The following is a 235,924-nucleotide window of genomic DNA, read 5'->3' as shown; positions in this document are numbered from 1 at the left end:
CAGAAAAGATAAGCAGAAAGAGGACAAAACATTTTAAAGGCACCAAACTAACTCAGTCCAAATCTCATGAGAACTCAGGTCAAATCTCGTGAGAGCTCACCATATCGCCTAAGATTTCTAGACGAATCTAGTGAGATCTCCGCATATCTCCTGAGATTTCTAGCCAAATCTTGTGAGATCTCATCCAAATCTCTTGAGATCTCATGCCCAGCCATTGAAATCTAGAGCTAAACCCTGGTGGGTCCGTGGCCAAACTTCAAGGCCCTTGGGAGGATCTGGGACTCCCCAGCAGAGCCTGATTGGAGCTCTTGATACCAGTAGGGGACGCACAAGCCTGGACTGGGCAGAACTTCCATCTGGACCAGTTTCCTAAGGGGTCCCAGACATGACCTGCAAGAAGACCGAGGGTATCTCACACCTAAATGCCTGGTGTTTCAGCATCCTGGGTGAAGAGCAGTTAAGAAGGAAGCATAGAATTCAGCATGAATCGTCCTTGTGGACACTTGTTCACACTAAACCAGAAGAGATAGATACAGGAGGATAAACGGAGAAGGCAGAAGAAACGTGCCCTGGAGAAGGACATGTGAACACACAGGCAGGCTCCCTGGGGGCATTCCCACTCTTTGAACACGTTAAGCTCTCTGTGTTTACCTCACAACACCCCAGGATAAAAAGAAAAGAAAACCTTTTCTTGGGGGCTCCTGGGTAGCGCAGTCGTTAAGCGTCTGCCTTTGGTTCAGGGCGTGATCCTGGCGTTCTGGGATCGAGCCCCACATCAGGCTTCTCAGCTAGGAGCCTGCTTCTTCCTCTTCCACTCCCCCTGCTTGTGTTCCCTCTCTCCCTGGCTGTCTCTCTCTGTCAAATAAATAAATGTTTTAAAAAATTAAAAAAAAAAAAAAAAAGAAAGAAAACCCTTTCTTTAGCGGGATCCCAGGTGATCTGGGGCCAATCTCAGAATTCTCTGGCTATCTCTCAGGAATCCTCGTCCTAAATCTCAGGAGTACTCTGACAGATCTGGTGAGATCAACGTCCACTCCATGGAAGTGGGCCAAAATCCCCTGAGATGTCGGGGCATGTCTCATGAGATATATAACTAAACCCCAGGAGACCTGGGGAGAAATATCTCGGGAACTCAGCAGGGGTGGGAAATGCCTAACCTTGATGCCTGTGCAGCGTAATAGCTAGCCATTGGACATTCCTGCCTGGGGGACCATGGGAACACCTGGCATTCCACAAAGCCCACAGATGCCATTCAGATGTTGGGGTCCAACATTTCTTTCTCTGCTTGACTTATTTCCCTTAGCATAATCCCCTCCAGTTCCATCCATGTTGATGGAAATGGTGGATATTCATCCTTTCTGATGGTTGAGTAATATTCCATTGTGTATATGGACCACATCTTCTTTATCCATTCATCTGTTGAAGGGCATCTTGGCTCCTTTCACAAACTGGCTATTCTTGATATTGCTGCTATGAACATTCAGGTGCTTTTGGATAAGTTTGGCCAGTGGTTTATTGATCTTATTAATTCTTTCAAAGAACCAGCTTCTAGTTTCTCTGATCTGTTCTACTGTTTTTCTGGTTTCTATTTCATTGATCTCTGCTCTTATCTTTATTATTTCTCTTCTCCTGCTTGGTTTAGGCTTTATTTGCTGTTCTTTCTCCAGTTCCTTTAGGTGTTGGGCTAGCATGTACATTGGGATTTTTCTAATTTTTTGAGAGAGGCCTGGATGGCAATGTATTTCCCCCTTAGGACCGCCTTTGCAGTACCCCATGGGTTTTGGACTGATGTGTTTTCATTCTCATTGGTTTCCATAAATTGTTTAAGTTCTTCTTTAATTTCCTGGTTGTCCCATTCATTCTTAGCAGGATTCTCTTTAACTTCCAAGTGTGTGAATTCCTTCCAAATTTTTTCTTGTGATTGAGTTCCAGTTTCAAGGCACTGTGGTCTGATATCGTGTAGGGAATAATCTCAATCTTTTGGTATTGGCTGAGACCTGATTTGTGACCCAGTATGTGATCTACTCTGGAGAAAGTTCCATGTGCATTCGAGAAGAATGAGTACTCTGTTGTTTTAGGGTGGAATGTTCTGTATATATCTATGTATCTACGAAGTCCATCTGGTCCAGTGTGTCATTCAAAGCTCTTGTTTCTTTGTTGATCTGTTGTTTAGATGATCTGTTCAGTGCTGAGAGTAGAGTGTTAAAACTTCCTACTATTAATGTATTATTGTCGATCTGATTCTTCATTTTGGTTAACAGCTGGCTTATGTAGTTGGCTGCTCCCATGTTGGAGGCACAGATATTTACAATTGTTAGATTTTCCTGTTGGATAGAACCTTTAAGAATGATATAGTGTCCCTCTGGATCTATTATTACAGTCTTTGATTTAAATTCTAATTTGTCTGATATAAGAATTCCTACCCAGCTTTCTTTTGAGGTCCATTGGCATGAAAAATGGTTCTCCAACCCCTCACTTTCAGTCTGGAGGTATCTTTAGGTTCAAAATGAGTCTTGTACACAGCATATGAATGGGTCATGTCTTTTTATCCAATCTGCAACTCTGTGCTGTTTCATGGGAGCATTTAGGCCACTCACATTGAGGGTAACTACTGAAAGATATGTGTCTATTGCCATCCTATTGTCTGTACCGTCCCTGTTTCTGTGGATTGTCTCTAAATTTCTGGTTCATATTACTCTTGGGGTCTTTCTTCTTTTATAGAATCCCCCTTAGTATTTCTTGCAGGGCTGGCTTGGTGGTCACATATTCTTTCAGTTTCTGCCTGTCCTGGAAGTTCTTTATCTCTCCATCCATTCTGAATGACAGCCTTGCTGGATAAAGTATTCTTGGCTGCACGTTCTTCTCATTTAGTATCCTGAATACATCTTGCCAGCACTTTCTCACTTGCCAGGTCTCTGTGGACAGGTCTGACATTATTCTGATGTTCATCCCTCTGTACATAAGGAATCTCTTCCCCCTAACTGCCCTTAGGACGGCTTCCTTGGTTCTAAGATTTGCGAGTTTTACTATTACGTGCTGAGGGTTGGTCTGTTTTCCTTGATCTTGGGAGGGGTCCTCTCTGCCTCTAGGACACAAATGCTTGTTTTAGTCCCCAGATTAGGGAAGTTCTCAGCTATGATTTGCTCAAATATATCTTCTAGTCCTCTCTCTCTCTCTATCTCTCCACCCCCTCAGGGATCCCAATGATTCTGACATTGGAACATTTCATGGCATAGTTGATTTCTCTAAGTCTGTTTTCATGGATTTTAAGCTGTTTGTTCCAGGCCTCCTCCTGTTCCTTCCTTTCTATTAGTTTTTCTTCTAGATCACTAATTCATTCCTCTGTCTCATTTACCCTCGCTGTTAGAGTATCTAGTTTAGAATGCATCTCATTCATAGCATTTTTAAGTTCAGCCTGATTAGCTCTCATTTCTGCCCTTAGGGATTCTATGTTGCCATTAATGGTTTTCTCAAGTCTAGTTATTGTCTTCATAATTGATACCCTGAAGTCTATTTTTGACATCTTGGTTATATCCATATCCATTAGGTCTGTGGGAGAGACCATTGTCTCTGGTTCTTTTCTTTGTTGGGGGTTCGTTCTCCTAGTCATTCTGTTGAGAGGTAGTTGAGGGAATGTACAGAGTCGAATATATCAACCACAATCCAGGGAAGGAGCACCCTGGGAAAGTTTGGAGCAATCAGAAGCCACCACCAAAAAATCCCAGCCAAAATGAAACCCAAGAATAAGATTTATAAAGTTAAAAAGGGGGGGGGGAGTTTGAGGGGAGGGGGGGGGACTATAATCTCTCAATGTGGGTGAAGTAGGGTGTTTCAGTTCTTCCTGGGTGTATTTTGTTCTGTTAGAGAACCCTACTTCCCAGAGTTACAGGGAAATTAAAACTGGTATGTATATAAAAGTAGTATTGAAGAAGGAAAAAAGGACTACATTGAAGCTTACATCTATATATATAAAAAAAGAAAAAGGAAAAAATATAAGTGTGAAAAAGTACAAGTTAGAAAGTTACTATGGAATATGTTGTATTAAACATCTAGTTGAAATGGTAAGTATGTTAAAAAAAAAACCAAAAAAATGGAGAAGAAACATGAGAAAGAATTTTTTTAAAAAGTTGTATCTAAGAAATACACAGGCCGTGAGGCAACACCAGGAGCTCAACATACTATTTTCCCATGGTTTTATGGGGACCCTCTTTGTCCTCCTCTTGGTCTTCCAGCTTGTCTTCTGGGGGAGGGGCCTGCCACATTGTTTCTCAGGCAACCCTGCTTTCGCGCAGTTGCCCTGCCCCCTGCCCCCTATCAAGGGGCTGGGTCCGTGGAAACTGGTTTTTTAGGCTTTTGTTCTCTGGTGGCTTTTTGTGCCTTTTTGGAGGGTCAGAGCAAAGGAAAATGTCTCCTCCCCAACCTCCTCCCCCAAGGAGAGAAGCCACAGTCTGCTTTTCTCTGAACACTGCAGACCACACAGTCTCCCCCTCTGTAAGCGCCACTGAAAACTGCAGCGTCCCACAGGCGGTGCACACCCCCAGCAATCCTTTTAGCCGTGGACTCACAGCCCCGCTTGTCTCTACCCCCTGTACCCCCAAAACCCCAAGCGATCCTGGTCTGGGAGGGCGCGGCGGCAGCTGCAGGGGCAGCCAGTCCCCCGGGTCCACGGTTGCAGGTCCACGCAAGAGGCCATGCCAGTCCCAGCGCGTGCCCCTAAAGCTCCTGGATTCTGAGTGCTGTTACCATGCTCTTCCCGTCCCGCCGCCACCGCTCTGAAAGCTATCCCTGGTCCCCAGGCGCAGGGCGCTTTTTCACTGGGGTATTTACATTACTTTCCGGTGGCTAGCTGCTGGCGGTTCCCTCCCCCTTCTGTTTATCCTCAATATCAGTCCACACATTCACAGCTCCATTGTCCTTCGTACCTCTCGACTGATGACCCTCTGTCCCCAAAGAGATCCAGACATATAACTTACATCTCAGGCTGATTTCGTGGGTGTTCGGACTGGTTTGGTAGATTTCCAGCTAAATTCCGGGGACTGGTTGAAGCGGAGTCTCCTACCCCTCCGCCATCTTGCCCCCACCACTGAGTTTGATAAGTTCTTTGCGGTTTTGGATACTAGCCCTTTATCTTAAAGTCATTTGCAAATATCTTCTCCCATTCCACGTGTTGCCCTTTAGTTTGGTTGACTGTTTCCTTTGTTGTGCCAAAGCTTTGTAGCCTCATGAAGTCCCAGCAGGTCGTTTCTGCTTTTGTTTCCCTTCTTGGAGCTTTGTCTAGCAAGAAATTGCTGTGGCCTAGGTCAAAGAAGATGCTGCTTCTGTTCTCCTCTAGGATTTTGAGGGAGCCCGTCTCACATTTAGGTCCTTCATCCATTTGGAGTTTATCTTTTGTGTATGGTGCAAGAAAGCGTCCAGTTTCATTCTTTTGCATGTTATTTAGCATAGTCCTGGAAGCCCTAGGCTTTGCATCTTGTCAAAACTGCACTCTGCCTAAAACCATATGTCAAGTAACATATTCCCTTTGTTAAGATATGAGTGTTATAATGTGATACAAATGATATCATGTGTAGAACAACTAGGAAAAATCCATGAGTTTACCTCCTTGAAACTACTCTGCTTAAAGTGTCCTTGAATTAACATTTTCTTTTCATTTGAACCTTATGTGAAGACACATTAACAACAACAAAATGTGCTTAACTTCTTGAAACTACTCTGTTCTTAAAGCACTGTTTAAGTAGCAACTTTCTTTTTCACATAGATGTTCCTAAACTTACGTGTATAAGCCCTAGAAATTGGCCTTGTACTCCTTTCCTTGAAACTACAATGCCTTTAAACATCTTCAAGAAACATCACAGTTTCAAAAAGTTAAGAAGTGTTTTTACACCTGTGGTTTTAACACAAGGAGATGGCATTGTGCATACATTCTCGAAACTACACTGTTTTTTATCCATACGCCAAGCAATATCTTCTTTTCCTTAGAAGCGTTTTATCTTGTGTGGCTAAGACTACTAAAAGCCATTTGTTGAACTCCTCACAACAACACTGTGCTTAAACCACTTGTCAAGGAGCATCTTCCTTTCATGAGTATATAGTGTTTTTTTTTTTAATTACGTGCAGAAGCATTAGGAAAAGGCATATGCTTATCTACTTGAAACTACACGACTTAAATCGTCCATCAAGTAATGTGTCTTTTCACTAAGACGTAAGTGTTTTAAAACTTATCTGTATATATAGTATGGAAACTCCTTGAAATGACATTGTGTTTAAAGTGTCCCTAAAGTAACATCTTTATCTGTTCTTCATTAAGGCACAAGTTTTTGTGTGTGTTACATTTCCAAGACGACAGAGTAGCAGGGGGATCCAGAACTTGCGGTGTCTTTTGAATACAACTAGATCAACACTCAACTCTTTTGAACAGCTAAGAAGAAGATAGGAGGAGTAAGGAGACAATCCGCAGAGTTGGGGGCTGAGGCGAGGTTCAGAGCCTTGAGTTGGGGGATTGGGAAACCATGTAGCCCAGATGGGGAGGAAGCCCGGTTCACAGAACAAAGTCAGGAACACGGAGCAAGTTGGAAAGAGTGCACTGGGTTGTGACCACACAATAAGCTGAGGTGAGGAGATCCTTTGAGTCGCTCAGGGAGACACCACTGCCCTTCCTGGAGGGCATTTGGAAGTGTGTATTTAGCCTTACCCAGGACAAAAGGCCAGCCTCGGAGTCATTGAGCAGGGTCAGAGGGGGCGCTCAGAGGGCAGGAGACCTCCTAACTTTTCGGTATGAGCCACGGTAGGCTTACAATTCCATGTGCTCACCCATTGGCCACTTCTCTGGGGTGAACTGAGCAGAGCGCAGAGACTGGGGACGATTGCGTATAACCTGGCCACCCCTTTTTGCTGTGAGCCACAGCAGGCTTAAACCTTTGTGCACAAAGATGGTATTTGAAAGATGCTGTCTACACAGTGTTGTTTCAATGAGTTAGGTATAAGGCACATTCCTTATGCTACCACACACACATTTGATACGGCTACTATCTTCATGACAGAGGTTAGTCGTAAGATGCTTTTCTACACAGTGAGGTTTGGATGAGGGAAATAGTGACACATTCTCTATGTTTCCACAGATATATTGAAAAATGCTTCCATCTTCATGAATGAGGATGTTAGTTGAAAGATGCTTTCAACAGGATACTCTTTTTCTTTTCTTTTTTTTTAAATTTAAATTCAGTTAGCCAAGGTATAGTACATAGGGTGCTGTTTCATTGACATAAATATATGGCACTTTCCTTCTGTTTCCACACATACATTTGAAAGCACTCCTATCTCCATGAAAGAAGATGCTTTCCACATAGTGTTGTTTCAATGAGTCAAGTATATGGCACTTTCCTTCTGCCTCAATCTGTATATTTGAAAACGCTATTATCTTCGTGAAAGTTGTCATTTGCGAGATGCTTTCTACACTGTGCCATTTCATTGGGTTGAGTGTTTTGCACTTTCCTTAGACTTCCACAGATATGTGTGAAAATACTTCTATCTGCATGAACCCTGATGTCCTTTGAAAGATGCCTCCCACAGAGTGTTGTTTGAAGGAGTCAAGTGTATAGCAGTTTCCTTATACTTCCTCTCATATGTTTGAAAACACTTCTAACTTCGTGAAAGAAGAGTGAGTTGAAGGACGCATTCCCCACAGTGTTGTTTCAAGGGGATAATTATTTGAGACTTTCCTTATGCATCCACACAGACGTTGGAAAACATTTATAGCTTAGTGAAAGAAGATGTGAATGAAGGGTGCCTTACACCCCCTTTGGTTTCAATGTGTTCAATATGTGGAAGTTTCTTTATGCTCCACACAGACATTGGAAAATGCTTCTATAATCAGATAGAACCTGTTAGCTGAAAGATGCTTTCTACACATGTTGTTTCATCAGTGTGTATTGAGACTTCCTTATGCTTCCACAGATACATTTGAAAACACTTGTATCATAATGAAAGGAGACATTTAGTTGAAATATGCTTTCCACACAGTGTTTTTTGAATGAGTCCAGTATATGGCACTTTCCTCATACATCCACACATACGTCAGTAAACACATCAAACTTCATGAAATCACAAGATTTAGCGTGAGATTCCATGAGATCTGGTGATGACAAGAGGTGCCTTATCTGGCTGACACACACACAGATAGCCTCAACATGGCAAATGCCTTGAAAAGACCCCCTGGAAGCCTGCCTGTGTTTTCACACGTCCAGCTCTTGGGCGGGTTTTCCTGAAACTTCATGATATTTGTCCATGGATTGTGTGCGATTAGCCACGAGAACTCATCAGATTTGGATCAAGGTGCCATGAGCTGTGTGGCCTGGGATCCAGCAAGAATTTCCCCCATGATTTCCTGAGCTCAACCAAAAGAAAGAGGTGACTTCTGTCTGTAGGTGGCAACTGTGTGAACAAACTGTTCTGAAAAGTTGAAAGCCTGGGAAAGCACCCAGGGAGCCCTCCTGGGTGTACAGATGAGCCAGTTCCCAGGCCCGTCTCCTATTCCCATACCTAAAGCCTTCCTGTGTCTATCGCCTCTCATGTAATATCAGGAAGGAAACTGGAGGCCCATTATCACTACTTTGTGCTCCGTTTTGTCCCCAACATCATAATTGCATCTATGGGCTTTGTAGAATGCTAGGCGTTCCCAGGGTTCAAGTGATGAAGTTTCAAGTGATACCTAGTATGCTGCACAGGCATCAGGGCTGGGGAGTTCCCACACCTCCCGAGTTCCCCTGAGATTTCTCCCCAGGTCTCACGAGATTTAGTTACAGATCTCGAGACAATTGGCCTGACCTCTCAGGGGATTTTGGACCAGTTCCATGGAGAGGACTGTGATCTTGTGAGATTTGTCATAGTTATCCTAAGATTTAGTCTGAGCATTACTGAGAAGTAGACAGAGAATTTTCCAGATTTACCTCAAGAATCCATGAGATCCGGCTCAGGAAAGATGTGTCTTTCTTTTTTTTCTGGGGGGTTGTGAGGCAAACACAGATAGCCTTAACCTGTAGAAAGCTTGGGAAAGCCCCCAGGGAGACTTCCTGTGTGCTCACACTTCCTGCTCCGGGGAACAGTGCTTCTTCCTTCTCCTGCCATCTGGTTCTATCACTTCTGGTTGAGTGTGAAGAAGCGTCCACAGGGCCCATTCATCCTGAATTCAGTGCTCCCTTAATACCCCCACTTCACCCAATATACTGAAACACCAGGAATTTAGGAGTGAGACACCTTGTATCTTTCTGCAGGTCGAGTCTGGGAGCACTTCTGAAACTGGGAATATTGGAAGATGTGCCCAATCCTGGCATATGCCATCCCTAATGACACAAGGAGCACAAAGCAGGCTCTGCTAGGGACTCCCAGTTCCTTCCAAGGGCCTGGGAGCTTTACCCAGAGGTCTCATGAGTTTTGACCCTAGATCTCACTGGCTAGGCCCAACATCTCATGATATTTGGATGAGATCTCACAAGATTTGTACTGAGATCACCCAAGATTGGCCCCAAGATCACGTGAGATCTGGCAAAGTCAGGAGTTGGCTTGTTCCTGCATGTGGTGACTGCCACACACAGTGCTTAAAAGTCAAAAGCCTGGGAGAGCACCCAGGGAGGCTTCCTGTGTGTCCAGACAAGCCAGCTCCCGGGCTCCTGGCCTCTTCCTGTAACTAATGTCTTCCTGCGTCTCTCCCAGTAAAAGGGACTCAAGCAGGATTCTAAGACTAAAAGCATGGAAGCTAGAACAGTATTTTTACTATCTTTAAAACAAGAAAATGTGTTATTATTTTACTAATTAAATAAATTACTAACAATAAATGAATTAATAATAATCCTAACAAGCTGAAAACACCCTAAAATTAGAGAATGGTTGTAGTAATTATGATACATGCAGACAACACATACAACAATGCAACACAGCCATTAAAATAATAAAAATATTTCTATATTTAATATACCAAGATGTTCAATGTATATTATTAAGGGAAAAAAGATTACAGAATAGGATATCTGGAAGAGTCCCATTTCTGAAGTTGGATAGAGAGCATTAGAGATAAACACACACACAAGCCCATTTCTTTACACTCTTGGCCTCAGGACCTTTTCCCAGTGAAGTCACCCCCTGTTCTTTTTTAGACTCTCCAGGCGTTGCTTATATCAATGTACTCCTCATTTATGCTCTCCTGTTCGTCCGCTGCAATCCTCTCTTTGCTTCTGCCACACTCCACCCAGAGTTACTGGTAGAATACTGGTTCCTGACACAGGAGGTTGCCTCCTAGAGACCCAGGAAGCTAAAGGCCAATACAGCACAAAATAAAGCTGACCTCAGTGCTCACTGCTCTGGTGACTCACTATTCTCTGACTGAAATGTGAAGAAAACCCCTTCCCATTCCTGCTGCCTTTGTCATCTAAGCCTTTTGCCTGTAGTCTCTGTCTCCATAGGCCTAAGATATACAGAGCAAGTGGGTGAGATCTTTGGGAAAGCAGAAGAAAAAAAAAAAGAAAGAAAAAAGACAAGAGGGCACATAACAGACATCACTAAATTCTACTTCCTAAACTTTGCTCACCAGGAGTTCCTATCTCAAGCCTTGTCCAGATAACACAATCAAAAGTCCTTTATGTAAATCAGCCTTTACAGATCAAGGCCTACTTTACCCAACCCGTCCTCCAACACAGCAAAGCTGGGATGGCAGCTCACGATCAACCAATTCCCCACCCCAACCAACCAACCGCACACAAACACGTGTGTGTGTGTGTGTGTGTGTGTGTGTGTGTGTGTACACACACTGAACTAAAAACAGTATTTACCTCTGGGTGGGATTATGGGGGATTTTTGTTTCTTTTTTATTATTTACACTTTATGCTTTTCCTACGAAGAATGTCGATAATTTGTAAGTTACCTAACTTAAATTTTAAAATCGCACTCAAGGCCACACATATAATATTAACAGTGTTTCTCTTTGGGTGGTCAGACTATTGGGAAATTCTTTTTGTTTTTAACTTCTGAAAATGTGCAAATTTTTCTGGAATAACTATAATCCCTTTTTAAGTGAAAATGAAAATACATGCCTTTAGTTTCCTGAGATATTTAACTGTAGATTTTTCTTAGAGATTTAATTATGGATAGAGATGTGAACTAAAAGTGGGGTTGGTTCTTAGAAGTGAGTATTGAAATTCTGGTAAAGGATAAGGTCCTTTCAGAAAGAACAAACATGGGTAGGTTGGTTGGGAAAAGAACATGGGGTGGGAGGAGAGCAGAAGAATGAATTAGAGACTGAATAGGTGGATTGGGAACAAAGAGGAAGACTGATAATGAAGACGCAGGGGAGGCAGACAATCCATTGGTGTGGCCGCATACTTGCATTTTAGTGGTAAACAGGCCTTGAGATCAGTCATCTTCAAAGTGAAGTTCTTGAATTTTACAACTCTTAATCAAGCTTCACCTAGCTAGCCAGGATGGGAAAACCACAAGTAAAACACTGAGATGAAAGGTGTAGTTTTAAAAGGACAGCCATAGTTTCCATTCACTGAATGAAAGGATAGGGTAGGTGTCTGTCATTGTACTGTGATGGAGCAGTAGAGACGCAAGTGGAAAGAGAACACAAAGAAAGGGCAGTCAGGAGCCAGCTCACTAAAACCTGTCTCTTCTGATGACTACAATGACAAAGTCCAGATGAAGTACAAAAAGCAGCAACCTAAAGAATCTGAAAAGCAAAGAAACTCGATTAAGGAGGGGATACAAAAGCCGTAAAAGCAATTTGTGCAGGGGTGGGGTTCTCATTTTATTTCCTCTTTTGCTCACAGTTTTGAGCCCAGGGCAGTCATGCAGTGGAGCTGCAATGGCGGTGCCGCAGACAGCTAACGCCTCAAGAAAAGTTCCTCTCTCTGGAAAGACTGGGAACGATGGCCGCGTGAGCCGGAGAATATGGGTGAGAATCTGGGTTTTTTTTTCTGTGTGTGTGTGTGTGTGTGTGTGTGTGTGTGTGTGTGTGTCCCTTCTTTCAGAGCTCGCCAAGGGTGGTACTTTAGCAGAGTCAGCCAGGGTGTCAAATGGCATGGTCAGCTAAAATCCCAATAAAACCTTGTCTTTCTGGTCAAACAACCTGGGAAACAAAAAGGCTCTTGTGGTCCAAAGAGAATTGGAGTAAATTACTGGGTAAATTTTCTCTTTTTTCACTCTCCCTGTAGCACCAAAAGCGGTCCTGGTCACAGGAACTACATAGCGTCACAGGCAGCCAAGTCTCCAAGAAAATCCCACCTATCTGGCCAGAGGACCAAGAACAGGAGGCTCTGCAGGTGGGGGAATGTGGAAGCATCCTGGATAGCAGGGAGTTAGAGAACTAGAGAAAGCACTCTCCTGATTCTGGGTATGAACTGGCACAGGGACAGTCTTAACCCTGAGCTGCAAATGCATGGAACATACACGAGTCAACCTAGCAAAGGTTCCAAAAATTGAGGTGAAATTGGAACTATCACCCACAGAATATAGCCAGACAGTCTGAAATAACCCAAGTGGATTACCTGTTAAAATAATCCAACAAGTCAACATTCTCTGAAGGATTTTAATGGGAATCATTCATATTCAATATTCAAAATGTGTAAGATACAATCTAAAATTACTCAACACACAAAGAACCAAGAAAAGATGACCAATTTGCAAGGGAAAGACAATCAATAAATGCCACTCACTGAGATGCCCAAGATAGTAGAATAATTAGATACAGACCTTAAGCAGCTATTATAACTATGGTACAGGAAGTAAGGATTAACATTGTGTTTTTTTTTTTTTTAAAGATTTTATTTATTTATTTGACAGAGATAGAGACAGCCAGCGAGAGAGGGAACACAAGCACGGGGAGTGGGAGAGAAAGAAGCAGGCTCATAGCGGAGGAGCCTGATGTGGGGCTCGATCCCATAACGCCGGGATCACGCCCTGAGCTGAAGGCAGACGCTTAACCACTGTGCCACCCAGGCGCCCCAAGGATTAACATTGTTGAACAAATGGGGAAAAACCAGAAAATAGGAGCAGAGAAACAGAAACTGTAAAAAAAAAACAAAACCTTAAAAAACTAAACATATGCATAACATGTGATCCAGTAAGTGCACTCCTAGTCATTTCTCGAAATGAGTTAAAAATTTATGTCCACACAAAAATGCACAAGAATGTTTATAGCAGCTTTTTTATAATTGCTAAATTAGAAGCAATCAAGGTGCCCTTTAGCTGATGAATGGATAAACTGTGGCACATCCACACAATGGAATATTATTCAGCACTAAAAAGAAATAAGTTCTAAAACCATGAATACACATGGAAGAAACTTAATTAAGTGCATATTTCTAAGTGAAAGAAGCCCATCTAAAAAAATGACATACTATATTATTTCAACCAGAAGACATTCTGGAAAAGGCAAATCTTTAGACATAGGAAAAAGATCAGTGGTTACCAAGGGCTGAGAGGAGAGGGAGGGTTGAATAAGTAGAGCACAGAGGATTTTTAGGGCAGCAAAACTATTCTATATGAGGGTATAATGGTGGGTACATGTCATTATACATTTGTCAAAACCTATGAAATGTGCAACACCAAGAGTGAACCTTAATGTAAACTATGGACTTTGGATGATAAAGATGAGTCAGTGTAGATTCATCAGCTGTAACAAAAGTCCTACTCTGGTGCTAGATGCTGATAGTGGGGAAGTCTGTGCTTGTATATGGGTGGAGGCATATGGGAGTTCTCTGTACTTTCCTCTCAATTTTGCTGTGAACCTAAAATTGCTCGAAAAAATCAAAACTATTTTTAAAAAAGTTTTAAAGAACCAAATGAAGATTTTAGATGTGAAAAAAAACATCTGAAATTAATATTTCAATTGAAGACTCAATAGCAAAATTGAGAAGAAAAGAATGAAAAGAGCCGGTGAACATAATGAAAGATCAAAACAGAAGAAAAAACAGAGGGACAACTAGAAAATAAATAATAAAACAAACTAAGCATATCCATAAATACATTAAATGTAAATGGTCTGAGCATACTAATTAATAGATGGTTTGTCATATTGGATTAAAAATAAACAATACCACAATATATCTATCTATAAGAAACCTACTTTAAGAATAAAAGCATAGGGGCGCCTGGGTGGCACAGCGGTTAAGCGTCTGCCTTCGGCTCAGGGTGTGATCCTGTAGTTATGGGATCGAGCCCCACATCAGTCTCCTCCGCTATGAGCCTGCTTCTTCCTCTCCCACTCCCCCTGCTTGTGTTCCCTCTCTCGCTGGCTGTCTCTCTCTCTGTCGAATAAATAAATAAAATCTTTAAAAAAAAAAAGAATAAAAGCATAAATGGGTTAAATGTGAAATGATGGAAAAAGAGACAGCATGCAAACATTAATCTGAAGAAAAAGAGTGGCTATATTAGTATCAAAGTAGACTGTAAAACAAGCAATATTATCAGGGACAAAAAAAAAAGATATTTCATAATGAGAAAAGGGTCAATTCACACACATACACAAATAATAATAGCAACAATCTTAAATATGTATGTACCTAATAAGAGAACTTCTGAAAACTTAAAATAGACACAAAAGTGAAAAGAGAAGTAGATATAAATACACAATTATATTTAGAGACTTCAACATTCTTCCTACAGTAATTGATAGAAGTGGACAGAAAACTAGTCATTGCCAATGTAGAAAAACTGAACAACATTATAAACCAGTTGACATAATTTACCTTTATAGAACTGTACCCCAAAATAGAAGAAAACAAATATTTTTTAAGTGTACATGGAATATTCACCATGAAAGATCATAATCTGGGCCAAAAACAAACCTTAACAAATTTAGAATAATTGAAATCATACAAAATATCTTCTCGGATCATATGGGATTAAATTAGAAATTAATATAAGAAATATCTAGTAAACCTCCAAAATACTTGGAAATCAAACAACATACTTCTAAATTACCCACGGGTCAAAGGGAAAGCCACATGGGAAATTGGGGGAGAAACTGAATGAAAATGAAATACAACATATCAAAATTTTGGAGGGACACCTAAAGCAGTGATCCAAAGGAAATTTAGAGCATTAAATGCTTATGTTGGAAAAGCAGAATGTCTTAAATCAATGATTGAATCTCACATTTTAAAAATCTAAAACAAAAAAAAAGAGAGAGAGAGCAAAATAAATCCAAAGCAAGTAGAAAGAAGGGAATTTTGAAGGTAAGAGCAGAAATCAACTAAAATTGAAAATAGAAAAGGAATTAGAAAATAGAAAAGGAGAAAATTAATAAAACCCAAAGCTAGTTCTTTGAAAACTTCAGTATAATTGATAAGCCCTCTAGGTAAGCTGACCAAGAATAATAGAAAGGATATGAGTAACCAAAATAAAGAATGAAGGAAGGTAAATTACTACTGATCCCATAGACATTAAAAAGATAATAAGGGAAATTCTATGAAAAACTCTGTGTTTATAAATTTAACAACATAGATGAAATGGACCGATTCTTTAATAAACAAACTATCATACTCATTCAGGAAGAAATAGATGTATTTCTCCTTATTTTAAAAAGGTTTTATTTATTTATTCACAAGAGACAGAGAGAGCACAAGCAGGGGGAGCAGCAGGCAGAGGGAGAAGCAGGCTCCCTGCTGAGCAGGGTGTCTGATGTGGGTCTCAATCCTAGGACCCTGGGATCATGACCTGAGCCGAAGTCAGTCACTTAACAGACTGAGCCACCCAGGTCCCCAAAATAGATGTATTTCTATTAAAGAAATCTATTTGTTTCTTATGTATATATTTTTATCTATTAAAGTAATTGAATTTGTAGTTTTAAGCCTTCTAAAAAGGATACTCCAGGCCCAGATGGTGAAGTTGACCAAATACTGATGGAAAAAGTAATAATTCTATAAAATCTCTTCTTGAAAAAGAAGACAAAGGAACATTTCTCAATTCATTTTATGAGGTTGGTATTACCCAATAAAACCACATGAAGACACTACAACCAAGAAAACATCAAAACAATATTCCTATTGAATAAAGATACAAAAATCTTATAAAATATTAACAAATTGAATCCAACAATATATGAAAAGGATAATATGACACAACCAAGTGGGGTTTATCCCAGTAATGCAAGGCTTATTCAACATTTGAAAAGCAACTGATGCAACTCACCATATGAACAGTCTAAAGAAGAATAACCACATGAGTATCTTACTGGATGCAGGAAACACATTAGAATAAATTCAATATCCATTCATGATAACAACTGTCAGCAAACTGGGAATGGAAGGGAACTTCCTTAACCTAATAAAAGGCATCTATGAAAAACCTGCAACTAACTTCATACTTAATGATGAGACAATAGAGAGCAGCCAAATATATAAAGCAATTAATAACAAACTTAAAAAACTTATTGATAATAATAAAATAATAGTAGGGGAGTTTAACACCCCACTCTCTAAAATGGACAGATCATCTAAGCAGAAGATCACCAAGGACACAAGGGCTTTGAATGACACACTGGACCAGATGGACTTCGCAGATGTATTCAGAGCATTTCCTCCTAAAACAGCAGAATACACATTCTTTTGAGGCCACAGGGAACATTCTCCAGCATAGATCACATACTGGGTCATAATCAGGCCTTAACCAGTACAAAAAGACTGGGATCATACCATGCATATTTTCGGACCACAGTGCAGTGAAACTTGAAGTCAACCACAAGAAAACATTTGAAAAGGCCACAAATACATGGAAGTTACAGAACATCCTACTAAAGAATGAATGAGTGAACCAGTAAATTAAAGAATCAACAAAATACATTGAAGCAAATGAAAATGAAAACACAACAGTCCAAAACCTTTGGGATGCAGCAAAGGTGGTCCTAAGAGGAAAGTATATAGCAATACAGGCCTTCCTCAAGAAGCAAGAAACGTCTCAAATATTGAACCTAACCTTACACCTAAAAGGGCTGGAAAAAGAATAGCAAATAAAGCCTAAACCAGCAGGAGAAAGGAAATAATAAAGACTAGAGCAGAAATAAATGATACAGAAGTCAAAACAGCAACAACAACAACAACAACAACAACAGCAACAGAACAGATCAACAAAACTAGGCACTTGTTCTTTGAAAGAATTAATAAAATTGGAAAACCTCTAGCCGGACTTATCAAGAAGAAAAGAGAAAGGACCCAAATAAATAAAATCATGAATGAAAGAGGAGAGATCATAACTAACACTGCAGAAATGCAAACAATTGTAAGAGAATATAATGAGCAATTACATGCCAATAAATTAGGCAATCTGGAAGAAATGGATAAATTCCTAGAAACATTTAAACTACCAAAACTGAAACGTGAAGAAGAAATAGAAAATTGAACAGACCCATAACCAGCAAAGAAATTGAATCAGTAATCAAAAATCTCCCAAGGGAATTCTGCCAAACATTTAGAGAAGAATTAATACCCATTCTTCTGAAGCTATTTTAAAAAATAGAAAGGGAAGGAAAAATTTCCACTCTTTCTATGAGGCCAGCATTACCTTGATCCAAAAACCAGACAAAGAGCCCATCAAAAAGGGGAATTACAGACCAATCCCCCATGATGAACATGGATGCAAAAATTCTCAACAAGACACTAGCCAATAGGATCCAACAGTACATTACAGGAATTATTCACCATGACCAAGTGGGATTTATTCCTGGGCTGCCAGGTTGGTTCAGTATCTGCAAATCAATCAACGTGATACACTGTGTTAATAAAAGAAAGGATAAGAACTATACGATTCTCTCAATAGATGCAGAAAAGCATTTGACAAAATACAGTATCCTTTCTTGATAAAAACCCTCAAGAGGGGCGCCTGGGTAGCGCAGTCGTTAAGTGTCTGCCTTCGGCTCAGGGCGTGATCCCGGCATTCCAGGATCGAGTCCCACATCGGGCTCCTCCGCTGGGAGCCTGCTTCTTCCTCTCCCACTCCCCTGCTGTGTTCCCTCTCTCGCTGGCTGTCTCTCTGTCGCATAAAAAAAAAAAACAACCGTCAAGAAAGTAGGGATAGATGGACCGTACCTCAACATCATAAAGGCCATATACAAAAGACTCACAGCAAATACCATTCTCAATGGGAAAAAACTGAGAGCTTTTCCCCCAAGGTCAGGAACATGACAGGGATGTCTGCTCTCACCTCTGTTGTTCTACATAGTATTGGAAGCCCTAGCCTCAGCAATCCGACAACAAAAAGAGGTAAAAGTCATCCAAATTGGCAAGGAAGCAGTCAAACTTAGTCTGCAGGCTATATGATACTCTATGTAGAAAACCCAAAAGACTCCACCAAAAAATTGCTACAACTAATAAAGGAATTCAATAATGTCACACAATATAAAATCAATGCACAGAAATCTGTTGCATTTCTATATGGAAGCAGCAGGAAAAAAAATCAAGAAATTGATCCCACTTAAAATTGCACCAAAAACCATTAAGACACCTAGGAATAAACCTAACCAAAGAGGTAAAAGATCTGTACTCTGAGAACTATAGAACATTTATGAAAGTAATTGAGGAGGACATGAAGAAATGGAAAAACCTTCCTTGCTCACGGATTGGAAGAACAAATATCGTTAAAATGTCTATCCTACCCAAAGCAATCTACACAGTGAATGCAATACCTATCAAAATAACGCCAGCATTTTTCACAGAGCTGGAACAAACAATCCTAAAATTTATATGGAATCAGAAAAGACTCCCAATAGCCCAAGGAACGTTGAAAAAGAAAACCAAAGCTGGAGGCATCACAATACTGGACTTCAAGCTCTATTGCAAAGCTGTTATCATGAAGAGAGTAGGTAGTGGAACAAAAACAGATACATAGATCAATGGAACAGAATAGAGAACCCAGAAATGGACCCTCGACTCTGGTCAACTAATTCTTAACAAAGCAGAAAGAATATCCAATGGAAAAAAGACAAGTTTTTCAACAAATGGTTTTGGGAATATTGGACAGCGACCTGCAGAAGAATGAAACTGGAGCACTTTCTTACACCATACATAAAAATAAATTCAAAATGGATGAAAGACATAAATGTGAGATAGGAAACCCTCAAAATCCTAGAGGAGAACACAGACAGCAACCTCTTTGACCTTGGCCATAGCAACTTCTTACTACACATGTGTAGAGGCAAGGGAAATGAAAGCAAAAATGAACTATTGGGAATTCATCAAGATAAAAAGCTTTTGCCCAGCAAAGGAAACAATCAACAAAACTAAAAGGCGACCTACAGAATGAGAGAAGATATTTGCAAATGACATATCAGATAAAGGGCTAGTATCCAAAATCTATAAAGAACTTACCAAGGGGCACAGGGGTAGTGCAGTCGGTTAAGTATCCAACTCTTGGTTTCAGCTCAGGTCGTGATCTCAGGGTCATGAGATCAAGCCCTGCATTAGGCCCTGCACTCAGCATGGAGTCTGCCTGGGACTCTCCCTCACTCTGGCTTTCCCCCTTCTCTAAAATAAAATTTAAAAATCTTTAAAAAAAATAACTTACCAAACTCAACACCCAAAAAAGCAAAAAAACCAGTCAAGAAATGGGCAGAAGACATGAACAGATGTTTCTCCAAAGAAGACGTCCAGATGGCTAATAGACACATGAAAAAATGCTCAACATCGCTCATCATCAGGGGAATATAAATCAAAACCACAATGAGATACCACCTCACACTGGTCAGAATGGCTAAAATGAACAACTCAGGAAACAACAGATGTTGGCAAGGATGCAGAGAAAGGGGAGCCCTCTTACACTGTTGGTGGGAATGCAAACTGGTGCAACCATCCTGGAAAACAGTGTGGAGATTCCTCAAAAATTTAAAAATAGAACTACCCTAGACATAGTAATAGTACTACTAAGTATTTATCCAAAGGAAACAAAAATGCTGATTTGAAGGGGAACCTGCACCCCAATGTTTATAGCAGCATTGTCCACAATAGCCAAATTATGGAAAGAGCCCAGATGTCCATCAACTGATGAATGGATAGAGAAGATGTGGTGTATATACACAATGGAATATTACTCAACCATCAAAAAGAATGAAACCTTGCCATTTGCAGTGACATATATTATGCTAAGCAAAATAAGTCAGCCAGAGAAAGACAAATATCATATGATTTCACTCATATGTGGAGTTTAAGACACCAAGCAGCTGAACATAGGGGAAGGGAAGGGAAGGAAAAAATAGAATAAGATAAAAACAGAAAGGGAGGCAAACCATTAGAGACTCTTAACTATAGGGAACAAACTGAGGGTTGCTGGAGGGGAGATGGGTGGGGTGACGGGGTAGTGGGGTGATGGGCATTAAGGAGGGCGCTTGTGATGAGCAGTGGGTGTTATATGTAACTGATGATTCACTAAATTCTATCCCTGAAACTAATAATACGATATATGTTAACTAACTTGAATTTAAATAAATCTTAAAAAAAAAATGTTGAGAGACTAAATGCTTTCCTCCTAAGATTGGGAATGAGGTAAGGATGCCCTCTTACCACTCCTGCTCAACATTGTACCAAAAGTCCTAACCAGTATAGTAACCCAATAAAAAGAAGTAAAGGACATATACGTTGGAAGGGAAAAACAAAAAATATTTTTATTTACAGATAACATGATCGTATACAGCAAAAATTTCAGAGAATTGACAAAATGTTCTTGAAACTAGTGAGTTAGCAAGGTGACTGGAGACAGGTCAATATACAAAAGTCAATCTGATTCCTATATCCCAGCAATGAACAATTGAAATTTCAAATTTAAAAAAATACCATCTACAGTATAGATAGTACCCAAAATAAGCAAAGTACCCAGGTATAAACCTAACAAAATATGTGCAGAATCTATCTGCTAAAATCTACAAAAGATTGATGGAAAAAAAACGAAGAAAATCTAAATAAATTCTGAGACATACAATAGTCATGGACTGGAAGATTCAGTATTGTTAAGATGTCAATTCTCCCCATTCCAATGTATAGAGTCAGTGCAATCCCAATCAAAATCCTGCAGGATTTTTTTACTGATACAGACAGCTGGCTCAAAAATTTATGTAGAGAGCCAAAGGAACCAGAATAGCCAACAACAACAAACAAACAAACAAACAAAAAATAGAAAAAGAATAAAGTTAGAGGTCTCATACTACCTAATTTCAAGACTTAACAGCAGTCAAGACACTGTGATATTAGCAAAGGATAGCAATATAGATCAATGAAATAGAATTGAGGGTCCAGAAATAAACCCTCCTATTTATGGACAATTGTTCTTTGCTAAAGCTGCAAAAGCAATTCAGTGGAGAGACTATGGTATTTTTAGCAAATAATTTGGATATTCGGACACAAATAAAGGCATACATACATAAGAAATATAGGCCTTGACCTATTCCTCACACCTCATACAAAATCAACTTGAAATGGATCATAGACCTAAATGCAAATTAATTTCTAGAAAAAGATGTAGCTTGCTCTTCTGTCTATGAGGAGTCTTTCCACCCCCACAAAAGCCCTGCAATTACCAAACCTGGAATAGATACTTCACAGAAGAGAGGCTGTCCATGTTCCTTAAAACCTACCCCAATCAGCCTTATTGCCACTAGACCCATAACTAGGGTCAACTTTCAGACTTTCAGTGTGTTCCAGTGGCCTGTTAGTAGCAGCAGGTCCCTAAGTATAACTCTGATGCTGAGTCCAGATTCCCAGGTTTGCCCCTTCCAGGGAGTCACTACTTGCTCTGCAGAGTGTGTATGGGCCAAGATAATCTAAAGATCATGTCCTCCCTACGTACGTGTTATGAAATAGCCTAAGATAAGCATAGCTCCCACCTCTTGCTTTGTCTATTTTCAGTGGTTGTCTCCTCCTTTGACCCACAGTTTCTGGCTCCAATTTAGGACCCAAGATTGAAGTACAAAACAAACCCAAGTTTGGAAAGGAAAGAGGAAAAGTTTGTTCTAACAGAATTTGTCCACCTGACCACTGAAATACCAAGCCTAGCTTCTTAGTTTTTATTCATTGCTAACATTAAATATTTATTAAGCAATCACAACACACCCAGTGGGCAAGAAAAACAGATCATATGCTATGCAGCTACAAGAAAATACAAAGCCAGAGTCCCCGACCCTCAAGAGTCCATTCTAGATGAAGAGTAAACACACGCCTTTCTATTTTCACAGATTGTGCTTACTGGGGCATTCCCAAACTGCCTTCAATGCGTGACATACCTCTAGGTGACAAAATTTCCCAGACCCCACATGGGCAAGATAGTGGTAGCTGTGTGGAGAGAATACCCTAAGACTCAAAGTGTTTCTGAGGGAAGTAGGGGTTGTACTCATGCTGGAGGAGGACAAGGTAGTTGAAATCTTGGGGGGGAGCAGATGGTTAGAGCTTCAAGTCCAGCCCTAGAGAACTGATCTCAGTAGGGCAGCTAGGGTAGCTTGTATCAACCCCATGCCTCCAGGCGTCCCACAAGTAGGTATTGTTAGTGACGTGATAAAATGGAGTGTGGCCCACCATGGTTAAAGAAGGACGCAAATCTCCCGGATTTGAATTAGCTGTATCTTAATAGGCAGCAAACTATTTTTATTATATGCTTGAATAATAATGTAAAAGAAAAAGGGGTTGGGAGAGGAGAAATGTTTAGAGGAAAAAGGATGGAAAAAATTGAGAAGAGGTAAAGAAAAAGCATTATCCTATAAGCTCACCGAGGCCTTATCCCAGCACCCTGCACGATGGCTTGCACATAAAGAGGCAAATCCTTGCTGAATGGATGAACAAGAGAATGAGGAAGGAAAAGAGGAGGGAAACAACATATATGAATAATTTAACTTTGTAACTAGTTTTAAATATTCAGTCTCTTTAAATAGTAAGTAAATCTGCCTTTATAGAAAAAGGCAACACCAATGATATTTCAGCTTCTTCCAGCTCCTCCAGTCAGAAGTGTGTATTTCTAATTGTTTATCCTCTATTGTAGATGAATCAGCCATCTATCCCACCCTGCTCCCTTTATGATCAGAGTATTGATCCCAGAGATAGGACCATGGAACAAAGCAAAATTAATGGGTTCCCAATTAGTCCTGAACCCATGGTTTGGCTTGCCCTGGAATTGTGTTCTCAACTAACATGAGATGAAGGCTGAATGCTCATTGGCAAGAACTGACTACATACCTAAGTGGTATGCAATATAATAAAGCTGTCTGTCCACTGGGAGTTCTGGAAGAGTGTCACTGACTGAATAATACATGTAAATACTTTGTTGATATAGTTTTAATTGTCTAGCTGCCTGGAAGATGAAAGAATTTAGTTTCGAGACACTTGAACTCAGTATCTAAGGAACTACAACAAGCCCACGTTCCTTCCCTGTGGAACGTAGGGGTCTTCTCTTTCAATGGGTAAATCCCAGCCACTTGCTAAAGTTGGCTCACTGCTCAGAAAGCTCAGGAGAACAAATATCAGAGAAAGAGAGCACTGCCTCTGCCAAACACCGCATTTCTCCCACCCAAGATTTATATGCCACCTAAGTTATCACACAAAGAGTCTGGAAGCTAAGGAAGGGGACAATGATGACAGGTCCAGAATTGAACAACAGTTGTCATAGATATGTTTCTTTAAGGAGAATTCTTCTATTTAGGAGACTGAAAATTACTTCTCAAATTGAGTTTTTGAAACCATGGTGTTGAAAAACACTGGTTGAGAATCTGGATTCTAGTGTTTATTGAGTTTATCTTGGCCCTTCCACACTCTGCCAAGCAAGCAGTGACTCTCTGGAAGAAGGGGAAAATCTGGGAACCTAGGCTCAGCACCAGGTAGAGACCCACTGCCACTTCCATGCCATTAGAACACAAAGAAACTTTTTTTTTTTTTAAAGAATTTATTTATTTATTTGACAGAGATAGAGACAGCCAGCGAGAGAGGGATCACAAGCAGGGGGAGTGGGAGAGGAAGAAGCAGGCTCATGGCAGAGGAGCCTGATGTGGGGCTCGATCCCATAACGCCGGGATCACGCCCTGAGCCGAAGGCAGACGCTTAACCGCTGTGCCACCCAGGCGCCCCAGAACACAAAGAAACTTAACCCTCATTATGGGTCTCATGGCAATAAGGGGTATTTGGTATAGGTTTTAAGGAGCATGGACATCCTCTCTTTTGTGACGTGTCAGTTCCAGGTGAGAGAATTACAGGGTTTTGGGGGAGGGCAGTCTCCTCAGAGACAGAAAGTCAGGCAAAGAAGACTCAGAGTGACTCAAGATTCTGTTTCATTTGAGTCTAACCAGAACTTCCTATTTCAAGTTGGAGTATCCTATTCTCTTCTGATCCTTCCTGGTTCCTTTCACACTGGAAACTTGTCAAGGCAGTGAATTCAAACTGATGTAATTCTGCAACCAACAAAATTAAGTTTTGCGTTTGATTTTCAACAATATCAGCCCTACGACTATAAGAAATAAACATCCTTTTAGGGCTGCCACGGAAGTTCTCTGAATCTCAGACCAAAAATTGAACCAAGAGTTTAGGGACCGGAGATCTTCACTTTCTGTAACCATTCCACTATACTACCGTCCTGCCCTGTGGTCCTTGCAGGGATCACTACTGCCAAGTACAGCAGCCACTGGGGCCCCCAAAGCACATGCTTCAGTTGACATTTCATCACAATTAACCATGTGTGATTGTCTGATTATGATGTCATTGAGTGTCATGTATTACCAGCATTGTATTTCCCATAGGCAAGGGGCTCAGACCCAACCAACCCCCAAAAGACAATCACTGAGTTTTTCTCTGAGGATATTCCTGGTACCAATTTCCATTTCAATCAGGGTCCAGTCAAGAGACAGAAACTACCAGTAATTCAAACAGGGAAAGCATAATATAAAGAACTATTCACACCGGTAAAAGGCGGCTAGCTACTGAAAAAGGTAAAAGAGAAATTTATGTTGTAATCGAGGTGGCAGCCACAGACTATGGCTATCACACTTAGGGCTGAAGGAATGGTAAACAAGGAAGAAACTTCAAAACATAGAGAAGGGATGTTCCAGGCAAAGACTCAGGCCTCTCTGGGATGGCTTAGCTGCTAAAGAAACATGCCACCCACCATTGGGATGAAGAAGAAACCTTCTAGAAGACATTTACTCGCTAGGGCCATGGAAGCAATCCATCACTACAAAGAATACTGCTGGGGCCAGCTGTATGCTGATCCATTCACAGTCATGTGAAGGCAGAAAAAAAAACAGGAAGAAGAGAAGTCCCTTCCAACCTTGAGAATCCCGTCAGCATCCCCTTCACCCTCAGGCTGAGCCTAACATCAACCCCACTGGCAGAGGAAAACTACCATTTGCAGACTACAGCTCCAGGATCATAAAGTAGGACAAAGACAAAGGTGGATTTGGATCTAAAGGAAAATGAATTAATAACTGAAACGCCTGAATACAGGGGCTGGGAGTAAGGATGGAGGGAGGTGAACAACTACAAGACATACATGGGAGGCAAAATCACTGGACTTGGACTTACTCCTGGGACGTAAGTAAAGGAGTCAGGATGACTTTCTTCTAGAGAGAAGGGGGAAACTGGGGATGTCTAGTCTTGTATCAAATGAGCTTTTGTGGGGAAGAAAGGGAATTAAGAATTACCCTAACTGAAAAGAAAATTCAGAGCTTTAGTGATCTTACTAATATATATAGAAGACTGAAAATAAATGCTCCAAGCATTCAATTCAAGAAACTTAAAAAAATCAAAATAAACCAACAGAAAATGGGAGAAAGTAATAAAAATAAAAGGAGAAATTAATGAACTAGAAAGCACAGCAAAACAGAACTGCATAGACCTGATAAATAAAGCAATAGGGTTTTTTTTGTTTCTGCCACCATACAAAAATCATTAGAAGTCTGAGCAAGTAAAAAAAAAGAGCAAGAAAACACAAATATATGTAATGAGAAAGGGAATATAACCAAAAATAGAGTTTTTTAATTCTAAGATTTCTAATATATGCCAGTAAATCAGAAAATCTACATGAAATAGATTTTTTTTTTAAGTAAGCTCTGTGTTCAATGTGGGGCTTGAACTCACAACCCACAGATCAAGAGTCACATCTCCACCCAACTGAGCTAGATGCCCTGAAATAGATTTTTTTAAGAATATAAATTACTAATATTGGCTCATAGAAGAAAATTAGCCAAATAATCAAAGAACTTGAAAATGTGGCAAAAGATCTAACTTCAATAAAAGTACTAGTTTCAGATTATTTTACCAGAAAATCTAACATACCTTAAAGAACAGCTAACTTCTTAGTTATTTAAATTATTCAGATAATAAAAATTATGACAAGCTTCCCAATTTACTTTATTAAGAATTTTAATCCTGATAGTAAGAGTTAGCAATGCTAGCAAAAATAAAATAAATCTTGGTTCATTACTAATGAATATACATTTAAAAATCTAAAATGAAAATAAATAAATAAAAATCTAAAATAAAGGGGCTCCTGGGTGGCTCAGTTGATTAAGCATCTGACTCTTGATTTGGGCTCAAGTCATGACCTCAGGGTCGTGAGATCAAGCCCTGTGTAGGGGTGGGTGTGGAGCCTGCTTAAGATTCTCTCTCTCCCTCTGCCCCCCACCCCCGTTCCCCCCACCCCCCCCACCCCTGCTCATGTGCACTCTCTCTCTCTTTTTCTAAAATAAAATTTTTTTAAAAAATCTAAAGTAAAATATTAGCAAGTCTAATGTATCAGACTATCAGATATATTTGATGGCAACTAACAGAAATCCTGACTCAAATTCTCTTTAAAAATAAGGGTATTTCTTGACACAGAAGTATGTCTAGGGGTAAGAATAAGTTTCAGACCAGGCTGCAGTTCAATGATGCTATTAAGAAACCAGATATTTTCCATCGTTCTGCTCTGCTGCCCTTGGTATTATTTCACTCTTGGTTTTGCAGCAACAGAACCTCAATATTTATAAGACTCCGGGCACAATTTCCAGAGGAAGATGAAAAATTCACTTCCTTTGATTTTCACTCAAGAGCGAGAACAGTTTGCCCAGAAGTTCTCCTAGTGGACGTTATGTCTCAAAAACAAGTATTGGATCCAATGCCCATTCCTGAACCAATCCCAGGAAATGACACCGTACTATTTTAGTCCGGAGCATCAGAATCCCCTGGAAGACTTGTTAAAACTCATGTTGCTCGGTCCCATCCCCCGAGTTCCTGATTCAGCAGGTCTGACATGGGGCTAGATAATCTGCATTTCTAATAAATCCTGTGGGAAGGTAAATGTGCAGCAGGAAACAAAGGGAGTGAAGTTTGTGGTTCTCTGGTGCCATCTCTAAACTGTAAAGAGTCTGTCTCCAGCAAAAGGAGGATTTGTGTCCTGCCTTTTATGAAGAAGAGGAGCTTTTTCTGGCTTTGCTGACTTGCCTTCAGCTCAAAATACATTTTATGTCAAAGAGGCATACATGGGAATGACACTCTGGTTTCCTTGCATAGGTATGCCATGGATATTAAAGCTTATTTTTTAAACCTTTATAATAAATTCATTTAATTTTAGCCAACTTGACAACACAAGGTAAGATTTTCTCTCTCTCCTTCTTTGTCTTCTTCCCAACTTTCTATATCTACTTAATTTTTGTCCTTTATCCTCCTTTTTTTTAAAAATTGGAAACAAACTTTAAATAACCTCTAACCTAGGACAAGATTACTTTCCATTTTCCTTAACAAAAACACATCATACCTCATCTTTCTTTTCTTTTTTTTTACCAAAAACATATCCTGCCTTATTTGTATATTTTGCCTACAGAATTTTTTCTTTATTATTTCTAGCATTTTTAGTTACATATATTGATTAGAATTTTTAAGTCTTAGAACCCTATCTTAGTGAAATCTAGGAAGCTACCGGTTGTGAAGTGTTTGTTACATACCAACATTCTGTAGTAGGTTGGCAAATGTATAAATACATCATTTCAGAATTTCTAGAAGCCCTATGCTTTTTTTACAAGTAATTTTTTCAATGTGGTCAGAAGAATGTATTATTAACAGACCCAAATATGTTTTGCCTCCCTGTAAGAAAAAGCCTAAGTAGAAAAATTTATATTTAGCATTTAATGTTTCAGCATGTTATCTTATTGGAAATTATCTAAATATTCAATAAATATCTAGTATGTTAATTTATCTTAACTTAGTAAAACTTTAAGGATTCAAGTTACCAAAAAGATTTTGGAAACTATTTTTAAGCAGCCATATTTTATAAAAACATAATTGTTGTTGAAAAATTCATTTAAGAACCTAATCCGTTTACATGTATTTAATTCCCATTTCTAAACAATTACGTTTAATTACTCATGAAAATTTCATGAGACATTGGACAAAGTTAGCCCCCATCTTAAGTTATTTTTCTTGCTGACAATTTTTGTAACATCGAGCATCGTAGAAGCAAAGCATCTGTTAAGGCATCTGTATGGCTTCTCTCTCTCCTTCTGTGCTTGACATACATTAAGCAATTTATTTTAATTATATGTGTTTTTTTATTATAGGTTTTGTTCTTAGGATGATTTCAAAATTTTATCATCTTAAATATCTAATAGAGACAACATAAGCTCATTTGAGTAATCTTGATTTATGTAAGTGCTTATTTTTTTAAGCCAATTAAATCGAGCCCTTTTACAACTTACTTTTGGCAATAGCATCTGGAGGTCGAAAAGTGTCACATACGCAACATACGTATGTAGACATATACAAACATATAGACACAAACAGAAATCTTATAGCTCTGATTCAAAAATTTTAGCCATGAGTCAGGTATGATAACACAAAACTCACTAGTTTATAAAAGAACAGTTGAATCCAATCGTATTTCTGATGGATGGAACAAGTTAAGAATACCTACTTGGATTGCTAAAGCTTTTTTACTAGTATTTGTGCAGAAGACTTTTAGGATTTGTATTTGGCCTCCACTGGTAATCTTATGGAGGCTGTGGACTAAATTTGGGCAAGGAAGTTTTCATAGTGGTTTGTTTTTTCAAAAAGCTCCCCCCTTTTTTGTATAAGGTGTAAGTAAGGATCCTCCTTCATTCTTTTACATGCACCTGTCCAGTTTTCCCAATAGCACTTGTTGAAGGGACTGTCTTTCTTCATTGAGTGGTCTTGGCACCTGTCAAAGATTATTTGACCATGTACTTAAGGGTTTATTTCTGGGCCGTCTATTCTGTTTCATTGGTCTATATGTCTGTGTTTATGCCAGTACCACACTGTTCTGATAACTGTAACTTTATAATATTTTTTAAAATCAGAAATGTGTAAGACCTCCAAATTTGTTCTTTTTCAAGATAATTTTGAGGCTATTCCGAGTTCCTCAGCATCCCATATGAATCTTGGGATGGATTTTTTTATTTCTGCAAGAAATAACTCTGGGATTTTGATAGGAATTACATTGAATCTGTAAATTGCTTTGGGTTAGTGTTAACACCTTAATAATATTAAGTCTTCTAATCCATGAATATGGGATATTTTTCCGTTAATTTTTGTTTTCTTTAACTTCTTCAAGTAATGTTTTATAATTTTCAGTGTACCTACGATTTAAATTTTAAACAAAAATTTTAAGCGGTCACTCATAGGAAAAGAACTTAAGTTCTCTTACTTTAACTTTATAACCACTGAGCTATCGTCATTACTTCAAATCTACTATTTAAATGCAGCAATTACTAAATGCAGGATTATAGACAGAAACTGTGCTGGAAGACAGCTTGACCCGCAATCATTTCACTCTTGAGATGAATGAGGTGCACATATACAGAAAGGTAACGATATAATGGAGAATTCTCCAAGTTAGCTTGTATGCAGAATACTTTTTTCCCTAGAGGATAAGTAATTACAACGTGCTAAGTTGGAGCTTGTGTACACATTATTAAAACTCCACAAGAACTGTAGCAGTTGTTGACGATTTAGGCCAACATCAAGATTTTTCTGGGAGGAGTATTTTATTACTAACATTGCTTTGAAGTGCCAGATTTTGTTGATAATAACGTGCAGACTGATATCGTTGTTGTTGTTGTTGTTGTTGTCGTCGTCTTTGAATTCTCAGGAAATGTAGAACTTGATTCCCTGCACCTGGAGAGGGCTTCTCCCACTACTGACCTCTAGCTCCCTCCTGGCACTAGGCCTCAACAAGTTTGAGTTTGGAAGCTAGCCGCCACTAGGTCCCAGTGTAGCTTTGGTGACTCGGGGCTTATCTTGCTCCCTTCAGCATCAGCACCTGCTTCTTGAGTTCCTGCTACTCTCCACATGCTCACAGCCGGCTCGTGGCTCTGCCCCATACCTTACCCGACCCCTGCCGTGAACTGCTGACTGCCTCTGCTGTCTTGCATTGCCTTCCCCGAGAGAGGATCCCACAATCAACCACTTCAGGCCAGGCTCCCTCAGGGGCTGTTAGCCAGTTTGGAGGCCGACTGCCTTTGGGCCAACACCAGCCCTGAGCAATCCCCGATGGCCAGAGTGGCAGGGCCATGTGGTCAGCTTTCCTTTGGAGGGAGCCCAGGCAAGGCAGGCAGGCATTCAAATGGGTTCCTCTCCAAACTCCCCTTTCTTCCTGTTTTCCTTCTTTCTTCTGCCTGCCAGCTCTTGTGCCTTCTCTGCTCTCTGCTTTCTCTCTTTTTTCTCCCTCTTCCCCTTTCCCCTCTTTCTCTGACAGTTTCTGTGTTTTTACAGATATGGAACTTCACAAATTTATATTCACTGCCCACTCTGTAACAGTAATAAATAAACCTGGGGCCTCTTAGGCTTAACTAAAAGCAGATACAAGAGCTGGTTCACTTACCTCACCACCCCTCAAACAATTCTAAGTTGGCCTGTGGTCTTTAGTTACCCAGTTATTATGGGATGTCTCTAAATCTAATCCTTAACCACTTACGAACAACCCCCCCCCCCCCCGGAAAATCACTATTTGTGAAACTTCGTAAGCAGTCTCTTTCAGGGTAAACAGTCAATTTTCAGGGTGCTTTATTTGGGAAAATAAGTGTCAGAATTTATGACTCCAGAGCCCTGCTGAGTTATTATTCATCATTCTAGCATTTTAACAGCTGTTGTCTCTTCATTTTCACTCCCACATTGGTTTCCTTCCAGATTGCAGACGTCCTGTAGTAGCTACAATAGGGAGGAGTGACGGCATTACACAAGACGGGGAAGAGCAGTGGAGCGATGAGCAGCCCCCTCATGCGGGCAGGGGGGCGGCACTGTCCTGATCAGCACACCTTTCCTGTGCACCAGCCTTCTTTCTATTTTTATTTCTGAAAAGACAACCAGATTTAACAAGAAACCTTATAAGAATTGCTTTTAAAAACCGAATTCCACCTTCCTAACATTAATTTCAGGTTTTATATATCTCCTCCCACACGCATAAGAACTTTTCCCTAGCTACAGTTATTGCTAGGGACACACTGCTCTTTATTCCCAGCTGCAGGCAGACAAACTTTGCTGTTGCGGCTGCAGAAGGTAACTAACTGCTTCTCCAACACTTCGTGTAACCTAGCTCCATGCCCCCCATGTCTAACGGGTCACAAATATTTATCAGTAAAATATGGTCAAGCCTTTTGGAGTTCACAACCTAGTGAGACAACGAGAGAGAGACAGTAAGGCACCGTTGGTCTTTCAAATGGCCGTTGCCAAGCCTTTCACCTTTTCGTTCAGTCTATCCAGAGTGGTAAAGCAAGAGCCTATCAATCAGACAGGAGTCATAGCCCTCTGAAAATCCCAGCAATCTCTTCTTTCCTGTCACCCAGGAGTTACTTCTGATTCTCCCCAGCCCTGCCAGCTGCCAGAAAACATTTTTCCCCCTGTTTTCAGAGCCTCTAACCTCTCTGCAAAGTAAATCCCTCCCTTAGCCTAGTCTCCCTTTCCACATTCTGGTCTCTCCCAGGAATGCCTTCCTTGCCCGCCCTCCTTCCCTCCTTCCCATGGCACTTCCTGCTAGATTTTGGGAAAAGAATTCTAACTTCTGTAGCTCCAACTCTTACTCAGCTGTGTCTTGGTTGGGCTCCTGAGTTTTCATAAGCAAACGTCATGCTTACCTCAGCTCTCCTGACTCTTATAGGTATGGCTCTGCTGTCAGTTTAAAAATATCTACACTCCCAAGTATTTGTTCTCTTTGATGCTCTGTGTTTATGGTTGGTTGTAAAAAAATATCTGGGATGAATGAGCTGAAGAATATGAAGTCTTTCTTTAATCTGTTCTAAAAAAAAAAGAAGAAAAAAGAATTCTAACTTCTTCCCTCTGGAATGGACTCAGCCCGTGGAGCACGTACCTTCAGTGTAGCAGAGGTTATTAAACTAATTCCCTACAAGGGCCAGGCCGGACAGATGGTATTCTCTCAATTTTGCATAGCAAGTATACGGGACTATTCTTCACTTTGACAAAGAAATATGCTCTATCTTATTCCTCCTTGAAACATATGGCCCTTGGTCAACCTTTCATTTTCACAATTTTGACAGAGATAGGGATACATTAGGATAGGATTCATTTTCCTCCTACTTCTGTTCTAAGAAAAATAACAGTGTAAGGGTGGGATTAACATGACAATAGACACGAATGTCGGTATGTTGTGGGGAGGGACCTTCTGAATAACAGGGAACATATGTCCTCTTAGTAGGCTACTGTCCAGCCATTGTTCACCCACATTCAACATGGGCCTAGTGTAGCTAGATCCTCTCTTTCCAGGAGACAGAAATGCAGATATTTTTGTAAAAAGTTCTGTTTTCAAATGTTGTCAGCTAATTCAAAAGAATGTAAGATGCTGCAGAGGCTAGAGTGAATAAGCATGCCAGGTGCAAGAAAACTTCCCAGTGTGCAGTCTCTGGCACTACAAATCCTAACAGGCGTTTATCTTATTTTATTATATTTGCTTAATTTACAACAGACAGTTCCATAATTATGCTTTTTATAGCAATCAATAGTCTATTTCTGTATTAATTCTCCGTATTTGTGGTATGTCTGTGTTTTCTATCCTATCTCCATGGCATTAATAATCTTGCATTAAAGTCAAATTACCCTCCTTTCCCTCCCCTTTTTCTCCCTCCCCTGCCAAAGGAGTTAAGACATAGCTCTTTTAAAACCAAAGCTTGGAGTCAAATTAGTTTAGATATCAAATTGCAGTAGCTTTATAGAGTTCTCTAGAGTTGCTAGAAATGTTACCAGTAATCTTACTGTAAATCCTTGTTCAGGGGGAGAACTGAGTAAATATGGTTAGTGTGCGTGCATGCACACACCCCCACAGCACTATGATGAAAACTGAAATCACAGTGAGTCACTTCTTTTAACACTCTTATGTGCCTTCCTTAAGTCTAAGGAGCTCCATGCAGAGGATTTTCCCACTTCTGAACTCCCAACCATTTAGCACGCTCCCCCATCAGCATTTCCTCTGTATTTTTATCATAACTGTACGTACATCTGCCTTCCCTGTAAGAGCAGGGACTGTAGCTGTTGACTGCATCACCAGGCCTGGAACAGTGCCTTGCACACAGTTGGCAAAGCAAAACGTATTGCATAAGCCATTATCATCATCCAAATAATAGCTACCATTTCCAGAGCACTTACTATGTGCTAGGTAGTTTACCTACATTATCCTAAAGGCTCTCCCAAACCAGACCATCCAATCCAAAGCAGCACCCCAGCCACCCTCAAGCACAGAACCTTATTTTTATTTTTCCAAATAGGATTTACTGCTATCTAATATATTCTTATTTAATCCTGTCTCCCCTACTAGAAAGAAAGCTCCAAGAGAACAGTCATTTTATCTACCTCATGCTTGGCACCTAGCAAATAAATGAATCTAAACTTCCCAGTTCCTTGGGTGGCAGAGTTCACTTGCACACAGATCGCAGTAAGTATGCTTTAAAATGCATATGCAGATTTCAGGGGCACCTGGGTGGCTCAGTCCAGTGAGCAACTATCTCCTGGTTTATGCTCAGGTCATGATCTCATGGGCTGTGGGATAGAGTCCCTCCTGGGGGGGGGGGCGCTCATGCTCAGCAGGGAGTCCGCTTCAGATTCCCTCTCCCTCTGCCTCCCCCCCCCCAATAAATACATAAATCTTTAAAAAATGTGTATCTAGATTTCAGGATAATTGCGTTGAATATTTTATGGTTCACAATAACGGGAGAGGGGAGTGAAATAAAAGTTTAGTCACATTTCCCCAAGCAGTGACTGATGACACAGGTGCTGGAATTTTTGCTGCAATATGAAAGCCACTTCCTCTGACGTAAGGTCCTCTACATGTCTGGGTCTTGCCACATCCTCTGATACGGAGTTCACAATGGCTAGGCTGGCTAGGGTGGTCAGGATTCCAGAGCTCGGACTTATAGAGGGGTAAATGGAGGGGTCAGGCGACAAAGCGTGAGTGTACAGGAGGATCTCCGCGGATTCGGCAGCCCCCACACCGATTCTCCGCCTTAGGGGTTCCCTTCTACTGCGTTCCGCTTCCTTGCACTTTCAAAGGTCGGCCGCACTGCAGGATAAAACCTTGCTCACCCCCAAGCCTCCAGGGGGTGAGGTCAACTGAGTCTCACGTCACGTGGGTGGAGACGCACGCGGGTGCCCACAGGCTCCTGGCAGGCTCGGACGCAGCAGACGAGTACCCAGAGGTCCCCCACCGTTGGCCCGCCCCTCGCTCGGCCTGGTCGGACCCTCCCTCGCATCCGCGCAGACTTTGGCGCGGTCCAGTCCGCGGGCGGCCAAGTCCGGTCCCGCCCCTCGCTCCGCCACGGCCCCGCCCACCTAGTCTCCGCCTCTGGCCCCGCCCACTCCGCCCGCGTCCCGCCCCTCGTGGCCGCGCTTACTCTGCCGCCCGCAGCTACACCGCCGGAGTCGGCAAGCTGGTGGCTGTCGCGGCTGCGTGTCTTCGTCTTCCCGCGTCACCGCTGCCGCCATGCCCGGAGGTCTCCTTCTCGGGGACGAGGCTCCCAACTTCGAGGCCAATACTACCATAGGCCGCATCCGTTTCCACGACTTTCTAGGAGACTCGTAAGTGGCCGTCTCGTAGCCCTGCCCTGCCCTCGGGTTACGCCCGGCCTCGGAGGTGCCTTCCTTATTTCTTCTCCCTTCCGTCCTCCTTCTTGCTCAGCCTCCTGCTCGCCCCCGCCTCCTCCCCGCACCGGTTCCTGCACGTGCCTGTGGCTGAGTGGCGCCTGCCCCGCGTCGGTAGAGCGCTGCTGGGGGCCGGCCTCTGCCCCCCCGCCCCGCCGTCCCGCTGGCGGGCCCCGCGTGGCTGAGCTAGTTCCGCGGCGGGAAAGGGGGAGGGGAAAGAAATCGGGTTCCCGCAGGCCCGGGAACCGGAGGCGAATGCGGAGGGCTGGTTGCTTGTCTCACTCGGTTTCGTAAGCGGTGCCAAGAAGCGCGGTCAAGCCGAGGCCCAGCGGGGGGCAAGGGCCGGGCGGCATCAGCGGTCACGTCCCGGGATGCGTGCCCAGGGTCGCACCTCCCACCCTCCCTCCCTCGGTTCTGGAATTTGTTCCCTGGGGAAGGTGGGTGTTTAAGGCCAGAGTCTAAGGACACTGCTGGCTGAAGGCTCGGGACGGCCCAGCGCTTTATCTGAAGTCCTGCTTGCTGCAGTGGCATTTGCAGGCTTCTCGACACAAAACGTAAAATTTAAAACCACCAGCTCCCAAATAACTGGCTGAAAGACGTGCTGTCCAGAGCCTCCCCCAGTGGCTGGGATATGATTTGATAACAGCTCTGGGAGGAACCGAGAACACTCTGTATGTAGGTGTGTCCTTCATTCCAGAACTTGCAACACTGTGAGGGGAGGGCTTTCTGAGGTTGCTCCGTCGCACTGGCTGGTTCTTGCCTTCTAGCCGCGGCAGGCTCTTGCGGGCGCCTGGATGTTTGTACCTCCCCGCTTTGGAGACCCTTTTGTTTCCCTGTCGTGTGGCCCTCACCGCTTCCTGCCCCCCTGCTGCCTTGATTCCCGCACGTGGCCTTGCTGGTGATAGCCAAATCTGGCCTGGCAGTCATACCATTATGACTAGGAGTAAATCGGTGTTGGCCTGTTTTTACATTTTACAGCTCCTGATTCAGCAAGCTTTCAGGTTGCTTAGTTTTAATCTGAAACATTCCAGAGATGTGTCATTATATTATGGTTCCGTAGTTCCAGCAGCCGCACCACGTAGTTCCTTTTTTTTAAATTATGGAAGGATAATTGATATACAGTGTTTATTAGTTTCAGGCGTACAGCAGAGTAATGAGACAATTCAGTACATTACTCAGTGCTCATCACAGTGAGTGTAGTCGCCGTCTGTCACCATACATTGCAACATTATTGACTGTGTTCCCCATGCTGTACTTTTTATATCCATGACTTATATATTCTGTAACTGCAAGTCTGTACCTCTTAATTCCCCTTCGTCTATTTCACCCCCACCCCCTCTGGCAGCCACTGGTTCTTTGTATTTATGAGTCTGTTCCTGGCTTTTTGTGTGTTCGTTTTGCAACCTTTACAAAGGTTGTAAGGCTTAACAATTCCTCCATGATTTGTGTCCTTTTTATTACAGCATCCAGGTAAATGTGTGTATAGACAGAGAGGGAAGTTGATGAGATTAATCAATAACTAGACGGGGCTGCACAGAGAACCTGGGAGAGATTCTTAAATTTTAGGCATACACATCCCCTTACAACCCCTTAAATCCATTGTCCAGCCACTGATTAAGGGAAAAACTAAGCTTTGTGAAAGAGAGGACTAGGCTAGAAAAAAAAAGATGAGAAATAAAACATTCAGACCTTAAAGGTAGGAAAAGACCTCAGAAATACAGACTGTGTCCAGTCTCATAATCTAGGTATTAGTATTTCTCTAAAAGTCCATGGGATTTTCAGAGTACGTTCCTTCCCATTCCTATCTATGGCCCTCACCCCCATACAACAAAATCTTACCAGAACTCTTAGATTGTGTAAAGATACATACTGACACACCATAGCAATAATTACAAATGCTGTCACTATTTAAGCTAACCCTACTTTTTTGGGTTTCTTGTTGTTGTTTATTGGCCCCTAGACCTATCTTGAGTTCATTAAAAGTGGTACCTTCTCAGAGAGCCACGGGTAGGAAGATGAGAAAAATACCTGCATCTATAAAGAAGTAGGATAACAAATCCGCCTCACGTCAGGCATGGGGTAGTATTCCCTTCCCTACCCAGAAAGAAGTTTGAGCTCTTTATATAACAGATGAATTTTGCCTAATACAATTTTTCCCAACTCCATTTTGTGTGTGATCTCAATTCAGATGCCAGTTTTTGATCCAGGTATTTTGTGAAGGAAAAAAAATAAAATAATTTCAGACATTAGAGGTATCTGCCCTACCTCTGACAATTGGAAACAACTAAGGGGTTTGGGTCCTGCATTTGGTGAATGTAATGAGCTTTATCCTTGTGTTTGTAGGTATGTGCTAGAAGCAGCTACTTGACGTTTTCACCAAACAAAACATGTTTTCCTGGGGTTTTCTGGGGGTGAATGGGGACCCTTCCTTTAAAGGAGGAAACCTTTTGTCTTTTGAAAATAAGAAAGAAAATGAGAAAATGTAATTGAACTACTCTTAAGAGCACAGTAGGGAGACTTAGAGGGGGAGAGGGGGAAGGCAGGCCGTAGTAAGACATTCTCAGAGTTATCCTATTCCTAGCCACATGGCACACTGGAGTTTGGCTTCTGAGGGGGGCAGGATGTGAAACGGTTTAAACTCAGTTCCTTAGCATGATTCAGCAAAACCTTCTTGACATACAGTGGAAAGAATACGTCTCACACCTGACATTCATCAACCCTGTAGCAACACAGGAAGAAAGGTCCTGTTTATTTTTTTCTCAGCTCCTGGAGACTTTTCGCTTAAGTCTCATCTGACCCTTAAGCCAATCCTTTTCCATAGACTCTAAGGCCTAGATTGTACCCATGCCTAGATTATTTCTTTCAAAAGATGTATGTCCCTCTTACTGCCTATTTATAAAAAAGTAAACATACCACAATCCTCCAGAATCTTAAAAATATTACCTCTCTCTTCCCAGTCTTGCCATAGGGCCTTCTGTCCTTTTTGTGGGAAGGCGTTTCCTTTCCTGAAGCCTTGGGAGTCCAAGTGGCAGATGTAGACGGGAGGAAGAGGAACCCCTGTCTCTGCTTTTGTTCTTTGTGCTTCAGGAAACCTTGCAAACTTTGAGAGGTCAGCTTGGCATCCAGGCTAGGTTTAGTAAGCTACTAGTTTAGGATCCTGGTTTAACATACCTCAACAAAGGTTGTGGAAAGCCAAGTGTTAAATTTTCCTTTTCAGTCAGAAGAGTAGTTTCTGTTGCCACAGAGAAGGAAATGATAGTCCAAAAGTTCTTGGTGACTTTTAGCTTGAAATATGCTTAAAATCTATACGTAAAGTTTTACGTTAGGTTATGATAATTTAGATACTAGGATTTACCTAAGAATCTGTAGTTGTAAAAATCTGTTGTTGGCTCTCAGTTTTCTGCCCACTTGGTCTAAAGCAAGAAGAAAAGAAACTGCAAACGAAGAGACAGGTGAAACTTACACAGGGTGCAAAGATTGGGTGTCCTGTTTGGCAGGCTAGGTCAGAAAAGTCGAATTACAAAAGTTTTTATATCCATTCACTGCAAAGAAGCCAAGTGTCAACTTTAATTTTACATATAAATAGGGGATAGAAGCCTGTTAATTTCAGATTACATAACCTGCTTATTATTGCAATCAGGCAGTCGGATTGGGGCACATCCGGGACATCCATTGTTGAAGCTGAATGTCACCGTCTCTGTGCCTAGGAAAAAAAATTGAAGTGAGTAAGCAGGGCGGGGAAAGTTATTTCAATAAGCTTGTTGGTTTGAGTAGCACAGATTTTATGAGCTGAGAAGAGTCAGGGTGGCCCTACAGTTATTAAAGGAAGCAACACCCTTAAATTAGTCTTTTAAGACATTTATCATGTGGAACTTCATATGTTTGGTTGAATTGAGCTTTAAACATGGGCTTTTCTGGAGTAAGACGTAAGTAAGATGATCAGAAAGTATTCCTTGACAAAAATCTAAAAGTAATTGTCCTCATAAGCATTCATTTCAAAAAGAAAGTCATTTTTGACCTAGGATTTGTGATATCTCATCCTACGTGATGGTGATAACCTCTCCAGTAAGTTGTGACTTCCTTTTGCTTTCTTTCAGATGGGGCATTCTCTTCTCCCACCCTCGGGATTTTACCCCTGTGTGTACCACGGAGCTTGGCAGAGCTGCAAAGCTGGCACCAGAATTTGCCAAGAAGAACGTTAAGATGATTGCCCTTTCAGTGGACAGTGTTGAAGACCATCTTGCCTGGAGCAAGGTATGGTACCAGTTGGCATGTGCTTTGAAATTATAGATCAAGTTAATAAATCATATGGAGTAGCTTGGTTTTGGTTTTGTTTTTTTAATTTTTACTTAAATTCAATTTCATTAACATATAGTGTATTATTAATTTCAGGGATAGAATTTAGTGTTTCATTAGTTAGGTGTAACATCCAGTGCTCATTACATCAAGTGCCCTCCTTAATGCCAGTCACCCAGTTACCCCATCCTTCCACCCCTCTCCCCTCCAGCAGCACTCAGTTTGTTCCCTATAGTTAAGAGTCTGTTATGGTTTGCTTCCCTCTCTGTTTTATCTTACTTTTTTTTTCCTTCCCTTCCCCTATGTTCATCTGTTTTGTTTCTTAAATTCCACATGTGAGTGAAATCATATGGTATTTGTCTTTCTCTGACTGACCTATTTCACTTAGCATAATACCTTCTAGTTCCATCCACATTGTTGCAAATGGCAAGATTTCATTCTTTTTGATGGCTGAGTAATATTCCTGTGTGTGTGTGTGTGTGTGTGTGTGTGTGTGTGTGTACCACATCCCTTCATCTGTCAATGGACATCTGGGCTCTTTCCATATTTTGGCTATTGTAGACATTGTTGCTGTAAACACTGGGGTGGTGTGTGCCCCTTTGAATCATTTTTTTTTTTAAGATTTTATTTATTTATTCGACAGAGAGAGAGACAGCCAGCGAGAGAGGGAACACAAGCAGGGGGAGTGGGAGAGGAAGAAGCAGGCTCATAGCGGAGGAGCCTGATGTGGGGCTCGATCCCATAATGCCGGGATCACGCCCTGAGCCGAAGGCAGATGCTTAGTGACTGAGCCACCCAGGCGCCCCTGAATCATTATTTTTGTATCCTTTGGGTAAACACCCAGTAGCACAATTGCTGGGTCATAGGGTAGTTCTATTTGTAACTTTTTGAGGAACCTCCATACTGTTTTCCAGAGTGGCTGCACCAGCTTGCATTCCCACCAATAGTGTAGGAAGGTTCCCCTTTCTCCCAACATCTGTTGTTTCCTGAGTTACTAATTTTTAGAGTAGCTTCGTTTTTTGAGGTAAAGGTACAAGTAACCTCAGATTCACTGATTTTTTTTTTTTTTTAAAGATTTTATTGATTTATTTGAGAGGTAGGGGGGCACAGAGGGAGAGTGAGAGGAAGAAGCAGACTTCCAGCCAAGCAGAGAACCCGACTCGGGACTTAATCCCAGGACCCTGAGATCATGATCTGAGCTGTAGGCAGACACTTAACTGACTGAGCCATCCAGGTGCCCCTCAGATTCACTGATTATCTGAAACTCTGACCTAGACCACACTGTGACCTCCACCTTACTAAATGCAATGCTCGGTTCTCAGCCCTAAAGTTTGTTGGCCTACTAGCCACTGATCACTGTACATTCTGAAACATTTTCCTCTCTTGGCTTCCAGACACATCTCTAGCTGTTCCTGCTTATGCTCAGACTGAGCTCCATCATCTCCCAACTCCTAATTTCTGCTGAATTTGCCCTTGACGCATTTCTTGGACACCCTCTCTTTTTATCTACACCCTTCCCCTTGGTGAACTCATCCACTTACAGCTAAATGCTGTGATTACCAAATTTCCATCTGTAGGCCAGACTCTGCTGGCTTCCAGACTGATAAAACCATTGCCAATTCAGCCTCTCTCCTGGGTTGTCCCATCATCTCACACCTCGTATATCTAACACAGGGTTCCTTTTCTTAATCCAAGGTCTTACTCAGTTAATGGACACTGCATTTTCATAGTTGCTCAGGCCAAAAAGCCAGGCGTCATCCTTAATTCCTCTCGTTTTTGCATATCCATGTCTGATTCATCAGTAAACTTGTCTACTCCACCTTAAAATTATACAGAATCCTGTTTGGCAGACGCTTTACCCAGGGGTCTTTTGGGTTTGCCCTCACCTCTTTCTGGTCTTGACTCAAATGACACCTCATTAAAGCCTTCCCATGGCCTCCTAATCTAAGATTATAACTCCCCTCCGTGCTCCTAGCCCCCTCTGATTAATTTTCTCCTTAGCACTTGTCACTTTCTAAAAGAAAATGCCCTGCACATTGCTAGTTTCATTTGTTCATTTGTCTGCACCCGGTGGAGGAGAGACGCAGTGGGGCCGACTCCCGTTCTGTGCACTGCTGAACAATGCTTGGTACCCAGTACGTCCTGGGTGGTGGGTCTGTATGTGTGGAATGCACGAACTGAAGGACTTGCCTACTTGCAACAGAAGGATTTACTGGGGCAATAAACGTGGTGGTCTAGGCTTAACTCAGCGTTTTGATGACTTTGCTACGATGTGCCACTAAATAACGCTGATAGGTAAGCTTGGAGGGCCGCTTACCAGGTACCATGCACTATGTCAACTGAAGAAAAGATGTGGTCCTGGGACCACATGTCAACTGAAGAAAAGATGTGGTCCTGGGACGCCTGCGTGGCTCAGTTGTTAAGCATCTGCCTTCGGCTCAGGTCATGATCCCAGGATCCTGGGATCGAGCCCCACATTGGGCTCCCTGCTCAGCAAGAAGCCTACTTCTCCCTATCCTAGTCCCCCTGCTTGTGTTCCCTCTCTCGCTCTCTGTCAAATAAATAAATAAAATCTTTAAAAAAAGAACAAAAAAAGATGTGGTCCTGACTTGTGAGTTGGCCACCTGGGGCTGCATTCTTTGGCCGTTTCATGCTTGTTGATTCTCAGTGTCTGAGATGAGAAGAACCGTGTGCAGGAGAAAAGAGAAGGGCATTGCTCTTTCTTGGGTTAGAATGTTTTTCCATTCCTTACATCTGGCTGTGAATAGTGGCTACGTTCCTATAGCGGCCTCACTGGTTGTTTCTCGTTTGTTTCTGGGAGCGGCCCTTTAAGGGAGATGTATAGTTTGCGCCTCGTGTTTGCTCATGAGAATACCTTTTCCTTCCACAGAGTTGGAGGGACTTGCTCAAGATTGTTCCTGCTGGGAAATGATGTAGTGCAGTTGGAACCTCACACCGGTGCTGTTTGTGATGCTAGGTGCTAGAGGACAGGCACTGGCCTGATTCAGGGTAGAATAAAGCCAAAGTATGTGGTTCTTTGGTGTTCGTGGATGTCACAGAATGCCCATTGAGCAAGTGGCCGTGTTGACAATTGTTACGGTATAGCGATCATTAAAACGAGAAGTTTCCTTCACCTGTTGTATAAGACCTCGGAAAGCACAGCAGCGCGCCCGGCTTCATCGTAGCTGGTGAGCTTCTGCTTGCGAATTTTCACAGTTGCGATTGCATTCAATAGGAGACATGTCCCAACCATCAGGAGCAGTGCCAGACCTTGACATTCAGCTGGTTAGATAGGAAACCTCAGAGCGCCTCTCGCATGAAGTCATACGGATCATTTTTTAGTTGTGATGACTTGATAGGGAGCCAGTGACAAGAGAAGGGAAGTGAAGATGATACAGCTAAGGGTCGTGTCAGAGTGTGCTGTTTCCCAGTTCAGAGTTCATCGATACCACTCTGACCCTGTCTCATCTCTGTGGAGAAATTAGATTCTGTAACTGCCATGACATCTACCCACTTTACTTTCAGGGCTCCACATAATAAACAGACCTCATTCCAACTTTAAATCCTCTTTTCCACTACTTCCTAAAACTCTGCACAGCTAAGTGACTCACTCTCTTCTCAGTTCTTTATGCTCAGACTTACCTGCATGTTTCATTAATATTGGCCTCTTACCTGTGAAGATCTGAGCAATCCTCCAAGGCCCTAGGTTGAAGTCTTTCCTGAAGTCTCGACTCCCTCCGCAGACCTATAAATGGGGACGTCAGTATGCCTCAGCAGTCACAGTCTGCCACGTACACGGTGTAGGCTTGCATCTGCTGCTACTCCACAGGGGAGTCGTCTGAACCAAAGAAGACGTTTCTCCGAAGGCAGGAGCCATGCCTTTACTCACCCACCCTGCTGACCCCGCTTTAAGTGCTGTACGATGCTTGATCTAATAAGAAAGCTGGGGTTTTTTCCCCAAGGCTTCTAAGGATAGGAAAAGTAGAAGTGCGTGAGTGACTGAGTGGCTCAGTCAATAAGCATTTGCCTTTGGCTCAGGTTGTGATCCTAGGGTCCTGGGATCAAGCCCCGCATCGGGCTTCTCCGCTGGGAGACTGCTTCTCCCTCTCCCACTCCCCCTGCTTGTATTCCTCTCACTGTGTCTCTCTTTGTCAAATAAATAAAATCTTAAAAAAAAAAAAAAGTGCATTTAACTAGGGGAAGAGAGCAGGGTAGGGAGGAGAGGACATTATTGTCTTTTAGCTCAGACCTGAAATGCTTTGTTTTCTCTGTGGATTTCACCCTACTGTAAATTTACCTCTGCCTTTTCACCCATAAAAATTTTACCTTTTACTTGTCCTTAAAGTATCTATTCAACTCTCTATTCTTGGGTTTGCTTTAACTTTTGTGATTTTTTCCCCCCATTTCTTAATAATTAGACTTCCAGTAGCGTCATGACTGGGTCAGGGTACTTAGCAGGTGGGGGCCAGATCTATAGAATTGTCTCTGCATGTGGCATTATTTCTAGATGTGATGGACTTAATGAACCCATTATTTCTGATGGTATTTACTTGTTGGGTATCCAAAAGTACCTTGGATTGGGATCTAACTCTATAGTATTCGACTTTTAAAGCTGCTTTCTTGCTGCTTCAAGTAATAAAAGCATGACAAATTTTGAGAGAACTGGGCAGGGAAAGGGTCTATGGTTATAACGTAAATACTGTGCTATCCTGTTCTGTCAGTGACTGATTGGGATGAGGAGTGTTCATTCATTCATTCTCTTATTCAGATTGCTTAAGAGAAAATGATGACTGTGGTCCTCTTCCCTGTCTTGCAAGTTGATAGCCATTAACAGATTGAATTCAGAAGATGTGCTTGGTCTAGATTTCTTTTTCCTCTCTCACCTGCATTTCAGGATATCAATGCTTACAACGGTCAGGAGCCCACAGAAACATTACCTTTCCCCATCATTGATGACAAGAATCGGGACCTTGCCATCCTATTAGGCATGCTGGACCCAGCAGAGAAGGATGAAAAGGGCATGCCTGTGACAGCACGTGTGGTGAGTGGTAGAAATCCATGAAGGAGTCCTCATGACCGGCTAGGCCCTATGTCAAATTGAGTGCTTGCACCAACTCCAGGAAACAGGGGAATATCCCCAGTTACAAAATAACTGTATTGATGGCAATTTCACTGATCACCTGTACTGTTAATGCAAAGTAAAACTTTCAGCTAAATTTTTAAGTTGCTGAATTTGACAGCTTTTGGAAATCTGCATAAAATAAGTAGTTATCCTGAGATGTCATCTAGAAGTGAGAAATCTTTTCTCCAGCTCTCCTGACAGCCCTCTCTTCAAAGTGGTAGGCCACACCCTTTTCCATCAGGCAGCTCTGGTTTGGAATTTCTTTTTTTTTTTTTTTTTTAAGATTTTATTTATTTATTCGACAGAGATAGAGACAGCCAGCGAGAGAGGGAACACAAGCAGGGGGAGTGGGAGAGGAAGAAGCAGGCTCATAGCAGAAGAGCCTGATGTGGGGCTCGATCCCAGATCGCTGGGATCACGCCCTGAGCCAAAGGCAGACGCTTAACCGCTGTGCCACCCAGGCGCCCCTGGTTTGGAATTTCTATTTGTTCTGTCCTTACCCACTAGAGAGCAAGCTTAGTCCCTCATCTGCAAAAATGTACAACTATTTGAGGACCAGTATCAGCTCCGATTAGTATATTTTTAAGATAACTGTCCCTAGTGAACATAGTACCTTCCTGAGGCCTTTCCTGGATTCAATTTGCGTATCAGTTTTTTGTACTGAGACAGCCAGAGCCAATAGAATTCCCTTCTAAGTTTAGAAAAATAACACGGAGGGGCACCTGGCTCGCTCAGTCAGTAGAGCATGCGACTCTTGATCGTGGGGTTGTGAGTTCAAGCCCCACACTGGGTGTTGAGATCACTTAAAAGCCACCCAGATTAACAGTTTGATGTATCCTTCTAGATGTTTGGGGGGGCGGGGAGGTGTTTTGTTTGTTTTTGCTTTTTATTTTAACACCCTTGAACATTGCTAATGACTGAAGAGCTTTCAAAGAGGCTTTAGTATCAAAAACACTTAAAGAATTCTGTTTATGCTTTTGTTTGCTTTACAGGTGTTTGTTTTTGGCCCTGATAAGAAACTGAAGCTGTCTATCCTCTACCCAGCAACAACTGGCAGGAACTTTGATGAGATTCTCAGAGTGATTACCTCTCTCCAGCTAACGGCAGAAAAGAGGGTTGCCACCCCGGTTGATTGGAAGGTAAAGGTGTTAAAAGGGCAGATATTTACCTTCCCTGCAAGGCTTAAGGGGCTGGTCTCTAAATGGCTATCTTCAGGGTCTTTGCTTCCTGGGCTCTTTTTCTGGCATGCACATACACGGGCTGGACTTCTCCTTGTGGCTGAGTTTCAGATTTGCTGTGAGGCCATTGTCAAGGTCTTTAACACCTTTTATATAAAATACAAATTCATATATTGCTTTCTAACTTTTAGATCATTTGATCAAGTTAATTGGTCAGAGTGATGCCTTTTAATAAAAGAATTTTTTAAAAAACCTTTAACCCTTCCCAAAACTAGCAAAATGATGGCAAAATATTTATTTATAGCTAGACTTAGATTGGCCACTTAAGTCATGGTTATAAAACGCTGTGGTGTATTAATGTCATGGAGCATTTCATTTCTCTTAAGCTTCTTTCAGTCTTTTAAACTCATGTAGAATTCTTGGAATCTTGTTCATAAACTTTTAATCTCTAGGATTTCTGCAAAAGGTAGGACAGGGCTATCACAAGGGTTTCTTCATGTAGCCGCATTTTTAAAATATCCTAACCTGAATACCAGGTGGTGGTGTTTTGTTTTTCTGACAGGCAAATCATTTAAATTCTGTATATCCATCCCCCGAACATGTGTCTGCTGAGCCCAGGCAGAAGGCGCTGGGATACAGCAGCAAACAGTATAAATATAAACACAAATAGAAGTGCCTCCCCTCCTAGAGCTTACACTCCAGTGGGTGGAGACAAACAGTAAGCAGGTTTACTGTGTGTTAGGTGACAATGAGGGTGACAGAATAATCAAGCAGAGGTGGGGAATGCAGGGGTGGGAGGGTTGCTTTTATAATTGGCTGCCAAGGAAGGCCTTTCTCTGAAGGGAACTTTGGGAAGGACACGAAGAAAGCAAGGGACCAAGTCATGCATATTTATGAGCGAAGAGCACTGCAGGCAGAAGGAACAGCTAACGAAAACGAGCTTGGTGGTTTCAAGAAACAAGAAAAGCCAGCGTGCCTGGAAGAGAAGGAGCAGGAAGTGGGGTGAGGAGCCAGGGATGAGAGAGGAAGCAGGATTCATTCACACAGGTCAGCCATAAGGACTTAGAATTCACATTTTAAAGTGTGATGCCAAGCCATCACTGGGTTTGAAATAAGACTGTACTTCTTGTTAAGAGAGGGAAATCGTTCCCTCATGAAAGTGTCGAAGATCAGCCTGTGAAAACAGAATTCCTCAGAGGAGAGAGAGTAACCAATACTGAGTTCTCATGAGCACCTGTAGCTGCTTTTCTAAAGTCAACTCTTGCCTTTAGGCTTCCCTATAAGATTGGATTTCACCATTGTCAATGTCTTTCAATAGGATGGAGATAGCGTGATGGTTCTTCCCACCATCCCTGAAGATGAAGCCAAAAAACTCTTCCCTAAAGGAGTCTTCACCAAAGAGCTCCCATCTGGCAAGAAGTACCTCCGCTACACGCCCCAGCCATAGTCTCTCCGCGGAGCTGGTGCTGGAGCTGTTGGCTTAGCTCAGTGAGCCGGACGATGCCGGCTGCCAGTCATGTTCTCCGGCAACTGTTCCATTAAAACATCCTGGTGTGATCGCAGCCAAGGTCTTTAGGTTGCTCTACTACTGGCTTATTAAATGAAAATGGCACTAAAAATTTCTTGGGATCCTTTCCTCTGTGCCTTCACCAGCATTCAACTCTGTTCATATACTTAGTTCATATACTCTCGTCCGCTGACTCTGTGAAAAATAGTCCGTATGGGAGGCTCAGATCTTGGATCTCTACGGGATTTGGGATCAGTGGGGTAGTACGGTTGAAAAAGCCTGCTTTGCTCCATCATAGAATGACTACCCGCTTTTCAGCTGTTCTAATCAAATCCAGAACTTGAGGTTGAGATTCCTCTGTGATAGGTGAGTATATAACCCCAAAACTGAGAATATCGGTGTTCTTCACGGTTCAGTGTTTGGACCACAATGGGGGCCAAAAACCTTTCAGTTCTGTGCTTTTTCATTAGATAACTGAAGTAGGATGAACAGGGGGAAAGATCTTTAAATATTTTCTTATAAAGAAAATGTTTCAATAAATTTCTCTCAAAAGAGGGAGGCTGTGGAGAAGGCTCCACTTGCGTGCCAGGGCGGTGTACCGGCTGCCGGGTGCCTTTCGAACAAATTCCGTCTGTGGTCTACTCTGTGCTGAGAGACGCAAGCAAGGGCACACCTCGGGAAGAGAGGAGAAGATGACAGAAAACGTTTTATTATAGAACTCTTCTTGCAGTGAGGGGGTGGGACTGTTTTCTGATTCTGGCTTTTTGGGGATCAGCAAATAAATTCTTTGTTAAAACTGGATCAGAGAATTCTGTCGTCACGTTTCGAAGCCCTGGTTTAGACCCTGCCCTGCAGGGCAGTGGTTTGCTTGCTGGAATTGGCATTGGTACTTCTCTCCACAGGCAGATCCATAAAATTTAATGGAATGAAAATGGAGGAGCAGCTGACAAGTGATTTTACCACAACTCTGGCTCAGTTTGCTCCTTCCTGTTACTTCCCTGGGTCCTTGAGTTTGTGACTCTTGCTGTAAAGATCTCTCCTATTACTTTACTTGGATTACTAGACTTAAGAATATGAATCTTGAGGAGAATAGTACAGCTGTGCTTATTGGGAAAAAATACTAACTACTCTGAACTCATGCTCTCTCAGACTTTTATTAGACTATGCTAATAATGTCGTGGGTTTAGAAAGAAGTGTCCCATACTTGGTATAGTCTCTTGCATGTAGCCCTTTATATTTTTTTTGCATGTAATAATATAAAACATGATGCCAGGTGTTAGACAAGTCATTAAGTCTTTAGTTTCCTTGAATTCTCCACATGTAAAATTCTAGTGACACCAGGAAGGTTGAGAATGGAGTGAAAATTCCCAGGTTACCCAATATCCTGAAGAATGGTGGTCTGAAAGACAAGAGGACTGGTGTCCTGCTCTTGTCTCTTCAAGTCACAGTAAATTTTGCCCTTAAAGAACTAATACCTGGTCCTAACTAATCCCTAGATCCTTAGTCCCCTGTCACTTCCCGAGCTATTCGATTCCTTGCTGTTCTCTTCTGTTGGCTTTTTGACTCCCCTAGTCCTTGTCTCTTGGAGAGGCTGGCTTCAACTTTCTTTCATGGTGACAGTTCAAAATCTAAATCTCCCAACAGTAATTAGCCAGACCTGAGTGTTGGTCTTTACTGACTGATGGAACATGTCCCATTGAATTTGCAAATTCAGAATCAAATTCATCAACTTTTCCCCCAGTAAATCTATCACCTCTCCCCCATCTCTCCCTCAGGCACCCAAACCTTGGAGTTTTGTTTGGCCATCTCTACTCTATCCATATACATGATGTCAATATAAAGACAGTGAAAAAGCTCAAAGAAAAGGAGGGCATGTACCCCCCAAATCAAGCTCTGGCTCTGTCACCAAGCAGCCATGAGACTTTGTGAAAGTATTCTTTTCCAGTTATAAAATATTACATAATAAGTACTCATTTCCAGGGTAGAAGTGATCCTAAGTACATCTTTAATACACTAGTGGGCATGGAGAGTAGAGCTCCCCTATCGAAAGTTGCTGCTTTCAGTTTTCATGGGAGAACAGAATAAATTGCATCATGCATTCAAAGATTTATTACTTGGAAGTGAATTCATACATGACCATCGTGACTAAGAAGCATGAGTCTGAGAGGTGCCCATAGGACTTTGGCGGGAATACACAGGCATCTAAGATTCTCAAAGTGGTGAGCATGTGACTCCTGTGTGGTCTTGCCACAAGTCTGATCTCACTTTTAACCTGCACCCTAAGTGTAGGAATCTTCATTGAGGAGATGCTTGGCGTAGGGGGAAGGAGCCAGAACGGCTATGTCTAAGTGGCCAAGTCAAGATGCCACTGGGTGCAGCGAACTGGCTGACGTAGAGGTTTACTCCCTCCTACTCCACTCCTCGGGGTAAGGCAAATTGAAATACAACTTTAATTTTAGCTTAAAGGGTGTGCTAACTAGATATGAGGTCATTACCACTTTCTTGGCAGTAACTGATTCAGAAATGGGCAAGTGATTTCTGTTCTTTTGAACAGGACACAAATGGAGGGTCATTGGAGTTTCTAGAAGAATTCAGTCCCCTGACAGCAACTGGAAGCAGCATCTCACACCCCGGGAGTGGGGAACCACAGAATGAGGCTGTAAAGGTGAACAGCAAAGTGGAGAGAAAAATCTGATTCTCCTTCATCTTCGGAGTCCACCAACCATGAACCTGTCCTACCTCTTGACTTCCATAGTGTATAAAATAGTAAATTTCCTTAAGATTTAAGCCTTTTTGAGTTGGGTTTAGGCCAAAAGCATCCTAACATATATATGGAATGAAGTCGTGCCCTCTAGTTCTTTCACATACGTGGTAAAGTCCCTCCTACGCAAGACTGCGGAAGAGATAAGGGCATCTCAGGTGTCAGAGGTAATCACATGAGGAGTGTTCAACTGCAGAGCCCGGGGGCTACCCCCAGAGACTGATTGTCCAGGTGGCCAGACGTTCTTGTTGGTAACAACCCAGATGATTGTGATGCGGAGTCCAGCAGATACTGGGGTTGTTAACCCAATATGCATTTACCCCTTATTTTTCACTGAAACACCAAGATTGTATTAAGGGTGGCAAAGTGAGGTGCCAGTTAAAATTCATCTTAAGGTGGTAGGTTTGAGCGCCTGACAGTGCCGGCCTGGGATGAGGTCCATTCCTGACAAAAAGGCAAGAACCTCATAAAGAGAAAAACTCCTTGCCCTACTGAAAAGCCAGTAGGCTGCCTGGAGGCACAGGTGTCATTTTGCCAGCCCAAGGCTCCAAGTCCCAGGCCAAGGAGGAGGGAAGAGGCTGCAGCCTAGCTCCATGATAACTTCCTCAAGCAGCCGCACCCGCCCTCCTTGGCCTGTTTCCAGACATGCTGTTACCATAAGAAAAATGAAGCCCTTAATAGAATACGTCATAGAAAAGCGTTGTGTAGTGACAGATGGTAGGTGCCCTTGTGGTGAGCACAGCATAACGTTTAGAGAAATTGAATCACTGTGTTGTATACCTGAAACTAATGTAGCATTGTGTGTCAACATTTTTCTATAATGAAAAAAAGGAAAATGCAGCCTATGTGGCTCAGTCACAGTGGCCCGGTGCCTGTATCTGCACCCACATCCAGAATTTGCTGACACACTGGTGATCCACAGTCCCTGCTGAAATACTGCCCTGTTACGCTAGGTACCCAGAAGGTTCTAATAATTAGGACTGACTTTCTCACCTTTTCTTCTATTCTTGCTTCTATTCTGGTTTTCCCGAAAGTAGATAACTGAATATCCTTTCAAAATCTTGTTGAAATGAAAAGGGGCAATGGATTCCAAATAATAAACAACCAGCCCATAAAACTGAACTTTATTTGACTTTTAAAAAGAAATTGAAAAATGATACCAAGCAGTATTATGCAATGTAAGATTGTTAATTTCTCCTAAACTTTGCTTTCAGTAACTAAGATAGTGGAACATCGTTCCATTTTTCAACATTTACCAAATCGGGGAGGGAGGGAATAACTTTTCTCTGGAAAATGTTAGGGAGGCGCTAGCAACGTATCAAATTATAGGTCATATGCTTCAGTCAGTAATATATTAATTGTACAATGCTCTTGGTAACTTTTACTCTCATAAGTTGGTATAGCTGTTTGGTTTTGTTTGATAGGCCATGAATTGTATTATTATCCCGATGAATTTCTGAACATCTCTAGTAATAATGTAACTGCTTAAAATCAGAGCTCTTTTACAGCAGTCCATCAGTTGTGAAATAAATACAGCAGTTCAGTGTTCCAGCACCTTCTAAAGAACCTCCTTGTCAGGTCATCCTTCTGCGCTTGGGCCAGGAGGTGAGCTCAGTCTTTAACCTGACTCCTCATGTTACATTAGCACCATTAGTATTCTTTTCTAAAATGGGATCCGCTTTCCAACTCTACAAGAAACTCAAAAGTAAAATACTAGATGATGAGCATTTCAGGAAAACATTAACTATTCAATGCGATCAGAAAACTTACTGAGAAGTTCCTATTTTATCACCCGGAACATTCCCTCTAAAAGATCTTCTATATTAAGGGCTTCGAGAGAGACATGTACATCCCTGTTCCATCAGACATCCTCTTGTGAAGAGAGAGCGTGTTAATTCAGTAAGAGCAGTCCGACAAAGGTGCTCCTCAGGAAAAGAGAAATGTCAGGTGAGTTGAATTCCAGTTAACTTTGTGACCAATTCCAGGATGACTGGAAACCTCTCTCCTAAAAAACGAGAAAATTTTTTTAAAATAACGGGGCCTGGGAAAGACAGTGACAATGAGGAGTCAGTGAAGTCAATTCCTTGACTCCCAGTTAGGCTTCCCATCTGTGAAACAGGGTCCTTTTAAGAAAGAGGAGAGGATGACCCTAGGAAGGCTGCTTAGAAAGAACTACGTTGCTTTTACTTTCAAGAAACCATAAATCTTGGGGCGCCTGGGTGGCACAGCGGTTAAGCATCTGCCTTCGGCTCAGGGCGTGATCCCGGTGTTATGGGATCGAGCCCCACATCAGGCTCCTCTGCTGGAAGCCTGCTTCTTCCTTTCCCACTCCCCCTGCTTGTGTTCCCTCTCTCGCTGGCTGTCTCTATCTCTGTCAAATAAATAAATAAAATCTTAAAAAAAAAAAAAAAGAAACCATAAATCATATGTTTGGTCAATGCAACTTTCCTTCCCCTGGCAAACACTCTGTACACCACTGACCACCACAGATGACAGTGCAGGCCCAGAATTTCTATTAGAAGGCTTTTAGGGTGACTCTGGTTGGGGCTGTGGTAGGCCATAGGACTTCTCCTGAAACTGCACTTACACAACATGGCATTTTCCCTTGGAAAGCATATTTATTTGGGGTGATTTCACAACTGGGAGAGAGGGTGCTGAAGGGCCCTGAAGCCCATCCCCGGCATCATTTATTGTTCCCTGGCCCACTTGTGCATTTGCTTAGCGCACTATTGCCCCGTCAGAGTGTCTCCTCCATTCAGCCCTGGGCTCCGGCCCCATGAGCTCTGTTAGGGGCCCTGACAGAGACCCCTTGAGCAACTAGGCTTGAAGGTCCCCCAGTTCCAGAGTTACCTCCACTCTGTCCTGGCCCCATGTGACCAGCCCTTCCCTCTCCCACTCTACACATGCTGTCCAGGACTTCTCAAGCTTTTCCAAATCTGCCCCGATTGCTGAGGAAAGCAGGAAAAGATGTCAGGGCAGAACTTCAGTGATTCTCCATAATAAAATGGTTTGAAGTCTCCTGGTTTATCTTAAAAAGTCATGCAAATTTGTCACCCTACTTCCTAATATGCTTGTTTTAATATGAAACATTTCAAATAACCCAATGGTTAAATGAGTTTCCTCCCTTTAAAAGGGCACCGAGTGAAAGTGATATTCTAGGAAGGTTCCCTGATCCACCTGTGGCTGCACATATCCCAGGCACACCACCCACAAATCCTCAGGGAGTGCACACTCCAAAGAGAGAGGCACAGGCATTTAGATGCTAGTGTCTGATCCTGCACCGTGGCCTGACGCTCGCCATCCGTAACGTGCCCTGTATGTAGATCCCCACTATTGAGCCATCGCTGGAAGGAGGTCAAGAGGCAGGAAATTGGGATGGGGACCTGGGGCAAAATCACATCTTTCAAAAACATTCTATCATTTTAATTGTTAAATAATTCAGGTGAGCTTTATTCCAATTTTTCCGAATCAATGAGCTGGCATTAAGAGTCTCTTTTCTCACCACCTCACCACCTACATTCTTCTACTTGGCCTTGCAACTCATTCCAGCTATGTAGTTTAATATTCACAGTACGAAAAATTGAATCTAAGTGTCAGGCTTGTTACCTCATTTTTTCTCTTCCAGTTATATTCTCTCTGGGTCGTTCGAAGACCAGTGTTGACTGGGCCAATCCAAGTACATGCATCAGACAGAAAAACTAAATTAGGAATTTAAGAGTAAAGGTAGCAGAAGGATATTCTGAAATATCAATTTGCTTTCTCCCAATAGTCTCCTCTTTCCCTACTCCCCTTTCAAATGGGCTCTTTAGTTACTTCCCTCAAGGAGGTTTGTTATTAGGCTCCCAAGAATCCCATGCAAGGGCTGACAAACTCAACTCAGAATAGGCAGGTCACACAGACAAGGAAGTGGGCCATATCTAAGACAAGAGGGCAGGGTGTGGACTGCGGCAAACTGCACAGCATATGCTTCCCCTATATTCAGCTCTAAGTGTTGCCATATATATGAATGAGGACCGAGTATTGGTACGCTTTCTGGGTTTTTCAAGAAAAGCTCAAAATCTGGATTTTTTTTTAATGTGAAATTTTTAGATGTTCATATTTTGCAACTTACTTTATTTTTTAAATTATGCTATGTTAATCACCATACAGTACATCATTAGTTTTTAACGTAGTATTCCACGATTCATTGTTTGCATATAACAACCAGTTCTCCATGCGATACGTGCCCTCCTTAATACCAAACACCAGGCTAACCCATCCGCCGACTCCTCCACCCCTCTAAAACCCTCAGTTTGTATCCCCAAGTCCATAGTCTCTCATGGTTTGTCTCCCCCTCTGACTCGCCCCCTTCATTTTTCCCTTCCTTCTCCTAATGTCCTCTGTGCTATTCCTTATGTTCCACATACAAATGAAACCATATGATAACTGTCTTTCTCTGCTTGACTTATTTCACTTAGCATAATCTCCAGTTCCATCCATGTTGATGTAAATGTTGGGTAATCATCCTTTCTGATGGCTGAGTAATATTCCATTGTATATAGGGACCACATCTTCTTCATGCATTTGTCTGTTGAAGGGCATCTTGGCTCCTTCTAGAGTTTGGCTATTGTGGGTATTGCTGCTATGAACTTTGGGGTGCACATGGCCCTTCATTTCACTACATCTGTATCCTTGGAGTAAATACCCAGTAGTGCAATTGCTGAATCATCGGGTAGCTCTATTTTTAACTTTTTGAGGAACCTCCACACTGTTTTCCAAAGTGGCTGCACCAGCTTGCATTCCCACCAACAGTGTAAGAGGGATCCCCTTTCTCCACTACCTCTCCAACATTTGTCAATGTGGTTTTGATTTGAATTTCCCTGATGGCTAATGATGTTGAACATTTTTTCATGTGTCTGTTAGCCACTCGTATGTCTTCATTGGAAAAGTGTCCATTCTTACCTTCTGCCCATTTTTTGACTTATTTGTATTTTGGGTGCTGAGTTTAAGAAGTTCTTTATAGATCTTGGATAGCAGCCCTTTATCTGTAGTGCCATTTGCAAATATCTTCTCCCGTTCCGTGGGCTGCCTCTTTGTTTTGTTGACTGTTTCCTTTGCTGTGCAGAAGCTTTTTATCTTGATGAAGGCCCAAAAGTTCATTTTTGCTTTTGTTTCCCTGCCTTTGGAGATGTGTCATGAAAGCAGTTGCTGTGGCCGATGTCAAAGAGGTTACAGCCTATGTTATCCTCTGTGATTTTGATGGATTCCTATCTCACATCGAGGTCTTTCATCCATTTAGAATTTATCTTTGTGTATGGTGTAAGAGAATGGTCCAGTTTCATTCTTCTGTATATAGCTGTCCAATTTTCCCCAGCACCATTTATTGAAGAGACTGTCTTTTTCCCATTGGATATTTTTTCCTGTTTTGTCAAAGATAAGGTGATCATAGAGTTGAGGGTCCATTTCTGGAGTCTCTATTCTGTTCCATTGATCTATGTGTCTGTTTTTGTGCCAGTACCGTGCTGTCTTGGTGATCACAGCTTTGTAATACAGCTTGAAATCAGGCAACATGATGCCCCAGCTTTGTTTTCCTTTTTCAACATCTTCTTGGTGTTTCAGGAGCTTTTCAGGTTCCACACGAATTTTATGATTGTTTGTTCCAGCACTTTGAAAACTGGCCTTGGTATTTTGATCGAGATGTCATTGAAAGTATAGATTGCTCTGGGTAGCATAGACATTTTAACAATGTTTATTCTTCCGATCCATAAGCATGGTATGTTTTTCCATCTTTTTGTGTCTTCTTCATGTCTTTCATCAGTGTTCTGTAGTTTCTAGAGTATAGATCGTTTACCTCTTTGATTAGGTTTATTCGAAGGTATCTTATGGTTTTTGGTGCTATTGTAAATGGAATCTATTCCCTAATTTTTCTTTCTACAGTTACATTGTTAATGTATAAGACAGCAATTGATTTTGTATCCTGCCACATTACTGAATTGCTGTATGAGTTCTAGTAATTTGGGGGTGGAGTCTTTTGGGTTTTCCATATAAAGTATCATGTCATCTGCAAAGAGAGAGAGTTTGACTTCTTCTTTGCCAATTAGAATACCTTTTATTTCTTTTTGTTGTCTGACTGCTGTTGCTAGGACTTCTAGTACTATGTTGAACAATAGTGTCAAGAGTGGGCATCCTTGTCATGTTTCTGATCTTAAGGGAAAGGGTCTCAGCTTTTCCCCATTGAGAATGATATTCACTGTGGGCTTTTCATAGATGGTCTTAATGAAATTGAGGAACGTACCCTCTGTCCCTACACTCTGCAGTGTTTTAATCAGGAAAGGATGCTGTATTTTGTCAAATGCTTTTTCTGCATCAATTGAGAGGACCATATGGCTCTTGTCTCTTCTCTTACTAATGTGATCTATCACACTGATTGATTTGCGAATGCTGAACCAGGCTTGCATCCAAGGGATGAATCCCATCTGGTCGTGATGGATAATTCTTTTAATGTACCGTTGGGTCCTATTAGCTAGGTTCCTGTTAAGAATTTTGGCATCCATAGTCATCAGGGATATTGGTCTGTATTTCTCCTTTTTGATGGGGTCTTGCCTGGTTTTGGGATCAGGGTAATGCTGGCCTTGTAGAATGAGTTTGGAAATTTTCTTCTGTTTCTATTTTTTGAAACAGCTTCAGGAGAATAGCTATTATTTCTTCATTGAATGTTTGATAGAATTCCCTAGGGAATCCATCAGGCCCTGGATTCTTGCTTTTTGGGAGGTTTTTGATCACTGCTTCAATTTCATTCCTGGTTATTGGTCTATTTAGGTCGTCAATTTCTTCCTGTTTCAGTCTTGGCAGTTTATAGGTTTCAAGGAAGGCATCCATTTCTTCCAGGTTCCTTAATTTGTTGGCATATAGTCGTTGATAGTAATTTCTAATAATTGTTTCTATTTCCTTGGTGTTAGTTGTGATCTCTCCCCCTTTCATTCATAAGTTTATTAATTTGGGACCTTTCTCTTTTTTCTTTTGGATAAGTCTGGCCAGTGGTATATCGATCTTTTTAATTCTTTCAAAGAACCAGCTTCTAGTTTCATTGATCTGCTCTACTGTATTTCTGGTTTCTAATTCATTGATGTCTTTTCTAATCTTAATTAATTATCTTCTTGTGCGTGGCTTAGTCCTCCTTTGTTGTTCCATCTCTGGTTGTTTAAGGTGTAAATATAGAGACTGTATTCTAGATTTTTCTATTTTTTTGAGTGAGGATTGGATGGCTATGTATTTCCCCCTTAGGACCACCTTTGCAGTATCCTATAGGCTTTGGACCAATGTGCTTTTGTTCTCATTGGTTTCCATAAATTGTTTAAGTTCTTCTTTAATTTCCTTGTTGACACAAACATTCTTAAGCAGGATGGTCTTTAGCTCCCAAGTGTTTGTGTTTCTTCCAAATTTTTCCTTGTGATTGACTTCCAATTTCAAAGCACTGTCGTCTGAGAATATGCAGGGAATAATCTCAATCTTTTGGTATCAGTTGAGATCTGATTTGTGACCCAGTATGTGGTCTATTCTGGAGAAAGTTCCATGTGCGTTCAAGAAGAATGAGTATTCAGTTGTTTTAGGGTGGAATGTTCTGTATATATCTATGAGGTCCATCTGGTCCAGTGTGTCATTCAAAGCTCTTGTTTCTTTGTGGATTTTCTGCTTAGATGATCTGTCTATTGCTGAAAGTGGAGTGTTGAGGTCCCCTACTATTAACATATTATTAACAATATGTCTCTTTATTTTGGTTAACAGTTGGCTTATGTAGTTGGCTGCTCCCACATCAGGGGCATAGATATTTATAATTGTTAGAGCCGCTTGTTGGATACACCCTTTAAGAATGATATAGTGTCCTTCTGTATCTCTAACTACAGTCTTCAGCTTAAAATCTAATTTGTCTGATATAAGAGTTGCTACCCCAGCTTTTGAGGTCCGTTGGCATGAAAAATTGTTCTCCATCCCTTCACTTTCAGTCTGGAGGTATCTTTAGGTTCAAAATGAGTCTCTTGTAGATAGCGTATGGATGGGTCATGTTTTTTTATCCAATCTGCTACCCTGTGGCATTATGGGAGCATTTAGGCCATTCACATTGAGAGTGATTATTGAGAGATATGATTTTAATGTCATCATATTGCCTGCAAAGTCCTTGTTTTTATAGACTGTCTCTGTCGATTTCTGTTCTGTATCACTCTTGGGGTCTTTCTCCTTTTATAGAACCCCTCTTAATATTTCTAGCAGAGCTGGCGTGGTGGTCACATATTCTTTCAGTTTCTGCCAGTCGTCTAAGCTTCTTGTCTCTCCATCCATTCTGAATGACAGCCTTGCTGGATATAGTATCCTTGGCTGCATGTTCTTCTCATTTAGTACCCTGGATATGTCTTGCCAGCCCTTTCTGGCTTGCCAGGTCTCTGTAGACATGTCTGACATTATTCTGATGATCCTCCCTCTGTATGTAAGGAATCTCTTCCTCCTTGCCGCTATCAAGATTGTTTCCTTGGATCTAAGATTTGCAAATTGTACTATTAGATGTCGTGGGGTCGGTCTGTTCTCATCAATCTTGGGAGGGGTCCTCTTTGCCTCTTGGACATGAATGCTTGTTTCCTTCCCCAGATTAGGGAAGTTCTCAGCTATGATTTGCTCAAATATATCTTCTAGACCTCTTTCTTTCTCCACCCACTCAGGGATCCCAATAATTCTGATATTGGAACATTTCACTGAGTCAGTAATCTCTCTCAGCTTAATTTCTTGAAATTAAATTTGTTTTTCCCATGGCGCCTTGTTTTCCTTCTTTTCTATCTTCTTATCCTCTAACTCACTAATTCGTTCTTCTGCCTCGTTTACCCTGGCAGTCAGAACATCCAGTTTAGACTACATTTCATTCATAGCATTTTTAAGTTCAGCCTGATTAGATCTTTCTGCCCTTAGAGATTCTGTATTTTTGTTAATGTTTTTCTCAAGCCTAGATATCGCCTTGATAATTGTTACTCTGAAATCCATTTCTGACATCTTGGTTATATCCATATCCATTAGTTCTGGGGCAGAGGCCACTTTGTCATTCTGATGAGGTGTGGTTGCAGGAATGTGCAGAGTCCAATTATTGACCAGGACTCAAGCAAGATGCACCTGTTTCATAGGGACCTTAGGGATGTGGGCCTCTTGTTCTTCCAGCCTGCCTTCTGGGGGAGGGGCCTGCCGTGCTGTTACTCAGGCAATCCTGTTTGGGCAGAGTTGCCCTGCCCCCTGTGGGGAGGAGGAGGGATGGGCTCAGTGAAAACCGGTTTTGGGGGGCTTTTGTTCTCTGGCAGCTTTCCCTGGGGGCTTTCCATGTCTCTTCTGAGAGAGCAGAAGTGACTATATCCAAACCTCTGCTGAGCTCTCCAGGCCGCACTGTCTCCATTTCTGTCTGTGCTGCTAAAAACCCACAATGTCCTGGGTTGTGCACACCACAGCAGCTCTCCTAGCCCTCTCTCCCAGAGTTGGGCACATCTCTGCCCTTTGTGCTTCTAAAACTGCCAGCTGCCCCCAGTTCTCACCCATGCCCCGGTAGCTCCAGCTTTCAGTTTGGGGGGCTGCCCTAAAATCCTTTCCCCGCTGCTACTGGCCTGTGAGTCTGTGCCGCATCCCCAGCACAGGAGGCTTTTGTCTTCCCAGCATAAATTCACGGAGGCTTCCTCCCCCTTCCATTTATCTTCCGATATCCACCTGCAGAATTTGGCTCCCTGCTTCATACCTCAAGACCAACCGCCAGAGATGTTCTGTTTGTAGGATCCAGATATATCTTCTTACATCTCAGGCTGATTTCATGGGTGTTCAGAATGTTCTGGTAGATATCCAGCTCGATTCAGGGGACTGGTTGAAATAGGGTCCCCTACTCTTCCGCCATCTTTAAACCTCCTGCAACTTACTTTAAATTTTTAAAACAAAACATGTAGGTGGATCAAATCCAGTGCACTGGCTGAATCCAGTCCATGAGCCTACCATGTGACTTTTGTCCCAAATTCACTGGGGAATACAGAGTGATATAGTACCATCCATCTAAAAATGATTGATTGCAGAGAGACTAAAGAAGGAGAAAGGCCTTCAGGCCCAGGACCAGTGGGGACCTGTGTCCTGCTTCCTGGCAGTGCTAAGATCTCTGACTCAGTGCCACTCAGGGTACCCCAAGGGGGTTCACACCAGGCCCTGAGCTCCAAACCCTGATATAGACTCCCATGCCCCAAGAGAGCTGTGGAAGCTGCAGAGTGGCAGACTGAAGACTCTGAGGGCTGGAGTAAGGATTCCTTCAATGTTCACCAGCTTGAGCAGGAGACCTGGAGCAGAGGGGGCTCCCCAAAATCGGGTGCTGCATATGACCCCAGCACAGAGCCTAGAAACTAAGCCATGGCAACGACTGAGGTTGAATTTGCTTCTAGGGGAGACGTGGAATTACTTATTGAATGTCTTTCCTCCTCACAAGGGCAGAGACCTTGTTTGGCTTGCTCCCCATCTAGCACTGGGCACAGAGCCCAGCACACAGTGGGGCTGCATTTTATGAGAATTGTGCAAATGAGAAATGAGATATAAAATTATTAATAAAATGTCACTTTCTGCACACAATTTGAAATCATGTAAACCCCGCCTCCCCGATTTAACAATTCATGAAGAATTGCATGACCTCTAAGCTGGCCAATCGCGTGACTTGGAAACGCCAGGATGGTGCTAGTTGGAAAAACATACTAAGGATGACTGTTTTCAAGCTGGGGCAGTTGGGGAGATGACAACACGGCTGTAGAGCAGGGGTACTAAGCATTAAATGAAAGAAGGGAATGCATTTTCTCTAGAGCAAGGCTTTCCTACCTCATCTTCTCAGTGTTCTGCTTAGCACTATGACACATGCAATGGGGCACTAATACACATTTAGTGACTGTAATTACTTAGTAACTGTCAAAGTGCCCTTCAGGCAAGACAGTTGAGTTGTGGCTGCGACTGTGGTTTGGAATATTCAAAGAGCATGGGTCAGGTTCCACATTTCCTTTGGTTGTTGGGAGCACACCAGCCGTCCCCACCTGGACCCATTGTGAGAGAGTCTCTGCCCTCCCCATTCTTACCCTGCCTCCAACAGCACTCTGTGACTCCGGCCTGCCAGGACTGGAACAGGGTACAACACAGAAGCTACTCTCTACCAGCAAGGGTGTGAAGGAAGGGACATGAGAGAGAAAGGAGCCGCCTGGAAGCCATCTGGAAGACTCTGTAGATGACCTCCCAGAAGCAATATGGCAGCCAGGGTGGGCCCAAAGATGGGGACTGATAATAAACCCACACAACACCCTCAAGTCATTTTCTTAGAATTAACTGAATTTTGCATGGTTTTCCTATCACTAACAGGCTACCTCTTACCCATGACTTTGGAGTCATCAGTATTTTTGGCAGGCTTGGATGCTTGGACAACCAGCAGTTTGCTTAAATCTGAAGTTCCCTGAACCTAAAGGGAAAAAGTCAAAATTAGTCAGAAGAGCATCCTTTGATCTCTAAGCTGCCTCCTTCCTAACGTTTTCAAAGAATATAAGAAATAAGCCAAAACCCAGAACTGGGCTTCCAGCCTAAGCTCTCCATCTTTTTCATTTCAAACCCCCTTTAAAAATGTTGTTTCAAGAAGTCTTGGACCGGAAAATTATCTTTTGCATATTTATAGAAACATCAGAAAGGAACTTTCTACACCTTACTTGTAACCAGACCAGACATTCCCAGTTTGGAAAACAGGGAATCCCCCAACATCCACAGAGTTACTTGTACCCCTGTGCTGATGTTCGAGGGCTCAGGCTTCCCAGGCGGCAGGACTGTCTTCTTTTCTTAGAACTTTTGCCCTGTGTGCCAGCCAAAATCTGCCCTCCCAGAAGGCAAGTAGTGTACAAGTAACAATTTTAACTCTCATTTCTAGAGACCAGATACCATCTCCCTCAATCCTCACAATAGCCTTACCAGATGGGTGCTGCTGTCAGCCTCATCGCACTAATGGGAAACGGAGGGTCAGAAGGCAGCTTGCCTTTGCTCATACACTAGTGGGCACAGGGCTCGGACTTTAAACCCAAGTAGGCCTGATTCCAAACCCTGGTGTCTTAAACCAAACTGTGAGCATTGCTCCTGCTGTTCCCTGCCTCACCTCACCCGTAGCTTCAAAGCTAAAGAGATTTTCATTTTCTATTAGAAAAGCATTTAGATTACCATCATCCTCTGAATTACTGAGAGATACAAAGATAAGAATGCTACAAAAGGGACAAATGTACCCCCATCCCTCAAGAGGCACATTCCCACTCCAGGGCAAATGGGTTGGCAAGCAGAGAGCAGGTGGATTCCAGCCCCCTGTGCCCCCTGGGTTACACTCCTGTGTAGGGCACAAACTGCTTAATGGTATAGAAGCCCTGGGCATGTTTTGACTGTTTTGTTAAAGGTGGTGAGAACGGCAGGGTCCTTCCTGGTTACATTTCTTTTTAAGGTGATCAGTTGAGTTTTCAAGTCGCTTGTGGGGCACCAGGGAAAGCAAATGACTCTTTAGAAATAACTGTCCTTACCTGCTCACAGGTTTTAGGCAAAATGCAAGGTGCAAGATATGGTACCTCTGTCTGAGTATCAATGACACTACCGTACACAATGATAACGAATTTCATGGTCACATTATCAATAGTCATTTCATTATAGCTTGATAAAGTCTCCACGTATGCCAGATTGAATGCCACGCACTTCTGAAAGTTTAAGTCCTACAATAAAATTACATTTTTTTTCTATAAATCGTGACAAATGACACATGGAATCAAGAAGAAAGCAAATTCACTGATTGAGCTGAGTTCTTTGAGGGTGCCAAAAGGCATTTAGACCCTAGGACCAACAGGCAGAATGAGTTCAGAATGACCTCAGACAAGATGGTGAACTCAGAGTTTTTATGTTGTTACTATTAGTGACCCTGGTTATAGATGCCCAGCCTGATTTACAGGTTTGCATGAGCTCTCAATCAGCCTCAGCAGGGTGGTCAGCTATGCCTTGTGGATTCGGTTTTACCTGGCAGTAAGGAAACACACCACTGGGCAAGTGAACGAACAACAGCAAAAAGCCAAAACAAAACAAAGCAACACACTGAGGCTGAGTCATACTTCAAAGGTCAGTATAACAGTCTTTAGAGCTGGAAGGAAGATATTATGTATGGGCTGAGTTGTGTCCCCCCCTAAAATTCTTATGTTGAAGTTCTGAGCCCCAGTACATTAGAATGTGACTTTATTTGGAAACAGGGTCATTGCAGCCATAATCGTTTAAGTTAAGTTGAGGTCATACTGGAGTAGGGTAGGCAAATAATCCAATATGACTGGTGTCCTTATAAAAAGGGGAGGAGGCACCTGGGTGGCTCAGTTGGTTAAGCATCGGACCCTTGGTTTCAGCTCAGGTCATGATCTCTGGGTCAGGAGATTGAGCCCCGTCTGGGGCTCCATGTTCAGTCGGGAGTTGGCTTCCCCTCTCCCTCTCCCTGTGCCCCTCCCCTGCTTGTGCTCTAATGTGCACTCTCTCTCATACATACATACATACATACATACATACATACATACATACATACGGGAGATCTCTCTCATAAATAAATAAATAAGGGAGATTTGGGGGCACCTGGATGGCTCAGTCAGTAGAGCACATGACTCTTGATCTCATCATGGTCATGAGTTCAAGTCCCACACTGGGCATAGAGCTTCTTTAAAAAGGGGGAAGTGAGGGACACTTCAGTTGGTTAAGCATCTGCCTTCGGCTCAGGTCCTGGAATCGAATCATGTACCGGGCTCCTTGCTCAGCGGAGAGCCTGCTTCTCCCTCTGACTACAGCTCCCCCTGCTTGTGCTCTCTCTCTCTCTCTGACAAATAGTAAGTAAAATCTTAAAAAAAGAAAAAAAAAACAAAAACGGGGCAAGAGATTTGGACACAGACACACATACAGGGAGAATTCCGTGTGGGATGAAGACAGTCATCTGCAAGCCAAGGATGAGGCCTGGACCAGATTCCCTCCCTCACTGATCTTAATTGGATCCAACCCTACTGACACCTGATTTATTGCCTCAAGAACTGGGAGACGATGAATTTCTGTCGTTTAAGCACCCAGCTTGTGACACTTCATTACAGCAGCTCCAGCGAACGAATACAAGCACTTAGAGGTCAGGCCCGTGGTAGGAATCTCCTGGACAGTGACCTCACTCTGAATTTCTCCATGCACAACTATGAGACCCAGCCCTCGGACCTGGGTCCCTAATGGGCAAACTGAACACTTAACTGCTGAGAGCACCAGCTCAGCTGGGTCGTGAAAAACAAGATAACTAGCAAATATCTAAAGTTTTGGAAGGAGAAAAATCTAAAAAAAAAAAGCTATTTTGGTCTTTAAATGCACGTAAATTTTGAGTTATATGGTTTAGAGAAAGGGTTGCAATATAAGCTTATCAGTGGTTCTAATCCCTTTTTTCAGGGTTCTAAAAAGTCTTAATTGGCTACTTCTTTGATGGGAAAAGACTAGAAGGAAATAAGCCAAAGTGTTAAATAGAGATTCTCTGGGTTCTGTTAAGCATCTGCCTTCAGCTCAGGTCATGATCTCAGGGTCCTGGGATTGAGTCCCAGGGTCAGCCTCCCTGCTCAGTGGGAAGCCTGCTTCTCCCTCTCCCTGTGTCCCTTCCCCCACTAGTGTGCACATGCACTTTCTCTCTCTCTCTCAAATAAATAAAATCTTTTTAAAAATGAAAGGTTATTCACCTTATTATTGAGTCCAATCTAACTCCCTACAGTTTCGACCTGTTGTCCTAATCCTCTGCTCGGCAGTGTCATACTGCACTCATACTAGACGTACTGAATGTGTCCCACTTCTCACAAAGAGAAGAATCTAAATCTTTTTACCCTTCTGCTATAATTTTTCTGAAAATTATTGCCACCTAGTGAAAGAAACGTGACTAACTTAGTACAACATGCTATTTTTTAAGACAACGTTTTTAGAGCGGTTTTAGATTCACAGCAAAATAGAGAGGAAGGGACAGAGATTTCCCATAGAGTCCAGCCTCCACACGGCACAGCCTCTCCCATTATCAGCGTCCCACACCAGAGTGGTACATTTATTACAAGTGATGAGCCTACGCTGACACAGCATAATCACCCAAAGTCCATAGTTTACTTCAGGGTTCACTCTTGGTGCTGTAAATTTTATGGATAGATGCGTAATGCTGTGTATCCATTATCATAGTATCATGCAGAGTGGTTTCACCATCCTAAAATCCTCTGTGCTCCGTCTATTTATTCCTCCTGCCCCAACTCTCAGCAACCACTGATCTCATTATTGTGTCCATAGTTTTACTTTTTCCAGAATGCCCTGTCGTTGAAATCATACAGTGTGGAGCCCTTTCCGATTGGCTTCCTTCACTTCATAATATATTGCACTTTTCTCCATGTCTTTTCATGGCCTGGTAGCTCATTTCTTTTTAGCGCTGAATCATATTCCACTGTCTGGACGTGCCACACTTTATTTATCCATTTGTCTACGAAAGGACATCTTGGTTGGTTGTTTCCAAGTTTTGGCAATTATGAATAAAACTGCTAAAATATCTGTGTTCAGATTTCTGCATGAACATAAGTTTTCAACTTCCTTTTCTTAAAAGATATTATTTATTTATTTGAGAGAGAGAGACAGCACAAGTAGGGGGGGAGGGGAGGGACAGAGGGAGAAGCAGACTCCCTGCTGAGCAAGGAGCCCCACACGGGGCTCCATCCCAGGACCCTGAGACCAGGACCCAAGCAGAAAGCAGCCGCTTAACCGACTGAGCCACCCAGGCGCCCCAAGTTTTCAACTTCTTTGGATAAATATCAATCATACTGATTTACTGGATCATACGGTAAGAGTACGTTCAGTTTTGTAAGAAACCTCCAGACTTTCTCACGTGGCTGTACCATTTTGCATTCCTACCAGCAATGAATGAGAGTTCCTGCTGCTCCGTATCCTCACCAGCATTTGGGGTTGTCAGTGTTCCAAATGTTGGCTATTCTAAAAGGTGCGGAATGGAATCACACTGTTATATTTTTCTGAGGACATACGATTGTAGAACATGTTTATTTGCCATCGATATATCTTCTTTGGTGAGATGTCTGTTAAGATCTTTGGCCCTTTTTTTTTTTTAGCTTAAATGTATTTTACTTTTAGACAACCTACATCACATGGTTTTTTTTTCCTTAAAAACAATACCTCTGCTCCAAATATATCAAGGTCACAATAAATGAAGAGCTCAAGATGACATCAGTCCCATTTGTCTAAGTCCTGGTGTTATGTGGATGAAGAGCAGCAGCCGGTTATGACAACAGGCGATACATTCAAAGTAATAGCCAAATTCATTAACATTTTTCCACTTCTGAACCATCCTTAAAGAAAATCATACAGGGGGTCACCACAGATTCCAGTCCAGAATCCATCTGGATTCATGTTTTCACCAATAAAGAACTGGTCGTTTTTGAAACAAACAAGGATGTGCTTCATTTGTTCTGCAGCCCCTGTTATAAAAATATTTACTCTTTTTGGGGGCGCCTGGGTGGCTCAGTCGTTAAGCGTCTGCCTTCAGCTCAGGGCATGATCCCAGCGTTATGGGATCGAGCCCCACATCGGGCTTCTCCGCTGGGAGCCTGCTTCTTCCTCTCCCACTCCCCCTGGTTGTGTTCCCTCTCTCGCTGGCTGTCTCTCTCTCTCTCTCTCAAATAAACAAATAAAATATTTTTTAAAAAAAGTATTTACTCTTTCTGGCCTCTATTCTTCAAGTTTGCCTTTGATTGATTTCATGCAATCTTTGATGTACTTCTTGTAGGCTTCTTTTGTGAAGCTGGGTTCCTGCAAGTGATGGTTCATGACAATATCAACACCAGTGATGACTGTGCTTTTGATAGTTTCACCCTCTGGGCCTTCAGTGGAGGCACTTCCACCAATGAGCGAGTCATTAATGTTACCCTCTGTCCTACTGACCATCTTCCCCTCCACCTCCAGGCCCAGCCTGTCCCTGATCTCCTGGAAATTGTAAATGTTGGAGAACATCTCATCATGGCTGATGAGGTCCCGGTCGATGATCATGATGACAGCTGGAGAGAGATGTCAGGGGCACTAGCTTAGTAGGAGCTGGGAGCTCTGAGAGAGCTTGGTGCAGCTGGAGGGGCACTTGCGGAGGCGGGGGGAGGTGGAAACCTGGCCCATTTTTTAATTGGGTGGTTTGTTTTCCTATTATTGAGTATTAAGAGTTCTTTGTATATTTTGGATAACAGTCCTTTATCAGATGTGTCTTTTGCAAATATGCTCTCCCACTCTGTGACTTGTCTTCTCATTCTCCTGAGACATGCTAATTTTTTAACCCAACATTCGTATCCAGTTTCTCAATGCAATGAATATTGTTGAACTCCAGGTCTGTCACTTCCCCAGTTCCTAACTTATAATAGGGGCTCAAATAACAACCCAAGAACAGACTTGAGCCACTACTTGTTAGAGAAAAAGTTTGTAAAAGTCTTTTGAATAAAGATTTTGAAGAGGCAAGAGATTTATATTAACATAGGTAGAATAGACTATAATAAACACCGCCCCAAACAGTCCTCATGCAGGTCGTGGGAAAAGCCAACAGGCACTGAGCCCAAAGAGGAAACTCAATTGGCATCTACCTGGGCCTACATAGATTGTCTCATAATGCTGGGAATTTTGAGCTTGAAAGCAGAAGTCATTATGTTTCTGCATATTAGTGAAAAGGGATCATTATTTCTTCCGGAAACCTGCTATTCCTCTTTTATTCTCTATTGACAGAATCTAGAGCAGTGGATACTGCTTGTGTGTATCCCATCCTTGGATACACATTAGAAACACCCAGGGGGCTTCTTTTAAAAATGCCAAAGCCCTGGGGGCTCCCAGGTGGCTCAGTTGGTTAAGCAGTTGCCTTCGGCTCAGATCATGATCCCGGAGTCCTGGGATCGAGTCCTGGGATTGAGCCCTGCATTGGGCTCCCTGCTCAGTGGGGAGCCTACTTCTCCCTCTCCCTCTGTTCCTCCCTCCTGCTTGTGCTCTCTTTCTTTCAAATAAATAAATCAAATCTTTTTAAAAATGCCAAAGCCCAGACACACACACAATGAATAAACACCAAACTTCATTAACTCATTCCGATTAATGCTAATTTGTTTCCTGGGAATCTACTTATTTAATAATTGCTGAATCTACTCCTTTTTTTTTAAGATGTGACTGCAGGTAGCCTGGAAAATTAGCTGTGACAAGAGGATTGAAGATCTGCAGGAAGCTAGGACATGAGTGGTTAAAATTCTAGAATCTCATTTTATTTTTTTTTAAATTTTATTTATTTAAGTATTCTCTACACCCAACGTGGGGCTTAAACCCATAACCCCAAGATCAAGAGTCACACGCTCTTCCAACTGAGCAAGCCAGGAACCCATAGAATCTAATTTTAGAAGGTCAGACACAACCTTCCCTTCTCTGTCTCAAAAATATGAAATGCATTTTGTAAAAAGTAAATAAAAGTTCATTCATACTTGAATCATTTAACTTACCTCATCAGTGAGACTTGATTCAAAATACTGACAGGCAATACCGAGTGCAAGCTTTAGCCATATTTTATATTCCAAGGATGGCCAGAAGACATCAAAACCTTCATACAAGTCCTCCAGGGAGATAAAGCAGGCCTAAAACCATAAGGTATCAAGCAGCAAACTTGATTCAGAACTAAATTACAAGGCTATCAGAAAACAGGGTGCCTGTAAGAGTTAATCTTCCCCTAGTACTATCATATCTAGTACAATTCGGATGCTCCCCCATTTAAAAGCATTGCATTATGGAGAAATTGTTTTAATAAAATTTACAGTTGAATTAAAGCATACACTTAGTAATAGCCAGGACAATTTATAGCAGTCAAGAGCTATGATAAAGAATATTTATCATACGAACTTATCTATTTTTATTGATTGCCACAGTAGGTGAAGGAGGCTCAAAAGAGGACTTCAGCTGCCTCCATTTTGACCTCAAATTTTCTAGTTGGATTTTTCTTTCCAGCTTGTCTCTTGGCTCAGGCAGAAGACCCTGAGGGCAAAGCATCCCCAGATGGGAAGGAAACTATCTCCGCCAGCAGGAAGGACTGCCTTAAGCCAGCAAGACCCTGCCGGTGACTCCAACACAGTGATCAGTTTGACCTTCACTGCCCACCTGCACGCAGTCACTCACCTTTGCCCCACATTTTCCTTACTTCCTAAACCTGAAGTATTTTCAGCATGTTGAAGAGTCTTTCAGCTTCTAGTCAGCTGTCTTCCCACTGCTGACCTCACTGAAACAAATTCCTTTCTTGTTTCACCACCACTCGTGTCTCTTCCATTGGATTTTGTCAGCGGTGAGTGGCCAAACCTGGTCTGTTGGGGATCCCCGGAGCCAGGTGCTCTTGTACCCTGCATGCCGGCCACAGGCTGATCCACAGTACTTGTTTCCAGAGGTCAACTTCCCTGAATAAGGAAGACTGCTCTTTCAGAATTCGAGCTACATGAACTTCAATGACTTCAGTTCAGCCTTGTGACTAAATTATACCTCATGTCCTCTTCTGGAAATGAAACAGTATACAAAGCAACATTGCCTTCTGTCCCACACACCCATAAAAACTCTGGACCGGGCTCGATTGCATGTAACAGTCCCAAAAGCTGGAGAATTCCTTGTAAGCAGCAACTCTGGCTCATTTCTGTTTGAATCCCCCACATCTAGTGGGATATCAGGCTACTTATTTGTTGAATAGATACCTTCTTACTTAAGCTAGTGAAAAATGGAAGAAAGGGAGTTTACAAGCACGTATTCTTCAGAAATGTCGCTCTCATAATGGTGGTCCTTCGTTGAATGCCTATACATTCCAGGCACTTCACTTAGATATTTTCCTAATCTTCAGAACGTCAAAAGTTAGATATTCCCTCTCTTAATAAACAAGGACACTAAGACACAAAGAGGTCAAAATATCTCACTCCAGATCCCCCAGCCAGGACGTGAGACACTAATTCTCTTCTCAGCTAGTCAAAACTACATCACAATAGCTGGGTGCGCCACTGCATAAGATATCAGAACCCAAAGGAAGAAAAGATGCTGGCATTCCTTATTTACTTCAGGAAGAATTAACTAGTAGCCCACAACATAGACAGAACCAGTTTCTTACCTGTAAAATAGTTTCACAGATGGCGGTATATTCAATTTCACGCTTAAGCAGACAGCTCAGCTCTCCAATTATGTCCCCACTGGTACAGTATTCTGTAAACATGGTTTGGGAAACTCTATCCGACTTTAGGCTACTGTCTATTCCAAAGGTAGGAGGTGAGCTATGCAACTGCAAAGGGAAATACAAAATGAAAAAATCCTTGACCAAATCGTAGGAACTCCCACTGTTTCCTGCAATTATTAACAATGGAAGGAAAAGATTCTTTATGAAAGCTTTTAGATGTGAAATAGGTATTAAGGTTTCAAAAAAAAAAAAAATCACAGTTTCTTTCACATTTCAATTCTCCAAGGGAAGGATTGTTTCTAATCTTTATCTTTACAGATTACCCCATTTACAACTTTCTACCCACGAAATCCCACCAAAAATTCTGATTGCAGTCTGCAACTAATGCGCCCACCCACTCCGAGTCTATTAGAAAGCCTTATCATAATGGGCTATTGCCTTGGGTGGAAAAAGACCTTTGATTGCATGGGTGCAGAAATCAGATGCCATGAATTAATATGCCGCCAAACCAAGCCATGATTTCCGCCAACCTTATCGTCCTTTAAAATGCTTAAGAAAAATTTCCATGGGGGGCACCTGGCTGGCTCAATCCATGGAGTGTGTGACTCTTGATCTCAGGGTCTTGAGTTTGAGCCCCATGTTGACTAGAGATTACTTTAAAAAAATAATAATTTCCATGGGCCATCAACAGAAAAAGTTTTTAGGGTGAATACAGGAAGATTGAGTCACTTCAGGAAAAGAATGGATAGGCATGGATGGGGGAAATAAGAAAGCTATCAGATTTCAGGAGGAAGCTGCAGGAATCAACCAGAAGGATTACAGAATTTTTCAGAAAGTATATTTGTGAACATCAAAGAGGAAGGCTATTGTTCAGGAAACAAGAAACAGGGAACAAAGGGTCACTGAAGTTGCTGTGAAACTGCCCCCAGTGATTACCATTCAGATATTTAGAGGCATTCATGCTTCAAAGGCCTTGACATTTGTCTAATTTAATTTTGAATGCAATTCAAAGACTCTTTGAGCAACAAGAATATCTCTGCTCTTTACAAACCAAGAAAAGAAGGTAACATCTACAGGCAGAATTTAAAGAAGTCCTTCCAAGATTCCTGTCTCTTCGTTATTCAATCAAACATTAATCTAGGTAATGCTGGGAAAGGGCTTTGCAGATGGAATGAAGGTCACTAATCAGCAGACTTTAAAGAGATGATTCTGGATTATCCTGGTGGGCCAATGTAATCAATCACAAGGGCCCTCAAAAGTAGAAAAGGAAGTAGAATTGATCAGAGAGATGTGGCATCAAGAGAGGAATTGCCTGTACTTGGGCTCTGAGATGAGTATCTGCCTGCAAGGATAGAGGAGGAGCTCTGGGAGCTGGAGGTGGGTCCCAGCTGAAAGGATGCAAAGAAGCAAGGAGTCTGTCCTATAGCCGTAAGGAACTAGATTCTACCAACAACCTCAAAGAATCTGGATATGGATTCTGCCCTTGGAGCTTCCAGAAGGGAACATTGCCCTGCTGACCCTTTGATATTGGCCTTGTGAGACTCAAGCAGAGAAACCAGGACTGCTGAACTAAGAACTCTGAGATAATCAATCTAAGCCACTAAATGTATGCTGAGTTGCTATGGCAGCAATTGAACACTAACATAACATCTTCAGCCCAAATACTGTTGGACTTATTCTTTAAGAAGACTTAACTAGGCCAGTAATTGCAGGAAAATTCCCCAAAGGAAAATATATGTTGCAGCTCTTAAATGTTAGAGTTGACATATCTAATAAATGCGGGTAGCAGTGTATTTTTGTTATGATTCTAATGGGAGCATAGCACAAGGATTCTACTGGAAGCAGCATAGAATAATGGCTAAGGACATGGATAGTGAGGCCAACTCCATGGGTTCAAAGCCCTTCTTGACCTTTTACTGTGTGCCCTTGGGAGACAAGTGAATTCATTTCTCTGTGCACCAGTTTTCCCATGTGAAAAGTAAGGCTGTTATAAGGATTGAATGTCATAATATATTGCCATTTTGACCACCCTTTAAAAAATTACAACTAACTTCTTCATCTGTCAATCATTTCTAACATACTGTATATTTAACTTATTTATTTTGCGCATTGTCCCATCTCCTTCCATGCCTCTATTAGAAAGTAAGCTCTAAGAAGGCAGGGATTTTTGTCTGTTTTGTCAATTCCGTGCCTAGAATGAGCAGTGCCTGCTGCAGTGTAGTAATGAAGTAAACATTTGTTGAGTGAATAAGTGAACGAATGAACAGCACCAGACATTTAATAAGTGCTACACGTGTGTTAGTATTATCATATACTTATCAAAATAGTTCATTTCCATGATCAGTTGGATATTTTTAAGGTCTGAAATACCCCTTCTAAAAATAGAAAGCCAAATATATTATGTGCACTATAATGAGGGTTGTCACTTCTTTTTTTTTTTTTTTTTAAAGATTTTATTTATTTATTCGACAGAAATAGAGACAGCCAGTGAGAGAGGGAACACAAGCACGGGGAGTGGGAGAGGAAGAAGCAGGCTCATAGCAGAGGAGCCTGATGTGGGGCTCGATCCCATAACGCCGGGATCACGCCCTAAGCCGAAGGCAGACGCTTAACCGCTGTGCCACCCAGGCGCCCCTGAGGGTTGTCACTTCTGAGCATCATTTAGGACCTAGGAATTATTTGGGCCATAAGCTGGGGCTCACCCATGTATTCTACTAGCATTCAGACTCCAAAGGATTCTTTTTTTTTTTTTTTATAGATTTTATTTATTTATTTGACAGAGATAGGGACAGCCAGTGAGAGAGGGAACACAAGCAGGGGAAGCGGGAGAGGAAGAAGCAGGCTCCCAGCAGAAGAGCCTGACGTGGGTCTTGATCCCAGAACACCGGGATCACACCCTGAGCCGAAGGCAGACGCCCAACGACTGAGCCACCCAGGCGCCCCCAAAGGATTCTTGTTCTCCATACTCTACTAACATCTTTCTCTCTCTGGTCACCAAAAGTCTCCTATTGGTTAGGTGAAGCTGTATTTTCAATCCTCATTCTATTTGACCTTTGTAGGGATCTGACATTGCAGTCCATCCCCTTATTCTTGACTCTCATTTCCTTTAGCTAACTCAACCATTCCAAGTATTGGGTTCCTTATCTGAACTTCATGGAAAAGACCACTTCCTCCTGGGATTGCTGAGAGGAATAAGTAATGACTACAAAAGCGTTTTGTTAAATCGGAAGCACCTTTCAGATATTCAGCTGTAGTGTTCACTCTGAGCAGAAATTGTTTCATTTAGAAATTATGTTAAAAATTTAAAACTTTCAAGGCATCTGGGTGGCTCAGTTAGTTAAGCATCCAACTCTTGATTTCAGCTCAGGTCATGATCTCAGGGTCCTGGGATCGAGCCCCAGTCCGGGCTCCATGGTCAGCATGGAGTCTATTTGAGTTTCTCTCCCTTTGCACTCCCCCTGCCCAGTCACGCTCATGCTCTCTCTCTCTCTCTCTCAAAATAAATAAATAAATCTTTAAAAAAGAATTTAAAACTTTCCTGGTTCCTAAATTTCTCCTTATGTTAAAATCATATATTTCAAAATACATTTTCAGTAAAAAGTAAATAGTCTCTTACAATTGCCATTCCTGAAATAATTAAGTAGATTCCTTGTGGCATTTCACCTTCTCTACAAATGACATCTCCATAGTCAAAATAGGCAAGTTTGGCTCTCTCCTGTGAGAAAAATAAAAAGGGAGTCAACACAAAGTTTTCAGTCTACTCTTCTAAATAGAAATAAGATTTTTAAAGCTAAAATGGCTTTCAAGTAGGAAAAAAAAAACCCACAAATTATATTCTTTGGTTTGTTAATTAATTATAACATGCTGACGTACCTCATCATTTTTTTTAAAAGAAAGGGACAAGCAAGCAAACTGTAGACTTTATGATTAGCACCAGGCACAGTGACTGGTGGAAACATCCGATAAATGATGAGTTGAATAGATGTTTATAATAAACTGTGATACTTCTGACAAAGGAGACAGAGACAGGATGCTCAGGAAAAATCCAGGAAGTCCACAGGACCCTGTCTTGGATGTCCAGGGAAGACTTTAAAGAGGAAGGAATAGCTAAGCTGAGGCCTGAAGGAGGGTTAACAGGTAGCCAGGATACAATGAGTTGAACATCATTCAGGGCAGAGGGTTCAGTATATGCAAAGACCCAGAGGCAAATAGAACATCTGCACTTGGGGTAACCACAGAAGATGCAGTAGGTCTTAGACACAGAGGGGTGGGGACCAGGACTGGGTTATCAATTAGGCTTCAATAGGCCTAGTGTGTAGGATTCCCAATACTTTAGGGACTCACAACAACATTCTGGTTTCTTCTAAAATCAGAAGGGAATAAAACAACTTCTGGTAGAGGAAAATGTTTTAATACTAAAACATTTAATACTAAATATTCCTCTTTATACTAACACAGTCATAAAGTATAATTTTTTGTACTTTTTGATGGGGGAAGAGGCCCACTACGGCAAATGTGCCAGGGCTCATGAAAGTTATCATGCAGCCCCAGTGAAGTAAGGACTGGAGAGGAGAGCCAGAGCCAGAGCCAGACCTTGAACGGTCTCATAGGCACATTAAAGAGTTTGGGCTTTTTCCCAAAACTAAAGAGGAGCCACTGACGGGTTTGTAACAGGAAAATCAGGGGGACAGATCTGCATTTTACAAAGATATGTAGGAAACATATTTCTAAATCATTCATAGTGGTCATTTCTAAGTGTGGGCTGAGTGACATGTTTTCACTTTTCACTTCATGTACTTCTGAATTATTTGACAGTGTTGAAACCAGCAGGGATGACTTCACAATGTTTTTTAGAGTCACCTAAAGCCAATTATCCAGCTTATGTATTATTCAGACCTTGGTTTTCTACCATTGACTTCTGGATTATCGTTATAGACCATTATGTTTTTAATTAACCACACCAGTTGGAGGATGAAAGAAGGGAGGAGTAGTTTAAATTAACTATTGCAGCTGTGATGGAAACCAAGATTGAAATTATAGTCCACAATAAGGGGTGTTTGTTTTGTTTCCTATGTGGATTTTAGTTAATCACATAATCCCTGGATTGTCCCTAAGGAGAAGAATGCCTGTGTGTTTCCAATTCATCACAGTTTTTATCCTGGTAAAATCTGATTGAAATGGCTATCAAGAACCAACACATTAAGGAAAGGGTGCACTTAGACTGATGGAAGAGGGTAAAGAACGTCAACAGCCTTGCAGAGGTATGGCAAGTTAGGGATGGGAAGAAGTTTGTACCCCAGTGATAGGTTCACCTCAGGTGTCTGTAAATCACTAATTTATAGAGTTATCTTCTCATTGGTTTCCCATTCCTTCCCATTCACTGCCAAATGGTTAATTACACTTGTGAAAATTACTACCTATAAAGAACCAAATTCTAATTTTATCTTAAATTGGATTTTGACAAAACTAAGCAGAAAACAAATTATAAGAAACCCTTTTGAGATACCTTCTTCCCAGTCCAAGCCCACCTTCCACTCCCATTTTTTTGAGATCTATTTCCCTAACTAACCCCTATGGCCCCTGGCCATCCCATCAGGTTTCCTTCTCCTTCTTGCAGCCACACTTGTACTTGCCAAAGCAGAACATCAGATCCAAGCTAAGCCAGGTAGGTTTCTCTCTCAAGAATTTGAACTGAGAGACAAAGAGCCTGAGAATTGAGAATTGAGCCATGATATCCAAGTGCTAAAAGAAAGGTCCACAGATGCCCATCAATGATATTCCTGAGCTGGCCTGAATCCCACCTTACCCATGGCTAGTAGCTAACTGTTTCTTAGCAGCGTCTATACACCCCATTGTCTTTTCAGTCAACTTCCCCTTTGCTTAAACTAGTTCAAGTTGGGGCTCCTGGGTGGCTCAGTCGTTAAGTGTCTGCCTTCGGTTCAGGGAGTGATCCTGGTGTTCTGGGATCGAGCCTCACATCGGGCTCCTCTGCTGGGAGCCTGCTTCTTCCTCTCCCACTCCCCCTGCTTGTGTTCCCTCCCTCACTGGCTGTCTCTATCTCTGTCAAATGAATAAATAAAATCTTGAAAAAAAAGACTTCTTTGCTTGAAATTAACAAAAGCTTTTGAGAGAGAGGGAGCATGAGTGGGGGAGGGGCAGAGGGAGAAGAAGATGCATCACTAAGCAGGGAGCCCGATGTGGGGCTCGATCCCAGGACCTGGGGATCATGACCTGAGCTGAAGGCAGACACCTAACCGACTGAACCACCCAGGCACCCCACAACCAAAGGTGTCTTAATTCAAGTAAGCTTGATATCAATTTCAAAAGAAAAAATTCAAAAGTTTCTGGCATGAAGAAAACATTAATATAGCAAAAAAGAAATCAACTATTGAAAGCTCAGTAGAACCTCATTATGATTGCTGTCTTTCTAGAAAAGAAGGAAAATGTTCTCATTATGGACAGATGCCTTATATATCTATGTACCTAGATCACAAAGTATGGTACAACCGGATTTGTGGTAAAGCAAACACCATTCTTTGTCACAGAGTTTTCCCGATTCTACAAATCTAACAGAGGTTTTAACAGGTTGATGAGAAAGTTATAAACCTTATAATTCATACAAGAGCCACTTAAAACCAATGCCACAAACTGGTATCTATGAGTCACATCTAATCCAAGGATGTACTTTGTTTGGCCTGCATGGTATTTTCAAAACTTTGAATTCATGCCAAATTTTTAAAATTTGGAAATTTCACATAAAAATTCAGATCTATGGCTTTTCTTTAAAAAAAAAAAATCTGACCACTACATTATTAAATCTAATGGTCAATTTTCAATCTTCATCTTATTTGATCTCAGGCTCATTTGACATAGTTGCTTACGTTCTCCTTTATGAAATCTTTTCTTCACTCAGCTTCTGAAACACCACTCTCTTCTAGTTTTCCTCCCACCTGATGGATTACTCCTCAATTCTTCTTTTTTCCCCAGTTTTATTGAGATGTAATTGACACACAGCACTGCTCAAGTTTAAGGTATACAGCATAATGACGCAACATACATATATTATGAAACAATTACCAAAAGTTTAGTTAACATCCATTACCTCACCCAGTTACCAAAAAAATTCTTTTTCTTGTGATCAGAACTTTTAGGATTTAATCTCTTTGCAACTTTCAAATATACCATGCAGCAGTGTCAAATATCTCATCATCATGTCGTACAGCACATTCCTAGCACTCATTTATCTTATAACTTGGAAGTTTGTACCTTTTGACCATCTTCCTTCAATCCCCCTTCCCCCTCTGCCTCTGGTAACCACAAATCTGATCTCTTTTTCTATTCTTTTCACTAATTCCTCCTCTTCTCCCCTCTAAATGTTGGATAGCCCAGGACTCAATCCTTGGATGTCCATAATGATTCCTTAAATTATGTCATCAAGTCTCTATGCGGACAACTCCAAAATCTCTATCTCCCATTTGGCCTCCCATTTGAATTCCAGTCACATATCCTACTGCCTACTCAGCATCTTCATTTGGCTGTTTAATGGCTTTCTCAAATTTAAGTCATTCAGAATTGAATGCTTGTGCCCTCCATATAAATCTTCTCTTCTCCATCTAAGTCAACAGAAACTCCATTCTATTTTCAGACTAAAATTCCAGAACTCATCCTCTCTCTCTAACACTCCTTGCATCACACCTATCAGCTCTACCTTCGAAATACATCAAGGCCACTTACCACTTGCTCTAATCAAAGTCACCATCCCCTCTTGCCTCCATTACAGTCATCATCTCCCTGGCTTGCCCTTGTCCCCTTACAGCCTATTCTGAACATAGCAGCAAGGTGGTAATTTTTAAATGTAAGTTAGATCATATCACTTCTTTGTTCAAAAACTTTCGTAAGTTCCCATTTAATTCAGAGTAAAAAAAAGCCAAAGTCCTGGCCTACAGAGTTGTACAAACTCAGGCTTTACGACTACTCCAACTTCGGCCCCTGCCATCATTGCTTCTGCCAAGGGGCTTTGGGGATGTTCCTTAAACAAACCGAGCACACTCCACACCAGCGCTTTGCACTTGCCTGGAATGCTCTTCTCCCAGATCATCTCCCTGGTATGCAACTGCTTGCAGATCTCTCTTCAAATGTCACCTTATTAGAGCAGTCTTCCCTAATGGCCCCATATAAAATAGCTTCCGAACTCTATTCCCTTTTCTCCCTTTTTCTCCATAGCATTGACAATCATCTAATAGACTATATGTTTGTGTGTTGGTGTGTTTATTGTCCAACTCTAGCCATATAATGTAAAATCCAAAGAAGGGACTTCATTTACTTTGTTCACAGGCATTATCCCCAAACCTGAAACAGTCTCCTACACAAAGAGGATATTCAATAAATATTTCTTGAAAGAGTCCAAATTCCAATAACAGCACTCAGCTGACTTTAGACAGACCATGAACTCTGGAATATACCACAGTTCTCACTGCTCCCTATAATACTATACAGAGCTTGTTTTACTTTTATATCATCTGCCTGGACTGTATAGTAATTTAAACTTGAGAACTTTGCTCTAAAAAAAGTATTTTCCGTAGGGTGTATCTAGAAGTCCAGAACTCTACAACATAAAATAAGATGAGATTGGTAATAATCAGGTCGCACAGATAGCTTATCCTAAGCAGATGAGCCATTGTGAAAAATCATCTTTGCCCTGTAGGCTCACAATGAAATCTACGCTTCTGGATCGTGCTGGGCCTCCATTTTGGCTTACCCTTTATTGGCCATCACAGGATTCTTGCTTGGAATATGCTTTTTGTTAGTCTTGTATTATGGAGTGGAAAATAATTATCATCAAACCTGAGCCAGAATAGAAGACAGACTCTTTACCTTGAAGAACTCAATGAGAACATCTTTATTTTCCAGCCAAACAATATTATGAAGATATTTGTCAGGAGTAGGCGGTGGGATTGCCATTGGAAAGTTATTTAGTGCTTTTATTTTTGCAAGGAATACCTGAAAACAAACAATTAAAATAATGGTGATCAGATCCTGTGATGGAAAAGGGACAGTAGGTAAAAATTAAGGAAATCTAACCAAAACTGTTATGTAAATTTATTTTTATTTTGATCCACAGTTTCTCTCACCTTACTTGAATTATCCTCTAACCTTTATTGGTCCTATTCTTCCCTTAACTCATTGAATTTATGAATTGATATGTTAACTCAATTTGAATTTATTATCTTAATAATTCAGTTAACACTGTAAGTCACTGTGTCTTAATTTCAAATCATCTAAACTTCACAGTTATCACGGTACAATTTAACGCCACATTTTCTTAAATCTTTTTCATATGTATGAGAAGCATATCTATGCTTTCTAAATTCTTCTTATTTTGAAGGATATGGTTCCAGCTTTGTGGGCTCTCAGAAACCTTCTCTGACTTCCCCCACCAGGTAAGAGATAATCACTTGTCTGCCTTATTCCCATGACATCCCCTATAGCTCTCCCTATGGAACTGATTACATTATAGTATTATTATTTTTACTTATCTGCCTTACCCTCCTATTATGTAACTTCTGTTGATTGGATGAATAAAGGACTAAACGAAAGAACAAGGAAGAGCCCATAGACTTTGGGGGCATTGTTGTATTAAGTATTCCAATCTCCTCAAGAGCCCATGGCACATAGTGGGTATTCAACATATATTTACTCAGTTAAATTGAATTAGCTATCTAACTCCTATGACTATCTCCCTATGACTTGGAGGATAATTATATCTCTTTGGCTGACAATTAGGCAATCAGTATGCATTCAGTAAGTAAATATTGAATGACTGATTTACCCATTACCTTTCTAAACAAACCTATAGGAAAAAAAAATATCTCTCTTCCTAAGGGCTGTTATTTATTTATTTTAATTAATGGGTATCAAGCATTCAATTCAATCTTATATAGCCTTCAAAGTGGTAAGTGAAAAAATAGAATAGAAAAAACAGTGTGTGTAGAGGCATAACTTAAAGAATACTGTAAAGTAGCCCTTTTCTTCTGTCTGTCAGACACTAAGGAGAAATCATATTACCCATTTAGTCCTTTGCCATGATTAAGTAGTCTAAAGAGATAGAGCCTTAAAGAGGAAAGCTGTCCTGTCCCACACCCACTTCCCTTTGGGGACCATGGAGAGGGGACTATGTCCTGGGAATGACCAGAAGCACAGTGCATGTGACACTTGTCTGGGAGCTGCCAGTGATAAGGAAAAACATGTGACACCCCAAAGCAGCTAATCAGTGGGCAACACAGACAGAACGTGGGACCAGAACTTCCATGTTTCTGCCTTATGCTAGGAAACAGATTCTTGCAAAAGATAGAAAGAACAATCATATTTGCACAAATACACAGTCTAGATGGTAGATGAGATAGAGTGATAGCATTAAATATTAACCATGTTTTCCTCTGTCTTATGTTCCTATTTTTTTTTTTGCAAACACATATATCATTTTTCAAAAGTCTGTTTATCAACTAACCATGATGGTGTCTTCCCTGCTCCTCTCCTCTCAGTACTGCCCCCTCCCTTGATCCCCACCAACACACACAAACGCATGCATACACGCACAAGCTGATCTCTCCCTACCATGTTAACATTATGTGATTCCCACCTCCCTTGCCACAGCTGCTAGGACTGGGCAGTGCACATTCTACCAGTAGATAGAGAAGCAGAAAAATGTAGTTGAGTTTGTAGAGGGAGCCAAAAGAAGATGGCGCAGAGGGCAACCCTGATAGGAAATGGAGAATCTGGGAAACTTTCTAGGTCTGTAGTCAAGTCCCTTCCTCAGGCCTGGCCACATGGTCTGGCTACTGTGGGTTCTGTAAGACACCATGTGTCTTTATAATAAATCCCCCAAGCCCATTTCTTGGCTAAGTCGAACTCAGGTTGGTTTCTTTTACTTGCAACCAAACAGTTTTGACATGGTAGGTACCAGGTAGCATTGGCGCTAGCTGCCACTGGCATTAATGAAGGCCCTAGGCAAATGGCAGAGTTAACACCTGCTGTAATCTCCCTCACTCATGACACTCTGCTCAAGTAACAATGCAGGCTTGGCTGTTTGTCCCATGGAATCAGCCACATGGAAACTTGCTTTATTACCTTATTCATCTCGATGCCCTCATGTTTATCAATAATGCCTCTTGACCAAAGGAAGGTGAGGTTTTTCAGAGCTTTAGCAATCACACTCCGGATTGCCTGCCTAGTCTTCAAAGCAATGACAACATCACGACCCTCATGCTCTATGAGTCCTGAAGCAAATAAAACTATCAGTAAGCAAACAGTGCGATAAGCTCAATAATAACTAATATTTGTGCAGTGGTTTATAATTTCCAAAGTGTTTACAAAATACCTGTCATTCCTGTTTCATACAGAACTTGGGAGGCTGGGAGGACAAGAGTTATTTTCAACTCCATTTTATGGATGAGAACATTGAAAACTGGCTTCCCCTACCAACTAGGAGAAAATGACTTTCTCTGCCTTATTCCTATGGTATGTCCTACATATCTCCATTATGGAACTTATTATATTGTGGTATTTTGATTTTTACTTATTTGTCTCACCCTAAATATCGTACAACTTTTGTTGGGTGAACGAATAAATGACTTAATGAAAGAGCCCCTGGACTTCAGCCGGTGGAGCTTTCTGAGATCAAATCACATATCTTGTCCTCTTTAATGAACAAGAAACGTCACGAACTGGACTGTGAGTCAAGACCAAAACTGCATCTCTTTCATCTTTGTACTCCTAACATGGAGCAAAATGCCTGATATCTGGACGGCACTCAAACTTTGTTTTTTTTAACTGGCTGGTAAAATGAAGGACAGTGTGATCAGGAACATAGGTCAGTGGAGCACTTGTCTCTTGATCTCGGGGTTGTGTGTTCGAGCCCCACGTTGGATGTGGAACCTACTTAAAATTTAAAATTTTTTTAAAAAAAGGAACTTAGGTTTCAATGTCAAGTACACCTGGGCTGGAGATCTAGCTCACCTCTTACCACCCACATAATTTCAGGCAAGTTAACCTTTCTAAACCTCAGCTTCATTATCTATGAGATGAAGATGATAATAGTATTTGCCTCATAGAGTCATCATAAGGATTAAATGAGATAATGCATACAAATCTGTTAACACAGTTCCTGACATAATTAACATTTGACAATCAGTTGTAGTAAACATTTGGGAACAGACAGTCCCTTCTACAGAATTGAATCAAGAGCACTCTATAATATTCCGTACTAATCTAAGAGCATAATATGAGACAGCAGCTCCTAGGCCCCTAATCTTTAAAAGCACAGAAATAAAAATCTTCCTATATGTAAAAGCAACCTGAGACAGAGCCAAAATTTCTGGCATATTGTCTCCAAATTCACAATTTCATTCATTCATTCAATTGATTTGGAAAGTATGATCCTTATAAATCCATAAGGGATCTTATAATGTGGTTATGAATACAAAGTGGTTTTACTTGATTTCTTTTATAATAAATTCCCTTTATGCCAGGCTCTCTCCCAGATACTTTTGCATACACGAGAGCCTGGCCTGCAGCCCCTTACAAGGAAGACAGACCCAAGAAGCTTTGAATAAAATCCTAGGACTCCTGCTGTGTGCTTCAACTCAAGCAGAGTGATCATAAATGCTCAAGAAATGACATCCCTTGTAGCCCCACATTCCTGAGTATCCTTGCAAGCAAAGTAAAACAAAACAAAAACACCCTTTGTCAAATGTAATCATCATGTGTCTTTTTCTTACAGCTTTAAGGAATCTGATCTTGCCACTTGAATACACTTTCTACCCTCCTAAATCTTTCCTCTATGTTCCTGTAGCAAGTACAAGCCTTCTCTAACTTGATGCAATTATCCATTGATATTCTTATACTCTCCACCGGGCTCTGCATTTTCGGCATACCTGGCCTATTGCCTGCATTCAATAAATGCTTGTTGAATGAATAAATGAGTAATTGAAGGAAAGTAGGAACTTGTCTTCCCTCGGTTAAATTATGGGATAATAAGGTGTGATTTCAGGAAATCAGATACTCCCAACTACCTACCTAGTTCTTTGACAGCATCTCGCTTGTTGGTTTCCAAAATTTCATATAATTTCTGTAAAAAGTTAAGAAAGGCATTAATTTGTTATTACACCAAGTGCATGTCTGGCTTTAAAATCTGAGAAAAAGAAGAAATCCCACTTAGTTTATGATGTGGGGGAGATGTTTAACTCGATTCTTCTCTCTGTGTCGATTCTGCTGCTTTCCCCGTGCTCCTACTCATATTACAATGAATAGTGTGCAGTCAGTAGCTTGCATAACTACTGGACCCAGCCTTTCTCAGAAAAGATTAGTGTGCATTCCGTTGTGCACCAAGGAGAATTCTCACAGACAGAGCTCTGTCAAGAGAGAGCCAAGTGAGCTGCTGTTTGGGCAGCCAGTCTATCAGGAGCATAAAAACAAGGAGAATAATTAGAAACAATGGTATTGATTAGTTCATGTTTCCTGGGGATAACTCCTGACATAAGTAAGAAATAGCTCTTCTCCAGGGCTAACCGTGGTTTAGGCTGCGTTCAATCACACAATGGGTATTGGTCAAATGCCCGCCATGTCCCAGGCACTGCTCTTTGTGGAGCTTATTCTCCAGCTTTAAATCTTTCTGGAGCTTGCACTGGGCCACACCAAAAGCCCTGGCAGCAAACAACCAACAGTTCCCTGGGATCGTCAGGTACAGATGACTGAAATCCTGTTCCCGAATAACACACAGCAGAGTGTTATTTACAAGGAAGAGTAATAAACACAGTGTTATTTTACTGGCTTGTTTTTTGTGTGTGTGGTTTTTTTTTTTTTAATATTTATCTATCCATTTTAGGGGCTCCTGGGTGGCTCAGTCGGTTAATTATCTGCTTTCAGCTTGGGTTATGATCTTGGGGCCCTGGAGTAGAGCCCCAGGTTGGGCTCCCTGCTCAGTGCTTCTCCCTCTCCCTCTGCCCCTCCCTGTGCTCATGCCCTCTCTTTCTCTCTCTCCCCCTCTGTTCCCCCTCTCGTGCCCTCTCCCTCTTGCTCTATCTCCAATAAATAAAGAAAAATCTTTTAAAAAAAAGATTTACCTATCCATTTTAGAGAGAAAGAGTGTGCATTCATGAGCAGGGTGGGGGGGGGATGGGGAGGGGAGAGGGAGAGAATCTCCAGCCGACTCCCTACTGAGCACAGAGCCCAACTCAGGGCTCCATCCCAGGACTTTGAGATCATGACCTGAACCAAAATCAAGAGTCTGATGCTTAATCAACTGAATCACCCAGGCACCCCTACTGGCTTGTTATTTAAAGTTTAAGTAGCTAAAGTTAAATTTTTGTTGTTGTTTTGGTCTAGAAAAATCACATGTAATAAATCCCTCATTTTGAATATAAGAATTAGATATACAATTTTTATTAAATCGTTTCTTCTCACTTGACAACACCGAATCAAAATTGGGGAGGTGCCAAATTAATGGCCTGCCCACGGCACCCACACGCCATAGTCCCTCCCTGCTTGCACAGTATATAGGCAGCTGCAAAGGCCCCCTCAAACCAAACTGCACCGGTAGCAACTCTGTAAAAATGCTATAGGATGACCTGCACGAGAGAGCAGAGGAACCAGCTCCTAGCCACAGATGGAACGTAATCACTAAAGCCTGGGCATACACGTGACTCCTCTAAGTGAGCTGCCACTGGTCAGCTGTTGAACCACGTCACTTTCAGAATAAACACAAGTTTGATATCTAAACACATCTCAGAAAAACATTTAAATCTTTTCCGAAGTCTCCTTTATAAATGCCAAAGGGGAATTCATTTCATCTCTTACACTTTGAGGAAAGCGCCCCCACATGTCGATGCCTTCTTCCAAACTCCTCAAAACACATTACCTCCCGCCACTGACTGCTGCTCTCTTCCCTCCTCTTCCAGTTCCTGAAATCTTTTCTCCTATGAATAGCTCTATCTTCTTTCTGTTGTAGATCCATCTAGACTTCCCGTACGTCTTTTGTCTCCTCTAATAGTCAAAGTAAATCAACAAGATAGAATTCTGTTGCACATTCGATCCAATAACCAATTCTTCCTTGATAAATCCAGAGAACAGTTCTCTAGCCTATCTATAAAGATGTCATGAAAGATGTTAGATGCCTTGCTAAAATTCAGCTACACTCTTCCTATAGTGGCCCCTGATTATAAAAGAAAATCTTAAAGATATTTAACTTTAATAAAACTTTAATAAAGATATTTAAAAATATCTTTTTACGTATTTTAGAAATTAAAATTAAGACATTAAGGTAGGTATCTTCACAGCCTCTTTCCCTCTCCTGGATTTAAATAAGGAAAGAGCCTCTCTTTCTTGGCTGAGGGCCTGAGGTAACTAACAGTCGTCATGAAAATTAGGCACAGCAAGCAGAACACATAACCCCCAACCCATTCCTGATTTTATGTATACAGACACAATTGTTAGATCTGGGGCTTTAGTAACCAGGATTTAAATTCATTGTCAGATTAAAAATCATGAGTCTCACTTGGGCTGAGAAAACACCCTTCAGCTATTGATACTGTGTTCACTTTGGACCCCTCATCTGCACATCTGAAAATATAACCAAAAGTCACCAAACATGGGGCAGGAAAAACAGGATGAAAGACAAGAACCAAATGTGACAAGTAGAAGAATGAACCTCAAGGAAGCAGAACTAACATAGGAAACAAAAGAAATTTTAACTAAGGAAATTCAAGGGAATATCACGTTTGTTTAAAAAAGAGGTGGGGAACCAGTTTCAATGAAAAGAAGCAATCACAATACTTGGAGATCAGAAAGTGTTCAATCAAAACAGAGAGAAAATTTAATAGATGGGCTGAGTAACAGAATGAACACACCTACAGACTGGATTCAGAACATGGAAAATCAGGCTGGGGGGTTCTCACTGCAAAGAGGAAAGACTTGGAAGTTAGGAGAAAACTTGAAACAAGGGCTAAATCCAGAAATTCAAGAATTTGTTTAAAAGGGTGCTGAAAGGAGAAAGCAGAAACCAAGGGGAGGGAATAATCAAAGAGGTGATGAAAGAAAGAGGGCAATCTTCTGATTATGAAAGCTCCAACAAGTGCTACGTGGGATAATTTTTTTTTAATTTTTTTGTTTTTTAAGTTATGTCTCCCACCCAAGACCCCAAGAAACAAGAGTCCCATGCTCTACCAACTGAGCCAGACACCCTGATAATTTTTTAAAGATTTATTTATTTATTTTAGACCTGTGTGCACTTGAGTGGGGGGAGGGGCAGAATAAGAGAATCCTCGAGCAGACTCCCCCATGAGTGCTGAGCGGGAGATGGGGCTCAACTTCACAATCCTGAGATCATGGCCTGAGCCAAAACCAAGAGTTGGACCCTTAACCAACTGAGCCACCCAGACGCCCCCAAATTTTTTTTAAATCACACCTAAGCATATTCTGGTAAAAATTTAGAACTCCAAGAAGGAAAATCCTATAAGCCTCTAAACAGAGAGAGAAAAAATTCACCTACAAAAGCACAAGTAAAATCAGACTTGTATCATCAAGGCTGAAGACAGATGGCAGTATCTTTAAGAAAATAGTTTTGGACAGTGAAAAGATCAATTATGAGAGCAAAATACAAAGATTTTTGCATGTGTAAGCCCATACATCACCTATGAAAACATTACTTATGCACATAGGCTAGCATGATAAAAAGGAAGGCAAAAAGGAGGCTCACATGGACTCCAGAAAGGGTGGCTGAGGAGCACAAGCTAAAGGAAGAGAGGAAGATAGTTTAAAAAATATTTTTTAATTAATCCATTTGACTGTTTCGTTTAGAAGAGTCTCTTTCAAGTAGTAGATGTTTAATTATATTGATCATATTTCCTTTGTTATGAGTTGAATCAAATGATAGTTTCTACAGCAATTAATATTTATATAATCATAACAAAGTAAAGGTTGTTTTTTGGTTTTTTATGTATGGAGTCATTTATTGAAAAGAATGAAGACATAGGGGCGCCTGGGTGGCTCAGTCGTTAAGCATCTGCCTTTGGCCCAGGGCGTGATCCCAGGGTCCTGGGATCGAGCCCCACATCAGGCTCCCTGCTCTGCTGGGAGCTGCTGGGAGCTGCTGGGAGCCTGCTTCTTCCTCTCCCACTCCCCCTGCTGGCTGTCTTTCCTCCCTCTCTCGCTGGCTGTCTTTCTCTCTCTGTCAAATAAATAAATAAAATCTTTAAAAAAAAAAGAATGAAGACATAACTATACTTACAGAATGAAATGTAAATGTTATAAAACTTTTCTCTGTAAAAATAATAGCTCCAAAAATTTAAGATGGAGGGAAAAAGAAAAGGCTAAAGCAATATTCTAATCTCTTTATACTTCATGGCAGAGAATAAATAAAGGCCGTTTAGAGATAATAAATCAAGAATAAAATACATGTGCACATTATTAAAATTATTATGGCAAACAGTAGAGGAATTAACACAAGAACATTTACTATGGGGATGCCTGCCTTCAGCTCAGATCACGATCCCAGGGTCCTGGGATTGAGTCCCACATCGGGCTCCTTGCTCAGTGGGTAGTCTGCTTCTGCCTCTGCCTGCTGCACTCACTCTTCTCTCTCTCTCTCTCTCTGACAAATAAATAAATAAAATCTTAAAAAAAAAAAAAAAGAATGGTTACTCTGGCGCTGTCTCTGGGAAGCAGTAGTGTGAAGGGCAGGCAGGGATAGTTTCACTTCTTGCATTTTATTACTTTCAAGTTGTAAAATTCTTCATGGTTATTCTTTTACCATCTTTTCTGTGTTGTCTCTCTCTCTCTCTCTCTCTCTCTCTCTCTCTCTCTATATATATATATATATATATATATATATATATATATATACAGCTACTGAACTACTGAACATTCTTTCTTTTTTTAAATAGGGTCCACATCCAATGTGGAGCCCAACACAGGCTTGAACTCATAACCCTGAGATCAAGACCTGAGCTGAGATCAAGAGTCAGACTCAGCTTAACCAACTGAGCTGCCCAGGTGCCCCACCACTGAATATTCTTAAGCAGAAAGTCACATACGAAACTCGAAACATTACTCTAGTAGCTTGCAGAGGGTCCTGGGTGGACAGCCTGGCACGAGGGAACTGAGTCAGGAAGTGATTCACTCCATCCTTATCTCCCACTTGGTACTTACCTCATGCTGCCTGGAAATAAGGGGGATCTTAAATGAGTAAATAAATAAATAAATACTACTACTACTCAGCCATTCTTCAGCACCAGCATTTTGAGTTTTCACTGTCAAATCTTTGTTCTCTTTCCCTCTTTCTTCCTCTCCACTTCAGACCTACCTTTTCTTTGAAGACTCATGTGAGCTCTGATTCCTGCATGAAGCCTTTTCCAACTTGCCCTAACCTTTAGAGAGTGTTACAAAGACAGACAAATCTCTAGTCTGCAACCAGAACACAAAAACAAAGGGTAGATTTTCTTCTGTGAAGATCATAAATGAATTTGATAAGATACCTGACATTTAAAGAGCAAAGACCGTCCTCTGCAGCACCTCTTATAACATAATAAATAATCGAATCCCCTTCGCTTGCTGCAATTCATCTGTTGGGTCAAATACACGTAGAAGCAGTCTTAAAAGATACGACTACACACAAGTGATTGTTTTCCCCATCTTGTCTCTCACCTGGTATATTGATTCTCTGCTGGAAATTTGTTTTATTAAAAATTTGGTATCCTCTTGACTTTTGACATACCCTTTCGTAATACTGTACATCAAGCGGAGGCGTTTTTTGATCTGCACATCCACAATATTTATCAGTAGTGGGATTATTATCTGGAACAATGAAGAGAAAAAAAGTCTGAAAATTTGATGAGGAAAAGCACCCTCAAAGGCAGGCATTCTCAGAGTGACATCTTGGGGAGCAGTGGCATTACCCAGAGACTTGTTAGAAATGCAAGTCCTCAGGCCCCCGTCCAGACCTGCTGAACCAGAAATTCTGGAGATGGGGCTCAGAAATCAGTGTCTTAACAAGTCCTCTGGGTGATTCTATGCACACTCAAGCTTGAGAGCCACTCTTTAAAGAAATGAAAGATCAATGACTAACTGGCTCTGTAGCTTTAAGGGGAAGTTCCCACCACTGCCTTTATCCCCCATTCTCCACACTCCCAGATTTCAGGAGACGAGAGGGGTGGTCCCCTAACCTGCATGATCGTCACCAACCAAATCAATCATCCCTCTGCCCCTCAGTTTCTTGACTTGCAAGATAGGAACATAGGATATTAAAGATACTTCTTAGCTCTAAATTTCTCAAATCATAAGCTGAAGCAAGAGAGTGTAGTGACTGAAGAGAATGGGATTTTAAGTATAAACCCTCTGAGGTTCAACTGCCAGCTCTCCTATTCATCAGCTCTATGACATTGAGCAAGTTACTTGTGACCTTGAGGACTCCATCTCCTCATCTGTAAAATGAGGGTAATAATACTTAAGTACCCGAAGTCCAAAGGATCAGCCCCTCACAACTGGTATAGTCAATCACAGAGACTAAATCAGGTTAGAATGCTGGGCAGATGGTGAGGAACCAGGTCACAGAGGAGGAAGGTGCCAAGAGCAAAATAACATCATAGCAAAGGAATTACAAGAGCAGAGAAAGAAGAGATTTTTAGCTGCTCTTATAGTTGGGTCACTTTGGCCAGAGGGACAGATAGTAAAGAGGATTTTTACAAACTGTTATTCCATGATGCACTGACACCCCCTGAGCTCTTCCTAAGAGGATCTAAAGTAAAAATCTCCAATATTCTTCCAAGCTCTCCAATACAGGTTTCTCTTGAAAGCCACACTGTACTGAGACTGGCTATTAGAGCATCTGACTTTATATAGTGGTAAAATCTACTTCACAGGGCTATTGCAATAATTTAATCAGATAATGTATGTAAAGTGCTCTGCACAGTTCCTGGAACATAGTAAGTGCTCAACAGAAAAAGTTAACCCTGATTATATTAATTTCTTAAGTATACTTGGAGATTTGCCAAAGTGTGCTGGACAGAAGTAGTAACTGGTTCACACTCTGAATAAAGTTGACTTCCACAATAACATGTCTTTAAATTTTTACTTCCCTCAGAGAGACATTTCACAAAGTATTACGTCTACAATAATTATTTTACCTTCATCTTCATCCGGTCTCTGTATAAAAACTGGTTACCTAAGGAAGCTTCTGCCTTCCATTTTAAGACTTAGCCTCGTCCTACACATCCTGATTTCTAGCATACTTTGTGATATGGTGGGGTTATACTTATGTAGACACCCGGCTCTAAGCTCATAAAGCAAAAATCACAAATAATAAAGATTACCCCTCAAAGCAGGGTTTGTGAATACAATTCTGTATAGTAACGCTTTTGAACACCAAAGCTTGGTATCATTTATATAGAATCAAGGAAGGAGCAGCCAATAAAGTCTACAAGTACAAGTCTGAGCTTTCAAACACTTCTGCCTTTAAGATGACTACTAGATTTCACGGAGACTGGGAATAGTTGGAGGAATCTAATAAAACCCTTTTGTCACCTTTTGTCACCAAGGTTTTCAGCTGTTGTTTTTTTTTTTTAATATTAATTCTTCATAACTTCAACACATACCAATAAACTTGTTTGACATAATAAGAATTAAACAACCCCAAAAATATGGAGTGGCAAATGAAATCATCTAAAGCTCCCAAGTTAAAAACTTACATAAGACAACTTCATTGGAAAGAAAGGAGGTTTAAGAGCTGAGACTGGAAATCTGAAAATCCACCTTCAGAATCAAAACCAGAGGCATGGAAAGAAGGAATAGCAGCTGTTACAGAGACGGAAAGCCACAGCAAAATTAAGTTCCATAGGCAGTATGCTACATAAAAGTAGCCTGGAGAGAAAATATTTTCATGCTTCTGCATAGTTAGGCCTTTATGAGCAAATTTTACTAAAACCTGGAGAACTTGTTTCTGGGTCATCATGCTTCAAATAGCACCAACATTTTCATTCTTTCACTCAACAAATATTTGATTAAGAACTCAGGGGCGCCTGGGTGGCACAGCGGTTAAGCGTCTGCCTTCGGCTCAGGGCGTGATCCCGGCGTTCTGGGATCGAGCCCCACATCAGGCTCCTCCGCTATGAGCCTGCTTCTTCCTCTCCCACTCCCCCTGCTTGTGTTCCCTCTCTCGCTGGCTGTCTCTATCTCTGTCGAATAAATAAATAAAATCTTTTAAAAATAAAAAAAGAACTTAACTATATGCGAGGCACCATTCTAGAGGCGTAAGTTACATCAGTGACCAATACAAAGATCCCTACCTCATGGAGAGTACATGCAACATACAGTACAAAGGTAATAAGTGCTGAGGAAAAATTAAACCTTAAGCAGGTAGAGGCGGGTCAGGAAGATGGGATGGGAAGCTGGTATGTGTGGGGGAACAGGTTGCTATTTCACACGGGGTGGTGAGGGAAGGCATCCTTTGTGAGAAGGTGAGAGGGTGACCAGGCAGACACCTGTAGAGACAGTACTCCAGAAAAAACAGCTTTTTCTCTTGTTTCCTTCAAAATAGTGAGGTTTCTTAACACATTTAACAAACAGTATAGAAAAAAAATCACCAATATTTAGAAGTGTGATGTTTTACCTTGATGAAAGGAATAAACCTAATTATTCTGAAATATCCTAGTATTACTGTAATCTGAATAAGAACGAAGTTGTCTGGTCTCAATTTGACAAAGTATATACAAAATATATCAATGATTCCGAGAAGCACGATAAGAAAGTCCAAAGTATTCCAATATTGATGAAAATATTTCCTTTTCAAAATTACTATCTATTTAGAAAACAAACAGAACATATGTTATTTCATAGCACCTGTACAATGAGGGGGGAGGGGAATGGCCCTCAAAATTAACAGTTCAATCCTCAACTACAAATAAGTTGTACTCCAAAAGTTGAGTTTTAAGTTATTCATTTGGAATTCCAAAAAAAATATTTTTAATCTCCATCAAAAGCATAATCTGATTCAAAATATATATAATCAATAATGAAGTTGAAATGCCAAAAACAAGCAGTTAAAAATAGCAGTAAACAGAGTCATTGCAACACTATTAATAATAAAGTATGAAAACAGTAATGCTGACAAGTCACCTTTGAAGCATTTATCCTAACGAGTAGTTCTCATCTTATGACAAGAACCTAGCAAACTGGGTTTATTCACTTATTTGCTTTACAGAGAATATTTGAGGGAAACAACCATTTGTATTTTCTATTTGTATTTCCATTTCTCTTGCATGTCATTGGGATTCTCTTCACTTTTAAGATACTTATCTTACCTGATATCCACGACCATGAGTATTATACTGATTTCATTATTAAACTCAGAAAATTCAAAAAAGATTACTAAAATTCCAGGATCCTATCAACTATTACAGCAAATGGCTTCTAGTATCAAATGATATCAATATGACAAAAATAGATTCAAAGATATCTGAATTGTTCTCTTCATTGGATACATTTTATTTTAAACAGTACCTTTAGTGCTGATCGAAATATGAATAAAAATACAAAATAGTTGTTTACTGATATAAGTGCTGACACATTTAACTCTCTTACGATTGGCCATAGATGCATTATCATAGGATAAATGTACATTACTGTTATAACATGTCCTGCATATTCAAATTCTTCCGAAAATGCAATGTGATATACAAAAAGCAGAAATTTATTATTCCTGGGAAAAAAAGGGATCAATAAAATGTTACATCATTTAAAAAATATAACAATTGAGATCTAAAGTTCAACATTTGCTTTAATGAATCATCAACATTAATTTGAAGAAGAGTATAAAAATATAAAATAAATAGGCAGAAACCTAAAGCATACTTTCTGTACACAATAATCATCATAGAGAAAGACAAAAATGTAGCTTTTATTAATCTATATCAGGATGGGGAGTGTTTTTTAAAATCAAGGCTAAAAGTATATAGGAAACAAGGCAAAGATTCATTCATCAAAAGCAAGAAACAAATAATTATAGAAAAAAACATCAGCATCACTTAAAAGTAAGAACAGGAAAAAATATTCTATTCAGTAATTACCATGACTTTTTTTTTTAAATTTTCCAATCCATCCTAAGTAGAGCCTAGCAAAAAGTGGTTATCTAGATATATGTTAAGACCCTAGGGTTTTAATTCCTTATATTTCTCTTTAAACTTAATACAGGGGAAAAAGTTAAAAAATTATCACGATTTGTTATGAAAGGTATGTCAACACCCACTTAAAATTTAGTAGCATGAATTTTTCTGGTATTTCTCATTTTTATGTCTTTCGTTAATGGAAAAACCTTGTCTTCTAAAAAGTATATAAGTTCACAACTTATAATAAAGTGAAGAGTTTACACAAGTTATGTAAGTATGTATCTTATGATACTTTGGAAAATTGGTTACAGTTATGAGTAAGGCCATGTTGTGTTTTTCCTAGTTACGGACATCAACAGAACCGCCCCATGGCACAGATGAAATTGAGAGGAAAATATAGGCCATGAGTTTGATATTTCTCTCTCCTGCTCAATGTTATACCCAGAAGAATATGAAAGCAGTCCCATTTGAAATATGACCCTAACACATGGCAATTACCACTTAAAAGAGTCCAAATATGACTACTTCTTCCTACCCACTCTCTAATAGAGGTATCAACAAAGTTGCTAAAACAGAAGGGAGAAAGAGAAGCAAGTGCTCTGCTCCTTCACCACTCAATCAATAAGAGTTGACCATAATATTAGTTAATTTTTTTAATAAGGAAAATCAGTGTAATCAATGCTGATAATGTGGAAAAAGTCATATTTCTAGGTATATTGCTATTAAAGGTTTACAAAACTTACCCATACAGAATAAGAGATGCCTTATCTTTATGATATTCCAAGAAAGCTAACATGTTTTTAAACTTCATAAGCCAACTTCTAGCTCTTACATAAGTTGAAACATCATAAATACTCATGAATCTGACAGAGAAAAATATACATATATGTTAAAGTAAAAATCGAGTGCTATACTTTTGGGTTATATAAGAAGGGAAAGTTTATTAAAAGGGTTTATTAAAAATGCTGTGTCCTATTAAAAATGCTCTGTACCCATCCACCCACCCACCCATGGTCAGGTACAGGAAACCCCTGCTGCTTCTGTTCTTGGAACCATTCTTGACTTGAGATAGAGCATAATTAAAGCTTCTCCAGACCAATTCTTTGGAGTTCAGAACCAAGCTCCCCTTTGTCAGGCCTTGCCTAGCTCCAGCCTCTCCAAGGCCCTGAAAGCCCTACTCTTCCCAAACTTTAGGAACTGATGTTAGATCTCCCAGATAGATCACCAGACTGCTGAAATGTTAACTATCACCTGGAAGGATTTCCTATCATTGTTGCCCCCACGAGCTTTGTCTTGGATCATCCATTAAAGAATGCTTGCCAGGACTATGACCAGATATAGACATAGCTCCAAGATACGTGAACTTTTCCCATCAAATTTAATTGCATCTCCCAGGTCCATCGGTTGGGCCAGTTCCTTCAAGGCTTTGTCCACCTGACTAATGGCAGGCTCCAGGTTTCCCTACCTACCCTATCCAGCAACTTAGCAAATATGATACAAAGAAAAGATAAATATTATATGAAATTACATAGCTTCTCTTTCATGACTCCCCTAGTCTCTTATCTAATTCCACTGTAGTCAGATCTTCCTCCAGAATCTCCTAATGACACCAAAATTATGAACTTTCAGGGGAAAAGATGTAAACAAGTAAAATAAGAAGTAGATGGACGATGGATGGATGGACAGATAGATGAAGATAGGTGAGATAAAAAGATTCATCAATCTGGACATTTAACTCTCAGTTTGATTTTTTCCCCCATATACCCATTTGATTTTAGAAATAACAAATTAAGAAGTATTATACTTACTTTCCTTGGATGGGGCAATAGCTTTTGGTTGCACCAATTAATATCCGGGCTGCCTCTACACTGAGGATTCCATCATTACACTGCTTTTCAAAGCTACTCTAAACATACAATTTTAAATAAACATTATAAAGGACCAAATATAATATAATAATATAATATAATATAATATAATATAATATAATATAACATAATATATTCTGTCTTACCTTTACATAGTCCTCACTATTATTATTGAATTCATTATAGGAAAATATACTTTTACCAGAAAAATCCTGTAGCAGCAAAAAAGTTTCATTCAATTTAAATATTTACTGAATATTCATTTTTTGCAAAGTACCATCCTGGATGCAATAAAAGATACCAAGTTTCCTAGCTTCAGAAACTCAAAATCTCTACAAGTCAAAGAGTTTTCTTCAGTAATATAAATAGCATCATAGAATCATCTTTCTGCAGCAGGATAGTGCAAAGTATTAATTCAAAGGTTAACTAATCATCTCAACCTCTTAAAGAACTACCAAGAGAGAAAAGTAAATTGTGTTCCTTTTTTCCCCTTTTTGCCAGGTTTATTGTGATATAATTGGCATATAACATTGTGTAAGTTTAAGGTGTACAGTGTGATGATTTGATGCACTCATATACATTGCAAAATGGTTACCATGATAAGATTAGTTAACACACCCATTACCTCACATAATTACAACTTTTTTGTGTGTAATTTAAGATACAGTCTCTTAGCAACTTTCAAGTGTATAATACAGAATTGTTACAGTCACCATGCTGTATATTAGAGCCCCAGAACGAATTCATCTTATAACTGAAAGTTTGTACACTTTGATTAACATCTCCTCCATTTCCCCTCCCTCCTAACCCCGGAAACCACCATTTCACTCTGTTCGTATGAGTTTGGCTTTTTCTTTAGATCCCACACATAAGTGAAATCATACAATATTTGTCTTTCTCTGTCTGACTTATTTTACTGAGCATAATGCCCTCAAATCACAAATGGCTGCTCTGTGGTTGAATAATATTCCATTAGATAGATGATTGATAGATAGATAACATTTTCTTTACTCATCCATCAGTGGACACTTAGCTTGTTTTCATTTCTTGGCTATTGTGAATAATGCTGAAACATGGGAGTACAGAGATCTCTTTGAGATCCTATTATCATTTCCTTCTGATGTAGACCAAGAAGTGGGGTTGCTAGAATATATGATAGTTCTAGCTTTAATTTTTTGAGGAATCTTTATATCATTTTCTGTAGGGATTGTACCAATTTATATTCCCACCAACAGTGCACAAGAGTTCCCTTTTCTCCACATCTTAGCCAACATGTATCTCTTGTTTTTTGGGAGACAGTCAGTCTAACAGATGTGATGTGATATCTTATTATACTTTTTTTCAAGTTTTTATTTTAGTCACCCAGCAGTCATCACAAGTGCATTCCTTAATCCCCATCACCTATTACATTCTTCCCCAACCACCTCCCCTCGGTTTGTTCTCTATAGTTTTGTTTCTTGGTTTGTCTCTATGTCTCTCTATTTTCCCTTAACTTGTTTTGTTTCTTAAATTCCATGTATGAGTGAAATTATATGGTATTTGTCTTTCTCTGACTCACTTCACTTAGCATTATACTCTCCAGCTCCATCCATGTTGTTGCAAAGTTGTACCACTTCTTTATCTATTCATCAATCAATGGACACTTGGGCTGCTTCCATATTTTGGCTATTATAAATAACATTACTATAAACATACGGGTGCCTGTATCCCTTTAAATTAGGGGTTTTGTATTCTTTGGGTAAATACCCAGTAGCGTGATTCCTGGATCAGAGGGTTGTTCTGTTTTTACATTTTGAGGAACCTCCATACTGTTTTCCACAATGGCCACATCAGTTTGCATGGCCACCAACAGTGCAAGAGTGTTCCCCTTTCTCCACATCCTCACCAACACCTGTTGTTGCCTGTGTTGTTGATTTTAGCCACTCTGACAGGTGTGAGGTGATGTCTCTCTGTAGTTTTGATTTGCGTTTCCCTGATGATCAGCGATGATGAGCATCTTTTCATGTGTCTGTTGGCCATCTGTATATCTTGCTTGGAGAGGTGTTTCGTGTCTTCTGTCCCATTTTTAATTGGATTATTTGTTTTTTGGTGTTGAGTTTTATAAGTTCTTTATATATCTTGCATATTAACCCTTTATCAGATATGTCATTTGCAATATATCTTCTTCCATTCCGTAGGTTGTCATTATAGTTTTGATTAGCATTTCCCTGATGATTAGTTGAGTATCTCTACATGTGGTTGACCATTTGTATGTCTTCTTTGGAAAAATGTCTATTCAGGCCTCTGCCTATTTTTAATCAGATTATTTGGGGTTTTTTTCTATTGACTTTTATGAGTTTCTTATATTTTTTGGATATTATCCTCTTATCTGACGTATGGTTTGCAAATAATTTCTCCCATTCTATAGGTTGCCTTGTCATTTTGTTGATAGTTTATTTTACTGTCCAGAAGCTGTTTTAGCTGCAGTTGCTTCTGTTGCATGTGTCTTGGGTAATATATTAAAAAGTTCATTAAGACCAATGTCAAGGAGCTTTTTCTTTATGTTTTCCTCTAAGTTTTATGTTTCAGGGTTTTTAAAAAAGATTTTATTTATTTATTAGTCAGAGAAAGAGAGAGCACAAGCAGGGGGAGCTGCAGGCAGAGGGAGAAGCAGGCTCCCCACTGAGCGAGGAGCCCAATGCGGGACCCAATCCCAGGACCCCGGGATCGTGACCTGAGCCAAACGCAGATGCTTAACCAACTGAGGCACCCAGGCATCCCTGGTTTCAGTCTTATATCTAAATCTTCAATCCATTTTGAGTTAATTTTGTGAGTGGTATAAAATAGAGGCCCAATTTCATTCTTTTGCATGTGAATACCCAGTTTCCCACAATTTATTGAAAACGCTAACTTTTCCTCATTGGTATTTTCACTCTCTTGTCAAATATTAGTTGACCATACATGCACGGGTTTATTTTTGGGGTCTCAATTCTGTTTTGTTGGTCTATGTGTCTGTTTTTATGCCAGTACTATAATGTTTTGGTTACTATAGCTTTGTAGTATAGTTTGAAATTGGGAAGTGTGATGCCTCCAGCTTTGTTCTTTCTCAAAATTGCTTTGGCTATTCACGTTCTTTTGTGGTTTCATACACATTTTTTGGATTGTTTATTCCATTTTTGTGAAAATGGCCATTGGTATTTTGATAGAGATTTCATTGAATATATAATGGCTTTAGGTAATATGGGCATTGTAACAATATTAATGTTTCTGATCCATAAACATATCTTTCCACTTATTTGTGTCTTTTTCAATAACTTTCATCAGTGTCTTCAGAAATATAGATATTTCACCTCCTTGGTTAAATTTATTTCAAAGTATTTTATTGGTTTTGATGCTATTGTAAATGAGATTATTTTCTTTAATTCTATATCATAGAATTCATTGTTAATGTATTTAAATACAACTGATATTTGTGTGTTGATTTTGCGTTCTGCAACTTTACTGAATTCATTTATTAGTTTTAACAGTTTTTGGTGGACTCCTTAGGGTTGATTTTTTTTTTCAAGATTTTATTCATTATTTGAAAGAGAGAGAGTGAGAGAGTATGAGTGGGCTGGGAAGGGGGGGCAAAAGGAGAGGGAGAAGCAGACTCCCTACTGAACAGGGAGCCTGATGCGGGGCTCCAACACAGGACACTGGGATCCTGGCCTGAGCCAAAGGCAGCCGTTCAACCAACTGAGCCATCCAGGCGCCCCTCCTTAGGGTTTTCTATATAGAAGATTATGTCATCTGCAAATAGAGACAGTTTTATTCCCTCCTTTCTGATTTGGATGCCTTTTATTTCTTTTCTTTTTTTGTCTGACTGCTCTGACTAGGACTTCTAGTACTATGTTGAATAGGAGTGGTAAGAGTGGGCATCCTTGTCTTGTTCTTCATCTTGGAAGAAACCTTTCAACTTCTCACCATTGAGTATGATGTTAGCTGTGGATTTGTTGCATATGGCCTTCATTATACTGAGGTATGTTTCTTCTATACACAATTTGCTGAGAGTTTTTATCATGAAAGGTGTAGAATTTTGTCAAATGCTTTTTCTGCATCTATTGAGAAAATCATACTATTTTTATCCTTCATTCTACCAATGTGGTGTTTGATTTGTGGATATTGAACCATCCTTGCATCCCAGGGATAAATCCCATTTTATCATGGCGCATGATCCTTTTAATGTGCTGTTGAATTTCATTTGCTAGTATTGTGTTGAGAATGTTTGCATCCGTATTTTTCAAGGGTATTGACTTGTATTTATCTTTTCTTGTAGTGTCCTTATCTGGCTTTTGGGTATCAGGATAAGTTTAACCCCATAAAATGAGTTTGGGAGTGTTCCCTTCTTTCAATTTTTTGAAAGACTTAGAGAAGGATTGGCATTAATTTCTTCTTTAAAACATTTGGTAGAGGGTGCCTGGGTGGCTCAGTTGGTTAAGTGTCTGACTCTTGATTTCAACTTAGGTCATGATCTCAGGGTCATGAAATTGAGCCCCACGTCAGGCTCCATGCTCAGTAGGGAATCTGCTTGAGATTCTCTCCCTCTCCTGCCCTTCCCCTGCTCACTCTCTCTCCCTCTCTCTCTCTCAAATAAATAAATAAAAATCTTTTTAAGAAATGTTTGTTCGAGCTCACCAGTGAAAACATCTGGTCCTGTGCTTTTCTTTGTTGGGACGTTTTTAATTTTTATTATTATTTAAATTTGAATTAGTTAACATACAGTGTAGTATTAGTTTCAGGAGTAGAATTTAATGTTTCATCAGTTGCATACAACACCTAGTGCTCATCCCAACAAATGTCCTCCTTAATGTCCATCACCCATTTATCCCATCCCCCCACCCACCTCCTCTCCAGCAACCCTGTTTGTTCTCTATAGTTAAGAGTCTATAATGGTTGCCTCTTTCTCTGTTTTTATCTTATTTTTCCTTCTTTTCCCCTATGTTCATCTGTTTGATTTCTTAAACTCCACATATGAGTGAAATCATATGATATTTGTCTTTCCCTGACTATTTTGCTTAGCATAATACATGTCACTGCAAATGGCAAATTTCATTCTTTTTGATAGCTGAGTAATATTCTATTGTATATATATACCGCATCTTCTTTATCCATTCATCAGTTGATGGATATTTGGGCTCTTTCTATAATTTGGCTATTGTGGACATTGCTGCTGTAAACATTGGGGTGCACTTTCCCCTTCAAATCAGCATTTTTGTATCCTTTGGATAAATACTTAGTAGTACAATTACTACATCTAGAGTAGTTCTATTTTTAAATTTTTGAGGAACCACCACACTGTTTTCCAGGGTGGTTGCACCAGCTTGCATTCCCACCAACAGTGTAAGAGGGTTCCCCTTTCTCTGCATCCTTGCCAACATCTGTTATTTCCTAAGTTGTTAATTTTAACCATTCTGACAGGTATGTGGTAGTATCTCACTGTGGTTTTGATTTATATTCCCCTGATGATGAGTGATGTTGAGCATTTTTCATATGTCTGTTAGCCATCTGAACATATTCTTTAGAAAGATATCTGTTCATATCTTCTGCCCATTTCTTAACTGGATTATTTATTTTGGGGGTGTTGATGAGTTCTTTATATATTTTGGATACTAACCCATTATCAGATATGTCATTTGCAAATATCTCCTCCCATTCTGTCGGTTGCCTTTAGTTTTGTTGATTATTTCCTTCACTGTGCAGAAAATTTTATCTTGATGAGGGCCCAATAGTTCATTTTTGCTTTTGTTTCCCTTGCCTCTGGTGATGTGTCTAGTAAGAAGTTGCTACGGCCAAAGTCAAGGAGGTTTCTTCCTATGTTCTCCTTTAGGATTTTGATAGTTTCCTGTCTCACATTTAGGTCTTTCATCCGTTTTGAAGTTATTTTTGTGTTGTGTGTAAGAAAGTGGTCCAGTTTCATTCTTTTGCATGTTGATGTCCAGTTTTCCCAAAACCATTTGTTGAAGAGATTTTCTTTTTTCCATTGGATATTCTTTCCTGCTTTGTCAAAGATTGGCTGACCATATAGTTGTGGGTCCATTTCCAAGTTCTCTATTCTGTTCCATTGATCTATGTGTCTCTTTTGTGCCAGTACCATACTGTCTTGATGATACATCTTTGTAATACTGCTTGAAGTCTAGGATTGTGATGCCTTCCACTTTGCTTTTCTTTTTCAACATTATTTTGGCTATTTGGGGTCTTTTGTAGTTCCATACAAATTTTAGGATTGTTTGTTCTCATTCTGTGAAAAATTCTAGTGTTACTTTTTTTAAAGATTTTATTTATTTATTTGACAGAGAGAGACACAGCAAGAGAGGGAACACAAGCAGGGGGAGTGGGAGAAGGAGAAGCAGGCTTCCCGCTGAGCAGAGAGCCCAATGTGGGCTCGATCCCAGAACCCTGGGATCATGACCTGAGCCAAGGGTAGATGCTTAATGACTGAACCACCCAGGCACCCTGGTAGTGTTATTTTGATTGGGATTGCAATGAATGTGTAGATTGCTTTGGGCATAGGCATTTTAACAATATTCTTCTAACCCATAAGCATGGAATGCTTTTCCATTTCTTTGTGTCTTCCTCAATGTCTTTCATAAGTTTTCTATAGTTTTCAAAGTACACATCTTTTCCCTCTTTAGCTGGGTTTATCCTAGGTATCTTATGGTTTTGGTGCAATTGTAAATGGGACTGATTTATTGATTTCTCTTTCTGCTACTTCATTATTCGTGTATAGAAATACAACAGATTTCTGTATGTTGATTTTATATCCTGTGACTTTGCTGAATTCTTGCATCAGTTCTAGCAATTTTTTTTGGTGGAGTCTTTCACATTTTCTACATAGAGTATAATGTTTTGTGCAAAGAGTGAAAGTTTGACTTCTTCCTTGTGAATTTGGATGCCTTTTATCTCTTTTTGTTGTCTGATTGCTGAGGCTAAGGCTTCCAATTCTATGTTGAACAACAGTGGTGAGAGCGGACATCCCTGTCATGTTCCTGACCTTACAGGAAAAGCTCTCAGTTTTTGCCACGTTGAGGATGATATTAGCTGTGGGTCTTTTGTATATGGACTTTGTGATGTTGAGGTATGTTCCTTCTATCCCTACTTCTTGAAGTTTTTTTTATCAAGAAAGGATGCTGTAGGGGTGTCTGCGTGGCTCAACCAGTTAAACGCTCCCTTCAGCTCAAGTCATGACCTCAGAGTCCTGGGATCAAGCCCCACGTTGGGCTCCCTGCTCACTGGAGAGCCTTTTCTCCCTCTCCCTCTACTGCTCCCCCCCCCCACTTGTGCTCTCTCACTCTCTCTCAAATAAATAAATAAATAAAATCTTAAAAAAAAAAAAAAGAAAAGATGCTGTATTTTGTCAAATGCTTTCTCTGCATCTATTGAGAGGATTGTGGGAGGTTTATTAATTCCATCTCCTTACTCATTTTTGGTCAGCTGGGATTTTCTTCTTTTTTTATGAGTCTTTTTTTTCTACTTTTTTTATGAGACTTTTTTTTCAGTCTTGGTAGATTTTAAATTTCTAGGAATTTATTTCTTCTAGGTTATCTAATTCTTTGGCTTATAATTGTTCATAGTAGCCTCTTACAATCATTTGTATTTCCATGGTGTTGGCTAGTATTCTTTCCACTTTTTTATAATTTTGTTTGAGTTCTCATTCTTTATTCGTTATTGTAGCTTAAGGTTTAGCAATTTTGCTTATATTTTCAAAAAAACCCAACTCTTAGTTTCATTGTTTTTTTTTTTCTTTTCTGTTGTCTTTCTAGTCTCTATTTCATTTATTTCTACTTGAAGATTTATTATTTCCTTCTTTCTGCTAACTTTAGGCCCATGGAAATGGGCCCAAAGAACAAATAGTTATTTTTCCTAATTTCTTGATGTATAAAGTTAGGTTATTTCAGATCTTCCTTTTTTCTTAATGTAGGCATTTATCACTATAAATTTCCCTCTTAAAACTGCTTTTGCAGCATCCTATAAGTTTTGATACATTATGTTTTCATTTTCATTTGTCTCAAGATATTTTCTGATTTCCCTTTTGATTTCTTCCTTGACCCATTGGTTGTTCAGGAGTGTGTTGTCTAATTTCCATGCATTTGTGAATTTTTCAGTTTTCTTCCTGTTATTGATTTCTAGTTTTATACCATTTATACCATTCTATACCATTGGTTTCTAGTTTTATGCCCTCTTTATAATGATATAAAGAAAAGATACTTGATATAATTTCAATCTTCTTGGATTTGGTTGCTTTGTGACCCAACATATGATCTATGATCTACCTGGAGAATATGTATTTTGGTGTGTTGAATGGAATGTTCTTTATATGTCTGTCAGTCTATTTGATCTGTAAGTATTATTCAGATCCACTGTTTCCTTGTTAATTTTCTGTTTGTATTATCTAACCAATGTTGAAAGTGGGATGTTGAAGCCCCTTACTATAATTTTATTGCTATCTATTTCTCCCTTCAGTTCTGTTAATATTTGTTTTAAATATTTAGGTGCTCCAGTGCTAGGCATATATATTTACAGATGTTATATCTTCTTGATGTATTGGTACCTCCACCATGGTATAGTGAACTTGTCTCTTGTGACCAATTTTGTCTTAAAGTCTATTTTAACTGATATAAATATAGGCACTCCTGCTCTCTTTTGGATACCATTTGCATGGAATCTTTTTTCCAATCCTTCACTTTCAGCCTATGTTTGTCCTTAAACCTTAAGTGAGTCTCTTGTAGGCAGCATATTGTTGGATTTGGGTTTTTTAAATCCATTCATCCATTCTGTATTTTGATTGGAGAGTTTAAGCATTCACATATGAAGTAATTATTGATAGATAAGGACTTATTATTGCCATTCTGCTCATTGTTTTTCGACTGTTTCTTTAGTTCCTTTGTTCCCTTTTTCTTCTCTTACTGGCTTCCTTTGTGATTTATTTTATGTAGTTGTGCTTTAATTCCTTTCTCTTTATCTTTCATCTGCTATATGTTTTTTCTTTGTGATTACCATGAAGCTTCTAGAAAACATCTTACAAATATAAGTAGACTGTATTCTTGTGTCAATCGCCCAAGAAAATTCAGGAGAAAAATCATACCTTTTAGGTGCCAACATTAAAGATTAAAGTTACCTCCTAAGACTACTGCCTAAACTTTCTTCCTCAATGCTGACCATGTACTCTTGCTTACCCATTGTTTATAAATGTTGTTTCCAACTTCCAGTACAGTTAGCACATTTTCTCAAGTTTTACAATTGTAAGGATGATAATCACTACAGGAAAACAGGGAATTCATGCCACTTATTTCTTGAGGTAATAGTCATCTATTCACCAGCTCCTTTTCCAGGAAACAGGAAAATGATCCACCCATAACTTTTGGGTAGATAAAGCATATGAACTCTGAAGCTACATTCTAAAGGGTAGAGGGTCAATGGCCAGGCTATCATTATTCTGAGGACCACTGAGGCCGTTGATAGATATCTCCATTTTGCAGGCTTTCCTGATAGCCCTGGAAAGACACCCACTATAAGAGAAGGTATGTCCCAGAGTTCAGTTCTGAAGCATATACATAATTTTTACACCTATAGTATTTCCAGCCCTGCCCATCCAGAAATAGGTTTGGCTCAAGAAATTACGGTTTACAGATATGATGGAATTTTTAAATTAAATTTGTTTGTTGAATGTCTACTCAGTTCCAAGCCCCATGCCAAGGCACAGATATAATTCAAGGCTTTAAGGAGTTCATAGCCTAGTGGAGGAAGGGGAAAATTAGACATAGACCTATAAAACAGGGTAGGAAATGTGAAAAGATAAAAGTAACCACAGGGCACTAATTAAACTTAATGTGGGGTGGGGTCAGAAAAAACTTCCTGAAAGAGATGACACCTCAATTGAGTTTTAAAGATGAGCATAATTTTCCAAATGAAGAATGGAGGTGGGGGGAACAGAGTGGAGAAGGAGGTGAGCAGAGAGGGGCATCATCAGTGCATGCACAGAGATGAGAAACAGCATGGTGAGTGCAGTAAAGGAGAAGTTGTGGGGCAGAGAATGGTGACCGAATCAGTTAGAGAAACAGGTAGGGGCCAGATTACAAAGGACCTTGTACTTATACATAAACTTGATCTCATAGGTAAACTCTTCCTGGAAGTTAATAAGCTAATCCTGTGAGATACTACTTGAATCACTCCCCCCTCACCAAAATAAATGTGCTATATGAGGAAGTGGGGGAGGGAAAGATTGAATTCAATACTCCCTCTTGGAGAGTTTCAATGCATATCCGTATGTTAAAAATTCTGAGATATTCTACAAGAAGGGGTTCTATAAGAAACCAGTTTAACTTTGTTTAAACTGGCATTTCCCAAACAAATTTGAGCATAGAAGCTTTTGTTGTTGTTATGCAGTCGCTATTAACATTCTTTGCAGCAAGTGTTCTTTGGAACCCACTTTGGAAAATGCTGTAGGACCTGAGGAGCCATTTTAAGCAGGAGGGTGGTATAGTCCTATTTGTCTTTTAGATAAGTCACTGTGATTTAATGATGGAAATATTGGAGGTAGGAAGACCAGTTGAAGGTTATTATTTAGGCAAGAAGTTATAATGTCCTAAATTAATAGATACAAGAATGGAAAGGGGTATATTTGACAAATATTTGGAAGGTAAGATTGATAGAGCTTGGAAATGGAGGGAGAAAGAGGATTGACATGAGTGATCACGGGGTAATGAGTCCATTCACTGAGACCAGGAATACAAGAGCAGGTTTTAGATGAGTTCAGTGGAGATTTAGGTACCAGTGATATGTCTAAGATATGTCTAACCACTGTTGAATTTATGAGTCTAAAGACATGGTACTGAGAGTTTTGGAAGGAAAAATACAGATTTGAGGAGCATCCATGGGTAGCGTTAAAACTATGAGTGCAGCTGAGAACAAGGATGGAGAGATTATAAGGTAAGAATGATAGAGAGAGTTAACTCTTCTAAGGAAAACTAACATTAAAAAGAAAAAGAAAAGGAGGAGTTCATGGAAGGGACCAAAAAGGAAAGGGGTCACAAAAATAGGAGGAATGCCAGTAGAGGGCACTCTCAGAAAAGCCATTAAAAGACAGCATGGAGATGGGGAAGCCTGGGTGGCTCAGACAGGTAAAAATCTGATTCGTGATTTTGGCTTAGGCCATGATCTCAGGGTCCTGGGACTGAGCTCCATGTCAGGCTCCATGCTCAGTGGGGAGTCTGCATGAGGATTCTCTCCTTCTCCCTCTGCCCGTCCCCTGATCACATACACACACTCTCTCTCTCTCTTTCTCAAATAAATAAACAAATCTTAAAAAAAAAAAAAAAAAGACAACATGGAGAGGTGCCTGGATGGCTCAGTGTTGGACTCTTGATCTCACCTCAGGTCTTGATCTCAGGGTTATGAGTTCAAGTCCCATGTTGGGCTCCACACTAAGCATGGAGCCTACTTTAAAAAAAAAAAAAAGACAACATGGGAGTGGGTCACTACATGGGATTGTTAGTTTAAAAAAAGTAAATGTGGTAGGTCATTATGACAATGGCCCCACTGTATCCATGCCTTTCTGTGTCCATGTCTCCTTGCAACTGACATTACTGCTTCTCCCAAGAAAGGGAGTCTACCTCTTCACACATTGACTCTGGACTAGCTTGGTAATTTTCTTTAACTCATAGAATGGGAGTAAAAATGGTGTTATTCAAGTTCCAGAATGTAGGATTTAGAGGCCTTGCAGCTTCTCCTCTTCCTCCATTGGGATCCACCATACTGGGAAGAAACCAGTCCACTCTGCTGGAAAATAGAAGGCCACATGGAAGACAACCAAAGTGCTCTGAAAGACAACCAGCATCAACTGCCAAATCTGTGATTGAGGACATTCTGGACCCTCTAGTCCCACTGAACTATGAGATGACCACAGAAACATTAATGTTCCCAGCCCAGACCAAGGACAGAATCATCCAGATTGCCAACCCATACAACTATGAGAAACAATAAGCCATTGTTTTAAGCCAGTAAGTTTGGGGCTGGTTTGATATACAGCAAAGGCTAATCAAAACAGAAATCAGTACCAATTGTGCAGAGCCTCCATAACAAAGGGGTAAAACATGTGACATTAGCTTTGGGAGTTGGGGGTGAGTTGAGTCAGAGAGCAGTGCAAAAACTAGTTTAAGGGGCCAAAGGGAGGCAGCCATGCTAATGAAGAGGCACCACAATGGGCAATACTGTCACCTGAGGCCACTTGGACGGTGGGAAACGTGCCCAATGAACTTATCAATCTGGCTGCTATTTCTAGATTTCTAATATTCTAAAAATATTTAAACGATCAACTGTTTAAGCCACTTATGATAAAGTATGGGAAAAGAGAGAGAAACCAAAGAGAAATAGTTTACTCAGCAGCAGAAATCAGAGAAAATATAGAGTCCATGATTTGCCAGGTTGCAAACTAAACTTGTTTCTCATCTGCAGTCTCCCCAGCTGGCAAAAGATCTAAAAGTAAAGATCAAATCTTGAGTGCTGACTGTAAAATATGGCCTCAGGTTCAAGATCAAATCAAGGGTGTGCCTGAAGACCCTTTGCTAAGACCACTGAAAGATTAAAGCTGGCACTCAGTGGCCCATCTGAAAAGGAATTGTGGAGTAGACTATTGAAAATACACACGTTTTTAAGGAAATTGTACCAGGTTGGACTAAAAAAGGCAGAAATTATTCTAAATGAATAGAAACATCCCAGAAATCAGGCTGAGAAGGCTAGTCAGCTACAAACATAGATTATTTCCTATTGAAATATAAAGAATGAGGTGCTCTGGTGCATATTCCCAGCTGGATTTCAGAATTGCCATGGACCAGTGATGACTAAGTACTTCCTGTTATTCCCCTTTGTGAACAGAAGTGTCTGTTGATTGGCACTAAATGTTGGGGAGTGGGGTGGGAGACAGAAAACTTGTTTCTTAGTTCATAGGTCTCTGGATCAAGAGGAATCATACTTAAAGAGATGCAGTCAATGAGCCTCAGCACGTCTAGACCAAATGCAGATCATGAGATACTGGACTTTGAGTCTGACACCATAATAGGATGAAGCTTGGAATGTGTGTGTGTGTGGCGGGGGGTTCTTAGAAAAGGATGAGTGTATTTTGTTTATAGGAGGGATATAAATATTTGTGGCCAGTGAGAACACTGTGATATATATTAAATATTGTTATATCTTAATTTGTTTTCCTTTTCTTTTTTTCTTTTTCTCGTATCTAAATGAGAAGATGCATGTTAGCTAAACCTACCATGGTAATCATTTCACAATATATGTAAATCAAACCATGACACTGTATACATGAAATTTATACAGCAATGCATGACAATTATTACTCAATAAAACTGGGTGGGGGAAAGCATCCAAGAAAAAACAAACAAACAAAAATATGGTCACAAATTCTTTGCATCTGTTACCATTGAGAGATTGGGTCTGTTGCCCCAACCTTTGAATTAACATGGCCTTATTTACAAGTCGGGTAGTAGGGTACCAACTCTTGGCTGCGTGCCTCAGTTTATGTGGCCTCTCATTCTTCGGAGGCAAGCTTCCTCACATGATAATCACAGGTACTTCTTCAAAGTAGAAGGTGGAAGCTGTAAATCTTTGCAAAGCATAGGCCCCAGAACATTCCCAAAGTCACTTCTGAAACATTTTATTGGTCAAAACAAGACACAGTAACAGTCCAAATTCAATGAGATAGGTGTAGCAGGGAGGGATATAGGCACCACCTCTTAATAGGGGGCTCTAAAAAAATTTGTGACCATACTATACTGCTCTGGGCAAGAAACTTTCAAACTGCGAATATTTTAAATTAAGTTTAGAAATGCTTAAAAAAAAAGGAAATATAGTATTAATATTTTTGTATTAAGGAGAAATATGTTCTTTAACAGAAAAAAATAGAAGAGAAGAAGGAATTTATAGGTTAAAAGAGACTTAAAGGGCATATCCTTTAATTACAATGTAATTGTAATTATACAAATTCAATTTAAAAATATAAACTGTGAGGGGCGCCTGAGTGGCTCAGTCAGTAAAGGGTCTGACTCTTGATTTTGGCTCAGGATGATGATATCTCAGGGTCATGATCTCAGGGCTGTGAGATCAAGCCCCATGTTGGGCTCTATGCTCAGTGGGGAGTCTACAAGAGAATCTTTCTCTCCCTCTCCTTCCGCCCCTCCTTCCTCTTGTGCTCTCTCTTTTTTTCTCTTTCTCTAAAAAGTAAATAAATCTTAAAATATATGTATGTAAACTGTGGAAAATACACATTGATCACATTAACAAGACAATTGGAAATTTGATCACTGACTTGATATTTGATGTTATTAAGGAACTATTATTAATTTCTAGGTACCATATTAATATTTTACTATGTTTTTTAAAAGACTTAAAATTTTTGAGATGCATACTGAAGTATTTACAGATGAAATAATATTACATCTGGGATTTGATTCAAAATAGTATAGAAGGTAGAGTAGTGAATGAGGCTGCAGATGGGACAGGGTTAGTCATGTTGGTTTTTAAGCCTGGGCAATGGGTACATAGGGACTCATTACAGTGTTATATCTACTTTTGTATATGTTAAAAATTCTTCAAATGAGTTTTAAAATAAAATTTTAAAGAATGGACTCGGCATAATGAATATATGGGCATATTTTTGTGTACTTGTAATATTGAATAAAATGTGTCCTATTAGACTATAACCTCAATTTAAAATGTGCAATTTGGTAAATTATTTAAACTTGATTTTACCTAGTAATCTTTCTAACTTTTAATATAAGTTATTTAAGCTATATAGTGATATATAAGAATATTTATTTAAAAATACAATCTTCCTTATATTAAAACATTTAATCTTAAATCTTAAATATTTTAAGAGAATTTTTGATTCATTAGTTTTATTTTAATGTATTAGATTGCAAGAGTTAAAAAAGCACTTAAGAGAATTTTATATAAAAGAAACTCGAATACATTAAATTTATAAAATTTATAAAACAGATGCAAAAAAAATTTGAAGATGTTTAGTTAAATAAGTACATAAATGGCACCAAATATTATTCAAAGACCCCTCAAAAGTGAACTGCTAAAAATTACTAGACTTAGAATCAGAATAATAAGATCTGTGACTTGAACTTAAACCCAGGACATTTATTGTTATTTTTTAACTTTAATAAAGCAAACAAATTTTGATAACTAATAGGCTATCAAAAGGTGAAAAAATTTTTTCTAGTCACCCAAAAGCCTTATGTAAGAAATAAGAACATTGCAAGAATTAAAAATAAATAAATAGAAAGCAGATTATGTGACTTGTACCAACCATTTGTATTATAGCGACATGCAATCTGGCTTCTTCTATTAAAACTTCTTCTGTTGGGGACTCCTCCTCCTTTTTGTTATCATGTGAAACATGACAAGCATCAGACTAGGTTTAAAAACATAAGGAGACAAAGTTAAAAATAAGCTAAAATATATAGGAGCTGCCAAACACTTCACTCAAAAAGATTTCAATAACTCAAATCAGAATTGCTAAAATGAAGGGCTATGTATAACTGGATTCCCTTTCCATATGAGAAATGTTGCTTTTAATCATGGTAACAATTCATTTGAGGAGATCTGCAAGTCAGATTCTCCCCCAAACTTGTCTATGCTTGACTGCTCTCTGAAGCAACCTGTGTCTTCTGCTTTTTTTTTTTTTTAATGATTTTTTATTATATTATGTTAGTCACCATACAGTACATCCCCGGTTTCCGATGTAAGGCTCGATGATTCATTAGTTGCATATAACACCCAGTGGACCATGCAATACGTGCCCTCCTTACTACCCATCACCGGTCTATCCCATTCCCCCACCCCCCTCCCCTCTGAGGCCCTCAATTTGTTTCTCATAGTCCATAGTCTCTCATGTTTCATTCCCCCTTCTGATTACCCCCCCTTTTTTTATCCCTTTCTTCCCCTACTGATCATCCTAGTTCTTATGTTCCATAGATGAGAGAAATCATATGATAGTTGTCTTTCTCTGCTTGACTTATTTCACTTAGCATTATCTCCTCCAGTGCCGTCCATGTTGCAGCAAATGTTGAGAACTTGTTCTTTCTGATAGCTGAGTAATATTCCATTGTATATATGGACCACAACTTCTTAATCCAGTCTTCTGCTTTTTATAATCACATGAGGACAGATTGTTCAGCTCCTCAAACGGTTGGAAACATCAGCTTGGCAGAGGCCATTCATAGTTACTAAATCAGCCAGTGCATAAAAACACCGATTCTCCTGTATTTGGCAAATAACCTAGATAACCAAGAGCTTCTCTTTAGAGAGAATCCAAAGTCTTTTCACCAAGATAGCAAAGCTAGTAAATATATGCCCCTTCTCAGTTTTCTGACATTTCATTAGCAAGAGAGGCAGACCCAGGAGAAAAGGAAGACTATTTTTTTTGCCAGGTATCAACTCACAGGAATGTTGTATTCAATCTTTGTTTTTTCTTCTACCAAGGTCCAATTAACATTCGTCAAAATTTTTTCTGTTTTGAATAGTGTTATTGTGTTCTGTATTATCTCCTGAATGTGCTTAATGGCATTTTGCATGGCCATTTGCCTTGGGAGGGAAATAGCACACAAACCTGTAACCAAAAAAAAAAAAAAAAAAAAAAAAGCAAGGGTCTTAATAGAATACAGCGAAGACTGCAAGAAGAGGCAAAATCCTGAGAGGTGTAGTGAAATCTTGTTGCTGCAGTGAATCACCTGCACAGCCAAACAATAGTGCTTAGAGCAAGGACAACCTTTGGTCCAAAATTTTCCAAAAATCACCCAACTACCTGTTTCTTCCAGCTGTAGAGCTCTGCATTTTCTGACTCAACTGCTAAGGAATGCTTTATTATTTTCCTTTCATTCACGTTAGCTAGAGACGTGACTTGCTACTTGCAGGTCCCCAATCAGTATTTCTTAAAGTGTAGGAAACTACTCGTGTCTTCTACAGGTAGGAAGGCTGCCTATTAAACTATGCAAATTCCTTGGCTCCACCTCATACCTAGATAACCAGATGGGCCTTGGAATTTGCATTTGAACAATTTCTCCAACTGATTCTTATAAAATTTTTTTTTATATTTAAAGGTCACTGCAATAGAGATCCCTCAAATTTAGTATATCTGTTTCCTGGCCAGCAAATCTACATGTTCCAAAAATTGTAACCATTTGTATTTTCTTGAGGTATGAATTTGAAGTTATAGCTATGAGGCTCACTCACCAAAAAGAAGAATTTTTTTGTTTAAAGATTCTATTTATTCATTACACAGAGAGAGAGAGAGCACAAACAAGGGAAGCAGCAGCTGGAGGGAGAGGGAGAAGCAGGGATCCTGATGTGGGGCTTGACCCCAGGACCCTGGGATCATGAACTGAGCCAAAGACAGATGCTTAACGCACTGAGCCACCCAGGTGCCCCCCAAAAGAATTTAATTAGTGAATGAACTTAGTCCGCTTACTTGGAATTCCATCTCGATAAAATTATTCTCTCTTCGTAATTGCACATGAAAGTTCTCATAAAGAGTTAAAATGAGTTCTAAATGTTTAGCTTAACTTTATTGCATTCTTGACGGGACACTGTGTGTAATGATATTTGAAATTTTCAGGATTCCAAAGGTGAGGAAGTATATTCCTCTTGATTTACTGTGGTCCAGAGCAAAGATGCATTTGACTATAGGCTGAAGTTAGAAGTTCTCAGCTTTAGATTCAAAATTCCCATGGTTAAGACCACACAAGAAGACATTTTTCTCATTTGCCTAATTATATCCTACCCATACAATGGAGCAACAGCAACTTTACAGCTGCTCTGAGGAAACATGAGTATATGTGGACCACTTGATGGCACCGATACATTTGAATGAACTCCCTGTGTTTAAGATGATCCTGGAAGAGTATGAGGAGGGGATCTCTTAAAGCCTTAGACTAGACAGAAGTAGTTGGTTTGAAACTCTTACTGATAAAACTCAACTCTGTCATGTATTAAATGTGTGCCACACAGTATTTCTAGAAAGGATGAACATGGTGGATTCTGAGAGGAGAAAGACCTTATTATATACTTTTGCTTTATAATGAAAAAAATTGAGGTTTAGCTACAACAATAAAAAAAAAATTGGGGAGGGGCGCCTGGGTGGCTCAGTTTGTTAAGCATCCAACTCTTGATTTTAGCACAGGTCATGATCTCATGGTCTTGAGATTGAGCTCCCTGTCAGGCTCCATGCTGAGTGTGAAGTCTGCTTGGGATTCTCCCCCACCCCCGCCCCTCTGCCTTGCTCTCACACACACACACACACTCTCTCTCTCTCAAAAACACATCCATCCATCCATCCATCCATCCATACATCCATACATACAACTTTAAAAATTTTTGCAAGGGAAGAAAAAGAGAAGAAAAAAATATAACCATGATAGTAAAGCCCCTGGTTGATTTGTCTTTGAGTGTCAGAATGAGGAATCACAAGAAAAGAAGCATGGGAGAAACCCAGATATTATATCCTAAGCAAAGAGAATGGAGTGGGTCTGGATCCCTGGGAGTCAAAGGAATTAGTGGGAAGAGGTGTGAGAAAGGCTTCAAAGATCAAATTAACTTCATTCGTGCTCCAGTGTAGACTTTTGCTGACAAAGCATAACTTTCTACTGAGAAAAAGAACAAATCCATAACTGGGGGAAAAGGAGAGCTACCAAAAATTTGCCCCATTTACTAGCTCAGTTTACCTATTGGAGCCCTTGGGTTTGAGGGGGGCAGTAATAGGATGCTCTGCTACAGTTTTTGTGGGGTGCAGTTTTAGAAATGGGCATGACTGTGAAAAAACATAGGCAGAGAGGTGATGTGTCTCATGGGTAGGATAGGGTAAATTCACCAGGCTATTTCCTTGTTTAGAAGAACTCTCTTTCAACATCATCCTTCCATTGACCTCTCATTAGTTCCATGCTTTCCAAGAAACTTTCTGATTACTAGTTTTGTTTATCAAGGAAATTGGTATTTAGAGGTAAACATCCTGAATAATGATCACAATTATTTCAGACATAGAAATAAATCATCCTCATTATAAATTAATAAATTGATTTTCTGCTTTATCCACATTTTCCTGTGAGTGCAGCATATGTAAATCTCCAGCAGTCTGATCAATTCTAGATACACTGAAAGAACCACGCACTTGCAGAGCTAAAGACCAGGCCATGGGATATTGAGTGATACTAAGGCCCTATTCTAAGACTTTGTGTAATCCCACCCAGCCTTCTCCAACCCCGGTTGACTGTACTGCCACCAATTATCTTATCCTAGGTTTCTCTATTGACCATGTGTCTATGTGTGATTTTATCATGTTTATGCATTTTATTATTAATGGCCTCAAATGTCTTCTGGAAATAGGCAACTGTGACACAGCCTACTGACTGTCTCCCAATATCCATTCACCCCTTCTTCTTTTACCAACTGAATCTCCAAGTTTTGGCTGAGCACATGGTCAACCAGATAGGGATAATATTTCATAGCTTCTTTTACCCATGCATGTCAATGTGACCAAATTCTGGCCAATGGAATGTGAGTGGTAATGATACATACAATTTCTAGACTGTGCACTTAAAAAAAAGGTGCTTTTTACCCTCCATTGCCACCCATCTCCCCATTTCCCCTCTCTAGTTAGTTGGACTGAAGATATAGTGGTAGTGAGCCAGCTTCTATCCTGCAGACAAGAACAAAACCCCAGGGAGTAGAGGAAGAAACAAAAGAGAAACAGAACCATTCCACTCTTTTGGATATTTTGATGGAAGGGAAAAGAAAGTACTCTATCTTGTTTAAGCCACTGTGAGTGTGGTTTCTGTTAAACTGGCTGAACCAATATCCCAATTAATACAACATCTATAAATAATGAGTGAATGAAAATGAATATTTCATAATCAGTTCCTTGAACTCCATAAGAAATGTCCCCATCCCCCCCCAACAATAATCTAGTTGCATTATTCTCCCCAGTTAATTAATGAAAGATAGATATACTTTACCTAATGTCCTGGCTGAATGAGTCATCATGTATGAATTTATTCCCATAGTCATTAGTGATATTACCTGTACATACAATATAAACTAAAAAAACAAAACACACAAATAGTTAGAACCAAAAAATGAATAAGTTCTCCAAAGGGAATCATTGTTCAACTAACCACCAACAACAAAATTCTATCTTAATCCACATTTTTAAATCCTGCTTCTGATAAGTAAATTGAGGCAGAAGGGTTGTTTTGCAGACACTGCTTGAATATAATACACTGAAACAGAAACTAGTTTTCAATGTGAATGAGAAAAGAGTTTATAATTTCTGGGAGGGATAAGAGCACTGATCAAAGAGCTCTCCACCGTTGCTGCTTTCAGCAGGAGCCTTGCAAACCCAGCAAGGTGGTAAGCATCACAGATATGGCTCTGGAGCCTGCAGGGCCGGAGAGAAACCCAGCAACCGCAGGCAGTGATGACCACAACGGGGATGGGAAAGGGTATCTTCCACCAGCATTTACTACAGCTACTCAGGAGGCTCTGAAGAAACCTGCAGGAACCATGATGGAGTCTGGAGAGGCACCGTGCAAAAGCAAAAACACAGCCACTTTTGTAGGTCTTAGCTCTGCCACTTACTAGCCATATAATTTGGAATCAGTTGACTTAGCCATTCTGAGCCTCAGTGTCCTTCACTAGAAAATGGAGTTAACAGCAGTATGTCCTTTGGACAGTGTTTCCCATATCTGACTAATAACATTAGGCACCTGAAGTACTTCTGAGAGATACCAACTTCCAGGTTTCTTCCCTGCAGATTCTGATTGTGTAGGTCTGGGGTGGCACTAAAGGGATGGTGTAACATCAGATAGATTTGGGAAATACTGTTAAGTGATATTAAATGTTAGTTAGCATTTCGTTGACTTGGTTTTAGGCTGATTCCTTGAATAGAAGAAAATTGAAGGAGCTCAGATGTTGGTTATGATACTTTTCCTTTGGCGCATGAAAAGACCCCAAATCTTGACAAAACCACATGTTCGTTTGAACTCCAAATTAATTCCTGCATGATGTCTATAGATAAAAAGTACAAATTCTCAGGAAGGGTGGTAGGGAATATAATACTTCATTTTAAAAAGAACTTCTTCTTTTGGCAATTAGGGCTCCTGAGTTCTTTCCCCAAAATGCTATTCTCTTTGTTTTGATTTCTCTACATGCAAGATGGAGAGGGTGATAACTGATCCCCCAAAGAAATGCTTAAAATATTGTACTGCTGGGGTCTTCTGGAACAGAAGCAAAATGACAGAGAAAACCCTGATCTGGAAATCAGCCAATATCAAGAATCTCTGTACATCTACCTGCAAATTAAATTCCTTGCGAGGTGGGCAGGTGTTCTTAGTTCACATTACTTGAGTGGCTTTTCTCCCTCCGGCAGCAAGTTTGGAATTCATCTGACTGGGAGGTGGTAGGGGTGTCCTGGGGATTTCTAGCAACTTTTAGCAACTTCTCCAGCCAGCTCACACAGTATTGTCACAAATGACGAGGGGCCCTAACACTGTCAGCAGATGCAGTGGACTCTTTGGATCTTCCCTAGAGTCTCAGTACTACAGATACTGCCACCACCAGATTGCCCAGAAATCCACCAGCTAGCCTATGGAGAAAAGGCTTTGAAGGAGAGTAACATTTATTGAGCATTTGCTAAGTGGCAGGTATTTTACTAAATATCATCTCAATACTCAACTGGAAATTGAAGTTCCACAAATCTGCAAAACTTGCCTAAGGTCATCCAGCCTGTGATGGTGGGACCAGGATTTGATCCCAAGTCCATCTGATTCCCACACCATTAACCAGTACTTGACTGTTGTTCCCTTTCATACTGTCAACATAAACAAACTTTCCTCTGAAAGTTCCTTTCTACTTAAAAGAATGCGTTTTTCAAATCTAGTTTTTAAAATGGTTAACTTTGGGACACGGGAGAGAAGACAGTGAAGGAGTAGGAGGACCCTAGGTTCATCTTGTCCCCACAAACATAACTAGATAACTATCAAATCATTCCAGATACCCCCAGAAATCAACCTGAAAACTGACAGAACAAACTCCACAATTAAAGGAAGAGAAGAAACCACATCAAGAAAGGTAGGAAGTACAGAGAGGTGGTTTGGGGAAGAAAGAGACTGTAAGTGCTACGGAGGGGAGGGAGCCCTTGTCACAGAGAAAGGTGACAGAGAGAGAGAGGCACACAGGGGAATGCACAAGGAGAACACTTCCCTAAAGCCATTGGCTGGGAAAAGAAGCCATTGGCTGGCTGATTTTTGTGAGTTCTTGCAACCAGTGGGACTTAAAGACCAGCTGCCTTGGTTAGGATAGAGCCCTGAGGGAGCTGCCCTACTCCTGAAGAGAAGGCAGACAAACAACCTGGGGGCACATGGCATGGAAATAGCATCTGAAGAATGCCTGGGGCACACAGCAGGGAGATACTTTGTTCTTCTTAGAGCGGGTACCTGAGACACAGGATCCATACCTCTCTCTGGAGAAAAAGGAGCCAGCAGGGGCCATTTCCCTCCCCTGCCCCTCAGCATAAACACAGAGCCACCTTCGGGAGACAGCACAGTGCCCACAGTGGCTGCCAAACATGCTTACACCAAGTCCCACCCCCCTGTGCTCTGGCACACCTGCCCTCCATCATGTTTGCCTCTGTGCCAACATGGTCAGCCCCTTCCCCAGAAGGCCTTCAGAAATCCCTGCCCACACCATGTCTCCTGACCAGAGTTCTGCAGGGCTTCAGTTCTAGTGGAAGTAGTATCAGGTCTCATTTAACAGGCAGACCAGAGCACACCTAGTTAAAACTCACCCCGCTCTGGCCAAGGACCAAACAGTGCCCACTGCAGGCAAGGAGAGCCTCTGCAGAGGCCTGAAGGATACAACAGCCAAAACACAACAGCAGAGTGCACACAACACACACCAGAGACACTCTCTGAAGTGCCAGGCCCTGGACACTCTAATATCTCTTCGTCATAAAGCCATTACTCTCATGAGCAGGAAACATAACTGGCTTTTCTAACACAGAGAAGAAGGCAGAGACTTAGACAAAATGTCAAGATGGAGGAATTCATCCCACATGAAAGAACAAGATAAGGTCACAGCCAGAGATCTAAGCAAAACAGATATAAGTAACATGCCTGATGGAGAATGTAAAGCAACAATCATAAAGATACTCACTGGGCTTGGGAAAAGAATAGAAGATTTCAGGGAGACTCTTACCACAGAGATAATAGAGTTAAAAAAAGAATCTGTCAGAAATGAAAAATGCAATAATTGATATTGGAAACAGGCTTGAGGCAATGAGCACAAGGCTGACAGAAGCAGAGGAACAAATAAGTGATATAGAAGACAAAATAATGGAAAATAAGGAAGCTGAACAAAAGAGAGAAAGAAGAATTATGGAATATAAGAATAGACTTCAGGAACTGAGTGACTCCATCAAAAGTAATAACATTCATATTATAGAAGAAGACAGAAGATGGGGGGGGGGGCAGAAAATTTGAGAAAATAATAGCAGAAAAATTCCCTAACCTGGGGAAGGAAAAAAACATCTAGTTCCAGGAGGCACAGAGAACTCCCATCAAAATCAACCAAAGCAGCCCAATATCAAGACATATTGTAATTAAATTTGCAAAATATAGTGATAAAGAAAAAAATCTTGAAAGCAGCAAGACAAAAGAAATCCTGAACTTACAAGGGAAGACCCATAAGGGTAGCTGCAGATTTCTCACCAAAAACCTGGCAAGCCAGAAGGGAGTAGCATGACATATTCAAAGTGCTAAATGGGAAAAATCTGCAGCCAAGAATATTCTATCCAGCAAGGTTATCACTCAGAAGAGAAAGAGAGAAAATGAGTTACCCAAACAAACAAAAACTAAAAGACGGGACGCCTGGGTGGCTCAGTCGGTTAAGCGTCTGCCTTCAGCTCAGGTCATGATCCCAAGGTCCTGGGATCGAGTCATGCATTGGGCTCCTTCCTCAGCAGAGAGCCTGCTTCTCCCTCTGTCTGCCACTCTCCCTGCTTGTGCTCTCTCCCCCTCTCTCTCTGTCAAATAATAAAAGCTTACAAAAAAACAAAACTAAACTAAACTAAACTAAAGGAGTTTGTGACCACTAAACCAGCCCTGCAAGAAATATTAAAGGGGACTCTGAGTAGAAAGACCAAAAGTGACAAAGACAAGAAAGGAACAGAGAACATCTCCAGAAACAATGACAGAACAAGTAATAAAATGGCACTAAGTACTTATCTATCAATAGTTACTCTGAATGTAAATGGACTAAATGTTCCAATCAAAAGACATAGGGTATTAGAACAGATAGAAAAAACAAGACCTATCTCTATGGTGCCTACAAGAGACTGATTTTAGATCTAAAGTCACTTGCAGATTGAAAGTGAGGGGGTGGAGAAACATTTATCATGCAAATGGACATCAAAAGAAAGCCAGAGTAGCAATATCACTAGTCAGAGCCCTTAAAAGATGTTCCTTTGGAGATGCCCCGCTTTCTTTTTTCTTTTATTGTGACCTTGTCAAAAGTCACCAGTCCAAAATGGTAGAACTTTTGGAATTGTCCTACCAAGGCCTGCAAAGGTGAAATCTTCTAGTATCCATCTTTTGAGGCTTTCTAGAAGATTTTCGGTTAAGAAGAGATTTTATACTCTTCTATCTTGCCTCCTGTATCCTCAAAACTAGTACCTAATCAGAAAGACTGTGTGTTTATGTGCTTGTATTGCCCTCTGAATCTAAAACTAACCTTTCTCAGACAGATTAAAAAATATTTAGGCAATAATCTCCATTAAAATCTTTGGAGGGAAACAGAAGGAACCTTTTTCTAAGATATCAGTGCTTTTCCTCTCAGCCTCTGAACCTGGGGAAAGTACCTGGGATTCCTTTCTACCCTGGGGTGAGGAGAATAGCCTTTAATAAAGTTGATAGGAACCCCTGAGTATGGAGCTGTGACAATAATCACTTCAAAACTGCCTGCATCTATGGTGAAGAGAGGAAGAGCTGTCATTGCTGATTAGGATTATGAATTGGGGGGGGTCATTTTAAACTTCTAGGGAACAATGGATTCACAGGACATTGTTTCTATAAAACTTAAATCTTTGTTAATTATCCCACAAAGAAAGCTCTCTGGTGGCTCAGAGGCTAGGAGTTGGCCCAGTTGGGGGTGGAGGGGTAGAAGGTTGCAGCCAGGAAGCTTTGAAGGGCTGTGGGGGAAGGGTGAGATGTTCTGAGGCCTGAGGCCAACTTCATTCTGGGCTTGACTGTGTGTTCAGTTTGGCTCTGGGCTGGATTCTGGGGAAAGGTGGGCTTGCTGTTCAGGGAGGCATGAAGTTGTGCCTTAGACTAAATGATGCTTGCAGTTGTGACTCTTTTCTACTCCAACACTGTGCTGAAGAGATGGAGACTGTTTTGTTAAAACAACCAGGAAATCAAAGAATAAATTTAAAAATACATGTAAACAAATGAAAATGGAAACACAATGGTCCAAAACCTCTGGGATGCAGCAAAAGTGGTCACAAGAGGGAAGTATATAGCCATACAGCCCTACCTCAGGAAGCAAAAAATCTCAAATAAACAACCTAAACTTACACCTAAGGGAACTAGAGAAAAAACAACAAATGAAGCCTAAGGCCAGCAGGAGGAAGGAAATAATAAGGACTAGAACAGAAATAAATGATATAGAAACTTAAAAAAAAAAACAAAACAGTAGATAGATCAGTGGAACCAGGAGATGGTTCTCTGAAAAAAATTAATCAAATTGATAAATCCCTAGCCAGACTTATCAAAAAGAAAAGAAAAAGGACCCAAATAAACAAAATCACAAATGAGAGAGGAGAAATAACAACAAACACCACAGAAATACAAACAATTATGAACGAATATTATGAAAAAATTATATACCAACAAATTGGACAACCTGGAAGAAATGTATAAATTCCTAGAAACATAAACTACCAAAACTGAAACAGGAAGAAATAGAAAACTTGAACAGGCTGATAACCAGCAAAGAAACTGAATCAGTAATAAAAAAAACAAAAAACAAAAAAACCTCCCAGCAGGGATGCCTGGGTGGTTCAGTCAGTTAAGCATCTGCCTTTAGTTCAGGTCATGATCCCAGGGTCCTGGGATTGAGTCCCACATTGGGCTCCTCACTCAACAGGGAGCCTGCTTCTCCCTCTGCCTGCTGCTCCCCCTGCTTATGCTATCTCTCTCTCTCTGACAAATGAATAAATAAAATCTTTGGGGGGAAAAAAAAGACTTTTAAAAAAAATCTCCCAACAAAAAAAGTCCGGGACCAGATGGCTTCACAGATGAATTCTACCAAACATTTAAAGAGGAGTTAATACTTATTCTTCTCAAACTATTCCAAAAAGTAGGAAAGAAAGGAAAGTTTCCAAATTCATTCTATGAGGCCAGCATTACCCTGATATCAAAACCAGATAAAGACTCCTCTAAGAAAGAAAACTACAGGCCAATATCCCTAATGAACACAGATGCAAAAATTCTCAATAAAATACTAGCAAAATGAATCCAACAGTATATTGAAAGAGTCATTCACCACGATCAACTGGGATTTATTCCTGGCCTGCAAGAGTGGTTCAGTACTTGCAAATCAATGTGATACACCACGTTAATAAAAGAAAGGATAAGAACTATATGACCCTTTCAATAGATGCAGAAAAAGCATTTGACAAAGTATAATGTCCATTCATGATAAAAACTCTCAAGAAAGTAGGGTTAGAGGGAACATACCTCAACGTAATAAAGGCCATATACAAAAAACCCACAGCTAATATCATTCATAATGGGGCAAATAGAGAGCTTTTCCTCTATGGTCAGGAACAAGGCAGGGATGTCCACTCTCACCACTGTTATTCAACATAGTACTAGAAGTCCTAGCTACAGCAATCAGAAAACAAAAAGAAATAAAAGGCATCCAAATCAGCAAGGAAGAAGTCAAACTTCCACTATTTACAGATGACATGATACTCTATATAGAAAACCCAAAGACTACACCAAAAAATTGCTACAACTGATACACAAGTGCTTGCTTCGGCAGCACATATACCAAAACTGGAGCAATACAGAGAAGATTAGCATGGCCCCTGCGCAAGGATGACATGCAAATTCGTGAAGCATTCCATACTTTTAAGACAATTATCATATGGTGTCACTCATATGTGAAATATAAGGAATAGTGCAGAGGATCATAGGGACAGGGAGGGAAAAATAAATGGGAAGAAATCAGAGAGGGAGACAACCATGAGAATCTCTTGACTGGGAAACAAACTGAGGGTTGTGGAAAGGGAGGTGGTTGAGGGGATGGGGTAACTGGGAGATGGGCATTAAGGAGGGCACGTGATGTGATGTGCACTGGATGTTATTTGCAACTAATGAATCATTGAACATTACATCAAAAACTAATGATGTATCATATGTTGGCTAATTGAATTTAAATTAAAAAATGAAAAAAAAAGAATTGATACACGAATTCTGTAAAGTCACAGTATACAAAAAACATACAGAAATCTGTTGCATTTTTATTATATGCAATAAAATGCATAAAAATGTCTTTCTGCTGAATGAATTATTCATTCAATAATGAAGCAGCAGAAAGACAGTAAGGAATCAATCCCATTTACAATTGCACCAAAAACTCTAAGATACTTAGGAATAAATGTAACCAAAGAGGTGAAAGACCAGTACTCTGAAAACTATAAAACACTGATGAAAGAAATTGAAGAGGAACAAAGAAATGGAAAGACATTCCAGGTGCATGAATTAGAAGAACAAATATTGTTAAAATGTCTATACCACCCAAAGCCATTTACACATTTAATACAATCCCTATCAAAATAACACCAGCATTTTTCACAGAGCTAGAACAAATAATCCTAAAATTTGTATAAAACTACAAAAGACCCCAACTAGCCAAAGCAACTTTGAAAAAGAAAAACAAAGCTGGAGGCATCACAATTCTGGACTTCAGGTTATATTACAAAGCTGTAGTGATCAAAACAGTATGGTACTGGCACAAAAATAGACACATATATCAATAGAACACAATAGAAAACCCAGAAATGAACCCACTATATGGTCAATTAATCTTTGCCAAAGCAGGAATGAATATTCTAGGGAAAAAGACAGTCTCTTCAACAAATGGTGTTGGGAAAGCTGGACAGCAACATGCAAAAGAATGAACATGAACCACTTTCTTATACCATACACAAAAATAACTTCAGAATAGAAAAAGATCTAAATGTGAGACAGGATACCATTAAAATCCTAGAGGAGAATATAGGCACGTAACCTCTTTGACATCAGCCATAGCAACTTCTTTCTAGACATGTCTCTGGAGTCAAGGAAAACAAAAGCAAAAATAAAGGATTGGGACTTCATCAAAATAAAAAGTTTCTGCACAGGGAAGGAAACAATCAACAAAACTAAAAGGCAGCCTATGGGGGAAAGGCTGGGGGAAGATATTTCCAAATGACATCTCTGATAAAGGGTTAGTATCCAAAATATATAAAGAACCTATACAACTCAACACCCAAAAAAAACAAATAATCCATCTAAAAAATGGATAAAAGACATGGATAGACATTTTTCCAAAGAAGAAATAAAGCTGGCCAACAGACACATGAAAAGATGCTCCTCACCACTCATCATCAGGGAAATACAAATCAAAACTACAGGGAGATACCACCTCACACCTGCCAGAATGGCTTAAAATAAAAAGCACAAGAAACAACAGGTGCTGGTGAGGATGTAGAGAAAGGGGAATCCCCTTACACTGTTGGTGGGAATGCAAACTGGTGCAACCACTCTGGAAAACAGTATGGAGGTTCCTTAAAAACCTGAAAATAGACCTACCCTATGATGCAACAATTGTACTACTAGGCATTTACCCAAAAAACACTAAAATGCCAATTCGAAGGGATACGTGCACCCTGATGTTTATAGCAGCATTATCTACAACAGCCAAACTATGGAAACACCACAAGCATCCATTGACTGATGAATGGATAAAGAAGATGTGGTATACACACACACACCTAATGGAATATTTCTCAGCCATCAAAAAAGAATGAAATCTTTCCATTTGCAACAACATGGATGGAGCTAGAGAGTATAAAGCTAAGTGAAATAAGTCAGTGAGAGAAACATAAATACCATATGATTTCACTCATATGTGGAATTTAAAAAACAAAATGAACGAAGAGGCAGAAAAAAAGAGAAGGAGGCAAACCAATAATCAGACTCTTTGCTTTTTTAAAGATTTTATTTATTTGAGAGAGAGAGACAGAGAGGGTAAGAGAGAGAGAACAAGAGCATCAGGCAGAGAGAGAGGGAGAAGCAGGCTCCCCGCTGAGCAAGGAGCCCAATGTGGGGCTTGATCCTGGGACTCCAGGATCATGACCCAAGCCGAAGGCAGACACTTAACTGACTGAGTCACCCGGGCACCTCAGAAACAGACTCTTAACTATAGAGAACAAACTGATGGTTACCAGAGGGGAAGTTGGTGGGGGTCGGGTGAAATAGGTGATGGGAATTAAGGAGGGCACTGGATGTGATGATAACCAGGTATTGTATGTATTACTGAATCACTAAATGGTACACCTGCAACTAATATTACACTGTATGTTAACTAATTGGAATTTAAATTAAAACTTTAAAAAATGGTTAACTTTATTATTGGGTACTATGACAAGTACGACAGAATAAATAAAAATGAATAAGTATGAATAATTATGAGGTATGATTTTTCCTACCAGTTGAGGTGACTCTACTTTTTGTTCAGCCAGATTATGAATATCGGGAGCCAAGAGTAAGCTAAAAACTCCTTTAATTCCAGACCATGCTATAACAATTCCCCACTTCCAATTATATTCATAATTTGCATGCATCAGAATGGGGCTCACTAACACAATAGTAAGCAACCTGTGGAGAGAAAAACTTTTTTATTAATCACACCTGATGTATTAATGTTATTCATGGTTGAATACAAAATTTCATATAAAATTTTTTCAGGAAAGAGAAAATAATCAGTTTATTGACAAGTGTTCAAACTTTCTGGAACAAACAAAATCTATTGTCTAAATTTTGCATATAATACTCAAATCTTGAAAAACAACGCTAGAAGTTTTATACAAATATAAGGAATTAACATTAACACTATTGGGCACTATTCGGATTTGGGTAGTAAATTTCTGAAAGAAAGTTCTTCAAATAACACAAGTTCATCTATTCCGTGGAAGACCATGACTAGATTCAGAAATTAGGTCAAGAGGACATGCAGATGATGGCCAAAAAGTAAAATTATTGTAGGCACATTAATAAATTTGGCTTAACCAACTTTTTCTTGAGCTCCCGTGAGAATCATAAACTAAATGTCACATAAGTAATCTCAATTTGTGCCTTTTTTCTTTTTCTTTTCTTTTCTTACCTTTCTTTTTCTTTTTTCTTTCCTTTCCTTTTCTTTACTTCCCTTTTCACTTCTTTTCTTTCTTTTCTTTTCTTTTTAGAGTGGGGAGGGACAGAAGGAGAGGGAGAGAGAGAATCTCAAGCAATCTCCATGCCCAGGATGGAGCCTGATACAGGGCTCTATCTACAACCTAAGATCATGACCTGAGCTGAAATCAAGAGTCAGAGGCTTAACTGACGAGTCACCCAGGCGCCCCTCTTTTTTTTTTTTTTTTTTCTTATTTGAGAATCATTGACCCACAATGTTAATGATAGTTTCAGGTATGCAACATAGTGATTCAACAACTCCATTCTTATGCTATGCTCTCCACAACTGTCTACAGATCATTTTTGTATAAGAAACTCTACCCAAAATTTAGAATCTATCTTTAGAGGATATGTACCAAAAGAATATCAGTACTATCCCTCAAATGAGAGTTCAACAAAAATAAAATTGATATGTTCTTAGCCTCAAAGAATATATTGTGTATCAGTTGCTCAGCTGGGAATTTCACAAGACAATTTAGAGAATTCTGATGATTGAGAAACAGAAAATCTGCAATTACCATCTGTAATGTATATAATTAATTTGAACAAACTCCTCTGCCTTTCATTTAAGTCTTTTGCAAATTTTTTTTTTTTTTTAAGATTTTATTTATTTGACAGAGAGACAGCCAGCGAGAGAGGGAACACAAGCAGGGGGAGTGGGAGAGGAAGAAGCAGGCTCCCAGCGGAGGAGCCTGAGATCCCAGAATGCCAGGATCATGCCCTGAGCCAAAGGCAGACGCTTAACAACTGAGCCACCCAGGCACCCCTTTTGCAAAGTAATTCTTACCAAACTTTTCAGCCTTACTAAATTATCTTTCTCTGAAATACAATTGAGTTCAGCCAAAATAGAACAACTCATATCATTTCCTGATATCAAAAATAGAAAGGCAGTGTAGCAAAGGCTCTGGAGTCAGTCTACCTGGGATCAAATTGAGGCTGCTTTTACTAAACAAGTAAACTTAAGCAAGTTCTTTAACCTCTCTAAGCCTCAATTTCTTCAACTGTAAAGTGGAGATAATAAATAACAATACGTGTACTTACCTCAAAGGATTATTGTGAAAATTCGATTAAACGAGACAACATTCACAGGCCTTAGAATGATGTTTTGAATGTGGTCAGCACTCAAAACATGTTAGCAATAATTATTATGACCAGGCCTTAGTTTGGCTCCTCCCCTAAAATGTTTTTCTCAACAAGTCTCTTATGAAAAGCCCACCCATACTTTGAGGGCCCCTGAGGATGACACCTTCTATTAAAGCCTTTCCTCTAGGGAGGTGGAACCATCAGTTCACCTGAGATCTCTGGCACTCCCTAACCACCTGACTTTGGGTAAGGTACTTTGCCTTTGTTGGCCAGTTTCTTCCTTCATAAAATTCTCATCTCTTAGTGTTGTTATGAAGATGAAATGAAACACCAGAGGTGTAGCTGAGTCAAACAATGCACTTATTCTTCATATTCTTTCTTCATATTCTGCGACCAATCTCAACCTGCTCTTGAGTTTCCATGACACAAAGAAACATAAATTGCATACACATCCTTGTGTGTGAGAGTAACTATTTGAGTGGCAAGCAATGTGTTCAGAGTCAGCAAAAGCGATGTCCCCTGAGAACATCTTGTAAAGGAAGCTCCCTTGGCCAGGTCTATCCTCAGTGGAAATGACACTGTAATGAATTCTTATCAAAGACACAACTACCACGAGTGGGCAATGGTGTTTGAGAGAAAACATGTTCATGGGGTCAGGTTTAAATCCCAATTCTGGGGGTGCCTATGTGGCTCAGTTGGTTAAATGTCTGCTTTCGGCTCAGGTCATGATCCCAGAGTCCCGGGATCAAGCCCTGCATTGGGCTCCCTGCTCAGTGGGGAGCTTACTTCTCCCTCTCTCTCTGCCCTTCCCCTTGCTCATGTTCTCCTTCTCTCTCTCAAATAAATAAATAAATAAATAAATAAATAAATAAATAAATAAATAAATAAATAAAATCTTTAAAAAAATAAGAAATAAACCCCAATTCTGCCCTTCAAGTTGGGTAACTCTAGGCAAGTTTTTAACCTTCCTGGGCTTCATCTATGAAATGATGCAATAACACTTACTTCATAGGGTTGTATGAGTATTAATGGCATAATGTACATGGTAGGTGCTTAATAAATGGCTTTATCATAGCTATGATGATAATAAATGAGAATGAAAGTCAACAAAAATGTTAAGAGTCATTAATCCGCTCCAGTATTGTTCAAACTTTAACAAACATGTTGAAACAGTTTCCTGGATCACATCTCCAGAGATGCAATTCAGTACACTGGGATGCGCCCATGAATATGCATTTCTATCAAGCTCATGGGTCATGATGCTGATGCTGATGTTCTTGCCCCTTCTCCTTTTCTAGATGAAACTTTCAAGAATAAACAGACTTCCCTCAATTGCACAGCAAGCTATTGTCAGAACCTCGACAACAGCGCAGGTTTTCTGACTCCATGTCCCGGGCTCTTCTTGCTATAACACTGCCTCCCAATTCTAATTCTGGGCTTAAGAACCTAAGTCCAGTAAGCAAACTTTAAAATATAATTCCTACCTTACAAAATTCACTGTTGTAAATAAGATGAATATGAAAACCACAGTGTGAAATCCTAAATACTTGGTTTCTCCACATCCAATTATAATGCCAAAGAAAGTATATATTAATTGTTGGTATACAGTTGAAAACATTTTTAGGAACCTAGGATGAATGGAAAATAAATCACATCTTAAGCAATTGGTTTTTTAAATAGTTGCCTTTTCACATAAAAGTATGTATCACATATATACCATTCTTGTCTTAGCAGAAGTCCTTGCCTCCAGCACTGTTAAAATCAACATTTAAAAGTATTTTGTTGGAACTAAAATACACCCAGCTCCATATTCTCCAGTACTCTTATCACACCATGCCCATGGGCTGCCTCTCATAGGAGAATAGTAAGAACAAGGCAGAAAAATAAGGCTCTCCACCTCCTCCCCCAATTGGTGATGTGGCAGTTTTGCGGAGATTAGCTGGCATCATATCAAATAGTTGGGTCTGCCACAGCTAAACCCAGAACCACCTGGTTAACCTTGATTTTTTGACAGTTGCCTGGATCACTTCACTGCCCTCTGCAGGACTTCTCCCTTCATGGTTTGCCTGAAAATTCCTTAGGTTGAAAGTTTCTCCTGTCTGCTTTCCCATCTACTGAATTCCTAAAAATCTCGTAGGGCTAACTCAAATCTGTGTTCTTCATGAAACCATCCTAAGCACTCTCATCGGAAGTGATCCTCCTTTAAATCCCTGCAGTGCCAATTGTCTATACCATCATGGTTCATTAAGCAGACAAGTGAATTAGAATCACCCGATTTGCTTTCCAAATATCTATACACCTGGCCCCGCCCCCAAAGAGTCTTACTGAGTAGACCAGAACCAGTGGTTAGAGCTTAGGCTGCTGTGGTTCCATGTAGTAACATGCTTGCATCCAGGCCAGGTTTGACTTCTACAAGCAGATTGCAAGTCCCGCCTCCTCTTGGGCCCCTCCACTGGGACTTTCCCTTTCAACTAACTAGGTGAGTGTGCTTGTTCCACAAAACAGCCTCCCTGTAGGTAGGTCTCAAGATCTACATTTGGAAAGCAGCATTAGGAAGCCTTATTTTGGCTTCAGAGGGAAACCATGTCTCTGACACAGCATTACCCCAATCAGTTAGATTGTCTGATTCTCTGATTTCCATCTCTTGATTCATTAGATTCAGAACTCTGAGAAAGGAAGGGTTTGAGATGCCCCCCCCCCCCGCCAAAGCTTAGTTTTCTGAAATTCCGAAATGATGGAATAACTGAGAATACTTTTTCAAATGTCTCCACAAGACCTAAAAAAATAAAATGCCTTACATATACTAGGATCCCAATAAATATATAATGATTCATACTTATTAGTTTCTTACATAAACATGCCCACCACTTAACAATGAGTGCCTTCTGAGAAGGGGACTTATTTACATAGCCCCAAACCTAAGATATAATGTCCAGGCTACAGTAGACATTAAGAAAGGATTGGTTGAATCAGTTCAAGACTAAACAATTAAATGAACAGAATGAGTAATTTATAATGATGCTGACAGACACCATGACTGAGCTCAGGAAACTGTCCAAATTCAGACAGAAAGTATATGTTCTATCAACTATTTATTCCCAAGCTTCTGGATCCTAAAAACCAGTTAAGTGTCATATTCACATAGACACAAAATTAGAAGAGTTATAGGTCCCAATTTTTTTTTATTTTCCCAAGTGAAGTTATTTAAAAAAAAAGTACCATCTTCTATCACTAGGATTTCATAAAAGAAAGAACATCTTAGGGGCGCCTGGGTGGTGCAGTCATTAGGCATCTGCCTTCGGCTCAGGGCGTGATCCCGGCGTTCTGGGATCGAGCCCCACATCAGGCTCCTCCACTAGGAGCCTGCTTCTTCCTCTCCCACTCCCCCTGCTTGTGTTCCCTCTCTCGCTGGCTGTCTGTCTCTGTCAAATAAATAAATAAATAAAATCTTAAAAAAGAAAAAAAAAAAAAGAAAGAACATCTTAAATACCAAAATAAGTAGATAGGCCATAATTTCAGAACAATGGATAGTCATCTATGTTTAAAGAAATGAATCTTCCTGGGAAAACTCAGGATATGGCTTCTTGTTTTAACATTTGCTTTCATTTGGTCTACAGCGGGCTAGGACTTGTTGTGAAGTAGTTATGAAACAATCCTGTAATTTAGCACAGTCTTTCAGACAGAGCCTAATTCATTCATCTGAGAAGACAGGCAAACGGTTTTCCCTCCATGCAGAGATCCTCAAGCGACACCTTGCATTACCAAATGTAAAGGGCCAGTAAGAGTTTTGCTGGTGTGGCATCTTTCTGCTACTTTTCTTTTCCAGCTCGTCCCATATGAGGATGCTGTCATTTATGGATGTCATGAAGGAAACAAAGGAGTGAAGTATTTTTTTTAAATTTCTAACAATCCAAAGTAAATTTTTATCAAGAGTTACATGTAAAAAGACCACAGCCTCTGAGCCACACCTGCATGATTCATAACATCAATCGATGTCAACAATTGTTGGTACCTTAAGTGCTTTCAAATATAACTGGTAATAAAATCAACAATTAAAAGGCAGAAAAATGTTATAAAAGGGGAGTCTTGTGTATCCAAGAAGGCAGAACCACTTAAGCACTAAACTTCTATGATATCTACACCAAGTACAAATAGGAGACTTACTTTGTAATTATTATCTCTATCCTCGGTTTAAAGCTCAAGGAATCTAAATTCAGTCCTACAGCGACTAACGCAATCATTCCCGACATTCCCAAAAGTTCCACTGGGGAGGGAAAAAAAATGAATAAAATTAGTTGCATTCAAATCTGCACACTGAGCTACTTTATCTTGAGTGAAGAATTGGTGAGAGACTTGAGAGTCATGTCTTGGAGAGTTGCTTCAAGGGATCGGCTAATCCTCTGCATCAGGGGTTGGCAACCTTCTTCTGTAAGGGATAATAGAGTAAATATTCAGTCTCTGCGGGCCACACAGTCGCAGTCACAACTACGCAACTCAGCTGTGACAGTGCAAAAGCAGCCACAGACAGTATGCCAACAAATGCGCGTCCAATAAATAATAGACACTGCCAGTAGAAGCGCTTTGGAGCAGGGCGGAGCTGGTTGCTCTTGGAGTGTGACCTCCCTTTTCTCTAGGAGCACCCCTGCATCTGTAAAATGGGTGTAAAAGAGTAACGTCCCACAGAGTTGTTGTGCAGATGCAATTAAATAACATGAGAAGTGCTTGGCCCGCTTTTAAATCAATGAATACATGATAGTCACTATTACTATGCCATTGTTTCTATGCATTCACTTTACTGCTTAGTAAATTAATATTGTTTATTTGAATTTTATTTTTTATTTTATTTTTCAAAGTATTTTTAACATTTTCAATATTTATTTTATTATTCCTTTGGTTTATCTAATCACTTAAGTCCACTTTATTTTTTCCTACTTATCTAACTGAATTTAATATAAGTAACCAAGGGCAGTAAAACCAGTAGTGCTGGGAATGGTGATGATAGGGAAACTGGTGAAATCTTATTTCCACTTCCCTATAATTAGTATTACTGGATTTTAAAGCTCATCATTGTTTGTTTCAGTAATATACAGTACTTGGAGACAATGTCTGTTATGAGAAAATCAGTAAATAATTTCATCTTAGAACTGATGTCATCTTATTTAGTATAATCCCAGTGTTATAGGATTACATGGTGTGAAGGCATACATTAACATATGTGTATATGTTTATATGTATTTTTTTAAGGGCTGAGGACAGACACCAAAATGTATCCATGGTCTAATTTATAACACAGGTTTATAGGTGATTTTATTTTCTTCTTTGACTTTTCAGAATATTTCCAAAATTCAACAATCAATATGTATTGCTTTTATAATTAGACAACGTTTTTACAAAATTACAAATACTATTATATTCAATTGTATTTTAAATGTTTGGAAGGGGGGAAAAGTCATGGACCATGTAATAAAGGAAGAGATTTTCATCTTCACAAAGCTGAGTAGTTAAAAATAGACTTGTGCAGTTTTTCTGACCAGTGGAAAAAACCACTACAGAAAAGTAATGCTGCAGACAAGTGGCTCTTTCAATCTTTGTCTCTCTCTTCCTCTCTCTGGTTTAGAAAAAGTGAAGGTCCTCCTAATAGAATCAAAGGGATTTTTTTTCCCTAAAAGCAACAGGATTCAATACTGGATGTTTTCTAACTAAAATATAGTCGGGTAATGACAGAAATTGACATTTATCACCAGACCAACGATGATAGCGAAGAGAGAGTGGAGCAATCAGCACTGGCACAGGGAGGAAGGGATACATTGTTTGTAGAGAGTTTTAAAACAATAAAACTAACGAAAATTTGTCTGCTCTTTGTTATCTTCAATCCCCAGAAATTCTGAATAATGTTGATAAAATATTCCTCTTGCTTGTATAAGCACTTCTCTCGGTACACCTCTGGCCTACACTTTTATAAAATCCACCATGTCTCATGAATTATAAGATTGACTCTTCAAGTGACTTTTGTCCCCTCAATCAAATTTTCTTCCATGGGCTGATATATTAATATTTCCAACTGTACTGCCTGCCAACCAACAATGTGAGGCAATGTCTGTGCCTTTTTGTTTGTTTGTTTTATTTCATGAAAAAGAATGAATGTGCTGGCACAAGTGATGTCTTGAGGTCCAGGTTTCACAAATTGAACATAGTTGGGACAAAAATAGAAATTACTACATGTGCTCAAAGAGGTGACACTCTAACTTCAATCAGATGCTCCCTGGACTTAAGCCAGTTGACCGAGTGTTCCTTAAGTGAGGGAAGAAAACAAAATTAGATAACATGACAGAAATGTAACACTAGAGAATGTGCAAATTAGAATTTTATCTATGTTTGGCAATGGAATTACTGGCACTGGAACATCTCCTGATAATATGCCTGTTACTGACTTCTGCTGTCAGGAACTTATTAAATAAAAGAGTAAAGGACTAGTGTTTTTTAATCCCTGAAGCAGATGAAAATGCAACAGAGGAAGGAGAAGTGCCCGTTTCTAGGAGCTGCTGTGTTAGAGTATCATAAACCATCTTAGACAGCATGAATTTATGGTCTCAGAGTTCTGGAGGCTAAAGGTCCAACACATCAAGGCTCCCTCAGCAGTGATTCCTTCTGAGACTAAAACGGAGAATCTACTCCAGGCCTCCCAACCACTGACTGGAAGCACTTTCATCTTTTAGAAGGAAAATGGAAAGGAACCAACACTTGTTGGCTGCCCTAACTTGAGTCTAGTCGTGAGCTGGTAAATGTTTAAAACCAGCTCTCTGGTGGTAAACCAAAAAAAAAAAAAAAAAAAAAAAATCCCCAATGGGTAGTGTCTGCCAATTTCCATGGTGTGAATACTCCCAATAGGGCCAATTGCAAATGATGCCACCTGCACAGAGCTGTGAAGAGATGTGTGCAACCAGCTCTTGCAAGGCAGTAAGGGCTATTTCCAGCACATCAGCATGAGCAAGTCCCATAACACACATTATCTCATTAGTACCAGCAAAACCCCTATAAATTAGGTGTTACTATATCACTTTTATAGATGAGGAAACTAACTAAAGCTTAGAGAGGATAAGTAATATTCCAAGGTCAACAAGCTAATAAATTGTGAAGTTGGGGTTTGAATTCAAGTCTGCCTAACTCCAAAGCTCTTCAAGAACTAGTATGAGTTTATTCAACCAACATTTGTTAAATTACTTTCAGGCATATGGGACGCATTGGGCCTGGCTGGGGGAACCCAGAAAAGAGAATAAAATAAAAAGTTGAATAAGAGACAGCCTCCACCTCAAGGAAATCATGATCTAGTGGAAGAAATGGAAATATTAATTTTAAAAATTTTTTCTTCAGACATTTAAGGCATCCATAAAGGTTCACGGGGAGAAAAAAAAGAAAGAAAGAAAAAAGATGAAGGAAATGACCCTTCAGTGAAAGCTCTCTATAATTTTACTGATTGGGGGCAGTAAGCACTCCTGGGTGCAATTTACCTAGAGAGGAAGCAGCACTTTTAGGTAACTGGAGATGACAGGAGGAGTAGTCAAGCTCTTGATATCTGAGGTTCTTCACAGATGGAAGTTGCTCTACTGTGTGGTGTGAGAGCGAAGCAGGATCTGATTGTTTTGATGCAGTTACTATGGCTCTTGGGGACTGGTTACCTCACTCAGGCTGGTAAAAAACTTTAACTGCTGGGGCGCCTGGGTGGCACAGCGGTTAAGCGTCTGCCTTCGGCTCAGGGCGTGATCCCAGTGTTATGGGATCGAGCCCCACATCAGGCTCCTCTGCTATGAGCCAGCTTCTTCCTCTCCCACTCCCCCTGCTTGTGTTCCCTCTCTCGCTGACTGTCTCTATTTCTGTGAAATAAATAAATAAAATCTTTAAAAAAGAAAAACAACTTTAATTGCCAATCTCACTACACTAAACCAGCAAATGATTATTGCAGGTCTACCAGTGCTGGGCACTCTGACTCCTCTGATTATTCCACTCTCCTGCTTTTCATCCAGATACAGGTATACTTGATTTCTTCCTCTCCTTTCCTGCCTCCTAGCCGCTGGTAAAGGCTGCCATTCCTACAGTCTCCTCAGTCTGGTACCCACAGAATGAAAGACAACTGAGCTGGAAAATCTCAGGAGCATCTCTCCCAGCAATCTCATCTTAGACATGGGCTGCTAAGGGTCAGAACAGGAATCAGCTCAGTGCTAATTCCTCTTCCAGGGGACTGCCAGTGACTAAATGTAAGGTCAAAAAGTGGAGCTCAAAAAGAATAAGAGAGTAATTACATGGAAAAGAAATGTAAAGGGGAGGGACGTGGACTTGCAGTTAAGGGGATGTTAAGAGAGACCAGGAAAGAGTTGGAGGTGGCAGAAGGATAATATGACAAGACACACAGAGGGGCCACCACACGGAGGAAACAGTTGGGAGGAGGCAACTGGGTTCAAGATCAATGAAAACCAAAAATACATAAAATTCACTACAAGGACAGCTTTTTTTTGTATCTGTTTCTGCCTTACCAATGTAGAAGGTCATGTACACCATCGAAATGCAAAGAATGACACTAGTAAGTGTATTGCTGAAGAGGTCAGTCAATATAAACTGAATGATTCTTGCACACGAATATCCACATATTATGCTTCCCAAGAGGTCCAAGCAGAGGCCCAAGATTACATGTAACTCTAGAAAAAGAAAATAAGAAAGAAAAAAAAAAGTTGAACTACAATTTTCATTTCTTTTATTGATGGCATTTGGGTCTATGCACTTTGGTTTGCTTTTGAGATTTTGAATGGGACCTTGTTCTTCAGCAGGTGGGAGTTTTCCATGAAAGTCTGGCAAAACAGACACTCTGGGGATATATTTCTCTTACAGTCTGCAGTTTGAGGTTCACTTATCCAGAAACAGCAGACTCAAACATCCTCAGAAGCCCAGCAGGGAGCATAAAGGCGAAAAGTCTGTTGACAAACTGGAGAGTGAACGTCCCACCAAAAGACATCCAAATACATATTTTTTACAAACTATGTTAGGGCCAAGCAAATCATGTCCAGGGTCCCCACCAACCTGCAGTCCATTTGTGAACCCTGTCCCCAGCCCAGGGGCATCTGGGAAACAGAGATGAGAAATTTCTCGTAGTCACAATAAGTGGGGGCAACAGTGGCGGTAGTGAGCAGATGTCAGGCAATGCCAAGGATGGTTCTAAATAACAAAGACTGTCCCACCCCAGATGCCTATAGCTCTCCACTGAGAAGCACTGCAAACCCCTTTTATCACCAATATTCTTTCTCCTTTTAGCACCTCTCTCTCCTAAAACTATCACATAAACAGATCAGGAGTTCACCTTTTCCCTTCTCATGCTGTGACTTCCCCACCTCCTTTCTTTTCTACTAGAACCAAATCTGGAAACCTAGGAAAGCAATACGCTCCATATCCCATTGAACTTGAGCCACATGAATCCACTATTACTTCTAGGACCAGACTCTCCAGTACTGCCGAAAACATTCTGCCTTCAACCTCAGGCTCAAATTCAGGATCAAGTCAATTCTTAATATACACTCACTGAGATCCAGATTGACCCAGGAAAGAAGCTGTTCTGAGCCAGATGATGGGTGTGCGTGGGGGGGAGTGGATGTGAAGGAAAGAGACAAAATCATTTCTTTAACATTCTTTCCCCCTTATTGTCCAAGAAAATACATACATGGTAATTATTTTCTTATCTGAGATGCTATTTTAATTGGTTCAAAAGTAGAGTATAGAGAAAGCAGTAAAGTTAAGACATCTTGAATGTATTTTATTTTATTTTTATTTTTTAAAGATTATTTATTTATTTATTTAAGTTCTATACACCCCACATGGGGCTCGAACTCATGACCCTGACATCAAGAGTTGCATGCCCCTCTGGCTGAACCAGCGAGGTGCCCTTTAATATATTTTAATTTCAGTGTGACTTGAAATGCATCATACAAGAATGATTTTAGAAAATATGCAGACAAAAAAGACGTTCCCACCTGTAAACATGGAAACGTGGAGAAAGTTGCTCCGAAAAATTCCAAAACAAATGGATGTGAAGCCACAAATGATCATTGACTCTCCTCTTATGATATCAGTATACATTTTGGAAATGCCTGGAAAGGAAATAAAAAAATATAATTTAATTTGGTACATGAAAATGATGCTCTTGCACAGGAAACACAAAAATAGAAGAGAAGGAATATGTCAGACAAAAAAGAAAAAAGCCATGACTGGGATAGGTCTGCAAGACAACCACAATCACAATTTTTAATCTCTCCAATAACAAAGGAACAGGACAAGAGCGTTCTTTGAAGTGTCCACGGCCTCAAACCATGCCTGAGTTTTGGAATGAGACAGAACACTTCTCAGGACACAGCATTTAGCTTGAATAAACATGAATAGACCCCACAAAAATCACATTTTAGAAATAAGTACAGGGGCGCCTGGGTGGCTCAGTTGGTTGGGCATCCAAACTTGATTTCAGCCCAGGTCGTGATCTCAGGGCTGTGAGATCAAGCACCGCATCAGGCTCCATTAGGTATGCAGCTTACTTAAGATTCTCTCTCTCCTCCCTCTGCTCCTCCCCCCCCCCCCCCCGCTCCCAGGCGCATGCACTTGCACCGGCACACGTACACACACACACACTCTCTCTCTCTCAAAAAATAAAAGGAAAAAAGAAAGAAAGAAGTACAAAGGATGACCCAGCAAGTTTACTCATAGACATATGCCCAAGAGAATTGAAAACCTATGTCCACACAAATATTTGTACATGAATGCTCATAGTGGCATTATTCATAATAATCAATTAAATTATTCAGCCACAGAAAAGAATGAAGTACTGACTGATACATGTTACAACATGGATGAACTTTGAAAACATTATATAGAGTGAAAGAAGCCAAACACAAAAAACATATTGTATGCTTTCATTTGGATAAAATGTTCAGAATAGGCAAATCCATAAACAGAAAATAGACTCACGGTTGCCAAGGGTTTGGGGGAATGGGGGAATGAGAAGTGACTGCTAATGGGTAGATTTCTTTTGGGGTGATAAAAATGTTCAAAATTAGATAGTGATGATGGTTGTATAACTCCACAAATATAGACCACTGAAATCTACAATTTAAATTTTTAAAAAAATTTTTTCTTTTTAAGTAAGTAGGTTCCACACCCAGTAATGGGGCTTGAACTCATGACCCTCAGATCAAGAGTCACATGCTCTGGGGCGCCTGGGTGGCACAGTCGTTAAGCGTCTGCCTTCGACTCAGGGCGTGATCCCGGCGTGATGGGATCGAGCCCCACATCAGGCTCCTCTGCTGGGAGCCTGCTTCTTCCTCTCCCACTCCCCCTGCCTGTGTTCCCTCTCTCGCTGGCTGTCTCTATCTCTGTTGAATAAATAAATAAAATCTTTAAAAAAAAAAAAGAGTCACATGCTCTGACTGAGCCAGCCAGGCACCCCTGTACAGTTTAAAAGGATGGATTTTATGATGTGTGGATTATATTTCAGTAAAGCTGTTATTAAAAATTAAATACAAAATCTTATTGGCCCTTAACATTCACAAACAGGTAAGTGTAATGGAAAATATAATCCAATTAATTGCTTTGTGATATACAACTTAACGAATAGGGTGACAGTGACTGGTACTTGCTCAACCAGTATCTATCCTCTGCTCTTGGTAAACAATACTGGCTTTATCCAGCTTTTATCCAGTTAAATGAACACTTTTCCTCATAGCCTGGGCTTCTAAGAGTGTCCACTGAGATAAAAATAAGTGGAAGTTACCAAGTGGGGCTTTGGGAAAATTTCTTGGAGGGAGACGTGACTTGGTTGGAAGGGGCATCACGTTGACCCTTGCCCTTCTTCCTCTTCTTACCTGAAATGTGGAGGTGATGGCCTGAACTTTTTAGTAGCCAACTTGTGATCCTAAGAGTGGAAACCATATGCAAAGAATGGAGGAGCAGTTAAATAAACCGCGGAGTAGATTCCTATCACTTTTGCTTTAAATGTCATCTTCTAAAGCGATTTTAAAATAAGAAAAAAAGTCATATTTTCCCATGTGTTTACCAATTACAGCTCTTCCCACTCCTTTGTGTAGGTCCAAATTTCATTTGACACCAGTGTCTTTCTGCCTGACTTCAACATTTTTTTTTATAGTGCAGGTCATCTGGTGATAAATTCTTTTAACTTCAATATGTTTAAGAAAGTTTTATTTCACCTTTGCTTTTGAAAGATATTTTCACTGAGAATTCTAAGCTTTTCTTTTAGTACTTTAACAATGTCACTCCACCATCTTTTGGCTTGCACTGTTTCTGAAAAGAAGTCATTATTATTTTTGTTCTTCTGCATACAATGTGTCTCTTTTCCCCCTTCTGGCTGCCTTTAAAATATTCTCTTTATCATTGATTTTTAGGAACTTGATTTTTATGTGCCATGGTTTAGTGTTTTGTTTCTTGGGCTCATGGTATGTTGAGCTTCTTGAAATCTGTTGTGGTAAAATCTTCACCAAATTTAGAAATTTTTCATCCATTATTTCTTCAAATATTTTTTTTCTTTCTTCCTGTCTCCTCTCTTTTGGGGACTTGTATTATTAAGCCACTTGAAGTTGTCCCACAGTGGCTCACTGATGTTCTGTTCACTTATCTTAGTCTTTCTCTCCATGTGCTTCATTTCAGATAGTTCTATTGCTGCATCTTTAAGTTCCCTAATATTTTCTTTTGCAGTGTCTAATCTACTTCCATCAGTGGGGTTTTTGCCTTAGCTATTGTGTTTTTCATCTCTGGAAATTTGATTTATATCTACCATATATGTCCAGTGGTATGCCGATAAATCACCTCTCCAAAATTAAAACAAAAACAAAACCACCTGACTTGTAGCATTTGCAAATTCCACCCATAAACACTCTCACCATAGCCAATGTGAAGCTACTAATGGTTTAACAACTGGCTTGCAAAATTCCTGATTATTTAACAAAGTGCTCTCATAAGCTGATAGGAGTCAGTTCTACCCCAGCCTTAAACTTTCCTCTAATTTTTTGAACATATAGAATAGAGTTACAATAACTGCTTTAATGATGTGTCTACTAATTCTACCATCTGCCTCACTACTCGATCAACTTATAATTTTTGTACAGTTTATGGGTCCTATTTTCCTGCTTCTTTGATATCACCAAGAAGATATGACTGGCAGTTGACCCGTGACTTGGACCTGTGTGTTTAGAGGCCATTCAGCCCCTCCCCTGTGCTTGGAATGTGAGTTCCACTTGCCTTTCCTGCTCCCAGAGGCTGCTCCAAGGACATAGCCTTGAGATAGTGATGTGGTGTTCAGAACACCTGCACGGTCTACGTGACTGGATGCAGGTAAGGCCTCTACATAAGCTTTTCAGATTTGGTGGGCAGGTGCAGGGAGGCTTTCATCTTGCTGCTGCCCAAGATAAGCCTTGTATGTAAGTTTCTTTTGCTTATTAAAACCGCCACCTACCAACCTGCAGTGACCTGCCTCTTGCTTTAGTCTCTCCCTGCCCGCCATGTATGGGGGTCAGTTTCAGATTACACCCAAGAAACTCTCAGGAGGGTTGTTAACCAATATTCCACTTACTACTTGTTGCTAGCTTTGACCGTGACAGAAGGCACAAACTACTGGTTATATGGGTATAGAAACTATTAGCATAGTCGACTTAGTTGGTCAAAAAATCCTTTCATCCTTTCCTCAAATTCAGTGAGTCAACCAGGAACAGGTAAAATACAAGGTCTGAAGCATGCTTTTTTTAAAAAAAGATTTATTTATTTGAGAGAGAGTGCATGAGTAGGAGGAGGGAGAGGAAGAAGAAGGCTCCCTGCTCAGCCCTGATGTGGGGCTGGATCCCAGGACCCTGGGATCATGACCTGAGCCGAAGGCAGATGCTTAACCAACTGAGCCTCCCACTTGCCCTAGTATGAAGCTTTGAACTTGACTTATAGTTGTGTTTAATGGCAAAATACAAGAATTACTTCCTCATTCTTTATCAGCTTAATAGGGAACTAACTTACATTCTCTAATTCATTGTAAAATTCAGAAAAGCAAAGAATAAAACAAAAACCACATATAATTTCACAACTCGGATACAACCTTAATGTTGAGGACTTTTTCTAAGCTTATAAACGTATTCCTCAATTGAGATCATACTAAAACTTTGTATTTTATTCCTTTACAAGGTTCTATTCCAGATTTGTCTTAAAGTAAAAATCGTTGGAGCCCAGTGTTCCTTTTCAAACAGGTAATAAATAGACAGGTTCCTTTTCACTTGCATGTGAACACCCAATTTTTTCAGTGGGTCAGGCCATTGAGATTGCAGGGTTTACAGTGCACAAGCACAGCACATCAAAAGAAGCACGATTCACATTATAGGAGCTGTTGTTTTGTATATTATGATAATTTCAGGCAAAAAATATCTTTCCTTAAAAAATTAATGTATTATGACAGTTAGAAATAAACTGCTTTGAAGAAAGGACCATTTATCTAATTCACACATAGAGCCTAACTGGTGACTCTGTGAATACCATAAATAAGCAAGAGGGATATCCCCACTAAAAATGAGTCAAATTCGTTTTACTAGGAAAAAATGTTATTGGATCAAGAATCCACATACCACCTTGAGCATTACTGACATAGAGAAAATAGCAACTAAGAGCTAAATACTTCACTAGTTTTCTTTTAAAGAAATAGAAAACTTTGTTATACTTCCTTTCTGAAAAAAATTGAATATAGGGGCGCCTGGGTGGCACAACGGTTAAGCGTCTGCCTTCGGCTCAGGGCGTGATCCCGGTGTTCTGGGATCGAGCCCCACATCAGGCTCCTCCACTATGAGCCTGCTTCTTCCTCTCCCACTCCCCCTGCTTGTGTTCCCTCTCTCGCTGGCTGTCTCTAACTCTGTCGAATAAATAAATAAAATCTTTAAAAAAAAAAAAAGAAAAAAGAAAAAAATTGAATATAGAAACTTCAATAAATAAAGTTTATAGCCACTTACAGTGAAGACATTTCAGAAAAGGGAGCAGGGAAAAAATGAGGTGAATAAAACAACAGGCAATACAAATGGCTAAACAAGAAAGGCAGATGAAAGAAAAATAGGGGGAAAATTGTACTTAAAAAAGAGAGAGAGAGAAAGAAAAGAGGACAGTATCAGACTCTTTGAGAAATATGACAGTTTAGGATATCACCACCAAAAGTGTCTTAAAACTTACGTTTCCCAACTGCAAGTACAAATGGGTGTAAAATTGGGAATCCCACTTGCTGGCAAGGTTGGAGGTTTCCCATTCCAATCATAAGGCAATAATATACTTCCACTAAATATAAACACCTTAAAATTGGTTAGGAAAATATTTCTGAGTCAAAACCAGAAACCACAGCATTTAATCATTTCATGTTTTTACTGCTGCATTAATAAAACATGACAACAGGGGGATGTTTCAGAGTGAAATCATCTTTTACCAAATAAGAGGGGAAGTACTGCAGGACCTGAAACCCTCTTGGGAATAAGCTATTATTGAATGGGTTCTTACCCATTTCTTTTAAATAAACTACTCCTCTTCCACTATCTGCTTATGGTTAGCTAGTCCAAAAGGGAGGCAGTTCTTCTCCTCCTCCTCCTCCCTCCTCTTCCTCCTCCTCCTCCTCCTCCTCCCTCCTCTTCCTCCTCCTCCTCCTCCTCCTCCCTCCTCTTCCTCCTCCTCCTCCTCCTGCTCGTCTTCTTCTCCTTCTCCTTCTCCTTCCTTCCCCTTCCCCTTCCCCTTCCCCTTCTCCTTCTCCTTCTTCTTCTTTTGGGGGTGGGTGTATATACTTTTTAAATTTTTGTGTGGTTTTTCAATCTTTTTTTAATTTAAATTTTACTTAGTTAACATACAGTGCAATATTGGCTTCTGGAGTACAATTCAGTGATTCATCCTTACATACAACACCCAGTGTTCATCATAAGTGTCCTCCTTAATACCCTTCACCCATCTATCCCATCCCCCCACCCAACTCCCTCCATCACGCCTCAGTTTGTTCTGTTTGTTAAGCATCTCTTATGGTTTATTTCCCTCTCTCCCTTCCCCCCACCATTCCCATGCGTTCATCTTTCTTTCTTAAATTCCACATATTAGTGAGATCATACTGTATTTGACTTTCTCTGACTTATTTCATTTAGCATAATACACTCCAGCTCCATCACGTTGTTGAAAATGGCAAGATTTCTTTCTTTTTGATGGCTGAGTAATATTTCATTGTATATATATATATATACATCACACTTTCTTTATCCATTTATCAGTCAGTGGACATTTGGGTTCTCTCCATAGTTTGACTATTGTTGATAATGCTGCTGTAAACATGGGGTGTATGTACCCTTTTGAATCAGCATTTTTATATCCTTTGGATAAATACCTAGTAGTGCAATTGCTGTGTCTAGGGTAGCTCTCTTTTTGAGGAACCTCCATACTGTTTTCCAGGGTGGTTGCACTGGTTTGCATTCCCACAAATAGTGTAAGAGGGCTCCCCTTTCTCCACATTCTCGTCAACACCTGTTGTTTTTTGTGTTGTTAATTTTAGCTATTCTGACAGGTGTGAGGTGGTATCTCACTGTGGTTTTGATTTGTATTTCCCTGATGATGAGCGATACAGAGCATCTTTTCATGTGTTTATGAGCCATCTGGATGTCTTCATCAGAAAAATGTCTGTTCATGTCTTCTGCCCATTTCTTGACTGGATTTTTTGGTTTTTGGGTGTTCATTTCTTTATAGACTTTGGATACTAACCCTTATCAGATAGGTCATTTGCAAATATCTTCCCCCATTCCATAGGTTGCCTTTTAGTTTTTAGTTTTGTTGATTGTTTCCTTCACTGTGCAGAAACTTTTTATCTTGATGAAGTCCCAATAGTTGATTTTTGCTTTCATTTCCCTTGCCTCTGGTGATGTGTCTAGTAAGAAGTTGCTACGGCCAAAGTCAAAGAGGTTTCTGCCTGTGTTCTCCTCTAGGATCTTGATGGTTTCCTGTCTCACATTTAGGTCTTTCATCCATCTTGAAGTTATTTTTGTGTAGGGTGTAAGAAAGTGGTCCAGTTTCATTCTTTTGCATGTGGCTGTCCAGTTTTCCCAACACCATTTGTTGAAGAGACAGTCTTTTTTTCCATTGGATATTTTTCCCTGCTTTGTCAAAAATTAGTTGACCATATAGTTGTAGGTCCATTTCTGGGTTCTCTATTTTGTTCCATTGATCTACGTGTCTGTTTTTGTGCTATACTGTGTTGATGATTACAGCTTTGTAATATACCTTGAAATCTGGAATTGTGATGCCTCCAGTTTTGTTTTTCTTTCTCAGGATGCTATTCAGGGTCTTTTGTGGTTCCATACAAACTTTAGACTGTTTGTTCTAGCTCTGCGAAAAATGCTGGTGTTATTTTGATCGGAATTGCATTTAATGTGTAGATTGCTTTGGGAAGTGTAGACATTTTAACAATGTTTATTCTTCCAGTCCATGAGCATGGAATGCTTTTCCATTTCTTTATGTCCTCTTCAATTACTTTCATAAGTGTTCTATCGTTTTCAGAGTACAGATCTTTTACCTCTTTGGTTAGCTTTATTCCTAGGTATCTTATTGTTTTTGGTACAATTGCAAATGGGATCGATTCCTAGATTTCTTTTTCTGGTGTTTCACTATCGGTGTATAGAAATACAACAGACTTCTGCACGTTGATTGTATATCCTGCAACTTTGCTAAATTCATGTATTAGTTCTAGCAACTTTTTGGTGGAGTCTTTTGGGTTTTCTACATAGAGTATCATGTCTGGAAAGAAAGTTTGATTTCTTCCTTGCCCATTCGGATGTCTTTTATTTCTTTTTGTTGTCTGATTGCTAAGGCTAAGACTTCCAGTACTATGTTAACATAGTACTTCCAGTACTATGTTAAATAGTAATAGTAAGAGGGCACATTACAAGGGAGGCTGTTCTAACAAGAGGTAGTAAGGCCTTGGAAAAGTTTCACTGGGAGTAGGGAAGAGTTTCTACCTTGAGGCTTAGAATTCAGTGGAATGGAATAAGAATGCTAATTTTTATCACCTTCTAGAGAAGTTACTTTTCTTCTTGAAAAAATTCTTTGAGATTAAAATTGGTGCTATTTATCCCAGATCTTGGGTTGCCTTATTTGCACTGCATCTTTCAAGTCCATCAGTGCCCCATCTCCAAGAAAAATAGCATAACCATCTACTCTGCTGGATGCACAAATCATGCAAAAAAAAAAATACAAGATCAAAAGAAAATAATTTATCTCCATATCTTCAAGGTAAGAGAGAGAAATAAATCTGACATACCAATAGTTTTCAGTGAATTCACAGAATGAACAGGATCTGTCATCCCAAGAATCATGCTAAAGAGTAGGGAAGACTGCAAATCCCACAAATCTCTATTGAATTTCAGAACCACATATCCAATTATGATGAATGCCACAACAAAGCTAATTAATCCTGTTAACAAGACCTGTGAAACCAATTCATAACACAATATTAGATTTAACATTTAAAGATGGCATGACTGCATTTACTTAAGGAAGAATCAGATCTTAGTTACATACTTTATACAATTACTCTGAAAAATAACTTTAAAAGGTATTCTAGGTTACCTGCCTTAAAGAAACCTTCCTTCCAAACAAAAGAGATTCTATTCTATCTTACTGTTACAAGAACAATTCACTAATCTTTCTTGTTGCTAGTCCAGCTTAATAGTTGCCAACATCAAAGTGTTCTTACAATGGAATGCGATTTTCCTCAGTGTTGATCTGCACGGCTGCAGGCAGAAAGAGGTAAAACAAAGGACAAAAAGCACATGTGGGCTGATTTGGACCTCTTATTAAGGGCTTTCTAGAATCCTTATTCAACAGACGTTTGTATCCATTTCATTAGCTACACTCTCTTCTGAGGCTATACAGCTACCAATTGCTGGGAAATAGAATAATTTACACTGGGCCCACTACCATACCAAGCAAAATCTAGTAAGTTTCTGTTAATGAGAAAGAAAGAGAGAATGCATATCAGATAGGCGATCAGCAGTGTCTGCCTCAAAAATAGAAATAGAATATAAAAGGTTTTTAACAAGAAGAAGGAATTAAAGGGTAAAGACAACGGAATCGACTTGATTGAGAAGGGAAGAAAGAATGAGAAGCAAAAAAAAGCATGTTAAATGCAAAGTACAAAATTATATTGAGAATCAAATCCAAATCTATTTCTTTCGATTTTTAATTTTTTTAATTTTTTAAAAGATTTTATTTATTTATTTGACAGAGAGAGAGCACAAGCGGGAGGAGCTGCAGAGAGAAAGGGAGAAGCATACTCCCCACCGAGCAAGGAGCCTAACGCAGGACTCAATCCCAGGACGCTGGGATCATGACCTGAGCTGAAGGCAGATGCTTAACCAACTTAGCCAGGCACCCCTATTTCTTTTGATTTTTTAAAACTTATTTTTAATTTATATACAGTGAAATTCATTCTTTTGATATAGAGTTATATGAGTTTTGGCAGATACATACAGTCATGTAACCATGACCGCAATTAAGAAACAAAACAAATCACCTCAAACAATGTCCTTAGGGCACCTGGGTGGCACAGTCCATTAAAGCATCTGGCTTGTTTTCAGCTCAAGCTGTGACCTCAGAGTCATGAGATGGAGCCCCATGTTGGACTCTGTGCTCAGTGCAGAGTCTGCTTAAGTCTCTCTCCTTCTCCCTCTGCCCCTAAAGCCCCCCTACAGTCTCTCTCTGTCTCAAATAAATAAATAAATGTTGACCTATCTTTATAGCTAACTCCTTTCCCTCTCCCCAGTCCCTGGCAACAAGTGATCTGTTCTCCAAACCTACTGGTTTGCCTTTGCTCGAAAGAAGGTCTATAAATAGAATTATACTTGGGTAGCCTTTTGAGTCTGGTTTCCTTCTCTTAGCATAAGGCACCTGAAAGTCTTCTATGTTGTGGCCCCTAATGCTCCTTTTTCATTGCTGGGTAATATTCCATTGTAAGATGTGTCACAATTTGTTTTTTTCATTCATGAGCTGAGGAGCATTTGAGTTGTTTCTAGACTTTTCAGATTATGAATAAGGCAGCTATAAAAAAAGATTCACACAGAGGTTTTAGTGTAAACATAAGATTTCATTTTGCTTCAGTAAATACATAGAAGTGGAATTGCTGGGTCAGATGGCAAGGGTATGTTTAACTTTATAAGAAACTCCTAAACTGTTTTTAAAAAGTGGCTGTACCATTTTGTATTCTCACTGCATTCTTACCAGCACCTGGTATTATCAGGCTTGTTATTGTTGCTGCTGTTGCCATTCCAATAGATATGTAGTGGTACATATCACCATGGTTTTAGTTTCTATTTCTCCAGCGACTTATGGTGTTGAGCAGATTTCCAAACACTATTTTCCGTCCAAATATCTTCCTCAGGGACTCAAATCTTTTAAAATCTTTTGCCCTTCTAAATCTAATTTTAACCACAACAAGTATTAAACTAGTTTTTAAAGCAGCAGAGATTCTCAACGTGGATAAAATAACAAAATCTAACTATGTATTACCAAAAGGACATCTAAACATAAGGACCCCAAAATCTTGAAAGTGGATTAGGATGGAAAAATTGTAGCAGGTGAATACTAAGCAAAAGAAAGCTGGTATGACTATAGTTACACCAGATGAAATTGACTGAAAGCAAAAAGCATTATTTGAGATAAAAGGACAACTAAATAATAAGAAAACAGTAAGTAGGAAAATAACAACACTTTAGGCATTTAATAACAGAGTTTCTATTTATGTAAAGTAATAACTGGCAGAATCACAAAGAAAAATTGATAAATCCATAGTTATAATGGAAGTTTTTCATATTAAGTTGAAAAACCATACTGGAAAAGATATGGAAGACCAAACTTCATAATAAATGAAATAATTTACTGAACAAATTTAGACCCCTGCACTCAATAATTAGAAAACATATACTTTTATAAAGCAAACACAGAACGTTTTGGCAAATTGAAGTACAAGGCCACAAAGCAAATCTCCACAAATCACAAGAGTCAATATACAAAACACATTATCTGGTCACAATGTGATAAAAGAAATAATAATAATAATAAAACATATTTGGAAATTTTTAAATAACTTCTAAGTAATTAATGAGTTTAAAAGCAAATAATTCAATTAAAAATGGGCAAAGGACCTGAATAGACATTTTTCCAAAGAAGACATACAGATGGCCAACAGACACATGAAAAGATGCTCAACATCACTAATCATCAGGGAAATGCAAATCAAAACCACAATGAGGTATCACCTCACACCAGTCAGAATGGCTAGTATCAAAAAGACATGAAATGACAAGTGTTGACATGGATATAAAGAAGAGGGACATTCATGTGCTGTTGTGAGAAGTTAAATTGGTGCAGCCACTGTGGAGAACTATATGGAGATTCCTCAAAAAACTAAAACTAGAAGTATCATAAGACCCAGTAATCTCACTTCTAGGTATTTATCCAAAGAAAACAAAACACTAATTCAAAAAGATATATGCATCCTTGTTTTTTGCAACATTATTTACAATAGCCAAGATATGAAAGCAACCTAAGTGTCCATCCATAGATAAATGCATAAAGATGTGGCGCATATATATATATATATATATATATATATATATATATATGGATATTACTTGGCCATAAAAAAGGAAATTTTGCCATTTGCAACAACATGGATGAATGTAGAGGGTATTGTGCTATGTGAAATAAGTCAGTAAGAAAAAGACAAATATCATATGATTTCATTTATGGTGGAATCTAAAAAAAAAAAAAACAAAATAAATAAACAAAAACCAGAAATAGACTCATAAATAGAGAGAACAAACTGATGGTTGCCAGAAGGGAAAGGGGTGGGGAATGGGCAAAATAGTAGAAGGGACCTAAGGGGTACAAACTTTCAGTTATAAAATAAGTCACAGGGATAAAAGTGCAGCTTAGGAAATATGTTATGTAATTATTAATATTGTAATAACTTTGTATGATGACAGATGGTGACTACACTCATGGTGAGAATTTCATATGTATATAATTATCAAATCACTAGGATATACATCTGAAATTAATATAATATTGTATGTCAACTATACTTCAATAATAAATATATAAAACAAACTAATAAAATTCTTCCACACATGGAGAAAAAAATAATCAATGGGTCAAAGAAAAAAGCATAGTAAAAATTTTAGGTAGATTTGGGATGATAATGAAAACACTAAAAATCACGAGGGACCTGAATGGCTCAGTTGGTTAGTCGACCGACTTTTGATTTCAGCTCAGGTCATGATAATAGGGTCGGGAGATGGAGCCCCTTGCGGCTCTGTGCTGGGCGTGGAGCCTGCTTAAGATTCTCTCTCTGCCCCTCCCCTGCACCATGTGTGTAGGCACACGGGCATGCATGCACTCCCTCTCTCTCTAAAAAAAAAAAAAAAACACTAAAAATCAAAACATGGGTGAAGCTAAAAGAGTAGTTACAGAAAAATTTAAAGCCCTAAGTGTACAAAATACAAAAAATAAGAAAGCTAAAAATCAATCGACTAATATCTAACTCAAGGTGTTAAGAAAAGTACAGAATAAAATTAAATAAAATGTTCTTTGAAAGAAAAAGTAAAATCATCTGCTAAACATGATGAAGAAAAAAAGAGAAGCCATAAATAAAACAATCTTAGCAGTGAAAATGGGCAAATCTACAGATAGAGTTGAGATGAAGTCAGATGTGAGATTGGAATCCAGGTTCTGCCTGGATTATCAGCCTTGTCTGTGACCTCTGAACCACAATTTGTTTACATGTAAAATAGAGATATTTACTCAGTGCCTAACCACAGTGGTCATTCAGCAAATATTTATTCCTTCTGCCTCCCCCTCAACTCCTTTTAATTAGTGGTTCCACAGAATAAGGAGGGTAGGAACAACTAAACTGTGAGATTTGTGAATGGTTAATCCTCTTTATAGACAAACATTTTCTGGTAACATAAATAAGCGTGATTGACCATAATTTTTTAAAATGTATTCTTACCTGCCAAAACACATTCTTGAGGATACAAAAGTCCACATCCAGAGCAGCCATAAATATAATTATAGGTGAAAAATAACAATAAAGCGCAAAACTTGGTGTTCTCAGAAGAGGGTAGACAATTTGGTACACCTAAACTAACAAGGACAAATAAATAGTTGGCTGCCATTCTGAGGTATTAGAAATTAGTATTAGGTAATTTGAGATATTAGAATTTGATGGTATAGCAATCAATGTTAAGTTTTAGTATATTCCAATTTGCAAGTAATGAGCTGTTATCTACAAGGCCAGTCCTGAGGGTTTTATAGATTTCTTGATCTGACTGTCCAGATGAGTTATATGTCCAGTCCTCTATCCACCAGAGAATTGTGTGAGTCTGGGCGACACAAACATTGCTTGTGGTAAGTATTATAATCAGTGTTTTCTTTTCTTTTCTTTTCTTTTCTTTTTTTTTAAGATTTTACTTATTTATTTGACAGAGACAGACAGCCAGCGAGAGAGGGAACACAAGCAGGGGGAGTGGGAGAGGAAGAAGCAGGCTCTTAGCGGAGGAGCCTGATGTAGGGCTCGATCCCACAACGCCGGGATCACGCCCTGAGCTGAAGGCAGACGCTTAACCGCTGTGCCACCCAGGCGCCCCATGTAATCAGTGTTTTCAAAGGTGATAGCCTGACATGACCTTAGGTGTTCACAGATAAGTGTTTTTTTATTTGACTGTTAGATATTTATTCTAATTTGTGTTAAGACAGAAAAGGGAAACTTGCACTTGTGATTTTACAAATATTTGCTTAGGATTTTTCATTTCAGTCCTTCAGTGAGTTGGGGCTCCTGGATGGCTCAATCGGTTGAGCGTCTGACTCTTGGTTTCAGCTCAGGTTGGGTTCTCATGAGTTGTGGGACTGAGCCCTGGGTTGGGCTCCTGCTCAGCCAGGAGTCTACTTGAGATTCTCTCCCTCTGCCCCTCCCGCCTCCTGCACTCCCTCGCACGCTGTCTCTCTGTCTCTCTCAAATAAATAAATAAATAAATAAATAAATAAATAAATAAATAAATAAGTCTTTAAAGAAAATAATGAAGTCCTTCCGTGAATCAAGTAGAGAAAAAGAACACATAGATAATAGCACACATTGTGAATATAAGACATAAATCATGAAGGTTGTACACTAAAAAGTTTTTGGCTCAACTAATATTTTATTCTTCATTACTTAACCTCCCTGTGCCTCAGTTTCCTCATCTGTAATATAGGATAGAATACCTACTTCCACTGGTTTTCTCTGAAGGTCAATGAATTAACTCAAGAATTAATATTAATTTGAACATAGCATAACATATAGAGAAGTTGAATCACTATGTTGTACACCTGAAACTAATGTAACATGGTGTGTCAATTATACTCAAATAAAACACATTTTTAAAATTAAACAGCTCCATATTTCACTGGAAAAAAGAATTAATAATAAGCTAATAAACTAATAAACAGAAAATACTTTAAAGCGAGCCTGGCACATAGCAAACATTCAAAAGATGTTAATCGTAATGCGGGTGTTTCAGAAGAGTAAGAGGCTTTTAAAATCCTAGACAGATACAAGCATCGTCTCCATTTTTAAAAAAACAAGAGAATGGGTGAAGATAAATCATTACTGATCACACTGTTATTCATTTGAAATCAAGAGTTAATAAATTAACACAATTTTTCTTGTATCTCTATTATATAGTATATGATGCATTTTGTATTGAATCTAGCAGTTAGGAAAGAGTAACCATGTTTCATTATGACAATAACAGCTGCCATTGATAACATCTCCACAGGTGTTGCAGACAATAGCACAGACAAAGCCTGTATACACCAGGCGAAAGAAAAAAGAGCGAGGCTCCCAAAGCAGATGTTGAAGAACCCAAGAATGCAATCCAAATTTCCTTACTTCCATACTAGTGTTTTATCTTAAGCTCCTCTAATTTACATCTCTTTTATTGTATGGTTTTTCACTTTCAAAATTTATAATACCAGATGAATTTTTTTCAGTAGCTGTTCACACTTTTTTTTTTTTTTTATTTAAACTGGGCATGGAGCCCAATACAGGGCTTGAACTTACAACCCCAAGATCAAGATTGGACGCTTAACCAACTGAGCCACCCAGGCACCCCAGCTGTTCAAATTTTTTTTTTTTTAATTCCATACATTCAGGGATAGGGGTGAGAGTAAACCTTGATTTTGGTCTTTGTTCTTTAAGTTACTAATTTATCATAAATACATTACCTGAACAGAATTGTGAGCCAGTTGTCCTATCACAAATCCTAACACAGAAAGAATTATCAAGACAGTGACTTCAGAATTCTTTAAAAAGGTCCTCAAAAATCCTGAAAAAATACATGTGTGTGTTATTTTTTTTAATTTATTTATTTATGGAGCGAGAGAGAGAGAGAGCGCACAAGCAGGGGGGAGGGACAGAGAGAGAGAGAGAAGCAGGCCCCCTGCCGAGCAGGGAGCCGGATGTGGGACGAGATCCCAGGACCCTGGGATCATGACCTGAGCCGAAGGCAGACGTTAACTGACTGAGCCACCCAGGCGTCCCCATGTATGTGTTATTTAGACATAATGCATAGTTTCAAAACATTTAATATGCCCTCTCTCTATTTAATTGTAAACTTCTTGAGTGTCACATCATTATGAATAAACAATTGACAATGCTGGCTCTTAAGACACGCGTGATGAAGCCTCTGTCACAGGTGAATCTGGAAAATACTGAAGTTCCAACAATCTCCCATTTGCCCACCAACAGGCACATCACTGTACAAATGTCCTCCCTGTGGATCTGATGATAAGAAATTTGAAAAGCCAAACTTCGTATATATAGTACACATTTTATTAGTAATTACTTATCCTAAACTACAGCAACATATGTTCTATAGTGTTCTAAAAGCCAGAAATACTTTGAACTGAGCTCTAACTATAGGGAAAATGGCCTTCACCAGACAAGTCACAGAAGACACGTGCTATTCTCTGCCTACATGCGTTTTCTTGCCTTGCCACTCTCTCCTCTGTCCAACATTATTCAGTTCATTCCCTCCAGAAGCAATACAGGGACTATAATACAATTAATTTATGCCTAGGGCAAGATTCATTGGCATTCCAGATTCTGCATTTCCTGTCTTCCAGCTAAATCAGTAGATACTTATTGAATACTTCTTTCGTGTAGGGCTAAAGAACGTTTCTCAAACGATTTCTGCAATGCCCTTTACTGCTGGAGCATTTATCTCTATGTAATCATCAAAAATCTAGAGCTGGTGAAATCATGGTCACCAGCACCTCCTAGTACCACAGGGGACCGGTGTCATCAGTGTGTGTTTTAAAGGCTCATCCCAGAGAAGGTGATTTTACTCTCTGATAAGTAAAATGGAAGAAGTTTTTATGAGTGTTTGCTTCATTGTTTTTTTAATAGTCTTCCCAATTCCAGAAAAGATTTTAAAGCATCTGACCTTTTTTCCCAAAGAAAAATGTTTTAAGGAACACTACATCAAAAACTAAGGATAGACTGCATGGTGACTAACATAACATAATAAAAAATTACTATTAAAAAAAATAAAAAAATAAAAAAATAAAGAGGACTAGAAAAATTTCCCTAATCATTAGTGTTGAATTGGGGAATAAAGTGCCTCTGTTTTTTAGTCTGGCATCTCATCTGCATGAATATCATTCACCATACCTATTGAATTCTTAATGATCATTTAAGAGGCCCTTACTTGTGAAGTCTCTCCTAATTCCCCACTAGGGGGTGGAGTAGGTGGCATGTTCCCTGAAGTAAAATCACATCAAAAGCCATAATAAAATGGACAAAATTGATGACACCAACTGTGCAAATTGTGAAACAAGTGTCTGGGTTCTATTTGCCCTCATCCCCCTTCCCTCATCCCAGATATACGTTGGTTGGGTTAAGCCTGGCAGACAGGCAGCACGAGGCTTTCCTGACCATTACTAGAGATTCTGGACCACAACTTGACAGTTGAACTAACCCCATTGCATTGTAATTACCGTTTACCTGTCTCCCCAGCAAGAGGACTCCTTGAGGTTAAGGATTGTCTAACTCCCCTTCTGCCTACCACTCTGCTGTGCTCAGCACATGCCACTGAAGGAAGGAACAGAGTAGAGACACTACTGATAATTCAATGAAGCTACACTGTCCACATTCGTTCACATCTTACAGTTTCACTGGACTTCTCTTGATGAAGTTGTGATCGCTTTCTGCACTGAGAAAGGTTCAGAGGGCAGAGGAAAGATGAAATTTAGAAACGACCACCTACCTCCCAAAACAATGGTGGAACACACAAGCATTATGAAATGCCCACTTACAATGGTGTAGCCAGCTGAATTTCCGCAGAGTAATTCAGGTCTGTTACCTTCTCTTTGCAGCCAGAAGGAAGAGTTCGTGTTTGACATTGTTTTTTCAGGCCTAATTTGATGAATTCACGTGTGAGTTATTATTTTCACCACCACAGACTAACCTGTTATAATACACAAAAAGAAAATGAGACTTGCCAGGTCCCAATGCATCCACATTCTTTCTACCTAAGATTGAACCACACTCAGATCTGAGCACATTTCTTCTTGCCACAGGGCACACATTGATACCTTCTGTTCTACCTCTTGCTCCAAGAGCATTTACTAGGAACACCAACAGCAGTGTTAGTGTTTCTTCCTCCCACTTCTGCATATATACAGGGCAGCAACTGCACAGATTTCTTCACTTAATCATTGTATTATCTAGGGGTGTGTTTGCCTTCCTCGATGGACAGTGAGTTTCTCAAGGACCAGGGCTGGACATTATTTTTCCTTAAGGCTGTGCACACAGTATGTGGCCCATAATAAGCTCTCCATAATATTTAATCAACTGAACTTTTTGAGAGGGACCTCTTCCTCTATGGGTACAAATCATTCTGGAATTCCCCTTTACTACTTCAATCCCATGTCCCCTCTTCCCTCTCTTGGGCCCCTCCAAATCCAAAATGGGAAATGAGGTCAAAGTTGAGTCACACCAGATAAGGTCAGGATGGGGTGGGGGGTGAATAATGTAAAAACAAAGGAAAATACTAAAATTGAGGATTCGAATTAGAAAAAGTCCCCCTTCCTGATGACAGGGCACATGGCTTGGCACATAAATAATAGGTTCGATTTCAGTCTCAGTACCAACCCTCAGCTGTGCAGAACATCTCTGTGGTGGTGCAGAGAAGGGCTTATTCTGGTTTATGTTTCCTTGCAGTTATCCTTAATCTAAAAATTCCTAGAGGTTCCTGAAGTATCCCCAATAATATTTAATCTTTTGTTCTTCGTTTTGCACTTATTTGTTCTAGAAGCCATGATTCTGACGTGAAGCAGGAATGGGCCAGAAATGAGATTCAAAATGCTTCATCCTCAAATCACTTGACCTATCCCTCAAATAGCCCTTCAGGTCCTTGGCATCCTCACATCCTGCTATCCCCACCCGTCATTACAGCATCACTCTCAAATCAAGTTCTCCAAACTACAAAGACCAGAGATACCGTCTTCCAAGGCTCAGCTGGTTCAGGGTTGAAATCAAGATGAAGGCTCTTGAAAATCACAAAGAACATTACTCAGCTCTGCGGCTGTTTGCCAGGGACAGTACTGCCAACTGATATCACACCCAAAGGCATTTCCATGCCTAATTCCCATTGGTTTCTTGCCAACTTACTTCCATTCTGATTGGCTACATACATCATCCCCACCCCCAACCCAGAAGTACCTAAGTGATCCAGTTCCAGGGAATCTTGAATTTGTTAATGCTCAAGCTGTCTATACCCACAACTGTTTTAACTGATTTTCTTTGCCTGACATAATAGCTGAAATGGTTATTCACTGTGTAGGCAGAAGACCCTCCTATATGTTTTTTTAAAATATATATTCTTTTTTTTCATCCTCCAGCCCTAATCCTCTTCAACACTGCCTGCCCTCCCGTCTGACATTTTCATTCCTCCTTTCCCATTTTCTCTTTTTTCTACCTATCTTTCCTTTTCAATGGGAATTTCTCACTTTTGGCCCTTAATTTGAAGAAATATTACTCACTCTTCATAGGAGGACAAATGTATCCCAAATTCTGTGATGCCAAACTTAATATATTTTTGCCTCAAATCTAATCACTAAAAACAAAGTACAAATTTTAAAAAATGAATATTGTTAATCAATTTACAGTTTCTTACCAAGGAGGTTATTTTGTGACAATGGAATTCTACTGTCTCATTCTGTCATACTAGTCTAATCCTGTTCCCCGGGGCACCAAGGATAACAGCACAGCAGTGAGATTACTAAAGCTATCATCAATCTTCTCCACCACTATATATCAAAGAACCTTTGACAAACGAAAGTCTCAATTCCTACTTGAAACTAAAGAGTCTTAGTCAACAGCTCTATGTCTGACCCTGATTGTAGCAACCACCATTAGTACCCATACACCATTCTCCAAAACATTTGCTTTCAACATTTTGTTGTTGTCTCGTATGGTTCTTTTAAACCACTCAGCCCATAAATCCCAAGGACCATGTTTAAAAAAAAAAAGAAAAAAGCTGTCTTATTCACAGGCTGTCTCTTGAGAGACCCATTCCTTACTCTTTGCCATGCCCTTACTTAACTCTCCTAGTTACCAAGTTCACTACCCCTTCTATTTCATCTTTATGTTATCTATACCACTGGTCACCTTGAATTCTCTCCTCTACTTCACATCATTTTGAGTAATGTCCTTCCGCCTTCTATCGAGTCCTATCCTGCTTCCCCTCAGACTCACTTGGGTCACCTAGACCCTACGGGTAAGTCTCATGAAGCTTCACATTTCAAAATTCAGATTCTTCATGGCTTTTAGAAAAATCCTCATACCTTGAGAAACCTTGGACAAAATTCATAGTTGGCTCTAGATTACACATAGCCCTGTAGGGACAGAACATAACTAAAATACAGAGATGATCGAATTTCTTTACATCGCAGTCTTTCCCATAGAGCTTAAAGAAAAGCAATAATAAATCTGTATTTCACCAGTTTTGGTAGAGCCAGCTGAGTAGACTACGACAGCTTTGGGAGCTGAGTGCTGAGAGGCTGCCCAGTGTGTTTCCCCCAACCCCATATTCTGATAATAGATTATATTATCTGACTGAGACAAGGCTGCTTAGTCATAGTTTCTCATCCTCCTATACAATGATTGGTTCAGGGATGGGCATGGGACTCAGATAGGACCAATTAGATGGTTCCTAAGCTTGATATATACCATTACTGACAGTGAGCTATTATCTTTGCATTTTGGTTTAGCTAGACAATGACTGCCTACAGCAGCTAGAGGTCATCTTCCTAGATGCATGGGGAAAGCCTATCTCAAGTCTCAGCAGTTCCAGGAGGCACCACCTTAGATATCTCTACGGTCTTATGACCTCACAATCCCACCTGAGATTTTATCGTTTCTCAGAATCCATTTCTTAGTTTGAGACATTTTTGCCATCTAGAAAGGCTAGGCATGAGAAACAATTTTATTTTCAAACCCAGGGAGTACTGGCTGCATTAGATTTATTTTATATTTCATTTGAAAACTGAACTGTTCCTTTTCAGCTCATCTCTCTCCTCTCACATTGCAGCAGAAAAAGCCAAGTGGCACTTGACTACCGTCTAGAAAAATCCTTAGCATGATCATTGAGTTCATTACTTAGACAACAGTGTGATTGAACTTACCACCATCACAAACAGCCCCTTTTCTCCAGCTTCTAATAACATTTTCCTCCCTTTCCTATAAACTCCTAATCAACTCCTAGGGGCTTTTAAACAGTCTGCAGGCTTTCACTGACATTCTCCTCTAGACCCTTTGGGCTTCTGCCTGTCACCCAGTCCCATAAAGGCAACATCACATATTTTAGGGTTTGTTATGTCAATTTCTTGCTTCCAGAGTCCAAAATTTGTATGTTATATATTGTTGCATAACAAACAGACACAAAGCTTAGTACGTTAAAACAACAACAATAATTTATTTAGCTGAAATCTACAATTTTGGCAGGACTCAACAGAGAAGGCTTCTCTTTGCTCCATATAGCACTGGCTGTGGTGGCTTGATTGGAGGATCCACTTCCAAGATGGCTCACTCATATGACTGGCGGGTTGGTGGTGACTGCTAGCTGGAGCTCAGACAGAGCTTCGGGTTGGGGCCTCAGTTTCGGTCCATATGGGTCTCTCCATACAGACTCGTTTCCAAGACCGAGCATCTCAAAAGAACTAGCTGGAGACTGCATCACTTTTTATGATCTATGGAAATCACATATTATTACTTCCACTATAATCACAGGCCTGCCCAGATTCAAGAGGAGAGAAGAGAGACCTACCTCTCTCTATGAGGAAGTCACATTGTAAGAAGAACATGTGGGACAGGAGATGTGGCCAACTTGGAGAATGTAATGTATCAGATATTAGATCAAATATCAGAGTGTATTGTCAGCGCTTTACAACTTGGGGCATCATATTAATCTAAATAGCATTCCGCTTGCTTCAGCTCAGTCTAGACAGTTATTCTCAAAGGCTGGACCATAAACCAGTGGTGATTCATGACAAAAGTTCCATCACACATGGCAAAATGAGAAAAATATAAAAGTTCATAATAAAGATTAATTTACTCAATTTAAAGGGCAGAGCCTTAAAATGAAATCATAGTTTCCCTTCTTTTCTGATGTTAAAATGTCTTGTCTTTTATTAAATAATAGTGATAGCAGATAGTAGTTGTTTTCTTAGTGATGTCATTTCAACCTCCTTCATTTTTTCACATTTTTCCTATCAAAATACAGAAGTCTCAAGATTGTAGAGTTTATCACAGCACTGAATTTAGCCTTTGCTTGACCACTTTTTAATTTACTAGTATGCAAACTGAAACAGTAATTACTCTGTGGGTGTTCAGAACAGGTGAAACTCAAAGCATAAGGGTATTTTAACTCTTCTATGAATATACATATAATTCAGTGCAACAACAGATCACAAGAAGTACTATATCTCTCAAAACCCAGATCCTCACATCAGTGGAATCTTTGAAGTGAGATCCCTTGGTAATTCAAGGTGAAGGTCAGAAAATAGGTAATAGGAGAAACTAGATATATAATCATGATGCTGTGTGCGCATGCAGCTGGTCTGCTGGAGAAGTGCGAGTTGAAATGGGGCACCGGCACAAACAAGATATACAGAGAAGGGCTCAGGAGTCATTTTTAGAAAAAGTGAATAAGTTCTATAAATGAATGAAGACTAGTGAGCTCCATGAATAAGGTAGCACCAAAAGAGAATTTATTCAACTGTTATTTACTAACTTACTATCTTACAGGCTCTTAAGGTATGAAGAAAAGCATGACAGAGCCCCTACCCTCAAAAAGCTCGCAATTCACATGGGGATACAGATATGTGAACAATTAAATAGAACATATATGTGGCTCTTAGCACTGTGGGTGCCAGAAAGGAGGAGGGATTAGTTCTTCCTAACACTGGGGATAGAGAAGGCCATGGGTGAAGAATTACAGACTGATTTGCCAAGGGTCAAAATCGGCCTTTTTTTTCTTTTTTCAGCTTTATTGAGGTATACCTGATATATAAAACTGTAAGCTAGGACTGACTTTTGAAGTTTCTGTTGCTGGAGGCAAGATGAAGAATAAGAGCTGGTGTCTTGGTTTGGGCTACTATAACTGGGTACTTTATAAACAACAAGCATGTATTTCTTACAGTTCTGGACGTTGGGATGTCCAAGATCATGGTGCCAGAAGATTCAGTGTCTGGTGAGGGCCCATCTAGACAGCTGTCTTTTCACCGTAACCTCAAATGGTGCAAGGGGCAAGTGAACTGTGCGGAGGTCTCTTTCATAAGAAGAGACCTCCCAAAGGCTCCACCTCCTAACACTATCACATTGGGCATTAGGTCTTAACATATGAATTTGTGGGAAGGGGGGGATACAAGGACATTCAGACCACAGAAACTAGTGAAGGAGTTAGAAAAGGAGATTGTTTTAAAAAGTAAGGAACCAGGGGCACTTGGGTGGCTCAGTCAGTTAAGCATCTGCTTATGTCTCAGGTCATGATCCCAGGGTCTTGGGATTAAGCCCCAGGGTCAGGTTTCCTGCTCCGTGGGGAGTGCTTCTCCCTCTCCCTCTGCCCCTCCCCTCTGCTCATGCTCTCGCTCTCTCTCACTGTCTCTCTCTCTCTCATAAATAATTTTTAAAAAAGAAGAAGAAAGTAAAGGAACCATAATGACATAAAGGCGCCAATCAAGGAGTTTTCAGAAGACAACATGACTATATACATTAAAAGCTTCAAGAAGTTTGAAGATAAGGTTGGAAAGATCAGTAAAGGAGACAGAGGTTTGTTTTGCACTAGGCCTCTCCCAAAGTGTCTCAGTCTTATCTAGGAATCTTTGAAGTGAGATTCAGGAATCCTCCCCTAATTACCGGGACAACATGCCTGGGAAGTCATGTCATATTCAAGATCAAGGCTCAGCAAACAGAAAGTTAGAGCAGAAACACTAAAAATGGCAACTAGCCTTGTCCCAAATTGCTGCAGTGCTTAAAGGTCATGGACTTCTTGCAGCGCACAGCAGAATGGAGCAAACGCAGACAACCTCCCTCTTTGTAGGACTCCCCCGGGTCTGCCAGGGAGGAGTATCAGGTACCGCCCTGTTCTTTTGCTTAAGGCAACTGAAACTCAATCGCTCATGCATAAAAATTATCTCAAAACTTAAAAATTTGTGACACAAATTTAAAAGTGTTATCTCAAAACCATGGTTGAGAAAATGTCAACCGACAAGGAATTACTGAATTGCTTGCTTCTTTTCCTTCCCCTCTATAATGAAAAACTAGCTTTCAGGGTAGGGCAAAAAAGAAAGTCATAAGAACAACAAATAAATGTGGGGATTTTTTTTTTAAAGATTTTATTTATTTATTCGACAGAGATAGAGACAGCCAGCGAGAGAGGGAACACAAGCAGGGGGAGTGGGAGAGGAAGAAGCAGGCTCATAGCAGAAGAGCCTGATGTGGGGCTCGATCCCACAACGCCAGGATCACGCCCTGAGCCGAAGGCAGACGCTTAACCGCTGTGCCACCCAGGCGCCCCAAATGTGGGGATTTTTTAAGACATGTTCTTTCTATAAAATTTTTCTACAAAATCGGAGTAACGGGAGGTTCGGGGGTTCTCAGATAAACTAGGAAAAAAAGACATTCCAAATCACTAATATGAAACCAGCAGTGACATTTAACACCTAAAAAGTATAAAACAGAACAGAAAGATACCATGGAGATCTGCTAAAATATCTATATTGCCAAACCTACAGAATAGGGGAAATCTAAATGTGTGTGTGTGTGGAGAGACAGAGAGAGAGAGAGAGAGAGAAAGAGAGAGAGAGGGAGAGAGACCAAGGAGGTGGAGGTTAAAGATAAAGAAAAGAGGTTTCACTAAAAGACTAAATGCCCCCTCAGGTAAATTTTAATTTGGACGTAAAAAGTAATAGTTGTACAAGATAAGGGCCCTGATTCAAACCATTTCTAATATTTCCTTGCTCTAGAATGGCATTCTATAGCTTTCCTTTTGAGACAGGGAGAACAAATTTTTCCTAGCTAATATGTCTTTTTTTTTTTAATAGAATTCCTCAGTTGAATGGAAATGTCCTGCCTCAGTTACACAGAAAGTTGTTAGCTTCCTTTTATAGGTGTTAGAGCTTCCAGAGAGCCTTGGTGAGTGACTTGCACCCGAGTGCTCTCCGGAAAGAGCATATGGGACTCACACGGACCTGCACTTGGAGCAGAGGCAAGGCCAGGGCATCTGGAGGTAAGCATGCTGAATAGGGTAAAATTTTAAAAAGGGCGATTTAACTTCATACTTAAACCTTTTTATAAAACCCCACATCGATTTTCTTAACTTCGGCTGGCATATTAAATTTGCTTTTATAAATACTAGAAGGAATTATGGTCTTTTATAAAATATATATTCAGTAGAAGGTATGATCTTGACTTCTTTTCTGACCCATGGCTTAGCCTACAGATTTGGCACTTTTCACTTGACCTGAAAGGAAGCAGATTTTAAAATTACACTTAATTAGCTTGTCATATTAAACAAAAATGAAGCCAGTTTTTAAAATATTGGCATGAAATAAATGAGTATGTCCCAGCCTGAACCAGTCATTAATTAAGCCTTCGTGTTGGCATGTCAATTCAAGAATTCTCCCTTACCCTTTTTTTTTTAATATTTAAAGGTATGAGGTCATATTTCCCATGTAATCGATATTATTGTTCTTAATTCTGCTATTGACTAGAATAACTTTGAATAAATTGCTTAACCTCTCTGGTCTTCACTTTCTTCACTGTAAAATGAGAGGATCATTTCAGAGGTTCCATCAGGATCTAACACTTCTACAATACGAAGGTATAAGATACTGGGGTGCTTGGAGGGGATGTAGGAGACATGGGGGGAGAGGTGATTCTTCCTCAGAGATGGGAAGCGAAGCAGGGAGGGGAGATGGGCCAGGCTAACAGCAGTGGTAGAACAGGGGGAGATGGTGGGAACCAAACTGTACCATCAATAATTCAGGCCTTAGTCATCTCACTCCTGGACTATGCTGGTCTCACTCCCTCTAGTCTCTTCTTCATCCATTTTATAAGGAAAGCCATTGTATTCTCTATTTAATCCCTCTTCTTTGCAACCCCAAAGCCTTCAGTGGCAACCCTCTGCCCTGGAAGTAAAGACCAAACATCTACGCTTATAATTTAGTACTTTTAATGAAGTTAGCACAAGTTAACTTTCCAACCTTATTTTTTACTGTTCCTCACAGACTCAACTACAATCACCCGGATGGATACTGACCTCTTCTCTCTTCCCATGTTTGAACCTTTCATCATCATACTGGGCTTTCATTCCAGAATTCCTTCCATATTCCACCCTTGCTACCCAGCCTGTCAGGCAATTCCTCTTTCTTCATGATACTTCCTCTTCATACTTAGGCTTCTTGGAACATACACAGCACTATACCTTTTCAGGTATACGTGCTCACTCACAGACTGGGTGGTGGGCTGCTTACAGACAAGGATAATGTAAATCATCTGTCTCCCTTCAGGGGACCTAGGCCTGTGCTATGCATAAGCTCTATAGATACCGGGTAAAGATGGCAAGGGATATTCTGCCGAAAGACCTAGATTAGATTGTTTTAACCTTTAAAAAAAAATAGCCCCTTTTGATAAACAAAAAAATCTTATGTACTCAATATCCACATTAAAAAGAATGAGTTCACATCATATACAAAAAATAACTCAAAATGGACCATAGAGCTAAATGAAAAGAGCTAAAACTACAAAACTCTTACAAAGAAAACATAAGAGTAAGTCTTGGTGACCTTGGATGAGGCAATGTTTCTTAGACACGACACTGAAAACATAAGCAACAAAAAGAAAAACAGATAAATTAGACTTCAAACTCAAAGCCTTTTCTGTGTCAAAGAACACAATTAAGAAAATGAAAAGATAATCCACAGAATGAGAGAAAATATTTGCAAAGCATATATCTGATAAGGGACTTGACTCCAAATACATAAAGAACTCTTATAAATCAACAAAAAGACAACCCAGTTTAAAAATGGGTAAAGGATTCAAATAGATACTTCTCCAAAGAAAATACACAAATGGACAGTAAACACATAAAAAGATGTTTAACATCATTAGTAATTAAGGAAATGCAAATTAGAACCACATTAAGATACCACTTTACACCCACTAGGATGGCTAAATTTTTTTAAAAGGACAATAACAAATGTTGATGATGATGTGGAGAAATTGGACCTTCATATAAACCGCTTATTGGCAATAGTTCAGCAGTTCCTCAAAGGATTAGGCACAGCCTGGCAATTCTCCCAAGAGAAATGAAAACAAGCAGTCACACAAATTTGTACAGGAAAGTTCACAGCATTGTTATTTATAATAGCCAAAAGCATGGAAACTCGAATATCCATCAGCTAATGAATGGATAAATTTGAATCCATACAATGGAATATTATTCAGAAAGAGAAAGGAATACTGAAACATGTTCCAACATGGAGGGAACCTTGAAAACAATATGCTAAATGAAAGAATCCAGACACCAAATGCCACAGATTGTATGATTCCATTCGTGAAATGTCCAGAACAGGCAAATCGATAGAAATAGAAAAGATTAGTGGTTGCCAGAGGCTCGTAGGAGGTGGGAGGTGATTGCCAATGGTGTCTCTTTTCGGGGTGGTAAAATGTTCTGAAATTAGATGGTGGTGATTATATAACTCTGTGAAATACTGAAATCCACCGAATTGTACATGTTTAAATGGTAAATTTTATAGTATAAGAATTATATCCCCTCCTCCCCAAAAAGAATTACATCCCAATAAAGCTGGTATTTTAAAAATTCTAGGTATGGCTGCCACCGAGGTTCTGATAGTGCACCTTCCCCAGGGACAGGAGAGTATTCCCCCAACAGGCTTTTCAAAATACAGTTATAATACTGAAAGTGCTTTTTAAAATTCTGCCACTCTCTCTCCTAGGAGGATATGCCTTCCTAGTTGAAAATCAAAGGCATAGTAAATTATATAAAATTAAGTAACGAGTATTGGTAACAATATTAAGATTAGTATTAGACATTCTCTATAGAAATAATTCAGTTATTATTTTTAGTTATTCTTAATACTGAAACTAATAATAAACCTAGGGAGTTATATCATACTTGTATATGTGCTGATAAAAGGTTAATGGCTACTAAATGAAGATTGTTAAAATCAGAGCATCTCAGAAATAACAACGCTGAACCTCACATTCATCTTTTCTGACATTCAAACCATTTTCATCCAAAACTTACGTGGTGTTGCCATTTTTGTGAAGATAGGAGTCACAATATCTTCCAATTGTTGTTTCTGTTCAAAAATCTCGTTAATGGAAGCTTCCAGATGGGTTTCCAACCACTCCTTTTTTACACAGCATGCAGTGAGGATAGTATTCTAGAGACAGAAACAAAGTTTCCTACTTGTTTACTGAAAAATAAAACTCTATAGTATCTCTAAACCAGCACTGTGCAACAGAACTTTCTGCGATGATGGCAAGGAATAATACGTAGTTTCAAAAAAGAATAATATGTATAGTGTAATCCCATTTTCATACAAACAAAACCTTATAAAACTGCATGTGTGTGTACATATGTTTATATAAGTGATGGGACAAGTATGGCGAAATTAACACAAGATTGTTATCAGAAGCACAGGTAAAGTAGTAAGACTGGAAATGGAAGAGAGAAAGCTATTAAGTTTGTTTTAGGCATTTCAATTTTATTCTAATTATTACTATATGTACACAGTATTAGTTCAAATAACCAAATATTTAAAAACTGACATTAAAAAAGCTTTTATAGCAACTAGTTGGACAAGGCACTGTCTGTGGCAGGAAATTTTTGTTTCCCAGATCCAATAGCTGAAACAGCTATTCTAATAGAATTGTGCCTATATTTTGTTGGTTTCATAAGAGATTTTGTAAAGCGTTTTACAAACCACAGTGAAATGTGTAACTTATCATGTTCTCAGACGTGGGGATGTATTACACTTTGAGCAATAGCTAATTCGTTTTCATCAGAATTATAAGTCATAGGGAATTCACAGAACATCCTGCACAGAAATGCAAGAGAGTTTATTTTTTTAAGATTAATTTATTTGAGAGAGAGAGAAAAAGAGAGAGCCCAAGCAGGGGGAGGGGCAGACGGAGAGAGAAAACAGACTCCCCACTGAGTGCGACGCCCTACGTGGGGCTCCATCCACCACCCTGAGATCACAACCAGAGCTGAAATCAAGAGTCACCCAACGGACTGAGCCACCCAGGTGCCCGAGAGAGATCATTTAAAACCAAAACACATTTCTGGTACCTGAAGCATATCTTTTTATCTTAGTGTATATCCAAAGCAATAAACTAGTCCATATGCAGAACTTAGTATATGGTAAATGTGGGAGGTTGGCTTTACAATTAGCTATCCTTACATTTGGGTATCTTTTTCTTTTACCATTGTGTAAAATTTGAATGTGTAATGTATATATACAAAGAAATTAAAATATGATATATATATAAGTTTTGTATGGAGCACTCGGTGTTATACGCAAACAATGAATCATGGGACACTATGTCAAAAGGTAATGATGTACCATATGGTAACTAACATAACATAACATAACATAACATAACATAACATAACATAAATAAATAAAGCAAAACTTAATGAAATGAGTATCAGTAGACCCCACTAATCAACAGAAAAACCAGCACATTGCCAGAATAACACTATTTCTGTGCCCCACCCATAATTCATCCCCCTGTCTTCCTCCAAGAGATAATGACAATCTGTGCTTATAACTTTGCTTTCTTTTTTAATAGTTTTACCTTATATGTATGTATCCCTAAACAATATAGCTTTATTTTGCTTGGTTTTGAAGTTTATGAAAATCTCTATAGTCTTTGCTGATTTTTTTTTCACTCAACAATACATTTAAAAAATGTATTCATGTTCGGGTGCCTGGCTGACTCAGTCACTTAAGCACCAGTCTCTTGGTTTCGGCTCAGGTCATGATCTCAGGATGGTGATCTCAGGGTTGTAAAATCGACCTCACATAGGGCTCCCCACTCAGCATGTAAAGTCTGCTTAAGACTCTCTCTCTCCCTGTCCCTCTGCCCCTCCTCCTCCCCCCTTGCTCATGCACACTCACTCACTCTCTCTCTCTAAAAAAATAAATCTTTTTTTTAAAAAAAGTATTCATGTTGTTGAGTGTAACACTTAGTACATACATCTCGATGTCACTTAATATTATTTCATTTAATTTTTATCAGTCTATCTCTTACTAGTAGTTTACCAAGGAAGGAGCAAAGGAAGGAAGGAGGGAGGGAAGGAGGGTAAGAGGAAAGTGGGGAGGGAGGGAGGGAGGGAGGGAGAAGACAGCAGTAAGGACCACCATCTACCTCTATAGAGCATTAGTATAGAAATTAAAGATGTAAGGCAAAAATCTTAAAAGACTTTTGAACAAACAATAATCACAATGCAGTACCTTGTCTTCCTTAAAGAGCTTTCCTGGTCCCTTTTCTGTGTCTGTAACAGCTGCAGAGACCTTTGCAATATATTTTTTCAGAGTCAGCCTTGCAGCTGAAGGAACAGAACAATAAAATGCACAATAATAAGACAAATTTACAAGATACTATTATATACCCAGAGTTTATAAAGACTGTGTATAGAAGGGGTGTCTGGGTGGCTCAGTTGGTTAAGCATCTGCCTTCAGCTCAGGTCATGATCTCGGGGCCCTGTGACTGAGCCGCATGTTGGGCTCCCTGCTCAGTGAGGGGTCTGTTTCTCCCCCTCCCGATGCCTTCCACCTTCCTCGCAGCACCCCCCCCCCGCCCCACTCATGCTCTCTCTCTCGCTTGCTCTCTCTCTCTCAGGTAAACAAGTAAAAAATCTTAAAAAAAAAAAAAAGACTGTGTGTAGATTCATTAAGGTTATTTCCATTGAATTTCAAGATAGATAATACTCAACTAGCATAGCACTTTGGGACATTTACTGTGTTCCTAAAATTGTGCTAAAATTTTGAAGACAAATAAATATTAAATGTGACATCTAATCCCAAAGAGACCATATTCCATTAAAATAACTACTCTAGAGAAAGGAACAAAAATTCATTTCCAATAGATGAGCTGTCACTTGCTTTACCCTTTGTGATCCTTCAAAATAAATTCAAAAATAGCTTTTCTCTTTTTAAAAATATTTATTTAAGTAATCTCTACACCCAACATGGGGCTCAAACCCATGACCCTGAGATCAAGAGCAGCATGCTCCTCCAACTGAGCCAGCCAGGCACCCAGATTTTCTCTTAAAAAAAAAAGTGTTTAAAATAATTATATTCACTACAGCACCCATAGTAATGTCATCACAAAATCTGCAAGACCTGTTTGAATAAAATTACACTTCGAGAGAAATAAAAGACTCAAATAAATGGAAAGGTTTACTATATTCCTAGATGGAACAACTGAATACTGTAAATTGTAGATAAGCCCCAAATTAATTTGAAGGTTGATGTATTTACTTCCTATGGCTGCGGTAACAAATTGCTACAAATTTTGATGGCTTACAACAATACAAATTTATTTTCTCACAGTTCTAGAATCCAGAGGTTTGAAATTGGTATCAATGAGCTAAAGTCAAGGTGTTGGCAAGGCTGAGGGACCCAAGAGGAAAACCCATTTTCTTGCCCTTTTCAACCACTAGTGGTAGCCTGTATCCTTGACTGGTGGCTCTTTCCTCCATCTTCAAAGTACATCAGGTCTCACCTGGATAATCCAGAATAATCTCCTCATCCTTAACTGAAGGATCTACAAAATCCATTTTGCCATATGAACTAACATTCACAGGTTCCAGAGATAAGGACCTAGATGTGTCTGGTAGCCATTTTTTAGCTCATCACAGCCTGCCCTAAAATTCACATCTATCCCACATGTAAAATACATTTACCTCATCCCAACATCCAAAAATCTCAGCACATTACATCAACCCATGTCCAAAGGCTCATCTAAAATATCATCAACTCAAAAGTCTCAAATATCATCATCTAAATCATCTAAACAAGCTATGGGTGAGACTTTGGTGTGATCCATCATCATGGAGTAAAATTTCTCTCCATCTGCTGACTTGTGAAACTAGAAATCAAGTTCTCAACTCCCAAAATACAATGGTGGGATAAGCGCAGTGTAAGAGTTGTAGACACTGCCATTCAGAAAGAGAGAAAGTGGAAGGAAAACAGGAACCAGCAGTCCCAAGCAATTTTGGAATCCCAGAGGGCAAATCCTATTAGGTGTCAAGACCTAGGAATAATCCTCTGTGGCAGAAGGCTCCATCCTCTTGGCCTGTGTTTCAGCCTGAATCATTCTTTTTTAGGAAAGGTAGCATGTGTTCATAGCTGAAGAGCCTCATCAGTCTGTTTCCTGCCTGTAGGGTTTTGAGAGTCCAATAGCCTTTTTCCTTTTTTAAAAGATTTTATTTATCTATTTGAGAGAGAGTGCACAAGCAGGGGGAGCAGCAGAGTGAGAGAGAGAAGCAGACTTCCTGCTGAGCAGGGAGCCCGACACGGGGCTGGATCCTAGGACCCTGAAAGCATGACCTGAGTCGAAGGCAGACACTTAACCAACTGAGCCACCCAGGTGCCCCAAGCAGCCTTTTTTCCTTTTTGTTTTCTCTATCTCCCCTTGTTCAAACTGACAATGTTCCTGCTGGTATAACATCCTCAAAAACCTTGTGAGTCTTCCTGCAAGCCACAGAGACTCATTCCATTAAGCGAGAGGCTCCTCCACAGGTCCTTCTTGGATAATCTTATTTCTATCTCTGACTTCTGCTAAGATGGCTGAGCGGCACCATGAGTAACACACCCAATCTCTTCAGTACCCACAGAACACTGTCCAGCCACATCCTTGCTTTTTCTCCAGAGCACACTTTCCTAACAGTGAATCTCCTAATTTTAGCACTTTTGCTGCCTGGATAGGCTGAGAATTTCCCAAATCATCAAGTCCTGTTTCCCTTTTACATAACAGTTTTTTCCTCAATTTTTCGTTCCCCTCTCACATTTTACTATAAGCAACAAGAAGAAACCAGGTCATGCCTTCAACACTGTTTAGAAATCCCTTTAGCTAAATATCCAAGTTCCCCACTTACAAGTTCTACTTTTGATATAAGGACAGGACACAATTCAGCCAAGCTTTCCACAATGATTGTCTTTCCTCATTTTCCAATAACAAGCTCCTCTTTTCCTTCTGAGCCATCACCAGCAGCATCTCTAACGTCTGTGTTTCTACCAACAGTCTGCTCAAGGCAACCTAGGTTTTTTCTATTTTGCATCTCAAAATTCTTCTATCTACTCATTACCCAATTCCAAAGCTGCTTCCACATTTTTAGATATATTTTACAGCTGCACCTCAATTCCAGGTACCAAAATCTGTATTAGTTTCCTATGGCTGCTATAACAAATGATCATAGACTTGATGGCTTAAAACACTACTGTATTCTTTCACACTTCTAGGTGCCAGAAGTCTGAAATTGGTTTCACTGGACTAAAGTCAAGCATATACAGGGCTGAATCCTTCTAGAGGCCTGAGGGGAAAAACTATTCCTTGCCTTTTTTAGCTTCTAGCAATTTTGTTTTCCTCAGATTGTGGCCCCTCCCAACACCTCCAAAGTGCATCATGTCACTCTCTGCTTCCAGTCACATCACATTCTCCTCTTTGTGTCAAACATCTATTTCCTTCTTATAAACATCTATTTCCTCCTCTATTTCCTTGTGATTATATTTAGGGTCCACCAGGAGAATCCATGATAATCTCTCAGTCCCAAAATCCTTAATCATATCTGCAAAGTCCATTTTGCCCTATAACATTCACGGGTTCCAGTAATTAGGACCTGGATATCTTTGGGGGCCATTATCCAGCCTACCATGATCAGCATACAAAATCTCATGAAACTCCGTGTAGGAGTTTTTGATAGAGTTAAAAAGATCAATCTACAGAGGAAGATGGAAGCAGGATAGGGGGACCCTAGGCTCATCTTGTCCCACAAACCAAAGTAGATAACGATCATCCTAAATACCCCAGAAATGAACCTGAAGACTGACAGAACAAATTCCACAACTAAAGCGAGAGAGGAGGCCACAGTGAAGAAGAAAGAAGAAATAAGAAGAAGAGGGCGAGAAGGAGGAGGCAGAGACTTAGACAAAGTGCCAAGATGGAAGAATTCATCCCACATGAAAGAACAAGATAAGGTCACAGACAGAGATCTAAGCAAAAACAAATATAAGTAACATGCCTGATGGAAAATTTAAAGCATCATAAGTATACTCACTGGACTTGAGAAAAGAATGGAAAGCTTCAGGGAGACCCATAACACAGAAGTAATAAAGTTAAAAAGAATCTGTCAGAAATGAAAAATGAAATAATTGAGATTAGAAACAGGCTTAAGGCAATGAACAGCAGGCTGGAAGAAAAAGAAGAATGAATTAGTGTTACAGAAGACAAAATAATGGAAAATAAGGAAGCTGAAGGAAGGAGTGAAAGAAGAATTATGGAACATGAAAATAGACTTCATCTTATGGAACTGAGTGACTTCATCATCAAAAGTAATGACATTTGTATTATAGGAGTCCCAGAAGAAGAAGAGAGAAAAGGGAGCAGAAAATTTATTTGAAGAAATAATAGCAAAAAACTTCCCTAATCTGGAGAAGGAAACAAACATCCAGATCCAGGAGGCACAGAGAACTCCCATCAAAATCAACAAAAGCAGGCCAACACCAAAAATATTGTAACTAAATTTGCAAAATATAGTGATAAAGAAGAAATCTTAAAAGCAGAAAGACAAAAGAAGTCCTTAACTTACAAGGGAAGACCCATAAGACTAGCTACAGATTTCTCAACAAAAACATGGCAAGCCAGAAAAGAGTGGCATGACATATTCAAAGTGCTGAATGGGAAAAATCTGTAGCCAAGAATATTCTATCCAGCAAGGCAATCATTCGGAAGAGAAGAAGAGTAAAAGAGTTTCCCAGACAAACAAAAACTAAACCAGCCCTGCAAGAAATATTAAAAGGGATTCCTTGAGTAGAAAGGAAAGACTAAAAGTGACAAAAACAAGAAAGGAACAGAGAACATCTCCAGAAACAATGACAAAACAAGTAATAAAATGGTACTAAGTACATATCTACCAATAATTACGCTGAATGTAAATGGACTAAATGTTCCAATCAAAAAACACAGGGTACCAGACTGGATTAAAAAAAACAAAACTCGTCTATATGCTGCTTACACAAGACTCATTTTACACCTGCAGATTGAAAGTGAGGGGACAGAGAACCATTTATCATGTTAATGGATGTCAAAAGAACACGAGAGTAGCAATACTTATACGGGAAAACTAGACTTTAAAATGAAGTCTATATCAAGAGATAAAGAAGGGCACTATAGCATAATAAAGGGGACAATCCAACTAATAATTATAAATATTTATGCATCCAGTATGGGAGCACCCAAATATATAAAACAATAAAAAACATAAAGGAACGAAAGGATAACAATACAACAATAGCAGGGGACTTTAACACCCCATTTATATCAATGCACATATCATCTAAACAGATCAACAAGGAAATAATGGCTCTGAATGACACACTGGACAACATGGACTTAACAGACATATTCAGAACATTCCATCCTAAAACAGCAGAATACATATTCTTTTCAAGTACAAATGGGACAGTCTCCAGAACAGATCACATACTAAGTCACAGATCAGGCCTCAACAAGTACAAAAAGATTGAGATTATACCATGCATATTTTCTTACTACAATGTTATGAAATTTGAAGTAAACCACACACACACACAAAAGAAAAGTCCACAAATACATGGAGCTTAAACCACATGCTACAAAACAATGAATGGGTCAACCAGGAAATCAAAAAAGAAATAAAAAATACATAGAAATAAATGAAAATGAAAACAAATGGTCCAAAACGTTTGGGATGCAGCAAAAGTGGTCACAAGAGGAAGTATATAGCAATACAGGCCTACCTCCAGAGGCAAGAAAAACCTCAACTGAACAACCTACCCTTACACTTAAAGGAGCTAGAGAAAGAACAAGAAAAGAAGCCCAAAGCCAAAAGAAGGAAGGAAATAATAAAGATTAGAGCAGAAATAAATGATATAGAAACTAAAAAAAAAAAAAAAAACAATGGAAGAGATCAATGAAACCAGGAGATCAATGAAACCAATGAAACCCCTAGCCACACTTACCAAAAAGAAAAGAAAAAGGACCCAATAAATAAAATCATGAATAAGAGAGGAGAAATAACAACCAACACCACAGAAATACAATCATAAGAGAAGATTATGAAAAACTATATGCCAACAAATTGGACAACCTAGAAGAAATAGATAAATTCCTAGAAACGTATAAACTACCAAAACTGAAACAAGAAGAAATAGAAAACTTGAACAGACTGATAACCAGCAAAGAAACTGAATCAGTAATAAAAATCTCCTAACAAACCAAAGTCCAGGGCTAGATGGCTTCACAGACAAATTCTACCAAACATTTAAAGAAGAGTTAATATCTGTTCTTCTCAAACTATTCCAAAAAACAGTCTTGGAATTCATTCTATGAGGCCAGCATTACCCTGATACCAAAACCAGAAAAAGACTCCCCTAAAAAGAAAACTACAGGCCAATATCCCTGATGAACATGGATGCAAAAATTCTCAATAGCAAACAGAACCCAACAGTACATTAAAAGAATCATTCACCAATCATGGCCTCATAGAATGAATTCGGACATCTATACTCATGTGGTGTTTATATAAAATGGAATATTACTTAACCTTAAAAAAGAACACAGTCTTGCCATTTGCAAGGATGTGGATGGAGTTACCATCCACAGTGTTAGCTAAGCAAAATAAGTCAATCAGAAAAAGACAAATACCATATGATTTTGCTCCTATGTGGAATTTAAGAAACAAAACAAAGGAACAAAGGGAAAAAAAAAGAGAGAGAGGCACACCAAGAAACAGACTCTTAACAATAGAGAACTGATGGTTACCAGAGGGGAGGTGGGAGGGGAGTTGGTGAAATAGGCGATTGAGATTGAGGAGGGTGCTTGTTGTGATGAGCACTGGGTGTTGTGTGGAGTGCTGAATCACTAAACTGTACATCTGAAACTAATATTACACTGTATGGTAACTAACTGGAATTGAAATAGAAACTTAAAAAAAATCACTGTAATAATCAACTGTGTCATCTGTAGTACCTAACAATCTCCTAAGCCTCATTTGTGTATCTGTAAAGTGGACATAATAAAAGAAGTCACATTCAGACCCACTTCTGGAATACTTTCTTGTGTTTTTTTTTATTTGTTTGTTTTTTAAGTAGGCTCCATGCTGGGCTCGACACAGGGCTCAAATGTTCGACCCTGAGATCAAGACCTGAGCCGAGATCAAGAGTTGGACACTCAACCAACTGAGCCACCCACGTGCTCCAGGAATTGTATTAATGTATACGGACCAGTTAACTAGTATTGCTTCCAGCCCTTCACAGCTTCAAACCTATCAATCACGCTGCAAGCAAAATTAATTCCCTAAACTGGAATCCAAGGTTTAGATTTTGGCTACACTATTTGGGTAACCTGGAGTCAGTGGTAGTTCCAGAATTCCAATGCAGGATAGAGGAATTAGTTATCAGACAGGACTAAAGAACTTGTCATGAAACTGCATTTGTATAAGCATGCTGATCTTACTGAGAGCACATGTTTATTTGGGGTGGCTTGGTAGATGAGTTTATTGCAAGCATCCTCTTAATACCACCACACCTGTGTGATGCATTCAGGCTGCTATAGCAAAACATCACTGACTGGGTAGATTATAAACAACAGAAATTCATTTCTCACAGTTCTGGAGACTGAGAAATCCAAGATCAAGGCACCAACATGGTCGTGGTCTGGTGAGAGCCCTCTTCCTTCATAGCTGGCACCTTCTTGCTACACCTTCACATGGTGGAAGGGGCTAGGGAGTTCTGTGGGAACTCTTAAAAGGACACTAATCTTATTCGTGAGGGTTCCACCCTTATGTTCTAAGCACTGCCAAAGGCCCTATACCTCCTAAAACTATCACATTCAGCATTAGTATTCAACATATGAATTGGGGGTGGGGGAGACACAAACATTTAGACCATAGTAATACCTTAACCCCTCCACGTTTCATATATAAAATGGAAGTATTATAGAACAGTCTTCATGGCATTGTTATAAGGACTAAACAAAATATAGTATAATGCATGCAAGTATCTTGGCACAGTGCCTGGGATACAGTAAAACACTTGGCAAGTTTATTATTCTGTCACTCCTCTCCTCAAAACTCTATAAATGACTCCCTACTGACTACTGAATAAAACACAGAGCCCTCCAACATCCATCTAGCCACAAACTATCTTCCTAGCTTTACCCCTTCCAACATTCGTCCAGAGAGTCTACCCATTATTTACAGAGCAACATCCCCACCTGCCAACATGGCTCTCAGTTCCTCAGGTCTCTGCTCCGACATTAGCTTATCAGAGAGGCCTTTCCTGCTGGCCCTCTATAAAGGAACACACACTCACTCATTCACTTGCAACTTCCTAACCCCCTGCTGCTCTACTTTTCTCAAAAGCACCCCATAGATTTATAGATTTTGACAGATATATTTTCTGGGTCTTCCTACTGGAAAGTAAACTTAAGGAACATAAAGATTCTGTTTTGCGGCAAGTTGTGCATATATTCTCAGGTCTTAGAACAGTATTTAGCACATAGAGGTGCTCAATAAATATTTATTATATGAATGTTGACATAGGATTTCTCTATTATGTTTCCTCAACCTAAGATGCCCTCTCTGCATTGCCATTTTCCAAAATTCTAGTTGATCTTCAAAGCTTACTCAAATTCTCTTCTGTGAAACTTCTGATTCCCCCAAGTAGAACTCATTGCTCTCTCAACTGCTACACGATTATAATTTGAGTTAACTCTCATTTTAGTCTGTCTCATAATTTTTCCTATCTTGTTTTTTGCTTCTATCTCTAGACTGTAAGCTCTTTAAAGGCAGGATCTATGGCTCATCTTTTTATCATAGTCCATGCCGAATTCCACACCCCCTCACTCACTATCGGACAGTACCACATTGCCACCAAAGGGACACAGGTTAAAAGGGGGAAGAACTCAATATGTGCTTAACTATTTGAAGGGAAGGACATTCCAGAGTGAAAAAAACAGAAGCAGATGCTAAATTGTGTGGAAGGGTATGGCTATAGCAACTCTTTAGGTAGAAATAAAACTGCCATACCTCAGGAGGCTTGGAGGAGATACAGGTAAATTATTTCCATGAAAATCTGTTCATATGATTACAGAATTTATTAGCAAGCAAAAATTAGTAAAGTCTTCATTTTCAGAAAAGGGAAAAAGTTCAAAACATTCTGGCAAAAAGCAAGGAAAAATATCCCTAAGAAGCCCAGTAGGGGTGCCTGGCTGGCTCAGTTGGTGGAGCATGCAATTCTTACTCTTGGGGTTGTGAGTTCAAGCCCCACGTTGGGTGTATAGATTACCTAAAAATACAATCAAAAGGAAGGAAGGAAGGAAGGAAGGAAGGAAGGAAGGAAGGAAGGAAGGAAGGAAGGAAGGAAAGAAAAGAAAGAAACCCAGTAATTGGTTAGGTGACATCTTTTAGTTCCAATGTGGTCCTTTATGACATCACTGAATTTATCCTGAATCACTATGACTAATGATGTAATAATGATCATCAGTGTATATTATGCTGACAATTCTTTGAGTAGAGCACCATATTAACTGATCCCAGAGCGATTCTGCTCTGTGACCAATTTTTTGGCTATAGATTTTTTTCCCCCCATTTGAGAAAGATGTCCATTCAAGGACTATCCCTAACTTTTTCTCTGTTGTTTATCTGCTTCCTTAGGAAGAGCTTCTGCATTTGTGATGGAACTATCTGGACAAAGGTCGGATGGGAGATTTTTCCAGAAGAAATGCATTATCTGAAAGCTAAGCCTTCTCCATCTCACTGTCTACCTTACCCTCTGGACAAACTATGCTGCAGTTTTGCTAGTATGGATATATTTCAGGGTTCTTTACGTCTCGTTTATATTTTAGTACAAGCTCTCTTTTTAATCCTGTCTGTTTTATCTGTGCATTACCTGTGGATGAAATGGAAAAAACACCAAAAAAAGGTGAATTAGTGATGCAAATAGTAATAGTTATAAATACCATAAACTTTAAAACATAAGATTATCAGCCTCTTTGAGGGAAAGTACCATGTCTTATTCCTCTTTGTAACATCTCCTCACCCCACCACTCACCCCCAAACATGTAGTACAGTGTCTTGCACAAACTTGGGGCTCAACAATGTGTATTGAATTAGAAGGTCCTTAAAATAATCTAGTTCATCCTCAATCTTTCAAGTTACAAAATATATCAGGAAAGTAGTGAGCTACAATAAGTGGAATGGGTAGGAGATGAAGTTATCTGTCTGGGCCCATAGGTAAGTAATTCGATCTCTCTCAGCTGTCTCATCCATAAGTGAAGTATCTGGACAAGGGATCTGTAAAGTCCCTTCCAGATCTATCTAAGAAAGCTAAGTATGTCGAAGTTGTCGTGTATTTTTTTTTCTTTTTTAAATAGACTATAAACTAATTTCTAAGGTGAAGATAATTTTCTGGGAAATGGTGCTCTTAAACTAATTCCCCACTTGCCAATAGCACTGTATTTTGAGGCAATCTTAAAAGTTCATTGACCTTCACAACAATTAGATATTTATAAAATTACTAGGATTTAATTGCATTATACGCTGAGGCTGCTTAGTAAAGGAAAACATTTTACTAATATTCAAGTAATTTCGACAGAATTCTCTAACCATAAAAAGCACATATTAAATTCTAGCTGATGGTGATAATGATCACTATAATCTTATATGGGAACATATACAAAAGAGCATTTCTTTGGCACTTACACCTTTCTTTAATAGTAACCTTTCTTCTGTATAGACAAATAATGTGTAATGTTTAGAGTTTAAGTGCACATACCCAGAAAACAAATGTAATTGGGACTACCGTAAGAAAAAAATCTATAATATCATCTGTCTTTCTTCTTTAAGCTGAAAAAACCAGCCTCCTCAGATACATTTGGTAATGACCTAGAAAATCAGTCCATCTATGACATTGATCAAATACTCTGCCGGCTGGTGGCCACAACATCAATGATGACCAAGTACCTGAATCAGATGTCCCATCATCCTCCAGCTAAGAAAGTCAAGCACCGAAAACTAAAGAGGAAGAGGAGTGAAGGAGAAGGAGCCAGAGGATACTAGACCTATCTGTATGCAAATGTAGCTCATCCAATATGGAGATTACACAAGAAATCTGTTGAGACAACTCATGCTAGGATAAAAATGGTTCTTTGAGAGCCTTCGTAATTTTTTTTGTCACATACTTTACTGAATCTTTCCAAAGTATGGGTGGAGAAATTACTTCTATTCAGCAAAAAAGGCATCCATACTTACTAAAGTACCAAGAAAAAGATTGTATACAATCACTTCTTCATGTTTAAGTGTTTTTTCTTTTTAATGCGTTAGATTACTAATCATTAACCAATATGTAGAATAGAATCTTGATTTAGTGTTTCAATAAATCTCTGATTTAAATAATATTTGTGGGGTGCCTGGGTGGCTCAGTTGTTTAAGCGTCTGACTCTTAATCTCAGCTCAGGTCTTGATCTCAGGGTCACGAGTTCAAGCCCCACGTTGGGCTCCACCCTGGGAATGGAGGCTACAATAAATAAATAAATAAATAAATAAATAAATAAATAAATAAATAAATAAATAAATAAAATTAATTTGTAATTCTTCTTACTTTCCCAAGTAGATTTTTTGGCCATGTGGAAACTTTCAATTTCCCATCTCAGATTGGTAAAATAGTATGGAAATATTAAGAAATAGAATAATTTTTAAAGTATAAATTTTTCCATTTTCACTATTACAAATGATTATCAACATTTTCAAAATTTCAGGTTTTGGTTGATAAGTTACCACAGTTTTTAGAAAGTATTCCAGACTTTTGTTGATCAGCCACCTCAGTGTTTATAAGTACGGTTACCATATTTTCCAAACAAATTGGGAGACCTATCTGAGACTGGGACAGAAGATTTGATTTAAAACATGTTGAAAAATGCCAGAAAAACATGCCAGTTCTGTAATATACCTCCCATCAATATAAGGGAGGAAAAAAAACTTTTAAAACTTTAAAAAAGCAATTCTTAAAAAAAAAAAAACCACGATTCTTGAAACAGTGATATATAACTCTATAGTCTGTACAAGTAATAGAATAGTGCCTGCCCTGGGTTATTGTGGATTATTAAAAGTTTAACTATAAGTCCAGTTTCCAGACTCTCCTCCTTACTTCCATTCTTCCTTAGCACAACCCTACTCTGACATCTCCAAAAATGTCTCTTCCATTCTTTCAGAGTTCTGACCTGTCAACCAATTCCCTCTAAGAGAAGGCTGATACAAATTTCTTTTAATGAAAACTCTTGAAAAGTCTCCAAACCTCGAAAATCCAAAGCGAATGATCTCTAATGGTAGAATTTTCAACAGTAAGAGGAGACTCTTTTTTGGGTAGGTATTAGAGTAGACGGTTAGGCTTTAACAGGACGCCTGGAGGCCAGCAAAGGGTTAGAGACCTGTCCTGACAGCCCTCCAAAACAAGCCACAAGAAGCCGGATCAAACCAGACAGGCCCAAGACAAAGAAGGCTGGAAACCGTGATGACATAAGGGAGAAAATGTGCAAAACTCTGCTCCCAAGAAATCCCCTCCCCAAGTAATGAATATTTCACCCCCTAGTTAACAACTGTCAATAAAAGATAGAGATCCCAAGCCAGGGCATGCAGCTCTCTCTCGAGCTCACCTACTCTCACATCTTGACAGCGTACTCTTACTTTAATAAGCTTTCCTACTTGCACCCCTCAGTCTTTGTGTCTGGTCTGCCCTTGAATTCTTTCTTGTGGGGAGACCAAGAGCCTTCAATGACATACCAGGGATGGGCTGGGCAAAGGCCTCTGGGCCTGGGGGGGGGGGTCCTCCCCAGTCCATCTGACAACACAGGGAGTCCTCAACCCCTTAAACCTCTCCAGGTGACTCCTACTCTAATCACTAGAACAAGAAATACCAGTGGTTTAAACTCTCATTAAGTCTGAAACAAATGTTAAATGTTTTATTGAGTAGTTTGTGTTTCTGACATTTCGCAGCTACATTACCATGAAGCGCAAATCCTTACAATTCCATCACTGATCTGAAAAAAGAATACTAGTTTATATAGTATTGTAGTCTTTTTATCTCAATTATTAGGAAATGTTAGGTATAATTCCCCCAAGAATGTAAGAACCCAAAATAAACAGATGGATATTAGGAAGAAGAAAACAACTGGAACTCCATACCCATAAGTCCCAAACTATTTCTTTTCAGAAAAGTTACAGTGAAATTTGTCCCTGGTTTGTGTTTTTTTTAAGTACCATGGGCCACTGTTCAAAAATGGATTTTAAATTATACAATGTGAATTTCAGCTACAATAACTACTCATGGGAGATCACTTAAATTCTTTGTTATTTGTTTTCTTTTTACTTATAGATCTAACCATTAAATTGAAGCTATTCTTAGAAATATTGCCCCTATAAAACATTTAGTACAAGTGGATAATTATCTGTAAAATAATCCACAAAGTATAACTCATCTTTTTTTTCTTCCCAAATGTGCTACTTTCCCTCAATTTCTTTATTTCTATTCTCCCAGTCCTCCTTTCATGTTACTGATGAGCAAGTTCCTTATTGCTACCAGATGAATCTTCCTAAATATTACTTTCATCCTCTTCCTTTTCTATATAAAACTTTCAAGTGGCTCCCAGTTGCAACAGAAATGAAAACACCTTAGCCTGGTATTTCAGGGTATTATCTGGCTGTAATAACAGCAGTAGCATTTTTCAAGTGCTAATCACACACCAGGCCTTGCAGGAAGTGCTGTATATCATCTCATTTCATTCCTCACAACAACCCCCAAGACATAGGAACTATTATTGGTTCCCTTTTCTGAAAAATAAAACTAAGGTATAAAGAATTTAAGTACCTAGTCCAAGGTCACATAGGTTTCAAATGGATTTAAACTCCAGCAATTTGATTCAAAAGCCTATGTACTTTCTCTTTTATGATTCCACCTGTGCTGTAGCCCACCTGTGCAAATTATGACTTGCTATACTCGTAAGGCAATTTCGTCACTGTCCCCAATAAGCCACTTTCATTCCCAGCGCTCAGGCTGTGCTCACACCCTGTCCCCTTCTAATGTATTAAAATCTCACCCATTCTCCAAGGCCCAGCTCAACTCCAACATGCTCCAAATTCATGTTCTCTGACCACCCCATAGCATGGACCACATCCTCTACTGATTTTAACCTTTATTCATAGGTTTTCTGATGTAATTTATGTCTATAGCTTATCATCCCCCACCTAACAAATGTCCAGAGGGCAGGAACAACCAGTTGTACCTACAATAATGCTATATTCATAGTGGGCATTTAATAAATGCTTGCTGAAAGCACAAATGCAAGAGAACTAAGCAAAATGAATGCTGTGAACTTCACAAATAGTTTTTTAACCAATGTGTGTACACATACATAGTTACACAGGTATTTCCTCCCTGGAATCTCTAAGTTATGTTCTGCAGGGCTGTGGAAATGAATTAAGCAAAATATCACTAAAACTCAAAATAGCACATAGCTTTTTGACCTTTGATTGCAGCATGAACATACATGCAGAAAAGTGCAAAAATTATAAATGTCCAGCTCAATAAATTTTTACAAATGAACATACCATATAACAAGCAACCAGATCAAGAAAAAGAATATTATACCCTAGAAATTCCCCTCATGGCAGAAAGGTAACAGCTATTCTGACTTCTAACACTATAGATTAACTTTGCCTGGAAAGTCATTTTAAATTATGATAACTGTATCTACCTGGGAAAGCAAATATATGACTCAAATACGCCATGAAAGAAAAAGAATGGTCCACTCTGCCTAAGTCTCTCAGAAAATGGCCCTGAACATATATATCATACATATATTCTTACAGGAAATTATTGGTGAAATTGTTAGAAATTAGTCAGTCAACTACCTTCCAATATGTACAGTTTCTATTAAGTACAATGTTTGAGGTCAATAGCAAAATAGAAGAAAAAAAAAGCAAATTCCACACACTGTCACCAGCTGAGATTACATGTACAAATAAAACTTGATAAAAGGTGAAAATGCTAATTATCTCTTGCTTTGTTGATGGTATAATCTATAACTCATAGGGAATAAAATCCATCACTCACTCCTTTTGCTACTGTCACCAGCTAGATCCCAAGACGTGACTTTTGCTACCCATCAGCTTTTGCTCACCAACCTCTGTCCCATATTTTTCCTTATACACTTCTTTCCAGTTTATCTCTTAACTCAGGCAAATGGAAACTGAAATTACCTCTTATGTGATAGCAACTGCCGGAGGCCTCCAGCCAGCCCAGACTACCCAGACCAGTTTGAGCATAACCCCTGCCTCACGCCTGCACAAATGGGCCATGGAGTGACCTCTAGAAAAACCGACAACTATCTTTATCTCACTCCAATACTAAAATCTACCCCAAGGACACAAGCCTCATTTACATAACATACAACGTATGTACAGGCATGTTTCCTTAAGGCGCATGGGGGAACTTATGCTTGCCTGTACAAACAAGGACAAGGAACCCCTTTTTAAATATCCTAACCCTAAATAAAAGGGACCCATGTACCCCTGCTTAGGGAATCACAGCTTTGGAAGTTATTCTCCATCATCTCCTTATTTGCTGCAAATAAAGTTTCCTTTATGTGACAACTCACCTGGGGTAGTTTCTATCTGTGACTTACCAAGGAGTGAACTCACGTTAATTTAGTTATACTACTACCTGGCAGGCCGCCTTACCTGCCCAGTCCAGGAATTCAACACACTCCGTCTGGGAATACCGAGCAGCAACATCTCGAGCTCTTTCTTCCCGGAAGTTCAGAGCTTCTATATCAACATCCAACTCCACTAGTGCTTTCAAAGTTTCCAAACGACCCCAGGCTGCAGCACAGTGTAAGAGTGTGTAACCTACCAAAGAGAATGAAGATGGTCAGGTCAAATAGACTGCATTATTTCAGGCTGTTTTATTGAACAGAAGATCATAATGATCAAGTCTTGAACAATTACTGTGGGCTACGCACTATTCTAAGTACTTTATACATAGTAAACTCATTTAGGTCATAAAAACTCTATGAGGTCAGAACTAGTATAACCCCCACTTTACAGATAAGGAAACCGAGGTTCAGAGAAGTTAAGAAGGAAACTGAGGTCCAGAAACTTGCTGAAGGAACACAGCCAGTAAATGATGGATGCAAGATACCAACACAGGTAGCCTGAAGTCTGAGCTCTTCAACGTCTTCGAAGACAGCAACCTCCCTAGAAGTAATCTACTTTGGAACACAATTAGACCCACGACTCTAGTCTAAGGGATTTTCAGCAAACTCTAATCACACTAGCATTATTGTTAATGCAATCATATGAATTATAACAGCTGTGTATGCCTTTGGTTTTGAAATTAATCATTTGCATTAAAACTGAAATCATGACCCACCAATTTAGAAAGTTGTTTTTTAGACTTGCTGAGGCAACTACTATGAGGGTGAAAAACAAGGGAGGCATCATTAAAATTTTTTCACAATGGCCTAAAATAATGAAGTCAAAAGTTCCTTGTTTTAACTTACCCAAAGCATGTATTTATGACTCATTTAACAGGCCAAAGAGGCAAGTACTGCTACTACAAGAAGAATTGAGCAAAAGAATGAATAGATGTGTTGACTCTATAATATACCAGGCAGTTTATGTACTACTACTTGATTCTAACTTCTAACACTGTAGATTAATTTTGCCTGGAAAGTCATTTTAAATTATTATAACTGTATCTACCTGGGAAAGCAAATATATGACTCAAATACACCGTTTAAAAAAAAAAAAAAGGAAGAAAAGAAGAGGAATGGTCCACTCTGCCTAAGTCCCTCAGAAAATGGCCCTGAATATATATCATACATATATTCTTACAGGAAATTATTGGTGAAATTGTTAGAAATTAGTCAATCAACTAACTTCCCATATGTACAGTTTCTACTAAGTACAATGATTGAGGTCAACTGAAAACCCCTTCAAGAACCTATGAGGGCGGTACTGTTAGCCCCATTAAAAGATACAAAGGAAAGTGAAGGTCAGAGAGATTACCCCTTGCCCAAGGCCACACTGGTAGTAAGTAGCCAAGCAAAATTCAAACCCAGGTCTGTTGCCAAATAAAGGGTTGTGAGGAGTAGGAAACAGCACCTAAATGGTTGTTACTGAGTAGAATAGGGAGAAAGAGAATAGTGATTCCTCTACTTCCTTCCAGAAAACTCTCCATGGCTCCCTTGCTTGCTACATTCCCACAATCCCAAGTCTGTTTTACATCAAGTTGTAAACTACCTTAGTCTTGAGGATATCATAACCTGAAGGGTTAGTAAGGGAATCAAAAGGAACATCAAGTGAACCACTCCAGGATCAGCCAAAATTGGAATTACCTCTCCTCTTTGACCCAACTTTGTTTTCTTAATATCACAACAAATGAGAAATTTCAAAAAAACAAAGAGATAAGAGAGTGGCCCAAGAATTTCATTGAGCCTCTATCCTCTACAAAAAAAAGAAATACCCTGATATCACTCTCATTGTTTTTGCCTTCTGCCTGAAGACAGAAGTCTTCAATCAGCCAAAAGATCCAGGGTCCCTTGGGGCGCCTGGGTGGCTCAGTCATTAGGCATCTGCCTTCGGCTCGGGGCGTGGTCCCGGAGTTCTGGGGTGAGCCCCACGTTGGGCTCTTCCGCTGGGAGCCTGCTTCTTCCTCTCCCACTCCCCCTGCTTGTGTTCCCTCTCTCACTAGCTATCTCTCTCTGTCAAATATAATAAATTAAATCTTCAAAAAAAGAAAAAAAAGATCCAGGGTCCCTGATTTGCTGGGGGAGGGAGACATTACAGACAAGACGCTGCTCACATGAGCAATAGGCCATTCCAAATGAGATGTTCTGGCTCCTTACATTGCTTTTCTCAAGGCTGAAGTTACAGGCCACTGGTAACACTGATTTTTTTTTTCCTATTTAATATACATAGCTTAAAAACAAGAAAGGATTTCTAAACAGAGGCTTTTAACAAAAAAATTGCATGTTTTTAAAACACCTTTACATGTTTTCTCCCCTTGTTGGAGATGGTCTGTTTTCTAGAAAGAAACAGATCCTTGTAGTACATTAACCCCATTGTCTTCCCAGAAGAAGAAAAACATTTACGTAAGACGATATCAAAAGCATCCAGAAGAGAAAGGGATTTTCCTAAAGTCCTCCCATAACGCTGGCAATGAGCATCGGATCCCAGGAGACGGATACAGAGGGCCATATGTTAGAAATCCCAGTAGGAAGAAAAGTATCATAAACAGAACTAGGGGGGGCGCCTGGGTGGCACAGTGGTTAAGCGTCTGCCTTCGGCTCAGGGCGTGATCCCGGCGTTATGGGATCAAGCCCCACATCAGGCTCCTCCTCTATGAGCCTGCTTCTTCCTCTCCCACTCCCCCTGCTTGTGTTCCCTCTCTCGCTGGCTGTCTCTATCTCTGTCAAATAAATAAATAAATAAATCTTAAAATAAATAAATAAATAAATAAACAGAGAAGGATTGGGGTTAATTGTAAGAGAAAAAATGATCTCTTTGTAGAGGATTACTGGTTACTAAATACAGAGTGAGTCAACTGAGCAGGTAGTTCATAGTAAGGCAAAAGACCAGACAAGAAAAGGAATCTTTTCCTCCGTGCAGGCACCGTTCTATGTGCTTCACAGCTGTGAACTCCGTCCTATGAAGTAGGCACTAGCATTGTTCTCATTTATACGTAAGAAAACAAAAGCGCAGAGAAGATAAGTACTTTTCTCAAGGTTGCTATAAGCTAATGAAGGTATAGGGTGAGGTCAAAGTCCAAGAACAGGGATGATGAGTCAAAAACAAATAACAGGCCATGGAACAAAATACTCAACCTATCTAGAATATTTCTCCCAACCTGCCTTCCACCCCAGTACCACTCTCTGAATTCCCCCAATCATGTTTCATGTCTCTACAACTTTGCATATGCTGGGTTTTTTTCTACCTGAAATAGTAATTACAGTAATGGAATAAAATAATTCCAGCATAAACTTAATGTTTACTTAATATTAATACGGTATTTTATAAAATGGAGTTCAGAATTCATTTTTTTAATTAGTGAAACCATTTAATACATTTTAATGTTAATACATTCATGAAAATGTATAAACATAAGATATCGAAAAAGCATAAGTATGAAATAGAAATGTTAAGTATATATTTTCATTCTATTAGCAATATAAATTGTCAGATAAAACGAACAAAAATTGGGATGCCTGGGTGGCTCAGTCAGTTAAGTATCTGCCTTCAGCTTGGGTCACGATCCCAGGGTCCTGGGATCCAGTCCCACATCAGGCTCCTTGCTCAGCAGGGAACCTGCTTCTCCCTCTGCCTGCCGCTCCCCCTGCTTGTGCTCTCCCTCTCTCTCTCTGACAAATAAATAAATAAAATCTTAAAAAAAAAAACTAACAAAAATTAAGGATAAAAAAGCAAACACTATAAAAATAAATGTAATTAATCATGAAAATTTCAAATGAAACATTAATTTTTCTAAGTGTGTCAATGGTATCACCAAGATAATTTTGTACAAATTTTTTTAGCTATTGAAGTTTTTCTCACTCAACATTAGTTGGAAGTGGTTATAAACTAATATCAAGTATTTTTTTAAGATTTTATTTATTTATTTGAGAGAGAGAGAGCATGAGAGCAGGACGAGGAGCAGAGGGAGAAGCAGACTCCCCACTGAGCAGGGAGTCCAATGCCAGGCTCAATCCTGGGACTCCAAGATCACGACCTGAGCCGAAGGCAGCTGCTTAACCAACTGAGCCACCCAGGCACCACAACACAATGTATTTTCCTTCAAATTATCTCACTTCTAATTTGAAAAGAGAGAGAGAGATCTCTGAACAATTTTTTGATTTTTGCAAACACTGCAATCTTTTTATTAAGAGTAAGCTGTAGGGGCATCTGGGTGGCTTAGTCAGTTAAGCATCCAACTCTTGATTTTGGCTCAGGCCATGATCTTGGGTTGTGAGATCAAGCCCCACATCATGGAGCCTGCTTAAGATTCCCTCTTTCCCTCTGCCACCCCTCGCTCTTTCTCTCTCTCTAAATTAAAAAAAAAAAAAAAAGAAGAAAGCTGTAATTTTTTCCACAGAGAAAACTTTGCTGGTTCACATTTGTCTTTTTTAGTCTCTTCATGTACAGAGAAAGATTCCATTTCAGTTTTCTGAGCAATTTCAAAAGCATGAGATTCACAGTTTACTTAGTTGGGAAGTTTTTGGACTCAAATTATTCTTATAACAGAAATTTGGCAAAATCACAATGTGGACTATCTAAATTTGTAGACTTCGGTTTGACTATTTGTATACACTGAGCAATTAAATCATTACTATTGTTCTCAATCCATAAGTGACTCAGATTTCATTTTTTTAAATACCAAATACACCTATAAAAAGACTAGTATTTCAGTTACCTAAAACAGTGGGCAAGTATGCCAGAATATGAGCAATATTGTAACACTAAAATCTGATACTGTGATTACTATACCACCCACCATGCCCTACCCCTCAACTCTCCTTTGGTAAACTCTTGGTCATTCTTCAGCATTCAAAAGAAATATTACCTCCTCTGTAAAACCTTCCCTGACCATGTCCAATACTTCCAGGTAAAGTTGAATTATCTGTCCTCTAAGCTATCTCATACTTTATCCCACCATATAGTAATTATTTATTTACATATCTGTTTTCTGCTAAACTGTCAACTTGTCCAAGCCTGAATTCATTCATCTTTCTATCCCCAATTCCCAGCATAAGACCCGGCTATTCTTCCACCCTTAATAAATGTTTGCTGATTGCATGGGGAGACAAATTTTAAAATGGTAATTAGTTCTGGTCACACTTGTTTGAGTATGGTCAGGTTTAGTGACCAAAGCTCTGCCAGAACCAGAGGAGGTTCCATCATCAATGAACTGCAAACTGCAGAGACCTGTTCTTGACTCAAGAAGAAAACAAGGCACTTCCCAACAGACCAGAAGTCAGGAGTACAGAGAGCTGAGACTATCAGAACTGTTTTATCCTCCTCCTTCTTTTGGAACAAGTGTCCAATTCTCCAGTACTTAATAGGAAAGGAAATTGTGAAAGCAATCATGATCCATCAATCACCTTGAAAACCATTTTCTTTCCTTTCCACTTCTGAGTATCATCCACAAATAAATGGCATACATCTTCTTACTTTATAGAGACATCTATACAGTAGTCCTTCAACCAAGTCTTTTAATTCTAGGCCAACGGCTTCTTATGCTCCAATACATCATCGGTGTTAACATATACACACACAATGAATATTATTGTCTTTAAGAAAAGAAGGAAATCCTGTCATTACAACAACTTGGATGAACCTGAAGGACACTATGTTAAGTGAAATAAGACAGAGAAAGCTAAATACTGCACAGTATCACATACGTGGACTCTAAGAACAAAAAACAAAAAGCAAAAAAACAAAAAACAAAAACAGTTGAACTCATAGAAATAGAGTCGAAAAGTACTTGCCAGGGACTGAGAGGTAGAGAAAATAGGAAAAGATTGGTCAAAGGGTACAAACTTTCAGTCAGAAGATGAATAAGACCTGAGGACCAAATGTATAACATGGTGACTATAGTTGATAATCATTATATAATTGAAATTTGCTGAGAGTAGAACTAAAATGTTCTCACACACACACAAAATCCTTGATTTGATCTGTTCTCCCAGGTGAACAAAGCTCACAGGAACTGAATCATATAAACCAAACAATAAATTTACTAGTAAACTTTAATGTAATTCATTATTTTTCAATGATTAAAATAAAAGTTGTCAAGTTGACCGGTAGGTTGGTCAGTTCATGCATACTTGCTTTTATAAAATCATCCTCATGGAACACCAAATCATTATCACACATAATGCTCAGAATACCCCTTATTCATTCCTTTCTCTATAAGAAAGTCTACCCTGGAAAGCCACCTGGGTAGTTCAGTCAGCTAAGCATCTGCCTTCAGCTCAAGTGGTGATCTCAGGGTCCTGGGATCAAGCCTCACCTAGGGCTCTCTGCTCAGCGGAGAGTCTGCATCTCCCTCTCCCTCTGTGCTCGAGCTCGCTCTCTCTCTCTCAAATAAATAAATAAAATCTTTTTAAAAAGTCTGCATTGGAAACAAATGTCATTAGAAGATTTAGCTGAGGAGATTGTTGTATTGTTTTGCCACCAAAACAAATTACCACAAATTTAGCAACTAAAAATAATACCCATTTATTATCTCATGGTTCTGTAGGTCAGAAGTCCAAGTTCAGCATGGTTCAGCTGAGACTGTGGCTTAAGTCTCAGAGGGCTAAAATCAAGGTGTTGGCCAGCCCGGGCTCTTATTTGGAGACTGCAGGGAAATCTGCTTCCAAGCCCATTTAGGAATTCATTTAGCCCATTTAGAATTCAGTTCCTTGAGGTTGGAGGGCTAAGGTCTGATTCTTTGCTGGCTGGCCGTCAGGAGCTTCTTCTAACTCTGCCTGCGGCCTGCGTTCCTTGTCACCTTCTCCCTGTATCTGCATACCAGCAACGCTACTTTCTCATGCATCAGATCTCTCTGACTTCTTTTACTAAATCTCTTCTACTCCCAGCTGGAAAAAGTCCTCTACTTTTAAAGGCTTGTATGATTAGACTGACCCCCTCAAAAATCTAGGTTAATCTATTTTAAAGACCATATGAGGGTGCCTGGGCAGCTCAGTCAGTTAAGTGTCTGACTCTTGATCTCAGCTCAGGTCTTGATCTCAGGGTCATGGGTGTGAAGACTAGTTAAAAGAAAAAAAAATACTTAAAGTCCATATGAGATAGGGAAATGGAAGGACTCCATAAAAATCTGCTTTTTGCTCCTTTTCCTGCTTCTATTCTTGCTAGCATCTCCACCTCCAATTTACGTATGCCTCATAATGCAAATAGTGTATGTCCTCCTTGCAAGGGACAAGGAGCTAATGATTTCTTTAGAATAGATAACATCTGAGGAAGGACCAGGTGAGAATGAGTGGACGAAGTCATCCTATGCTCATTTCAGACCACCAGAGGTAGACATCTGGACGCCAAGATGCCCTGACTCCAAGGAATAACTGACTTATGAAAGATACCTAGGCCCTCGTCTTGGTTCTAACCAGCTCCTGGATGCCTGAGAGGACATCTAGACCAGACCATAATCCTCAGTAAAAACCCCAGACCCCAAGCAAAGATGAGACTCACTCCTTGCCTCTCTGAGTCTCCCAGACACTGTACCTGCACTCTCTCTATACCTTTAATAAGCTCTTTCACCTCTTGCTGGCTCATGTTTGATTTCTATCCTGTGTGCAGTCAGGGACCATCTTGGCTGGTCTGGCAGGATGCCCTCTGGGTCTCTGGATCTGGCCTGCCTGCATCACATAATCTTAACAATCTACAAAGTCTTTTTGCTATGTAAGATAGCATATGCACAGGTACCAGTAATTAGGGCATGGACATGCTGGGCAGCGGAGGTGTTCTGTCTACTCATTGGCCACCCACTGGCCCCCAAAGATTCACATCCCTTCCAAATGCAAAATATATCCAATCTATCCCAAGGCCCCAAAGGTCTCATCCTATTACAACATCAATTCAAAGTCTAAAATCTCACCTAAATGACCATCAGCTCAAAAGTCTCAAATCTCATTATCAAAATCATGTAAGGGGTGCCTGGATGGCCCAGTCGATTGGACTTGTGAGTCTTATTTCTGCTCAGGTCATGGTCTCAGAGTCGTGGAATCAAGCCCCATGTTGGGCTCTGCACTCAGCGTGGAGTCTGCTTGGGATTCTCTCTCTCCCTCTCCCTCTGCCCCTACCCCCCCCCCCATAAAAATAAATGAATAGGGATGCTTAGGTCGCTCCGTTGGTTAAGCATCTGCCTTCGGCTCAGGTCATGATCCCAGCGTCCTGGGATTAAGTCCCGCATCAGGCTCCTTGCTCAGTGGGGAGCCTGCTTCTCCCTCTGCCGGCCACTCCCCCTGCTTATGCTCGCTCTCTCTCTCTGACAAACAAATAAAATCTTTAAAAAATAATAAAAATAAATGAATAAATAAAATCTCTTTAAAAATCATGCAAATCACATGTGGATGAGGCTCTGGATATAATCCATTAAGTATAATTACTGGGGCACAATTCTTCTCCATCCATGAATATATGAAACAAAAGAAACAAGTTATCTACTCCCAACATACAACAGTGGAAGGATACAACAGCTGTAGGATAACAGGTATATAGGAGGAGTTCTGGTTCAAACAGGGTAAAAATGTAAGGTAAAACAGAGTCACCAGTCCAAAGTAGTTCTGAAATGGAGCTAGGTAAACTCCATCAGTTTCAAAACCTAGGACAATTCTTGCTTCTCATCTCTGCCCTCTGGGCTCTTGGCTTCACCCTTTGACCCCTCAGCCCTCTGAGCTGTCCTCCTTTTTTCATGCAAGGTAGCATGCATTTGCAGCTGAACAATTTATTAGCCTGCTTCCTGACAGTAAAATGTTGGGAGTCCAACAGCTTTCCTTCATTTTATATTCTCTCCATCCCTTTCAGTCCAAGCTGGCAGTTTCTGCTGTTATAAAGGTCTCAAGAACTTTGCAGATCTCCTTTGGACATGATAGGGATTCAACTCACTCCATTAGACAGAAGTCAGATTCACAAATTCTTTTGACATATTCTCTTCTCTACTTATGGCTTCTGCTGAGATGGCTAAGGGACAATGCCCTTGCGCTTTCTAGAGGCTCTCCAGTTTCATTAAGGGGTACCTTCAGTCATACCCTTAATTAATCTCTTGTGTCTAAATACTATGACATTTTGATCTTTCCAACATGTCAACAAAGAGTTGTAGAGTCACACACTCCGCTTTTTCTGTAGAGCATGCTTTTCTGACAATGAACCTCCTAATTTTAAGGTCTTTGCTATCTAGATGGGCCTAAAATTTCCCAAATCATCAAGCCATGGTTCCCTTTAATTTACTAGTTCAGGATATACCTTCAACTCTTTGCTTGGGAATCTCCTCTGCTAAGTGCTTCATAATGAGCATGAAATCAGATGGAAGAAATGAATTATCTTAAAACACATCATCAAGCTCTGAAAAACTATACGGTTATGTCCACACATTGGAAAGTAACTAACAAGAAGATGTCAGTACTCATGTCAATTAGTCAGAATACCACCTCCCTGGAATAGTATTAGAGACATGCTATCATATATTGACTTGGTGCTATCATTTTCTTTTTTACATAGTATGGTTTTTAGAAATTACTACTATTCCCATTTTATGGATGAAGAGACCACAGCATGGAAAGGTTATATAATTTGCCTAAATCATATAGCTAAGTTAGTGTCAAAGCTAAGACTAACCCAGGTTCTAAAATCCATGCTAGTAACCAATCCATTAGAGAATGCTTCTGTAATATTTTTTTTGTCTCAGTGTTATGTTTTTAAGTGTTATCCACTTTAACACCCAAGGAACTAGTTCATTCCTTTCAACTGTTGTGTTATATTCCATTGTACAAACAGATGATACTAAACATGCTACTAAACAATGAATGTGTCAACCAGGAAATCGAAGAAATTTAAAAAATACATGGAAACAAATGAAAATGAAAACACAACAGTTCCAAACCTTTGGGATACAGCAAAATTGGTCACAAGAGGGAAGTATATAGCCATACCGGCCTACCTCGAGAAGCAAGAAAAATCTCAAATAAACAACCCAACCTTACATCTAAAGGAGATAGAAAAAGAACAACAAACAAAGCCTAAAGCCAGCAGGAGGAAGGAAATAATAAAGATTACAGCAGGTAAATGATAAAGAAACTAAAAAAAAAACCCAATAGAACAGATCAATGAAACAAGGAGCTGGTTCTTTGAAAAAATTAATAAAATTGATAAACCCCTAGCCAGGTTTATCAAAAAGAAAAGGACTCAAATAAATACAGTCACAAATGAAAGAGGAGAAATAATAACCAACACCACAAAAATACAAACAATTATGAGAGAAGATTATGAAAAATATATGCCAAAAAATTGGACAACCTGGAAGAAATGGACAAATTTCTAGAAACATATAAACTACCAAAACTGAAACAGGAAGAAGTCGAAAACTTGAACAGAATGATAACCACCAAGGAAATTGAATCAGTGATAAAAATCTCCCAACAAACAAAAGTCGAGGACCAGATGGCTTCACAGGTGAATTTTACCAAACATTTAAAGAGTTAATACCATTCTTCTCAAACTATTCCAAAAAACAGAAATGGAAGGAAAACTTCCAAATTTATTCTATGAGGCCAGAATTACCCTGACACCAAAACCAGCTAAGATTCCACTAAAAAAGAAAACAACAGGCCAATATCCCTGACGAACATGGATATAAAAATTCTCAACAAAATACCAGCAGCAGTATATTAAAAGAATTATTCACCAGGATCAATTGGGATTTATGCCTGGGCTGCAAGGGTGGTTCAGTCAATGTGATACACCACATTAATAAAAGAAAGGATAAGAACAATAAGACACTTTCAATAGATGCAGAAAAAGCATTTGACAAAGTACAACATCCATTCATGATAAAAACTCTCAACAAAGTAGTAGGTTAGAGGGAACGTGTCTCAACATAATAAAGGCCATATAAGAAAAACCCACAGTTAATATCATTCCTGATGGGAAAAACGGAGAGCTTTTCGTCTATGGTCAGAAACAAGACAGGGATGCGCACTCTCACCACTGTTATTCAACATAGTACTGGAAGCCCTAGCCACAGCAATCAGACAACATAAAGAAATGAAAGGTATACAAATTGGCACAAAAGAAGCCAAACTTTCACTATTTGCAGATGACACGATACTCTATATAGAAAACCCAAATGACTGCACCAAAAAATTGCTAGAACTGATACACGAATTCTGTAAAGTCACAAGATACAACAATAACATACAGAAATCTGCTGCATTTCTATACACCAATAATGAAGCAGCAGAAAAAGAACTCGAGGAATCAATCCCATTTGCAATCGTACCAAAAACCATTTTTAAGAATAAACCTAACCAGGGGCGCCTGGGTGGCTCAGTCGTTAAGCATCTGCCTTCCGCTTAGGTCATGATCCCAGCATTCTGGGGTCAAGCCCCACATCGGGCTCCCTGTTCAGCGGGAGGCCTGTTTCTCCCTCTCCCACTCCCCCTGCTGGTGTTCCCTCTCACACTGCCTCTCTCTCTGTCAAATAAATATATAAAATTAAAAAAAAAAAGAAGAAGAAAGAATAAACCTAACCAAAGAGGTGAAAGACCAGTACTCTGACAACTATGAAACACTGATGAAAGAAATTCAAGAAGACACAAAGAAATGGAAAGACTTGAATGCTCATGGATTGGACAACCAATATTGTTAAAATGTCTATACCACCCAAAGCCATCTACACATTTAATGCAATCCCTACCAAAATACCAATAGCGTTTTTCACAGAGCTAGAACAACCAATCCTAAAATTTGTATGGAACCATGAAAGACCCTGAAGAGCCAAAGCAACCTGGAAAAAAAAAAAAAAAAGCAAAGCTGGAGGCATCACAATTCTGGACTTCAGGTTATATTACAAAGGTGTAGTGATCAAAATAGTATGGTAGTGGTACAAAAAACAACACATAGATGAATAAAACAGAACAGAAAACCCAGAAATGAACCCACATTATTTGGTCAATTAATTTTTTGACAAAGCAGGAATGAATATTCAAGGGGAAAAGACAGTCTTTTCAACAAATGGTGCTGGGAAAACTGGACAGCAACATGCAAAAGAATGAAAACTGGACCACTTTTTTACACCATACACAGATACTAAAAGTTTTTATCAATCTAACGAGTAGTGATAGCTCGTTTTTTAAATTTGCATCTTTAATAGTGAAGTTGACATTTTATATACTTTTTGGCCATGAACATTTCTCTTCCATGAATTAATTGCTTGTTCCTATCCTTTTTCTATTTTTCTATTGGGTTCAATCATTCTTATTGATTAGTAGATGGTCTTAAGTAGATATATCCTTTGTGGGTTGAAAAGATATTACAAATATCCTCTTTAGTCTGTGTGTTACCTTGTCACTTTGTTTACAGTATCTTTTGTGTATAATTTTAAATTTATATGTATAAGATATAGATATCTTTTCTTTTAATGGTTCTGCACTTATGTCTTATTTTAAGGTATTGAGTGATATCTCAAGAATATAACAATCCTCCTCTATCTTTCACAAAGTTTGAAGCTTTTTCTTTTCACATTCATATCTTGCATAAACCTGTAATTGATTTTTGTGCATGGTACAAGGTAAGTATCTAATTTAACTTTTTTTCCAGATTAATAACCACTGTTCTCCACACATTAAATATTTCATCATTTCTCCACTGAAATTTAGGGTCAGCTTCTCAGTTTGTATTTGATTGTTGATGGTATATAGAAAGCTGCTGATCTGGGGTATTGGTCTTATGTCCATATTCTTGATAAATTAAATTCTATTAGTACTAATAGTAGATTCCCTTGGATTTAAATCCTTATATCCAGCAGTTTGCTGGTAAATGTTTACCACTATTTCTCTGGGGAGAAACCCCTGATTTGTACCATTAGCAATTTCCATGATATATACTCCTAACATGGCCAACTTTAACCTAACAATGTGATGTTAACCAATTTACAAAACCCCAGAAATTTAAAATATCAGCTGGCAAGAGCTGGTAAAAGCCAGCTCCAGCAGAGTACTGTGTTATGTCTCTTATTTATTTTTATCTTACTGCACTTGCTAGGACTGCCACTCTAATCATTAATAAAAGCCATGATAGGGATGGCTGTGTGGCTCAGTCGGTTAAGTGCCTGCCTTTGGCTCAGGTCATGATCCCAGGGTCCTGGGATGGAGTCCCGGGTTCACTTCCTTGCTCAGCAGGGAGCCTGCTTCTCCTCCTGCCTGCCCCTCCCCCTGCTCGTGCTCTCTCTCTCTCTGACAAATAAATAAATAAATAAAATCATTAAAAAAAAAAAGCCATGATAGTGAATATCCTAGTCTTGTTTCTGACTTTATTTTTTCGAAAGATTTTACTTATTTATTTGAGAGAGAGAGAGAGCAACAGAGAATGGTGACAGAGAGCACAAGCGGATCCCAGGACCCCGGGATCATGACCTGAGCCAAAGGCAGACGCTTAGGTGACTGGGCCACCCAGGCACCCCTTGTTTCTGACTTTAAAGAATGCTTCTAAATATTCAATACTGAGGTGCCTGGGTGGCTCTCAGTTAAGTGTCTGATTCATAATGTCAGCTCAGGTCTTGATCTCAGGGTCGTGAGTTCAAGCCCCACATTGGGTTTCATGCCCTACTTTTAAAAAAAATAAATAAATAAGAAATAAAGATTCAATACTAGGTAAGTTTGCTTCAGGTTTTTGATAGAGAGCCTTAATTAAGGAAGATTTCTCTGTTTCTATGTCCCTAAGAGCATTCATCATGGATGAGCGCAACATTTTTTTCAAAAGACTTCCTACATCTTTTGAAATTATCATGTGGTTTGTTCATTTAGTCCTTTAATGTAGTGAATTATACTAATATTTTTTCTAATGTTAAAATCAACCTCTCATTAATGGGATAAACCCAACCTAGTATATTACATTTTGTACTACACAATCTTAGATTCAATTTGTTAATATTTTATTTAAGATGTTTGCATCTTTGTTATTAAATGAGATTGGCCTATAATTTTTCTTTCTACTATTGTCCTTAACCAGTTTTGCTATAAAAGTTGTTTCTCTCATAAAATAAGTTGAGCAGTTTTTCAACTCTCTTTATATTCTCTGGGCATTGTATAAGCTAGAGATTACCTTTCCCTAAAAGTGCAGCAAATCTTACCTTTTAAAATGTCTGAGCCCAGAGTTTGGTGGGGGTGGGGGAAAGAGGCCTATTTTTATTACTTATACATTTTTTTCAAAATAACCATTGATCTAGTCAAGATTTCTATTTTTTTCTTGAATTAATTTTGGTAATTTATACTTTATAAGAAAATTGTCCATTTCATCCAAGTTTTCAAATGTATTGTCATAAAATTATTTATAATATATTCTAATGATTTTTTCTTCAACTTTTTACTTAAATTCTAATTAGTTAACATATAGTGTAATATTGGTTTCAGGAGTAGAATTCAGTGATTCATCACTTATATATAATACCTGGTGCTCATCACAAGTGCCATCCTTAATACCCATCACCCATCTAGCCCATCCCCCCACCCACCTCCCTCCATTAACCCTCAGTTTGTTCTCTGTGGTTAAGTCTCTTATGATTTGTTTCCACCTCTCTCTCTCTCTCTGTCTCTTTCTCTTTCTCCTCCCTTCCCATTTGTTCATCTGTTTTGTTTTTTAAATTCCACATGAGTGAAATCATATGGTATTTGTCTTTCTCTGACTTATTTCACTTAGCATAATACACTCTAGCTCCATTCACATCATTGCAAATGGCAAGATTTCAACTTTTTTGGTGGCCCAGTAATATTCCATTATACACACATACACACACACACCACATCCTCTTTATCCATTCATCAGTCGATGGATGTAATGATTTTTTTTTAAAGATTTTATTTATTTGAGAGAGAAAGTGAGAGATAGCATGAGAGGGGTGAGGGAGCTCCCTCCTGAGCAGGGAGCCCAATGTGGGACTCGATCCTGGAACTCTGGGATCATGAACTGAGCCGAAGGCAGTCGCTCAACTAACTGAACCACCCAGGAACCCATATGTAATGATTTTTTAAGTCTTAGTTTTTCCTGTGTGTATGCTCCATCTTTTAAAATTCTAAATATTATTTATGCTCTCCACATCTCTGATATTATCAAATTTCAAAAATTATCAAATATTATCAAATATTTTTCAACTCTGTCTTTTTCACTAAGCCAGATTTTGGTTTTGTTGATCCTCTCTATTGTTTCTTTATTTTCAATGTCATTACTTCACTTCTACTTTTTTCCTATTTTTCTTCTACTTTCTTTGGATTACTCAGTTGTTCTTTTTTTCTAACTCCTTGAGTAAAATGCCCTGCTTATGGTTTTCAATGTTTCTTATATTCTAATATATGTATTAAACTAGAATTTTAATTTTAATTTTATTCCACAGGTCTAACAGAGTGATCCTGTAGTCACTTAAATATTTCATAAGTTCTAGTGTATCTTCTATGATCAACAGATGATTGAAAGTGTGCTTTTGTTTCCAAAATTATAGGGGATTTTCAATTATCTTTTTGTTACTATTTTCTAATTTTTTTTATTGTGGTCAGAGAACAAAGACTGCATGCTGTAAATCCTTTGATATTTGTTGAGACTTTATGGACTTACTTGGGATCAATTTTTTTTTTTTTAAAGATTTTATTTATTTATTCGACAGAGATAGAGACAGCCAGCGAGAGAGGGAACACAAGCAGGGGGAGTGGGAGAGGAAGAAGCAGGCTCATAGTGGAGGAGCCTGACGTGGGGCTCGATCCTGTAACGCTGGGATCACGCCCTGAGCTGAAGGCAGACGCTTAACCGCTGTGCCACCCAGGCGCCCCGGGATCAATTTTTTTAAATATTCCATGTGAGCCTGAAGAAAATGTATATTTCCTATTTGCTGGAGGTCATTGTTTTCTTTTATTTTCTACAGTGACCATGTAATACACTTGCAATCTGAAAAAAAAAAGTGACTGAATAAAAAGAGCTAATTAGATCATGACTGCAAAACTAAAAAATCTTCAAAGGAAAAAGATAACAATATTATTATTAAGGATTTACTATATATCAGCTTACTATGTGCCAACAACTGTGATAAGATATTTATACTTACTATCTTATTTAATCCTTACAACATCCTATAAGGAAAATACAACTATTATTCCCATTTTTCAGAAGAAGAAACAGAAGCACAAAAAAATTTGGTAACTTGCCCGGGTCATACAGCTAATTAAGAGAGACACATCTGTGGGGGCACCTGGATGGCTCAGTTGGTTAAGCATCTGACTCTTTGATTTTGGCTCAGGTCATGCTCTCAGGGTTGTGAGATTGAACCCAGCAGTGGGCTCCATGCTGGGTGTGGAGCCTGCTTAAGGTTCTCTCTCTCTGAAGGACAGAAGGTTTATTTGAACAAATTATAGCTGAGAATTTCCCTAATCTGGGGAAGGAAACAGGCATTCAAGGCCAGGAGACACAGAGAACCCGCCTCAAAATCAATAAAAATAGGTCAAAACCTTGACATATAATAGTAAAGCTTGCAAATTTCAAAGAGAAAAGAGAAAATCCTGAAAGCTGCTCAGGACAAGAAGTCCTTAACCTACAAGGGTAGAAACATAAGGTTGGCAGCAGACCTTTCCACAGAGACCTGGTAGGCCAGAAAGGACTGGCATGATATATTCAACATGCTAAATGGGAAAAAAATACAGCCCATATTATCCAACAAGGCTGTCATTCAGAATAGAAAGAGAGATAAAGAGGTTCCAGGACAAACAAAAACTAAAGGAATTTGTGAACACTAAACCAGCCCTGCAAGAAATATTAAAGGGGATCCTTTCAGTGGATGGACAGCCCAAAATTAACATAGACCAAAAAGGAACACAGACAATCTACAGGAACAGTGACTTCACAGGTAACACAATGGCACTAACTTCATAATTTTCAATAATTATTCTGAATGTAAATGGACTAAATGCTCCAATCAAAAGACATAGGGTGTCAGAATGGATTAAAAAAGAAAAAAAAAACAAGACCCATCTTATATGCTGCTTACAGGAGACTCATGTAAGGCTCAAAGACACCTTCAAATTGAAAATGAGGTGGTAGAGAACCATTTATCATGCCAAAGGACATCCAAAGAAATCTGGAGTAGCCATACTTATATCAGACAAACTAGATTTTAAACCAAAGACCGTAATAAGTGATGAAGAAGGACACTATATCATAGTAAAAGGGTCTGTCCAACAAAAAGCTCTAACAATTATAAATATATATGTCCCTAACTTGGGAGCAGCCAAATATATAAACCAATTAATAACAAAATTAAAGAAATTCATTAATAATAATACAATAATAGTAGGGGACTTCAACACCCCACTCACAGCAACGGACAGATCAACTAAGCAGAAGATCAACAAGGAAACAAGGGCTTTGAATGACACACTGAACCAGATGGATTTAACAGATATATTCTGCTATATATATTCTGAACATTTCATCGTAAAGCAGTAGAATACACATTCTTCTCAAGTGCATGTGGAACATTCTCCAGAATAGATCACATACTGAGTCACAAATCAAGTCTCAACCAGTATAAAAAAACTGAGATTATACCATGCAAATTTTCAGACCACAATACTTTAAAACTTGAAGTCAACTGCAAGGAAAAATTTGGAAGGACCACAAATACATGGAGATTAAAGAGCATCCCACTAAAGAATGAATGGGTTAACCAGGATCCACGGAAGCAAATAAAAATGAAAACACGACAGTTCAGAACCTTTGGGATGCAACAAAGGTGGTCATAAGAGAGAAGTATATTGCAGTACAGGCTTTTCTCAAAAAATAAGATAAGTCTCAAATACACAACCTAACACTACACCTAGAGCTGGAAAAAGAACAGCAAATAAAGCTTAAATCCAGCAGGAGAAGAAAATAAAGATTAGAGCAGAAATCAATGATATAGAAATAAAAAAACAGTAGAACAGATCAACAAAACTAGGATCTGGTTCCTTGAAAGAATTAATAAGATCGATAATCTCTGGGATACCTGGGTGGCTCAGGGGTTAAGCATCTGCCTTTGGCTCCGGTCATGATCCCAGGGTCCTGGGATCGAGCCTTGCGTCAGGGAGACTGCTTCTCCCTCTCCCTCTGCCTCCTGCTTTGTCTCTGTCTCCCTCTCTGCTCATGCTTCTCCCTCTCCCTCTGCCTCCTGCTTTGTCTCTGTCTCCCTCTCTGCTCATGCTTCTCCCTCTCCCTCTGCCTCCTGCTCTGTCTCTGTCTCCCTCTCTCAGATAATATCTTTAAAAAAAAAAAAAAGATCAATAAACTCCTAGCCAGACTTATCAAAAAGAAAAGAGAAAGGACCCAAATAAATAAAATCATGAATGAAAGAGGAGAGATCACAACAAATACCAAAGAAATACAAACAATTATAAGAGATTATAAGCAATTATATGTCAACAAATTATGCAATCTGGAAAAATGGATACATTCTTAGAAACATATAAACTACCAAAACTGAAACAGGAAGAAATAGAAAACCTGAACAGACTCAGAACCAACAAAGAAATTGAATGAGTCAATTTCAAAAATCTCCCAACAAACAAGAGTCCAAGGCTGGAGGGCTTTCCAGGGGAATTCTATCAAACATTCGAAGAATTGATACCTATTCTGAAATTGTTTCAAAAAACAGAAAGAGAAGGAAAACTTTTAAACTCATTCTATGAGGCTAGCATTACCCTGATCCCAAAACCAGATAAAGACCCCACCAAAAAGGAGAATTATAGACCAATATCCCTGATGAGCATGGATGCAAAAATTCTCACCAAGATACTAGCTAAAAAAACATTAAGAGGATTATTCACCACGACCAAGTGGGATTTATTCCTGGGCTGCAAGGTGATTCAACATCTGCAAATCAATCAACGTGAAACACCACATTAATTAAAGAAAGGTCAAGAACCATATGATCCTCTCAATAGACGCAGAAAAAAAGCATTTGACAAAACACAGCATCCTTTCTTGAGCAAAACTCTCCACAGTGTAGGGATAGAGGGAACATACCTCAATATCATAAAAGCCATATATGAAAACCCACAGTGAATATCCTTGATGGGGAAGAACTGAGAGCTTTTCCCCTAAGGTCAGGAACACGACAGGGATGTCCACTCTCACCACTGTTGCTCAACATAGTACCAGAAGTCCTAGCCTCAGCAATCATACAACAAAAAGAAATAAAAAGCATCCAAATTAAAAATGTAGAAGTCAAACTTTCACTCCTAGAAGACAACATGATGCTCTATGTAGAAAACCCAAAAGATTCCAGCAAAAAATTGCTAGAACTGACACAGGAATTCAGCAAAGTTGCAGGATATAAAATCAGTGCACAGAAGTCAGTTGCATTTCTATACACTAACAATGAGGCAGAAGAAAGAGAAATCAAGGAATGAATCCCATTTACAATTTCACCAAAAACAACGAGATACCTAGGAATAAACCTAAACAAACAGGTAAAGGATCTGTACTCTGAAAACTACAGAACACTTATGAAAGAAATTGAGGAAGATGCAAAAAAATGGAAAAACTTTCCATGCTCATGGATTGGAAGAACAAATATTGTTAAATGTCTATGCTATCCAAAGCAATCTACATATTCCATGCAATCCCTATCAAAATACCATCAACATTTTTCACAGAGCTAGAACAAACAATCCTAAAATTTGTATGGAACCAGAAAAGACCCCAAATAGTCAAAGGAATGTTGAAAAAGAAAACCAAAGCTGGAGGCATCACAATTCTGGACTTCGAGTTGTGTTACAAAGTTGTAATCATCCATACTCTGGTTTCTCTTCAGATCGCATAAATCTTTCGCCTTTTACAAAGTTGTAATCATCCAGATAGTATGGTACTGGCACAAAAACAGATGCATAGGTCAATGGAATAGACAATAGAGAACAACAGAATAGAGAACCCAGAAATGGACCCTCAACTCTCTGGTCAACTAATCTTCAACAGTGCAGTAAAGAATATCCAATGGAGGGGCGCCTGGGTGGCACAGCGGTTGAGCGCCTGCCTTCGGCTCAGGGTGTAATCCCGGTGTTCTGGGATCGAGCCCCACATCAGGCTCCTCCGCTAGGAGCCTGCTTCTTCCTCTCCCCTGCTTGTGTTCCCTCTCTCACTGGCTGTCTCTATCTCTGTCAAATAAATAAATAAATAAAATCTTTAAAAAAAAAAAAAAAAAGAATATCCAATGGAAAAAAGACAGTGTCTTCAACAAATGGTGTTGGGAAAATTGGACAGCCATATGCAGAAAAATGAAACAGGGCCACTTTCTTACACCATACACAAAAATAAACTCTAAGGATGAAAGACCTAAATGTGAGCTAGGAATCGATCAAAATCCTAGAGAACACAGGTAGCAACCTCTTTGTTGTTTTTTTTTTTTTTTAAAGATTTTATTTATTTATTTGACAGAGATAGAGACAGCTAGTGAGAGAGGGAACACAAGCAGGGGGAGTGGGAGAGGAAGAAGCAGGCTCACAGCAGAGGAGCCTGATGTGGGGCTCGATCCCAGAACGCCGGGATCACGCCCTGAGCCGAAGGCAGACGCTTAACGACTGAGCCACCCAGGCGCCCCACAGGTAGCAACCTCTTTGACCTTGACCACAGCAACTTCTTGCTAGACACGTTTCCAAAGGCAAGAGAAACAAAAGCAAAAATGAACTACTGGGACTTCATCAAGATAAAAAGCTTTTGCACAGCAAGGGAAATAGTTGACAAAACTAAAAGGCAACCTACAGAATGGGAGAAAATATTTGCAATGTCTTATCAGACAAAGGGCTAGTATCCAAAATCTATTAAAAAAAAAAGTATCACACTCAGCACCCAAAAAACAAAAAAATCCAATCAAGAAATGCGCAGAAGACATGAACAGATATTTCTCCAGAGAATACATAACAATGTCCAATAGACACATGAAAAAATGTTCAGCATCACTTCGCATCAGGGAAATATCAATCAAAGCCACAATGAGATACTACCTCACACCAGTCAGAATGGCTAAAATTAACAAGTCAGGAAATGACAGATGTTGGCGAGGATGCGGAGAAAGAGGAACTCTCTTACACTGTTTGTGGGGATGCAAACTGGTACAGCCACTCTGGAAAACAGTATGGAGGTTCCTCAAAAAGTTAAAAATAGAGCTACTCAGGGCACCTGGGTGGCTCAGTCAGTTAAGAGTGTGCTTTCGGAAAAATAAATAAGTAAATAAAAAAGAGTGTGCTTTCGGCAGGTCATGATAGGGTTCCTGGATGGAGCCCCATGTTGGGCTCCCTGCTCAGTGGGGAGTCTGTTTCTCCCTCTGGCTCTCCCCCTGGCTCATGCTCTCTCCATCTCTCTCTCTATCGAATAAATAAATAAATAAAATCTTTAAAAAAAAATAGAGCTATCCTGTGACCAACAATTGCACTACTAGATATTTATCCAAAGGATACAAACAAAGTGATTTGAGGGGCACATGCACCCCAATGTTTATAGCAGCAATGCCCACAAATAGCCAAAATATGGAAAGAGCCCAGATGTCCATTGACAGACAAATGGATAAAGAAGTTGTGGTGGATATATAAAGTGGAATATTACTCAGCCATCAAAAGGAATGAAATCTTGCCATTTGCAACAATGTGGATGGAACTAGAGGGTATTATGCTAAGGGAAATAAGTCAGACAGAGAAAGACAAATACCATATGATTTCACTCATATGTGGAATTTAAGAAACAAAACAGAGGAACATAGGGGGAAGGGAGAGAAAAATAAAATTAGATGAAAACAGAGAGGGAGGCAAAGCATAAGAGACTCTAAATCTAGGAAACAAACTGAAGGTTGCTGGAGGGGAAGGAGGTGGGGGAGTGGGGTAACTGGGTGATGGGCATTAAGGAGGGCAGTGATGTAATGAGCACTGGATGTTATATGCAACTGATGAATCACTAAATTCTACTTCTGAAACTAACAATATAATATGTTAATTAAATTGAATTTAAATTAAAAAAAGGTTCTCTCTCCCCACCCCCACTCACACCTGCACATGCAGGCTCTCTCTCTCAAAAAAAAAGAGTGAAGTCTGTGTACTTAACTTCTATGATATACTATACCAACATGCATACACATACTCACACATTCATGCATATGTATACATATATATGCAAGACATAAAGCAGGCACATCAACTTTATCCAACTAGAGATGGTACATAGCATCTTTAGGTAGTCATAAGTAATATCAATGAGAGAAAAAAGACAAAATACCTCTGGTGGTTTTTTCATTCAGATTCACACCATATTTTGCCAAAGCTCTAATCACATCACTTTGCCCAGCCATACAAGCAGCATACAACAAATTTCTCCCAACGATGTCTTCTTCCAAGAGTAGCTGCATGGCCTGTTCATGATGAGGGTTCTCAGGATCCTCAAAAAACTTCTGCAAACCTTCTACATCCCCTGTGAGAGCAGGTTGTAAGAGAGGATTAAGAGTGACTGTTTCCTCTGGTTCTTTCACTTCTTCTTCATCTTCTTCTTCTTCATCATCTTCTTGCTGTGAGAAAAATACTGATTTTTCTGAACTCTCTGATTCTGGAGGTCCTTCTGGCTCCATTAACTCCAAAAATACCTGAGGCCAAGAAAAAGTAATAGTAATTACTCAAAAAATAATAATAATCTAAGCAAACAAATCAATATTTGTTTATCTGCTTATTTCTTCAGTCAACTGACAATATAGATGGGATAAAAATACTTAACTGGTTCATTAGGGAAATGCAAATCAAAACCACCATGGGATACCTAACTGGCAATATACCTATTGGCATGGCTATCATCAAAAAGACAATAAAAAGTTTGGCAGGCCTGTGGGAGAACTTTACCCTCATGCGCTGGTGAGATGGGGATGAAAGATGGCGCAGCCATTTTGGAAAATGGTGTGGCAGTTTCTTCAAAAGCTAAGCATTAGTGTAACATACAACACAACAGTTCCATTACTGGGTGTCTATTCAGGAGAAATGAAAAGATTCGTCTGCACAAAGACTTATACGTGAATGCTCACAGCAGCATTGTTCATGATCGCCAAAAAACTCAAAACAATCCAAATGTTCAATTAGTGAATGGATGAACACAACTTGGTATAGCCTTAGAATGGGATTTTATTTGACAATAAAAAGGGACAAACTGGGGCGCCTGGGTGGCACAGCGGTTAAGCGTCTGCCTTCGGCTCAGGGCGTGATCCCGGCGATCTGGGATCGAGCCCCACATCAGGCTCTTCTGCTATGAGCCTGCTTCTTCCTCTCCCACTCCCCCTGCTTGTGTTCCCTCTCTCGCTGGCTGTCTCTATCTCTGTCGAATAAATAAATAAAATCTTTAAAAAAAAAAAAAAAAAGGGACAAACTGCTCAAACATGCTACAGCTTGGATGAACCTCAAAGACACCATGAAAAGTGAGGGAAGCCAGACGTAAAAGACACATTGTAGGATTTCATTGACGCAAAATGTTCCGAGGCATATTTATAGAAACAGAAAGCAAATTAGTGGTTGTCATGAGCTGGGGGTGGGGACAGCCCCCAGAAATAGGCACAGGAGAACTGCCAGGGGGATGGAAAGTCTCTAGAACAAGTATGGTGATGATCACACAACCCTATAAATTTAATAAACATCATCGAATGGTAGACTTGAAAAAAAAGTACTTAAATGGTTGAAAATAATCATAAAATAGGACACTTCATCCATGCAATCAATTGTGCACACTGCCTGAATATACACTAAAATGCTGAATGTGTAATATAAACAGTAAATTCAACAGGAACAGAAGAAACAGATCAATGTGGCTAAATTTATTAGGAAAAGATTGAAAGAGAATGCTAAAGAGATTCACCTGCCTAAACAAGGGTCCATGTTGGGGAAAAGTGAAAAATACAGAGGGATTATTGGAGCCAGATTAAAACTTTAAAACCTAGGCACTGACATTTAGACAGAATTATTCATTCAGTGATGCTTACTGAAAGCTTACTAATGTACCAAGTGCTGTGTAAGCACTATGTAAATTACAAAGAAGAACCAAATTTATTTCCTGCCCTCAACGACTTACTATTTTAAGGGAGAAAATATGACATGCACAAAAGGTAATAAGTGCTAAGTATCATAAGACATGAAGAATGCTATGGGAGTTCAGAAGGGATGAGATTAATTCCAGGAACAATTAATTAATCAATTAATTAATCAATTAATCATGCTCACTCTGGCAGAACACATATTAAATTGGTAGTGAATCAGAAAAGAGTAGTACATTCCCCTTCGTATGTATAAGTAGTACATTCCCCTTCATATGTATAAGAATGTTTGTAACATCACTATTCATAACAGCAAAAATCCTGGGCAGGAAAACAAAGCCCAAGAACAGGAGCATAAACTGTAGCATAGTCACACAAAATAGTATATAGTAGTTAAAATGAATAAATAATAGTGATACCATGTGGTAGGCAGTTTCTAACATGGCTGCCAGTGACTCTCACCCTGTCTCCTGGTATTCATACCCTTGTGTAATTCCCTCCCCTTGAAAGCAGCCTGGACATAGTGACTTTCTTCTAATGAGAATACAGCAACAGTGATGGGATGTCATTGCCACAATTTGGTTATAGCAGACTGTGACTTTGTCTTGGTATTCTCTCCCTGGCTCTTCTCATGTAGTATGATGGAAAGGGCCACCTTTCAAGGAACAGAGGGCAACCTCTGGCCAACAGCCAGTAAGAAACAGAAGCCTTCAATCCATTAGCCCATGAGGAACTTAATTAACTCTGCCAACAACCACAGAAGGAGCTTGGAAGTGGATCTGCCCCAGATGAACCTTGAGATGACTGAAGTCACTGGCAACACCTTGACTGTAGCTTCGTGAGAGATGCCAAAGTGAAAGATCTAGCTAGGCTGTGCCCTGATTCCTGAGCCAGAGAAACTGGGAGATAATGAATGTGTGCTATTTTAAGCTACCACATTTGGGGGTAATCTGTCATGCAGCAATAAATAACTAAAGCATATAATATGAATGAATTTTAGCAATATAACATTAATGGGTAAAATAGATCCATAAGATTATATATATCAAGATAAATTTTTGTAAAGTTCAAAGCAATTAAAATGGATGTTTTAGGAATGCAAATAGATGCAGTAAGACTATTTTTTTTAAAAAGAAGAAAAGCAAGATTCCACACAAGATTCAGGATCATGTTTCTGGCAGGAGGGTAGGGGGGGAAGACACAGGAAATGGAATAAATGGAGTCATATATTTTGTAAAAATTACAGCATTAAGCTGGGCCAGAACGAATGGGCAAGATTTGGTCACTCAGAAGGCAGAAGGAAGGGCACACTAGTTAGACAGAATAACATCTCTATCTACCATAGCCTTATATTAATCTCTACCCTCACTAAATGTGTATACTTGTAAGCTGTTGAAGTTAGGAATTCTTTGATTACAGATAACAGAAAAATAATAAGACTGACTTTTACAAGTAAAAGATTATTTTTTCACATAACAAGAAATTTAAAGGTGGAGACGATTCAGCAGCTCAAAAATATAGATGCAAGCTCTTTCTATCTTTCTATTCCATCATAGTGTGTAAGACTTTCATCATCACAGCTGTTGCCTCATAGTGACAAGAGGACTGTCATAACTCCTGGCATCACATCTGCATTTTTTTATAATAATTTTTTATTATGTTATGTTAGTCACCATACAGTACATCCTTAGTTTTTGATGTAGTGTTCCATGATTCATTATTTGCGTATAACACGCAGTGCTCCAGAAGGGGGAACACATCTGCATTTGTGGCAGGAAAATGGGGGAATCCTCCAAAGGATAGCTATGCCATCCATCCTTTTTAAAAGGAAAGCAAAACAAATTTTTTTTTTGAGATTTTATTTATTTATTTATTTGACAGAGATAGAGACAGCCAGCGAGAGAGGGAACACAAGCAGGGGGAGTGGGAGAGGAAGAAGCAGGCCCATAGCATAGGAGCCTGATGTGGGGCTCGATCCCATAACGCCAGGATCACGCCCTGAGCTGAAGGCAGACGCTTAACCGCTGTGCCACCCAGGCGCCCCAAAACAAATTCTTTCTTAACAAACCCTAACAAAGGCCAGATTGTATCCCTATATTTAAAAGAAACAAAAAAAAAAGAAGTCAAGTTTCTCAATTTTCCTGTCTTTATAATAGAAGCAAGCAAGATAGATAGGGTTGGGAAGGGGAGTTGTTTGCCCATCAGCCATGACTCCGCCATAAGATGTGGCCCAAACCTTATCTTTGAAATTGTTTCATTTAATTCCTTCATTTTACAGAATAGAGAAAACTTACACTCCTTTTGAGTGCTAGCATCTAACTCTCCACCCTCCCAATACATATACACACACACGTACACACTACACACACACACGCACATAGATACACTTTCTTAAAGAATCCCAATCTCCATTTTAGAGATTTCTAGTGGGAGATAAAGCTAACCTTCCACTATGTAAGCCAAAGAGGCAAGACCCTCCTCCTCTCCATCTCCCCACAAGGTTGGCGGGGGCGAGATTATAAATTAGGCTCTGCCAATCAGCTGCTCAATCCTACGATCTTGACATATTTTCTGCTGTTGTTTTTAATCGTTTCATATTAGTTTAAGGTATACAGCATAATAATTTGATCCATGTACATATTATAAAATGATTACCATGGTAAGCTAATATCCATCACCCCACATAATTACAAAAGTTTTTTTCTTGTGATGCAAACTTTTAAGATCTAATCTCTTAGCAACTTTCAAATACAATGTAGTATTGTATTTAATTCAATGCAGTATTGTCAACTATAGTCACCACGCTGTACAGAGCATTCCCAGAATGTATTTATCCTATAACTGGACGTTTTTACCTTTTGACCCTCTTTACCCATTTGACCTACCCCTAACTCTACCTCTGGCAGCCACCGATCTATTCTCCATATCTGTGAGTTAAGTTTTTTTAGCTTTCACAATAAATGACCAGGATCTTGACACCTGAACAAGGGACACGGGAACATGAGGTTAGTTGAAGGTCATTCATCACAGTGACAGCAAGGGTGTACTGATTAAAGTTCCTGCTATGAGCACATGTTGTGGTTCTTGTGGTCTGACCCTCCAAAGCTCCCTTGGTTACTGCTCCTTTTCAGGCTCCTCATGAACATGTGAGCTCCTCATTTAGTACTCAGACACAGCTGTCTTCCCTAAAATCTGATCTCCCCTTCTTTAGGAATAGAACCCCATTCTCTTTTTTTTTTTAACCACGCATTTTTTAAAAAACAATATTTATATTGGAATAAAACTACTTCCCAGTCTCTCTTGCAACATAACGTGACCATATGTTCAAATAGTAGGCATAAGATGTGAGTAGTCATGTAGTATGCACCTTCTAGGAAAATGTAATTCCTTCTTACTGGATTGCAAGCATGATGACTAGAGCATGCACTGCTAATTTAGACCATGAGGTGGATGTCCTGTCCAAATACATATATATTGTTTAATATATTGTATTATACATGGTATATCTAAGTTATTTTATTGTATTATGTAATATATATTAGTTTATGATATCTTATTTCCATTTTATATATGTAAATATATATACATCTTCTACTGATAGGGTAACCAAACAAATAACTTATTGTCAGTAGTAATGGACACTTGGGACACTTTTGTCCTGGGTACACTGCATATATGGGGTATACCTGCATGTATATCATTAACCAAAATACTATTTATCCTTACTACATGTAATATACTGATGTTTTTATTCCCATTATATTTTTTTAATTTTTCATTTTTTAAGTAATGTCTATACCCAACGTGGGGCTCAAACTCAGGACCTTCAAATCAAGAGTTGCATGCTCTTCCGACTGAGCCAGCCAGGTGTCCCTATTCTCATTATATTTTTTAAGGCTGGTGCCACCCACCAAACTGATTTCATGATCCACTAATGGGGTACAAGCCACACTGTGAAGAAACATTAGTTTTGAATAACCTCTATGGAACTATACCAAGAAATCAACAAGAGAGAATTTAACAGATGTTAGACAGCATGTGTTTATAGTTTATAGCTTGGGTGACATATGTTTCAATGTACCCAGGGCAGTTCTAGTTACATCTGTTCCCCCTGCTGTAATTTTTAATAGCATCCTCTTTTACTCTCAAAGATGTCTACCATTACCACACAATAAATTGTTTTGTCGCCCTATTAATAACATTGCGATCTTCTGGAACATATCTGCTATAGATATCTATACTCAAACTTTAGAGAACAGAGGCAGAATATGCTTAAAATACCTTTCCTCACCAGCCTAGTGAGGGCCCAGACATGAGACCTTGAAGATACTGAGAAAATCCGATTTACATCTCATGCAGATTCTTGTTACTAGGCCTAGAATAATGTTTTTTTCCTCCTCCATTCCTACTAGCCAAATCCTATTTAGGCCAAGCTATAAACTTATTTTCTTCCTAAAACTTTCCTTGACTCCTCTCTAGAATGCACATGGGCCTTTCCCTCCTATGATCTTCAAAGGCCATTATATGTAGTCTGTAACATACAACTTACCAAGTCATGGTATTATATTATTTTCTACTTGTTTCAACTATAAAAGACATCTACCTAATTAGATTATAAACTGGATGGGGGCAAGGATCAAGCCTTACATTTTTCTTGTGTCACTTTCGGATTACCACAATTCTTGACATGTATGTACTCAATAACTCTTAACATCAAGGCTGCAATTACCACTGCTTTTCTTCACAGCCAAGAACAATAGGTTTTGGAGTTAGAAAGACTTGAGTTTATAATCCAATCCTGCAATTTATTAGTTGCATAATACTGGGTGATTTACCTAATCTCTTGTAGGAATAACACTAGACCTAGTTTATAGGATTGTTCTGAGAACTAGACTAAATTAGATGATGGATATGCCAAGCACATGGCGAGCACTCAGGAAGCAAAACCTATCATCATCATATATCATTATTTCTCCAGCAAAAGCATTCATGAAATAAAAGAAGAGATGGTAATACTATTTTTTATTCTTTTTCTTTAATACACTGTTGTCCTACACAAGGTGTGAATAAATTATTTTCTCTCTATGACCACCAAACTTTTGATTACAGACACATTATTCTGCATCTATGGCCCCAGGTTAATTCAGAGATTTATAAATAAACTGGATCAAATCTGGAAATACAATTCAGTCCAGAATACTCAAAGCTACCCTTGATATATCTTTGAATGGAGCTTAATTTCCATATTATTCTGGAGCCAGAATTAACATGATTAGGGCAGCATTTCTCAAATTCCTTGATCTCAGGGCTCTTTACACTCTTAAAAATGGAAAGTTCCCAAAATTATTATGTGGGTTCTATCTACCAATATTTACCATATTAGAAAAAAATGTCATATTAGAAATTAGAAATCTTTAAAATATTAGTTCATCTTAAAATAATTACATGTTAACATACAAAATATAGCTTATGAAAAATATATTTTACAAGGAAAATTTGATGAGAAGAGTAGCATTATTTTACATTTTTGCAAATCTCTAATGTCTGGCTTATTAGAAAAGAGATGGGTTCAAATACCTGCTTCAGCTTTCATTGCCATGACATGTGATGTTGTGATATCACCTGTTATTTAGCCTCTAGAAAACCACTACAGCATGTGAAAGAATGAGAATACAAAGACAAATGATGTCTTTAATATGAAGATAATAATAAATGATATCTTTAACATGAAGATAGCTTTACTGGTGAACTCCCCGAAAAATGTCGTAAGGATCCCCAGGGAATACTCAGATCATACTTTGAGAACCACTGGCCTAGGACAAAGTCCTAGGACACAAGCCACCCTGATCTATGGTCAAACCTTTGAGACTGTTCTAGTCCAAATCTAGACTAAACTGAGATCAGCCTTTCTGAAATAAAAGGACAAAGTGAAGTCTTCCAGGGCATTTATCCGTAGGCCTGCCTTTTATTTTTATTTATTTATTTATTTATTTATTTATTTATTTATTTATTTATTTATTTATTTGACAGAGAGAGAGAGAGTCATTGAGAGAGGGAACACAGCAGGGTGAGTGGAAGAGGAAGAAGCAGGCTCACAGCGGAGGAACCTGATGTGGGGCTCGATCCCATAACGCCGGGATCACACCCAGAGCCGAAGGCAGACGCTTAACCGCTGTGCCACCCAGGCGCCCCAGGCCTGCCTTTTAAAAGACATCTAATCAGGAGGAAAAAAGTAAACTCTCCTGTCATATGTTTGGTGGTCTAATGCTGATTGTGTCCTTCATCATACTGTCTCTTAAAGATAGAGCAAAGAATTTTTTCTTCTTATAACATCGAAGTTTTAGAATATTTTAAAGCATTTTTACTGTGACTATAAGTACTAATAGGATGACCATAATAACAGCTTTTTCTTTCTTCCTGTTATCAATATTCTATATATTGAAATGTTTTTTTAAAGATTTATTTATTTGAGAGAGAGAAAGAAAGAGAGAGCATAGGGAGAGGGAGAATCTCAAGCAGACTCCACACTGAGCACGGAGCCTGACATGGGGCTGGATCTCATGACCCTGAGATCGTGACCTGAGCAGAAATTAAGAGTTGGACACTTAACCAACTGAACCCAGATGCCCCTATATTGAAAATGTTTAACTCTACTTCCTCGCTAAAGTTTTTGTTTTAGAAAATACTTATTTTCCATGAGAAATATGTAATTTATATTTAACATAAGCTTATTTTTGTTATTGTTAAAAGAATTAATAAACATGTTTTAATTCCCAGTCTTAATTTCTAATTCTTACTATATTTTTAATGCTTACTATATGGCTAGATATAACCCACATAAATGAAAGCTCTTTGGGATCAGTAATTTTTTAAGAGTGTAATGGAATCCTGGGACCAAAAAGTTTGAGGACCACTGTTTTAGGACATAGATGAGATCCAGAAGTGGCAGAGTCTTGCAGGAGCCCTTGCCCCCACAAGCTTGCTGTAACAGGGTGAAGAAGTTCTGTAGGGCAGGAGGTCTGTGGATCAAACCACCCCGCCCAGGGTGGAAGGGAAGTCACAAAAAAGACTCAGGGCACTGACCAAACCAGGAGAGATGTATTCATAAGGTACATGACTCCAAACACGACAAAGGGACCTCAGACACTTCCTCCCAGATCTCATGAATTCACACATACCCACATACCAAGACACCATCTCAAGGAGAGAATCAGGGGAGAAGTTATCTGAGAACCTAAATATTTTTGTGTAAGAGAAATTAAACATTAGACAAAGAAGCCAATTAGAGACAGGTCTAAACTTTAAAACCAATTGAACATTTCAATTATTTTTTTTCCTAATAATCAATGAGTGAGTGCTCACAAAAAAACTAGGTCATAGACAAAAATAAATTACATTTTCTTTGCCCACAAAAGTTATAACAGAAATCAAAATTGCAACCTAAGGGCCTATAACCAAAAGCTCATAGAGAATGTAAGCATGGAGAGGGGAGACAGGGTTGGAACTATGAAGGCAGAATGGCACAGCAGTCTGTGAGTCGGAAGGCCCATGCTTGAGTCCTCATTCTGGTATTTAATAATTATGTGACTTTTCTGAACTCACACTCCTTATTCATGAAATGAGAACAGCACCTATTCTGCTTTACTTAATTCGAGTCGGAAAGCAAGTCTACAAACTCTTCCTTTTAACTATAAAGTGCGAACTCTTTTGAGGTCGCTAAGGCACTAATAATAGAACATCACAGAGGCCACGGTCCTCCCCCCCCCCCCCCCGGCCATTCCCCACAGTCTAGTGGGGAAGCCACCAGTAAATCAGCAAGGACGGTGAGATAAGGGATATAAAAGGAGATAAGCAAAGAGCGCTTTGACAGTAAAGACGCTGGACAGCTAAATTAGATTCGCAGCGGGGAGGTTCGGAAAGGCTTCCCAGAAGTGGAGGAGTAGGAGTCTTAAAATAAGAAGAAAAGGGCAAACCAGATAATGAAAAGCACCAACAAAGGGCAAGGAGGCAGACAAGCTCGAAGTTATGATGAATAGATCTTAAGGGCCTTTTAAGCTAGTTGAAGTCTTGCTTCAAAAAACGTAGTCCCTTGAGGATGTTAAGTCCCCAGCTCAAGGAGGGGCCCCAAAGGGCAGCCCGGAGCCCCGGGGGTTAAACAAAGGAAGGCCTGAAGAAGAGCAAGCAGAGAGTGGCAGCCGCACCGCGCGTCCCAGGAGGGCCGGCGGGGCGGGCACCAGTCACTTCTGGACGCCGGTGTTCGCCTTCCGGCCCGAATCCCTGAGGGACCCTCGGGAATCTCCGAGGCTGCCCGCCGGGCGGGAGCCGCTCTATAAAGCTCGGTGCAGAGGCGAAGCCTGAGGCCGCCGCGGCTGACGCCCACGCCCCTCCGGCTCCAGCCCCAGCGGCCACGCGCGGAGACGCCCCTTCCTCCCCCCGTCCCCACTCCAAGCACCCACCGTGGACCTCCTCGCGGACTCCGACTCACCGCTCCCGGGACCCCGGGCTTTCGCGGTTACCATGGCGACGGCGCACCCTTGCGCGGTAGCGCCGCCCCGAGCGCTGCGGTTCCGGCAGCGCGCGAGGGTCAAGGTTGCCAGGTGCGAGTCGCGAAAGCGGGAGAAAACCGGGAGGCATTCGTCAAAATGAGTTAAATCGCTGCGTTCGGATGGTGGCGCGCGGGTTTTTCTTTATTTTGTAAATTTTCTACCTTATGGTCTGTATTTACAGTTTAAAAAATAAAATTTGAAAATAAAGCATGCACATTGGTTGCAGGTCCGTCGTAAGTCTTATCTTTGGCCTTTGAACGAAAGAATTTTTCCAGAAATACGAGGATGCTTTCTGAAAACTATGAAAGATTGTAATTATAACGGACAGCTTGCTTAATTTTCTAGGCTGTTAGAGGTCTTTCTGTTATGGTTTATGGTCATTGTCACCAGCAAGTCCGTTTCCTGAGACATCGCAAGTGCCGAGGATGTCAGGAGTGGAAGGGCCTCGGAAATTAACATCTAGCTTGGTTGAGGAATTTAAGATCCAAAACAGAAGACGCCTAGTGAAGGAAAACATTCGTTTCTTTACTATTTCTACAAGGAAATCGTTAAAGAGGAGGTAGTATTTTAGAGGAGCTCAGAACATTTGAGTTGAAGGCTGAATAGCCTCGTTTTAAAATAAATATTTGGCCTAAGACCCAAGCAAAATATCTCTATCATAGATCTGAACTTCTGGAATAAAGAATAAATTTGAGGGGCACCTGGATGGAGTAGTAGGTTAAGCCTCTGCCTTCCTCGGGTCATGATCCCAGGGTCCTGGGAAGGAGCCCAGCATAGGGCTCCTTGCTCCACCTGGAGCCGCCTTCTCCCTCTCCCTCTGCTTGCCTCTCCCCCTACTTGTGCGTGTACTCTCTCTCTCTCTGTCAAATAAATAATAATTATTAAATTTCTCTTATTCAAAGTAGTTGTAACAGTCAAAATATTAGAGTTTGACATTACAGACAAGAACAATAGTCTAGAAATTTTGTCATCTGCTAGCTTGCTCCTGCAATCAACATATAGCACTTTTACTCTAAGTACTCATTTCCTGCTGAAGTTGTTGGAGGAGCAAGACATTTCAGGTATTTCACTTTTAATATGTTATATGTATGTACTATGTTTTTCATAGTCTGGTTGGGTTTTTTTTAACATCTGGATGGAAGATGACTTCTGATGCATGATCATGCATGAATCTGTTTTTAATTAATCTTCATTGGGTGTGAAGAATTCCCAAATACAACTGTTTATGGAAAGTCTTAAATGGATTTCAATACTGAAAGTTAAATAGAATTCTTAAAAGATTATTTTTAGTGTTCTGAATGCTAGAAAGGATGGGACGACTCTAAGTAGGTCTGAGAAACCTAAACGCAAACGGGCCCTATTCTCTGCTTAACTCCATGTCAGAAACAACTGGATGATTCATTCAGGCAGACCAGGTTAGAAACAGCCTTATGAAGGAGAATTCTGGCCCGGGGTGGCCCCGATGCAGCACGAAGACTTCCATGATTCTAACTCCCATCCCCTATTCCCCAAGTTTGGCATGAGAATATTGAAGAGAGCCATTAGATCTGAAAGGACCAAATGGGTGTGCAAGAGACAAATCTTAGCAACAATTCGCGGGTACTAATGATGAAGGTGCAAATACGACAATGAAGTCTTGGTGTACAAATGGCTTAAGGAGCAGATGAGTTAAGCAGCATTCAAGCCCCCTGGAAATTAGGTCAGCTCCAGAAAATTATGGTGGGGGGAGGTTTCCAAATCGATTGAAATTAATTTTTTCCACCCTAAGAGAATGGGGCCTCTGAATAGAAATTATTTAGTATTATATTTCAAGAATTCCATAGTTTATAGACTAGAAATCATGTTATTTATACAATGTTAATTTCTAATGAAATAACAGTGTAGACTAGTTGAAAGTTATTCCAAGGTAACTTAATGTGCTGTATTAATAATTATATTTCATTGATCAGTGGCCTGTTCTGTGCTAAGTACCATGCTAAGTGATTCATATAAATCTTCACTAATTCTTATAGCAGCTCTGCTTTTGAAACTGATACTCAGCAAAGTTGAGTCACCTACCTAAAACCACACAGCTAGGGAAGGACTAAACCAGGATTTGAACATAGGTCAGGCTGGTTTAAATCACTACAGGATTGGCACTGGTTAGCTGTAAACTAATTAAACATTAGAGGGTGCCCATCCAAAATGATCATTTGATTTCAAAATAGTCCATTTGAAGCCATCCCTTTGGCAAGAATTCGATACTCATGCCACTCCTGGTGTGTGACTGAAGAACCATTTTGGCATATCGCTCATCTCCACAGCTGAGGAGCAGAGGAAGTGGTACTGAACAGCCATTGTTTTTGCCTACTCATCCTTCCTCTTCTGGTGATAGCGCCTAGTTTTCTAGGACGGAACCCCCTTGCTACATCCCGTGTGGTTTGGGGGCTGCTGATCCCACCGGATCAAGTCCTGGCCACACGGTGTTTTCTACACTCCAGGTTATAATGATCAGGCCAGGAAAAAAGGTAGAACACAAACCAGTGTAATCAAGCTAATCCTGAATTTTTGCCAGAGCTCTTGGTAAACAGGCACTCTGTTTCTCAGCAGGGGTTGGTGACGGGATGTCAGCCTGAGAGCCATCTTGCCACCACATGGAGAGAGTGTGACAGAGCAATGGGAGAGCCAAGAACTGAACAAGAGATTGAAATCTGATGCCATCACTTGAGCCCTGGAGGTAAACATGCCTGAAGCCACTTTTTATTCTCGTTTTTCAATTATTACAATAAATTACTTTTTTCAAGGGGCACCCAGGTGCCTCAGTCAGTTAAGCGTCTGCCTCCTGCTCAGGTCATGATCCCAGGGTCTGGGATCGAGTCCTGCATTAGACTCCCTGCTCAGCAGGGATTCTGGCTCTCCCTCTTCCTCTACCCCTCCCCCCCGTCTCTCTCTCTCAAATAAATAAATCTTTTTAAAAATTACTTTTTTCTAAGTAATCCAAAAAAGGATTGGATTTCTGTTACTTATGACATCCATGCCTCATAATTTGGAATGGGGGAATATAGTATGGCTTTATTTTAGAAACGTGCTGTCCCTCGAGGTGAATTCCCAAAGTGAAATTTGGGAAGGATAAAATTGCAGGTAGGTGTTTCACTTGTGGATGAACAACTGTGCGTGAATATTATTAGTTAGAGAATCAATGTTAACCTGAAGGCAGGTTTCTAGCAGGATGCTTACTCTGTCACCCTCCCCATTTCAATATCTTTGTGTCAGTGACTTAACTATAGCCCTATAAGGCATACTTAACAGATGACGCAGGCTCAGAATAATAAATAATATGACAGAGGGTGGCAGAATGAAAATCCAAAATCAAAGGATAAGTAGAAATTCCATAGGCAAAGAAGTGGAAAAGGCATTCCAAAAGAAATTTGTAAAAAGGTATGGAGCCACAAAATAAATAGCAAAATAAATGCCTATGTAGATTGAAACAGGCCACGGTTATGTGGTTGAGAAAGGCGAGAGATGTAGTTAAAGGAATTGGAAAAGGTCAGACAGCAACGTGGGGAGTAGTTTGGAGGAAGACAAGACAACACACACAAACAGAAGCCAAGAGTAACTCCCAGTTTCTATCTTGGGTGACCAGATGGCTAGGGGTCTTCTAATTCAGAGAGATTTTAAAGAAAAGCAGGGTTAGAATCAGGATGATGTGTGCAGTCTCAGACAAGCAGAGGCAGAAATATCAGTGTACCTCCAGCCAACATACATTTGAATCCAAAGCTCAATAGGGGCACCTGGGTGGCTCAGTCGGTTGAGTGTCCAACTCTTGGTTTCAGCTCAGGTCATAATCTCAAGTCATGATCTCAGGGTCGTAAGATCTAATCCCTCCACCTGCCTCCATCAGGCTCTGTGCTCAATGGGGAATCTGTTTGAGATGCTCTCTCTCCCTCTCCCTCTGCCCCCTCCTGCTTGTTCGTGCATGCACGCTCTCTCTCTTTCTCTCAAATACATAAGTCTTAAAAAAATAAAGCTCAATGACAAGACTGGGATATAAATATAAATTTGGGAGTCATTGGCATATAAATGTTATTGAAAACCTTCAAAGAATATGGAGTCGTCCAAGGTGATGCATAAGAGAAAAGAGTGCAAAGGGCAACTTAGCAACGTTAAGGAGTAGGCAGAGGAAGATAGGGAGAGAATGAACAGGCCCAGGTGAGTGTGGCAACATAGAAGCCAAAGAAATAATTTCAAAACAGACTTGAAAAAATGGCAATGAAATTTGGCACCTAGGGGTAACCTTTATGGGATCAATTTTAGTGAAGGGTGGTAGGCAAAATCAAGATTGCAGTGCACGGGGGCACCTGGGTGGCACAGCAGTTAAGCGTCTGCCTTCGGCTCAGGGCGTGATCCCAGCGCTATGGGATCGAGCCCCACATCAGGCTCCTCCGCTATGAGCCTGCTTCTTCCTCTCCCACTCCCCCTGCTTGTGTCCCCTCTCTCGCTGGCTGTCTCTATCTCTGTCGAATAAATAAATAAATAATTAAAAAAAAAAAAAGATTGCAGTGCACGGAGAAGTGAATGAGGGAGATCAGGAAGTAGACCACCAGGAATAGAATATTCTAGCTTTGAAGAAGGCAGAATAAAAAGCTTTTTAAGAAAACTCTCTCCTTGCAAGAAATATCTTTATTTTTAATGTAAGATAGGTTTGGCATTTGTCAGACATAACACCAGGGTAATTGATTTAACAACTATAACTGGAAATGAAATGGTGGCAGTGGAGATCTGCTATTCTTTTGAGAAGTTCCAATAAGATGTTGAGGGAAGAAATTGCTCAGAAATTAAAGGAATACAAAGTATTAAGGGAGATGTTGTGGCAGGAAGAGGATCACAGAAGCCTAATTGTACCTGTAGTGTGACAGCAAGGAACCTGTAGAAAGAGAAGATTAAGAAAAGAGATGACCAGTGAAGTAAGATCCTAAGGGAAATTGAAGGCTAAAGGGCTACAGTATCTGTGGAATGATGGCCTCGAATAGGAAGAACTTCGCTTGGTCTTCTAATTTTGAAGTGAAAAAAGTAACAGTGGCTTGGATGCAGATAATTTTTCATCCTGTGGAATTTATGGTTGAAGAAAACCCAGCTTGATGACCTTGGACTAAGTATGCTTAAACTGAGGGAGGAAGGCTTGGGAGGGGTGAGCATAGCATGAAGATTTGGCAAAACAAGTAAAAACTTTGCATCAAAGAGGTGATTGAGGTTGAAGACTATGAATTCAAAGTCACCTCAACCTGCACGGTTCAGTGTATTTCTCCAGCAATGTTCAGACACCCAGCTTGGTCTGAAGTTGGTATGACAGTAGCCGTGGGTTTTCGAGGCTTACCTAGGATATCCACTCTAGCATGCTCACTTCTTTGAACTTTTTAATCTTTTATTCTACTGCCTTCCATGGCAATTCTGGCACCTTTCCTTCATTTAGCATGGGTCATCACTTTCCATGCTTATGAAGCCATTCTACAGCATGTTTGCACCATCTCCAAAAATCCTTGCCAGGTTGTTAAATCCTATATCCCAGGAGGGTGCTTCAAAATTAATTAAACTCCCCTGTTCAACTTTGTATTCTGTCTCCCTAGATCCAGTGTCCTCGGAATTTAGTCCTGTGTATACTCACCCAGATCCTGAGCTCCTGGGATATAGTCCCTTTTACTCTGTCATCATGTGGATTCTCCCAGATTCTGAGCTCCTTGGGGTCTACATCGTCCTTCTCCTGCATTATCAGGCCTATCATATCCCCAGCCAGGTGACTTAGTGACTTAATTCTACTTACTAGCCTACTGGTAAGCCTAGACAAGGGAAGATAGGGCTGATCCTGAAAGGTTTTGTGTTGTCCTACAGCAAGGAAGGAGCACTAGCCTGAGGGAGGAGGGGGCCACTTCTTTGGCTCAAGGGGTTCAGAGATCTTGGGGAAAAAAATATTTTGGGATGCATGAACCCAGATGTCCTCATCCCATATGTCAAGCTCTGCTTTTTCCCAAGTAGCACCCAGTCCTTGGCATAGCAGACTTGCTGAAATGTTCTGCTACTCTTATAATGAAGTCCTGGAACTGGTCCTCAGCTGTTCCTGCCCTCTAGTTGCAGAAGATTAGAATCTCTCTATTTGTTACCTGGGAAATCCTTTGGCTTTCATGCTTTGTTTTTAATAGGTAATTAATTACTCTGTATTTCATTAGATAGCATCAAATGAGCTTAGCAACAACCCACCCATATTTTTTCTGTATATTTTTAAATACCTGATACATTGCACCCATAAGAATGTTTCCTCCCACTAAAATACATAGTTTGCTAATGGTGAAAGTTTTAACAATTGCACTGCAGTTGTGTTAGGGACTATTTATACCCTTTCCACCACCAGGGATGATATATTCTCTCTGCTAGCCTGACAGAAGATGATCCAACACCAAAAATCCTATCTTCATGACTGCTTCTTGAACCACTCCTGGCATTCCTAGCACCAATTGTCATTGTCAGTGTCCTCAGAAGCATAGTCTGAATGGAGTTTGACATGCAGGAAATTAGACTGCTCTTGGGATCGAGACCCAGAAAGATCCTCTAGGGAACTTTGAAGTTGGGATGGCCTTTCAGAGTTGTCCCAAGATGGGGCAAGGGAGCTGTGTGTCTTTGTAACCCCCTATCAACCAGTCACTGCCTAAGGCTATCACAGAAAGGGAGTGAGGCCTTGGACAGGCAACTCTCTTCCACCAGAGTGCTTTCCAAAAAAAAAAGGCTGACAGCTGAAATCTGTCAACAGCATTTCCAGTGACTGTTGGATTGCTTCCCTCATTTCTGAAGGGTGTCTGGCTGGCATGTTACAGGATTCACTATATGCCACCAATATGACATGCAGCTCCGTCCATCTGTTTTTCAATATTCAGACATTGCTTTCCTCCTTTCAATTAAATCTTGTTTTAAAATTACTGAAGACATTTAAATAAAATGCCTTAAATTTTATTGAAATAAAAATAGATGTTATCTAAGTAAATAATAAAGTAAAATTTTTTAAAATAAAAATAGATTTCGCTTAAACAAATTTTTAGTTGTTAAGAACATTTAATAATTTAAAATATAAAATGCAATACTTTCAGAGATATATGACTTCCATCCCTAAATTTTCTGTTTAAACTCCTTTTCCTCCAGCCAAGCATTTTTATTAAGTCTCACTTTATTAGGGTACCTGGGTGGCTCAGTGGGTTAAGTGTCTGCCTTCAGCTCAGATCATGATCTCGGGTCCTGGGATCATGATCTTGGGGTCCTGGGATAGAGCCCCGCATCGGGCTCCCTGCTCAGCGGGGAATCTGCTTCTCCCTCTGCCGCTCATGTGCTCTCTTTCTCTCTCTCAAATAAAATAAATAAATCTTTAAAATATATACGTGTGTGTGTGTGTGTGTGTATCTGTAAATACACATACACCTATATACACTTACACATTATATTTCACCCCTTGCTTAATCAAAGTTAGCATGCTATACACACCATTCGCTTAATTTTGTCACTTAATATATCCTGAAGAAGTGCCATGTAAGTATACAGAGATTTTCCTCATTTCTTTTTATAGCTGCATAATCCTCATTATGTGGCTATCCCATTGTTATTCAATCAGTCCCCTATTGAGAGGCTCTGTACTTGTTTCCATTCTTTTGCTGTTACAAAGAATCCTGCAGTACACAGCTTTTTTAAATTTTTGCAAGTGTTTCCTTGGGATAGTAGGATCCACCGGGTCAGAGGGTAAATGCAAATGTAGTTTGCCTGAATGTTGCTGCATCCCTCTCCACAGAAGTTTTATCATTTTGTAGGCACACCAGCTGTGAATGAGAATGCCTCCTTCCCCGATCATGTCAGCAGAGCATTTTGTAATTTTGTATTTTTGTGTACCCGATAGGTCTTAATATAGCTATAGTTTGCATTTATCTTATTATAATCAAGAGTGAACGTATTTTCAAATGTTCAAGGGCCATTTCTTTTCCTGAGGACTGCCTGTTCATGTATTTTGCCTAATTATCTATTTATATGTTTTTTCTCCGTTTTTAGGAGCCGTGTATTTATCGTATTATGAACCCTTTGAAATATATATTGTAAATATATTTTCCTGTCATTTTTTTACTTCTTTTGTAAATTTTCCCATGGAAATTTTTTAGTGTGAATTTATAAATCATTTTGCCTTTAGGTTTCGAGTCATAGGGAAGTCTTTCTCCATTCTTAATAAAGCAATTCATCTGTGTTTTCTTGTCCTATTTTTATGCTTTTATTATTTGCATTTGAACTTCTGATAATTTGGTTGTTGTGGGGTATGAAGGCCCAATCTCTTCACCTCAACTTGTGGCAACTCTGAAGGGCCATCCCAGCCCCAGAGCTTCCCACGGGGTCTTCCGAGGACTTTGTTGAGATTGCAGTGGAGTCCAGTTCCTTATATGGAATGGATCCAATTTTGTCTTTTTCCATAGCTGTGTCAGCATCATTTAAACCACAGTCCATGTATTCCCCACTGATGTGAAATATCACCTTTATCACGTACTAAATTCCCGTATGCGTTTGGGTCTATTTCTGGATTTCCTACCCTGCTCCCTTTGTCTGTCTGTTCATACACCAAAACCACAGTTTTAATTATGGAAGTTTTAGAACATGCTTTAATAATATCTGTTAGGGTTAGCCTTCCCCTTTGCTGCTTCTATTTTTAGGCCATTTCTGGGTCTTCTTATTTGTCTGTTCTTCCATATGAACTTTACAATTTATCTAGCTCTGTCAAAACTCTGATGTAGATTTACTTGGATTACACTAAATGTATAAATTAACTTATGGAGCGCTACCATCTTGATGAAATTGAGTCCTCTTATCCAATGACTTGGAATGTCTTTCTATCTGCTCAGGCCTACTTTTGTTTCTTTCAGGAGTGTCTTATAGTTTTCCTCATACAGGTTTCATGTAACTGATAACCCTTGACTGAGAGTTGTAAAGAATTCAGATTCCATCTTGTAGGGGAGAAAACTGAGTACCAGAATGACCAAGTGATTGCTTGAGATCACAGAGTTAGCACTGGGACTTGGCGCCCATCATAGTGCTCTCCACTATCCCACCCTCTCATCCTATGGACGCATCTAAGGAACTAGGAAAATGCTCTGCTGTTGTCTGATTTGTGCTTACTTCTCCTGCTCTGTTTCTGAACTTCCAAAGCATTTTCCCAGTTCACCAACTCTGTCTCCTGCCATTCTCTCCAGTGCACTCCTGCCAAGCTGTCCTTGCCCCTCTGGCTTTATTGTCTTTGCCTAGAACACTCCTCCCTCCCTTCTAGCTCTGCCACCTAGTAACCCCCATCATCCTTCATGTCCCAGCCTAAGGGCACTGCCTCAGGGGAGTCTTTTGTGTTAGTTATCTATTGCTCCATAAAATTTACCCCCAAAAAGCAAACATTTATTATTTCATAACTTTTGTAGATCAGGAATCCAGGCATGGCTCAGCTGGATGCTTCTGCGTCAAGGTCCCTCATGAAGTTACAGTCAAGCTGTAGGCAAAGTCTGCAATCTCATCTGAAGGCTCATTTGGGAAAGGATTTGCTTCCAAACTCACTCACGTTGCTGATGGCAGGATTCAGTTATTCTTGGGCTATTGGATTGAGGACTTAATTACTTGCTTGTTCTGAGAGAAGTCACCTGCCATTTTGTGAGGTGTCCTATGAAGAGATTCTCGTGGCAAGGAACTGATAGAGGCTTCCAGCCAACAGTCAGCAAGAGAGAGATGACATTGCAACAGAAGCTACAGTCCTTTTGCAAACTAATTTTGAAAGTAACATTTCATCACCTTTACCATCTTCTATTTGTTAGTTACTAGGTACAGTCTATCCTCAAACAAGGGAATTATACAAGGGCATGAATACCACGAGGCAGAGAACATTGGGGGTTATTATAGACTGAATTGTGTGCCCTACTCCCACCCCCAGTTCATATGTTGAAGCTCTAAATCTCATTGGGACTGTATTTGGAGATATGGCCTATAAGGAGGTAATTAAAATTAAATGAGATAATAAGGGTAGGGCCCAAATCCGATAGGATTCATGTCTTTATAAGAAGAGACACCAGAGAGGAGCTCTTCCCTACCTTCTCCCTACCCCAGCCCTTATCTCTTTCTCTCTGCCCTTCAGGGACACAGAGAGAAGGCAGCTATCTACAAGCCTGGAAGAAAACTCACCAGAAACCAAATCAGCTGACACCTTGATTTTGGACTTCCCAGCCTCCAAAACTGTAAGAAATACATTTCTGTTGTTAAGCCACTAGTTTGTAGTACTCTGTTGTGGCAGCCTGAACTAAGACAGCAGCTGTCTTCGAGAGGGCCCGCCACACCTCCCCATACCCTCTAGACCAGGTCTGGGCTCCTTACTACATAGTTTCTTTAGCATGCGGTAGGTCTCTTTCAGACAATTATCCCAACAGTAATTGAACAATTAATTGCACAACTCATGGTTTAGTTTTAGAATGTCTCCACAAGAATGGAAATTCCATAAAACAAGGAAACCTGTGGATCTTGTTTACTGCTGAACCTTGGGTCCAAGCACAATATTTTATACACAGCAAACAATGTGTAATTTCTATTTGAAAGACTACTGCCTCATATCCAATCCAGTGGAAAATCTATTTTAGGATATTTTCAACTAGAAATGCAGGCTCTGGGGGTGCCTGGGTGGCTCAGTCAGTTAAGCGCCTGCCTTTGGCTCAGGTCATGATCCTGGGGTCCTGGGATCCCAGAGTCCCGCTCAGGGGGGAGCCTGCTTGTCCCTCTCCCTCTGCTACTCCCCCTGCTTGTGTGTATTCTCTCTCTCTCTCAAATAAATAAATAAAATCTTTTAAAAAACAATTAATTAATTAATTTAAAAATTAAAAAAGAAAAAAAATTCAGGCTTCCCATGGGCACATTCTTACTGAGGGTGACAAAAATCCCCCAGTTGTTACAAATGCCAGGTTTTTTGTACTCATATTTCTAAATGGAGTTCTCTAGGCCTTGGCATACATAGAAAGGGTTGATTTACACTAAACTGCTCCACTTTAAAAAGAAACAGAGTTAACAGAAGCACAAACCAAATCACAGTGGGCTGGAGAATGAATCATAGCTTTACAAAAGTAGGGGGGACTGCTCTTATCTTGGCTAAGGGTTTGAAAATTCAATCATTGCTTAGCAGCATTCCTTAACATTTTTATATCTCCCTCATTATCATTTTCTCATGTTATGAAAGAATCTAAGGATCACCTTTGAAGATGTTTTTTACAACAAGCAATTCATAGAAAAGAAACTTAAATGCCAGCCACACGTATGAAAGATTCCTTGATGCACTAGCCATTAGAGGAAAGTGCGTCTAAACCATAGTGAGTTACCATTTTATCCCATCAGATTGACAAAACAAATCTAAAGTTGGGAAACACCAAGTGTAATGATAATGTAGACCAACAAGGACCTTCATACACAGCTAGTAGGAGAAGCAGCGTGCCACTGTGGCTGAAAGCACAGATTCTAGTGCCATTTTGTATGGTCTCAAGTCCTGACTCTGCCTCTTTGGCTAACCCTGACTTTGAACAAGTTCATTAACATCTTGATGCCATCTGTAAAATTGAGATAATGATAATAATATAATAGCTCCTAACCCAAGAGGACTAGTGTGTTAATGAGTGAAGAAAAGCAGTTAGAACAATGTCTGGCATGTAGTTCGTGTTACGTAAGTATTTGCTAGTAGTAGTAGCAATAATAGTAGTTGTAGCTGCTGTGAAACGAAACAACCACTTTAGAGAGCAATGTGGCTAGTGCTAGTAAAGTTAAATGCATAGCATACAACCCAGCAATTTTACTCATACTTCCTATCCTAGAGAAACTCTTACAGATGTACACAAAGTAGCATATGCAAGAATTTACATTGTAGCATTGTGATAGGCAAAACTGGAAATAGTCAAAATATCTATCTGCAGGATAATAGATTTTTAAAGATCTGTGGTATATTCACACCACGAAATACTATATAGAGGTGAAAATAAATAGAGTGCTGGATCTCAAGTTTTAACATGCTTTACAATTACCCAGAGGACTTGTTAAGACAGATTACTGGGCCTCACCTCCAAAGTTTCTGATTCAGGAGGTCAGTGGTAGGGCTCAAGAATTTGCATTTCCCAAGTAATGCTGATGCTACTGATCCAGGACCACAGTTTATGAATCAATAAATTGGACCTTCATTGATTAACATGGATAAATCCTAATTAACAAAGTTGAGTGATTAAAAGCAAGCTGCAGAATACATTCACTTTGATATCGTTTCTGTGAAGTTTAAAACCATATGCACTCACACTGCATATGCCTATATAGTCAAAATAAACACAAAGAAAATGCATAGGAATGATAAAGCAATATCTTCGGAATGATGCTTACTTTGTGATGAAAGGAGATAAGACAACAAAGGAGGTGCTTCAATTGTATTTTTGACATTTTTTTTCTTAAACTTAATGGTGGGTATAGTATGTTTATTATCATATTCTCTACACATTTTTCTATTTAAAGTGAGTTTCTTATAGGCAAGATACAGTTGATTCTTACTTTTTTAAATCCAATCTGATCATCTCTACCTTTTAATTGGCGTGTTCAGTGTATTTGTATTTACTGTGATTTTGATATGGTAGAGTTTTTAACCCACTATCTTGCTATTTGTTTTGTAATTATCCCATTCATTCTTCACTCTCTTTCCTCTTTTTTTACCTCCTTTTAGATAAATTTAGTATATTATATGACTTCATTATATCTCCTGTTTTAGCTTATTAGTTATACATTTTTGTTGTGTTGCAGTCCTTTGTGGTCGCTTTAGGGTTTATATTACACATCGTTAACTACTAGAATTCACAGTAAAATAAAATTAAAACCTTTTTATGTATATATAAGAACCTTACAGGCAGTCTCTCCTTTGTCCTGCCTGCTACTCCCTTGTAGTGTATTCAATAAACTATCTCCTTCATTCTGCCTTGGGTGAATTTTTTCATTGCCCATGCCACTGGCCTCCACTCAATTGGATTGTCCCACATTTGGTGGCCCTCATGGGAACCTCTGCCAGCTCAGGACTTTCCCCATATTCTCCAGGGATTTCTTGAGACTTTCCCTCTGTAGACCCACTCTAGTACTCCTTAGGGAACTGACAACCTCCAGTCAGGTTTACTCCTGGGTGAGGACTGAAGCCCCAAGAGGAACCAGCCAGACAGCCCTTGCCTGTGAGGGATTTCCCCTTTTGTCCTTTGAAGGGATCCTTCCCTCCTCTCCTTTCTCTTTTTGACCCTTCAGTAATCTATCCTAGTACTTCTCAGACAACTGAAGATCTCTGGCCAGGAAGGCTTTCTGGTGTGATCTGAAGGTCTGAGGTTGAACAGATCAGACTGCCCATGCCTGTGATGGCCAAGGACCCTTTTCCTCTCCTCTCCCACTCTATCCTTCTGAGGCCTCCATTCCTAACTTGGGGCACAAATGGCAGTGGAAGCTTGTCCAGGGCAATTCCTCACAGGTTAAAGACTCGGATGGGACCCTTTCCTGATGCTGGCTGGCTCTCAGCCATTTAGCTTCTTTCAGTCCCCCACTTTTCTCCTTTGTTCCCACAGATCCAGCTGCCATCTTGATCTACAGGCAAAATTCGTTCCTACATGTCTGAGTGAATCCAACAATTCCATGTACAAATGTTGGTTCAACAAGGATTCCAACCCATACCGTTGGATGATCCCCTTCCCCTAAATCCCATGGACCTGGCCACCAAGGAATTTCACTCAACTCATCTATCAGCACATCACTATAATACCATGCTCTGGTCTGTAACTGCACAGAACCCCTGATGGACTGACAAGTTTAGGTAGGGAGAGCCTCTTCCCACCCCCATCCCTGTCCTGAGTGAAGCAGCTGCTGAAGATGAGACTTCTGCTCAAATGCCAAAGATTTGTTGCTGTCCATCTGTCAGGGGGAATATAGAGGTTGCTTTTAGGAAAAAGGCTTAAGCAGCGGAAACCCCAGTAAGGTAAAAGGGCCCACAGTGACCACTGGGCTGAATGTAAACAGGCTCATTAGGTGACCCACCTCAAAATATCCATAAGCCCTAAATGACCAATAGGATACTTACAACCAGGCACAGTTACCAAAAAAGGGAAATTCCATACATTCCCATACCTCCTCACTCCCCCCTCCCTTAACTGTTACCCCCCTCCACTGCCTTGGCAGACAGTCTCTCCTTTGTTGTCATGCCCACTGCTCCTTCACAGTGTATTCAATAAAATTCTACCTGAAAGAAAGAAAGAAAGAAAGAAAGAAAGAAAGAAAGAAAGAAAGAAAGAAAGAAAGAAAGAAAGAAAGAAAGACTAATGGGGCCCCTGGGTGGCTCAGTCTGTCAAGCAGCTGACTCTTGATTTCAGCTCAGGTCATGATCTTAGGGTTGTGAGATTGAGCCCCACATTGGTTCCACACTCAATGAGGATTTTGCTTGAGATTCTCTCTCTCCCTCTGCCCCTCCCCACCTCTAAAATAAATAAAATATGTCTTTAAAAAAAAAGAAACTTCAAACAGTATACTTCCTTTTCCCCCCTCTTGGCCTTTATGTTACTGTTGTCATACGTTTCACTTCTGCATGTGTTATAAACCCAGGCAAACATTGTTATCATTTTTGCTTTAAACAATCATTAATCTCAAAAGAGATTAAATATGAGAAAAGATTATTTTGCATTTACTCACATATTTTCCATTTCTATTCCTTTATGTAGGTCCAGATTTCCACAGGGTATCATTTCCTTCCTTCCTCCCACTTTTCCTTCCTTCCTTCCATTCTTTTTTTTTTTCTTTTGCTTCTTTTTTTTTTTAGGGGGGTGGAGGGAGGGGCAGAGGGAGTGAGAGAATCCTAAGCTGGCTCCATGGCCAGTGAAAAGCCTGACATGGGCTCAATCTCACAACCCTGAGATCATGACCTGAGCTGAAATCAAGAGTTGGACATTTAACTGAGAGGGCCACCCAGGCACCCCATCGTTTTCTTTCTGTATATAAGGTTTCCTTTAACAATTCTTGTAGTATAAATCTGTTAGTGGTTAATTTCTTCAGCTTTTGTATGTCTCAGAAAAATCTTTATTTTGCCTTTAATTTTTGGAATATATTCTTGGTAGGTATAGAATTCTAAGTTGACAGGTTTTATTTCTTCTTCAATACTTTAAAGATTGTGTTAGTCTTCTGGCTTACATTGTTTCCTATGAAAAAATCTGTTGTCATTCTTATTTTTGTTCCTTTGCATATAATATGTCACTTTTCTCTATCTACTTTTAAGATTTCCTCTTTATTATTGGTTTTAAGCAATTTTATTAAGATATGCATTGGTGTTGTTTTCTTCACATATCTTGTATTCAGATATTATTGAGCTTCCTAGATCTGTGGAGTTACAGTTTTCATTGAATTTTAAAACTTCTCAACCAATATCTCTTCACATATTTTTTATGCTATCCCATACCTGCCTCTTTTTCAGGAACTCCAATTACACATACATTAGGCCACTTTAAGTGGTTCCACAATTCATGATGCTTTGTTCATTTTCTTTAGTCTCTCTCTGTGTTTCATTTTGGATAGTTTCTACTGCTGTAGCTTCAAGTTCACTAATCTTTGTTCCTGTAATATCTGATTTTTTTTTTAGTCTCATCCAGTGACTCTTTCATCTCATACATTTTTGTTTTCATCTCTAGAATTTTGAGTCTTTCTTTATATCCTCTGTGTCTCTCCTTAACATCTTCAACTTTTCCTCTACTTCCTTGAAAATATGGATTATAGTTTTAATAATTCTTTTAATATCCCTGACTCTTAATTTTATCACCTGTGTCATTTCTGTGTCTGCTTCATTGATTAACATTTCTCCTCAGTATGAGCCATATTTTCCTGCTTCTTTGAATGCTGTGTAGTTTTTAATAGGATACGAAACACTGTGACTTTTACTTTACTCAGTGTTGTATAGGTTTTTTCTAAACTCTGTTCTGGAATGCAGTTTACTTACTTGGAAACAATTTGATCCTTTCAAGGCTTACGCTTAAGTCTTGTTACATTATATCAGAGCAGCCTTTAATCTGAATCTAAATTTATCCCACTGCTAACACTACACTCTTCAAAGTATTTTAACCAGTGCCTTGTGAATTATGAGAATTTTTCACTCTGATTTGTGAAAATAATCCCACCCCATGTACTCTGCACAGATTCTTTCTTCTAATCCTTTCAGGTAGTATTTTCCTTGGCCTTACATACTTTCCTCACATGCATATGCTGATCAGAACTCAGATTAAGATTGAAGAGGGTACAACCTTAAATTTACACAATGTATATGTCAGTTATATCTCAATACAGCTGGGAAAAGATTCAGGAGGAATCTCTGAAGCTCTCTGGAACTTTCAGTGTAGCTCTTTCCTCTTTGGTACTCTGGGCTGCAAACTTTAACTGCTTTGGTCTGCCCAGACTCCTAACTTTGTCTCATCAACTGAAGGAGTTTTTCGGGGTCCACCTGGTTCTCCTTCCCTAGTCTGTGGCAAAATATTCAAGCAATAAGTTGGGTCAATACTAGGATTCACCTTGTTTGTGCCAACTCTCCCAGGGTTCACTATTCTGTGCTGCCTTAAAACTGTTGTTTCATATATTTTGTCCAATTTTTAGTTGTTCTTAGCGGGAAGGGAAATGTGGTCCTGTTACTCCATCTTTCTTTTTTAATACAGATTTTTATATCTTAGTTATTTCATAGTAATTCTTCAAGATCACTTCTTTTGTGACCTGAGTCACAGAGGTTGCCACTGGATTTTTAATTTAAAAAATCCAGGTAATTGCTTTTATCTATGATGTGCTAGGGATGTCCGAAGTACTTTACATGTATTACAACATTAATTCTTCAAGACAGGAAATAACACAGAATCATTAATTTTCTTCTTGGACCAGGGCAAGACTTGACCTTGATATTCCATTGTATATGTATACTCTATTTTCTTTATCTACTCATCCATCAGTGAACACTTAGGTTGTTTCTATATCTTAGCTATTATAAATAATGTTGCAATGAACATGGGGGTACATATATCTTTTCAAGTTAATGTTTTTGTTTATTTTAGATAAGTACCCAGATAAAATTGCTGAATCGTATGGTAGCCCCATTTTTAATTTTTTGAATTACCTCCGTATGGTTTTCCATAATGACTATACCAACTTACACTCCCACCAGCAATGCACAGGGTTTTCTTTTCTCCACATCCTCATCACGCTTGTTATTTCTTGTCTTTTTGATAATAGCCATTCTAACAGGTGTGAGGATATCTCATCGTGGTTTTTTTTTTTTTTAAGATTTTATTTATTTATTCGACAGAGATAGAGACAGCCAGCGAGAGAGGGAACACAAGCAGGGGGAGTGGGAGAGGAAGAAGCAGGCTCATAGCGGAGGAGCCTGATGTGGGGCTCGATCCCATAATGCCGGGATCACGCCCTGAGCCGAAGGCAGGCGCTTAACCGCTGTGCCACCCAGGCGCCCCTCTCATCGTGGTTTTGATTTGTATTTTCCTGATGATTAGTGGATGTTGAACATCTTTTCTTGTACCTGTTGGCCATCTGTATGTCTTGTTTGGAAAAATGTCTATTCAGATCTTCTGCCCATTTTTAAATTAGATAGTTATTTTGTTTTTGTTTTGTTTTGTTTTGCTATTGAGCTGTATGAATTCTTTATATATTTTGTATATTAACCCTTAATTAATATATGTGTTACAAATATTTTATCCTATTCAGTAGGCTTCCTTTTCATTTTGTTGATTTTCTTTGCTTTGCAGAAGTTTTTCCTACAATTCATTGTGCTACATTTTTAAATTTTTAAGAAAAGGGCGAGTGGCATCAAATTGATTTTGTTTCAAATCCAGACTTCAACACTTACTGGTTTAAAGCTAACTAGCTGCAGGATTGTCAGCCAGTCATTTAACACCTATGTCTCTCAATATCCTCATCTGTAGAGTGGGGATAATATCTCTATCCTAGTATTTTTGTTTTTAAGATTAGAGTATGTCAGTAAAGCCATGTGGCTATTTTTCTAGAATTTGTGGTGATTATTATCTAATACTTCCCACAGCACCATGAATTTTGTGGTGTTTTTATCCCATTTTACAGAGGAGGTTATATAAGCACAATCTGGGTCAATTGCTTGTACAAGATATTCAAGTTAATGGATGGTAAGTCATGGATTTAAATTAAATTTACCTAAAACCAACCACACACCCATCCTGACCTCCTAAAAATCCCTAGGACTTCCTATCCCCAACTCAAAACTCACCTCTTTCTGGTTTCTTTTTGTTTTTTTTGTTTTGTTTTAGTCTCATTTCCTTGCACCTGAAGCCTACCTTAAATTCTCAGATGAGGAAGTGAGAAATGAGAGTATCTTGGTACCTCCATTTTTTTCCTTTTATAAGTCACTCAAATACTCTGGGCCTAATAATTGGATGTGGAAGGCAGCTATTGTTGGATGATAACCATTAGTTAATTGTACAACTGAATTCTACCAAGGAAAATTGTCTTTATTAAAATCCCTACTTTAATAAAATAAAATCAGTCCTCATTTCCCATCAACCATAGCAAGAATATTTCTGGAAATATTGATCTGTATTCTTTACCACATGCAGTTGTCCCTTATACTTTATAAGAAACATCCACTTTTCTCTTTTTTTTCTAATTTTCAAAGGTTTTGATTGAGCTAAAATATCTCCATTTATATAGAATTTTCCCATAAAATTTAAAATGAAGTCTGAACTTCTTACAGTACCCTACAAGACAATATATGATCTTACTCTTATCTATTTCTCTTATTTCATATCTCATACCATTTCTAGCCACACTGGCCTTTTTTTTTATGTTCCTTGAACAAGACAAACTTATTTGTGCCCCAGGCCCTTCCCTGGTTGTTCATTCTGAACAACCTGAAACACTCTTCTCACTGCCTTTCACCTGGATTGCTTCTCCCTTATCCTTTTGATCTCAACCCACCTCTCCAGAGAGCACTTTCCTGATCATGCTATTAAAAGTAGCCTCTTCCTAAGGATATTATGTTAAGTGAAAGAAGTCAGAATGAGAAAGACAAATATCATATGATTTAAAATATTTTAAAAAACAAAACAAATGAATAAATAAACAATAAGCAGAATCAGACCTATAAATACAGAGAATAAACTGATGGTTGCCAGAGGGAAGGAGAATAGGGCAATGGGCAAAATGATTGAAGGGAATGGGAGATACAGGCAACAGTTATGGAATGAATAAGTCATGGGAATAAAAGGTACAGGATAGGGAATATAATCAACAATATTGTAATATTGATGTAATAGGACAAATGGTAGCTACATACGTCGTGAGCATAGCATAATGTACAAAGATGTTGAATTACTATGTTGTACACCTGAAACTAATGTAACATTTTGTGTCAACTATACTCACATAAAAAATTTTTAATAAAAATAAAAAAATAAACTAGCCTCTCCTTTCCCCAACTAAGTCACTCTCCGTAACATCGCCCTGTTTATCTTCTTCCTAGATAGCATTTGCCACTGACTGACACTATTTTGCTTATTTGTTTACTTGTTTATTGTCTATACCCATTTATATGAATTAGTATGCTCTGGCTGCAGTTAATAGAAACCCCCAACTCACTTTAAAATATGAATCTTATTATCTCATATAACTAAATGTCCAACAATAGGGAAGTCTCTGGGCAAGGGAGGATGACTAGTTTAAAAACAACATTCAAGGGGCACCTGGCTGGCTCAGTCAGTTAAGCGTCCAACTCATGAGACAGAGACACAAGTCAGGCTCCGCACTCAGTGGGGAGTCTGCTTGAGATTCTCTCTCTTTCTCACCCTCTGCCCCTCCCCCTGCTTGCTCTGTCTCTGTCTCTCTCTCTTAAATCATTTTTAAAATTTATTTGTCAGAGAGAGAGAGAGAGCACAAGCAGGGGGAGGGACAGAGGGAGAAGCAGACTCCCTGCTAAGCAAGGAGCATGATGCAGGACTCAATCCTGGCACCCTGAGATCATGATCTGAGCCGAAGGCAGACTTGCTTAACCGGCTAAGCCACCCAGGTGTCCCTAAATAAATCATTTTTTAAATGACATTCAAGCACCCAAATTCTTTCAGTCTATGAAGCCTAGAGTAGTACTTGGCATGCAATAAGTGCTCATTTAATAAATAAGTCCATTTAGGTAAGTAGCGTAGGAAGAGGAAACAAAACTAACATTTGTTGAGTGCCTATTAAATGCCAGACACACAACATGATCTTCATTATCATTTACTTCTCAAAACAACTTTTTTTAAAAAAGGTATTATTATTCTTTTACACACAAAAAAACTAATACTTAGGAGATCAAGAACTTTGACCAAGATCATAAAGCCAGTCAGTCAGAGGACTAGGATTTGAAATTATGGGTGTCTGGATCTAAAGGCCATACATTTCCCACTACAACCTAATTAACAAAAGGTATTTTTTCCTTTTCAGAAACAGCTGGACAAACATGTCAATCCCATGTGAAAAACATCTAAAGAAAATCTGATTAAATTCATGCTTAAGCCTGGAAGTTATCAGGAAACCAGCAACAGTCTTCCACTGATATTACTAAAATTGTATCCCTTACCCTATCACTTGTTTTTTTTTTTTTCAAAATATATAGCG

General features: G+C 39.6%; 4 protein-coding genes and 1 non-coding gene across 7 annotated transcripts; 3 read left to right on the top strand and 2 right to left on the bottom strand.

Moving 5' to 3' along the window:
* The first annotated feature begins 34,874 nt into the window (after positions 1 to 34,874).
* PRDX6 (peroxiredoxin 6) lies at positions 34,875 to 47,976 on the top strand. The gene is made up of 5 exons (XM_045811368.2): positions 34,875 to 35,009; positions 39,170 to 39,326; positions 44,263 to 44,409; positions 45,483 to 45,629; positions 46,987 to 47,976. The coding sequence occupies exons 1-5, from the start codon at positions 34,915 to 34,917 to the stop codon at positions 47,113 to 47,115; spliced, it is 675 nt and encodes a 224-aa protein (XP_045667324.1). The 5' UTR covers positions 34,875 to 34,914; the 3' UTR covers positions 47,116 to 47,976.
* Positions 47,977 to 50,326: 2,350 nt separating this feature from the next.
* Positions 50,327 to 154,385, bottom strand: SLC9C2 (solute carrier family 9 member C2 (putative)). Its single transcript, XM_045811414.2, has 27 exons — positions 154,250 to 154,385; positions 152,208 to 152,308; positions 149,956 to 150,084; positions 145,207 to 145,372; positions 136,883 to 136,999; positions 135,398 to 135,559; positions 131,034 to 131,133; positions 128,354 to 128,497; positions 125,048 to 125,216; positions 115,251 to 115,332; positions 111,687 to 111,853; positions 110,552 to 110,656; positions 95,155 to 95,252; positions 94,090 to 94,209; positions 92,742 to 92,940; positions 91,852 to 92,040; positions 88,893 to 89,042; positions 83,271 to 83,322; positions 81,324 to 81,472; positions 79,071 to 79,196; positions 73,813 to 73,911; positions 70,134 to 70,301; positions 68,503 to 68,634; positions 62,494 to 62,679; positions 61,322 to 61,406; positions 53,543 to 53,598; positions 50,327 to 50,380 (listed from the first exon to the last, which is right to left on the bottom strand). Exons 1-27 carry the CDS (start codon positions 154,383 to 154,385, stop codon positions 50,327 to 50,329), a joined length of 3,441 nt encoding a protein of 1,146 aa, XP_045667370.2.
* Positions 122,319 to 122,425, top strand: LOC123801477 (U6 spliceosomal RNA). Its single transcript, XR_006782244.1, has one exon. It is a non-coding gene; the product is annotated as a U6 spliceosomal RNA (small nuclear RNA).
* Positions 154,385 to 215,200, bottom strand: ANKRD45 (ankyrin repeat domain 45). Of its 3 annotated transcripts, none has more exons than XM_045811417.2 (6): positions 215,123 to 215,200; positions 204,881 to 205,241; positions 182,576 to 182,743; positions 167,034 to 167,128; positions 164,816 to 164,954; positions 154,385 to 154,450 (listed from the first exon to the last, which is right to left on the bottom strand). In XM_045811417.2, the coding sequence occupies exons 1-6, from the start codon at positions 215,183 to 215,185 to the stop codon at positions 154,446 to 154,448; spliced, it is 831 nt and encodes a 276-aa protein (XP_045667373.1). In that variant the 5' UTR covers positions 215,186 to 215,200; the 3' UTR covers positions 154,385 to 154,445. The 3 variants fall into 3 exon arrangements, with proteins under 3 accessions (XP_045667373.1, XP_045667371.1, XP_087714907.1); XM_045811415.2 differs by lacking the exon at positions 154,385 to 154,450 and adding an exon at positions 157,937 to 162,007; XM_087858781.1 differs by lacking the exon at positions 154,385 to 154,450 and adding an exon at positions 162,021 to 164,218.
* On the top strand, positions 176,442 to 177,902 carry TEX50 (testis expressed 50). Its single transcript, XM_045811418.2, has 2 exons — positions 176,442 to 176,765; positions 177,689 to 177,902. Exons 1-2 carry the CDS (start codon positions 176,442 to 176,444, stop codon positions 177,899 to 177,901), a joined length of 537 nt encoding a protein of 178 aa, XP_045667374.1. The 3' UTR covers position 177,902.
* Positions 215,201 to 235,924: the final 20,724 nt, after the last annotated feature.

This window comes from Ursus americanus, chromosome 2 (genome assembly GCF_024610735.1).
Source record: "Ursus americanus isolate L20-20 chromosome 2, mUrsAme1.1.p, whole genome shotgun sequence".
Lineage (NCBI taxonomy): Eukaryota > Metazoa > Chordata > Mammalia > Carnivora > Ursidae > Ursus > Ursus americanus.
The sequence above is the reverse complement of the archived record's forward strand: the minus strand, read 5'-3'. Positions and strand labels throughout refer to the sequence as shown.

Bases quoted from the DNA above. Each gene is read 5' to 3' on its own strand.
- PRDX6 (XM_045811368.2), top strand. From the start codon at position 34,915: ATGCCCGGAGGTCTCCTTCTCGGGGACGAGGCTCCCAACTTCGAGGCC. The intron at 44,410-45,482 runs GTGAGTGGTAGA...TTTGCTTTACAG, and splicing joins TGCCTGTGACAGCACGTGTG to GTGTTTGTTTTTGGCCCTGA. The intron at 45,630-46,986 runs GTAAAGGTGTTA...GTCTTTCAATAG, and splicing joins CCACCCCGGTTGATTGGAAG to GATGGAGATAGCGTGATGGT.
- ANKRD45 (XM_087858781.1), bottom strand. From the start codon at position 215,185: ATGGTAACCGCGAAAGCCCGGGGTCCCGGGAGCGGTGAGTCGGAGTCC. The intron at 205,242-215,122 runs GTGGGTGCTTGG...TCTTGGCCTCAG, and splicing joins AGTCCGCGAGGAGGTCCACG to GTATTTTTGGAGTTAATGGA. The intron at 164,219-164,815 runs GTAAGTTTTGGA...ATCTAATTTCAG, and splicing joins CACAAAAATGGCAACACCAC to AACATTTTACCACCCCGAAA.
- TEX50 (XM_045811418.2), top strand. From the start codon at position 176,442: ATGTCCATTCAAGGACTATCCCTAACTTTTTCTCTGTTGTTTATCTGC. The intron at 176,766-177,688 runs GTGAATTAGTGA...TTCTTCTTTAAG, and splicing joins GGAAAAAACACCAAAAAAAG to CTGAAAAAACCAGCCTCCTC.
- SLC9C2 (XM_045811414.2), bottom strand. From the start codon at position 154,385: ATGTCAAACACGAACTCTTCCTTCTGGCTGCAAAGAGAAGGTAACAGA. The intron at 145,373-149,955 runs GTAAGAATACAT...TTGGTTTCACAG, and splicing joins TCAAGAATGTGTTTTGGCAG to GTCTTGTTAACAGGATTAAT. The intron at 81,473-83,270 runs GTAGGTAGTTGG...TATTTGCTTCAG, and splicing joins AGATGCTGTCAAAGAACTAG to GACTCATAGAGCATGAGGGT.